This window comes from Tursiops truncatus, chromosome 5, assembly GCF_011762595.2.
Source record: "Tursiops truncatus isolate mTurTru1 chromosome 5, mTurTru1.mat.Y, whole genome shotgun sequence".
In the NCBI taxonomy this organism is placed as follows: Eukaryota; Metazoa; Chordata; class Mammalia; order Artiodactyla; family Delphinidae; genus Tursiops; species Tursiops truncatus.
In genome coordinates, this window is record NC_047038.1 from 19,121,579 (window position 1) to 19,409,936 (window position 288,358).

A 288,358-nucleotide genomic window follows, 5' to 3' on the forward strand; every position below is an offset into this window, starting at 1 on the left:
TTCTCAAGGGTTAAATCACTTTTAAAAAAATAGAAAAAATAACAGAATTGATGGTGTGCTACCTCATTATAGCAAGAAGTAATATCCGTCCACAAATACATGGGTTAATTGGGAGAAAAAACAACATCATTTCTCTCATTAAGTAGTGCATTTTCAATAAAAGCAGCATATTCTTTAGTGGTTATCAGAATGTGTTGATTATGACGTTTTGATCAAGTGCTCGTTGATAACTGTAATGATAACTCAGTCTAGGTTTTTTTTCCTTTAATATTTAGAAACTTTTGCTTACAGGAGATTAAAAAGTTCAATTGTTGCCAAGAAGTGTGGTAAAGATGGTGAATAAAACTTCTAAGTACAAAATTATATAATTACATTAGGATCAGTTTGAGTAGGGACACGGAATGGAAATAGAAGCTAAAGAAGTAAAAGGAATGGTTAAAAATTACTCTTAAAGATAAAGCATATGTATATAATGTTTTATTTTGTAATAATTTTAGATTTACAGAACACTTGTAAAGATAGAGTTCCTCTATACTCTTCCATTCTTCCATCCAGTTTCCTCTAGTGTTAACATCTTACATAGCATAGTACATTTATCAAAACTAAGCAATTCACATTGGTACAAAACTACTAACTGTACTATATACTTTATTCGGATTTCACCAGGTTTTTAATTAATGTCCAGATTCAACCCAGGATACCCCATTGCACTTAGCAGTCATGTCTCTTTCGTCTTCTGTGGTTTAAATGGTAGTTTCTCAGTCTTTCCTTTTTATGACTTTGATCCTTTTGAAGAGTACCAGTTGGATATTCTGTAGAATGGCCCTCAATTTACATTTGCCTAATGTTTTCTCATGCTTAAACAAGAGTTAAGGATATTTGGTAAGACTACTGTGGAGGTAAAGTGCGCATCTTGTGGCATATCAAGGAGTACATGATATCAGCAACTATTAGTGGTGATGTTAACCTTGATGACTTGTTAAGGTTGTGTCTGTCAGGTTTCTCCACTCTGAAGTTACTGTTTTCCCTTTTCTATACTCTGTTAGAAGGAAGTCCAGCATACACACAAGGGGAGGGAAATAGAGATACATCTCCTGGAGAGAAGAGTATCACAGTTTATAGACATATGTTAAAACCACCATGTTAATAAATATTGTGAGGGAGATAATTTGAGGCTATGTAAATATCCTGTTTCACCCTGGAGTTTGACTAATTTTCATTTTGCCTAAAGCAGTTATTACTGTGGTATTCTTATTTTTTTAAATAAGTTTTCTCAGTTAAATTTCTTCTTTTTTATTAAAATATAATTGACACATAACATTGTATTAGTTTCAGTTGTAAAACATGTGATTTAGGGCTTCCCTGGTGACACAGTGGTTAAGAATCCGCCTGCCAATGCAGGGGACACGGGTTCAAGCCCTGGTCCAGGAAGATCCCACATGCCATGGAGCAACTAAGCCCGTGTGCCACAACTACTGAGCCTGCTCTCTAGAGCCCGTGTGCCAGAACTCCTGAGCCTGCAAGCCATAACTACTGAAGCCTGTGCGCCTAGAACCTGTGCTCAGCAACAAGAGAAGCCACCTCAATGAGAAGCCTGTGCACTGCAATGAAGACCCAACACAGCCAAAAATAAATAAATTTATTAAAAAAAAAACATGATTTAGTGTATGTATATATTGCAGGTTGATCACCACAACAAGTGTAGTTAACATCACCACATACAGTTATAAATATTTTGTTTGTGATAAGAACTTTTAAGATCTACTATCTTAGCAAATATTGTGCATAACATCCCCAGGACTTATAACTGGAAGGTTGTACCTTTGACATCCCCACTCCTTGCCTCTGGCAACCACCCATCTGTACTCTGAATCTATGACTTCATTTTTTTTTTTTTTGCGGTACGCGGGCCTCTCACTGTTGTGGCCTCTCCCGTTGTGGGGCACAGGCTCCGGACGCGCAGGCCTCGCGGCCATGGCTCACGGGCCTAGCTGCTCTGCGGAATGTGAGATCTTCCCGGACCGAGGCACGAACCCGTGTCCCCTGCATCGGCAGGCGGACTCTCAACCACTGCGCCACCAGGGAAGCCCTATGACTTCATTTTTTAAAAATTCGATATGTAAGTGAGATCATACAGTATCTGTATTTCTCTGTCTTATTTCCCTTAGCATAATGCCCTCAAGGTCGATCCATGTTGTTGCAAATGGCAAGATTTCCTTCTTTCTATGGGTGAATAATATTCAGTTGTGTGTATATATACATATATGTGTGTGTGTATATATATATATATATATATATCATCTTTATCCATTTCACCATTGATGGACAGTTAGGTTGTTTCATGTCTTGGCTATTGTAAATAATGCTGCAGTGAACATGGGGGTGCAGATATATTTTCCAGTTACTTTTTTCATTTCCTTAAGATAAATACCCAGTGGTGGAAATGCTGGATCGTATGGTAGTTCTATGTTTAATTTTTTGTGGAACCGCTATACTGTTTTCCATTACCAGTGAAGGAATTTACATTCCCACTAACAGTGTATGGGAGTTCCCTTTTTCTCCACATCCTCACCTGGTATTTCTTTCTTTCTTTCTTTTTTTTTTTTATTGGGGTATTGTTGTCTTACAATGTTGTGTTAGTTTCTACTGTACAGTGAAGTGGAGTTCCCTGTGCTATACAGCAGGTTCTCATTAGTTATCTATTCTCTATATATTAGTGTATATATGTTAATCCCAATCTCCCAATTCATCCAACCCCCCATCCCCCCTTGGTGTCCATACGTTTGTTCTCTATATCTATTCACCTGTTATTTCTTGTCTTTTAAATAATAGCTGTTATCAGATGTGAAGTAGTATCTCATTGTGGTTTTGATTTGTATTTCCTTGATGATTAGTGATGTTGAGCATTTTTTCATGTACCTGTTGGCCATCTGTATACATTCTTTGGGGAAAATGTGTATTCAAATCTTCTTCTCATTTTAAAAATCAGATTGTATGGGGTTTTTATATTGAGTTTTATGATCTCTTTATATATTTTGATATTAACCCCTTATCAGATATACTATTTGCAATTTTTTCCCCTTTCCATAGGTTGCTTTTTCATTTTGTTAATGGTTTCCTTTCCTGTGCAGAAACTTTTTAGTTGAATATAGTCTCACTTGTTTATTTTTGCTTTTGTTGCCTTTGCTTTTGGTGTCAAATTCAAAAAATCATTGCCAAGACCAAAGTCAAGGAGCTCACCACCTATGTTTTCTACTAGGAGTTTTGTGGTTTCCAGTCTTATGTTCAAGTCTTTAATCCTTTTTGAGTTTATTTTTGTGAATGGTGTGAGATAGTGGTCTAGCTTTATTTTTTTGCATGTGGCTGTCCAGTTTTATTGGAGAGACTAACCATTGTATATTCTTGGCTTTTTTATCATAAATTAATTGACCATACATGCGTGGGTTTATTTGTGGGCTCCCTGCTCTATTCTATTGATCTGTGTGTCTGTTTTGTGCCAGTACCATACTGTTTTGACTACTGTAGTTTATTGTGTAGTTTGAAATCAAGAAGCATGATGCCTCTGACTTTGTTCTTTCTCAAGATTGCTTTGGGTATTTGGGATCTTTTGTTGTTCCATACAAATTTTAGTATTGTTTGTCTATTTCTTTGAAAAAAATGCCATTGGAAATTTGAGAGGGATTGCACTGAATCTGTAGATTGCTTTGGGTAGTATGGACATATAAACAATATTAATTTTTCCAATCCATGAGAAAGGAATGTTTTTCCATTTATTTGTGTCATCTTCAGTTTCTTTCATCAGCGTCTTATAGTTTTCACCATACAGGTTTTTCAGCTTCTTGGATGATTTCTTCCTAGGTATTTTATTCTTTTTTGATACAATTGTAAATGGGATTGTTTTCTTAATTTCCCTTTCTGATAGTTCTTTTTTTTAAAATTTATTTTATTTTTATTTTTGGCTGTGTTGTGACTTTGTTGCTGCACACAGGCTTTTCTCTAGTTGTGGCGAGCAGGGGCTACTCTTCGTTGCAGTGCGCGGGCTTCTCATTGTGGTGGCTTCTCTTGTTGTGGAGCATGGGTTCTAGGCATGTGGGCTTCAGTAGTTGCAGAACACAGGCTCAGTAGTTGTGGCTCGTGGGCTCTAGAGCACAGGCTCAGTAGTTGTGACGCGTGGGCTTAGTTGCTCTGCGGCATGTGGGATCTTCCCAGACCAGGGCTTGAACCCGTGTCCCCTGCATTGGCAGGCAGATTCTTAACCACTGTGCCATCAGGGAAGCCCCAATAGTTCTTTATTAGTGTATATAAATGCACCAGATTTTTGTATGCTGATTTTGTATCCTGCAACTTTACTGAATTTGTAAATTAGATCTAAGTCTTTAGGGTTTTCTATTTGTAATATGTCATTTGCAAATAGAGATAGTTTTAATTCTTTCATTCCAATTTGGATGCCTTTCATTTATTTTTCTTGCCTCTAGCTAGGACCTCCAATACTATGTTTAATAAAAGTGGTAAGAGTGGGCATCCTTGTCTTGTTCTTCATCTTAGAGGAAAACCTTTGAGCTTTTCACCGTTGAGTATCATGTTACCTGTGGGCTTATCATAAATGGCTTTCGTTATCTTGAGGTATGTTCCCTCTATACCCAATTTGTTGAGAGTTTTTATCATAAGTGGATGTTGAATTCTGCATATATTGAGACAATTATATTTATTCTTCTTTTTGTTAACTTGATATATCACGTTGATTGATTTGCAGGTGTTGAACCATCCTTGCATCCCTGTAATAAATCCTACCTGATCATGGTGCATGATCCTTCTTTTAATGTATTGTTGAATTCAGTTTGCTAATATTTTGTAGATGGTTTTTACTTCTGTGCTGATCAGGAATATTGACCTATTATTTTCTTTTCTTGTGCTGTCCTTGTCTGGTTTTGGTGTCAGGGTAGTGCTGGCTTCATAAAATGAGTTTTGGGATATTCCTTCCTCTTGCATTTTTGGCAAGAGATTGAGAAGGATTGGTATTAATTCTTTTTAAATGTTTGGTAGAATTCCCCAGTGAAGGTGTCTGGTCCTGGACTTTTGTCTGTTGGGAGGTTTTTGATTATTGATTCAGTCTCCTTACTAGTAATTGGTCTGTTCATATTTTCTACTTCTTCCTGATTCAGTCTTGGTAGGTTGTGTGTTTCCAGGAATTTATTTCTCCTAGGTTGTTCAATTTGTTGGTGTATAATTGTTCATAGTAGTATCTTAGGATCATTTGTATTTCTGTAGTATCAGTTGTAATGTATCTTCTTTCATTTATGATTTTATTTATTTGAGCCTTCTCTTTTTTTCTTGTTGACTCTAGCTAAAGGTTTTTCGATTTTGTTTATCTTTTCAGAGAGCCAGCTCTTAGTTTCACTGATCCTTTCTATTGTCTTTTTTCCTCTTCCAGTTTTATTGAGATATAGTTGACATCCAGCACTGTATGAATTTAAGGTGTACAGCATAATGATTTGACTTATATACATCATGAAATGATTATCACTATAGGTTTAGTGAACATCCATCATCTCATATAGATATGAAATTAAAGAAAGAGAAAAAAATGTTTTCCTGTGATGAGAACTCAGAATTTACTCTCTTAACAACTTTCATACATAACATACAGCAGTGTTAATTATATTTATCATGTTGTACTTTACCTCCCCAGTACTTACTTATCTTATAACTGGAGGTTTCTACCTTTTGACTGCCTTCGTCCAATTGCTCCTCCTCCTAATCCCTGCTTCTGGTAACTATGAGTCTGGTCTCCTTTTCTATGAGTTTATTTGTTTTTGAAGTATAATTGACCAACAACATTGTGTTAGTTCCTGTTACAGAACATAGTGATTTGATCTTTCTACACAGTTCAAAATAATCACCACAATAAATATAGTTACGATCTGTTACCATAAAAAGATACTACAGAGTTACAGACTGTATTCCCCACGCTATACATTTCATACCTGTGACTCATTTATTTTACAACTGGAAGTTTGTACCTCTTAATCTCCCTCATTTATTTCTTTCCACCCCCTCCAGCCCCTCTCCCATCTAGCAACCACCTGTTTGTTCTCTATATCTGTAACTAGGTTGAGCTGCATTCCACAGGCCTGCAAGTTTTGTAATTGCCTAGCCTCAAGACTGAAGAAAAAGCCCATAGACAGCGATATCGGTGGTTTATTGGATAGAGGATCTTACACATCTGAAGCAAGGAGTTCCTGGAGCAGCACTCCACCATGTATGGCGGACAGCAGGCAGGACACAGCAGCTGTCGTTGCTACTAGGGGAAGAGGGAGGTTACTAGTTGTAGGTGGAATTGACATCAGGTTGGCTTATTGGTTACCAGGGAAACCAGCAAAGGGTCATGTCCATCATAACCCCTTTGATAAACTAGGAGGGCGGAGCCTTTCTGATCTAAAGATTATAACAGTCACTATCTGATGCTGGGGGCAACCATGTAGGCAGTTACTGATTAGGCTCTATGAATGAGAGAGAAGGTTAGTCATTTGAGTAGCATGTAGATAAAGCATGTACTGGTTGAGCAAGGGATGTACAGAGAGCAAGAGAATCTCCATCTTGAGTGGCCTGATGGTATATTCTGTTTCTGTTTTGTTATGTTTATTCATTTGTGTTTTTTTATATTTTACATATAAGTGAAATAATACAGTATTTTCTTTCTCTACATGACTTATTTCACCTAGCATAATACCTTCTTGGTCCATTCATGTTGTCGTGTCAGGCAAGTTTTCATTCTTTTTTTCTGGCTGAGTAATATTCCTCTGTGTGTGTGTATGTATATATACATATATGTGTATGTATAGGTACCACACCTTTGTCCATTCATCTTTGGTGGGTACTTAGGTGGCTTCCATATCTTAGCTATTGTAAATAATGCTGCTATTAACATATATTTTTTCTAATTAATGTTTTTGTTTTTTTGGATAAATACCCAAGAGTGGAATTGCTGGATCATATGGTAGTTCTATTTTTAATTTTTTAAGGAATCTCTATACTGTTTTCATAGTGACTGCACCAATTTACATTCCCACCAACAGTGTATGAAGGTTCCCTTTTCCACATCCTTGCCAGTATTTGTTATTTGTTGTCTTTTTCACGATAGTCATTCTGACAAGTGTGAGGTGGTATCTCATTGTGGTTTTGATTTGCATTTCTTTGATGGTTAGTGATGTTGAGCAGCTTTTCAATTGCCTTTTGGCCATCTGTATGTCTTCTTTGGAAAAATGTCTGTTCAGATCCTCTGTCCATTTTTAATAGGGTTGTTTTATTGATCTTGCGTTGTATGAGTTCTTTTATATTTTGGATCTTAACCCCTTATCAAATGTGTCATTTGCAAATATCTTTCTGCCACTCAGTAGGTGGCCTCTCATTTTGTTGATAGTTTCCTTTGCTCTGCAAAAGTTTTTTAGTTTGATGTAGTCCCATTTGTTTATTGTTGCTTTCGTTCCCTTGCTTGAGGAGACATATCCAAAAGAATATTACTAAGGCTGATGTCAAAGAGCTTACTGGGTGTGTTTACTTTTAGAAGTTTTATGGTATCTAATCTTATATTTAAGTATTTAATCCATTTTGAATTTATTTTTGTGCATAGTGTGAGAGAGTAGTCCAGTTTGATTATTTGGCATGTAGCTGTCTAATTTTCCGAAGACCATTTGTTGAAAAAGCTGTCTTTTCCCCACTGTATATTCTTGCCTCCTTTGTGGTTGATTAATTGCCCATATAAGTGTGGGCTTATTTCTGGGTTCTCTAGTCTGTTCCATTGATCTATGTGTCTCTTTATGTGCCAATACCAGACAGTTTTAATGACTGTATCTTTGTAGTATAATTTGAAATCAGGGAACATGATACCTCCAGCTTTGTTCTTCTTAAGATTTTTCTTTGGCTATTCAGGGTTTTTTTGTGTTTCCATACAAATTTTAGAATTATTTGTTCTAGTTCTGTGAAAAATGCCATTGATATCTCAAACTCTTGTGGTTGTCTAAGTAGTCTACTTTGTTCTTAGTGCCTCTCTGTAGTTGAGCATGTGCCAAAATCTTTCATTGTCCCAAAGGGGAGGACTTCAGTCATTACCTAGACACAGACTGATTGGAAGCTGGACCCTCAGGGATCAGCTTTTAAAGTATGAAGACTTTCGGGGGAAGACTCAGCAGTAGGCTTTTCTGTTTCATGGGAAGACTCAGCAATGGGCTTTGCAGTTTGCTCCCTCTGCATTGAGTTCTGGGGTGACAGCTAATTAAGAACTTTTCTTTGTTTGCTTCCATCCCATTTAACCCACAAACCCAACCCTACTAGCCACCAGAGCCAGGCTATCAAGAGCTGTGTCCTCTGGGTGGCAGCTACAAAAGCTGTGGTACCAGGCATGTGCACAAGCTCCTTTCTCAGAGAGACACTGGTGACCTGACTTGGGGCAGAGGGAAAACATGAAGATGGCACCCACCAGCCTCTCTGGTCTCTGGAGAGGTTTTCAATGGTCCCTTATATACTTGTTTTAGTTGAAGCCTGCCCCTCAGGCCACGGGTAGGAAGATAAATTAATAAGCTTCTTTCACAGAAAGACTGGGCATGTCAGTCTGCTGCTTCTCCACCATGCCCTGGGGGAATAGCCAGTTAAGAACTCTGTTTTTTACAGTCCTGTGGGACTTACGAATATAAGCCTTTCTGTCCACCAGAGCCAGCAGTCAAGGGGTGACTCTTGGGTGATATGCACAAAAACTAGGGCACCAGATATGTGCACTAACCCCTTTCTGGGAGATACCATGACCTGGAGTTATGCAGAGGGAGAGCACAGGGCTTCCCTGGTGGCGCAGTGGTTGAGAGTCTGCCTACCGATGCAGGGGACACGGGTTCGTGCCCCGGTCCGGAAAGATCCCACATGCCGCGGAGCGGCTGGGCCCGTGAGCCATGGCCGCTAAGCCTGCGCATCTGGAGCCTTTGCTCCGCAATGGGAGAGGCCCGCGTACCGAAAAGAAAAAAAAAAAAAAAAAAAAAGAGGGAGAGTACAAAGGTGGCCTCTGTTATCTTTGGAGAATATTTCAGTAGGGGCCTAATGTGTGTTACATTAGATGCCTGCCCCTTAGACCAAAGCTTTAAGATAAGCAAATAGACCTCTTTTACAGAAAGACTGGGTGTTTCAGTCAGCTTCCTCACCGCTTGGCCCAGGATGTCCTCAGAACTGTTTCTCAGTTCACTATAGCCTTCTGTGTTTTGTGGATGCAAGTCCTGTGTTGCTAGATGTTTTGGGGGCTCATCTCTCAGGTGCAGGTCTTAAAAGTTGCCAGGTGTGGGGTTCAGACCCTTTGTTCCTCAGGGAGAAGCTTGGAGTTGTGAGTTTCCTACTGATTGTGGGTCACCACACTAGGGGTGGGGTTTTCAGCAAGATTGTGTCTCAGCCTCTCCTGCCTGTTCCGATGTGGGGTTTTTTGGTCGCCCATTGCGTAGGAGTTTTTCAGCTAGTTTTGTGGTTTCTTTCAGAGGAAATTGTTTTATATGTAGCTGTATATTCGGTGTGTCTGTGGGAGGAGGTGAGTTCGGGATCTTACTACTTCACCATCTTGAACCATAACTTCTACTGTGGTGTTCTAATGGTGATTTTCTCTTTCTTTCATTCCTCTTACATTTGTTATTTGGAATTCTTTTTAAGAAACGTTAGTCCCCTTCCCTTACATACCAGTGTGGAGTCACTGATATTTATTTTATTATTTGGGTATAATCCATTACTGTCATTATTTTGTTGTTCAGATTATTCCAACATTGGGAGCTCTTTCATTGTTGCCTCCTGTGCCCTTTTGACATGTTCCCATTTTAAAGAAAGTATTTCCTTACTTTCTGGAACTATAAGATGTGCGTGTATTTTCCACGCCCCACACCTACTCCAGGAAGCCCTAGTTATTTTTACTGGATAATGATAATGAGAAACTAAGATCTTGGAGCTAGTTGTACTTGTTGCTTTAGAAGTGTCATTGCTTCTATGCTTGCACAGAAAACAGAACTAGTAAATATATTTAAGTATGCTAACTCATATATGCAGACACATTTGTATTTTGGTATCTGTACATAATGATGAGTTTATACCTTTGTCTGTAATCCAACACCACAACATTCATTCTAGCCTTCCCCCTCGCCTGTGTGTCTCTTCTTACTCTGACAATGAGAAATGTGGCTGTGTCTACAGTTTATCTGTTGAGCACGTAAAGTAGTCACAGATTTGTTAACCAGTATGAGAAACATATTTACCAACTAAAGCACAGTGCTTAGTTCTTTTTTTATTCTTTAGTCTTACATTATCTGGTCAGAACACTGTTTTCCAGAGTTACTTAGGTCAGTTGTTTTTCCATCCCCTTCAGTGAGATCATGTCATGGTTTTATAACACAGTTATATTCATTTGTCACAGTCTGCACTTCATCCTGGCATCCCTCTTGGTCTTTTAAACTTGCATACAGTTAAGCTTACTTTCGTCAAGTGCAGTTCTGTGGGTCTTGACAGATACATGGGGTCATATATTGACCATCTCAGTTCCATGCAGAATGGTTCCATTACCCTAACATTTCCATATGTGACCCACCCCTGTTCCTTCCCTTTACTCTTGGAAATCACTGGTCTGTTTTCAGTATAGCTTTTTTTTTCCTTTTCTATAATGTCATACAAATAGTATCATACAATATGTAACCTTTTAGATCTGGCTTCTTTCATTTAGAAAAACACATTTAAGATTCAGCCAAGTTGTTAGGTGAATAAATAGCTTATTCATTTTTGTCGCAGAGTAGTATTCCATTGTATGCATATAACACTGTTTATCTGTTCACCTGTTGAAGGACATTTTGGTTGTTACCACTTTTTGGTAATTATGAATACAGCTACTTATCTTAAGTAGGATTGCTGGGTTATACAGTAAGTGTCCTAGTCTGTTTGGGCTGCTATAACAAAAATACCATAGACTGGGTGGCTTAAATAGCAAATATTTCTCATAGTTCTGGAGGGTTGCAAGTCCAGATTGCTGGCAGATTCCGTGTCTGATGAAAGATGCCGCTTCCTGGTTCATAGATGGCCATCTTCTTGCTGTGTCTTCACATGGCAGAAGGGACAAGAGAGCAATCTGGAGTCCCTTTTATAAGGGCACTAATCCCATTCATAAGGGCTCATGATCTAATCACCACTCAGAGGTCCCACCTCCACTTACCGTCACATTGGGAATTAGGTGTCAAGATATGAATTTTAGGGAGGCCCCAACATTTGGTCCATAGCAGTAAACGTATACTTAAATTTAGAAAAAACTGCCAGAATTTTCCAGAGTGACTATAACATTTTTGCAATCCCACCAACAATAAATAATTCCTATTGCTGTGCACTCTTACCAGCATTTGGTATTGTTAGTTTTTTTAACTATTATTTTAGCCATTATAGTAAGTATGTAGTGGTATCTAATTGTTGTTTTAATACGCACTTCCCTAATGACTAATGATGTTGAGTATCTTTTCATATATCTTTGCCATTCTTTAGTTAAGTGTCTGTTCAAGTCTTTTGCCCATTTTCTAATTGGAAATTTTCTTATTAAGTTTGAAGAGTATTTGTATATTCTTTATACAGATCCTTCATTGGATATGTGGTTTGCAGATATGTTCTCCCAGTTAGTGGCTTGAGTATTTATTCTCTTAACAGTGTCTTTGTAGATCAGAAGTTTTTAATTTTGATCAAGTCCAATTTACAGGCATACCTTGGAGATATAGTATGTTCAGTTCCAGACCACTGAAATAAAGTGAGTATCACAGTAAAGCGAGTTAACACGAAGTTTTTTGTTTCCCAGTGCATATGAAAAATATGTTTACACTATACTGAAGCTTATTAAGTGTGAAATAGCATTATATCTAAAAAAACAATGCACATACCTTAATTTAAAAATACTTAATTGGTGAAAAATTCTAACCAGCATCTAATGATACAGGCTTGCCAAACATTCAATTTGTAAAAAAAAAAAAAAAAAAAAATGCAGTATCTGCGAAGCACAATAAAGCAAAGCTCAGTAAAACGAGGTATGCCTATGTCAATGTTTTCTTTTATGGATCATGCTGTTGATACTGTCTCTAAAAACTCATTGCCAAACTCCAAGGTCACACATTTCCCCTATGTTTACTTCTAGACAGTTTTATAATTTTAAGTTAGGTATATGATATATTTTTCCACTTGGAGTTAATGTTTTGTATAAGGTAGTAGGATTATGTTGAGCTTCTTTTTTTTTTTTTATGCCTATGGACATCCAGTTATTCCAACACCATTTGAGAAAACTATTTTTTTTCTATTGAGTTTCTTTTGCACCTTTGTCAAAAAACAATTTGGCATATTTATGTGAAGGCTACTTTTTCTTAAAACACTGGTTAGAACTTCCAGTATGGTATTATATATCATAGCAGTGAAACATTGCTTTGTTCTGGATTTTAAAGGGAAAGAATTCATTCTCTCACCATTAACTATGCTGTTAGCTATAGGTTTTTCACAGATGTCCTTTATTAAGCTTAGGAAATTCTCTTCTGTTCCTAATTTGATGAAGATTTTTTTTTTATTGTTAATGGATGTTGAATTTTCTTGAATGCTTTTTTGTATCTTTTGAGATCTTTTTCTTTTTTTTCTGTTCAGGAAGCATTTTATTGTTGCTCCAAGTTTAAGAATTTTCACTGACAGAAAATCAACTTTTAGAAACTCTCCCACATTGCTCTGCTCAGCTTCTGAATCTTGGGATTTGCAGACATTCAACATATTTCTCTCCAGTATGGACAATCATTTCACCCATGATTGATGGATCAGTCTTAACTTCCAAGTTCAATACTTGGCCTTTACTTAGGAAGCTCTTCAGGACCGTTTTTTAATTCAGTAAGAGTGGCTTCATCTAAAGAAGTTGCAGTGGTAACTCTGCAAGGTGCTTCTCTATGGTGGACACTCATTGTAGAAAAGGCAGAAATAACTCCAGCGATATTGTTCAAGTGACCATTTTCAGCAAGCAAATTGAGCAGGTTGGACATGAGGGGAGAAAACCTCTCTTTTGTTGTCATGTCATTTAAGCTTTTCACTTTAATGGAACGCTTTGCATAGGGATTCATAATAGAAGCAGCCGTTTTGGGTTCCTTCAAGATTTGTACTATTCCTTTTCTACTTGCTTCAGTTTATCCTGTTTAAATGCAGTAGAATAAAGAGCATATCAGAAAACGCTTTTGCGTACCTCGTGCAGTCAGATCTCATGTTTTTCAAACTTTACTAATGAAAAACCCGAGAGGCAGATAAATTCGTTAGCTTTCCCGACATCACAACAGCAGGTGAGGGTGAGCCAAGGGCTCTCCCTCCTGTACCACAGCCTCCACGGTGCCCTGGGGTCCTTTGTACATCTCACAAGCGCCGTCACTGTGCTGACTGCCAGGGAGTGCAAGATGGTGAGAACAGTCGCTGCTCTTGGAGACACAAAGAGCAAGCTGGGAGGACAGATTTGTGGGCAAATAATTGTGGCAGTGTGATAAGTGTCTGCTGAAGTATGGACAAGGAGTCCGAAGGGGAGATTCCTTGACTCTGCCTGGAGGTATTGGGGGAGGCATCCAGCAGGACATGCCCTGTGAGCTGACCTTGGAAGGGTGGGGCTGGATCGTGACCAAAGCACAGCCGTGAGTGGATGTTAGGCTGGGGGAAAGTGATGAAGAGGGGCGTTGTCTCATTCCTCTCATGGTCTTCAGGAAGTATCTTGTCCCTGCCATGGTAGCATTTACTAATTGTTAAGCGAGGGGCTGCAGAGTTCTTGCCAACATTGATTTCCTCATTCTCCCCTGCTCCCTGCTTTTTAAATTGCAAAAGCACTATAGGCTAATGGTAAAAATCGCAAGCAATACAAAAAACAAAATAGCAGTTAAAAAAAAAAAAAAAGGGAAAGGTCTGTCTTATTCCTTCCTTAATCTCCTTACTTGAGACAGTCGCTATGAATATGTAGTTTGGTGGGTATTCTTCCAGTATTTTTCTATAGATATGCAGACATACAAACTATTTAGTTTGTTTTGCAGCAGTGAAGTTATATATATTGCTCTGCAGTTGCCTTTGTGGTAGTATGTGGGCAAATTGCCATTGTTTTTTTTAACAGCTGTAAGTTGTGTCCAGTGTTTTTGCAAGTACAAATACCTAACGTTGCAGTAAATATTCTCGTACATATAAAAAAAACCAAAAACATACCATATATCTGAACAGGTGGCCTCATCACAAGCTTGGCAAATGGCCTGACCACAGATGTGCTGAAGCATCACACCTGCAGGGAGAGCCCAGACACTGCTGGGGTGGCCATCTTCTTCTGGGTGGCTGTAGGTCAGAGGTCTTTCTTTTAAAATTTAGTTTGTTAATACAGTGAATTACAGTGATTGATTTTCAAATGTTGAACCATCCTTGAATTTCTGGGGTGAACTTCACTTGTGTGTTATGTATTATCCTTTCAATATATTGCTGTGTTCAATTAGCTACTATTTTGTTGAGGATTTTTGCATCTGTGTTCACGAGGAATATTGGGCTATAAGTGTTTCTTTCTTGTAATGTCATTGGTTTTAACATTAGGATAATTTGGCCTCATAGAATCAGTTGGGAAGTATTCAGTATTCTACTTTCTGACAAAGATTAGGTAGAATTAGTATTATTTCTTCTTTGAATGTTGTATTTTACAGTAAATTTTTCAGAATTTTTTCAGTAAAACCATCTGGGGCAGGAGTTTTCTTTTTTTTCAGGGCAGGGAGAAGGTTTTAACTTACAAATTCAATTTCTTTAATCAATATAGAAATATTTATGTTATCTATTTCTTAGGTGAGTTTTGGTATTTTGCACCTTTTAAGGGATTAGCATATTACATCTAAGTTTTGTGTAATTGTGCCAAATACATGGCCATATAATTTTTTATTATTATCCTAATGTCTGTGAGATAAGTAGTGATATCCCCTCTTTTATTCCTAATATTGGTAACTTGTGTCTTCTTCAGCCAGACTAGAGGTTGATCAATTTTATTGATGTTTTCAAAGAAGCAGATTTTGGCTTTATTGATTTTTTCCTGTTATTTTTCTGTTTAAATTTTATTTATCTCTGCTCTCATCTTTATTATGCCCTTCCTTCTTCTTGCTTTGGATTTGTTATTCTTGCTCTCTAATTTCTTTATTCAAGCATAGTTTACTGATCTCAGGTCTTCTTTTCTAATATGAATGTTTAATTCTATAAATTTCCCTCGAAGCACTGCTGTAGCTGCATCCCACAAATTTTGATACATTTTCATTTTCATTTAGTTTAAAATATTCTAAAATTTCCCTTGGGACTTCCTCTTTGACTCTTGGCTTACTTAGAAGTGTGTTGTTTAATTTCCAGATATTTCAGGATTTTTTTCAGATATCTTGTTTAATTCTGTTATGGTTTAAGACATACTATCTTTGTATGATTTCTATTTTATACTTGCTAAGGTTTGTCTTAGGGTTGAGTATGGTCTGTTTTGGGAATGTTCTGTTTGAACTTGGGAAGAATCTATATTCTGCTGTTGTTGGGTAGAGTGTTTTATAAATACCAGCTAAGTCGAGTTGACTTTTAGTGTTGTCCAGGTCATCTATATTTCTACTGATTTTCCTCCTACTTGTTCTATCAGTGACTAAGAGAGGCATCTTGATATCTCCAGCTATAATTGTGAACATGTCTATCTTTTCATTCCTATCTGTTTTTAGTTTTTACCTCACATATTTTAAAGTGTAGATGTATACACATATAGGATTATTATGTCATCCTGGATGACTGATCACTTTATGTCACATCACTGTTTGGTCTGATAATATAATATTCCTTGTTGTGTAGTTTATTTTTTATGAAGTTAATATATCTCCTCCAGCTTTCTTTTAGTGTTTTCATGATATGTATCCTTTCGTTTTAAACCTATCTGTATCTTTATATATAAAGTGAATTTATTGTGGTTAGTGTATGGTTAGGTTTTGTTTTTTTATCCAATCCAATATATATATATATATATATATATTTTTTACTGGTATGTTAGGCAATTCACATTTAAAATGATTATTAATGTGGTTGGATTAAAATCTTTAATCTTAAGGCTAGATGTTTTCTGTTCCATTATTTTTTGCTGACTTCTCTGGGTTTAATTGTACATTTTTTTATGATTCCATTTTATCTCCTCTGTTGACTTAATATTTAGATGTCATTTAAGAACGTTTTTAGTGGTTGCTCTGGAATTTACAGTAATATTTTAAAATAATCTGAGTCAACCTTCAAACAATATTATACCACTTAACATCTGTATATTAATCTTATAACAGTGTATTCCCAGTTATTGCCTTATATGCTGTAAACACAATATATTGTTACAGCTTTTTTGCTTTATATAGTTAATTATCTTTTACAGCAATTAAAAACAAAGACATTTTTGTTATCCTCATTTACTTTCAACACTCTACGTGTCTTCATATAGATCCAAGTCTCTGACTATATCATTTTCATTCAGAAGTGTTCCTGCCCCTTTTTCAGATGTAATATTGGGGCTAGTTCTCCCAGCGGTAGAACTTTTTTTCCTTTTTATTCTTCTCCAGCTTCAGTGGGTTTCCACCAGTTGCCTCAGGCAACAATTTTGTTGCCCTTCCCTCTGCAGATTAGACTTGTATTCCTTAGGAGATATAGAGGACATGGGTCTGGGCAGGGTTTCAGTGGTGGCTGTTCTTCCCAGTATCTAGCCAGTATCATGGGGGAAGCTTTTTCAGGATTCATCTTGATTTATCCTATGAGCATCTTGTGGGATTCCTGGAGAGAAAGCTTACAGGAAGGCACAACAGCCCCTAAGTCTGGCTCCCAGGGTCATCACAGTCTTATTCTAGCCTATACTTAGCCTATCTGATTAGTTAAAAATTACTGGCTGATTCTTCTTATTAGCTTGTATGGCATTTGTGAGCATTTGGCCCAAATAAGCAAATGCGCAGGTCCTGTTTGTGCTTATGCCTGTCTCTTCAGATTTTCTGTTAGTTGTTCACACTATGACCTCAGTTTTCTGATGGGTTCAAGAAAAATTGTTAATTTACAATGTGTCCAGCTTTTTTTTTCTAAGGGTAGCACAGTGCTTTTTTTCCAGTTCTCTACCTCTCCAAGGTGAAACCTCAAGTTCTCTGATTATGTATTTTTATTTTTTTATTTAATTATTTATAATTTATTTTTTTTTGCAGTACGCGGGCCTCTCACTGTTGTGGTCTCTCCCATTGCGGAGCACAGGCTCCGGACGCGCAGGCCCAGCGGCCATGGCTCAGCCGCCATGGCTCACGGGCCCAGCCGCTCCGCGGCATGTGGGATCTTCCCGGACTGGGGCACGAACCCGCGTCCCCTGCATAGGCAGGCGGACTCTCAACCACTGTGCCACCAGGGAAGCCCAGAAGGTATACATTTTGAAGGTGCTTGTTAGGTATAATAGTGAAAGGAGATAACTTTATCTTTCAACTCTCAGTTATTGAACCTATGTATTTTGTTTATGAGAGATACAGGATGAGATACTGACCACTAGTTTTTCTTTAAATTTTTTTTTTTAGTTCATTTAGGTTGTAATATTTTCACAGCACTTTTTAAAAAAATCATTTGTAATATTCTGTAGATCACATTTAAACATTGTTTTAAAGACATGAAATAATATAGTATTTTTTTAAAGTAAAACCACCATTATAAAGTAGAGGAACTTAAGAAGACAAAGATCAAATCTGCGTCATATACAGGATGGGGCAGTCTAATACACAGTACAGCATTAGTCCTTTCAAACAAGTTTGCTAAGAAACAGCTCCCATGTTTAGTGTTAAAAATAAAATAATCTTATTTAGAAACATCAAGATATCATTTGATTAATACAGCCCATTCTTCCCCCAATTTTATACTTTCTTGTCTTCATTTAGAAATTATAAATTCATGAGAAAAGAACAAATTTTGTTATGGTATAAAAATTTTAGTCGGGAACAACAAATTACAAATATTTAATTTTTTTTAACAAACAATACTGTTTTCCTTCCCAAAATGTAAACATCTAGTAAATAAAACATATGTAACATTCCAGGTATAGAAACACTAGTAATTCACTTAATGAAAGAGGTGTAGTTTGGTATATTTTGTGGTAAGGGTTTTTTATTTAGCTTTTTTTTTTTTTTACATCTTTATTAGAGTATAATTGCTTTACAATGGTGTGTTAGTTTCTGCTTTATAACAAAGTGAATCAGTTATACATATACGTATGTTCCCATACCTCCTCCCTCTTGCGTCTCCCTCCCACCCTCCCTATCCCACCCCTCTAGGTGGTCACAAAACACACAGCTGATCTCCCTGTGCTATGCAGCTGCTTCCCACTAGCTATCTATTTTACGTTTGGTAGTGTATATATGTCCATGCCACTCTCTCACTTTGTCACAGCTTACCCTTCCCCCACCCCATATCCTCAAGTCCATTCTCTAGTAGGTCTGTGTCTTTATTCCCATCTTACCCCTAGGTGCTTCATGACCTTTTTTTTCTTAGATTCCATATATATGTGTTAGCATACGGTATTTGACTTTCTCGTTCTGACTTACTTCACTCTGTATGACAGACTCTAGGTCCATCCACCTCACTACAAATAACTTAATTTCATTTCTTTTTATGGCTGAGTAATATTCCATTGTATATATGTGCCACATCTTCTTTATCCATTCATCCCATGATGGACACTTAGGTTGTTTCCATCTCCTGGATATTGTAAGTAGAGCTGCAATGAACATTTTGGTCCATGACTCTTTTTGAATTATGGTTGTCTCAGGGTATATGCCCAGTAGTGGGATTGTTGGGTCATATGGTAGTTCTATTTGTAGTTTTTTAAAGAACCTCCATACTGTTCTCCATCGTGGCTGAACCAATTCACATTCGCACCAGCAGTGCAAGAGTGTTCCCTTTTCTCCACACCCTCTCCAGCATTTATTGTTTCTAGATTTTTTGATGATGGCCATTCTGACTGGTGTGAGATGATATCTCATTGTAGTTTTGATTTGCATTTCTCTAATGATTAATGATGTTGAGCATTCTTTTCTGTGTTTGTTGGCAGTCTGTATATCTTCTTTAGAGAAATGTCTATTTAGGCCTTCTGCCCATTTTTGGATTGGGTTGTGTGTTTTTTTGTTATTGAGCTGCAAGAGCTGCTTGTAAATTTTGGAGATTAATCCTGTGTCAGTTGCTTCATTTGCAAATATTTTCTCCCATTCTGAGGGTTGTCTTTTCGTCTTGTTTATGCTTTCCTTTGCTGTGCAAAAGCTTTGAAGTTTCATTAGGTCCCATTTGTTAATTTTTGTTTTTCTTTCTGTTACTCTAGGAGGTGGGTCAAAAAGGATCTTGCTGTGATTTATGTCATAGAGTGTTCTGCCTATGTTTTCCTCTAAGAGTTTGATAGTTTCTGGCCTTACATTTAGGTCTTTAATCCATTTTGAGCTTATATTTGTGTATGGTGTTAGGGAGTGTTCTAATCTCATACTTTTACATGTACCTGTCCAGTTTTCCCAGCACCACTTATTGAAGAGGCTGTCCTTTCTCCATTGTACATTACTGCCTCCTTTATCAAAGATAAGGTGACCATATGTACGTGAGTTTATCTCTGGGCTTTCTGTCCTGTTCCATTGATCTATCTTTCTGTTTTTGTGCCAGTACCATACTGTCTTGATTACTGTAGCTTTGTAGTATACTCTGAAGTCAGGGAGCCTGATTCCTCCAGCTCCGTTTTTCGTTCTCAAGATTGCTTTGGCTATTCAGAGTCTTTTGTGTTTCCATGCAAATTGTGAAATTTTTTGTTCTAGTTCTGAGAAAAATGCCATTGGTAGTTTGATAGGGATTGCATTGAATCTGTAGATTGCTTTGGATAGTAGAGTCATTTTCACACTGTTGATTCTTCCAATCCAAGAACATGGTATATCTCTCCATCTATTTGTATCATCTTTCTTTCATCAGTGTCTTATAATTTTCTGCATACAGGTCTTTTGTCTCCTTAGGTAGGTTTATTCCTAGATATTTTATTCTTTTTGTTGCAATGGGAAATGGGAGTATTTTCTTGATTTCACTTTCAGATTTTTCATCATTAGTGTATAGGAATGCCAAATATTTCTGTGCATTAATTTTGTATCCTGCTACTTTACCAAATTCATTGATTAGGTCTAGTAGTTTTCTGGTAGCAACTTTAGGATTCTCTATGTATAGTATCATGTCATCTGCAAACAGTGACAGCTTTACTTCTTCTTTTCCGATTTGGATTCCTTTTATTTCCTTTTCTTCTCTGATTGCTGTGGCTAAAACTTCCAAAACTATGTTGAATAAGAGTGGTGAGAGTGGGCAACTTTGACTTGTTCCTGCTCTTAGTGGAAATGTTTTCAGTTTTTCACCATTGAGTACGATGTTGGCTGTGGGTTTGTCATATATGGCCTTTATTATGTTGAGGAAAGTTCCCTCTATGCCTACTTTCTGGAGGGTTTTTATCATAAATTGGTGTTGAATTTTGTCGAAAGCTTTCTCTGCATCTATTGAGATGACCATATGTTTTTCTTCTTCAATTTGTTAATATGGTGTATCACGTTGATTGATTTGCGTATATTGAAGAATCTTTGCATTCCTGGAATAAACCCCACTTGATCATGGTGTATGATCCTTTTAATGTGCTGCTGGATTCTGTTTGCTAGTATTTTGTTGAGGATTTTTTCATCTATGTTCATCAGTGATCTTGGCCTGTAGTTTTCTTCCTTTGTGACATCCTTGTCTGGTTTTGGTATTGGGGATGGTGGCCTCGTAGAATGAGTTTGGGAGTGTTCATCCCTCTGCTATATTTTGGAAGAGTTTGAGAAGTATAGGTGTTAGCTCTTCTCTAAATGTTTGATAGAATTCGCCTGTGAAGCCATCTGGTCCTGGGCTTTTGTTTGTTGGAAGATTTTTAATCACAGTTTCAATTTCAGTGCTTGTGATTGGTCTGTTCATATTTTCTATTTCTTCCTGATTCAGTCTTGGCAGGTTGTGCATTTCTAAGAATTTTTCCATTTCTTCCAGGTTATCTATTTTATTGGCATAGAGTTGCTTGTCGTAATCTCTCATGATCGTTTGTATTTCTGCAGTGTCAGTTACTTCTCCTTTTTCATTTCTAATTCTATTGATTTGAGTCTTCTCCCTTTTTTTATTGATGAGTCTGGCTAATAGTTTATCTATTTTGTTTATCTTCTCAAGGAAGCAGCTTTTAGTTTTATTGATCTTTGCTATTGTTTCCTTCATTTCTTTTTCATTTATTTCTGATCTGATTTTTATGATTTCTTTCCTTCTGCCTACTTTGAGGTTTTTTTGTTCTTCTTTCTCTAATTGCTTTAGGTGCAAGGTTAGGTTGTTTATTCGAGATGTTTCCTGTTTCTTAAGGTAGGACTGTATTGCTATAAACTTCCCTCTTAGAACTGCTTTTGCTGAATCCCATAGGTTTGGGGTCGTCGTGTCTCCATTGTTATTTGTTTCTAGGTATTTTTTGATTTCCTCTTTGATTTCTACAGTGATCACTTCGTTATTAAGTAGTGTATTGTTTAGCCTCCATGTGTTTGTATTTTTTACAGATCTTTTCCTGTAATTGATATCTAGTATCATAGCGTTGTGGTCAGAAAAGATACTTGATACAATTTCAATTTTCTTAAATTTACCAAGGCTTGATTTGTGACCCAAGATATGATCTATCCTGGAGAATGTTCCATGAGCACTTGAGAAAAATGTGTATTCTGTTGTTTTTGGATGGAATGTCCTATAAATATCAATTAAGTCCATCTTGTTTAATGTATCATTTAAAGCTTGTGTTTCCTTATTTATTTTCAGTTTGGATGATCTGTCCATTGGTGAAAGTGGGGTGTTAAAGTCCCCTACTTTGAATGTGTTCCTGTCGATTTCCCCTTTTATGGCTGTTAGTATTTGCCTTTTGTATTGAGGTGCTCCTATGTTGGGTGCATAAATATTTACAATTGTTATATCTTCTTGGATCAATCCCTTGATCATTATGTAGTGTCCTTCTTTGTCTCTTGTAATAGTCTTTGTTTTAAAGTCTATTTTGTGTGATATGAGAATTGCTACTCCAGCTTTCTTTTGGTTTCCATTTGCATGGAATACCTTTTTCCATCCCCTTACTTTCAGTCTGTATGTGTCTCTAGGTCTGAAGTGGGTCTCTTGTAGACAGCATATATATGGGTCTTTTTTTTTTGTATCCATTCAGGCAGTCTGTGTTTTTTGGTGGGAGCAGGTAATCCATTTACATTTAAGGTAATTATCAATATGTATGTTCCTATTCCCATTTTCTTAATTGTTTTGGGTTTGTTATTGTAGATCTTTTCCTTCTCTTGTGTTTCTTGCCTAGAGAAGTTCCTTTAGCATTTGTTGTAAAGCTGGTTTGGTGGTGTTGAACTCTCTCAGCTTTTGCTTGTCTGTAAAGGTTTTAATTTCTCCACCAAATCTGAATGAGATCCTTGCTGGGTAGAATAATAGTGGTTGTAGTTTTTTCTCCTTCATGACTTTAAATATGTCCTGCCAGTCCCTTTTGGCTTGCAGAGTTTCTGCTGAAAGATCAGCTATTAACCTTATGCGGATTCCCTTGTGTATTATTTGTTGTTTTTCCCTTGCTGCTTTTAATATGTGTTCTTTGTATTTAATTTTTGACAGTTTGATTAATATGTGTCTTGGCGTGTTTCTCCTTGGATTTATCCTGTATGGGACTCTCTGTGCGTCCTGGACTTGATTAACTATTTCCTTTCCCATATTAGGGAAATTTTCAACTATAATCTCTTCAAATATTTTCTCAGTCCCTTTCTTTTTCTCTTCTTCTTCTGGGACCCATATAACTCAAATGTTGGTGCGTTTAATGTTGTCCCAGAGGTCTCTGAGACCATCCTCAGTTCTTTTCATTCTTTTTTCTTTATTCTGCTCTGCAGTAGTTATTTCCAGTATTTTATCTTCCAGGTCACTTATCCGTTCTTCTGCCTCAGTTATTCTGCTATTGATCCCATTTAGAGTATTTTTAATTTCATTTATTGTGTTGTTCATCGTTGCTTGTTTCATCTTTATTTCTTCTAGGACCTTGTTAAATGTTTCTTGCATTTTCTCTATTTTATTTCCCAGATTTGGGATCATCTTTACTGTCATTATTATGAATTATTTTTCAAGTAGATTGCCTATTTTCTCTTCATTTGTTAGGTGTGGTGGGTTTTTATCTTGCTCCTTCATCTGCTGTGTGTTTTTCTGTCTTCTCATTTTGCTTATCTTACTGTGTTTGGGGTCTCCTTTTTGCAGGATGCAGGTTCGTAGTTCTGGTTGTTTTTGGTGTCTGTCCCCAGTGGCTAAGGTTGGTTCAGTGGGTTGTGTAGGCTTCCTGGTGGAGGGGACTAGTGCCTGTGTTCTGGTGGATGAGGCTGGATCTTGTATTTCTGGTGGGCAGGTCCAGGTCTGGTGGTATGTTTTGGGGTTTCTGTGGACTTATTATCCTTTTAGGCAGCCTCTCTGCTAATGGGTGGGGTTGTGTTCTTTTCTTCCTAGTTGTTTGGCATAGGGTGTCCAGCACTGTAGCTTGCTGGTCATTCAGTGAAGCTGGGTGCTGGTGTTGAGATGGAGATCTCTGGGAGATTTTCGCCGTTTGATATTATGTGGAGCTGGGAGGTCTCTTGTGGACCAGTGTCCTGAAGTTAGCTCTCCCACCTCAGAGGTACAGCACTGACTCCTGGCTGCAGCATCAAGAGCCTTTCATCCACACGGCTCTGAATAAAAGGGAGAAAAAGTAGAAAGGAAGAAAGAAAGAGAATAAAATGAAATAAAGTTATTGAAATAAAAAATAATTATTAAGAAAAAAAATTTTTTTAAGTAAGTAACAAAACAAAAAAACGGACGGTTAGAAACCTAGGAGAAATGGTGAAAGCAAAGCTATACAAAGTCTCACACAGAAGCATACACATTCACAAAAAGAGGAAAAGGGGAAAAAATAGTAAATCTTGCTCTCGAAGTCCACCTCCTCAATTTAGGATGATTCGTTGTCTATTCATGTATTCCACAGATGCAGGGTATATGAAGTTGATTGTGGAGCTTTAATCTGCTGCTTCTGAGGCTGCTGGGAGAGATTTCCCTTTCTCTTCTTTGTTCTCATAGCTCCAGGGGCTCAGCTTTCGATTTGGCCCCGCCTCTGCGTGTAGGTCGAGGGAGGGCGTCTGTTCTTCGCTCAGACAGGACGGGCTTAAAGGAGCCGCTGCTTCGGGGGCTCTGGCTCACTCAGGCCGGGTGAGGGAGGGGCACGGAGGCGGGGCGGGCCTGCGGCTCTAGAGGCCGGCGTGACGTTGCACCAGCCTGAGGCGCGCCGTGCGTTCTTCTGGGGAAGTTGTCCGTGGATCACGGGACCCTGGCAGTGGCGGGCTGCACAGGCTCCCTGGAAGGGGGTTGTGGATAGTGACCTGTGCTCGCACACAGGCTTCTTGGTGGCATCAGCAGCAGCCTTAGTGTCTCATGCCTGTCTCTGGGCGCGGCTTGCGCCCGTGTCTAGAGCTCCTTTAAGCAGTGCTCTTAATCCCCTCTCCTCACGCACCAGGAAACAGAAGAAAAAGTCGCTTGCCTCTTTGGCAGGTCTAGACTTTTCCCCGGACTCCCTCCGGGCCAGCCGTGGTGCACTAACCCCTTGCAGGCTGTGTTCGTGCAGCCAACCCCAGTCCTCTCCCTGGGATCCGACCGAAGCCCGAGCCTCAGCTCCCAGCCCCTGCCCGCCTCGGCGGGTGAGCAGACAAGCCTCTTGGGATGGTTAGTGCGGGTCGGCACCAATCTTCTGTACGGGAATCTCCCCGTCTTGCCCTCTGCAACCCTGGCTATGCTCTCTTCCGCGGCACCGAAGCTCCCCCCTCCGCCACCCGCAGTCTCCGCCCGCGAAGGGGCTTCCTAGTGTGTGGAAACCTTTTCTCCTTCACAGCTCTCTCCTACTGGTGCAGGTCCTGTCCCTATCCTTTTGTCTCTGTTTATTCTTTTTTCTTTTGCCCTACGCAGGTACGTGGGGAGTTTCATGCCTTTTGGGAGGTCTGAGGTCTTCTGCCAGCGTTCAGTAGGTGTCCTGTAGGAGTTGTTCCACGTGTAGATGTATTTCCGATATATCTGTCCGGAGGAAGGTGATCTCCGTGTCTTACTCTTCCGCCATCTTCCCCCTCTCTCCTGACCACTAGTTTAAAACATCTATTACAGTATGTAGGTCAGCACCCCAGCTATACATATCTTTCTTAGACTGAGGAATCACTGAATCTTCAGTAGGCTAGTCTACGATTATAAGTCTAGCTGTATATGGGTAATGATAAAACTGCTGAAACCCATGGGCATCAACTTTCTCTCACTGTAAGTTAGGTAAGTTTTCATTCTGTTGAACAATGAATAAACCTGTTAACAGGAAACAGTAGTAACAAAGTAATAGTAACAATAGTAATAGTAAAGTATTTAAACAGAAAACTATTCATGTTTGATGCTTAAGATAACTATCTGGCTTCTTCTGTCCAAAGGTTGGAATTCATTGAAAGACACATACCAGAGATAAGGAGGTTAAAAAGAAGTCAGCTTTATTGCCTAATGAATCTAAATTGGAAAATGTGCCCAGCTGTCTGGCCAAATGGGGTTGCCGTCACTCTCTAAATACACAAACTTCCTCATTCTATCAGTGCAAGCTGGACAAATCCAGCTTGCCCCTTACAGCATGCACAAGGGAGGAAATCAGAATTGCATCCTCCTTGCAGGCAGGCTGGCTTCAAAAGATGAAATGAGAATAGGCTCATTCGTTTTCTTTTCTCTAGAGCACCAAATGGATTAAGTCACTTCTGGGGAGGAGTGAACAACAGGTAGGGAGAGAAATTGTTATTATTCTGGTGGAAGGCACTCATAGTGGAAACATGAAGCCGGGGAAAGGAGCTTATCAAAGAGAATTAGTTACAGCGACTTGTCTATCCTGTACCGTTTCACTTGGCAGTTGACTTGATGCCCTGACAGGTCACCCTGTATTCATTCTGAGAGCTTAAGCTTTGTTGTTACCTCCTAACACCACTCCCCACATCCAGACCACTGGGTCTACACCTAACGACCAGAGTCTACTTGCCATCACTCTTTGACAGCATTTGCTCTCTTTGGCATTTTTTAACAGTATCTTACTCCAGAAATGCCTCCCAACATCTGATGGTTCTTCTGAGAGCTTTCCTAGGGTTTGTCACATATCATTGCCTGAATAAACTGTTTGTTTGAACTTGAGTTCAGAGCCTTTCCTGGCCTTGAGTTGCTCAGCTCTGACCTACACAGGTAAAGCAGACAAAATTCACAGAACCAGAACTTATTGAGTATTGCTCAGTTGAGGACTGTCTATCCATCTAACACTTCTGGCTAAGGATACTCTCTGCTTGAGGTCCCAAATGGGAACAACAAAAAAAAGATCCTCGACTGACTTTAAAATATGTGCTAGTGACAAAGGGAGATGGGTAACTAGCTCTCACTGTGTGGAGGGCACAGCATTCTGAGTATGGCTCTACCGGTTGCCATAGAAAATGACAAGTCCACACAGGCAATCAGGTTTATTCCATTAAACTTTAGAAGGCACCATTCCATAGTGAGGATAGAGAAGGTTCTAGAGCAATTCTATTTAGTGTAGTCCATGGACTGAGGCCACTCCATGAATTATTAATGCTCTACAAGAAGTATAGAAATTGAGAGTACACGTTTAGAAGTTCTTACAGCAATTGACAGAATACACTTGAATCTAATAATAAAACTGAATGTAAAAAATTAAAAATTTGAGCTTGTGTTTTATATGTTGAGTATTTTTATAAATGTTTTCATTTTGAATAATTGATCTTTACTGTATTTTACAAGTATTGCTTTGGCAGTTTAGATTGGTACTGCAGATTTATATGTGGTGCTACATACAGGTAATTTAAAAAAAATGATTCTTCACTACAGATTGTTTGTGAATCCCGGGTCTAAAGTGGGCCAGAAATTATGATCTTTATATGAGAAAATCCTTTAGATTTTGTTACATGTCATTGGAATGTTATAGAAAATCTGGATGTATAATGTGATTTACTAGAATAGGATAAGGTACATGATACTCAAAATATAATTTTAGCAGACTGCCTGGAAACTGGTATCTACACAGGGCTGTATCTTTTTTCATTCAAGGATAGAGATCATCCTTCGTTTTTTTTGTTTGGTTTTACAGTTGCATACTATTCCATTAAGTGGGTCTGTCATATTTCATTTACCTGTCTTCCACTGATGGACATTTGAATTGTTTCCATCCATTTATTATGAATACTGCAATAAACATTCTTACATAATTATTTCACACATATGCAGGTATATCCAGTAGTGAGACTGTTCAGTAAGAGATGATGTGCCTTTGTAATTTTAGTAGCTTTGTGTAATTGTCCTTCATGGGGGTTATGCCAATTTACACTCCTACTACCACTGCACAAATACGGTTTTCCCATAGCTTTGTCCAACAGAGCCACAGAAATTTTCAACAGTTACAGATTTATTTTAAATTGCCCTTTTTTTGATAGCATTAGCACAGTAAGTGCCAGAAACAGAGTTTATACTTACGTCGTTTTTTTGGTAATCTCATATATCAATACATTTAAAGCCAGAGGAAATTTTTAACATTTAGAACTTACTACTAGCATACTGTTTCTTGGAAGCAGAGAATTAATACCTGAAGTACAACTCCAGGAACTAATTTTCAAAATTTTTACTTATTCTGTTTCATGAAGTAACTATCTTAGATAGTTCTCTGGTAAGCTTGACCAATAGAAATATTGTACCTATCCCTCCCAACTGTAGGGCTGCCAAAGGGGAAACAGAGATCAGGCAGATGATTCATAAGATGGTCTAGCAGAATATGAAATGATGATTCTAGACACTAGGGTTTTAGTTTTGCTACTGAATTGCTGTGTGACCTTAGATAGCAGTTCTTAATTCCCCTACTGACACTTAGTGTACATGCATATCTACATACATACCTACACACACACACACACCCTTGGCTAAGTGTCTTGACTCTTGAGTTTTTAATCTGTCAGAACAAATAATGCAGAAGTCTGCACCAGAGGCTTTCTTGAGGCATTTTCTAGCTCATGGTTCTTCAGTTCTGCTGTTTTACCCAGCCTTTAAACTGACTATTGACTTAGCTAGATTTCAAACCTGAGTTGTGATTAACAGTATTATAGCTACCTTTGAATATTACTTTAGATTTTGCTATTCTTTTAAAATTTATTTATTAGATTTACATGTATAATATTATACATATTCATATGCACAAGGAATACATATAAATATATAAAGAATATAGTATAATAAAACAAATAGCTGTGTACTTACCAGTAGCTTAAGAAATAGAACAATACCTAATATTTCTGAAGCCTCTGCTGTACCTCTCCCTGAGACAATTTTTTATAAGTATTATTTTCTGTGAAAACAGTAACTGACACAGGCTGGGCATCTATTAATTATAAAATAAGCTATAAAAGGAAGAAAGTCTCAAACAACTACAGACTGAAACCAATTATTGTGACTTTATTACAATAGTTACAAACAATACTTTAGTGGTATGTATTTGTATCACAATTACTCAAACTATATACAAATAGATATTTATACAAGTCTACACTTAAAAAAAAGAAAAAGCAATTAATGTCCAAAAAAAAAAGTCACATTATCAACAAATTTTTTTCTAAAAGTTATGGCCAATAACAAAGGAAATTCACAGTTATTCTGAAAATATTTTAAAGATGCAGGAATCATATTGCACATAATACAGTTATAAACCTTACTGAGCAGATGTGTATATTTTAATCTAGTTTTTCACAAAATTTACATCATGCAATACTTCACTGTATACAGAATGGTAGAACTACAATAAACAGGTTAACTTACAAACTTTTAATATAATGGCCACAAAATTAGAATTTTTTAAAGTTATATTTAAAATAATTTTACTATACAAAAAAACACAAAAAACCCAACACTCCAGTGTAATAAAGCTTAACAGACAGAATCAAAATTTGTTCACAGATCAAGTTGCATTTTTAGTGTTCTTCTTTATCTTTTCCTTTCTTTTCCTTTTCATCCTGTAGTGCAGTACCAAGTTTTTTAATAAGAACTGACAGAACCTTGTCCAGTGGGTCCATAACTCCTCTTTGAAGCCACTTAGGAATAGTAGTCCTGGCATGATGAAAGCCCAATTTTTGAAGAATATAATCAACGCCTACTGGATCAATTTTTCTTCCAGTCCAAGAAATTAATCTAAAATAATTATAAGTCATTATTATTAAGGAGTACAGTGCCCTAGCACAGTCCTGAAGGTAGGTTCAAGACAAAGTATTTTCAGTAGATGCAAATGATTATCTAACCTACAATTCCTGGATTCACTGTAATAGCACTCAAAAAATGTGTGAGCCTACACAGCAATGGCATTTAGTGAATTTCATCGTGATTAATTTATTTTAGGCCTCAAGTTACATGGTCATCTTAGTTACAAGGACATCTGGCTCATTCTAAAAGATGGTATTAACTTGATGGGGGGAATCCTTTCATGATGTTCACGTATATCAAATCATGATGTTGTACACTTAAAATATCTGTTTTGTCAATTATACTTCAATAAAGCTGGGAGAAAAAGGCTAAAATTTACTAAGTGTTTGCTATGTGCTAAACGTGTTTGAAGGAAGAACCATTTTCTCCCTATTCTTTCCGTTTTCTTCCATATAGAAGAACAGTGTTAGTGAAACACTCCTGGTCTTTCTCTGCCCCCTTATTGGTGATTTATCTGATTGGCAAATTAACAGAGGAACTGAGTAGTGTAGTTCAGTACCCTCCTCCCTACCTGCTCTTTAGGAGCTTCTCATTTTGAACTGTTCCTCCATGCCATAGGTTTTTCAAGGACAGGCCCCTAAATAGTTAGCCCAAGACGGTTCGTGGCTGCCTGTAGCTACGTGAGTACACAAGGCTGCTGACTGCACAACTCTAGCACCCCTCTGCCCCCCACCTCCTGGGGGTCTGCATCATTGAGACCCTGTAGGTAAGTCCAAACCTAGACTTCGTAATAGAAAGACATTGTTGCTTGACACCAAACCACATTCTGTTATCAGCTTTATTAGTATTAAAGCTGTAATTTTGATTTCCAGCTGCCTCTTGCTGTTTCAATTGATCCTGAACTTAGGTAGGGAAAAGGAGGGTATTAACCACTGGTCTGCTAAAACTCTAATGGTTGTAAGCTTTTTCCATTGATTAACTCATGTAACCATTGTAACAACCCTTGAAGGTAGGTAATACCATTTTCCAAATTTTTCATGTGAGGCACCTGAGGCATTAGATCCTTTGGCCAAGGTCACTCAGCCACTATGCTATGTAGCTGGGCTTAGAGCCAGAGCCCTTAACCACGTGCTCCACCAGTATATTGTATCACTTAATCTCTTGATAGGTATCTTATATATATATATATATATATATATACACACACACACACACACACATATATAATATATATGTGTGTATATATATGTTTATAGCAAATTTAACTATTTTTATTCTCATTTTAAATTAAAAGATAGTCAATTTCATTATATTTATTGATATTTACATATAATGGACGGTTTTCTGTATTAGGACCTTTGCAGTATTTTAATATTGACACTGTTGATATTTCTCATGAGTATATGTACTATTAATACCAAAGTGTATTGTTGATTTGGTTACAACATATTTTATTAAATACAGATTACTAACACAAAGTCACTACTTTCTGCTTATACAGGAGTCCACTGAATAATGGAGATCTTACTAGTTTAGAATGATTTTGTGGCATAAATATATCTGAATAATAACGTTGTCTAAATGAAATATGTATCATTCTGCAGAATGTTGTGCTGGACTTTTTTTGATACTGTTATTGCATGATGGACAGTTATAATCTGATTAACAAAGCAGATGAGAGGAAAGAGGAAAATAATAGGAAGGTTGTGTTAACTCACGCACAAGGACATACAAAGCAAGTACCGCTAGTTACAGCAGAAGTTTAATGTAATTAAAACTAGAAAATACTTTGGAAAGTTTGATGTGGAAACAATGTGATGTAGCTGGGATTGTGACTGTAGTAGAACATGACACAGTAAAGGAACCTGAATCTGAATTAAATCTGACATTTCAGGATGGTTTTATATTGCTTAGTATGCAGACAGAAAGACACTGTGACACTGTAGGTTCTATTACATTGTCATGACATATGTGAAAAATTGTAATGACTACTTAATGATGATGTATGACTTCTGCATCTTACAAAACAGTTTATTGTAGCTACCTCAAACACCTGAAAATAACATCCTGCTGAGATGGTGAAAAAATAATAGCAACAGCAAAAGTGGAGTTACTCTCATTTTTTACTGATTAACTGACAGGATGTCATGTCACACACTGGATAGTTAGCACGGAGCTATTCTCAGTTGTTTGTGCTGCTTTTGCCTTGCTTAGAAGCACTTACAAAGGAAAAAAGGAGAAGCAAAAATATCAGTCAGAAGCTGTAGAGGCTGTAAGTGACTAACATAAAAATATTTTTTGGTAAACCATATTTAACCTGCTGCATTATTTATAACCTTTTTCTCATAATAATCTCATAGGAAATAGGTAAATATATACACCCACTCCTTACCTAAGAGTGGGTTCTAGATGCCATGTATTGCACATAAAATCTCTCCAGTCCACAGTAGTGTAAGTGATGCTGTCTTCTCTGTCTTTGTCAGAGGAATTTTCGTCATGAATGATAACTGGACTTTTCTGTCCTGGTCGAGTAGATAAAATCCGAGGTGGAAAAATAGCTATAAGGAAAATGATATATTAATATTGTAAATACATATCTTACAAATTTATTTTAAGTCACTAAATGAACAAAGTAATTGGCTCCATTTGTTTTTATTTATAAACTGGCCAAAGCCTCATTTAATTACATTTCTTAAAAAACATTTAAAAATAAGCCATAAGTAAGTGCCAGTTATTGGTATTTCTTGGAGAAAGACAATATCGAAGTTATTTTATTCACTCATAAGAATTAGAAATAACATGTGATCATTTATTTTTGAGTAATAGCACATGTTTTACATGTATCTGTGCCTAAAACATACAGTAAAGAATATTTGATAGCAGGCACAGGACACTGAAATTGACAGTTGTAGGGCTCCTAAAAAAATGCCTGTAGCTGGATGACTTTTTAACAGCTTTTTTGAGATATAGTTCACTCGTTTAAAGAGTACAGCTCAATGGTTTTTTAATGTTAATGCCTATATATATATATTTGAAAGGCTGCACTAACTTAGGAGTTTTTTAGGTAAGCAGTCTTTTCACTCTTCCTAGTTGAGTACTCAAATGTTTTATGAAAAATGAAGTCTTTTAAAATTGGTGATCATAAATGATATATTTAAAATTGAATCTGGGACAAAAGTAGCTTTCATATGATCTTTAATAAATACAGCATTTCTATAGGGCACAGGTTTTCAAGACACAAATTGGGCATAAAATAATGATTAATACGAAATATGATATGTATTATGTAGCTCTGGTTATAACTGTTAATTAGCAGTGGGATAATATATTGATTGGGAATGAACCCAGGAATGAAGCTGTACTCTCACACCACATCGGAATACAGATGTCTTCAGTTATCGCCTGGTCTGTTGCTCTGCTTTTGTTTATTATTGATGGTGGTTACAGTACAACAGTTTATCTGGATGTTCTAGGAATATGTTGATTCTGCTCTAGTCTTACATACTGTTAAGAATTTTCTGAGGCATGTTTATATTTATTTTGCCCAACACTACTTGCTTTTAGTTTTTTTAAAAAATATATACTTACAGCTATTAAAATATTTTATTTATAATGAAAATCCCCATAAGTAATAGTTTTGTTACTGTAAGTCTGATAATCAAGTCCCTATTTCCTCTTTTCGCAATGAAATAATGTCTTACAACAATTTCTAGAAAAAATACATTTTAAAAGAAATACACACAGTTCATGGCAGGCCAACACAATATTTCATAAAGTGACAAAGGTTCCACATAATACCTGAGGGAAAGAAATCTGGCAGGCATTCATACCTAGGTAGACTAGAAAAGAATTCTGCACTTCACAGCTTTATCTAGAATCTGTGTTTCTCCACATTAAGTTTAAATATTAAGGCAGAGAGAAAAACAAGAGGATTAACAGTGATGGTATATTTTGTTGCTCTATGTGAAGACTGGATCTATGCATATTATACATAACATTTCCTATTATACGCCTGCAGTCATTTTACTTGAATGGCTCATAGATTTCTCCCAGCCATCATTATTGCTTTCACTCTCACTGAATTTTTGGCACATCTAGATTAAATAGTAATGGAAGAGCAACTCAACTTATGTATGCTATATTTACACTCTTTCCACATGGTCTTTTGATAATCTGTCTTTGTTTTCTTCACTCAAACATTCATCATGAAGCTATTTTGAAATATCTACAAGATAAATTTTATATTTCTTTCTTCTTGGAAAAAATGAAGCAGTTATTATAGTGTAATTATAGTGTGACTTGATTATATTTAATAAATTAAATAAATTTCATCTATTCGAAGCAGTTTTTTTAAAAGCACATCTGTTGTTTTTACCATTGTATATTCATATAGTTGCACAATAAATATTTATTGAGTGAATAAAGACCATATATTTGGAGAGCATTCCATATCATGACATTTTAAACTACCTCATTCTTTTAAACAGCTACAGAGTATTCCATTTCATTGTATGGACACACCATAATATATTCAGCCAATTCCATATGGATATGAGGGTCACCATATGTTTCTTAGTGGGCCAACATTTAAGTTTCCAGTGAGTAAAACCAATGTTAGCTAGCTCATGAAAACAAGACACCACTACTGAGGTCTAAATATTTATAAAAAAGATAACATTCTGTGCATTCTAGACAGATATATCTTCTTCTTTAATTTGGTTTTCCCAATTACGTATGTAACTCTTGCTAACTTTATTATGTAGTTGTTTCTCTAGTCATTTCACTTTGACCAGCAATATTTCCTCAAAGAGGTTTTCTTTTCTAACTTTGTGAAACTATCTTACTAGACCTGATAATATACAGAAAATATATGGAAACATTGTGTAAAGTATAAAACACCATTCAGTTTGAGATATGGTTAGAAAAAAAATGAAATGTACCTGGCAGATACTCAGAAAGTCTATCACATAGTCTTACTAATATATATTTATTGATATTTGTAACTCATAGAGGAAGGAGACACATTCTACCCATTTTATCACTAGACCATAAAAATCCATATAAATTGTAGTGAGAGCTGCCTTTCCTGAAGCTTGAAGGGAAAAACAAAACCAAAACCAATAATGTTACCCACCTTTTTCTTTTTCTTTAAGATAAGCTGACACTAAATCATGAAGAAACATGATGAGCTCAGCGTCCATCGTCACACAAATGTGGTCAGTGAACTCTGTCACCACACTGCATTCTACCTTTGGCTTCAGGCTGGCGTCTGCAATGGCAAAGTTCTTTTACAGTAAAAGATTATTGAAATAAGTCCCTTCCTCTTCCCATTAACAAGGGATTTACATGGGTCCGTGTAAATGCCTCCACTTAAATGCAATTTCTGTATATGACTTACAGAATGATGATGATAGTTAACTAAGCACTTTCCAAGTATATGCCATTTACTCATAAAACCCTGATGAAGTCCTATTAGCCCCATTTGAGGAGAAAGAGGCACAAATGGAGTAAATTATTTGCCAGAGGTCATACAGCTGGTAAGAAAATCAATTTGAACCAGAAGATCAATTTCATTATATTATATTACAAAAATAACCTTCAGGGAAAAAAAGAAGTTTGAAGATCCTTTAGAATTTTCTTTTAGTTAACTTTAGAAACTAAAGATTGTTTTTCCACATACTCTGTAATGAAGGTTCTTGTGGTTCTTGAACGTGAATAGATTTAAAGTCAAGCTGCATCCTTGGTAATGCAAAGATAGTCTCTGTTTCATGATTGTAGCTAGAACATCCTCTGAATCCACTCAGCAAACTAGAATTCTTCACTGTAGTGCTATTCTCAGTGTTATTAGCATCAACATTACGAAGCAGATTTAGCTCTACAAGCATAATGATAAAGACAATAAGAATCAAACCAATAGGCATTGATAAGCATATAGCTTTCATGACATTGATACACAGAACTTTTATCATTTCAAAAGGCTGGAAAATGAATACATTTTAAAAAAGAGAGCCATATTTAAGCTTTGATTTTGAGACTAGTTATATGCCTCTATAGATATAAATATGGACACATATTTATATATACATACATATACAAATATATATCTCACTATTCTCAATATTGAAGCTTTATAACATGATTTTGGCTAAATCCAGTAAATTGTGTTTTTTTGTTTCTTGAATTTTGAATATTATTCTCAATTGAAATCGTATCTGAATTTAATGAAGGCGAAGTCTTAACCACTAGACCGCCAGGGAAGTTCCAGGAGGTCTTTTTTAAGTAAAACATTCAAGTCTTAACATGTCCCAGTCTAGTCAGCTTTTTAATACAGATGAAATGATTGGTAAAAGCAGTACTCTAAACTCTGACACAAAAACAACCGCAGAATAAGAATTTTCATGACTGAATTACTACAAGACCGGTGAATCTAATTTACTTCCTTATCCTCCTTTGTTCTGAGAACATTTTTAACAGTCTCTGATCCCTAGGGTTGCCTGTGCATAACAACTATTTTCCATGAGGCCCAAGCCATCTTCTTTTCCATTCTGAGAGGATTGAAAAAATGAATAAATTAAAAAATGAAAATGAATTTTAAAACTTCATCAAAAGCACTTTCTTTAAACTTATGACTTCACAGGAATACTAATATTTAGTTTCATTTTATTCCAGCCATCCTGAACCTTAATTTTTGGTATTCTATTACTTAGTTGTATAATAACTTTCCCAAACCTCCAATGTGAACATTACTATAAAAATATTTTTCCAATTATAATAAACTTAATTTCATTTATTTAAACCAATTTTATTTTGAATGTTTTCAGTTACATATAAAATAATTTTAGTCCATGAGATGTTGCACTACTAGGGTGGTGAATCATGTACTAATATTGCTACTTAAGGCAGCTGGAATAAAACGAAAATTGTTTAAAGAAATGGAAATTCTCCCTACACTTAAATTCTAAACACAGTCAACAAAGCCCCAAATAGAGAAAACAAAATAAATCTCTCCAAAGAATCAAACTTTTAACCTTCATTTCTTGTGGCTGTAACGTAATTGAACCACTCTTTCACGCTTGCTACTCCATGGGGTGGATTTTCATGGCGACGCCTTGTTATCTTGGTTATTGTTGCCATAGGACTTTCCAAAGCACCGCATGGTTTGGTAACCATGGTATTATGGCCCAGATGAAAATCCAGTGTTTGTACAATATATGTAGAATGATCACTAGCACCTAGAGGGGAAAAAAAGTTTCTCAGTGTAACAAACTATATTTAGATGCAAGAAAAGTTGTGGCCCTAGAGCAATAAATTTAGCTAGGTAAGTCATACATAGATACAGAAGGCTGTAAAACTAAGGAGTACAAAAGAGAGAAAAAAATTCACAAATACTTTTTCTTGTAGTTATAACTGGATCTATCCCCAAGAAGATGAAGAACATCAACCATTTTTTCCTTCATCATTAAGAAACCACTGAGTAGAAAATTAAAGCTAAAAGAAACTGTGGAGGTAAAAGCACAGCCTGCCCATAAAAGTCTTGTAAAATAGTGTTGACTGGCAAGTAATTTCCTTACACTACCACTGTGTATCGTCTTCTCTTCATGTTTTTATAAGAAATTTTTACAATTTTTACAAATTTTTACAAATGACTATGGCCAACCACAGCAGCAAAAACTTTAATTGCCTAAGTAAGAAACAGAGTGAGATGGTAAGTTCAGAAATAAGTCCTTTAACATGTCCCAGACTTTATAGATACTGACTCATTGGCAGTGAACTCCTTGACATTGTCAGATACATGATAATAAATAGAGATGGATTTCAGAAATACCATAAGAAAAACAGATAAAAGATATGAGAAAAGAAAATTACTTTGTCATATATAATCATATAAGAAGATGAGGAAAAGTGAAAGCTGAAAATGTGTCAGTTTACCATCTTCCCAGATTTTTTGAGCTTCGGTCCAAAAAGCAATATTTGGTTCCTCTAAGTGAAAAAGGGCCCATGATTTTGAACGGAAATTTGGACCATGAAAACAAGCTAGTGTCATATGATTTCCATGTAAGCTCATTGATCCTCCAAACTGCATTCCATCTTCCGGTAATGGAATCTGAAATAAGGATATGTGGCATCCTGATACCACCTTCAATACTCCAGGCCAATGTCGATGATGAGCTGCATCGAGCACTGCAAGAAAACAAAAAACCACTTATCCTGAAATATCTCATGAACATCCTGAATGCTGAGTAGGAAGACAGCAGGTGGCTACTTTCTACAGCTGAAGTGACTCAGATAACAGATGAAAACAACAATTCAGTCCCTGGTTAACATTAAGCAGAAGCTAATAAGGATACAGTCTGGGAAAAGATGCTGTGTAAGGATGGCTAGAACTCAGGAAAGTAGCAACTTGCTAATAATAATTACAACTAATGCTTCTGTAATGATTAATGATTTACAAAGTGCCCGCATGAAATTTTATGTAATTCTCACAGTATCTTTGTAAACTAGGTATTTCATCTAGACTCTTCAAGTGAAATAGAAGAGGGGTGAAGTGAACCAGTGAAGGCCTAGAAATCAAAGGCAGATCCCTGATTTTAAGTACTGGAAAAAAAATCTTTTATACCCTTTGCTGCTCAGAAGTGAGGTCTGAGGACCAGCGGCATCAGCATCGCCTGGGAGCTTGTTAGAAATTCACTCTTATATCCACCCCAAATCTACTGCATCAGAATCTGCATTTTAAAAGCTCTCCAGGTGCACATTAAAGTTCAAGAACAACTAATCAGATATACAGTTGACCACTGAACAACATGGGGGTTAGGGGCACTGACCCTCTGCACAGTCGAATATCCATGTATAACTTACAGTTGGCCCTCCACATCCACACTTCCTCAGGATTCAACAAACCATAGACGGTGTAGTACCACAGTGTTCATTACTATTGACAAAAATCTGTGCGTGGGCCTGCACAGTTCAAACCCATGTTTTTCAAGGGTCATCTGTACAATTCATATTTATATTTCCCACTTATTCCAATAATATCCTTTTGGCTGTTTTCCACAATTCTCATTCTGGATCTAACCAAGGATCATACATCATGATCATGCAAGGATCATGCATTAGTTGGCGTATCTCTTTAGTTTCCTTTAATCTAAGACAATTCCTTAAGCCCGTTTGTCTGTTTCCCATGACAAAGACTTTTTGGAAGAATCCAGGCCATGCATTTTTGGGAACACTCCTCTATTTGTATATATGTCTGATACCAATTCTAGTTTAAAGGAAATGCAGGGACTAGGGGAGCAAGATAAATGAAACAACAAAGAAGCAACTGAAAAAGACCCAGAAAGTAGGATATTCTGCAGGACAATTGGCCAAGTCTCTTCAGCAAGTCAGGTCACTAAAAAAAGGACTATACTGAATTTAAAAATAGTAAAGGAACATAACCATTTTTAATCTGTGATCTTGGATATACTGGTTTGGACAAACCAGTTGTAAATATAATTTTAGATCAGTTGTGGACTGTGCTGAGGTGACTAGAGGAGATAATTAGCACAATGGAAAGTTTGAGACTGTTGACTGGAAAAGGCTACAAAACAATGTGAATAATGTTTTGGTAAAAGGTACATATATGTGTGTGTATGTATATATATATACATACACACACACACACACGCATAGAAAAGTATCTGAAAGTATATAAAGTATTGACAGTGATGATTTCTGGGTAGAATGTGATTTTTTTTTTTTTTTTTGCTTGTATATGTTTTCTCATTTGTTTTCCCAATGCACATGTACTGCTTATATGATAATAAATCATTAAAAATTATCCTGCTTCTGACTACTTTTCACTTTTACCACTATCTCTCTAGTTAAGGCCACCATTGTCTGTTGCCTGGACTTTCAGAAAATCCTCCTTACAATGGTCATGTAAGTCTGTAGCAATGGTAATGGTAATTATTGCAGTGATTTCCTTACTTTCATTCTTAACCACCTTGGTCTGTTCCCCACACAGCAGCTTTAAAAAGGATTAATTTTTTAAAAAGTGAATCAAATAATATCAGATCTGTTCAAAGCTCTCCAATAGCTACCCATCATATTAAAAATCTTCTCTTTGGCCTCTCTAAGTTCGTGTCCAGTGTTTTCTTGCTTGCTCACTCTGTTCCACCACAGTGGGCCACCTTAATGATCCTCAAACAAGCAAGTTTCCTCCCGACTCTAGGAGCTTTGCACCTTTCAGTTGCCCACTTTGCCCAGAACTCTCTTCCCCAGATCTTAGCCTAGCTGCCACTTCAGAAAAGGTTTTCCTGACCACCCTTTCTCAAACAGCTATCCTCACAGTATGTATCACAGGCTCTGTGATCCTGCCCCTGCTTTGTTCTTTTTCTCAGCATTTCTCTCTACCTGAAATTATCTTACATACTTACTTAGCAAATTTGTTATGGTCTGTCTCTCCCATTAAAATGTAAGCTCCATGAGGATAGGAATTTTTTCTACTTAGTAGATCTCCTATGCCTAAAACAGTGCTTAAGAACACGGTTGATACATAATAAAAATTTGAATTACTGAATGAAAATCTGCCTAATATGACACAGGTAATAAATCCAAACTCAGACATTCTGATTCCATAGCCCATGCTCTAAACCAGAACGTGGTGTTGTCATATTTAGTATTAAAGAGCATGTATTGTATCTGAATACATATAGTTGTATGTATTAAACAGTCAAATGAACATGAGTAATGTAATGGGAAATACAATGTAAGCTATTCAGAATAAAAGAAAATATATCTAATCATTAGTTGTAACTTGTAATTATGTAATAAGGTAAGAATTAATTTGTAATGTAGTGATGTAATCTGTAGTAATGGCATGATTGTAGATGAGCTGTGGCAGGGGGAGGAGATAATGAATGTGAATGACTTCCCAAATGATGGCCTCTAATTCCACTGGCGGGTAGGAAATTGGGTACTTTGCTGAGTGAGCAGGATAAAAAGCATATGGACCACTTTTTAAGTATGGTACATCGATATTATTTTAAATTAACACATATTTAGTGAAAGATAAAGCATATATAAAGCCTTAGTCTTCTAACTCTTACATTGTTCTTGTGAACTTTTCTCTAGGTTATTAGTCATTGTCTTAGGTGGAAGATAAGGAACTGGTCCCCAGGTAGACAGAGCTCGTTTGCTGGTGTCAAACTGTTGAGTGAAAAATTCCTGCAGCTTCATTCCTATTTTTATCAGGTCTGGTGTAGTTGATCTTGATATCATTACTTGGAAAATATCCCACTTCAGATCTCCATGGACAAAAATTTCACTAGAGCATAAAACAGAATCTTTTATCATATATATTACATAAGACAGTTTAAAAGCACAAAAAAAAGTCTCTTCCCCACCAGTTTTTCATTCATATTAATTGTATGATATAAAATCACTGTGCAGGAAAAATGGTTTGTGTTTTCTCACTGGATGATAGAAAATATGTTGAGTAGTCATGTAAAGTACTGAAAAAGTAATATTTTACTAAATACCTTTTATCGGTCATGCTTGAATCCAGTGTGTTATACAGATTTACTTTCCATTCATCCTGAAGCTTGAGATCAGCATTACTGAAGATACCCATGAGAATACTTGAGCCCATGTAATCAACACGAGCTTCAGTAGAACCCATAGTAATCTGAATTTTGTGACTGGGTTGCTGATTTGGATGTTCAGAAATATGAGCTAAAATAGAAACAATAATTAATTTTCACAGAAATGCCTCATGGGAAAAAACTCATCAAAATCAATTTTCAAATACTTTTCTTCAACATATTGTTCAGTTGTAAAATTTCAACATACCAACCATCTCCAAAGCATTGACATCTATAGTCCCTCCAACTACTCCTCCTTTAGAATCTAACTGTGATCTTCCTAGACCAACAGACATGCTTATCTCTCGATCTCGATTACTTCCTACTGACAGACGGCCCTGGCTCTTCAAACCACTAGTTGTCCAGCTATAAAAAAGAAAAAGTGTTATTAATTAGACATATGGCTTCCCGTGTCAATGAATTAAAACAGGAGTTAGATGATTTCAAAAAAGTTGGGCAATGAAACAATACATTTCTTATAAAAACTATGGTAAACATTTGAATATTAACATTAATGATGAAGCTTTCTTCTTAACTAGAAAATTATGCTATTTTCCTTATCATTTTCTATCTTTTTAGAACACATTTCATGCTGTTTTTATGTTACAATATCTTTAGGATTAAACCATTTTCAGGATAAAGGTATATAATCTTTTATCTACTGTCTTCACTGTCTCAAACATTGCAGCTTTAAAAAAAGGTTTTGAATTGCTTTACTACAATTAGAAAAATTACAACTAATGATTAAATATATTTTCTTTGTATCTGAATAGCTTACGTTGTATTTCCCATTACATTACTCATATTCATTTGAACGTTTAATTGCTTCAGGTTGATAGCGAACACGACAAGTGTTTCCCATGGGGTCCCTTGTTGGCTTGCCGCTTTGTTCGATTTGTTAAAAGGAGTTGATGTTTTCGAAAGTGAATCTAAAAATAGAAAATCAAATGTACATTCACATAGATGCTCAGCCAATTACAAAGCAAAAACTACCCATCACTATAATCCAGAGAGTAAAATAATGATATTCTTGTGTTAAAACCTAACATTTACTAGCTGTCATATTGCCTCCAAAATATTAATAGTTACCATTTACTGAACGGTCAGTAAGGGTTGCCAGCCTTACTTCTTGAAAGCTCATAGTTCTGTATGAGCTCCATCTTATATGAGGAGATTCTGGTGTGCATGGGATATAGCAGCACAGATCGTTTATCACCCTAGGATTTTCTTACCAAAGGAGAAAATCATAAGTTGCTGCTGCCAAGAAGAGAACTTGGAAGGTAGGTACCATTCTGAAATGCAGAGGCTGGCTGGGGTGCCTGTCTTCTGTGTTCTTATGGACTTAGTATACATCCTGAGTCCTGCATTGGCTCATTATACTCTAATCTTACCTTGGGACATGAACTACATCATTCATTTTATATACTTAGACACAAGTAGAGCCTTGAGCACATAAGAGTTAAAAAAAAATAGTGGCTGAATAAAAGAATGACTGAAAGACTGAAAGAATGCGAAGATTAACTTTTTCAATATGGAGTTTACAACACTGTAGGTCTGTTTTACTTCCTGTGGTGCATGCTAACATTATGCTTATTCCTCTCTCCCTATCCCTTTTCAAAGCGACTAGCCATCCAGCTGTCTCTTCTGCTAGCAAATACTGTGAAGTGCTTTGTCTGTTGTTTGGTTTGGGGTTCCTCCCTCAACCCCGCATCTCCATAAAAACCTGCAAGAGAGTAACTTCCTGCAGTTGGGGCAGAAGTCTGGGAGTAACTAATTAAGATTTTTATCTTGGGGTCACTGGAGGGCTACTGATAACAAGGAGAGCAGTGTTACCTCTTTGGGGAACTGAAGAATCAGACACACTTCTTGACCTTATGGAAGCTGGGGATTTTAGGCTCTGTGCTGCTGTCCCTGGTGACATGGTGCTGTTTGTCATATGCTCATTGAACACATTAGGTGACTGAGGCATGTGGGTGAAAGAGGCTGACTGACTAGGCTGCTCCCAGGTCCTGCAGTAAGCTTTCCTTGAAGATTCGGGGGAAAGGTGTTGGCTTACACCTTCAATGGAATCAGGTGTCCCTGGGCCAGATGCTAACAGAAAAGTAGATAGCAAAAACAAAATTAACAGGGTAATATCATCATGTTATAAAATAAGGAATTTCACCACTCCACCATTTCTAATCACATTTTATATTCCTTCCAGTTCTCTGACAACTGTATGATGTACATTTTGCAAAGTACATTCCAGCATGTTATTTTTTTAAATTCTCACAGAAACTCCATGAGATGGGTAGGACAGGCACTCCGTCCCATATTACAGATGAGGGAGTAGACCCAGACCCAGATTTCTGATATTTTCTACTGTATCATGCTAACTCTGTCTTTCACTTACGCAGTGTAATACTACAACAATATCTAAGTCCAAGAGAAAAAACGCAATATGATAGCATGTCCCCAATATATTCTATTTTCCATGTTTAACCATGATTAACTTGGTTAAATGTATTTCTGTGTTTCCAGATTTTACAAAGATTACAGGGTAATCATTACAGAATAAAAATCAGCTGAACTTAACCCCTGAGAGTGCAAGTATTTTGTGACCTCCAGTGCTAGTGCATTCCCAGTGGTTATTTGCACATTAAAGGGGCTCCACTAACATTTGCTGAATGAGTGAAAGAATTGCAGGGTACAACTTACCAAGTAAGACAAAGTTTGTGTTATCAATCATGGATCTTGTTACTATTGTAATCAAAATGAAAAGCAGCCTAAGTATAATTTATAATTACATAAACAAGCTTACTTGGCAAATTTATAGTTTGGTCTCCAAGGAACAGGCGTCTTGCAATACTCCTCCTATACCAAGCTCTTGGAAATGCTAGAATTTCACTGAGGCGGCGCATGTCATATTTAAAGGAAGCAGACCCTATATCACAAACAGCTGATACATAAATAAAGTTTGTTAGAACACATTTCCAAAACCTTTAATATTTTCACATGGTAGGTAATAATAGGACATGATATTACACAACTGAATTATAATTCTATTACAATTCATGAAATACCAAAATAAGTTACATAGTATGATTAGTAAGTGATAATGTGTTCCTTCCACAAATGATAAAAATAGCACATTCTGCACTGTTAGTTCCATTTTTAAGGTGAGGGCAAATTGGAATTCTATTATCAAGTGATGATATTGTGAAATTCTCAGAGAGGATCTAAAGATCGGTCTTACAAACAGCTTCCAGCTTTAACATAGAGCTCTTCTCAAATATGGGAAATGAATCATCAGGATGAGCTAGAATACAAACTTCCTCAAAAGTAGCTGCAAACCAAATAACTGTATGGCAAAAACTACTATTTTCCTTTTAGACAGAAAGCGGCCACTTGTCAATCTGAAAGCACTCTCATGGCTGTCTCCCGGGGTTCTGCTCTGAGCACACTGCTGCTTTTGCTTCACGTGCCTTCTATTCCTCCACCATAGCTTGTGTTGCATTTACATGCCAACATCTCCCAAACCTGAAGTGTCTGTTTCAGTCTGAGCCCATAACCACACAGCCCATTAGCCAATTGCCTACCAGACCCTTTCACCTCAAGGTCGTATAGGCCATTTCCTTCTTTATTTTCTATCTAAGTTAATGACCTCACTGTCCCTTCAGTCACCTAAGCTAAAAGTTTGAGGCATCCCTGTCTCCTCTACTGCTCCTCATACAACTTGTCCTTAAGCTTGTGGATTCTCATATTTCTCTTGAAACCATTCCCTCTACTCTTTTTTTCCTATAACAACTCAGGCCCTCATCCCCTATTGCTTAGTCTGTTTCAACAGCTTCCTCAAGCATCTTTCCACTCCACCACCTCTTTTCATTCAACCATCAAAACTCCCTTCCTAAAACATCAATCTGAAGCATCTTCCTTTTTTTTTAAAATGTAAACAGATTATTTTATAATCCATATATAATTGTGGTTGTTTTTTATGGTAAGAACACTTAACATGAAATCTACCAGCTACAGATTTTTAAACGTACAATACAGTATTGTCATCTTTTGGGACAGTGTTGTCATATCATTTCTTAAAAATTCTAAGGGCTTCTCCCCGCCCAAAGGATCAGAACCCTGTTCTTTAGCCTGGCATATGAGTCCCCCCTACCCCAATCATGTCCTGGGCTATTTTACCAGCTTTACCTCTAGCCAACTCCTCTCTCCCTCTGGCCTCACCTACTGTGTACAACTAACTAAATGTTCAGTTATACCTATGCTTCAGCTTCAGTGAATCAAAGTATGCTCCAAAAGCATACTTTCTGACACTTTTGTACCATTAAATACCATGTTGCTATAGCCAAGGATATTCCTACATAATTTTGAAGATCTGACCCAACATCATCTCCTTTGTGAAGCTTTCTCTGATCACTCATATAAAGCAGAATATGTTTCCTCCTCTATAAACCTCCATTATAGGATTTATCACACTGCACTGTAATTTGTCTACTAATAAGACCTTCCCTTATTCATGCCTGCACCTTCAAGCATCTAGCAGAGTTCCTGGCACAAGTTCACTGTAAAATAAAGGCTCAGTATATGTTTGCTGAATGACCAAACATATATTGTGTTGAGTGAGTTAAGTATACTTACTATATCTTTTCAGTTAATAATTTTAAAAATTTTCACTTGCATAGTACTCTGAATTCTTCAAAATGTTCTACATGCATTTAATTTTAAATACTCAAATCACAACGTAAAGAAAATGAGCAAGTGAATCTGTCCATAGTTATGTAACTAGTTATAAAGCTGGCAACACATATGCACACAACTCAAGATCTAATGACACCAAGTAAAAAATTTTCAACACTCATCTCTTTAGTGTTTTAAGAATTTCTAATGAAAAAATCAAACAAAAAATCATAAACTTTACCAATTCATGGTAGAGAAGCGAAGAAGCAGTTTTCAGTGATTCAATTAGGCATATTTTGGCCCTTGGGTGATATTTCCATGTATTTATCTAGCAATCATATTTCTAACATTGATTACCTGGACTGAGATAATACTTGGCTGGACAGTTATTCTTCTCCTTTAAATCAATTTGTCACTGAATGCTTAATATTACTAAATGTATTTAATAATTAAACACGAAAAGGAGGCCCTTATTTAATTCTGGAAAAACAGTATTTTAATTAAAAAACTATAAAATTGAATACCAGATATATTTATTAGTGTAGTGTCCATTTTGCTTGCAGACTTGCTTACAGACTGACTTTCAAAAAATGAGGCACCTCCAGAACGCCTTATCCGAGACAAACTCACTTTTACAAACTCGAGATTTATACTGAGTGAGTCTTTTCGACCAGTGACTGAAGTGGCTTCTTCATCCACATTCCCTTTAAAAAAAAAAAAAAACAACAAACCAAAAACACATGCGTGTGAACACACACACACCCATATATATATGTATACACACACACACAACTACCTAGTTACATGAAATTATCCAATAGGCTAGAATATGCTATCAAATAACATCACTTAAGTGAGTAAAAATTTAAACAGAATGACCTAATGAGCATTAGGCATTCCTAACAATAATTTTATAGGTTCAAGCCCATAAACATAATAGATGATTTTTACAGTGTCCCTCCAGCAAAAATTAGGATGGACATGGAGTGTGTGTCTTTATTTGTCTAAATAAGTCAAGAGACATTCACTAATATCAACATCCTATGCATTTTTTAGTGGTAAATCTGCACTTTAAAATGCCAGGGGAATTTAAGTTCACTAAATAACGAGTAATAATAGTCTCATTTTAAATTAACAAATGTGATGCACACGCTTTAAAAATTTACTATTTATAAAATATAATTTTTTATACAAATAGACAATGATTTGATGAAACATTTAAAATTTAAGTAACATAAGTAACCTCATATCTGAAGCGACTGCACAGTGTATATCACTTATAAGATATTTGGAGTTTTAAAATTCTTATATAATTGATTTACCTACATTACTTATTTCATATTTCTACTTATTATGTAGAGACAGGATAGATATTATCAAGAAGAAAAGTAAAGTTTCTGATCTCATTTTATATCCATTATTAAAGATAACATTTCTAAAAAGATCAAAGCTTGAAAAGATGCGATAAATTTGAAAAAGATGCAGACATGCTAAGTATACCTAATCCTCCTGATCCAGGTGTAAGGCCAGAAACAGCAGTTTTTTGTTTCCCTGCTCCATATGGATGAAATACATAAAGTGAAAAGTCAGACATGCACGCAGTGAAGCTCAACCCAGATGAACTGCTGCTGGAACTGGTCAGATCTGACTGACTACTACTATGTCGACTTCTGCCAAGAGGGCTGCCTAATCCTGACAAACCTACAGGGAACACAAGAACACCAAAATATTTATAAGCCACAGAAAATTTAAAAAACTGTCACTAATATAGTCTCAAGAAACAAACATGACTTGAAAATAAAGTGAAAATAGTCAAACATTAACCGATCAATAGAGTTAAATCCTTGAAATTAAAATGAGGACTTAGATGTATTTTCCAGTTAATTCATAAACTAAGGCTGAATATTCTGTTCATCTTTGAAATAATTATTTATACATATGACTGGCCAACTCCATGGTTTCCTGTTTCTTTTCTCCTTTGTTCTACAGGGAGCAGGCTGTGGAAGAGGTACAAAACAGCTGGGTTTTAAGCAATGGAGGAGAAGAATGAACTGTAAAAAACCCAAACCATATAGCTGGAGTCCACATTTCCCAGAAACAGTGGAAACAGAGTAAGGTACACAAATAGAGAAAGTTGAGGATCTCCTTCTCTTAGGCAGCTACGTGCCCTCACTGGCAACATCTACCGTGGGTGGACAGACTAATTCCAAATATGCTTTAAACATAAAAAAATATGAGACTGTCTGAATGGAGCTTTATATGATTTGCCAGTGATTCTAAAATACGTATCTCCAGACCAGACTTCTTTTGGATTCATATATTGCAGCTGGTTACTTGACATCCCACTAGAATGGATCACAGACATGTGATCACCGACATGGTAAGACAAAGCTTACCATGTCCAAAACTGAACTGATCTTTTCCCCTAATCTGCTTTTCTTCCAGTATTTCCCATCTCTTTAAGTAACACTTCCATGCAAATAGCTCAGCCAGAAACCTGGGAGCTATCTGTCATCCTTCCCACTTGTAACTTCCTATTATGCAACTTATCACCATATCATTTCTATGTCTAACAACATATACCAAGTATGTCCATTTTCCTCCATCTTACTATTGCTATTCTAGCCTAAACAATGATCAATTCTGGGCTGCTGAAATGGCCAACTTCTCTGCCTGCTTCCTTTCACTCTTGTTCTCCTCCAAGCAACTGCCACACTGCAGCTCGACTAGTGTTCTAGAAGTGTGAATGATAATCACGTCCACTTCCCTGCTTAACCTCTCAGGTGGCTTCCCTGAATGATACGGCTCTTTCCTATCTATATAAATCTTGCTCATGCCAGTATACCCTTTGTTCACCATGCTCCACTTATACTAGTTGTATTCTTTTTATTTTTCAGAGTTGTCAAACTCTTTCCTACTTCATGAATTCTTGTATTCTGTACCTGGAGTGTTTATTCCCCCAACTCTCTGCTTGGCTAACTCATATTTAACCTACTTCATGTTTCCACTTAAAACATGTTTGTTTGCTTATTATCTGTTTCTCCAAATTCAATTTAAGTTCCATATTAGCAGGCACTATGTCTGTTAGCTAAGTTCACTACAGTATATCCAACCCCTAGTACTGACCCAGAACTCAGTAAAGTTCAATAAAGATCCTTTAAAAGAATGGATATTGTCGTAACCTACATTTCTTATACATTTATTCTCATCATCATTCCTTCTTTCATGCTTTATGATGATAGAATAAGAGATGCTGTTTCATTCGTTAATTTTCTAAAATAAATGTGGACATAAAAATAGCTGCTCATTTTATTTTCCTCTCATTATGTATTTCTAGCATAGTACATATAAACTGCTATAATAATTTGTGTTAATAATTTGTGATATTTTGTCATTAAGAAAAAAGTGAATATCCCAACAGAGAAATGGGCATGGGCATATTTATCCCCCTCTGTCAAACAGCCAATAAAGTAACAATATAGATTAAAATAATAAAATCCCGTTTTAGTCAATCATATTAACAATGATTGAAAATAAATTTAAAGCAAAGTGTTGGGAAGAGTACAGTGAACTTGGCGTTCAGATACGTTGTGGTGAAGATGCAGAAATCTTTATAGTCTTACTAGAGCGTAAAATATATCAAACACCTTAAAATGTTTGCACTCTCTGACTTAGGAATTCCACTTTTAAGAATTAATCCTATGGATGTTTAAAAATATTTATATACAGAGATACTCATCTCAATATTATTCACAAAATAAAAACCAAAGAGCCCAGAGAGTTTCAAATATATGATCAAAATGATGTTATATCATACAGTCATTAAAGTTATTTTAGAGATAAATACTTAATAATTTGGGAAAACCTATATTTAAAATTTCTGAAAGTTACATAGCAGAAGAGACCATATTTCAGTCTTTCCTGGGAAAAAGATCATATCTTCACAAAAATGCTAGAGAGTAGGTAGGAACTGATAAAGGGATATTATTATTTTCATTTTTGATACTTTTCTGTTTTCTTTATGTTCTGTAATAAACAATGAGTTAATTTTATAATCAAAAAAATATGTTTTCAAAAACCAGCACTACCGCTCCAACGTGTTGTTGACTACAATACAATTCCAGCAGCAATATTTAGGAGCTAAGTGTAAGACAGTGGGCTATGGCATTAGCAAAAATCTTATTTGTAAAATATCAACTTTTTGTTTTGAAAATTTTCAGAGATTTACACAGCAAAGCAAATGTTTTGCTTTAGCCATTTCTCCACATTGCGGAATATCCCCTGGGGGCAGAATCACCCCCCCGCCCCACTGCTTGAAAACACTGAACATTAGTTCTCTCATCAATTTTCATTCATTCTAGTCTCTCTTTTAAAAAATGGCCAAGAAAATCTTTATTTTTTTGCATTTGTGATCTCTAAATGATTTTTAGGGCAGAAATGACACAGTTTTAATACAGTGAAGTGTGACTATCTCATCAGGAAATCATCAGTTCTGCTTTAAAAACTAAACCTTTCATGAAACAAACATTTGAGGTAGGTAACAAAATTTACCATTAAAAAGTCTTTTTATACACACACACACACACACACACACACAATGTGATATACTTTTAATTCAGTGTGATAAGAAATCCTTGCAAGATAATACTACATCTCTTATTTACCATTTGCAACACTGATTACTTGTAATGTAAAAATATAGCATAAAATCACTCAGAAGTACTTGAACACATTATCACTCATCACTCATAGTGCATGTAATGCGTACGTGAAACCAACAACAAAATGCTATCCCACTGCCATTCCTTTGTAATAAAATACACTCAAAACTTTGATCTACTATAGATTTTTTTCTACAAGTACTCTAATTCTCAAATATTCTCCTTTTCCAAAGTTATTTATTTGGCAATATATATTACTGTTAAAATAATATTTGGCTTTATGCCAATTGAATAAAAGAATGTTTCCACACCTGGTATTCCAGTTTTGCTTGCAGAGGTCTTTGTTCCACTCTGAGGAGCATTACCTCCAGGGGATAAAGTCTCTGCAGGATACGTAGCCCCTAAAGTCTCCAGTTCTCCTCGGTTTGAAGAAAACACCAAGTCCAGGGATGGCAGCTTTAGCATGCATTCTACTCTTGACACCGGTAAACAGCTAAACTTGATCTGTGAGGGCTAAAAAGTGCAGAAAGCCAAAACAAAAGTTTCTAGGAGCTAGATGATTAAAAATTTTCCCACTGGACTCCAAAAATTACATTCAGTTTCCATTTCAGTCTACATATACCAAATTTATTATTTGACACTTAAAAGAATTTTGTCTTACTTAAAAGAATTTTGTCTTTAGTGTGTCCTACCTTTTTCAAACAGACACACGATACATTAACCAAAGTATATTAACAAAATGGTATCATTTAAAAAACTCTAAATATTTGAGGAACTATCTCTAAGCAGTAAATATGTAGACATTTAGATAATTCAGAACATTAAAGATGTTTACGTTCATATTGTTCATAATCAAGTATTTTAAAGGAAATGATTTCCTTTTATACTAAAATTTTAAAAGGCTATTGCATTAATAACTGAAGTTTTACAAACTTTCAAGCCCTCACTCATTACATGTTTTCATCAGATCTTCAAAAAAGCTTGTGTAAAAACTCCAGAAGATCAGACTGAAGTTCTTTTGGCCAAATTGCTATTGTAGAAATTAATCTGAACAGATGATCATTAGCGTTTCTTTTTTTTTCTTTTTTTGCAGTACGTGGGCCTCTCACTGTTGTAGCCTCTCCCATTGCGGAGCACAGGCTCCGGACGTGCAGGCTCAGCGGCCATGGCTCACGGGCCCAGCCGCTCCGCGGCATGTGGGATCTTCCCGGGCCGGGGCACGAACCCACGTCCCCTGCATCGGCAGGCGGACTCTCAACCACTGCGCCACCAGGGAGCCCCAACAGCGTTATTTTTTAATTAAGGCAGGTACACTGTTTTTTCAGATATAATACTATTGCACACTTAATAAACTACCATACAGTGTAAACATAACTTTTATATGCACTGAGGAATCAAAAACATGTAACTTGCTTCACTGCAATATTTGCTTTATTGCAGTGGTGGTTTGGAACTGAACCCACAATATCTCTCAGGTATGCCTATACTCCTAAAAGCCTACAGATAGGACTGAATTTTAGAATAAAATACTAAATATATAACTCTTAGAAAAATCTAACAAAGGTACTATTGTGACTTTGTATCTCAATTTCACTTTATATCTGCCCCCAAATGACCATAATGACAAGAAATATAGGCGCCATCATAAAAAATGGCATAGAGTGCTGAAAAAGTTTTAACTTACATATTTTCACATTTGCCACAAAAGTATGAGATCTCAATTTTGAAAACTCAGATATGAACCTCCTCAGCAGACAAGTAAATACACACATAAAGTTGTACATATACTTCCCAAAGGTTCACACAACCTCTAAGCCATCATAGACATACTAAAGGTCCATGAAGCTTAACAAAACGTTAAAGGGTAGTCATATTGTAAATGTTCAAATAAACTTAAGAAAATTTTTTTTTCTTTAAAACAGAAAGGAATAAATGAAGTATATCACCTGAACTCGTACATAAACCACAACATCTACAGGGAAGGAAGAGTAAGCAGATGTTGAAGATGATACTAGTGATGTTGTTGATTCTTCCATAGGATCTGGTATTTCAAAATGTCCCATATCTTCATCTTGTGAGCTGATAGCTGTTAAAATATTTAGTTTTAAGTGCACTCTTAGGGCAAGGGCAAACTATTTATTAAAAGATCTTTTTCTCTTATGCTAGTACTGAGATCAGGGGTATGAACGCACATAAAACACTGGCTCTGTAGCCCATCATTCTATACATCTATCCCTATTCAAACCTCTTACTCATTCCTCCAAACTCTGATTCTTCGCTGCTGTACCAAACAACGAACAAAGAAAAAAGTAATTATGCCTTTGCCCTCAAGGAGTTTCCAGTCCAAGAGACACACTAACATAGGACCTAAAAATGTTAATTTTGTCACTAGCTGTGGCCGTGGAAGAATCGTAAAACCCCACCAGGACTAGATGGTCTCTCAAGTTCTTCTTCAGTTCTATAATTCCTTTACATTTATCACTGAATATATAATAGCATTAAGAAATTCTTCTAAGTAATAGGACCCCAAAGTACATGTGATGGGAAAATAAGTATATAAAGAGGACACTCACTTGTATAGTTCCTTTCAACTGGTGTAATTGGGATAGTTTCCAGAGCCTTTTCCAGAAAGTCTAATAGGCAGGGACTAATAACCATTTCTTCTGGCAATGACTGAAGTGCTACCCAGGCATATAACTTGGCTGTTTTTACTCCTCCACTTCCTTTTCCTTTGGCTAGAACATTTAAGGGTGTGAAGTGAATTTAATAGTTTCCATAAAACATACAATAATTTTGTGAGAAATGAGAATTATATGACAGTTTAATCACAGGAAACACCTCTTATTTAAAACCATACAAGAATGCAATAAAAATAGGTTGAAAGAAATCATAAATTATTGTTAGAATACAAAGATAATCAATGATGTATATAAAAGTACAACAGTTATTCCTATTTGCTCTAGGTAACAAATTTTGGTTCAATTTTTCAAGTTTATACTTTGCTAACTCTCTCATTAGTATTATTTTAGCATTTAATCTCTCATTTAGTATTATTTTGTCCACTTGAGGAATAAGATGTAGACAATTTTGACTAATGATATTCTGTGGCAAGTTGAGGAAAAACATCATTGTTTTTAGGTTTTCCTGTGTTCTTGCTGTTCTTACCTTGTATGCATTTATAATGCCTCCTTACATGGGCTGCATCTCTCTTTCCTTCTACCTGACTAAATATTTCCACATCAGTAGAATGGTTATAATAGCTAACTAATATTTAGCTAACTTTGGCTTAGGTTTCCAACTCCAGCATGTATTAGCTTGTAAAAGTAGGAAAGAAATGCAACTTCTGTGAGCTTTAAATTTCATATATAAAATGGGGACAATATTGATAATATCTGCCTTGCACTTAATGGACATACATGTGTCTTGTCAATTTAAAAGTGATCTAGGGACTTACCCAGTGGCCCACTGGTAAAGAATCTGCCTTCCAACGTAGGGGATATGGCTTCAATCCCTGGTCAGGGAACTAAGATCCCACATGCTGTGGGGCAACTAAGCCCACACACTGCAACTACTGAGCCCGTGTGCCGCAACTACAGAGCACATGCACTCTGGAGCCCACGCGCCACAACTAGAGACAAGCCCATGCCTCGCAACGAGAGATCCCATGTGCCACAACTAAGACCCAACGCAGAGAGCAGAAGCAAGAATAACTACAATCCTGCAGCCTGTGGAACAAAAACCACATTCACAGAAAGACAAGATGAAAAGGCAGAAGGCTATGTACCAGATGAAGGAACAAGACAAAACCCCAGAAAAACAACTAAATGAAGTGGAGACAGGCAACCTTCCAGAAAAAGAATTCAGAATAATGATAGTGAAGATGATTTAGGACCTCAGAAAAAGAATGGAGGCAAAGATCGAGAAGATGCAAGAGATGTTTAAAAAAGACCTAGAAGAATTAAAGAACAAACAAACAGAGATGAACAATACAATAAATGAAATGAAAACTACACTAGAAGGAATCAATAGGAGAATAACTGAGGCAGAAGAACGGATAAGTGACCTGGAAGATAGAATGGTGGCATTCACTGCTGCAGAACAGAATAAAGAAAAAAGAATGAAAAGAAATGAAGACAGCCTAAGAGACCTCTGGGACAACATTAAACGCAACACCATTCACATTACAGGGGTCCCAGAAGGAGAAGAGAGAGAGAAAGGACCCGAGAAAATATGTGAAGAGATTATAGTCGAAAACTTCCCTAACATGGGAAAGGAAATAGCCACCCAAGTCCAGGAAGTGCAGACAGTCCCATACAGGATAAACCCAAGGAGAAACACGTCGAGACACATAGTAATCAAATTGGCAAAAATTAAAGACAAAGAAAAATTATTAAAAGCAGCAAGGGAAAAACAACAAATAACATACAAGGGAACTCCCATAAGGTTAACAGCTGATTTCTCAGCAGAAACTCTACAAGCCAGAAGGGAGTGGCATGATATACTTAAAGTGATTAAACGGAAAAACCTACAACCAAGATTACTTTACCCAGCAAGGATCTCATTCAGATTCGATGGAGAAATCAAAAGCTTTACAGACAAGCAAAAGCTAAGAGAATTCAGCACCACCAAACCAGCTCTACAACAAATGCTAAAGGAACTACTCTAAGTGGGAAACAAAAGAGAAGAAAGGACCTACAAAAACAAACCCAAAACAATTAGAAAATGGTAGTAGGAACATACATATCAATAATTACCCTAAACCTGAATGGATTAAATGCTCCAACCAAAAGACACAGGCTTGCTGAATGGATACAAAAACAAGACCCATATATATGCTGTCTACAAGAGACCCACTTCAGACCTAGGGACACATTCAGACTGAAAGTGAGGGGATGGAAAAAGATATTCCATGCAAATGGAAATCAAAAGAAAGCTGGAGCAGCAATACTCATATCAGATAAAATAGACTTTAAAATAAAGAATGTTACAAGAGACAAGGAAGGACACTACACAATGATCAGGGTATCAATCCAAGAAGAAGATATAACAATTATATATGCACCCAACATAGGAGCACCTCAATACATAAGGCAACTGATAACAGCTATAAAAGAGGAAATCGACAGTAACACAATAATAGTGGGGGACTTTAACACCTCACTTACACCAATGGACAGATCATCCAAACAGAAAATTAATAAGGAAACCCAAGCTTTAAATGACATGACAGACCAGATAGATTTAATTGATATTTATAGGACATTCCATCCAAAAACAGCAGATTACACTTTCTTCTCAAATGCGCACGGAACATTCTCCAAGATAGATCACATCTTGGGTCACAAATCAAGCCTCAGTAAATTTAAGAAAATTAAAATCATATCAAGCATCTTTTCTGACCACAACGCTATGAGAGTAGAAATGAATTACAGGGAAAAAAATGTAAAAAACACAAACACGTGGAGGCTAAACAATATGTTACTAAATAACCAAGAGATCACTGAAGAAATCAAAGAGGAAATCAAAAAATATCTAGAGATAAATGACAATGAAAACACGATGATCCAAAACCTATGGGATGCAGCAAAAGCAGTTCTAAGAGGGAAGTTTATAGCAATACAAGCCTACCTCAAGAAACAAGAAAAATCTCAAACAAACAATCTAACCTTACACCTAAAGGAACTAGAGAAAGAAGAACAAACAAAGCCCAAACTTAGCAGAAGGAAAGAAATCATAAAGATCAGAGCAGAAATCAATGAAATAGAAACAAAGAAAACAATAGCAAAGATCAATAAAACTAAAAGCTGGTTCTTTGAGAAGATAAAATTGATAAACCATTAGCAACATTCATCAAGAAAAAGAGGGAGAGGACTCAATAAAATTAGAAATGAAAAAGAAGTTACAACAGACACCGCAGAAATACAAAGCATCCTAAGAGACTACTACAAGCAACTCTATGCCAATAAAATGGACAACCTGGAAGAAATGGACAAATTCTTAGAAAAGTATAACCTTCCAAGACTGAACCAGGAAGAAACAGAAAATATGAACAGACCGATCACAAGGAATGAAATTGAAACTGTGATTAAAAATCTTCCAACAAACAAAAGTCCAGGACCAGATGGCTTCACAGGTGAATTCTATCAAACATTTAGAGAAGAGCTAACACCCATCCTTCACAAACTCTTCCAAAAAACTGCAGAGGAAGCAACACTCCCAAACACATTCTATGAGGCCACCATCACCCTGATACCAAAACCAGCCAAAATAAAAAATAAAAAAGACCCAACACAGCCAAACATAAATTAAAAAATATATAAAAGTGATCTAAAAATGTTAGTCATTATTATCACGATTACTGGCTACTTTAAAAGATTTATCAAGTTCCATCTCTCAAATAAAGATTTTTCAAATAATTCTTGTCCAGTCCAATATTCCCTTTTTTGGATATTCTACTTTATATATATAAGGTATTATTCACATGGTATAGTAGCCAGATTCCAAGATAACTTCCAATAGTCCTTTCCTCCTGGTATTCACGCCCTTGTGTAGTTCCCTCCCACACTGAATAAGGCTCACCTGTATGATCAATTAGACATTGTGGAAGTGATGTTACATGAGTTCTGAGACTAAGCCATAAAAGATATTGCAGCTTCAGCCATGTTCTCTTTTGGATCACTCCTTTTGAGGGAATGTCAGCTGCCATGTCCTGAGAACACTCAGGGACCCCAGTGGAGAGACCCATGTGGGGAGAAACTAAAGCACCAGCTTGCCAGCCATGTGAATGGGATACAATGGAAGCAGATTTCCAGACCCAGTCAGGCATTTGGATGACTGCAGCCCTAGCCAACATCCTGACTGTAGCTTCATAAAAGACTGTGAAGTTAGATTCACCCTGCCAAACTGCTCCTGAATTTCTGATCCACAGAAGGTGTGTTTGAGATTTTAAGCCACTAAATTTGTGATAATTTGTTATGCAATAATAGATAATTAATAAATGTGGTTAAGTCCAGTGTACTCTGTCTTAAATGTATAACTTTGATGTTTCCATCTAGATCATAAGCTCCCAGATTTGAACTACATTAAGACTTTTCTAAATATATATAGATCTAAAAAATTAAGTAAACTTTAAGTATATTAAGTTTATTTTAACAACTGATATTCTAAGGTAATATCAGTTTGAGAACTAGGCAAAAGTAGTTGGCCAACACTTCCACATATGAACTTTGTACAGTTGTTACTGATAAGTCTAAGTCCTTTCTTAAACGTGAATTTGAAAGAAAGTCTCAAAAGACCAAGTAGGTGATGACTAAAACTTAATTTATGAAAAAAATTAAAATAAAGTATATTTTCTGTAAATACCTGAGGGAATAGGCGGGGGCTGGGGGGGAAGTAAGGTGTGAGTCTTGCTCTGGGCAGTGCAAGGTAAAGGAGGAGGAGGAGATGTCGCACTATCTTTCACACCGTACAGCTTGGACTCTTTAGACAGTGTTCTTGGCAAGGAAGATCCTCTGGAGGCATTAGGTGATTCGGTCTTTAGAGTCTTGGAATTATAATGCAACTGTATTGAAACAAATAAACTTTCAAAATTAAAATTATGCAGATGAGGGAAACCAAGAAATGTACAAAAATGTGGCAGAAAGAACACTGGTTCAGGAGCCAGAAGATTTTACAAGTTAGCTTTGTGATCCCGGCAAGTTCCTTATTAGCTTTATCTCATTTTTAAAGTTAAAAAGGGTCATCCCAGATAATATTTTAAGTTCTTTCTAGCTTAACATCTTAGCTTAATAATTCTAGAATCTAAAAGAGTTGCAATAGGCAAGGTTTAGCAAATACATTGTGAATATCAAGGTTTAAAAAAGAAAATTAACTTTTCTGTCAAAATTTCGTGGAAAAAGGGGCAACCTGCAGTTTAGAAGGCCTCATGTTCAGAATATGGCTATATTAGAGAAAAACTTCAGAAGGCCTCGTTTTAATACAATTGGTAAAGGAAGAATATATATGATAGAAAATAAACATGGCTACTAATAATCTAATCCCTAATCCTAGACATTTAGGTTTTTACCTTTACATCAACTCCAGGAATGTAAAATACTGTTGTTTCTAAGTCACTAGGCTTTGTCTGTAGAGATGATGGCACTTTCTTGCCAGTCATTAAATGCGTGGTGGAAGCATAATTAGTTTGAAACTTCTTCTTTTTCGAAGGAGAATCTTGATCTAAACTCCTGGAACTTCTGTCATAACTCCTATAAATAGAAAAATGTTTTATCTTTTTGAAAGACATTTATTTCCTTTTATTTTGTTTAAAAGCAAACTTTTATTTATATAGTAAATGAAATGTAATCCTTTATTAATAAGGTTGAAAAAGTGAAGCTCATCAGTGTCTCTAGTGAAACCGGTTAATCCTTGCATGGATGAGGTTTATGTTGTATGTTCCACAACTACACAAGGCAGTTATTCTTTCCCGAGATCACAGCTGTTTCACATGAACACATAAGGTTGAACCAAATGAAACTGCCCTTTACATAGGTAAATATAGCTGAGTACCAGCAATTTAGTTTGGTTTACTGCGGTTCAACCAAAAATAAATTAACAGTCGTTCTTTTTATCACCACTATTACATTTGTAAGAATTTAACTGTTTAGAGTGCCTTTTTACCTTCTCATTTTATAAAAAGCTTCATTAGACAAAGAGACATTTAAAAATCTTTTATTATAGAAAATTTCGAACATACAGAAAGTAAATGGAACAGCAGAATGAACTCTCACGGGCCCATCTCCCAGCTTCAGCATTTGTCAGCATTCTGCCTACTTGTTTTATCTACATTTCCACCCACTCCTTACTCATTCACTCAATTATTAATATTACTGTTTTCCTATAATTCTTTTTTAGATTAGGAAGGAAAAGCAAAACAAATTCAAAGAACAAAATAATCTAACCCTACGCCTGTTTATACCACTATTTCGTCAATGATGGAAACAAATGGTAAAGCTGCAGTTATAGCCTGAACAACATTCCAGTTTACTGAGGTCTCTGTGCAGCTGTTTCCCAATCTTTCTTATTTCTTTATGTCATCAAACTTTCAATAACAAGATATCTTTAAGTATTGTACTGTTCTTTGAAACAGAAATGTGCACAATGATGAGAGACTGAGAAATTCATGCTTATTTAAAGAATTCCAAGGATATAACTATTTTAATTAACAAATTTGCTAGAATCTAAATCAGACGTCCATTTCTAATCACCAGAAAATATTATACACTTGTTTAAAGAAAACAGTATGTTATACAAATAAACACTCAAACATGCTAATTATAATAAAATATACTCTTTAAATCTGCATTTTGGGATGTGGTGGGAAATGTTTGTTACAATTAATGATATATAAATAGTAGTTCTAACAAATGAAGTTACTTGTACACCTTTCTGACCAATATCTTACCTTCTCAAGCTTATATCATCATGTTCTTGTAGAAGGGTGGTTGGGTGGAGCACACATTTTCCACTATCAATTTCAACTCGTATATCAAGTTCAAAGTCAATATTTCTCTCTGTAGCTGTGCCACTAAGACTTCTGTTGGCTGGGGCTGTTGGCCAGCGTTCTGTAAATAGCTGATGAACAGCAGCAAAGCCTGTTGCTTTTTTACGAGATGTATGTCTAGGGAAAGAACAACTGGTGATTACATTGTAGTAAACTGGGAAGAGTTTTCAACAAACTATTTTCCAACATGTTATGTGAGCAGTAGTCTGTAAATAAATTTCACTATTTTATAAATTCACACAAATTACCCAACTGGCTCCTACTAATTGAAGTTTTTCTTAAGTTTAATGGAGTCACATTTTATTCAACAACTATGTACTGAGTAACTGTCATGTGTCAGGCAATGTTCTCAGTGCTCAGGACACAGGCACAAGCACTGATATTAAGGAGTCTGAATATCAGTGTATGACCTACATTCTACAACTTGGAGGAGATTTCATTTTTGCAAATTGTAAAATTTAAAATGCTACTTTCTAGATTTTATTAAAAGACATAAAGACAGGGAAAGAAAAAAATAATGCCATATGGAGCTAAATTATATTAGTAAACCATGGATACATCTCCTAGTCTCACTCTGGGTAGGCACGTTAAGATTTTCTTTTTTCTGTAAAAATTAACAGTTATATAATGCTTTAAGCTCAGTTCTAGATTCTAAAATACTGCCTAAGGATCTTAAAGCTACTCACGAGGGTTTCCTGTAAATATAGAACCTTTCCCTCTCATGGTCTTCATCCTTTTCATCCTTCTCGGAATCTTCACTGGTAGAAGACAAACTGTCATCCCGTCGGCCCTCCTCAGGTTGGAAAGAAATGCCTGGTGAAAGGCCTCCTGGAGTTTTGGGAGAACTGAACACGGAATATGATCCTTCACTATTTGAGGAGTAATGGGATGGACCTTCAATGGTTACTGACAAAAGGTCCAGTTCTGTCTCCTCTGGAAACTGAATGTAAAGAGAAAAAATATGAATCAGGTTCACATTATAAACCTCTTTTCCCTTAAAAAAAAAAAGAAAAAGAAAAAATATACATTTAAGCGTCTAAAATTTCTCTCAAAATTGAATTTCCTCACGCTGAACTGAAAGATCAGCTTTACAAACATATGAAATGATACACCAAAGAAGGAAGCAGAAGTTCAAACCACAGAAAGTCATATCACTGACTCACTAAAAATTAGAGTGAAATTTTACTTTATATAAGCATATATCATCATGTTAATTAGTACATACTGTAATTCTTTAAAGCATGGGTTAATCATGCTGTGGAGACAAAAGAAACAATATGATTAACTTTAAATTAGAAGGGCAAGAGAGCAATTAATGATGGAAGAGGATGCAAGTGTCAGTACAGAATGTACTTTGTGCTTCCAGAATACTTTCTGTGGATACATCTTTTTAAAATGGGCCCCTACTAAGCTGAAGAAAGATGTGTAAATAGTTATATAATTAAATAGCAATCAATCAAACTTAAGAATTCTGTATTTTAAGGCAAATACTTTGTGTAATAAGTACAATGTCACTCACTGAGGATTGTATCAGGAGACCACTGCATTTAAGTAGGTCAAAAAAAGAACAAAAAACAAACTTCTATGACCTTATTTTGATTCCCAGTTTTGAGATTCCCAGTTTTGAGATTCCCAGTTTTGAGATTCCCAGTTTTGAGATTCCCAGTTTTGAGATTGCTCACATATCCTTTGAGGGAATGTGATAAGCCTTTGTAAAGTGTAATGTGCAAGGTACATTGATATTACTATAAGATACATAGTGAAATCCTATAATCAAAATTTCAAACATTTGCAGAATCTAGATTTTCTTCACTTTTTAAAAAATAACATATCATTTAGTAAGTAAGTCAGATTTTATCAGAAAATCTTCAACCTTTAAAGCTGTGGTAAGAGTTTATGTAGATAAATATCCCTTTGTTTATATTTATTTTCTATTTAACCATGCCTTAATGATCTATTCTGTAATTCATGATTTTTATACACTATTTTTTATAAACAGCATATACTGCTATTTAAAAATCGGACTTGAATCATTCGAATATTAATGCCTTTAAGAATAACTCAATCATTTCACAGTATATACATATATCAAATAATTATGTTGTATACCTGAAAATAATGTTATATGTCAATTATCTCGATTTTAAAAATACAGGAAAAAAAATCAATTAGTAGAATCCATTCAATTCACTGTAAAGGACAGTATTTCCAAGTTCATATTTAGAAAAAAGGACATGTCTGTCAAGCTCATTCTATTACAACCTAATAGTTCTAAAACAAAATTCGGCTTGACTAAATTCAGTGTAACTACGGGATATATATTGAGACTATCTTAAAAGAGTGGGAGATGGGAAACAAATGTGGAATAAGTACCAATTTTTAATGTAACTTGACAGAAAATTTCTAGACAATGATTTATATACCTACTATACAGATACAATTTTAAAATTAAATTTTACTCTTATAACTTATATTTAGGGAAAATATGTAGCTTATAAAGGTGTTAACTTATAAGTGATTGTGTAGCACATTTTCCACACTGTTTTGAACATAATTTTTAATAGATTGCTTTTATACATGCTTTTTTTATACTAGTGACTGAAAATAAATAACACTCAATGATTAATTTGTTGTTCTGTTGATTCTAGTTTGAATTAGGTAACTAATTTTTTCTTAAAGAAAAGATTCATTTTGTGTTTGAGTGTAGGGAAAAAGAGATTCACTTCGGGATTAGCAAATAACTGTAATATATTGCAGTTTTTGGTTTATGATTTTGTTGAGTTAATCTGGTGTGCTGATTTAGTCCTTCTTTAATTTTGGAGATTAAATAATTACTATTAAATTATAAGTGAGTATAGAAGTAAAATATATTCATGAAAAAGCTTAGGAAATATAAAGGATGAAAAAGAATTGAAACAATCTTAAACCTTTATGTAAAATATCTTCAAGGTCTGAGTTTAGTATGAAATTAGAGGAAGACATTTTGAAAGCAGATTTTCAGAGTGGTTACTTAGTTTTAAAGCAAAATTTATGTTGTTCTTAAAAAGTACCTGAAAATACCCTTCCCCAGGACAGCTGGACTGTGGTGTACTTCCCCATACCGTTTTTTTCAACTTAATTAAAATAATAAGAAAATTTATAAAAATTAATGAAAAATAAAAAAACAATGATTTAAAAGTAAACAAAAACAACAAACATTTTAACATTCATTTTAACATGCTATAAAATTAGAATACAACTTTGACGCTGACCTTTTTTACTACTAGTTTCTGATATTATCTCTATATATTCTGAACAAAAATACATAAACAATAAAATACATTAAGTAAAAACATTCAACATTTACATTTGTGTAAAATACCCAGTTTAATGCAGAGTCGAACTTGAAAGAAAAATTATTCAACAAAATGTTTCTACCTACAAGCAGTATGGGGTCTTTATTCTACATGCAAAACACTAACACCTGCAGCATGGCTCTCAATAGTGCTCTGCTATTTGGCAACGTACAGACACCTCAACCATCACAATCCACACTTTCACTGTAAGTAGGAACTACTATTTCTAAACTGCGTAACTACTATAATTTTGTAATTACTAAAAATTATTTAGCACTGTGTATCTCTAACAAATAGTATCTCTCTTACTGTATCTTGGATATTGAAAGTGACTCTGGGTCCAGGAGATGCTGCATCCACCCGGATTTCTGGGAGCTCCTCAGTTTCACCTACTCGAGAACTATAATAAAATATAAAGTTATAAAACATTAATATTCGTGTTCAAAAAAAACCCCTGGACGTTATAAAAGTCTGATTAATGACATTAACACTTTATTTCTAAATATTTACCTTATCCAAGGATTGAACTTTTGGTATTCCATTTCTTAACCTTTAGCATCTCATAAAAAAAAAGTTCATTGCTTTAACACAAGATTTCCTAAAATTAAGCCTTATAAAAAAGAATTTATACTTACTTTATAGTGTTCATTTACTAGTAAATCTATATTTTTCTTCAATAATAAGTAAAATTTCCATTTTTCATATGTTAAATGTGTGTATAATCACACTTTCTAAAATGACAAATTTAGAGCTGCAGCTACTAACATGGAATATTCATTTCTTTGGATAGTCTATACGTTTACGCATAAACTTGTCTAAATAGCAGTGTACTTCATTACTAAAAAGCACACAATGACTTTTATAATATAAAAGTAGAGTATAAATGAGATAGAGGGATTCCTCAAACTTCTTAGTTTGACAGTATCCACTATTACTAGTTTTACTAATAAGGTCCATTTGCTACCTTAATTTTGTAATTTCCCCAATTAGAACACAATAAATAAGTAGTGACCTTTGGCAAAAGAGTCAGCAATTTTATTACTTGTTTCATTGGTTGAAATATATTACCTTGCCCTTTCCATTCGCTTAAGAGGTGGTCTTCCAGAAGCTGAAATGGTTTTTGATCGGCTGTAACTTGGTTTGTAACCCAAACCCCACTTATCCTTTAGGGAAGCAGCCTAATGAACGGGGGTAGAAAAAGGGTGACTTTAGGCAGTTGTTTACTGTTGTAATATCTGACTTCAGGTAAAATATTCTGCTATTATAGAAGTTATCTTGTCTCCCCCAGGTCAATAACAAGTTATCTTAAATTGTGACTTTAAATGTCACTTAACAACACAGATGGATCAAAGTGCAGCAGGAATCAACTATTCTTAGTCCTAACGTCAATTAGGAAGGCTGTACAAGGAAAATAGGAGCCACCAGCTCGTTTGAGAGAAAAGATTGGGAGCAGGGATGAGGGGTACAGAAATAAGGGGAGAAATGAGGAAACAGTAAGAAAAGAAAGAAAATGAGAATTAAAAGGAAAGATTCTGGGAGAAACGTGAGGGGAGGGGGGAGAAAAGGAGATCAGGGAAGAGGGGGAGGGGGAGGGAGGGAGCGACCACTAATCATCCCGAGTACCCCCCAAGGGTACCCCTCCTGACAGAACTCTTTGTTACAGAAAAGGAAAGGAAGTGGTGACTGGAACACCCTCCTTGTCGCCAAATCCCTCTTCTTCAAATTTGTAGTTTGGGGGGGCTAGATAGTAGAAAGATTCTAATACAATGGAGACTTAGAAAGCAAGAGGACTAAAAGGGAATTGGGGGGAAATACCAAATGAGAAAAATGTTAAGAACACAGATTTAATTTCAGTAATTTTCCTAATCCTCTCCACCTAGTTTTATTTTTAAGTTAATTGCCAATTCTAAACTAGCTTATAAACAGTATGGCAAGCAATATTTTCATTATGTTGCATGGCTGTGAGGTACATAGTGGCAAAACATTTAAACACAGAGTTATGCATTACAGAGCATCACTATCCATTTAGTACTATCAGAAGCCAGTGATGAATAAAGTTGAATTTTATTCCTAATTTAAATAAATAATTTAGAACACTATTCAAATGAGGTCTAGGACTTTGGTGGTGACCAAGGAAAGAAAGTTCAAGCCGATGAACTCTGGATCCCTGCAACCTTTCCACCTTTTCTCTAACCTCAACAGCTCTGATTTAACCAGTTTTTATGTATTGGGGTAACACCCCAAAACCATATTCTGGTTAAAAAAAACTGGAGGGTTTTGCTGACTATATTTTTAAAAATTAGTTTTTCTACTAACAAGACCACCTTGACCCAAAGCAACCTACCTCCATTTGAATAAGTTTTAGAATTATTTTCTACTCTATTTTTCTAGTACATCTATCTATATATTTATTTCAAGTGTTCAGCAATTGGACTAAATCCCAGAATGTGGTAGAAAGTAAGGTCAAAGATAAACAACTTGTCCTTTAAGAGACTCAAATACTAGTAAGGGCAACTAAATATGCAAATAATAAAGGTAAGAATAAAGTGCTGACAGTATGTAGTGGCTAAGAGTAAAATCTTCTGTGGAAAATGGGAGGGGTAGAATGGACATCTCAAAAAATTTCACATTTGAATTAGAGACAAAAAAGAAAGGCAGACAGAACACAGTGGCTAAGGGCATAAACTGTAGAATTCCACTGTTTGGGTTTGAATCTTGGCTCCACTGGAATTACTGGCTGTATAACCTTGGTCAAATTGCTTGACCTCTCTGTGCCTCAGTTTCCTCATCTTTAAAATGGGGAAAATAATATAAGCTACCACATAGGGTTGTTGTAAAGATTTAATGGGTTATTGAATGTAAAGTGCTTTAAACAGTGCCTGGTACATAGTAGACATGAGATACACAAATCAAGTGTTATCACTAGCAATGGAGGAAGAAAGAGAACAACATAAGTATCATCATAAAATTTCATAAAGTGATAAAATGTTTACATAGTCTACTTTAATAAAATTCTCCTTAAATGTTTACTCACTCGCATACTGGACCTCCGTAATTTTTTACGAACATCTCTTCTAATATCATTCACAGCAACAGATTCTAATTGTTGATAACGTTGAATTTCCTGGTTTATGGTTCCTTCACTTGCACCTAGTTTTCTGGATAAAAAACAAATATGGCAGTTATTGTAATGAGGTAACAAAGTAAGAGTGATTTTTACTTGCTCCTTTTAAAATTCTCTATCAGAATATCAAAGATTATGTATGGACAGGCCAAAATCCTGCATAAACTTAATACTCATATCTGGCAAACTGTAAAAAAAACAACTTTCTCTAATGTTTTAGGAAATGGTTCTTATCCATTTCTACATCAAGAGTCTCTGTGATAATCTCAGGAAAGCTATGGAACCACTTAGCAGAATAGTATCTGTATGTAATATTTTACATATAATTTAAGCCTCAGGTAAGATTTTAGGGGGGGAAGTATATTTTGCTTCAAGTCAGTTTTCCCCTGATAACAAAACTCAAACTGTAATGTAAGTCAACAGGAAAACGTGAATCACTGTATCATAACTGATTTTACAGACAAGTTTTTAGCAAATACCTTTCACTGTACAATGTATACATTTCTGTAAAATCCTCGAATGCAAAAAAACACAGATACAGGAGTACAAAGATTAGAAAAGATGAAGTATGTTTTCCACCTTTGGGGAAAACAAAAATTTCAGTTTGGCAAGAAGAATATTTAGTCTTACAGAGCAAGTATTACCTAGTCAGTACTATTTAGCAGGCTACAGATAAAGAAAAAAATGACTTCCGCCTACTCCCCCCTCTTGGCTCGCCCTACCTTCACCTCAGTTCTAGTGAACTGCTAATACAGGCAAGCAAAAAGCATGAAGTTTGAATTCAGACAAACACAGGTTCAAATTCCAATTCTTTAATCTCTCCGAGCCAGTTTTCTCATCTATAAAGTTTGGATAATGCCATCTACTCTCATAGAAATGTTGTGAGGATTAAATTGAGATAACATGTCAGAATCACAATAGGTACTTAATAAATTCTAAATTTTCTTCCTCTCTCAAAAATTTGCATTCCAAAAATACTGTTAGCAAAACACTCATATTTACATACGTATGTGAAGATGCATGTATATACACGTAGAGATGCATATATGTGACATAAAGTCAGTCATAAACTTCTCAGAAATGGGGAGCTGTGATGAGCACTAGACTAACATTTCTAACTTTATCACTAATGAATATATGATCTCAGACAAATCACCAAACTTTTCTGGACCTTGGTGATCTCATTTATAAACTAAATGGGTTGTACTGGCCCCAATCCAGTTTCCTTCACATTTAAAATCTATTCTATTATTAGGGAATACTATACTAAATTAAAAATCATTATACATACTTAAGATCATCTATTACTTTGGCCTGTTCATTCAGTTCTCTGATATCCACTATACGCTTCATAATTTTTCTTCCTCTAAGTTCTCCTGGCTGGCTACAAGATGCTCCTTGTCTTCGATGATCTACAGCTTCCTGAAAAATCAAAAGCATGTCTGTCAGTAACACCCTCAGGTCACAAAGCAAATCTACCCTATCACAGAAATAACACCTTAAATCAAAGGAAGCATGCAAGAATCAAAGCCATCTATATTAAGTAAGATGATTGGAATTCTCCAGTGATTCAAACCCCTTCATTTTCATAAGGAATCCATTTAGTTGCTACCTACGTTTCCCCATGAGTGAGCTCTGCATGCTTTCAGATGGGACTGGCTAGACTGAGGGGAGGCCCACATCTCTGGGTTACACAGATACTCTGCAGGAACAGAATAGCGCTGATGTGGAGGCCTCAGGCCTAGGAGGTGATTTACAAGTCGTTGCCCAAAGGTGAGCTTGTGGCCATCTCCACTTACTGAACTTTCCTCTGAACTCTAAATGGTAAACAGTAATGTTAATTTTTAAAAAATTTCTTTTCAAGAACAAAACTATTTCATGATACAGTAGTTAAAAGATGTTTCAAAAAATTTTTTACGTTGATAATAGAATGAAAGCAGAGAGAAACTTTCTTTTTAACTAATAAATAATAAGTTTAATAACTAATCAATCTGATACTATAGAATATGTACAGTATAAATGGAAATACACATTTTTAAAATGTATACTTTATTTTGTGTGGGTGCACTTTGCTTTTGACTTTCATTTTTGAACATCATTATTGAGATAATTCACATGCCATAAAATTGACCCATTTAAAATGTATAATGGTTTATAGTGGTTTTTAGTATAGTCACAAAGTTGTGCAGCCATCATCAGAATCTATTTAGAACATTTTCACCGCCTCCCAAACAAAACCTCATAACATTAGCAGTCTCTTCCCATCCCCTCTCCCAACCCCCTAAACTCTCCCAGTCCTAGGCAACCACTGATCTACTTTCTGTCTCTACAGATCTGCTTGCACTTTGCTGTTACTGTTAACATGTTACCTGTAGGTTAAGGCACAAGTTGGTTGACAGCCGTTATGAAACAAGGAATTCAATTAAAAGACAATATTATGGAATTAAAAAAACAATATTATATAAATGTAGACACAGAGGACCACCACTCCCTTCCTTCCTCCACAACTAGCAACTACAGTAAATAACACTGACCTAATAATATCCCTTTCTCAGGGTAAAAGCCAGTCCTGAAAAAGTCTAACTGTGAGTTTACTTACAGTATGGATAGTGGGAGACATAGTGTCAACTTCATCTTCATCTGACAGGTCAGCTATGTTCACTGAATTTAGATCGGCAATGTCATCTGTGTCCTCCTCTCCTGTCAGTGTTGTAAGGGTATTGCCCAGAGCGTTAAGTCTTTTGCCAATGTTAGGATCCATGTGGACATCAATCCCACACATTTTCCACAATACATTGAGTGTCCAGGTTCCAGCACTACTACTTTCTGTTTAAATAAATAAGTGACGTTTTTGGTTAAGTCTTGAGTATAGAAATTTAAATAATTCTACATTCAGGGAATAAAGTGGATGATGGCCCTGTGTAATAACTAATGTCTCTCACAGCTAGATCTGTCAGAAACATGAGACTATGGGATTGATTCCCCTATTGTATAGGGTGCACCTACTGTTCCTCTGTTTTCAGCACTCTTCTTTCCCCATGTGACCTATGAATTCCCTCCTCCCCTAGCCCCCTAGCTGATCTACCTTCCCATGACTATAGTAGGAGAACTGGCACAGCCCTCCCTCATTAGCCAGAATTAATTAGATGATTAGTCTGAGTGAGGGTCAAAGTTGGAAAACTAAGAATCCTTTCCTGGACTTGAGAAAAGACCGGTCCTTCTCTAGTGACTGAGGGGCGGGGAATGAGGCTCATGAGCTGCTCGCAGCCATGTTTCCTGCCATGTTTCAGGAGGTCAGCAGTAAGCACAAATGAAGCAGCCGGAGAGAAGCAAAGACAAGAGCTGGAAAGAGCCCTGGTGACAGCTGGGATCTTGTTTCCAGTAGTTCCTGAGGGCCCCTGAATTGACCTGGTTCCTTCTCTTCACTGAGATAGCCATTCCTAAGTTTAACTGTGATCTGCAAATGTTCTTTTAACAAGTTCCCCCTTTTAGTTAAGCCAGTTTGAGTATGTTGTTGTTGCTTATAAACAAGACCCCTGACAAAGACTTTTATGTGACCTTCCTCCCAATATGTATGTTTACCTCAGTTATCACCTTTTCCTTCTAACATTACTGCTGGAAATCTCCTAACCTTTTCAGTTCTCTGTCTGTGGGGACTGCAGGCCTTGCTATTTTCTGAGACAGTTTACTTAGGATGAGCACTGAGACTAGGTTTTGGAGGACAGGAGGAAGAGTAAGGAGGAAAGGAACTCTGCTCATTTAATCAGCTTCTCCCCTCTCAACATTTTAAGCGCTCTTAAATAAACATCTCCATTTATCTTACCCTAGTTTTATACCAGTAAAAATAATAAAAATTTACACTATGCTGTCATCTTAGTTAAGACAGATTATTACTTCTATGGTTATCTCCTAACCAGTTTCCTAGATTTTTCTCCTCTCTAATCCTTGAAAGTGTCCCTTTTGATACTGTCACATCTGCTTTCTTGCTCAAAAAAACTCAATGGCTTTCTCACTGTCCACCAAATGAAGTCCAAATTCCTTAATTTGGGATTTAAGATTTTTCTCATCTTATTTTCACATAACTCTATTCCAGCCAATTTGGACAACTCTAACTAGACACTGTGTTCTGACATCATGACAGGAATTATTCTCTCCGCCTGAATTTTCTCTATTCATATTTTCCAGTTTTTGCTTAAGAAACAATTTTATCCATCTTTCAAGTCCTTGTTTAAATGCTTTTTCTTCCATAAAGCTTTCTCTCATTCCAGTATCCTTTGAAATTTAGAAATTTTATCTCCCTCCTGTAAATTTCATTAGCAATTGGAATTTTATATATTTTTTGAACTTATCACTTATTGCAGTTTAGTTATGCTGCAGAGCTGTAACTACCTTATTAGAATTTAAACTTATATGGCATAGAAAGTATATCTTATTCATCTTTGTCTTTCCCAAAACATTTTGTAGTGTATCTTGTACACTGATGGTGTCTAATTAATTGTTAGATAAATAAAAATATGCTAATATTATTGCAAAATAGTTTTTAAAAATTAGGGAATACCAGAATGAGTTTAGTTAAAAGAGCCTCTAATATAAAGGCAGGAAAAATGGATAAAAAAAGCAGAATTCTACCAGATATATATAGCAAAATTAATACCAAAGGTGAACTTACCAGCAGCTGCTTGTCCTGTAGTCCTGGAACATACTTCATAGGTACCATCTGGAACTACACCTGCACAAAAATCAACCCCAAAATAAGTTTCAATAAAATTATGCTTGTGATTAAATATTACACTGCATTTTTTCTTCCAAAAATGATTACCTAAACAGGATTACTAGCCTCTCTAGGTTTCAGTTTCTTTTTTTTAAATTTAATTTATTAATTTATTTATTTTACACAGCAGGTTCTTATTAGTTATCTATCTGATACATCTTAGTGTATTAGGTTTCAGTTTCTAATCTGGAGAATGAAAGGGCTACCTTAGATGACTTATGATGTCTATGTCATATCTCACAATATTTTATTCTTATCGATTTTAAGAACTAAACTGCATACACCTGAAACTAATATATTGTAAATCAACCATACCTCAATAAAGAAAAAAAGATTTGACTCCAGTTTTATCTTTACATTCTGCATGTGATTTCCTTATCTGAGTGACAATACCTGGCCAACTCTGAAACTCTAGTTTCCAGATGCTATGACAATTTGTACCATCATGAGTGAATGGCACTTTGAGAATGCAAATAATTTTTAAATGATTTTTTGATAACTAAGAACTGCCACATTAGGTCACAGACATGATTCATCAACCTTGTCTTTTACTTTGACAAGGATCATTTTATGAGGGAAAAAAAAAAGATTGCCTGCCATGATGTCAACCTCATAAGGTCAGCCTCCTAAGGTCATGGACCTATCCCCAGAACATATCTAACTTTAACTTTGAAACATTTACTACTTCTTAGCTTTAATCAGATAATTTCAGCTTTTTTAAGAGGTTAATTAAATCAACAAAAGACATACCATCCTTGAAATAACTTTTAAACAAAGTAGAGCCTAAAGATAGAATTAAGACCCTTTCTCAGTAATCCTTAATGGAAACCAAATTTCAATCTAAACCTGACAGTATATATACCGTAAATAAAATGTCCTTTTGCAATTCATTCCATATTCTAAACTGGTATTCAAATGTTATGCAAATGTGAGTTGTAGAAATACTACAATTTAGGGACTTCCCTGGTGGTCCAGTGGTTAAGACTCCACGCTCCCAATGCAGGGGGCCTGGGTTTGATCCCTGGTCAGGGAACTAGATCCCGCATGCCACAACTAAGACCCGGCACAGCCAAATAAATAAATTAAAAAAAAAAAAGGAAATACTACAATTTATTTTGGGAGAAAGGGTCTATAAATGACAATTTCTATTATGTATTTTTTAAGATGTGCCAATAACTTTAAAATCTAAATTATATTTTTGAACCATATGGTACTTGTGCCTCACATACAAATTATAAAAAAGAATTAGATCTTGTTTGGGGGTAAAAGATTGCCTAATTCACCTTTAATGTCATAGTTATAAATCAGAGCAAAAAAAACCTAGACTACCCTTTCAAATCTTAAGACTGCTAGAATGAAAAGAAAAGCTTCTGAAATTGGAGTAATAAAACTACGGCCAAATGAAAGTAAGAAACAGTAAATTTAAAAAGGGTAGAAAACATCAGGGACTTCCAATCCCAAGAAGTGCTAGAGAATTTTTGAATATTAAGCTAAAAGAAGATTATATAAATTCATAGAATACAGAGGTATGATGAATTAATAAGGAACATTAAAATTCTTAGGAGTAGATCTGAATCCTGAAAGTGAGAAGTAGGAAACCAACTGGGCTCTTTCCCATTGTACCTGTCATCTCTGAGTTGGACCAACCAGAATCCAGGATGGCAGTATTCCTGCTGTGACAACCAAATGCTGCTACCCAGGTGTTAGCAGAAAGCTTGGAATTTTTCAAACTTCTAACGGTTTAGTTTTTCTAAATACATGTTAAAGAAAAGCGTCTAATCTTTACTATTTAAGGGGTCCATGGAACCCTTCCTATAGATTGTCATAATTTTTATTGCACTTCCCCCCAAAATATTATCACCTAGAGAGGAAATTACACCACGCTTTTTTTTTTTTTTTTTTGGCCACGCCACTTGGCTTGCAGTCTTAATTCCCCAACCAGGGATAAAACCTGGGCCCCGCCAGTGAAAGCGCCAAGTCCTAACCACTGGACCACCAGGGAATTACCGACACAGGGCCATCTTTTTTCTAGGGCATGATTTTTTTTTTTTTTTAACATCTTTACTAGAGTATAATTGCTTTACAATGTTGTGTTAGTTTCTGCTGTATAACAAAGTAAATCAGCTATACGTATACCTATATCCCCATATCTCCTCCCTCTTGCGTCTCCCTCCCACCCTCCCTATCCCACCCCGCTAGGTGGTCACAAAGCACCCAGCTGATCTCCCTGTGCTATGCGGCTGCTTCCCACCAGCTACCTATTTTACATTTGGTAGTGTATGTATGTCCATGCCACTCTCTTTGTCACAGCTTACCCTTCCCCCTCCCCGTGTCCTCAAGTCCGTTCTCTACATCTGTGTCTTTATTCCTGTCCTGCTCCTAGGTTCGTCAGAGCCATTTTTTTTTTTTTAGATTCCATATATATGTGTTAGCATACCGTATTTGTTTTTCTCTTTCTGACCTACTTCACCCTGTATGACAGACTCTAGGTCCATCCACCTCACTACAAATACCTCAATTTCATTTCTTTTAATGGCTAATATTCCACTGTATATATATGCCACATATTCTTTATCCATTCATCTGTCAGTGGACACTTAGGTTGCTTCCATGTCCTGGCTATTGTAAATAGAGCTGCAATGAACATTGTGGTACATGACTCTTCTGGAATTATGGTTTTCTCAGGGTATATGCCCAGTGGTGGGATTGCTGGGTCGTATGGTAGTTCTATTTTTAGTTTTTTAAGGAACTTCCATATTGTTCTCCATAGTGGCTGTATCAATTTACATTTCCACCAACAGTGCAAGAGGGTTCCCTTTTCTCCACACCCTCTCCAGCATTTATCGTTTGTAGATTTTTTTGATGCTGGCCATTCTGACTGGTGTGAGGTGATTCCTCGTTGTAGTTTTGATTTGCATTTCTCTAATGATTGTGATGTTGAGCATCCGTTCATGTGTTTGTTGGCAATCGGTATATCTTCTTCGGAGAAATGTCTATTTAGGTCTTCTGCCCATTTTTAGATTAGGTTGTTTGTTTTTTTGATATTGAGCTGCATGAGCTGCCTGTACATTTTGGAGATTAATCCTTTGTCAGTTTATTCGTTTGCAAATATTTTCTCCCATTCTGAGGGTTGTCTTTTCGTCTTGTTTATGCTTTCCTTTGCTGTGCAAAAGCTTTTAAGTTTCATTAGGCCCCATTTGTTTATTTTCATTTTTATTTCCATTTCTCAAGGAGGTGGGTCTAAAAGGATCTTGCTGTGATTTATGTCATGGAGTGTTCTGCCTATGTTTTCCTCTAAGAGTTTGATAGTGTCTGGCCTTACATTCAGGTCTTTAATCCATTTTGAGTTTATTTTTGTGTATGGTGTTGGGAGTGTTCTAATTTCATTCTTTTACATGTAGCTGTCCAGTTTTCTCAGCACCACTTATTGAAGAAGCTGTCTTTTCTCCACTGTATATTCTTGCCTCCTTTATCAAACATAAGGTGACCATACGTGCGTGGGTTTATATCTGGGCTTTCTATCCTGTTCCATTGATCTACATTTCTGTTTCTGTAGGGCATGATTTTTAAATGATCTGTGAAAAAAAATCCTAAGGCATAATCCTACTTTTCCTTATTTCTCTGCCCTAAACTCTTTTTTTAAAAAAATTGTCAGTTATATCCAAGTATACTTACTCCTAATAAAAACTACACTAATAAAAACTACAAAATAGTAAACTAATTGGTGAATCTGTAATTTGGAATTCTTTTATGTCAGCAAAACAACTACTCTACTCATCTCATTTGCCACTCTCCCAAAACACCAAACAATAAGCATGTTACAAAAACAAGTCATTTGATACCCTCCAAAACCCCTAATAAATTATGATTATCACAATTATCAGCATGTTAGTGTTCTACTTTGCTGGTATAATATCCACTGAGGTGCTGAGTTATTGTTTATATTTTTTAGTATGTGTTTTTGACTTTGAGTCAGAGGCATATTTCTTATGCATTTTCCCTTTGTTTAAACTGCTAAGGAAATGGTATCCTTCCTTGCTTCCAAATATATTCTATCCAGTATGACTATAATGATGGCAAAATGTCATCTTAATAAAAATCAATAGGTTTAAATTTATTTTAAGGAAAAAAACACACAAACAGAAGACAGTTATGGTGACTTTTTAAAACATATATAAGAACCATGTAAAATGATTACTTGTAAAAATTTCTGATGAAGGCTAATTTTGGTCTTTTGGGTATTAGGCATGAGTATTTTGATATCAAGTCTTCTTAATAACCTGAAGTATTTCAAAGAAATCCTAGTATTTTACCTATGAATTATCTAAATGCAAAGCATTCAAAACCAAAAAATTTTACCTAAAATTTTAGCCGATATTAAATGCTAAAACTTCAATTTTTGATATAAAAACACTCGAAAGTTCTCCCAATACTCAAAGAAAACCCAGAACTGGAAAGAAGATTTTCTTCCAGTGAAGAGAGGAAAAAATTGCTAAATAATGGCATACCGCCTTCTGAAAAGTAATTAATTTTGTTTTACAGATTAGCTGAGGAATTTTAGTCCACAACCTTTAATTCTTCAAATATAATTTTTCTTCATTATTAAGATTAATGATAACACAACATTGTAAAGCAACTATACTCCAATAAAAATTAATTAAAAATAGATTAATGATGCTTTATCAACTCTGCTGTAATATTTAAAATAAAAATAAATCCCTGTACCTTCAAAATAGCATATAAACACAGCTTTAGGTATTCACAACCAGAGGAATAACTAAAGCTGTGTTTAATGGGGCATAATAGAATCAGAGGAATTCACACAAATTATACTCTGTAAACTACATTGTGGACTTATTTATGGCTGGAATCCCTGCTCCCGGTTATCCTGTATTATGTTATAGGATGAACTGGATCTTACACATTTACCACTTTGTTTCAAGATCCCCACAGAACAAAGACACTTTGCCTGGTCATTAATGAATCAATTACAGGAAAAATCAGGGAGTGAGCAAACGTTCAAATGTTGTACCATCAAAAAGAATACCTAGTTGGTTTACTTACCCAAACAACTGAAAGCTGCAGTTTTTCACAAATATGTTCTGATATGTTTAATTAGAAATAGGCTTTATGTCATAAAGTCCAATAACATTCCTCTATATGAACATCCTTCAGTTTTACTTATGAAGACACTGGGGTTACTTTTTAATTTAAAAAAATTCAAAACCTCATACAGAAAATAAAAGATACTCACAGGCATTCATCACTAGGTCCCCACGAATTTCTGGTTTCCAGTCATCCCATGATGTCTCAAAGCCATCAGCAAAACGGATACAAAAGTTTTTGAAATGCCCTTTACTAACTAGAGATTCTGAAGAACAAGCAGTGATGAGAGTACTTTCAATGGTCAGTACTAAAGCAGAACCAGTGTCAAGGTCTCCAGTGTGATTAGACTGCAAAATATATTAAAGAAATGAGACAAAAGGTGACAACTTTTAAAATTTGGAAACCTCACAGGATTCATAAGATCAAACATCTAGAAAGGGTCAACCCTAGAGAGCTTCATTAAAAAGCAGTTTAGAAAGATGCCTACTTTTAAAATTAAATTGCTCATGTGAAATGCATTGCCATGTGCATTTTTTTAAACTAAACTTGCAAAAGGCTAAATATCTGTTCTTTTTATCTCAAGCCTTTTCGTTTGTGGGGAACATTTTCATTTTGACAACCATCCCTGGTGTGTAAGGCCTTCCTGAGCTCTGTCCATCATGTCATTAAAATATTATCATTTTTGAACTCCTGAAGCACAAACATACCACGTTGCCAATCCTCAACTCAGAGTTTTTCTTAACACTGTTTTGCCAAACAAAATACTTAAAGATAAATTCATTCAACAACTGGTTACAGGTTAAGGTATATTATAACAGTAAAATGTAGACCTCTGTGTTTGTTATAACTGTAACTTCTTAGCCTAACAGGGGGTTCACAGCCTTTTCCCTCACACACATGTGCATACAAATATGTATTCCTGAGAACTGGTCCTAAATCACAAAGAGTAAATTTTTGCTTTATCCAGTACACATAACTTGGAAGTTTTGTTACCATTAAATATTATAGTTTAAAAGAATTTTGAAATTCCCTACCCCGTTTTAGATAAAGTTATTAAACATTATTATATAGCACCCTTAAATATCCTTTGTTTCTATTTTATTATCAAGTGTATGCCAAAGATGTCTTGGCTAAATACAAAACAAATAAAAAATTTTGAAAACTAAGCTGCTTATTTTCCAAGGTAAAAATTAAGATTTATTAGATGGGTGTCAATCTCATTACTATTATGAGGCATATCAGAATGCTTCAGAGAAAAGTCTCATGAAATTGATATTTAATACACTGTGGATAAATAACGGTTGAAGGAGTTCAATCTTAATTGCTATCTACTAAACTCAAATTATAAACTGTTATCCTGAAAAGCTTATTGTTATACTCTATATACATAAAAATGGTTTCTAGAAATGTCTGGCTCTTAATGTTGGACTGTGATTCGATTTTTTATACCTGTGCAGTATTTGTGATAGGCAGGCAAATTCCCAGATCATTCACAGTGAGCTGGAGGAAGAGAGTCCCAAACGCCTGGGCTGACGTTTGCTGGATACCAGGCAACATATCTACCACTTCCTTTGTAGCCATATGAATATCTTTATGTAAAGCCATTCGTTGTTCATTCCAATTGTCATAGGCAGCCTTATAATTCAGCCAAAACAGCACAGCTTTTGATAATTAAGACAGGGCAGAAGGAAAATTAAAATAAAAACTGTAAAGCTATATGGCAAGTAAACCTCTAGAGCTGCAAAATCCTGTTGATTAATAAAAATTACTCCCAGAAAATTGTAGCATTAGCATTTGAAAGGATCTAAGAGGATACAGTCAACTTGAGAAATGAAAAAAGCAGAAAGCAGGCGACTGCAAAGTGGCAGAAGAAGAAAATCCAGGTCCATTCATTCATTCAATGAATTAGTTGTGAAATGCCTACTATATATGCTAGGCATTGGCATGGAATAACAAACGAAAACACACATGGACCCTGACCATATACAGCTTTCTGTTGCAACAGTTAAAAATTCTTGAAGGAGAGGTACGTAATACTGGGAGTATACATTAATAAAGTGTGATTTAGAGAGAGAAGTCGAAGACATTTGAGTTTGTAACAAGAATTGAAAACTTAAGGTAAACCATCATTTAATGCAGTATATACAAGGAGGAGTCTAAAGAGAGATAAAGATGAAGGGGCCAGAGAAGTAGAAGGAAAAGCAGGTGTTATGTCATGGACACAAAGAGTAGAAAGTACTTTAAGGAGTTGTTGAAAGTTGATCAAAAGTTGGTAAGATGAGAAATGAAAAAAAAAAAAAAAACGTGCACCAGATTTAGCAAAATAAAATGGTAAGGGCAGTTTTCTAACAAAATGTCTTATCACCAGCCAATGCCCACCACCGATTTAAATCTTTTATGGCTTCATAAATGGTTCTTCATTACTTCTAAAATACAATTCCTATTTGCCCAAGACACATTAATTAGATCCTATCTATCGTTCAGCCTTATTTCCCATTATTTTCTTTTATAAAAGTGGCTGCTGTATTTTCTTAGACCTCTGTGCTCATATATATTCATTCATGTTCTTTCTCACTTGGCAAATCTTTATTTAGTTCTTAACTACATGCCTGGGACTGTTCTGGGCCTTCAGATACAGAGGTAAATAGGACAAGCTTTCACTTCCTGTCTCCTTGGTGAACTCCTAACTCCAAGTTGAATCTGAAAATTTAGTTTCTCCTCTGAGAAGCACAGAGAAAGTGAGAGACACCCTCAGATATAAGGGGAAAAAAAAGAAGAGAGAGAGAGAGAGAGAGAGAGAGAGAGAGAGAGAGAGAGAGTGTGTGTGTGTGTGTGTGTGTGTGTGTGTGTGTGTGTGTGTGTGTGTGTGTGTGTATCTCTCTCTACTCTGTAGTCTACTTTGTTCTCTTTCCCACTGAACTGAGATCTCCTTGAGGGCAGAGATCCTGTTTTCCATATTTGTATTCCACTTCTAGACAGTTAACAATAAATGTTTATAGAATAAATGAATAAAGACAGTGCTAAGACAATTGGGTGCAATAGTTATCCAAGCCAAAAAATTTAAAATTCTGAATCAGACATTCCTATAGATCCATGTAAAAAGCAAATAACTTTAAAAAGTAAAGTAACTCCAAAAACTGATGGTAGTAAGCAAGAAACTTTTTTTGGATGCTCACATTTCAAATTTAAGAGACATTTAGCTGTCAAGCATTTAAACTGGTAAACTACAGATGATTTTTTCTAGCATTACCAAAACGTTTCTAAATCTAACAAGACAGTATTGATAGACTTCATCTTACCTCTATCAAAGGCCACAGGCTGTGCATAAACAATTGGTCTATTCAGGGTAATAAGCACGGCTTCCCTATCTGAAGAACCACTGATTTCTTCTCGCAGGGCATTTCTTAACCCAATTCTAGTTTTAAAATAGGCAACCTGATGAAAATCAGAACCAGCTTCCTCATAAACCTAAAATAAAATTAAAAGCTCAATAAAATCAAATAATGGAAAATATTTTAATTTAAAAAATTAGAAGTTTTAACACCATTAATGGTATTGTTCACTAAAAGAACTACAGTACATTTTTCTCTATTTGTCAATGATAAATTCCTGATACTCTGTACCATAAACACTTGAAATTAATATACAATATGGATGGGTATATAAGAAATAAATAGGAAGTCATACATAAAATTCATACAAAAGCTAGGATTAGGGCCATAGCCTCAATGGCAATATATTAAATGTTTCAAGATAATCAGATCCTCTCTCCTCTCGAACTGTGTTTCTATTTGAAAAAATTACTGTTTTTCTAGAGATGACATGAAATTTTTGTTCATTTATTCCCCCACATAATCTTTAATATAGCCACTCAGTTTTGAAAAGTGACTGGTATTCTTTTAATCTTCAAACTAAAGAAGGAAAAAGGTTAAATCTACATAATAATTTTTACCAAAAATAATAGTATAATTCCCTGATGAGCTGTGAAAGTTAATTTTTATACAACAGAAATCTGATTTACTGTTGTATATATACACATTTTTTTTAAAACTTTACATGTTTAATATTATAGCATGCAAAATTTGCCATTATCAAACAGGACAGCTAAGAAACTTAGTAACATTTTGAAGACTGACCAATGTTAGTACAAAGTGTTGAAATAAAAAATACTGTTTAACAAAATCAAGAGAAATTATAAACGAATATTTATGAAGATACTAGATTCAAGTTTCATGTGATTGCATTTGCACTGAACAATATACCACCAATATACTCAATGAAATACCAAGGTAAAATTATAAGGGCCTTCTTAAATGATTTTTTATTAGAATTTACAATCAGATTTTACGAACTTCAACTCAATACTTTTTAAAGTATAGTAATACTTAAAGTAGTTTAAATTGATGTGCAAAGTTTAAAAGCCAGAGTTTTAATATCAACATATTCAGCACTCACCTGATGTTTAACAATTTGTCCTAATGCCAGATTTAAATCCACTTGGCATTTACCAAACAGTTTCAGATAGCTGCTACTTCCTGGTGAAGCTTTGGTTTGAAGTCGGTTCGAAAGTTCCAGTTCAATCAGTCCAGTTTCAAATCTCACAGCTCTCATTGAGGGAGTTGTGGCCGTTACTTGAATACCCTAGCAGATTATATGTTTGGAGGAAAAAAAGAATCTTAAATCAACAATGTACACCCACACAAATGGAATCTTTCAATATATGATAAATAAAACAGCCATGTTTTTAAACACACATAGGATGCCTGATGAACTAATAAAACTGGCAACATCCTTTAATTTCTCATGTCAGTCAGAACTTTTTTAGCTATTAAATTTTATTCCAGTATTCTGTATTTAAAATATAGACTGTTCATGTGTTAAATACATTAATTACAAGTAAATAACTATTTGGTAAGAATGATTTTTATTTTTAAGAACACTAATATTGTAAATATTGGAAATAACGTTTCTATTAAGGTATTATTTTAACTGGACAACTGTACAAAATATTTCTTACAGAGTAATTTATAACAGCAATAATTAGAAAAAAAGTCAAAAGGTTCATCTGAAGGAAGTAGTTAAATTGTTACAACTGTATAATATATAGCACAGCTGTTCAAAAAGATAAAGTGGATCTAAATGTTCTGACATGGAAAGGTATTCAAGGTTTTTAAAAATGCAGAAATATATACATATATAAAAATACAAATAGGAAAACGTCCTAAAGGATATTCAATTGTTAAAGCTTCTTCTATGCACGGACAGGGTTATACTTCAGTTTTATTTTCTATTTGGCATACTCATATATCATATGGATTTTCTACAAGCATACATTAATTAAGTAGAAAAATACTTCTTAAAGAATCATTATTATATTATTATTTTTGTTACCTTAAACTGCAAGTTCAGGGAATAGAGTAGAATTTTAGGCTTATCTCCATCTGCTGTTCCATCATGTTCGTTCCAAAGAGGAATAGGTTGCTCTCCACCTGAAAGAGGTTAAATAATTGAAGGTTTGAGGCAATTTCTTTAAAAGGAAAATAATAACTACTTTGTGTGCTTAAAAACACACACACACACAACATTTTCTTTTTCCTGATCATTAACTCAATCTTTAACAGGGAACTTTAGCATGTCACATTTCACTGAGGCAGATATTATAAGATAGGGACAGTACTGCATATGTAGATATTTATTAAGAACATTTTATAAGAACTAGAACTAAGATCTCACAAGCTGCGTGGTACGGCCAGAAAAAAAAAAAAAGAACATTTTATAAGGACTAAATTAAGATATTATACGTATAATTACACCAAACATGATTATACACCTGAGAAAATATATTTGAGGGAAAAACAGTACAATGAAATAATTTCTTCAACCAAAAATGTGACCTTTGTCATTTATATTTGTGTGTCATAAACAAAAAAGAATGGAAGAAAAAATAAAGGTAGAGAAATAAAAAATAAGGTAATAATTAAGAGTGTGACAATAAACGTTTGGCCTATACATGAAAACAAAATACGGGCAGAGGACCCTGGGGATAAAGTTCCTATTAATAGACCATTTGTTGCCCAGGCATTGTGGCATTCAGGAAATAATGTTCTAATATTTTAAAATCCAACTTCTATCTCCACTTCTCCTCTCCTTATTGTAAAAACTTTTCTGTATGCTTACCTTTCAAATATTCTATCTTAAAATGATTCATCTTTTTCTATGTATATTGAATTTAGCATCATCCCAGGGAGCAAATATAAGTGGGATGGGAAGTTTTTTCCTAGTAGGTAATCAATTAATGTAATTCATCACATCAACAGGCTAAAGAAGAAAAATCACATTATCATATTACAGGATGCAGAAAAAGCATTTGACAAAAACCAACACCTATTGATAGTAAAGATTCTCAGTAAACTAGGAGCAGAGAACTTCCTCAACTCAATAGAGAATATCTACAAAAAACCTACAGCTAGTATGATCCTTAATGGTGAAAAGCTCTTAGTTTCCTCACTAAGATAAGGTACAAACCAAGGATGTCCACTCTTACCACTTCTTTTCAACATCATACAAGAAGTCCTAGCTAATGCAATACGACAAGAAAAGGGAAAAAAAAAGATATACAGATTGGGAAGGAAGAAATAAAACTGTCTCTGTTCACAAATGACCTGATCATCTATGTAGAAGTTCCTGGAACCAATAAGTGATTATAGCAAGACTGCAGGATACAAGGTTAATAATATAAAAAGGTCAGTCACTTTCCTATATACCAGCAATAAACAGTGGAATGTGAAATTAAAAACACAATACTATTTACATTAGCACCACAAAAAATAAGATACTTAAGTATAAATTAACAATATATATACAAGATCTACATGAAAAAACCTACAAAACTCTGATAATGTCAGTTCTTCCCAACTTGCTCTCTAGATTCAATGCAACCCCAGCCAAAATCCTACCAAGTTATTTTGTGGATATCGACAAACTCATTCTAAGGTGTACGTGAAGGGACAAAATACCCAGAATAGCCAATAAAATATTGAAGGAGAAGACCAAAACTAGAAGACTTAAACTACCTGACTTCAAAACTACAAGCTAATCCAGACAGTGTGGTACTTGTGAAATAACAGACAAAAAGATCAATGGAACAGAAGGGAGAGCCCAAAAATAGATCCACATAAATATAATCAACTAATCTTTGACAAATGAGCAAAGGCAATACAATTGAGCAAAAGCAATACAATGGAGCAAAGATACAGTCTTTTCAACATATGTTGCTAGAATACAAAAAAATACATGCAAAAAAATACATCTAGATATAGACCTTAAACCTGTCACAAAAATTAACTCATAATGGATCACAGGCCTAAAGGTAAAACACAAAACTACAAAAATCATATAAGATAACAAAGGAGAAAACCTTAATGACCTTCTGTATGACAATGACTTTTTGGATACAACACCAAAGGCATGATCCATGAAAGAAAGAATTGATAAATTAGACTTCTTAAAAATTTTTTATTTTAATTTTAATTTTTTTTTGGTCATACCACACAGAATGAGGGATCTTAGTCCCCCAACCAGGGATCAAACTTGCACCCCTTGCAGTGGAAGCATGGAGTCTTAACCACTGGACCACCAGGGAAGTCCCAAGCTAGACTTTATTAAAATGAAAAACTTCTGCTCTGAGAAGAGTGTTAAGAGAATAACAAGACAAGCCACAACTGGGAGAAAATATTTCCAAAAGATACATTTGTAAAGGACCGTTATCCAAAATATGCAAAGAGCTCTTAAACTCAACAATAAGAAAACAACCTGATTAAAAATGGGCCAAACATTTTAATAAACACCTCACCAAAGAAGATATACAGATGGCAAATAAGCACATGAAAAGGTGCTTCACATCATGTCATCAGGGAAATGCAAATTAAAACCACAGTAAGATACCACTGCACACCCATCAGAATATCCAAAATCTAGAACAGTGACAAACAACACAAAATGCTGGGGGGATGTGGAGCAAAAGGAACTTTCATTCATTTCTGGTGGGAATGCAAACTGGTACAGTCACTTTGGAAGACAGTTTGGCAGTTTCCTATAAAACTAAACATACTTTTATATGATCCATATGATCCAGCAATCTTGCACTTTGTCAGTTACCAAAAGGAGATGAAAACTTAGGTCCACACAGAAACCTGCATATGGATGTTTACAGCACCTTAATTCATAATGGCCAAAACCTCGAAGCAACCAAGGGAGGAATAAATAGGCAAAGAACAGAGGATTTTTAGGGCAGTGGAACTACTCTGTAGGATATTATAATGATGGATACACGTCATTATACATTTGTTCAAACCCACCGAATGTACAATGCCAAGAGTGAATCCTAATGTAAACTATGGGCTTTTGGTGATAATGGTGTGTCAATGTAGGTTTGTCAGTTGTAACAAACGTACCACTCTAATGGGGGACTTTGATAATGGGGGAGGCTATGCATGACTGAAGGCAGAGGGTATCTGGGAAATCTCTGTACCTTGCCCTCAATTTTGCCGTGAACCTAAAACTGCTCTAAAAAATAAAGTTGATTTTTAAAAAAGGCTATTTGTTTTGTTCATCTATCACTATCCTGAATATCTTTTACATAGTTTCAGAAAAAAAAATTTCTTTTAATTTAAAAGACAAGCTCTGCCTCTTACAAAATGTATTACATAATACTTTTAGTTTATAGAAATATCAGAGACACTATTAGTCACATTAAATCCACAGTTTCTACCTTGTTATGAATTAAATATAGACCTGGTCCAATTGTAAGAATGTAACCTCACTATATATATATTTCTCATTACATATAAATGGCTGTACATACTCAAAAATAGACCTCTTCGCTTTACTAAGTCAGTGCTTATCTACATCTTTCTGAAACCCAGGCAATCCATGGGCAATAAGATTATAAGAACTGATTCTTCAAAAAAGAATTTTCCTAACAAACTTGATGATGATTGTGAACATGAGTATTCCTATGCAATAGAAAATGTCCTAAAGCTAAATGTAACGTGAAGGAAAAGCATGAGGAAAAAGTTTAGGAAACAAATAAGGAAAATAATCATGAAGATTATGGGAGAGTAGGGAAGCAATATAGAGATGAGAATACTAAGAAATGTGGCTACAGGGATTCTAAGTATTCCCTCTCAATAATCTGTTACATTCTCTGGTTTTGAAAAAGATAAGGGGACATCTGTGCTCCATGAGGCCCTGGGACAGCTGGATGATATGTGATTTACATTTCAGCTATTTTCCTAGGGTTCATGCTGTCTCTACAGTCAGGAAGGAATGGTTCAGGGAGCAGATCTAGCCACTAAATGACTTTGGCATCATTATCTGATTTCTCTATTCTTCACAGTGATTAGCAAGTCTTCATGGTTAGAACATTAATTTCCAGTCTTCTTTTCCAGTTCATTATTCATAGACCTAGGGATACACTTTACTTATAACTCCTAACTGAATGTAATTCAAAGGTTAAGAAAAGCCTTTCTTTTTCATCAAAACCACTTTGACAGCTTACAGTACCAGACTAATACGAGGAACTCTATAATCCTAGCTTTTTACCGTAAGATACAAGATTAGTTAATGGAAAAGTCTGTTTGTTTTTTAGTTATACATATTCAGCAATAGCAGTCTTGAAAATACTCTTTAAAACTCATAAAAAATTACCAACTTGAAATATTCTTTACTTTCACATTATAGACAATGTTCTAATGTGATATCAACCAGGTAAATGGGCCACATTAAAACTTCTATATGGTCTCCAAGTAGAGACACCTTCAGTGGCAGAAGGGGCTTCTGCTATGTATTCATCCCTCCCTTAATGGTTTGTATTCAACCATTTTTAGAAAAATTCCAAGACTACCAATTGATCTGATTTTTATATTAACTTGTAAAATTCTATAGCTCTGCTAGGCTTCTTCAATGTGATCATTAAGTAGCTTCCTGACCTCAGATACAACCAGAACCAACCCACGAGAACCAGGAAAATCTCTTGCTCACACAGCTGCTACATAATTTAATTCCCTAATCCATGGTCTGTCCTCCTTCAGGGCCTTATCAAACACTGGTCCATAAGCTCTGCCTGAATCTTCTCTACTTCTCCTTTCTTGCCAAATGAGGCTTCACTTGTGAGGTTTTGAATATGACTTCCTCTGTGAAGCCTTTTCTGATTCCTTAGGCTACGTTAGCTTCTCCTTTGACACAGACATAGCACCTTCTTCTTGTCATTCAGAGAACTCATCACAAATATAGTGTACTATCTAGATACTTAATAAATTTGTAAAATGAATGAATTTATCCATCAACATGGAGGAATCTCCTCTCGATGCCAATTTATAGATGAGGCTTAACTATTATTTTAACATGATTATATGCATACTGAAATATTCAGCCTCAAGAACTGTTATACAGTCAACTTGTTTTCCACCCTAATGCCTCTTAATACTTTACCTTGTGAATTAAAAATCAATTAATTGTTTAAATCAAACATATATTTCTGGTTAAAATATAAAATAGTGATTAAGAAGCTCACTTATAATCTGATCTTGAGGAATAGCAAAAATATAATAAGGATTGCTATAGACAATTTACCATGTGGCCAGCATACTGTCACCATCTGATACAGATTAAAATCGAAATCTTAATACTGATCTAAATTTTGTTCCCAAATGATTAAGATTAGTTTAGTTAACAGACACACACTAAGCTTTTTCTTTTTGGAAGGGAAGCATAAGGGACCTTTGTTTAATTTATAAATTGTAAATGCATATATTACATATGACAAAAGTAATAAGCAAAACAATCTGTAGGTGAGAAAGCCATAAAAGGAATGCAGAGGGGCTTCCCTGGTGGCGCAGTGGTTGAGAGTCCGCCTGCCGATGCAGGAGACACGGGTTCGTGCTCCCGTCTGGGAAGATCCCACATGCCGCGGAGCGGCTGGGCCCATGGCCGCCGAGCCTGCGCGTCCGGAGCCTGTGCTCCGCAATGGGAGAGGCCACAACAGTGAGAGGCCCGCGTACCGCAAAAAAAAAAAAAAAAGAAAAGGAATGCAGAATTTTTAGGGAGTTACTCAACAATTTCATCTAAATGATAGGATCGATACTCATACCACTGGTACATGGACCATCATATAGCCAATGAGAATAAAAACCTGCTGTATGTTCTGCACTATAAGTATCAAATCATCTTACCAGAAACTTTTTGTATTACTTCATTAACTTCCTTCATGAACACTTTCTGTACAAATACCAAGTGGTTTAGAAGATCGGTTGTAAGATTATGTTCGAAGGAACCAACCTGCCAAACAAAATCAGAATACTAGATTAACATACTGACTATATTAGTTTAAAATACATCTCACATAAGTCATGCCAAACTCTGAGGAAAAACAATTAACTACATGCTATTTGAAATGAAAATACTGAAGAAGGGTTAAAAATACTCAGATTCCCCAATACTCTACTGGCCTGACATTGTTATGAGCCATTCCCCCCATATTTTAAAATAACAGTAGCCAATAAGGTATGAGAAATCTTTTGAAAATGAATGAAAATTATACTCTAGGTAACTTGCTGATTGCAAAATTGAAATTTTATGTAGAGTAATATTTATTTTTAATGACCACTGTTGTAGAGTTAGAAAGATGGACCAGTATAAGTGAAAGTAAATGTATTTACTCATTCAAATATTTATTGACCATCTGCATTAGGTGCTAAAGATACAGCTGTGAATAAAAATAACAAAATTATGGCTCTCATGAAGCTACATTTGAGCAAATTAGCAAATCAGATATACTAAAGTCAGCTTTACTATAATACATGTCCCATGATTAGTATAAAGCCCAAAATTTCTGGCAAGAATTAGTTAATAAATAGATTAAATAGAAAGCCGGCCCTAACTGGAGTTGAGTTTTATATTAACGATGAATTGAAACATCCTTATAAGTAAGGCAAATACTTCAACATTTGTCACTTTGATAGTGTCCACATTTTGATCAAAAGTTAACAGCAAAAGAGATGTAGCAGTCTCTTCTTAGTCTAAGTTTCACTGGGCACTTTTATTTTATATATAGTAGTATCAAATGGGCAAAGATGATTTTCACATGTGTCTATTTTAGGCCATAGTTAAATGGGCAACTCTCAGAGAGATGCAACTTTAGATTCTTTCGAATGTTTGTAATTAACTGCATTCTTAGTAAATCTGGGATGGCGTTCTGCCCCAATTACAAACTTTATACCTTTATAATAGCTAATATTAGTAAGGAACTATGCAATATACTGCATTTGATTTGTTTTATTTTCTGTCAAATGAACCATTAATAACAGTATTGCTAAACTACAGTCTGGAACACTTATTCTTCAGTGTAGAAAGCACAAATGAAATATGCTTTATAATCCACCTTTTAGTAAATAAATATTTGACTTCTAGCATCTTGTACACGAGAAGTTCTAGGACAAGCAGAGTCTAAAGAAGGTAAACCAGACTTAAATATATCCTACTTAGCTGTAATATTTCTAGAAAGACGCCAAAGAGCATTCTTATAGATCCTTCAGATTCTAGAGAATAAAATTTATAAAACAAAGAGTTGGTAAATTGATTTTTGATAAGGTTGCAATTGTTTCTGACAAACTGACAAAGCAAGCTGAGGGACGAGCACACTGTGTGACTCCTACATCTCTCATTTGATAGTTGGGAGACTTAGGGAAAGTTATTTAATCTCTCTAAATTTGATTTTCTACTATAACAAATTAGGATGATAACAAATGGCCTACTTACCACAAATCAAATGAAAACATATCCAAATGCTTTTTAAACTTGTGATAATTGTACAGATATAAAGGGAAAATATAATGATGGAATCATGTATGCTGGCTTTCAAATTCCCTTAGTAAAGAAACTAGTCTGTGAATCTGCTTGTAATTATTTTATCTCTGTATGACCTTTATATTGTTAGTAAGTATGTATACCTGGATGAATCATGTAACCTCTCTAACGGCTCAGTTTCTTTACTTGTAAAATGAGAATAAAATATCTACCTCAAAGGATTGATTTAAGGATTGTACAAGTCAATGAATATGAAGCACCTGACAAATGTTAGATACGCTTAGCGTTTTTATAATCAAATGAATCATGAAAATATTGTAGAGATGCATGTGAAACCCAATATAATAAATATGAATTCAAAGATGATTAAAACAAGAAAAAAAAGCATGTTTAAATAAAACTATAAGGAGAGAGACACATACAGATGTGTACGTAAACACACACACACACACACACACCAGAGTAAAAAATTCTGTAGGAATAAATGATTTGATGATTTTTTTTGATCACTACATACTTTGGTACAACTAAAATTTGAAGGCTCCTAAATTACAAAGAGTAAGAAAATTAAAAAGTGAACTTACTTCTGCCACACAACGTAGATAATTTCCCTGTAAATAGTACCCTTGTTTAGAAGGCAGTTCATCTATACTCCACACCTGGTCTGAATAACTATCATGCTCTTCCATTATATATTTCCCTGACATAGTAACAGGAGGAAGGTTAAGACTGGCAGAAGGAGGAATGGTTGACATATCCGTGGCAGAAACTTTTGAAGTAAAACGCAATCTGTGATTTGGCAGCTCAAATGTAAATCTGGTCTGTGCACCTGTAAGAAATAAGGAAAGTTACTGTTTGTTGTTCAGGTGCTCATTCACTCATTCATTCCTTACTTTGTTCAACAAATGTGTCTATTAAAAAAAGTATGCATTTTCCAAACCTATGTTGAAAGATATGAGAAGGATATTTTAAATTTGCTTATAAAATATTTCCCATCTTTAAATATATGTATGGTTACTATAAAGCATCAGCCAGTATTATTAAGCCAGCAAATATCATTTATTAAGCCTACTAGGTGCCCAGCATTGTGTTAGGTGCTAGAGAAACACCTGTAAATGTTCTCTTTATTTCACGTAAGGTAGAAAAGAAACTGCCTTTATTATGAAAGAGTTAAAACAAGAGAAATTAAAGTGTAAAACAAAACAAAACAACAGCAATCCGCACAGTGTTTCATTCACAGAGAATAGTTAGCAGTTGATAACTTGCCTCTTGATCCTGACTCAGTATGGAAGGAAACAGTGAAATTGTCAAACCAACTAAATTATACTCAATGAAAACATTCGTCGAGTATAAAATTTTACAAAACATGTATCTTTGACCTTAGCAATAATAATGGGACCATACTCCAAATAAGAATATGGTCTGAGTTTTAGTTTACTGTTGGTTCTAAACACTTAAATCAACAATTTGGCATGTAGTCGTTCAAACAATTATAAATACACAACCTGTACTATTTATTCAGGCTATATTTCTCCAACTATTTATTGAGGGCATTAAGGCGTAGCAGAAACCTTGTTAAAATCAAGATCTATTATTGCCTATTACATATACTGTCTAATGTATATGTGCATGTTCCTTTCCAACCAATCCAATCTACTGATACTGTTCTGTACATAAGCAATTCTCTCCACTCAAACATTAAACAGCCTATTTTGCCTACATTTAAAATTTATTATATATTCCTAGTATTCTCGATTGTGCCAGAAATAATTCTCTTTCTTCCACATACTAATTAAAGGGCACCTCCTATATGTCACATTCACTATATTCACTCACTATACAGTAACGTTTATACTTGGAATGAGTTATCCATAAACAGAAACACGCTCTCTCACCAACTGGTGCAACCGTGAAAGGCCAGATAGGTCACAACTGCTCTGATCTCCTCTTACTCACCAGGCAGAGTCATTGACTATGGCTTGCAGGCTGCAAGGGGTGCGGGCTGCCCTCCACAGTAGCTACCACTACTATTACTACCACCAACATTACCAAATAAAAACACAGACTGAAGTAATACTAGGCCTCAAGTCATCCCTTATCACTAGTATAGCCTTTTTTTTTTCCTACTGTTTTTGTCCCTTTCCTTTATTGCAAGGAGAATTATGGCTTGTTATCTGACTAGATATTTGACAATATGTTTTCTTTGCTCCTAAATATTCATATCTTCCTAGTTCCAAACTGACTATTTGGCTTTTGATCTGCTGCTTCTGTTGGCTCTTCTGTTTCATGGATGCCCTGAATAAACAGACAAGAAGAGCCATTTAGCCCAATACCTGAAGGCCCAACACTTCTGACTCTGCAAAATATGGAAATTCACTTTAAAGTGCTTCTGTTTCTGATAAGAAAAGATGTTCAGAAAAATTCCTCTCAATAAAGAAAACCTAAAATGCTAGAGGGCAGAAATAAATACATACACATACATACAAAAATACATACATGTATGTATGTATTCACATATATGTATATGTGTTTTTAAAATTATTAATGTAATTTATGTTAATATAATAAAGGAGAAAAAATATTTTAATTTCAACAGAAGCAGAAAAAAGTATCCAATAATAAGTATTTGCCAATCATTCATAGAAACTCTTAGCACACTAGGAATAAAAGTAACTTATCTTGACCTGATAAAAATAACCCAGCAAAAACCTACAGCAAACATCATATTCACTGGTGAAATATTAATTCCCTTAAAAAATATGAGTAAAACAAGGATGCCAACAGTACCCCTTTTACTGAACTTGGTAGTAGAGACATAGTAAGATAAGAAAAATAAAAAGGCATAAAGACTGGAAAGGAAGAAACAAAAGTATTATTTGCACATGGTATGAATATCTACTTAGGAAACTCCACAGAATCTTATTAGCAATAATAAAAATAGTTTAATATGATTGCTGAGTATAAGATTAACATCAAGTGCATTTGTACATACCACCACTGGTTTAAAATGCTATTTATAAAATATACCATTTGTAATAACAACAATAACATAAGGTGCCTAGGTATCTAAGTAAATAAACATATCTTGCAACAGATAAACAAAAACCTTAAGTTGAAAAATTTTAAACTTTATAGAAAAACACTGAAGATGATCTAAAGAAACAGAGAAATAGACATATGCAGGAATAAGAAGGTTAAATACTATGTCAGTTCTCAAAATCAATATTTTTAATTCTCCCCCAAGTAAATCTATAGATTCAACTCAATTTCTAAAATAATCCAAACAGGCTTTTTCAGGGAACTTGGCAAATTGATTCTAAAATGTATCTGAAGGAGCAAATAAACAAAAATAACCAGGACAACTTCTAAAGAAAGGAAAAGTCAAGTATCAGTATGACACTGGTGCAAACAGGCCACTGAGGCACAATAGAGATCTCTGAAATAGACCCCCATATGCATAAACACTTAACAGATGATAAAGTTGGATTATCTATCACTGAAAAAAAGAACAGATTAGTCAATAAATCATGCTGAGATAACTGGTTATGCATACTACTCCATACCAAACTGAAGAAAAAACCAGTCAATTCCTTACAGATTAGGAACTTAAATGTGAAAAGCAAAACTTCAAAATGTTTAACAGTAAATATGAGAGAATCTTCTCATGATCCTGGGAACAGAAGGATGATATAAAAATTTATATTTTTATGTCTTCTTCAAGACATAAAAATACACAATAAAACAAGGAAATATTAATTCAGTTACATTAAAATTAAGAGTATATGTTGATCAAAAGACCAAAAAGTGAAATAAGCCTCTGACTGGGTGACAATATATGTTGAACATATAACATCAAAGGTTTAATATACAAAACATACAAAGAATTTCTGTGAACCAAGAAAAATACAAATGACTCAATGGTCAAATGGACAGAAAACAAACAAGAACCATCAACAGGTGTTTCATATAAGAAAACATATAAGGACCCCTTAATCATATTTAAAAATTCAGCTCCATTAATAACTACAGAAACATAAATTAAAGTACAATGAGATACCATTCCACATTTACGAGACAAGCAATAATTTTAAAGTCGATAATAACAAGTGTTGACAAAGATGCAGAACAATGGGAACTCCAATCTAATACTGATGGGAGGGTAAAAACTGGTGGACACAGCACTAAGGAAAACAGTTTTATATTTCCTAGTAAAGTTGAAGATGCATTTACCCTATAATCTAGCTGTATCACTCCTAAGTACATATCCTTGAGAAACTCTTGCACATATGTACCAGAAGATGTGTATGAGAACAAATGTAATAGCAAAAAAAATAGAATGAGGCAAAGGTCCATCAATAGCAGAATAGATAAATAAATTGTGATATAATCACTTAACGGACTACTATATTTCACTGAAAAATGAATGAAACAAAGATACATGGATGAATATAAATAAATCAAAGAAAATGTGCAACAAAAAAATTCCAAGTTAAAATATACATTAGTGGGACTCCACATGAATAAAGTACAGGCTACAACAAAATTGGTCATTTATGAGTATATGTCTATGTAATAAAACTATAAAGAAAAGCAAAGGAATGGATAACACAAAATTCATGATAGTGATTATTAACCAAGCACTCATGGGGACTATTATCTGATAGTAATAATATTCATTGAAGGAGCCTTCAAAGTACTGGTAATGTTTTAATTCTTAGGATGTGTAATCGGTAGGTGAGTTTACAGTTCTATAAACTGTGTGAATGTAACTGATATACTTTTGTATACATGATACATTTCAGAATAAAAATACAACAGCAAAGTGCTTTTGGAGAGGATATATAAGGATCACAAAATCTTATAAAAATAGCTATTTTGAAGAAGTCAAATAACCTCTGATTTAAGCTAAATGTACTCAACGTGAAAATAAACCAAGTTATTCAGGCTATAAGAACCTAACAATGTAGAAATGTATTCAACTTGTAGAAATGTAGAAATGTATTCAACTTGTAGAAATGTAGAAATGTATTCAACTTGTAGAAATGTAGAAATGTACTCAATTCAAGTTTAAGTTGGAAATGGTTTCTAAAGAGTGGATAACTCTAAAGAGTTCAAATGAAAGCAGGGTCCATGCTGGTCATTCAAGGAAGTGTATTGCTATTTTTACTTGACTGAATGAAAAACATTGTTAATGAAATTTAAAAGTGTTTTGATTAAAATTATTTAAATTTTCATAAAAAATCTATAAAACTAAATTTGTTTCACCAAAATATTACTAATTTCTTAAACCAGTCATAAATTTTAAGAATGAATTCAAACTTCAATGTTACCTGTCATTCCATGACTTCTCATTCTTCCCATCTTGTATTCTGCTTTCAGAGATGGTAAAAGTGCTGCTCCAATGGCTATACCATCTAACATGGTGCTGAATTTAAGGACAATAGGCTTCTTCTCTAAACCTTCTGGTAGCTGAGGAAATTCATTTGTTTCAATAGGAGTTTGATTAACACTTGTTGGGGTTTTTTCAGAAGGTAGGGGGGTTGCAATATCTTCTTTTACAGGCTGTGGGCTATAGAGCAAAACAAAAAAAAAAGTTTAAAAAAGACAATTAGAACAGCTACTAATAAAATTTAAATTGTATAAAAATAAAAATTGTATAAAATTGGTATTCTCAATGTAAAAGAACAAAAATAAACTATGAACAGATGTTTTCTTTCTAATACCAAGTCATATTAAGACTTCCTCAGAACAGCCATTGAAAAATGATGATCTAGAAAAGTAAACAAGATGAAGTAATAACAATATAAACTGAATGTTACACTGCCAAGGCCATTCACATTATTAATGTGAAACTGGAGGTTTTCTGATTCCAAATTCCATGACTTAACCATTATGCACTCTACTGTTGATTGTTAATACTATTACTATTACTAGCACTATTAATAATAATAACACCAACAACAGCAGTAATTGTTTGAGTGCTTACTATGTGCCAGGTACTATTCTTATTGCTTTGTGTATTTCATATAATTTATTTATCTCATAAAACCCTTTGATTAGGTACCATTATCTCCATTTTACAAATGAAGTATAGCAAGAAAGTGGTGAAATCAGTTTTGAACTCAGTCAATCTGACTCTAGAGTCTTTTTGTTTTTAACTACTCCACTCCACTGCCAATACATTCTAATAAGGAAAAATTCCTTAGGGTATTTTATAACTAAGGCTCATGTACACATTCTGGATTCCATATTCCAGAGACAGGAGAAACATGTTTAAATTATTACTACTTAGTCAACCAGACATGAATTAATATTACATCAGAATTAAAGATCTAGATAGGACAACTGGAAAAATCATTGCTTTAAGACACTGTCAAAATACACACTAGTGTTCTTCTACCTTACAGGTTAGGAAAAAGGAAACATAACAAGACAAATTTTTACCTTTTACTTATATTTTTATTAGTTATTAATTAGCTATAACTTTGGAGACCAGGAAGAAAGCTTGGCAATGCAGACCCAGGGAATAAACGTTACTGTGCAAAGGTCCCATTTACTGCCTTTTAAAATATTTAAATGGTATATTCAAATCCTGCCTTGAACCATGTACAATAATCTCACATAGAGGTCAGCACAAAACCACGCATGGGACATAAATGGCCACTGCAACTTTATAAATCTATGCACTCACAAATTGCAGTGAGTTCAAAGTAAAGAAATATTGCTACAATCCTAGAATTTGCCTTTTATTAGTAACATGTTATAATGTCCACTAATCTCTAGGATCTCTTAAGCTTTACCGATGCAATATGAACGACTCGCAATTGCATTTGTGACATAGTACTTTAATAATATCCAGAATACAATTCTCCCACAATCATGTTTAGCTACTTTTCACCTGCCCCACTATCCATAATAGTCACTACTTAGATGTAACCTTCTGTCTTCCTCCAAACTATTGTTAACACAGCAAAGAATGACATGAAATACTATATAGAATCACAGATCTTGAATAAATAACTTACACTGTAGAAGGTTGTCTGATGAGATCTGAGATCTGCTTAGATAGCTGGTGAGAACTTCGAACCATCATGCTGTGTAAGGTGGCAGGGTGCTGGGGAATGTTGATGCTGATAGCTCCTACTTTGAACACCGCGGCATTGTTAGTCTTCAACCCCCTCTGGGCACTGTAGAGGGCTTGGGACTTGGCAATACTACATTTCACTACAGTTCTATTAAAAGAGAAGGAGGATCATTAAAATATGGCCAAGTAAAGAGAAATTTTGAAAAAGTATTTTGAGAGCAAGACAAATGTTTTTAAATCATTCAATGAAGTAAATTACAAGATTTCTCATGCATTTAAATCACACTAAAGAAATAACGTTTTCTAAAAATATGGACATACATTTTATACTGTTTGTACTGAATATTATTCTGTTTAATAAAGAGTTTACAGAAGAATGTATGTATGTGCTTACATGGAAGAGAATACACTGACATATTACACATATACAACACACAAAATCCCATTTTGATTTTTTTCCCCATTAAGAACTCCGTTTTTCTTCAACATATTTTAGGCATCTGTACAACCACTAAGAAAATATAAACAGTGAAAATTAAAAGAAAAGAAACAAACACTCACTATACTTCTTAAAATCTAATCAGCCAAAGAAACTAACCTAACAATCATCCAATATGTTAAAAGAAATTAATGAGAAGGAAGAAATTTAACTTGCATTTTCCTTTTTTTATTTTCAGTGAGTAGCAAAGAAATGACAGAAGTCCAATTCATAATGAGTAACTACTACTTAATTAAAAATTGGTAAGCTTTACTGGTACAGATATAAAATAGAAATACTGTCTTTCTTGATTTCTCGTTCTTTCTTTCCAATGCCTAGAACAGTGCTTTAAACATAGTAGACACTCACTGAATTTTGTGAAATGAATGAGCAGAAAGAAGTACAGCAGAAGAATGACTCAACACAACTGTGGAATTCCACAGATATCACGTGATATATCATGTATGTAAAAGCCATGATGAAGCAGTCTTGACACACACAGTAGAAAGGTTCATGTCAATGAACTGCACCACTAAAGGCCCAGTAGTAAGAGGAAAGCTTTTAACATATATGTTATCTTTGAAATGAGCAAAGAATGCTTGACAACAGATTTAGCAAAACACACAAAATGCAAATTTCATATTAACTACATGTCAGTTCACACACATTTATCTCTACTTAGGCTACAGAGGATTCACCGAGAATTTACTTACAGTCTCAAGGACCTAAGGAATCATCCATTCATTACATTTAACTTCTATTAGAATAAACCTTGAGCAGCGTAAGAGTGGTTCTATTAGAAGTTTTGATTATTTACAGATAGTGAAATCCAGGTATTATACAAAATTCAAAAATGATTACTAGAGAACTATATTTGCTTTCTTCTTCAAAGGAAACTATTTCTCAAAGACTATCACTGACTAGAAAAAGAAAAAAGTAATCTATGGAATTGTTCTAGCTAGCATGAATATAGATTCTAGGATGCTGACTAGTTACTGAATTTTGAATCTTAACTATTTTAATAAATAAAGCTACTATTTATCATCAATGAGATTCCATTTTAAATTCAATTTCATCATGAGCCAGAACACTCAGATGGTGCTAAAGTGCAAAGTGCTTTCTAGTTGCGAACAGTATTCACCTACTGAATGAAACTAAGCATACATTTACAAAGAAGTCTTGTTATCATGACAGTCAAGAAATTCTACACCTATCTTACTATTTTACCTTTATAATCTATAGAAGTCTGCTTAAATATTACTTGTGATTATATAAGCACATACACAATCCTTAATTTTCAATTATACACCAAATGTCAGAATAGAAAGCTATGGGGCTGACTGCTCTCCTACTGTAGATCCTACTGTGGTATTTCCAGTGGAAATTTTGATGTTAAGGACTTCAGGGGCTCTGTGTTGCCCAACTCCAGAGGGCACCACCACACTGTAGGCTATGTAAATGATGCCCATGACTACAGCGTGAGTAATGTTCCTTGGAGCTAGACAACAGGATAGTCCTACACTGATCAAACTGAGACAGACACTGTAGAGGATGTCTGATTAACTCTTGTCAAACTGTACATGTTAAAGATGTAAGGAGACCCAGAATGAGGAATTAAACAATTTACAAGCTGCCAGTATGAATTATCTAGTCATAATTTCAGATTTATCTATTCATAATTATCTATTCATATATTATCTATTTTAATTCTTAAAAGAGCTGTCACTTAATCTAGATCAAAAAACATGTAGCATATATAAGACTTTTACACAGGAAAGAAGTGGTCAAAGTCTTTTTAAAGTGAAGACTATAAAAACTTGTAGCATGCCAAGCATGCCTCATATATGTAAAAAGTTCACGGCAAGTGACCAAGAAGCTTGGCTCAAGAATTCATTGGCAGTGGTGGGAGGGCAGATCCACTGTGAGCCTGTTATAACCACCACAGTGCCTAATCAGGTAAGGACTTTTCCGCATCTTCGTTTTCTTCCTGTGTCCAGGCCACAGGGCCTTTAAAGCAGGCCAGCCATCCTTGTAGTGCCGGTTGAGAGTTTGAGGACTTACTTTAGGGCCTCATTATTGCTACTCTATCTCCACCCCCACCCCACCTCCTTGATCTTGCAGGCCCAGACTTTAAAGGCAGGAAAAGGAGGTAAACTAATTTATGTACCCTGACCCATGCGGCCTGCCTCAGTTCAGTTTTGCCTGGAAATCTTTACAATGTGGACAGAGAGTGTTGGGATCACGTGTAATTCAGTTAACTATTAAAAATCATTGGAGCTTCCTTTCCCATTTGGCAATTGTACCTTACGTGTTAACTCTCTCAGCAGGAAGGCCTAAAAAAGGAGGGAGTGGTCCTATAAGTGATATTATGACAGGAACTACCTCTCACTTGCTTACTGTTCCATCTCTGAAACCTAACACAGTGTGCAGGCCATAATATGCAACCTAAAAACCTAATTAGTTGAGTGGATAAAGATGTGATCTTCAGCCATTAAATAGCATCGTCTCTAAAGTCATACAGTACTGATTTTTTTTTTATTATACATCCAGAGAACTCAGTGATAAAAAAGAGAGAAACAATAAATCTTCTCCAGCTACTATAACTACTAAAGTGGAATTAGCTATTTTTTTATACCTGTTATTATTAATGATGATATTAATATGGAAGAGTGGCTTCCAAAAACAATCAATTTTCTAATTTAATATTAGTGCATTTATTCTTTTTTAGTACTTCTAGTTGGCTGATGAAGTGACATAGATCACAGATAATCCCAGCAAAGGGTTGCTGATTGATGATGTTTTGACTATGGCCTATTATCAATACACAATGAAACAAATCTCACCAGGTATTGATAATCTTACCAGCCTGGAACAAAATATGCAGATTCATCTATTTATTCAGCATACTGAAATTTTATAGAAAAGGTTGAAAGAAAAGATCAGTCCTAAGTAACATACTAAATTGTCATGGTGGTAGGACTCATGTGACAAGTATTTAAATATATCACTACCACAAAATATCAGATATACACAGGCCAAATCAAGCCCGCCAAAATACAAAAGGATACACAGTAAAAGCCATACATAAAAGCTGACAATAGAGCAGTGAACTCTCTCCATCTTAAAAACAGAATTATTATAAGGTTGAGCAATGTAGATATTTTCATATATTAGTGTTTTAATAATTAGTTTTGAAAATTTGTGAAAACTCATTTGCAAAGTTAAAAATTTTAGCTTCTATTATCACATCAAACGTTAACAAGGGTTTGTAACAGGTCTTAAAAAAGCACAAAGCAACACACAACTACAGTGTTACAATCTTTCAACAATAAAACAAGGTATGAATTACCAAAAAGGTAGTCCTTACCTGTGTATTTTCCTTGAAAATCAGTAAACTTTAATCTATAAAAGGATCTATATTAAAGCTACAAAATAATAGCTACATACTTTCACAGCCATGCAGATAATCTAAATATTTTATCTTTAAAAACTATTCAAATAGTATGTTAATCACAAAGTCCATGAAAAAGAATAATAATGACATACAGAAACTCTTGTTTGGCTGTGCTTGTAGGAGATGTAGGAAAATCCTCCAGTCTACAGATGAAGATTCAAGAGAAAGCAGGAAAACAAAAAGGAAGCAAATAAACATTCATGCATAAATTAGTGACAATATGAGCAATCATTTGGAAAGCTTTTATTTCCCATTTTTTAAATTTTCAAGAAACTTTTCAACTATTTTTTAAAAATTCCATTTCCTTTTCATTGAAACTGGAAGTGAAAAGCCAAAGAATAAATCCAGAAAGTCTTAACACTACTAGAGTTTGGCAGTGAGTAATTAATAACTTTTATTTTTTTAATGAAAAAGTTAAGGGCTCTTGGCTTGAGATTTTTTAAAGGCAAGAATTATCAACTAATACTTTTTTTAAAAATCAATTTTATAAATATGTTTGGTTCAAGAGGATAGAGTAAATAAAACCCACGAGACATCTAAAGAAATCTGTTGTACTTTTTTTTTTGCGGTACGCGGGCCTCTCACTGTTGTGGCCTCTCCTGTTGCGGAGCACAGGCTCCGGACGCACAGGCTCAGCGGCCATGGCTCACGGACCCAGCCGCTCCGCGGCATGTGGGATCTTCCCGGACTGGGGCACGAACCCGTGTCCCCTGCATCGGCAGGCGGACTCTCAACCACTGTGCCACCAGGGAAGCCCTGTTGTACTTTTGAATAGGTCAAAGTGACCATGATACTTTAAATTTAGACTCAACAAAGGAATCATGAAACCCAAGGTCTGTGGTGACTTCGTGCAGTAGCATCATAGTGAGGTAGAAGGTGCAGAGGTTCAGGTATCTCTTCTTACTGACTGTATGACTTTAAGCATTTTAGGAAAATACTTTGATATTTCTGAATCTCGATTTATTGTTCTGTAAAGTGGGGATAAAACACCCCAGTTAACAGGACTGTGGTGAGGATTAAATAAAATAATGTATAGGAGGCTCCTGGTCCATGATAGGTAACTCCTTTAGATTGTAATTATTACATAATAATACCCCTCTCCTCCCATACTGAATGATCAGAAAAGATCTTGTCTCACAACTACTGGAATTTCCTGGTCTTTAGAAAGACTGCTTAGGTAATGTGATCTGGACCATTTAGGCAGCTATAATGAAATATACTCTTTGGTTCTAGATATACAAGTCCAAACTGCCTCAGCAAGACTTAGACATCCATTTCATCCATCCATTTTATGTTCCCCAAGACAGTCATCACATTACCCATGTTTGAAATGTTATGAATAGACCTGTAATGAGTCAAATTACAACTAATATTTAATATTTATAGCATTGAACCAAATCCTCTATTTAGTCAGTATTTAGCATGATAGATGCTTTAAGGGGCAATAGTAGGACATTAACTAGTTATAATATTAAGAATGAGCAAATCCTCAAAATCTGATCTAAATTATCAAAATACATTTTGTAGTTATAGCATAATAGTGCTCCACTGAAAGGAAGTTAGGAATGAAGTTTTATACTCCCAAGTGTATGAGCAAAGTCAACGGTTAAATGTACTGACAACCAAATAGTGATCTAAGTATCATGTATAAAGGTAATCATTATCAGAACAATTTTGGACAGATCCACAAATAGCACATATAAAGAAAAGGTGAGAGCAAAGAGTCAAAAGAAAAGCAATATAGAATGGTAAACTCACTACAGAAAGCTTACCTATACTATTAGAAGGGTCTCATAGGCTTTATCGTTAAATTCTTTAAATGAAAAAATGGCAAGATAAAGTTTGGAAACCCAGCATGAATATGGGTAATGATCAGTTAGAATAAAATCAAGAGACAGTCTATATTCTCTGACTATAATTTTGTTTTAAATACTTAACTATTTGAATTATGTGAGCTTTTGCATCTCATATGTTTAACTGAAATTTGCACTGTAATCATTTTTCCTGTCACACAATCTTAACATGTCCTGGGAGTCAGTTTTTTAGGGTGGAGGGGTGGCAGTAGGCCAATTTTAGAAAAGAAATAAATAAGTTTTCTGAGAACATTTCATTTGTGATGTTCTTAGTGACAGAATCACAGTGTCTGGCAACATTCAGTAATATAAATCTCAAAACTTAGTAGGTACGGGATTCATCCAATGAATTTTAAGTTTCCTGTCAAACTATAACAAACAAGTTTAAGAGAATAGTAAAAAAAACCACACTTACTGTATATTTGGTGTAATCCCTTCAAGCAGCACAATATTGACCCCACCAATATGAGCAGTGGCACATGTCTCAGTCATCTTTTGATGTAGAACATCTTAAAGTGTGAAAAAAAAAAAAGTGTATGAATTCTGGAAAGAGAGTGGCACTTCATATTAAAATGTCATTTTATTCATAATACGTTCAAGGACAAAAGATAACTTTAAAGGTACAATGAAATTTAAACTATTTCCAAACGACTTTTTAAAAAATTTCCTTGAAGATTTTTATCTCTATGCATTCACATATACATATGTATTATACGTCACAACTGGAATGATGCTGAATATGTAGTTTAACGTGCTATTCATGCACTAAAGAGCCTAATGACATTAAACAGCCTAAGGACATTTTAAATCTCAGAAGTAAAACTTGGCACAGAATACTTACAAGAATTTTAAAAACGTTAAGAATAAGAAAAAGAAACTATATACACGAGCACTCTTGATCCGTATAAACGAGAAGTTCCATTCTCTGAAGAAAAATTGCCAAGTAGGAATTTGTGAGACATGGCACTGGCTTTCTTCAGAAAAAACGCGCCCCAGGGTTAGAATGTCACCTGCCTTTCATTTTTTCCTTCAGTGTGAAACTGCCGTGGATCCTCTTCAGCTCTGACTCCATGGTTAGCCCACCGATGTCGGCCTCCAGGTGCGTGCGGCTCACCATGCCAACCCCAAATACTATTAGAGTGACGTGCTGGGGCTCAGCAGTTGCCACGCTGCGCTTCCTCTGCGTCCTAGTCAAACTGTTCCTGTCTTGTTCATTCTCAAACACAACTTTACACGTTGGCTCTGTAGGGCTCCGGACTCCTTTAAGTGAACAGAAATATACAGGTTTAGACGTGAAAACTGCAAAATGGAAGGACATCAACTGCCCTTTCTTTCCTGCACATTCCAAACTGGCTCTCTTTGTCCTCTTCCTCACCAAAATGATTTCTTAAATTTTTCAACATTTTCCCATGGTCATATTTGAAAATAAATAGTACAGTCAGGTGTTTGAAAGCAGGTCTGTGTGAATTCTTTAGGAGCATACTGTGTAAGGGTTAGGAAGGATGGGAAAAAGGGGTAGCAGAATATCTGATCGCCATCACTATTTTCTCTCCTTGGGTGACTGCCAATTTCTTTGCATTTCAATTATCCAATTATAACATTAAGAAAACATGATGAATAAACTTGTCTTTTTTAGTATTATTGCTATTCTAAACAGAAAATTTTTTAAATATGAAAATAGCCATTACCTGCTGGTCCAAATGTTTCTGAAGATTTTTCCAGTATTCCTGTTGGATCAGAGATAAGTGAATAGAAGTTAAGCAATTTATACATATTCTGCCAGCACTCAGCTGAAGGCTCACTTTGTTCTGACACTGTAATTGAGTCAGAGTCATCCATATGGATAGTCATATGATCCACCACGTCTTTGGAACCTTTCCTAGACACTTTTGAAGTTCTTCTTTCAGATCTTCCTAATGAATTTTTGTTTCGAGACTCCTTTTTGTTGTTCTCATTGTTGGTCCGTTTGTTCTTTGCATTATTTACTCTATTGCCACCATTAAGACTTCCTCTAGAACTGCGGCTGAAGTCAGAGGAGCGAAAATCCCGATGTTTTCTGGTTTTGAAGGTAGGCGTTGGAGAAGCTGATCCAGCTGTGTATCTGCTAAGTTTAATGTCAGTCTGAGTCGCTTTGATGTCATCTATCATCGTACTAAATTGATGAATAAGACGAACTAAAGCCATATCTACATGCTGGCTTATTGACTGACAGGAAATAGTAAAGTTGCAGTGAAAGGTATTATAATAACGCTTGTTGAGATCATGAAAAGAAAGAGCGCTGGTAGAGTTCTGAGGGGTGCACACAGACTTTTCCATTACAACAGCGCTGATGCTAAAGGTTTCCAACATCAATGCTGGTTTGAACTCAAGTGGAGGAAGATTCACATGGCCTTGCCTAAAAATGTGGAAAAAAATGAAAAAAGAAAATGACAAGGTTTTCTTTTTTCCCAGAACCACACAATCTTTATTAACTTGTTAGCAAAATAATCTCCAAGGTGAAGAATAAGCCATTTAACTAATTTTAAGTAAGAGATCAAGTAGAATAAGTTTTTCCAACTTTTTCATAAGTTGGAAACTGGGCCTTAAGTCTTCCTTCTTGATCTTACTCTATGACTAGTCAAAATCAGACTTAATTAATGATTTCAGTGAAATGATAAAATAATTTTTCTTGCCATCTGATGGCACACCCCAATGGTCTTAGAATTTAAAGTCAATAGTAGGTCAACTAGAACATCTTCCTTAACCATCCTCTACTCTTCTGTTAAATATATGGTTTATATATTTAATTTCATCACACTTTATATATTTTGATTTGCTATTTGAAATGAAACCCTGCTGGCATATCTTGCCAAGTTGAAAGTGCTAAGAAAAGCAACTGAAACAAAAATGAGAAATGCACACAAAAGACTTAAAACCTCTATAAAAGTTATTTTGGCAAATCCTCTGCATATCTAAAAATTTTCAGGTAGAAATATAGACAATTTTAATATTAAAAAGTCAAAATATCTCAGATTTTCATAAATCAACTACTAATAACAATAAACCTCAAGCACCAAAATTTTAAAAAGATATTTTCCCCTCTGCTTCCATGTAAAATATGAATGTGTAGTCACATAGGTTAAATTAAACATAGGATTCTTTTCTATTGGGAGAAAAAACCCCTCCAAGGTTCTTTGATATTTTCAATTTGACTTAAAGAATTTATAATTAGAGACTAATAATTCCTTAATGAATACTAGTATTTCTTATTTAATAAGAAAAACTCCACTCTGTGGTACAATTCAAGAAAATGTACAAGCTTAGAGTAAGCCTATAATCGATGCTAAGTGTGCAATCAGAGAAGGAAAAATCAGATTTTGAGAATTAGAAGATATAGAAGAGAGACTCAAAAGAGATTAAAATAATCCAAAACTACAAAAACAAGAACTGAAAACATGTAAGCGAGGCAAAAAAGTCTTAAACAGAGGAGATTCAAGTAAAAGGGGGAAGAAATCTCGCTACATAATGAAGCAGTCATTTAAGGCAAAAGCAGCCACACGGGTAAAGTTAAAATTAAATATTTACTAAGCCCCTAACATGTTCAACTATCTTGACTGGAGACAGCAAAGATATAAGGAAACCAATATTTATGAGGACATACTACATGCCAGGACTTATGCTAAATGATTTAATAACTGTTCTGGCTTTATGGTCTAGGAAAGTTATACATGTTTATATAAGAAACTATAACCCAATAGTAAGGTACAATAATTAGTAGAATGAACAATGTGCTACAAAAAAAACCCAGACAAGACTAAAATTAATGACCAGGAAAAGTGTACTGTGACAAAAGTTTCCTAATAAATAAGATCTAAGGTGGAGTTACAGGAGATCTGAGAAATAAAAGCTAACCATGGTCTAGTAATAAGAATGTAGAGCACTCAGAGGTGGTGTGATAGTAGAAAAATTTAAAGGAATGTTAGGTTCAGCCAGACTAAAGACAGTAAGTTCAAAGTCACTCAAAGAATTTGGGAACATAAGAAGGGAAGTGTGGTCAGATGAAGGTCTGGTCTGTAGCAGTATTATATGGCATTTAGCAGGCCAATAAGTAGGCTGTAAATATAATCTAATATATATAATCATATTATATATAATATAATTATGCATAACCTAATTATATCTGATGATACATATACTATATGTGTGTATACATCCACTTTTATATATACACACATATATTTTTACATATTAATATATATTTATATGTATGTATATATTTACATGAAAGTAGGCTACTGCAAATAGAAATACAAATTTAACTCAGGACTTTAAACTCTAATCCAGGAGTGTAAGCAGATATTAATGTTTTGGTGTCTGGATTTGATGATTCCAATGTGAATGGATGCAATTACCATGGTTTATAGTTAAATAACACCAGACCCCAACAGCATGGTTCAAATTTTAACTAAAATTTACTGCATAAAGTATAAACTTGCTGCTAGCTCTTCAGTCCACAAATCACTACATAAATAATAGACATACATCATGATCACTGACCAACCACATTACTTCTGTCAAAGTCTGTCAGTGATTGGTCAGTGCACATTTGTTTTTCATTTCATGCACAAACAGTAAAGCATGTAGTTATATTGCCTCCTTGTGATAAACCCACATGACATTTTACAAAAATGGTTAAGTAAGAGGGATCTGGACAGCAAAGATGAAAATGAAGCAAAATAAGATTGTAGTGATGAAATTCAATAAAAAGTAAATGGAAAGTTGCAGGGTTTAAAATCAACATACAAAAATCTGTTGTTTCTATATGCTTACAATGAGCTAGTGGAAAGAGAAATTAAGAAAACAATCCATTTACAATCAAAACCAAAATAATAAAATACCTAGGGATACATTTAACCAAGGAAGTAAAAGACCTGTATACCAAAAACCATAAGACATTGTTGAAAGAAACTGAAGACACAAATAAATAGCAAGATATTCTGTGCTCATGGACTAGAAGAATTAACATTGTTAAAATGCCCATATCACCTAAAGCAATCTACAGATTCAACGCAATCCTTATCAAAATCACAAGGACAGTTTTCACAGAAAGAGAACAAAAAATGTATATGGAACCACAAAAGACCCTGAATAGCTAATGCAATCCTGAGGAAAAAAAAACAAAGCTGGAGGTATCATGCTCCCTGATTCTGAACTATATTACAAAGTTAAATTAATCAAAACAGCCTGGTATTGGCAGAAAAACATACACAGATCAATGAAACAGAATTGAAAGCCCAAAAATAAACCCACACATATATGCACAATTAACTTATGACAAAGGAGCAATAAACAAACAATGAAGAAGGATAGTCTCTTCAATAAATGGTGTTGGAAAAACTGGGCAGTCATATGCAAAAAAAAAAAGAAAGAAAGAAACTAGACCACTGTCTCACACCATACACAAAAATCAACTCAAAATGGCTTAAAGATTTGAATGTAAGACCTGAAATCAGAAAACTCCTGAAAGGAAACTTAAGCACTATGCTTTCTGATATTGGTCTTTGCAAGATTTTTCTGATATGCCTCCTCAGGCAAGGGAACAAAAGTAAAAATAAACAAATGGAACTACATCTAAATGAAAAGCTTCTGCACAGGAAAGGAAGCCATCAACAAAAGGAAAAGACAACCTATTGAATGGGAGAAGATACTTGCAAATGATATACCTGATAAGGGGTTAATATCCAAAAAATACATAAAGAGCTCATACAACTCAATTTAAAAAATGATTAAAAATGGGCAGAGTATCTAAATAGATATTTTTCCAAAGAAGACATATAGATGGCCAACAGGTGTTATGAAAAGATTTTCAACATCACTAATTATTAGAGAAATACAAATCAAAACCATGATGAGATATCACCTCATGTCTGTTAGAATAGCTATCATCAACAAGAAATAACAAGTGTGGGCAAGGATGTGGAGAAAGGGAATCTTCATACACTGTTGGTGGGAATATAAACTGGTGTACCACTATTGAATACAGTACAGAAATTCCTCCAAAAATTAAGATTAGAACTACCTTATGATCCAGCTTTCCTACTTCTGGGTATTTATCCAAATAATACAAACACACTAATTCTAAAAGATATATTCACCCCATATTCATCATGGCATTATTTACAATAGCCAAGATATGAAAACAACCTAAGTGCCCATCAATGGATGAATGGACACAGAATACTACTCAGCATAAAAAAAGATGAAATATTGCTGTCTGCAGCAACATGGATGGAACTTGAGGGCATTATGCTAAGTGAAATAAGTCAAACAGAGACATACCATATGATTTCACTTACATGTGGAATACAAAAAACAAATAATAAAATAAATAAACCAAACCAAACAAAAACAAATACCCAGATACAGAGAACAGAGTAGTGGTTACCAGAGGGGAAGGGGCTCAGGTAAGGGAGGGGAGAGCAAAATGGGTAAAGGAGATCAAACGCATGGTAACAAAAGGAAACCAAATGTTTGGCAGCGAGCATGCTGTAGTGTATACAGAAGTAGAAATGTAATGTTGTACATGTGAAACTTACATAATGTTATAAATCAATGTTACCTCAATAAAAAATAAAGTTTAGAAAAGTAAATGGAGTTACAGAAGAAAACAACTGAGTATGAAAACGTTGACACTTCCACTGCTCTAGAAACTCTAGATATGCAGCTAGAGGACCTCAGAGAAGGCAAACTTACTAGCATAAAGAGGAAGTGGTCATGGCAAAAAGGATGAAGGTATCCCAGAGAAAGTGATGTTGGCAAAAACCTTTCTAGTAAAAAGAACTAGTGAAGATATTTCATGACACTGAAAGTGCAAAGGTAAAATGTTGAAAACTGCTGAGAATGGCGTATGACGTTTGCTAAGGCAGAGAAAAGATGCTCATTCTGTGTTTTAAGTTACATGATGATAAGAAGGTAAGGACTATACAAACTACCCTTTGACGAGTTTTTAAGAAAGAAATAAAACACCTTAATTCTCAATGTTTCTAAGGTTTTAAATTGTATGTACAAAATATTAGTTTTACTATATTTTTCATTTTCCTATACATTTATAATAAACAGTAAGAGACTTTTTAATATTTTGATAAACATTTTTCCAGGTCACAAAACAAAGGTAATTTTCCCCATTAATCTTTATAATCATTAAGGTCACTTCTGCAGCGTTTCAGCTTTCATGGTCATTGTTAATGGTACCACACTATTGTGAAAAGCAAGTCCATACTCTCAGCATGACTTCTACTCTGTTCCTAACAGAAAATACTACCTGCTACAAGTCAACTCAGAAAGGAGGTTAGGAGGAAGTTCTAAGAATAATATATAAAATTACAATCCATAAGATCATAAAAATTAAACTACTGCAACAGTAAATAAAGTGTATTTATCAACATAAGTGCTTTGGCTGACCCTCATACACGTACTAACATCTTACAAAAATATGCCTAAAAATAGGCCTCATAACCTACTGATAAAATCAACAGGTTTTTAAGGAAATGTGGCTACTGTTTCTGTTAAATGGAAGTTATCTTCTCATTAGGCTATTAAAATTACTACCGCGTCAGCATTGAAGAAAGCAAAGTTAAAAGAACAGGTATTATAACTTTTGTACAAAATTTTACATAAAAACAATCATAACGTAAGACACCTTCTTGCTCTTTTGCCTTTTCTCTCTTTGGCTGTGTCTGAATCCACAATATCTGCTCTAAGGCAGTCCAAAGTTCCTGAAAATGAGAGGTGTTCTCCAAAGTACATTCGGTAGCAGAGAGGCATTGCATCCTGTGACTGGATCCCTGTATGACTCAGAAGAGGTTTGAAAACAACCTAAAAGACATAACACATTTATATTACCTCAACTTAACAATTCATCATTTACTGTGGCTTTTTTCTTACACTCTACCTCAGTACATATTATTAACTGTAGTGTGATGGGGAAAAAAAAGGCCTTGTATTATAAATATAGCTCTAATTTTACTTAAAACTTAACAGTATTTTTGAGCACCTACTATGTGCCACTCATCTTCAAATTAATCATAAGGACAAAGATGCCTTGATCCTACTTAAGTGAAAGTACAAGGTAAATAAAATTGTGAATTAGTTTAAATCATTCTACTTCTTACTTTTAAAAAAAGGCTTGAATATCTACTGTGTTTCCATAACAATATGCTATAAAAGGTTCACAAAAGAGTCTATCAATTTCCTGTGTTAATATAAAAACATTTCATATGTTATATTTTTAATATCTGGTCTATTTTTAAGTGGTATCACTTGGTTGCAAAATAACATTTTCTGACAAAGAACTTCCTTTACATTTTAAGTATCATATATGCTATGGAAATATTAATACATCACTCTGGTTAAATCTCTGGTTAACTGAACTTCATAGTTACTAAGAGGTAACCCAAATAGAAGCAACTATATGTGTGCAATAGTAGATCACTATAATCTTTCTGACTACTCCTTCTCTGCTGCATGGTTCCTTTTCCTCCTTCCACATCCTAAATATAGATGCTATCTATCCGGTGCTTTCCTTGACCCCCTTCTAACTCTTTCACCGCACATTCTCACTTAGTGATCTTTTCCTGAAGCTTAAAAAAATCTATCAAAATGGAGAAATGCCATTTATGCAATGAAACTCAAGTCTGCACTTTCACTTGTCTCTACATCATCTCATTTGTTTGTGCTTGGGAAAACAAGCTACCCTTGTGAAAGCATGGAGGCCTAGAATGAGAGAATTCAAACAATTCACCCCTCACTGGAAACTTAGGGAGTATTTTTCTCTCCCTTGTATATCTGCTTGGCATACGCATTCTTGGGTTTACTCTTTCTTAGATTTGCTCTTTCATCCTAATGGAAACGCTCTTCCCTCTTTAAGGTTCAAACCATCCTCCACCTTTCCTAATCTTTGTTATCTACTTATGCCCCTTAGTTAGTCCTGCAAACCCACCTGGTATTTTGGTTCTTTTCTTTTCCATCCCATTTTATCATTCTGAATGGCTTCTTTGGCCATGCAGATAACTCAACCGATGCTTTAGTTCCAAAGTTATGTGACTTCCTTCCCCCCCCCCCCCATAATCTTGCCTTAAACTCCTTTTCAGCAACTTCCAAGACTGTATATTACATTTCATCACCTCATTTTTCTTGCTACATCTGCTTTGGATCAATCCTCTTCTATTCCTATAGCTGGGCTACTAAGGACACAAGAGGTTCTAAATAACTAGACCCTCAGCACTATTAGGCAATCCTTCTGGGAGTCTGGTGGGCTCTCAATCCTTCTGGGAGTCTGGTGGGCTCTCTTTCACATTCACTCCAACCTTTCCATATATCTAAATCACCTTACACAGTTTTTTATTGTATTACTTAATATTAATGTCTCTGGTAGATTTTAGTCTTACATGTAAAATAGTAGAGTTGTCTCTAAAAATGTGTATTGGATGCTAATAAATACAATGAATGTATATACAGGCCAAAATAGACATAAAAAATATTTCTTTTCTCTCTCTCTCTTTTAATAAAAAGTGAAAGAATCCCTAAAAACTACTCCAATGTATTACAGAAGTAAATCTCAAGAAAGTTTAAAAGTGCCTAACACATTTCTTAACATAAATCACTTCCTATTGTGAGAGAAAGTTGAGGCTATCAATTTGCAAACTTACCTGTACAGTTATGAACTGTCCTTATTGCCTTCCCAAACATTCTCGGGGAAAAAGTACTTTTTATGTCAAAAAGTATCTCTCTCTATAAATGACTCTAAATTCCAACACTTCTCATCCCTCCCTGAATCTTTCTCTATCAGTTTACCCTCCTTTCCTTTTTTTTTTTTTTTGATCAGAACCTTCCTAATTCCTCCTAAGTAAAAAATATGCTCGAGTCTCTTTCATCCTGAAAAAATAACACCTCTTAATATCCATATCCCACTCTCCCACCTGCCTTCTGGTCACTCAAACTAGAAAGTACATTTCAAAGGATTTTGTTCTCTACTCCCTACATTTAGTCAATTAAATAAGATCTCCACAGTATTTCTCCTTTACCTATCAAAGCCATAACCATCTAAGCTAACAGCTTCATTACCACTTGTGTGAACTATTTCATTAACTCATCTTTTCACCTCTAGTTTCTCTACTTCAATCCATTTAACACATTGCTACTCATATAACATTTCCACATGTACAGTTCCAGGCACTTTACTCCTCTGCTCTAAAATCTTCAATGCCTCCCCACTGCTCGCTCAAGTCTTCACATAGCACTAAAGACTATAGGAAATGATGAAATTTAACTTTCTAGTCATGTTATTTTGCCAATCTCTATCTCCAAATAACAAAAATGTTGCTATACAAGACAACTAACTATATGCCACTCTTCAGTTTAATGAGTATCTATAGATGCTTAATTTGTATTTATAATTAACCTATGTACTTTTTAAAGGCTCCTCCTTTTTTCATGAAGGCTTTAGGCAGACAGGCAAGGACAAAGATTTTCACTAGAATTCCACGGTGCACATACTTGATGGTTCTAGCTGCTAAGTACTGCTCAATGCGAGGTCACTATAATTAGGGAAAAACAGACTGGCTCACCTGAGCATCAGCAAGCTGTACAGCAGGAAACCCTTGGTTGGCTTCTTCTACACCTACCACATCATCCTGACTAGTGCTATGCTGAGAATGTGTCCCATCCAAAGTATTCTGGTCACTAGACAAGACAGTGTTGAAATCTGAGGCTGAGGGTATTGTAGGAAGATTGGGTGCAACACCTAAAAGGGCAAGTGTTCAAAAATAAAATCTAAATTACTGGGAAATGAAGACAACATAAAGGGGCACAGCAAAGTAAACTTATGAAACTTGTATTATAATTGTATTATCAGACCATTTAAGTTGAGAAGGGAAAAAACAGCACTTTCAGGTTATTTTACAGACATGATTTATTAATAGAAAATGAAATTAAACTGTATTTTCAGAATATATCACTCATCCTCGTACAGGAAGTATGTATTAGAGCCAGTCACTCCAAAATATAAAACTTTAGGGCTGGAAGATCTTTGAAAAGCATTTGATATCCCATCAGCTTTGCAGTGAGGAACAGAATTATAGACAGTAGCAGGGCTACAAAAAGCAGCTGTAGCAGGACAAAAGCCATAGGCGTCACAAAATCCCACATATAAATTTCTTCCCCACTATGCTTTCCCAAGGTGGAACAAAAATGAAATGGCACTATTTCTTTCTTCTGTACTGCCCTTATCCTTTAACTCGCCAGGCAAAGGACCTGTGATAGAGAGGAAATGTTCCTTTCTGGTTCTTTTGAAATTTAAACTCTATGGAGTAGTGAGACTAGCTCCAGAAAAGTGCTGAGAGCTGGTAAAAGCACCATCCTTCTATCTTCCTCAACCAAGGGCCAATACTAAGAATTAGCACGTCTTAGTACTCTTAAGAGTCACAACTAGGATCAGTTCCAGATTCAAAAGTGGTCCATGCACTGGCAAAAAAAAAAGGACTGAGTAAGTAGTCATATATCAACTACTTTTCATAATTTCATATTTTTTGTCTGAAGAAAATTTACAAGTGATCCAATAGCTGTTACACAGATTAATTTCAGCTGCCCTCAGTAACGGTTCAAAGGCTACTTCACATATTCTTTTAAAAAATATATACACATTTTTACAATGAAATAATAAATGCATCTAGTGAATTTGGAAAAACACAAAATAATAGCAAAGAATAGGAAAGAAAGAGTGGCTTCATTTATGTTACTGGAAATAGCCACCAATATTTCTTTGTGAATCCTTTGCCTGTTTTTCTGCTGCTTATAAATAAAGGAATATAAATATTCCTTTAAAATTAATAAATTTTCCTCATTTGTTTCCCTCCTTGAGGGCAAGAATCTTACTTTATTCCTTTTAGTACTCCTTCAGATTTAATTAAATATTTAAGTAAATATTTAAGTATAAAGAGTATATAGATGCTTGTCATTATGCCTCAGAGGACTCTGGATAAGCTGAAAGTGTCTTCTGTATTGTAGGTACATGATGCTGTAATTATACTTTGCATTTTTTCATTTACCTCCTCTTGGTGTTTTGCAAATTAAACCACACACATTAAATGGAAGTTTTAAACTCTTTAAATTATATATAATCTCGCATTTGACATATTTGCCTTTCCACAAGAACACTGAGAGACTGCTTACGACTCTCTCAATTGCAATATTAGCAAAGGCATTTCATAAATGAGCCAATTTCAACTAAACAGTACTTAAACGTTTGAGATTTTTTTAACCATCCTCTGAAAAACAGGATTCTAACATAACTTCACATGTACCCCTTAGATGGTTAAGTAAAATAACGTGATAGCTCAATACCTGTTGGGAGACTATTGTGTCCTGATTTTGTAACAGGAGATTCTTGCACCACACTTCCTCGATTACCCACAGCATTTGACATCCAATTATAGAAACTCACAGATGATGGTTCAGACAACAAAGGGTGTTCAGATAACATATCAGTGGCCATTGTGTTTCCTGAAAATAAAGTTTTACTGAGTATAGTATTATTTATGTACTAAGGAGCAGAAAATATGATTTATTTTTTGAAAAGTCAGGTTAAATTATCTGCCTTTTGCATGTCTTTAAACTCACTGCACGATGCTGGTATTTGGATATTAAGGCATTAATAAATAATTTATTGCTATCGTAATGGGAAAAAATTCACTGCTGGCTGGCCTAGACAGCATTCCACACCATGCCTAGGTTGATAGTAATAGCAAATGTTGCAATTTAAAAATGCAAACTAAGGGCATGAGACACCAACAGGTTATAAGCAGGACAGTTTTCCAAAATACTTTCTCAAAGATAAGGTGTAATACAAAAGACTAGGTATGCAACCAAAGTATATATCTAAATAAACGTTAAGTCCTATTTTCGTTTTCTTAATCTCCCACAGAAGTAAGCTTATAATTGTCAAAACTAAGGATATACCTGTTCTCGTTAGGGAGCTACTTTTCACCGCGGCACTACTTCTTTGAGGGGTCCCTTCCAGGAGGTTGTGCAAGCTTGGGAAGCTTCCAGTCAGGTAGCTGAGTAGGCTCTCCTTCCTTGGACTCTCCTTAACTGGCACGCTTGTACGTCCCACATGCACCGGAGAATCTGTGGCAGTGTCACCACTGGTATAGCTCAGAGAATGATACGGGTGAATGCCCTATAAAAGGAACAACACGGGGCTCTTTCTTATGCACATAAAAATGACTACTGATAACCACGACTACTCACTGTTTTTATTACTAGTTATTGTTTACATTAAAACAACTGTGTCTATCTAAACAGTTTGTGTCTATTAGAATTATGGTGAATCCCAAATGTATGTAATAATGTTTTATAACTCTACAGTACAATACAAAGGACAGCATTTATTATCATTCATTTAATTTTAACAATGATTAATGCCCTTTAAAATCTGAAGAGGGAGTCTGGTGGTAAGATGTCTATCCCAAAATTCTTCATACTATACTACTCTTCTTGGTACTCTGATAATAATTTCTTGGTACTCTGATAATAATTTCTGTGTTAAGACCTGATTCTCTGTAAAGCTCTAATATACCAAAAAGAATTTCCAGCAATTCTCTGAAGAAAAGCAAAAAAAATCAAAAATTACACAATTGTCCAATCTCTATCTGTTCTGTCACATCTAAGACTGGAATTCCAGATCAGTTTAAAACAGTACAAAGAAAGACCATGCAGACAGAAAGATCCTGAAAAGCAGAGATCTGAAACAAAGCACTTTTAATTTCAATTCTTTGGACTTCTGTAATCCATAAACAAAGGAATGCTCAAAAACATTTCTGAGAGAGAACAGCATTATAGAAAACACCTAGCGACTTCCCTGGTGATGCAGTGGTTAAGAATCCGCCTGCCAATGCAGGGGACATGGGTCCGATCCCTGGTCTGGGAAGATCCCGCATGCCACAGAGCAACTAAGCTCGTGCACTGCAACTACTGAACATGCAGTGTAGAGCCCACGAGCCACAACTACTGAGCCCATGCACCTAGAGCCCAAGCTCCATAACAAGACAAGCCACTGCAAATAAGAAGCCCACGCACTGCAACGAAGAGTAGCCCCTGCTCGCCACAACTAGAGAAAGCCCGCACGCAACAACGAAGACTCAACGCAGCCAAATAAAAAAATAAATAAATAAAAATTTAAAAAAATAGCAAATACCTAAATATGATCAGAGCATCTGGAAAAACTATAAATCAGGAAAAATTCTGAGACAGATTAAGGGGTGGAGAATTTAAAGTGTCCCAAGGGCTTCCCTGGTGGCGCAGTGGTTGAGAGTCCGCCTGCCCATGCGCAGGGGACACGGGTTCGTGCCCCGGTCCGGGAAGATCCCACATGCTGCGGAGCGGCTGGGCCCGTGAGCCATGGCCGCTAAGCCTGTGCATCCGGAGCCTGTGCTCCACAACGGGAGAGGCCACAACAGTGAGAGGCCCGCGTACAGCAAAAAAAAAAAAGTGTCCCAGCCTTGTAACTATACTGCAGAAATAGAATAAGCCTATAGCCCAAACTTTAAAAAAATGTATATCAAATTAAATGTTTTAATTAAAAGAGCAATATTTACACAAAATAAAACTTTCAAAAGCACAAAAGACTAGTCAATAAAAAGTATCTCCTGAGCTCCAGTCTGCTAGACCCTTTCCCCAAGAAGTCCTCTTAACCATTTCTTATCTATCCTTATATAAATAATTTGACTATATAAACACATATACATATTTATCCTTTTTTAACACACAGATACATATTGTCCTATACTTTATTTTTACTTGAACCAGTGCACTTTGGTGATCATTCCACATCCACTTAGAGACCTACTTTATCTTTTTGAAGTCTTCATAGTAGGCATCCATACGAGGGTGCACTAATTTATTAGTCCTCAAATAGTCATTTGAGGTGCTCATGAGCTCATAAGTGCTCATGTTCTTGAGCATTTATGAGCATTCATTTCTTTAGAATCACTTCCCGGACATAGACATACTGCTAAAAGGCATTACATTTAAAATTTTACATTTAAAAATGGACAAACTGTTCTTCAAAGAGGTTATGCCAGTTTACACTCCCACCCAGTACCGTATGAAAGTGTCTGTTTTCTTACATCTTCACCAACATATACTATTAAACTTTCAGATTTTTCAACCTGACAGGTGGAAATGGAATCTCATTTTATTTTACATTTACATTTCTTTAATTAGAAGAGAATACATTTTCATATTTGTATATGAATTCCTCTGTGAACTGCCTTTATTTTCTATTTGGTTGTGCCTTTTTAGTGATTAGGAAAAGATCTTTACACATTAGGAAATTAGCCCTTTGTCATATGTCTTTCCATTTTGTTTACAATACTTTTTTTCTGTGTAGAAATTTTATATTTCAATATAGTGAAAAATACAATTTACCTAATGGATTCTTGGTATTAATTATTAATTTAAGATTATACCCAGACTGTCAACGGAAGTTGAAATATTAACTATTTACTGTTTCCAGTGCTCAGAAAAGGAAACTACCAAAAAATAAGTAACTCACAACAACAGCAAATAACTTACTAAGTGCTTACTATGAGCCAGGTATTGTTCTAAGCATTTTTCATGTATCAACTCCATTATTTCTTACAGCAACCTTCTGAAGGAGGTTACTATTATAATCTCCATTTTTAACATATGAGGAAACTGACACACAGTGCAGTTAAAAACTTTAGTCACAAAGCAATTAAGTGGCAGGGGCAGGATTGAAACCAAGGCAGTCTGACTCCTGAGTGGCAGTCAACCACTCTGCTATCCATATGTCTTATTTTATCAAGCACTGGTTAAATTTCTTAAAACAAAAAAAATGCAATTAAAGTCATAAAACTAGCTTAACTCAAACTGTATTTTGATCATGTACTACTTATAAAACTTCTCATTAAAACTAATAACTGTAAGCTGATCAACATTTCAATATTGTTTTTTATTGAATACGATATTCAATAAGTTGAAAAGAGAGCCCTAAGGCTTGGTAGTTAAAGTAGTCCTTGTTCAATATTAATTACTGACTGTTGATATAATTTTCAAAGAAATGTGTAAACTAAAAGTTACTAATCATGTTAATTTCAACATAAAAACACTACTTGAATATTTAGGGCAAATACCTAATATTTACATTTGAGATAACAAAAGTTTAGGTCTTCTCTGTAAGTCTAAGTAACTCTAACCAAAGGCAGCAACAATGTACCTTTATTTTTAATGCAGAGTCACTATGGGTATGAGTCTTAGATAGTTTCCTCATTATCTCAGCTCCAGTTACAGGTCCAGAACTACCAGGTGGAGGCCGGTTGGCTGTTCCCTCCAGCAGCATTGTGTGTTCACTGACTGTGGCTGAAACAGTTCAAAACAATAAGTGGGCTATAGATTATCATATAATCTTGAAACAACAACTCCAATGTTCCTGGTGGTATAACTAAACTCAACTTTTCATATTTCTTGAAAAACTAATTGTGCACTCTGCTATAACATTCACTCTTCTGTCTTTTATTCTTCAAACCCCAGTCTTCTCACTCAGTCTCAAGAAAGGAACAAACAGCTTCCGCTCAGTCTTTCACATGTCACCCAAATGGCACAGAGTTCAAAAACTAATTCAACTATGCTGAAGAAAGTACGAAACGTTCACAGATTAACCTAGGCCTTTGCAGATAATTAGAAGGGATGTTTACTGCACTATTCTTTCAATTTTGGGGTAGACTTGAAATTTTTTTAAATAATAAAATCCAACCTATTACACATAACATATTTATTTGTTAAATACGAAGTTTTTCTAATTTATTTTTTAAAAGCTCGGTAAAGTATTATATGTAAATGTTCTGAAAGCTCTAATTTTAAGACTACTATCCTTTTCCATGGCACTTTTAATTTTTTTTTAAAATATCACAAGATAAATTTTCATTGAGTACTATATATCATGATAATAATAAAAATTATCCTTTGAAAAAGCATTTAAGTGTGCATGTCTATTTCTGTAATGCATTATCTACTGCCTATGTTCTGGCACAGTCAGTATAATGACAGAATTGTGGGCCAAATGCATACCTCTAAACATTATACAAATTCAGAATCAAACAGGCACCAGGTAAAATTCAAATCTTTAAAAGACTGGTATAGGGAGCATGACAAATAAAAATATAAATTTCAAAAAGAAATTCATGTGTTTCATTCAAAACATTCTAGTTATACAAAGATGTCTGTTAATTGTACTGGATAGATTAGGAGAAGAAATCTTCTGTATTTCACAAAATTAAACCTAGAAGTCAAGTCTGTATAAAGATTCCAATATTATTACCACTTATTTGGACTAATACAAATCATAGTTGTATAATTAAGCCATGACATTTCAAATTTGGGACAAAAATTATTAAAATTATCACAAGTATTAGGTTACCAAGCACATAGTATCTAGCAAAAATATTTACAAAATTACCTGCATCAAATTCAAATTCTGCTCCATCAGCACTGGTATCACTTTGAAGACCACCTCCATTGTCCAGCCCAAGCCCATCTTCATGATCATAGTGCACAGCTGACTGAGGTTTCAGGGGCTGAGCTGGTCGATGTAAACTCACTCCTTTAAAGGCTGGTGTCACTACAATAAACTTCATCCACTGCCTAGCCAGTGCAACTAAACCTTTCTTTAAAGTTACCAAAGCAGGAAGGCCATCACTCTGTAACAACAATGACATGGTTAGGAGTAATCTTACTGTAACAACAATAGTTACTATTTAAGTGTTCTGCATATATTTATTCATTTAAATCTCATAACTCCCATTTAGAGATGAGGAAACTGGAATTTATATGTTGAGTAATTTGTCCAAATTGACACAGGAGAGTCACTATTTCAAGTTGACTATAGAACTCAATCGCTAAACACAATGTTGCATCTTTCTATCATAAACAACCCAGCAGTACCAGGTAAATAAGAGACTAAACATGGGGTGTAAAGTGGGAATCTCCTTAAGAAGCATTCAAAGCACTTCACCTGCTTTGCTCAACTGAAGAATTAAATGTATTTTGTGCTACCTGGAATATTCATCAAGCAAAGAGGAAATTATTTCTTTCAAAGATTAGGTAACCACCTCTATTTTAACATTAAAAAATTAATAAATTACTATAGTTAAATGACAGACACAGAAGGATTTGTAACTGCTTTGAAACCTAAATATATGATCAGTAAGAATTACATAATTTAGAATATATTTTATTCCACATGGTGATGATTTTACGAAAGAAAATTTGCCTATTGGAGCCTTAGCCTAAGGAGAAAATATGCAACTCCTCTCCCCTTTCCTACAATTCCTTGTATTAGGAATAATAGCTTTGACTGAAGAGAGCCATTTACTAGGTGGCAGGAATCACCTCACTTACTTTCTGAGCAACATCAGGCCCCTTAGCCTGTCCTTTCACTCCTAGACTCAAGTAAGGAGGGTCATCTTGTGTTTCTTCCTCTTACATGGAAACCATATCCCGGCACAGCATCCATCCGTGGGAAGTGCCTGCCTGTGACTAGACGGGCAAGTTAAACTTGCACTGTGGATCTCCCAGTCTTCAATTCACGGGATGGGAGTAGAAAGCACTATACCAGCCTCAGGTCTAAGTACCTTTATGAAATCCATAATTTACTCCAGATTCTTTCATTAGAGGTTATCAGGAGCTTGACTGACCATTAATAATACTGATACATTGATGACTAATTTGGCTAAAGCTTCCTGTGTATTCTCTATTGACCAGAAACTTGGAGAGGAGAGGGAGATCCTCAAGCTCTAAGCCTCTAATCATGTGCTTCCATAGTGCTTTTCTAGTGCAGAGATATACTGTATTTATTCGTACAGTTACATATTCCCCCCTCAATCATTAATTAGTCCTTATTTTATTAAACATTTCTGTGAAATTTGACTCTAATGATTACTCTCTTGTTTGAAATTCTTTATACCTTTGGTTTCTAAAACCTTCTTTCCTGGTCCTTCTACCTCTTCTTTTCCCTCCTCAGCACTCTGGGTACCTCTATGCACCCTCTCCATGCTCCTTTAATTTTGGTATTTATCAGAGATCCATCCCTGACCAGTTTCTCACTCAACATATCATCCCTAGAAGGCTCATCCTTATCCGCAGCTTCTAACGCTTTCATGCTGGCAACTCCCAAGCCATTAATTTGAGCCCAAGCTTGTCAATAGCCTGGATTTCTAACCACATTTCTCCTTTGGACTTCCCATACTCATCTCAAACCTTCTGGGTCAACGGCTACTCAACAGAATAGAGGCTTTTTTAAAGCTAACATATGATTCCGGTAACTCACCATTGTAGCGTCATCAATGATGGAGTAGTTTGCCTGGTGCAGGTAGTGATGTAGTATATTACACAGTAAGCATGAAGGATTTTCTTGGAGAAAGCGGGCAACTTTTGTAAGTCTGTTGTATTTACTTCTTAAGGGAAAATGTACACTTTTATTCTGTGAAAAGCAAAACAACAGATTCAGAATGACACAGCAAAGATACAACAAACAAAAGATATCTAGAAATTAAGAACTTGCAGGTCTGATGTTTTCCAACAATGATAATAAGGGATCATTTTCAATAATAAACTTTGTATGATACCTTGTATTGTTGAAAGACATACCTCTAATGCTTCTGTCATTATGCATCCCATAACAGCACAAATTCTCAAGGTTCCCTCGGTTTCTAATTTGTTTAAGGATGACTTGAGTTGATCAATGGGAACAAGCCATGCACCAACAGCTGGAGTTGCAGTGCTTAAAAGGTTTAGCTGCCTTTTAAAATGAAAAAAAAAAAAAAAATTATAAAAACAAGTGTTAAGATTTGTATTTCAAACAATCTCCCATATCTACTGTACTTAGTGGCTATCTTAGTTAGGCAAAATTACCTTTCCTTTTGACCACTAGATAAATTCTGAACATATAAGTAGGAAATGCAAAGAATAGATAACAGAAAATAAAGAAAAATATAAGAGTCTGTTAGAGGTGAAAAGAGTATATAAAAAGCTTACGGCAGGGTGACATGTAAAAATAAAACTAAAACCCTAGGAAAGAAGAAGGGTCAAACAAATTGGGAATAATGTCTATAGACAGTATGAAGTAGGAAAGATGGAAAAGAAACTGGCAACCCTAATACTAGATATATCAGAAAAACAATTCAAAAAATACATGAAACAGAATTGTATGTTACTTAAAATAAAGAAACATCAAGGGATAGTAATATATTTTTAAAACTTTTTACCTAGAAAATGCATGTGCAGGAGATCTCACATTGGTGGGAGCTGCAAAACTAAACCAAATTTCCTTGATGGTCAGCTTCATGCTACAGGAATCTGGAGGTGGAGGCATTAAAGGTAGATCTTTTTTCAAATCATCAGATTCAACTCCTTCATCCTATATAAAACAGAGTACCAAAAACATTAATGTATAGTCCCTTAAAACCACTAGCACAGAGTGTTTTACGAACAAAACCTTCCTATCAAATCAAGTTCTACAGATAATAACACCGTGATATAAAACAGGTAACATAAACCTTGCTCAGCCTAATCCTTATTCTGAGAAATACCTATGGATCCTTGAAGCTCCAGGGAGCACAGTCTGAAAAACACTGCATTATAACGAACCATAAATCAGAGATCTTAGAACTAAAGTGTTTCTCTCAATCACTTCATTCAGTCACATTTGTTTAGGGATACTGTTTCTTTTCCTAGATGAGAGAAAGAAGTTTTATGACTTGCCAGAGGTCATACAACTATTAAGTTGGAGAATGAGTGACAGCATTAAGGTCTTCTGCTTCCTACTGCAATCTATTTTCCATTCTATCTTAATAGAATATTTCAAACTTCCAAATAAAGTGCCATAAGAAATACTATTATAGCCTATGTTCAAATAGATAACACTATACAATAAAAAATTCTTAGTTATCCTGGATGCTAGTAATCTGAATCTGTATTGAGAAATAGGAATAATACTTTTTAAACATGTAATCACCACTCTTCAGAATGCAGGGAGGTAAGAAGCATAATATTAAAGAAACAAACAAAATCCATTGCCTGTTATATCTGTTTAATAGGTTTCTAATTCATTTTTAGATATTCTTGGTCAAAATAAAGAAAAGATTGGCATTTTCTTGTGGGATGACTGAGGAATGAAAAGTATCCACAAAACAGCTTTAAATCCTAAATGTTACAAGACAATGTGAACCATAGACCCGAGTAATTTTAAAGTCAGCAGGCACTAAATATAAGTCCACATTCCCATATCTGCAATTCCAAAATCCACAACATTCTGAAAATCTAAATCTGTTTTTGTGGCATCAAAATCTGATATGAACTTGTAAGAGATTATTTATCCCACTTGGTGTTTTCATTCATGTCTTGCTGTAGAAATATTCAAATATTTCAAGACGTAGTGCTATCTCAGATTCCACTAGGAGTTTACGTAGCTTATACACACACCATATTACCTTTATTTTATTTTTTATTGAAGTATAGTTGATGTACAATATTGTATGTTACAGGAGTACAATATAGTGACTCACAATTTTTAAAGGTTATACTCCATTTATAGTTACTATAAAATATTGGCTATATTCCCTGTGTTGTATAATATATCCTTGTAGCTTATACATAATAGTTTGCACGTCTTAATCATTTATAATGGAATCTAAAAAATACAGCAAACTAGTGAATATAGCAAAAAAAGAAGCAGACTCACAGATATAGAGAACAAACTAGTGGTTATCAGTAGGGAGAGGGAAGGGGAGAGGGGCAATATAGGGCTACGGCATATTACCTTTCTTTTAAAGAAAAAAAATCTGAATTCTCAAATACATCTGGCCCATGGATTTCAGACAAGGGCTGTGAGCCAGGCAACTGAGCATATACAAATATACAGAAGACAGCCTAGAGGAACTTGAACTTTAAAAAACGGGAGAGGGGGGGCTTCCCTTGTGGCGCAGTGGTTGAGAGTCCACCTGCCGGTGCAGGGGACACAGGTTCATGACCCGGTCCAGGAAGATCCCACATGCCGTGGAGCGGCTGGGCCTGTGAGCCATGGCCGTTGAGCCTGCGCGTCCGGAGCCTGTGCTCCACAACGGGTGAGGCCACAACAGTGAGAGGAGAGGCCCGCGTACCGCAAAAAACAAACAAACAACCAAACAAAAAAAAAAACGGGAGAGGGGCTTGTAGATAATAAGCAAGTACTTATAACAACATGTGAAGCAAAGTAACAAAAACCTTGGTTTTAGACTGACTGAATTTTTGGTGCCTACGGCACATCTAAATGATGTTATCTAAAAGGCCATTGGATACAATTCTGAAGCTCAGTAAAGGGTTGATGCTGAAGGCATAACTGATGGGAAAGAGCAGTGTCATCAAATTATGGACCTGGACTAGGAAATGAAACAAGTGAGGGAGTGGACAAAGAGCAAGAAGGGTAGCCAAGAACAGAACATGGGGGGACACCCACATTTATGAAGGACAATGAACTGCATAAGGAGATGGACCAAGAAAAGTCAGAGAACCAAAAGAAAGCAACGTTACACAATTCGAGGACTTCCACCAAGGAGGACAGGATCAGAGAGATTCAGGAAGATACCTGAGTTTCTGTCAAGTATTTTAGAAGGTGAAGGAGAAGGAAAGAACAGATAGGTTCTTCCGAGCTCTTTGTTCAGTGAGCGGCTGCTATATATTTTAATTTCCTTAATCGAAGTGCTAATCCCCACCCAGCTCTCAAATACTTCCAAAGACCTCACAAGAAAACTGTGATTAAAACCCTTTACTATGCATCAAATCAAAATAAACTTTTCAAAAATAAATTCCCAGAAACCTGGGTTCAAGAGTGATTTGCCAATGCATACTAGATACCCATGACACGTTTCTTAGTTAAAAGGTGGTTTCTTTCCTCTTCAATTGGTCTAATTTCCAAATGATCAGAAGTGTTATGTGTGTTTAAGAACAACATTTACCAAGTTCTTACTTGGTCTTTCATATGTACTGCCTCCTTCAATCTCCACAACTCTAGGTCAATATCATTATAATACTCCTATTTCAGAAACATAGGAGACAGTAAAAAAAAAAAAAAAAAAAAAGTGCCCAAGGTCACCTATCAGGTAGTAGTACAACTATTCTGTAGTCTAGAATTTTGAATATTTTCATTATTGCTCTTACTATATTCATCACCATGAAATTATACAATAAAAATAATAAATGTGTTGCATGTAAGGTGTTCTTCAGGCTTCCAAATGAAATAGGTAGATATTGACAAAAATATTTAAACTTACATGAAATACTACCAATAACAAAACTGTTTATTTAAAAAATGAATTCTGCTAAAATCCTTCAAATAAGATAAAAATAAAGCCTGCTTTTCTGAAATTCTATTAATTCATTAATTCAACAAATAAAATTAAGTACTTAACATAAGCAAAATATTATGCTAGGTACTATGACAGATATAAATATATCTATAATATGGTGCCTACATTTTAGCAATTATGCTCTAGTAGAATATAATCACCAAGATGCCTTGGCTACCATTTAAGCAAAATCCACAACATGGAAAGACAAGGAAATATACTCTAGAAATGAAATGTGAATTGGGTATGTAGTTTTCTATTTTATTTTCCCAAATCATTATTATTATTAGAAATTCACCAACTTGTTCATCGGAAACAGAATTTCCATTTAAGTCTGAAGAAGGGCTTGTTCGGTCACAAGGAAGATTATCATCAGAGACATCAGTATTATAGCCGCTGCCAGTTGGAGAATCAGAAGAATTATTGGATGTCAGCACTCCACCCCTTTCCGTGACATTAGCTTTACCCATAGTTCCAAAAGTATTATATAAAACAGCACCAGACTGTCTTCCTCCTATCCAAATGAAAGAATTTATTTATTAAAAACACTGTACTCTATCATATCCATAAAAATAAAAAATAAAAATCGCATGAAGATTTTTTTTCTCACCAAAACTTTGCCCTTATCTATAAAAGTGATATAATATTGCAATATCAGGTAAGGAATTATAGGCATATACACTACTATTATACATAACTAAGCCTAAAAGTCTTATACACAATTCAGCCTTCCTATTTTAATGTATTAGTCAGTAATGTAAAAGAAAATAAATATAAGTCAGTATCGCTGAATAAAGGATTTACAGTATTTTCATCGTATATGGCAAGGGTCTACTAATCAAAGATCCAGTTTCCAAAGATGCAAACTTCCAAAAGTTAAGAGGCTTTATATTTTATTTGAGAATTTTTTCTGAACTATGCACTGCTTTGCTCAGGCATTTTACATGTCTAGATGCTCTGCTAGTTTTGAATCACACAATAATTTCATTAAGCTCCACTTACGCAATTGGGATGGGGCACCCACTCCTAGTAAATAATCCCAGATGCCACACTTTCTGCTTGACTATGCTGATTCAGGTTATTGAAAGTCATGATTGTTCAAAACTTTTCAGCAGTGTGTGGCCAATTTGTTCCCCACTTAAGCAGAAATTTTTATAAAAAGCTTACCTTTTATGGTTAAATTTTCAAGTCCACATTCAAACATTATCCATCCCCATTTTTCTTGGCTGGGACCTATTCGAGTTACATCTGGAACAGCCTGCTGATCAGTTTCATCCACAAAAGCAAACTCATCCAACTCTTCAAGAGTAAATAAAACTTTGGACTTCTCAAAGGGGATAGCAGTGATGGCACAGGTACCAATATCTATTATCAAAAGAAAACAAAATGACCATTTTTAAAGACAGAGGTTTGTATATTTTTTAAAAACAACAAATAACGTAAGCATGTGGCACAGTGGTTGTCTTAAAAGATATCTTAGTATTCTGTCAAAAAGAAAAATAAACAAATGAACCAACCAATTTCTAAAATAGCACTGCCTAATGTCATACTACTTAAAAAGCGCCAGAATCATGTTGAAGTTAGAGGGAGAAAAGAAGATTCCATAATTAACAGATAAGTGCTCAGAGACAGGATAAATTCATTTCTGAGAGATTATAGGGTACTCTAAAAATCTAAACTTAAAAAGTTCCTGAATAATTCAGTTTCATAGTAAACTATTTTTAAATACTTTCTCATCATTTTACAAAATAAAAAATTATTTTAATTAATTACTTAGCCTTAGGAAAAACATTATTTTCCAGGAAAACTATAGCTTTCACTAAAAGATTGCTTTATGCTAACATATTTTATATAACAATTCATCACAGATATTGCCATAATTCCATCCCTTTCAATATGCAATATGGGAGCCAACATCCTGAGTGCCTGGCAGAGATTTTTAGTTTATCTTACTGTTTTTTCATTTCTTTCTCTGATTACAGCTAATGAATACAGAAAAGCAAAAAGAAGATAAAAAAAACACATGTAAATTTACCACCCAGAGATAACTTGTTTACGTCTGAACTAAGTTTTCTTCTAGCTCTTTAGAGATCATTTTACAAATCCAGCTTTGGTTCCCACCTTTCATGTAGCAGTCAACTATGATAATTTCCTCAGTTCATTAAAAATTCTTCAAAGTTATTAAGAAGCACAGCCATGTCTATTATTCTTATTGCTGCTATATTTTACAGATCTGACTACCTGCTTCTGATACCACTATTAATTCTTTTTAACAAAGCTGTGCCTACAGGACGATTTTAAAAAGAAAGAAAGACTATAAAGATCATACTCTCTGTTCTACAGCGAGCAAACAGATACCATGAAGAAAACAGATGCGAGATAGAAGCAGTTTCTAATTTGGGGCCATACCACCCACCTTCCCACCAAAGTTTACCTTCCATCCTGCGCAGAATGTGAGTAATGAATAGTTAAATACTATGTGTTCAATATATACAGAGATACCTTTCTCTTTCTTATATTGATAAAATACTCAAATTGTAGCAAACTTCAAAGGAAAAAAAATTATGTTTCCTTTTGCAAAATCCTCTTACATTTATACATGTCAAAGAAAAATATGTTGTAGACTCCTACCCGTTGTATCAAGACCCCTCAGTTGCCCATGAACTCGATGAATGTTTAACTTGGCTGCAATCTCTTTGCCTTTTTCCGCTCCAGCGTTTGATCTGAGAGATCCTGATGACTGAGGCTGCATCTTAGTGGCATGAACATACCTATCAAAATTTGATGTTCTACCAGGGTCTGCACTGTTTGAAGTCTCTTCAACCACACCTCTTTATGAAAAAAGAAAGAGTATGGTGGTTAACATTTAAATAATACATAGTTCAGTAAAAACATTTAACTAGTATTTTTTTCTAAATCCACTATTTTAATTAAACCAATATTAATAACAAATTCTTCAGTGTTTACTAAAAGATAGTATGAATAAAAACAGTACAAACTTTTTAAAACCTACTTTGCTAATCTTAAAGTGAGATTTGAAATTCCAATATCAGTTCTGAGTTTTAACATTAGAATTTTCCGAAATGTATTAAAAGGATGGTTAAAGCTTGCTTTTACATCCAGCAAGATAGTCATGGCTCAAATTAATAAACTCTTTCTTACCTGTTCATACGAACTTGTGTAGCAATTCTGTCAAAACACAGTGCTACTAAGGAAACATGAGTCACACTTCTACTAGGAGCTGTACTCGGAGATTCTTCCACTGAGGCTTGTAACAAACATAAGTTCACCTAACACACAAGATGTCACATATTTCAGAGTTGAAAAGTAAAAAGTTATCACTTAAACATAAGATATATAGGAAAATGAAAAACTACCATTAGGAATGGCATATCTATGTGTATGAGAGTAATGAAGGAGAAGCTTACAAACTCTCATAAAATAATAATTAAATTCTTACTGGATCAATGTGAATTATTTTAGTAAATATTACCCAACATTCTGCTTAAGTAAACTATTTACATTACATTAAATGTTACATTAGATCATCAAGGAAATAAAATATATATTTTTGATATTACAATCTATTCTACCACCATTCAGTTTAGTAAATACAAAGGATAAAAACGACCAAAATATTCTCTTTCAGGAAAACTTGTTTAAATATTAAATTTTTACCTTTGGTATGCTAACATTAGCCTGAAGACCTTTAATTGTTACATTATCTTGCTTCATTGTAAGATTTGTCTGTGCTTGTCCTTGGTTAGTCATTCCTATGGTAGAATGTTCAGTTTTTGTTCCTCTAACATCCTGTTTGGAAGATAGCTAAAAAGATTGAAAGCGGAATTATTATTTCACAGACCTTTCGTAATTTCCATATCATCTACAACAGCAACTTGTTATTCACTGTGCTCCTTTATACCCATCTAGGTACCAGCTGCCATCTGGTTTAGCATTCCCAGGCTTGAAGTCCAAACCTTAGAAAAGCTAGAAAATAGACTGGCAGCCCCAGTGTTGAGAGAAGTGATACATAATAAAGCAAAATCAGCCTACATAAAAACATGTACTTGAGAACATATTTGGTTTCTGATAATTAGCTCCTTGTTGGCTGAGAATATTTTCAAATTTCTTTTTTGATTTGTACTCCTCTAGCCAAACTACCTATCACATGAAATGCCAATATATCTTGAATAACTGGGTCACTAAAAACAATCAGCTTTACTTTCACCTTGCCTCTGGTCCATAGTCCAAATGCGACTCAGATACATCTGAAAGTCAAGTGGACAATCACTAGATGAGGATTAATCACCAGGATATGACTGCTAAGAAACTGGCTTTGTGACTAGGACCACAGTGTTAAGTAAAATATCGCACACCAGAAGACAGTGAGTGACTTGATTCACCGAGGTGAACAAAAATAACCTCAAAACTATTAAGATACAAGTTATCTAATCACAGAGGAAAGCCAAAATAATATGCAGATTTGCTTTCTTAGTAAATGAATGTACCACTCCTAAACAATACTCATTCACTCAGGACCAAAGCTCTTTAGGAAAGGCTTAGAATTAAACTACTTCCAAAATAAAAGAAAAAATAATGCTACATTTTAATAAATATTTTACTCCTCTTATGCTGTCTCTTATGGAGCCAATGACATATAAAGCTTATTTAGAAATGTTCACGTATTCCAATTTAAATGACTAATAAAATTTTAGTACATTCAAATTTTTTTCAAGGTTGGATATTATGCACCTGTGAAGAATACTCAATTTGCCACACTCACTGAACAAAAGGTTCTTACATTTTCTGAGAAGGTAGTCTTGCTATTTTGGACAGCTTCCCGGAGGACTTTGACATGTAGATCATCCACAATTGCAGCTGGATGTCTAGTACTAGCACAATGAACCATGGCTTCAATATACCTGAGGGAAGAAAAACAGCATATGAAACATTTTAATATCACTTATGATCTAGTTTATCTAATCTATCCCATTATGTTCCATTCTAGATTTTATTCATCTTAGTTTTGTCTCCCTAGATAGACTATATCTCCTTGCAGGACAGACAATATATTATTTCCTCTTTATACCTTCATTAACCAGACAGTAGTAAGAATATCAAACTTAATAATTAGTGCCTGGGTATTTGATAAATTTTATGCTTATCAGCCCAAAAGCAAAAAGTAGAAAATACAATGTAATATAACTATTATAATATTGCAATATATAATTATTTAGGCTGAAAAAGTAACAAATGATAACTGAAACATAGTCCTTTTAAAATATATTTTCATTTCTATTCAATCAAAATAGCCATCATCATTCTTTTTCATGAAAATACTATATCACATACACTTATTATTTTATAAAATAGTAGTTGTAGTTTTAGACAAAATTAATACCTGTCTAAAGCTTCAGCCACTAGGGGAGTCAGAACAATATCAACTGTTCCTTTTACTTCAACTATGGCTGTTGTTCTGGTCTGAGAGACTGGTTGATCCAAAGTCCACTCTTCCGTTAATGTTTCATCATCTGTGTTATCAACAGCTTTCTTTTCCAGAGGAGTATATGGTGTACTATACAATTTAACAAGCGAAGTATATATTAAAAAGACCAGTATATATATGAAAAAAATAGAAGTTGGAGCTTCCTTAAGATGAGTGACCCTTAAACTTATACTTATTTCAACTAAAAATTTCATGAAATTGGACTAGATATTATATGTCCCAAATACTCTTCAAGGACAAGACAAATGAGGCAGTAAAATGCAAATTGTTCAAAGATGGTTAATATATCAAATGATAAAAAAAAATTTTGATATATTTACTTGGCAGGGCTCTACCAAAATATGAAAATTATAATACTGAACTCTTGTTAGTTCCCAATTTTAATATGCCAAGTTATGGTTTGCATAGTATGTGTAAAAGAAATGTTACTGACTACTTATACATGTAGGCAAAGCCATGAAAGACAACAGAGTTGAATTATTTGGGTCAATTTATTCAAAAAATAAAGACAACAGTCAAGTAAAGAGTGGTTATTCCTCAGAACGAACTCTCTGTATCTCATAATCAAGAAAGACTGACTTTAAACTTCAAAAGTATATAATTTTTACTTACTTTGAAGTTGATCCTGAAAGCTGCATTCCTCTGTCTAGTAAAGAGTTAGCTGTGAGCCCTTGTTTGATAACCTAGAATAATATAAAACATTACTTATAGACTAGAATTTTAATATTAATTATTCTGTAATTTTATGCTATAAACTGATACTTGTGAATATCCAAATTACCTTGTTAATGTGATTTTGATATGTATGATATAAATATTTAACAAATTGAAAAAATCACAGGAAATATTCAACTGGCAATTTCATTTTCTAATTATTCAGAAAAATGACAGAGTAGGGCTGTAAGGATTTAGCGAGAGTAGACTATACAGCTAAAGCTTAAAAGCAAGTGCTTCAAATGTTTTTCCTCCATAGTTCCTCTTTAAATTGTGCTTTTCTTAGAAAAAGCTAATTTTAGAGTCTTGTAGCACAATCAACTTTTAAGTGGGAAAGAATCCCAGAGTAACATTAAATTATAGGAAAAGCTAGATTGTATTTTATATCCATAAAAGATAACAAATAAATAATGCACTTGAATAACCAAACTAAACCCCTTTAAATGCTAGCCTGTTATTTAGATTTAATGAAGAAAAATAATTTCTTATGTTCTATTTTTGAAGTTGTTTAAAGATATGAATTCCTTGACTTATTTTCTCCAGAGATTTGACTGCCTAATCAAACTAGATTTATTGAAAATACTACAATAACTCTAACCTCTCACAGCAATTCTAACCTCTATTTTTCAGAGCAAGTGCAATTCAGTTTTATACTGGAACATTCATTTACCAACATATTTTCACATGGAATAAAGAGAACATTTTAAAATGTTGGCATGGGTAACTTATCTTAGGCAAGATAAGAAATGGGCACAACCTTAAAATCAAAATTTTGTGACTCTCTGTTTCTTCTTCCTTCAATACATACTACTCAACTGCATTTATGTCTAAGGATATTTCACTCCACTTATCACATTTCCATCACTAGGTCCAAGCCCATCATCTCTTGCACAGGCTGCTGCGACAGCCTCCTAGGTGATCACCCCAATTCCTCCTTGCGTAATGACAATTCTGTTCCACTTGGTAGCCAAAGTACATGAGATCACATCACATTTCTTTACTCATGAATTTCCCAATGAAATTAAAATTCTAACTACTGATACCCTGGTCTACAGGTCCTTAATGGCCTCGCCTTTGTTCAGGTCTCTAACCTCACCATGTGCAAAGCTCTCTGCTAACTCACTATGTCTCATGCACAGACTTCTTTCCCACTTTAGAACTTCAGCAAGGCCGATGCCTGTGCCCTGAATATAGTATATAGTGCCCCTAAGTCTTCCCTTCCTCAATTCCTCCTCATCCTTTAAGTTTCAGTTTAAATATTACCTCCTGTGATTGACCTTTCATGTCAATACAAGCTAGGCAGCCCCACTCCCCATTATTCTCTATCCCAGCATCCTTTATCTTCATAACACTTCTGAATTCATAATCATATACTGTACTTATCCATTTATCTATTTACTGCCCATCTCTCACCCTAAACTATATGCCCCATGTCTGTTTCCCTCACCACTGAACATCAAATGACTGACACACAGTAGTATATAATAAATATCTGAATATAATATGAGAATATTAACATTTAGACACTTCAAACAAGTATATATATACATGTTAGTATATACCACATGAGATTTTTGAATTGTTAATCAGTTCCATAAGATTTTATATGCTCAATTTTGGTCTTTAAAATCATAAAAAGTTCTCTTACAAATTTATAATTTTATAAAAATGTCTTCATATTGGATATTATCACTAAATTTATTTTGACCTATTTTTAGCTTTCCTAAAAAAAACAAAAAAGCTATTTACAGAATACATTACAGAAATGGACAATAATTAATTAATATTAAATTATAATATCTCAAATACCAAGTGTACAGAACTAGATTTGCATAGAAGCAGTTAAGGAGTAATATAATAGAACACCAACAATTAAAAACTATTTTAAAATTTTACTTTTAAGACACAGAAAATATGAATTCACAGAGACATGATCCTAATCTTAGAATATAATGTTGACACAGACTATACGTTAATTGTTAATACTCTGACGATCAAATCTGAAACTATTCCTTAATTTTATATGCTTAAATTTATAATACTCATCAATAAACCTGAGGCCTACTGTCGTACATGAAGCCATGACTTCAGGAATTTTATCTTTCAGAAAAGTAGCTAAATGACTGAGAGAGTAATTTTTTCAATATCTTAAAAATCAATTTTCCTACATAAATTTATCAGTGGAAATTAATGATTTGGCTTCTACCTTAAAAGTTGGAACAGAAAGCTGTTCAAATGATGATGAGCTTTCTTCACTGGTTGGTGTATCCAGATCGAGGGGGCGATGCAATGAGGACTTAGAGGTTCTCTTGTTGGTTGGATGCTTCACTGACCAATTAATTACTTGGAATTGTGTAAGGTAAGTCTGATAGCAATTCATCACAGGTTGCTGAGAAGTAATCTGTTCGCTCTCTACTGTTTTCTCACTTTCTACAACATACAGATGCTCTACAACATCATCCTCTCCACCTAATGCAGAAACAAAGGAAGCCTGGGAAGGATGAGTTTTGAATGGCAGAGTCCGAGGATCCTGAATGCTTTCTCCATGGCCAGTAAGTGGTCCTTCTACACTGTGATATATGGAACCCCTACTGTAGTCAATCTGCTGGGCTTGCTTTTTCTTCTTTTTTCTACCTGGATAAGTTCCAGGGCCTTCGTCACTGCTAATGGGCTCAAATTCTTCAGCTGCAGAAAAGTAAGCTTCACTGTCAGCCATTGACATGCTGGAATCCATTGATCGATATTGATGAAATGAATTAGAGTCTGCTGATGGTGTATATGGAAATGAACCAAAACTTCTTCTCTGCTTTGGTGAGTCTAGTACATTTTCATCACTTCTGGAGACATCACTACTAAACTGGACTCCAACCGTAACAGGCTGCTTGTCCCCATAAAAAGCAGCAGTAAGGCTCTTGGTACTTCCAAGTCGGGTGGAACATACAGAGGCTTGTCGTTTCAAGGGAGATCTCAGGGGAGACTGACCTACTGACTTATCCTGAGTATTAGGAGACACAGGGCTATTTCCTGAAATTTCTGTAGGAATGCTAAAACAGAAACAAAAACTATTAACATTTACTGCACACCATATAATTTATGTATAAATAGAAGTACTTATAAAATCCTTTCTGTATATATTAATCATTTATTTTACAAATAAAGGAAGTTGTAAACTTTTACAATAAAATATCCATACAAAGTAGCAAAACAGTACAATATATGTTCCTACCCCACAGAGTTCCAAAAAAATTGAGGCAACTTAAAACACAATAAAAATTTAAAGAAACCCAGAGTATAACCCAGAGTATAACCGTCTGTCCATAATCCATGAACACTAATGCACTTATAAGTTTTTTTTCCCACATCCTTTAAAAGTTTATATAACAAAATATACCAGGGGCCTTTGATTAAATGAGAGGAAATGAGAGAGGGAGAAGTCACAGATAACCCCAATATTTCTGACTTCAGCAACTGATATTTACCGTTTACTGAGGCACAACCGTTTACTGAGGCACAACAAGTTGAACACGATAGGCACAAGATCATTTTTTAATATGTTGAGTTTGAGCCCTCCATGAAACATCAAGAAGGCAGCTAGGTTCATAGGGACAAAGGTTTTGGATGGAGTTTTTAACATTTATAAGATGTTAGCTACAGATCATAATTGAAGCCGAACAGTTACTAAGACTGCCTAGGGAAACAGTATAGAGTCAGTGGAGAAAAGGGTACATAACAGTCTTAAGGGATAATGACATTTAACAAATGGCAGGCTGTAAGAGGAAGAGAAAGAAGGGGAGGGAAAAAAAATGGAGGACTTGGAAATAGAGACGGAGAAGGAAAAGCCAAGGAGATGGGAGGAAAATCTGAAATGTGCTATCAAGTCGAGAGGAAAGTGTATTTCAAGAACAAAGTAATCAACTAGGGGCCAAAAGAAGGACCAAAAAATATTCAACACACTGGAAGGATAATATCCAAATGTTAACAATGGTTCACTCTCAGTGGTGGGATGACAAGAAATATTCATTTTTCTTATACTTTTCTGTATTTTCCTAACATCTGGAATGAATATATATGTATTACTTTTGTAATCAGAAAAACAACAGCAAATGGACATTTAAAAATAAGTTCAGGAGGAGAAAAAATTCTCTACAACAGATGAGTTGAGAGAGAAGTTTTTCTTGCCACAGTTTTAAGCACTTGTAATCCTACGATCAGGTTTCTAAATCTAATTGAATACTGACCTCACTTGGCCATCATCTCTTTTCGTACCATGCAAGAATTCTTTTTGAACCAAATGATTATCGGCAACAGAAGAGGGACTTTCCTTTTCACCAGCCAATAGAGGCTGTGCAGCACTAGAACTACTATTCTCTTCTGAAGAAGAGGATGAGCTATGAGATCGCAATGGTACTTGAAGACTAAGGTGCTGAGTTTTTCTCTCTACTTCTATTCCCACTGATTTGTTTTCCCATTCTTTCCTCTTCATGCCATTCACATTACCTAAACAAACAAAAAAGTGAGTTACATAAACATAATAATTTCAAAAGCAATCTATGAAAAATATAATAACTTAATCCAATTCCCTGTTTTTAAGTATATAATCATTTTTAAAAAGCACAAATAACTAATTTCACATAGGAATATGCTAAACACTACAGAAAGATATCAACATAAGTATGAATCCAGAGTCCATACACAGTGAATTTTCTTTTTTTAAGCTATTTATATGAAAATTTTCCAACTTAGAAAACTTTCAAGAGTGATAACCAAGCCATCAAAGATATTTTACTCGAAATTACCTATCTTAAACACTTTGCCCCCATTTGCTCTATTTTTATAAAGACATAATATTTTTGGAACCATCTGAGAGTAATTTGCAGATGTAGTAGGCTTTTACCCTAAATACTTAAAGGTTTATTTCCTAAGAATAATAAAAAAACACAGTATAATTATCAACTTGGTATATTTGGGGTTTATACCATACTGTTATCTAGTCTACCACATGCTTTACAAGTTTCTCAAATGACCCAATAATGTCCTTTAAAGCACTTCTGCCCTCTCCAGTATAGGATCCAATCTAGGTCTGTATATTATTACATTCAGTTGTCATGTTTTCTTTAATCTGGAACATTTTCTCAGCCTTTTATAAGAGCCCCGTGATGTGTTATGTAAATTGGGGGTGGAGAGGGATAAAAGGAGAATTCTATAGCTGCTTAGATCCAAAAAATAACTACTGCCCTACTTCCCCTCTTCCCCAGCCATCCTTGTGCTACTCAAGAAAGAAGAACATACTAGTAGGAGAAAACATCTCTCCAAGCAGAAGGCACTTCTACACGGAACTTAAGTAGTAAGAAGACTTAAGAACTTACAGTATAAGTAATATTATTTGCTTCTACCACCACAAATGTAAAAATCCAACAAAAGTCAAAAGAAAAATGGGTTTGAGTCATTTCTAAGTGATAGGAAACTAGTGTTCACTGACCTTCCAAGGAAATTCTTTAGTTCCATTGATATGCCCTCCTTGATTCTATCCTGACACTGTACATCTATATGTGGCTCCTGGAATACACAGGGACTAATTCCAATCTTCCCTGCACAAGAAACTTATGGCAATTTACCAATTACAGCTCATTCCTGAGAAAATCACTAGGAGACACAGACACTCCCTATTACACGGTATAAGAACTAAAATGAGGTTTCTTTTGTTTACTGTTAGAGAAATTGCTATTTTCTCCCTTTTATACCATATGTAAATTCCCTGTAGATTTTCTTCCTTGAGTTTGCGATAGTTAAATTTTGATCTGCAGATCAGAAAATCAAACAACGTCTTTATAAATAGTGCCAGCTCTAGTAGGGTGGAAAGAACTAAAGTGGTTTCGATGACTGTAATTCTAGTTTATGCTCAGCCATATACATGACTTTTTGACTTCATGCAACTCAGCCTCAGTGATGACTTCAGTTACTTCACCATGTACAGGGAAAATAAAGAACTCACATGGTAGTTTGTGGATGAAATAAGAAATGCCTGTGAACACCTTTAAAAACAAACATTATTCAAAAGTAAGAAAGTAATATTATAAGAAGACAGCTAAGTAAATTTTATTTCATATGTTTCTTGACCTTTAAATGTCAAGAAGTTTTGGTGTTTGCTGATTTTATAAGATAATCTGCTCTTATTCTAGTAAAACTGCTGAAGTCAAGTAATCTTAAAATAACATGTACAACTTTATTAATATTCAGTGAAATATCATTTAAACAAGAATTTGGCATATGTAGTAGTCTAGCTCTTTCCTCTAAGAGCTCCTTACACATGAAAATCAATCCAATAAATTCTTAAAGTTAAAACTACTTCTTTTCTATCTTTGTCTACTGACAAAAGGCAGAGCTAAGTTAATGTTTCTGAATGGATCAAGGAAAAATAGCTAAATACTGGTGAGATATCAAGACTTTTCTACATTTCACTTCTTGACAGCATGGCAACTTAAGCAGTAAGTATTGCACTTAATTGTAGGAATACACAACTAAGAAACACAAAGGAAAATGCATTTCTGAAGTCTTTGGAGAAAAGATGCTAGATAAATATAAATCCAGTATGCCTAAAGCCACCATTCACTGTTCATATCAAACTCATGTATTTGCAAAGCTATCCTACAGGCTCTAAGACCAAATTTCTCTTCTTGACATGTACAGTTTTAGTAAGAAGAATATTTTGCAAAAGTAGTGAATAAAATGAGGGCCAATAGTATAAATATTTCTATGGATAAGTTTTTCCTATAAAGGTAAGCTGGTAAAACAATCATTACCTCAAAGCATAGCTATTCCTAAGTATATTTCTGGAATCTGGATTCTAGGGAAATAATGATATATAAGGAAATATTTAGAATAAGTTGGGCTAGGAAAAAATCACCCATGTTAACCGCAGAAGATCTGAATAGTAGATCTACTTTTGCCTTGTGCAACTCTGAAAAACCCACTAGTCTTATCTGGTTAGAGTTAATCACCTGCAAAACAAAGACAGATTATACTAAACCCTATGTGTAAGACTGCTCAAAAAACTAAGTTGAACAAAGTAACACTGAACTTCTCTCAGAATGGCATAGGGATGAAGATAATAAAAGATTAACACAAGTGACAACACATTACCATCTACAATTTTGGGAACTTCTTTAGTAATGATCCATTCTCCAGGCTGTAGCAGAGACTGTCCATAATACATATCAGACTCTGCACTTGTGCTTGAAAATGCAGAGCTACTGGAAGGTGTCAACTCTTCAAGTCTGAAGAAATCTAGGCCAGTTACTGTGCCGCCGAAGAATCTGCAGCCACCAAGACAACCACACTTGTTCCTACACCTCTTATTCTTCAGGGTATCATCTGGCCACAAAAACCACAACCTAAACAAAACCCAAAATGAAACAAACAAAAGAACAACAACATAACAAAAAATCATTAAGAAATCAGAAACTTTTGAGCAGATAATCAATTAAATATAACTTAATATTTTTAAAGAAGTTTGTTTTTACAATGGACTATCTTTTTAATTATTTTGCCTTTCTTAAAAAAATAAAGTCTCACCATGGTGAGATGAAAATAGGTAGGAATAATAATGAGAAATAGAGCATATGTTAAAAAAAAACACAAAGAGCTAAAAAAGAAGCATATATATAAAAATTAGACATTTAAATCCAGTTTAAAGATAGCAGTAAACATTCTCAAAAGAACTAAAAATTTAAACATTAATCTAAAAAATAGCCAAGGGACTTCCCTCATGGTGCAGTGGTTAAGAATCTGCCTGCCAGTACAGGGGACACGGGTTCGAGCCCTGGTCCAGGAAGATCCCACATGCTGCGGAGTAACTAAGCCCTTGCACCACAACTACTGAGCCCGTGTCCCGCAACTACTGAAGCCCGCGCACCTAGAGCCCGTGATCCACAACAAGAGAAGCCACTGCAATGAGAAGCCCGCACACTGCAACGAAGAAAAGCAGCAACGAAGACCCAACACAGCCAAAAATAAATAAAATTTTAAAAAATGAATAAAAATTTAAAAAATAGACAAAACTATTAGTATAGATTATGCTTAATAGATTATTATCTTTAGCATTTCAAAGCCTATTTCTAGTACACCAAAATGTTATAAACATGGGGCAAGTAAAAAATTATTTCTCAATAAAATCAAAATAATGCACCATTCTATATTTTAGGGAAAAAAATTGTAATGATTTTGTAATAAGGACTCTGAATAAAGTATTGAGAATTAAGACAATAAGATGTCTGTAAAATTCTGTAAAATGTCTGTAAAATTCTTCAAGCTCTGTGAGTGACCCCCACAGAAAACTGTCAGCATTTATTAACTCCCCTTTCTTAAAAAATATTATATAAGTCTGGGAAATATATCTTTATTCCTTTTTTTTTTTTTTACTTTAATAAAACCTCATATTAACAGTCCATTTTTCTAAGCATTTCCACATGCATTATCTCACTGGATCCTCAGGGCTCTCATAGGAAGACAGAATAGGTATTGCATTTTCACTTTACATTCATTCATTTATATTTCCTGAACATATCTACTGTGTGCCTTGTATTGTGCTAGGCAAAACTGACATAACCTTATCCGTGTGAAGTTTACAGTACAGAGGCAAAGACAGGCCACAAATAAGAATATCTAATCATAAATTACAGTAAATGCCCTGAGGAAAAGAACAGGGTGTTGTGACAAAGAAAATGTACGTAACCTTTCAAAAAATAATATTTGAGATATGAAAAATAAGATGGAATAAATATATCAAGCTAGAAGTGAAGAAATTAATATATCAAATTAGAAGAGGAACATCCATCTAGAGAAGACAGAAGGAAAAATATGTATAACATATGTAAAGCACCTGATGCAAAATCTGGAATATAGAAGTTGTACAACAAATGTAAGCTCCCCTTCCCTGTCTTTATATAAACCAATGTGCTAGTTCTCAAACTTCAGCTTGCATTAGAATCACCGGGAGGGCTTATTAAAATATGGAGAGCTAGGCTCCACCTCCAGAGTTACTGATTGAGGTCTGGGAAGGCCTGATTACTAACAAGTTGGAGGCCTTGGTGCAGGTGGTTTAGGAACTATACTTTTCAGAAATACTAATCCAATGAAACTAATGGTCTGGGAGTCCAGTAACTTTTCCAGTTTTATCAGAAATGAATACACCTACTCCCCAAAACTCCTGGGAGTCAAATATGCACTAAGGCAGCCAAAGCAGAAGATCAATGAGCTACCATGTAGGGAGAAGCAATACACCACGGGCCCTAAACAGCCCTACCTGTTCTTGCTGGATATGCCAAGAATGCAAGGCTCTGACCAGGCCATTTCTCAGGATTGTGCTGATAGTAAGCAACCTTAAGGGATGAGGTAATGTCTCACCCTGGAAAAGAGCAGGCTTGCTTCCACTTATTATAAAAGTAGAAATTTTATTCTTAGGTAGAATCCCTAAGCTCAGTGTGCCTCTTCTGTAATGTATCCCACTATGTGTAAACATCCATCATGGGTCTTTTCTGACACTCCCATGGGACTCAGGGATAGGGGTACCAGGTTTAGCAAATACAAATAAAAATAAGTTTGTCCTATGCAATATGTGGGGTGTACTTATACTAAAAAGTTATTTGTTGTTTATCTGAAACAATTGTAACTGTGCATCCTGTATTTTATCTGGCAATCCTACTTGGAGGGCACAGGGAACCAATGCAAACATTTTTGACTCTGGCTAGCGCTTTTGCTGTGAGTAATAAAGTCTTCTGTCTCTTACCAGGTTTCTTATATCTTCTGGCAGCACTCAGGAAACTGTGGCAGGATAATTTGTCAGCTTGTAAGTAGGATAAAATCTCAAACTCTTCACAATTCTGAACAAACCACAGCACTGAAACTAACCTAAATGAGGCCCTAAATCACATGAAGCCACCTCCTTAGCTTCACTAATACTTTGTACTACCACCTGACCTATCAGAACAGGCACTGGGTTCATACTCACTGGCTTCCTGAGCAATAATTAACAAAGAAACCAAAGTTTCTTTAAACAATATTCTCCACACATGAGTTTTCGTACTTAGATTTACAAGATATCAACATCTTAAATAAACCTAAAAGATTAATGTAATCCCAATAAAAACCTCAAAGGGATTTCTTTTAACTAGAAAAACAGTTCTTTGGGAAAAGTTAATAGATGAAAATATTTAAACATTTTGTGAAATGAGTATGTGTTAGGTATTAATTTTTCCTCTATATTTGAATAGATATTTGCAGAAAAATCTATTTACATCCTTGGCTGTATTAATGCACACACGCCATTAAAAATCCAGATGGTTTAGAGTTTTTCCTCTATATCTGAATAGATATTTGCAGAAAAATCTATTTACATCCTTGGCTGTATTAATGCACACACGCCATTAAAAATCCAGATGGTTTAGAGTTTTTCCTCTATATCTGAATAGATATTTGCAGAAAGATCTATTTACATTCTTGACTGTATTAATACACACACACCATAAAAAGTCCAGATGGTGTGTATTAATGCACATACACCATAAAAAAATCAAGATGGTTAGGAACAGAAAAAAATAAGAAAGTACAGGGGTCACGCGATTACTAGCAAAAAGAGTGTTCTCAAATTAGTACAAGAAATTACACAAGGGAAAGGTTAGCATATTTGACTACATAAGAATTAAAATCTGTTTAACATAAGAATAAAAAAATAAAAGCAACAAACTGTAAAATATTAGCACCAGGGATCAGAAAAGGGTGATAATCTATAAAGAGCTCTTAAAAATTGGTAAGAAATATACCAAGATCCCAATAAATGAATGTATGTAGAATACTAGCAGGCAATTCACAAATGAGGAAATAAAAATAGCCAATAAATATTTGAAAAAAAGTATTAAACTCAAAATAAATGCAAAATAAAGCAAAGAGATACCAACCTTCGGTTATTATAAAACACTCAAAGGGTAGCAAAGGTGCAGTAAGACAGAGACTCTCCTAAAAAGCCACTGGGAATATAAAATGAAATAATCTTTCTAGGAAGTAGTTTGGGAATGCATATAAAAAGCTCAGTTTTTAACACAGTCATACAACCTTTTAAGGAAGCTATTTAAAGGAAATACCCAGAAATCCTGGGAAAAGCTTTGATGTAAAATGAAAGATTTAGAAACAATCTACGTATTTAATGTAAGGGCAATGGCTAAGTAAAGCACAATATACCTTTTTGATGGGTGCATTATCATTTGTTTAAAAGGAGCTTTATCAGTCCACAGCTTGCAGACGCCAGCCTCCTGACCCAGCAAAAACAAGCTGCCCAAGGGCTGCAGCCAACGAAGAACCCACAGCCTCCCCAGTCTCCTCCCTTCTCTCCTCTGTTCTCTCCTCTCCTCTGTTCTCCAGACTTGCCTACGGTTTGCCACAGTTTGCTTGTCTTGAACTGCAATTCTTTGCTATTCCCAAAAAAACTCATTTTGCTGGTAAAAACAAACCAAAAAACGGGCTCTTTTGGTTTTTTTAAGGGCAACATTACATACATGCAGGATTTTTAAATGTAAATACAGGATGATTTCAAGTATAAGAAAAATACACTAAAAATACTGGAAAGAAATGTAACAAATTCAGTGTAATAGGGCTATAATTATTTTCCTTTATTTCTTAATAGTTTTCTCTATTTTTAAAATAAGCTTTATAAACTTTAGAAGGGAAGAGATGGGGATGGAAAAAGTCATACTATCATTTTAAACAGATGTAATTCAGTAAGAAGCTTTGGCAACTTTTTAAAAAGCAGATATAATCATTTCTTAAGGTTTAGGTACTCTTCCCTGCAGTTGTGAAGGCCTACAAAAGAAGTTTTGTAGAATAAATGGTGATTAGTAATGGTGTTTTCTAGGAATGACATATTGGAAGTGCAGGGCTGTGGTGAGAGAGATGGGAGTGTAGTGCTTTACAAAATGTTATTTTGGGGCCAGTAATTTATATTTGTTTCACTGTTGACATACACAGCATGGGCTTAGAAACATATCAAAAAATAATGTTTTTTTCCAGCAACCACACCATCATCAGATGATGTATACAATGTGATTACTTAAATATAAAATCTTTATTTATTCTTTGAGGTATACCCAGCACAATCACATTCAGTCTTTATTTTAGACATTCTTATTCCATTCTTAACGGTAGAATTTCCTCTATAATTATCTAGTAATTTTCATCTGAACTTGAGACTATTACCATTCCTAAATTTCACTTACCTCTTAGTTCTGGTATCATGAGTTTCTAAGAAATGTCTTTGCGCCTCATGTTTAGAATGATGATCAGCAGCTAATGCAATATCAACAGTAATAAGTCCTAAGTTGGCTGACCCAGCTTCAAGCCAGTAGGCCCTCCGTAGTACTGCAGGCTGAAGCCCAACTCTGGAATTATTCAATTGTTCAATGTACTGTCTCACTTGAAAATCCTGAATTGCAGCACTTATTCCTTCCCCAACCGACTGATTGTGGAGATTACAGTTTGCAACCCGAATTGCACCCATCTAAAGTTGAATGAAGAAAATGAAACAAAACTGTAGTTTTGTACTTTTAAGCAACTTGCAGTAAACTATAGAATAAGTAATTATTTCAAATTGCATGAAATATAGAGGAAGAAAAGAAAGGGAAAGGAAAAAAGAGAAAGGGGAAATAGAAAAGATAAATGCAACAGAATAAAAATAAACATTCAATTTAAAAAAGAGGATAAAAGGAAAAGAACTTAATTCCAAAGGAAAATGAGAGATGGAGGAAAGAAAAGTTAGAAGAGTAGTAAGTAATGAAATCACAGAATCTTAACAAGGCTTGATTTTAAACAGTAACTAGTAAGCAGCAGTGGCAAACAAATGTTTCCAGGAGCCAGACAGGAAATATAAATGAATAAAACCTAAAGGAATTCAAAATTAAATCTTTTAAAAACATTACTAATTTATGTTCCTGCCATATAAGCACACTACCAGTTTATATCCCTGCCATAAAGCAAGGTTATAATAATTCAATTAGAGTAAAAAAGTAGTGAAAGTGTGCCTTTAAAAATTAAGACTGGAAGAGAACACAGATGGTATAAAATAGAAAGCTATCTCCTAGAATTCTGTACTGTTTTGCGAGATGGCAAACTATAAATATGTGTTTTATTTCAAGAAATGGAGGTTTGGTTTGGCAAAAAGGAAAAAGAATTACACTGGCCAAGAAATAGACAAATGTGTACCTTTATATTTGTAGCACAGCCATGCTCCACAATATAAATATCAGCTCCATCTACTGCTAAACGAGTCATAGTATATTTCAAATCATCTGAAGTTGGACAAGGCCCAGGAATACAACTCAACTAAAATGAAATGGATTGAACATTTAATTCTTCACCATCAATTCATTATTTTGATACATAAATCTGCTTATTTAAATAAACACAAGTCTTGTCACATGTGTATTTTAAAATATCAATTAAATTTAACTTTTTTATAATAATAAATTGTATATTTATAATTAGATATATTTATAATGATAAACAAAATAATCAGCAATTAAAGTCTTGCCAATTAGAAAACTAATAAGCAATGATGTGTCACTTTCATTCAAAAGTGGCATGTGGCAATACTATACGTCATGACAGAATACATATAAAACTTGTTATTGAAACTCAAAAAGAACAGCCAAAGGAAACTGATAAACAACTTCACAGGTTTATAAGGACTGTATAGGAGTTTAAAGTTGTAAGTTTTTCTTAAGAGTATTTCATATTCCATTCACATGCACATTTTTACACACATCCACAAATATATGAACTGTAAATGTTATGATGATATCTAGGAAAGTCCACACAAATTTATTTTTGTTTTACTCCTAAAACATAGATTTGGTCATGATTAGGTTAGAAGATAACATACATATCCCCAACTTCAATGAACTTCTTTGGGAAATGGCAGCCCTGAATAAATTACCAGCCCAACAGCTTGTACTCTGCTCATCAGTGGCAGAGCCAGGACTAGAAGGCAGGTGTCTTGTATGATAGTCGGTGCTCTATACTAATATATTTCCTCCACACGAAATAGACCTTAAAAAAAATCTGACCTAAAATGACAGAAAGAATATCAGTGGATGTGTGGAATAGTGTCTGACTGCGAAGGGTCACAAAGGAATTTCCTAAGGTGACAGAAATGTTCTAGATCTTCATTGGTGGTAAGGGTTACACCAGTATATATAACTTTTCTCAAAACTCAAACTTAAAAAGGGTGAATTTATTGTATGTAAATTATGCCTCAATGAAGTTGATTTTTTAAAATTATAATACAACTTAAAAGCTCTGAGTATTAGTAGGAAAAAAAAAAAGAGGGAGGAGATACCTACAAGTATGTACAAATTATTGGTAAGAAACTAATGACTAAGGAACCAATTCCCTGGAGGCTGGCATTGCGTTTATAACAAGAAAATAAATAATTTTATCACCAATTACAGCTGTTTCCTTTATTGATGGTAAATTAGCACAGGTTACAGATTTTCTTGGACATAAAATTAAAAGCAGAATGAATTACTTCCAACTCACAGTAATATAATAGCAAACATACAGTTTGTATAACAAAAGAAAAAAGAAAGGAAAGACACATAGAAAAGAAACTAGAAAGAAAAACTAAACTGTTAGCAATGGCTATCTCTATGTTGTAGAATTAGGGTAAGTTACTTTTTTTTTTGAAACTACAATGTTTTCCAGGTTTTCTCAAAGGCGCATACTTAAAAAATGTTCCCCACCCTAAATGCATAAGGAACAGTGCTTACTACAAAATAACACTCTGCATCTCTCTGCCCCTGTACATGATTTTAGGAATTACTATCTACTTTTTACAACCCTCTTGAAGGTACTGTAATGACCCTTAGTCATGGTAGTGCAATGCGGTAGAAAGAGTGTAAGATCTGGAGTTAGGAAACTTGGCAAATGCCCAACATTGCTAATCATGTTAAAGGAGAATATGTATGTTCCAGAAGGGTCTGCAAACAATGCCATGTAAGGAATTTAACCTTCTTCCTCCAATTTCTAAACCTTCTACATAAACACACATCCATATCCCAAAGAGTTAGTATAATAATGCAGTAAGAGATAAGACATAATTTTATAATATCTCCATTTATTTGTGAATGTATGTTTTAATAATTACCTCATATTTTAACTATTTACAACTAAATAACAAGTGGCTATAAATGTTCAAAATAATTTTAGTAATTGAAAAAACTGAACTTTGGTGTTTACTTGATGCTATGTACAGTTGATTTAAAGCTGATATCTCTTTCACTTCGAAAAAAGCCATAAATGTTTATAATACTGCTAACATATCTGTTAACATACCTTGGATTCACAGAACCGACGATCAATTCCATGCTGACATACTATTACTGATTTTGGTCTTTCCAGTTCATACTCCCGACATACGACATGAAAAACAAATGTCTGTCCCCACTCCAAGAGACAAGCCAGCTGCAAATAAGCCATGACAGGTTGACAACACTGTTAGCATTCTAAACAATTGTTCAGAGTTTAAAATCTTATCAAGAATATTAATACAGCTTGAAAGAATCCAAAGAGTGCCTTATACCTGCTACATAATCTACTTGTTAACCAATATCATTTTTCTACCTTGACATCATTTATAAGCTTGTGTTACTTTTCATTTGTGAATGACAAAATGCATTGCCAAAATGAAAACTCATTTCAACTGAAAAATTCAACTTCAGCAACCTCTAAAGCAAGTATTTTTTTTCAAGGTTATATCTTTCTTCTTATATGATTAATCGGAATCCTCTGCACAGAAAAGCACCGAAAATTCTCTACCTAATAATAAACCAAGCTTTGAAGTGAAATTTATATCTATTAAGCTACAATTTTAGAAAATCAGGTATTCTGAAGATTGAAGAACTTTTATGAATAGAAGTTTAAGTAAGTATATATCAATTTTTCATCAAATATTGAGTTTAAGAAAAAACCTTAATTTTATAATTGGTTAGTTTACAATAAACACTGAGACACGGGTATACACGGTATTATCCCCCCCCCAAAAAAAGTACATATCTTGAACTCTCAGAAAACATGAATTTCACTTTTAAAACATACAAAGAATGGAATAAACACTAAAAGCACGTATGGATTCATGAACCTTGCAGGAAACAGTGATGCCATGATTCTAGTGCAGAAGAAAGAAATGTTTCATCTTCTAATAAGGGCAACATATATGAGAGTCTAGCAATCTTTAGATTAAAGGAATTGTGTCCAATCTTGGAGGGTCAGCACAGCTTCACTGCATGCTTGCTGGGAACAAACTGTTTTGTTATATGCTTCAGTTTTTACTTGTATATTTAGAGACAGAAAATGGCAGATAAAAAGACAGTTATGAGGCTACTGAGCAATGAATATTTGTTTTCACCATTATATATTTCTTTCCATTCATTTTTATATAAAATATCCCTTTTCAATTCCATTCATTTTCCTACTATTTCTAGAATCTTAATTTTTGCTGCCCTCCAACAATTTCCTTCAGATACACAAGGTATCTAGTCTTTATTCACCTGCTTGTTGCCACTACTTACCTCTAAATTACACGTATTTCACACTCATTCTGTAATTCTTTATTAAAAACTGAGTATGTACCTTTCTACCACATTCCAATCTTTTGAAACACCAATTATGAAACGCACATTATAAATACAGGCATACCTCAGAGATACTGTGGGTTTGGTTCCAGACCACCGCAATAAATTTGCAATATAGTGACTATAACAATAAAGCAAGTCACAAATACTTGGTTTCCCAGTGCATGTAGAAGTTATATTTACAAGTAACTAGTAGTCTATCAAGTGCACAATAACATTATGCCTAAAAAAACAACATACATACCTTAATTAAAAGATACTTTATTGCTAAAAAATGCTAACCTGAGCCTTCAATGATTTATAATCTTTTTGCAATAGTAACTAACATCAAAGATCACTAATCACAGATTACCATAACAGATGTAATAATAATGAAAAAGTTTAAAATATTGCAATAATTACCAAAATGTGACACAGACACATAAATTGAGCAAATGCTGTCAGAAAAATGGTGCTGATAGACCTGCTTGATGCAGCATTGCCACAAACCTTCAATTTGTAAAAACAAAAAAAGAAAGAAAGCAAAATCTGTGAAGCACAATAAAATGAGGTATGCCTGTAAATGGCTCAACAGGTGAAATATTACAGTAATACAGACATTGGACTAAATTTCAATGGTCCATTTCTAGAACTAAATACAGTCAGCCCTCTGTATCCTTAGGCTTCACATCTGCAGTTGGTTGAATCCACGGTTGGTTGAACCTGTGGATGCAGAACCTGTGGATAGGGAGGGCTGACTATAACCCTTTAGGCATCTGAGACCCCTCAAGACTAAGTGGGACAGTGAGGGGGAAGGAGAATTTATCCAAAAGGATCACAACTAGCACTCCAGACCAGATTTTCTCACCAATAAATTCATTTTTATTTTTCTAAACCAGTATCCATATCACTAAGTGGAGGTTCAAAAGATTTTGTCTTGTTTTGGGACATCACAAGTAAAGAATGATGCTACCTTAATAGTATAAATGCTGTTTTCAAATCCTACTTAAGAAATATACAAGGTAAAGTTCTTAGAAAATTATTCTGTGTACTGGGAAAACAAGATTGTTCCAACAGTGGAGAGCCAAGTAATGTAATTTTAATAATATATAATTTGATTTCCAGAAATTTCTCATCCTGAGTTTTTCTCAAAGAAAGTCTTGAATTCTTGAAAGTATTACACAGAACTATAAAACATCACAGCCGTCAATTTTAGGTGGCCCAGAAAAGTGAAACTTGTCTCTGACTCATATAATACTAAGAAAATTCTGAATGGCAAGTGGAAATAAAATGAACATTCAAATGGGCATATAACCTATTTTTGGGGAGGTGGGTGAGTAAAGGAAAAAAAAAAAAAGTCAGGAGATAGCACTCTGAGAACTGAGAACATACCTGTGGTGCTGTGACCTTAGCTGTAAGGCTTCCAGCCTGCACATCAATTAGCCATGCGTATTCTAAGGAATCACTTCCCAAAGTAAGACCTTCTGCTGAGAACATAGCATGTGCTCTCAGCTGGAGACCTGACAAATTGATGTGACCTTCCCTGAGCACTTCATCCACAGGGGGTCGCTGCTGAAAACAATAATAAGACTGTAAGAAGCATAAGAAAAATCAGCATTATAATTGCTAGCTGCTTTTTCCCCCAGTGACAAAAGGTAAAAACATGCTATTTGGAAAATATGACTTTGGGATCCACAAGCTCCTAACACAACCTTGTACCCATAAAAGTAGTCTGTGTTAAGCTTCTTTAGTGACATTATCCGTAAGAGCCCAACTGCAAAGCGAGACAGCAAAGTCCTAAAAAAAAAATGCAGATCTCTGATTGGTAACTGCCTCAATGAATAAAAAGAAACAAGTATTATAACTGAGAGGGAATGTAAGAGGCCAATCTTTTGTGACAAGGCAGGAATCATGAGATCGAAGTATTAAAAAGAAGAAAATAACAGACCATAAAACAAGGAACTAGCAAAGAAAGCCATCTTTCATAAAGATTTTGAGAATTATGTAAATATTAAAAGGATAGATCCATCTTACAAGAATAATTATATATTCACAACTAACAAGCAGCAACATTTCAAAGAGAAAATTTCTAAGACTTACTCAGAAAGCTAAAGCATATGTCCTAAAATAGGGTATTCCATGCAACACTGGTTTCACAGATGGTTATTAGAAATACAGAATAAAGTAAGTTTGGTAATGCCCTACCCATCAGTCACCAATTTCTATAGAATCTACCTCCCAATCTCTCACAAATGCACTGAGTTTCTTCCAGCTTCACTGCTATCATCCTGGTCCAAATAATACAACCTCTTGCCAGGATCTCCCAAGCCTTAACTTTTACATATCTCTGGTCCACACTCTACAAAACCACCACAGAGATCTTTTAAAATCAAGTTTTATCATGTTTTTATCTTAAGACTATTACATGCTACCAAAGTACCTCATTCCTCTCCTTGTAGCACTTTTTACACTTGAAATTATTTATCTTAATTTTACCATGACAGTCTTTTTAGTGTGTGTGTGTGCAGGCCATCTTACAGGGTTAATGTTCCTTGTTTCAACACAAATTTTGGGAACTGCGTTCATAAAAAAGTGTTTTTAAGAATAGAGTTAAGTTGAATTCATAAAGAATTCTTAAAAGTTCATTTCAAATTGTGAGTATAACAATAGCTCTAGAAACTCTTCTGACACATTTTTAAATTTTATTTTCGTCTAAGCTGTGTGACAGTATATATAATCACTTAACTTCTCCAGGCCTCAGTTCCCTTCTGTTTTATCTGATGCAGCTGGAGAAGATGGTCAATAAAGATCACTTCTGGCACTGAGATTCAATAATTCTCAGGATAAAGCTTTTGATAGCTTTTTCTGAGCTCAAAAATACATGTGGATCTTGGCTTGGAAGAATCAATATTGTTAAAATGTCCACGCTACCCAAAGCAATCTACAGACTCAATGCAATCCCTATCAAAATTCCAATGGCATCTTTCAAAGAAATAGAACAAATAATCCTAGAATTCGTATAGAACCACAAAAAACCCCAAATACCCAAAGTAATCTTGAAAAAGACAAAAGAAAGCTGGAGGTATCATGCTCCCTTATCTCAAACTCTATCACATAGCTGTAATAATCAAAACAGTATGGTATTAGCATAACAACAGACACATAAGTCAATGGAACAGAATAGAGAGCCCAGAAATAAACACACATATATATGGTCAATTAATTTACAGCAAAGGATCCAAGAATATACAATGAGGAAAGGAGAGTCTCTTCAATAAACAGTGCTGGGAAAACTCAGTAACACATACTAAAAGAATGAAACTCAATCACTATCTTATACCATATACAAAAATCAACTCAAAATTAATTAGAGACTTGAATGTAAGACCTGAAACCATAAAACTCCTAGAAGAAAATATCAGAAGTAGACTCTCTGACATGGGCTTGGTGATTATTTTTTTAATCTAACACCAAAGGCAAAGCAACAAAAGCAAAAATAAACAAGTGGGACTACATCAAACTAAAAAGCTTCTTTGTAGCAAAGGAAACTATCAACAAAATGAAAAGGCGACCTGCAGAAGAAAAGAAAATATTTGCAGGGCTTCCCTGGTGGCACAGTGGTTGAGAAGCTGCCTGCCAATGTAGGGGACACAGGTTCGAGCCCTGGTCTGGGAAGATCCCACATGCCACGGAGTAACTAGGCCTGTGAGCCACAACTACTGAGCCTGCACGTCTGGAGCCTGTGCTCCGCAACAAGAGAGGCCGCAACAGTGAGAGGCCCACGCACTGCGATGAAGAGTGGCCCCTGCTCGCCGCAACTAGAGAAAGCCCTCACACAGAAACGAAGATCCAACACAGCCAAAAATAAGTAAATAAATAAATAAATTTATTTAAAAAAAAGAAAATATTTGCAAATCATAAATCTGATACAGGTCTAATACCCAAAATATATAAAGAATTCCCACAACTCAATAGCAAAAAAACAAACAATCCAATTTAAGAAATGGGCAGATGATCTGAATAGCTATTTCTCCAAAGAGGACATGCAGAAGGTCAACAGACACATGAAAAGATGCTCAACGTCACTAAACATCAGGGAAATGCAAATCAAAACCATAGTGAGATATCCTTCACACCTGTCAGAATGGCTCTCATCAAAAAGAACACAAATAACAAATGTTGGCAAGGATTGGAGAAAAGGGAACCCTTGTGCACTGTTGGTGGGAATGTAAATTGGTGCATCCACTATGGAGAATAATGGTGGTTTCTCAAAAAATTAAAAATAGAACTGCCATATGATTCAGCAATTCCACTTCTGGGTAGTTATCCGAAGGAAACACTAATTCAAAGAGATACATGCATTGCCATGTTCACTGCAGTATTATTTACAAAAGCCAAGATACGGAAAAAACCTGTCTATCAGTGGATGAATGGATAAAGAAATTATGGTGAATATATATACATACATATATATGTGTATATATATATACACACACACATACAGTGGAATATCAGTCATAAAGAAATTATAGTGAATATATATGTGTGTGTATATATATACACACACATATACAGTGGAATATTAGTCATAAAGAAATTATGGTGAATATATATATACACATATATATGTGTGTATATATATATATATATATACACACACACACACATACGCACACATACAGTGGAATATCAGTCATAAAAAAAGAAGGAAATCTTGCCATTTGCAACAACATAAATGGACCTCGAGGGCAATATGCCAAGTGAAATAAGTAAGATAGAGAAAGACAAATACCATATGATCCCTCTTACATGTGGAATCTAAAAAAAGCTCATAGAATACAGAAAACAGATTGGTGGTTGCCAGAGCTGAGAGTAGGGGGTGGGGGAAATGGGTGAAAGGGGTCAAAAGGCAAAAGAAAATAAAGTGCATTTGGCCTTAAAGTTGGGGGGGAGGGGTTCATGCAGACGAGACAGGGGGTATTGAGGGCATGATGCCTTTATCCGTCACTACCACCCAGCTTGTCTATTTTTATTATTTTTAGCCACATAGGTTATCACAGGGACCATCCAAATGTATTTTCCAAGAATGTTCAGGGCCCACATATGCATCTGCTGTTAGTATATTAGAGCACCATCAGAAAGTCAGCTATTTATGACTTTTGAATGCCACTGTACCTACACAGACACTTAGGTGAGTTTATCTCAAAGACAATGTCTATTTCTCAAAGACAATGAAGTCCACTCTTTGAAAAATACTAGAAAATGAAGGTTGATTTCTTGGTACTTCAAACCCAACATGCCCAGAAACGCATCATCTTCCCCTATAAACCAGTTCCTCCTCCTGTATTCTTTATCTCCCACTGGCTAAGTTAATTGCCCAAGGCAAAAATCAGGCATCATCCTGGATTCTATCCTCTCTCTCACCACCCACTGCCAAAAAAACAAAAACAAACATGTGGATCTTGGCTTGTCCTAAAGGTAAAGCCTACCTAGTCACCAATAAAGATTATATTCTAAATTTTATTACGGCTTGCATCGTTTAGTGGGTTGAATTGTGTCCCCTATGAAGACACGTTCAATTCCTAAGCTCAGGTACCTGTGAATGTGATCTTATTTGGAAATAGGGTCTTGACGAATGTAATCAAGTTAAAATGTGATTACACTGGATTACAGTGGGCCCTGATCCAAGCAACAGTGTCCTTGTAAGGGGAAAACTTAGACACACAGACTCATGGAGAGAATGCCACGTGAAGACAGAGGCAGAGATTTGAGTGATACAACTACAAAACAAGGAATGCCAAGGATTGTTAGCGACCACCAAAAGCTAGGAAAAGACAAGGAAGGATCCTCTCCTACGGCCTTGAAAGAGAGCATGGCCCTGCCAAACACACCAATTTCAGACTTCCAGGCTCCAAAACTGTGAAAGAATAAGTTTCTGTTGTTCTAAGCCACCCAGTGTGGGGTACCTTGCATTGGCAGCCCTAGAAAACTAATATACATCAAAAGATGATCAAGTAAAAAGTGTGTGGTTTCATAAGTCAGACACAATAATAGACCCATCACATTAGATCCTTAACCTTGAAGTTCTGCACTAAGACTAATGCTACCAGAAATAAGCAGCTACAGGTGAGTGACCCAGAACTGAGTCTTGAGGGCAGTCACAGTGTGAAGCTTCCCACCATGAAAGAGTATTAGATAGTATAAAGACAAAAGAAGAAAATATTTCTTAGGGATGCTAGCACTACAAAATGTAAGCAAATTAAGTAGATAAGCAAATTCCAAGAAAATATGTATAGACTATGCTTGTCTTCGGGGTGAATTATGAAGTGTTAACCATCCAGGAAACAAAACATCACTAATACTTCTACTACTGCCTTGATATCTCCATTCCCTGAATTCCCTTTCTTATCACCAAATAAATCACACCTTACACTTCAGTCTCTGTACAAGTTTGCCAGTAATTCTATAATTAGGGTTAATATGAATTTTCATAATAAACTCAATAAAATATTTTTTATATCTACTGAAGTCTTTTGAGAATGCAGTGATTAAAATAGAAGTTGAAGTATCACCAGGTACTCACAAGCAACCAGAGATGCTCACCTAAGATTCTCAGAACTCAGTCATAAGAAGATATTTCCCTTTTACCTTTACTAATTTCCTCAACAGACTGAAAAAAGGAGATGGGCTCCCTCTCCATACACTTGCCTCCCAAAATAAAAAAACAACCAATTCTAATGACCCACTAATTAGAGAGAGGACAAGAGTTATTTTTAAGGTTTCATGTGACAAGTTAAAAGTGTTAACACAAGTGAGATCTTTGTGATGATAGAATAGTTCTGTATCTTGATTTGGGTGGCAGTTACACAAATCTACACGTGATAAGATGACACAGAACGATGCACACATATTGTGCCAATGTCAATCTCCTGGTTTTGATACTATACCATAATTATGTAAAAGATCAACATGGAGGAAACACAGAAACTCTCTGTACTACCTTTGTAACCTCCTATAAATCTATAATTCTTCTGAAATAAAAGTTTTTAAAAAAGAAATATTCTGTGGCAAAAACTATCATACATTAAGTGTTACGTTTTAGCTACTACAATAGAAAAATATAGTCAGTTATGGCAAAAGAGTGAAAAGGGGTATGCTCTTTTAAATCAGATGATCAGTTACTACATAGACTCCATAGTGAGTTATCATTCATTGATGATTCACTGTCAGATTCTTCCTCCTGTTTATAATTTTACTTTGCTTTGTACTAAAAAACATCATAGTTCTAAAACATACAACTTGACTAAAAGTAGGAAAGAGCCTTAAAGTAGTGGTAGACGCCAAGAGAAGCCATTGGCATTAAAAAATAATAAAGTAATAATCTACCCAGGAATGTAAAATATTCCCATTTGATGAATGTCACCAGTTCACTTCCAAAAGAGCCTCAGGAATATCTTGAGGAATTAACAAAGTATCTGGTAGGTACATTAGATGAAAAGAATAAATCATTGACCATGTAGGTACGCATGTTTTCAAGATTTATGGTACTGGTTAATATTAATACTTAGGTTGTGATTTTCAACACTATCTACCAACATTGTATACAATTAGTTTTTCCCTTCCATAAACATAAGAGAAAGTTAGAAAGTATTTCTTTCCATTTCTAAAAACAATAGATATTAAATATAATTGTTTGGGATCATATAAATAAGGAAATAAGCAGAGGAAAAAAAAGAAGAACTAAGATTCTTGAAACAATTCTCATATATACACACAATACAAAACTGCTTAGTACAGTTAAATTAAAGGTCCCTAATTTTAAGAGCTATATATTCCATGCTCTGAAGTTAACACATTGTTTTGACCCCAAAAATAGTAATAATAAATCTCTAAGTCTTTACCATAACTCAGTTTCACATTACCTGATAGTTATCACTGACAAACACATTCAGGGGTGACAGGACAAGTTGCAGCATGGTCTCCCTAAATCCTTTTTTCATTTCAAAACATAGTCTTTCCAAAAAAGCTGTAGGACACTCAGGGCCATCAGTAGTTCCATGCTAAAGTCAAGCAAAACACCATAATCAAGATACAGATAAAGACCAAGGAAGTACAGGAAAATAGAAATTACATTTATACAATTAAAAGACTGATATTTTACAAGGAGAAACAGTGCTTACTGACAAAAAAAAGTATTCTGTCCCCAGAAAAAGACATTAGGTTCACTAAGCACCAGAGGTGATTCCTTTCCCGTGCAACCCTAAGAACATGACATGGACCCAGTATGCAGCACAATGCTCTAGGGCCACACCCTCCCTATCTGGCCTGGCTCCAATGGCCATGGGTTCTTTGGACAATATAATCTGATTTCAAGTCAGCCCCAAGAGGCCCAAGGGTCATCCTTTAGAGTAAACCAGGATACTGTGCTGAATCCAAACCGCTGACACAACTCAACCTCCAGGGTCAAGTCTGAATCTTGATTTTGTAATAGGTCTAACATCCCAGACTGGTCTGGAGTTAGAGATAAAGGCTAAAAAAATATGAAGTCCTAGGACATCCATCAGGCTAACTATAAACCTAGCAACTCAACAGCATGGCAAAATGTTCTAAACTTATATAGAACAGCAAAGAAGGAACTAAAGTGAAAGAAGAAAAACAGAACGGAAAATTATCAGTGATCGGGTAATTATACTATGAAGAAAATAATAAACTAGCTTTATAAAAAGATAAATTCAGAAGTGTTTTTGAATGTGAATTTTTTATGTAAGTGTGTGCACACACAGACACAGTTTCCTATGCTGAGTGGATTTCATAATAAACTCGACTATTTTGACACGTAAACACTTACAACAGGAAGACGCCCGTGAACTTTGTGCAAATTAACAAGTACAGTAATATCCCAAGGACGCAAGGTAAGCGGATGAATTGACTTGGCTGAACTTTCATTTTCTTTTTTGTCATTTTCCATTCCAACAGCAGTCCACCCAGAGCTGGATGATGTTGACAGTGACAGAACAGGACTTGAAATAACCTCTTCAAAATCCATATACATGTCATCTTCCCCAAAGTAGTTTTCCTACAAATATTAAGAATAAATTGCCATCAAAAGAGATATGTAACAATAACTTTTCACCTTGGAGCCTGAAATCTGTAAACTAAGCAATTCTTTAACCTCTTTTAAAGCATCAGTCTATTTCCTTTAAATGAAAACAAGATACATATATTTAAGGCACCCACTTAATACTTAACTACATATATTTAAGCAGCCACTTACTTGGCTGCTTAGCAAATAACTATTCCGTAGCAAAAAAAAAAAAAAAACCCACAAAAAGTTACAGAAGTTTGTAGTAAAGCTTCATGATAACACCACCTCTAATTATAGCAAAAACTTGCAATTTAGATCCTAAAAGAAACCTATGAAGATTTGAAAGCTTCAGTTGTTTTCAATCTGTGCTTCTCAGAGTTCTGAGGTAATAATACCCAGAGATATCCTTTGAGGGAAGCAGATCAATTCACTAAAAATCAATTTGGAAAAATCCAATTAGCTAAATCTGTAATTTATATATTACAGTTGGAATATTTATCAGGAATATTTTAACAGCTTTAATAAGAATGCCCCACTTTTGGTTACTTGTGACAAAAACATTATAAATAGTTTATAAATAGTTATAAACTATTTATTATAACTATTTATTATAAATAGTTACCAAATAAACTATTTATTTATTATAACTATTTATTATAAATAGTTACCAAATGTGAACTTCCTTTCACACAGTTCATCCTGGTTTCTTAAGTATTCGAATTTCAGAAGTGTTTCAACAATTAATATCTGGTTTCTTTTGCATCAGAATTTAAATTTCTTTTTTAATTGAGATTCTTTTTTCTTCCTATTAATTCCAAATTTAAATTTAGCCTATTTGATCTGTCAGTAGTAATCAAAAAGTTGTTAAAATATTCCAATTAACACTGTTGACTACATTTGCTCAATATTAAAACCAAGGTAGTATTTTGGTAAATTCTGCATTTTGGTTATTGACATATTTATTTTCTGGCTAAGGTTCTGGATATACAGCCAATTAATATCCTTTCACAGGAAAGGATATTGAAGGGCTTAAGGTCATTCAGTTAATTACTGGCAGGGCAAATATTAAAATCCCAAATATACTGACTTGCAGAACTGGGGCTTTTTCCTCTATTCTCTACTGTCATCTGCCTCTAAATAATACAGGTCCTACTTAGAACCTGCTTGATTTAATTGTGCTTATATAACTCCGAAGCACAGACAAATTCAAACACAAATAGAAAGGTAAATAAATATTGGTTTTTATCCTGAATTCCAACATTAAGTTTGTAAAACTCAAAATAAATATCTAATTGATTTCAATCAACATTAAAAACCTAGAGTTATTTGGAGCAGTAGTTCTCCCTCAGATCATCTGAGAAGCCTTTTCAAAACATACATGCTGTCCCAGTCCTGGAGATGGGTTCATCAGGTTTATAGTGGCCATGGAGTCCAGAGACAAGCAGAAAATGGAAGTTCCTTTGGTGATTTTACCTGCAAATGGCCTCCAGACCTCATCATCTCTGCCCTACCTCCCCTCCACACAACTTATCTAAGGAGTCAATGTATTCTACTGATGTTTATTAGCTTTCAACATACTAAGAGTTACCAACAAATCATTAGAAATGTTATTCTTATTTTAGCTAATTTTTAAAAACACTAGCTTAATAATTTCTTATTTTTAAAAGATTCCCTTGTAGTCTCTTACAATTTTTAACCCTAAAAAGAAAAGGTTCCTATAGATTCCTACAATTAAAGGAAAAAGATTCTCTTGGGCATAATGTTCAATTTGCTACTAAACCAATCTCCGCTTAATTATCTGAAATAGAAATAACTCATATCAGATTCTTTAGGGATTACTGAATCTCCAACATAATAAAAGACATCTGCTAAGTTTTATTAAATGTGTCAATGACTGTTTTTAAACAGTTATAAAACACTAGGAGTCTTTTATGCATTAACACATTTGTACCTGTTGAGTATTATCAACAAAATGTACTTTTTAAATCATAACTCTTTAAAAGCTAGCCTAATGTTAAATGTTAATGTTGGTGTCTGATTTAAGTTTTGTGAGGATTTTTAATATGTGAGTTCCATCTATAAGAGTTAATTTCTTAAGAATTCACTAAAAAATTACCAAAAGTTTGATTGAAGTATCTGGCAAGTAGTAATATATTATGGCAAACTTTTATGATATTTTAACATTAGTGAATGTATACAAATATTTACAACTACAAATAAAAATCCTATTTCCATTTTAAACAACCCTAGAAAAAACCATTGGCTTACAGAATTGGGAAAATGTATTCTTTTGTCAAGTTTTTAGCAATGTATGACGTTAAGAATGGTAAACTACATTTTCAGTTTACTTACGAGTCCTCTGTAATTTTAATTTCCCAGAAATATTTTATTACATGAGTATCAAGTAACCTAGTTTAAGTAACAGGAGACTGTCATTTTTTTCCCCAGCTAAAAATTAATACTTATCCAATCATACTCATTCCTCAAAATAAAAAAAGAAAAAGGAAAAAACAGTTATTATCAACAATAGTTAGAAGACAGCTGATAAAATCAGAAATGAAGAAAAAAAAAAACCCTACAAATACTCTGTTTCCAATATTGTTTTTTAAAATCAAAACTTGATAGCCAGGCTTCTCTTCAAGACCAATAAAACTATTTTTTACATAATTTTTAAAGGTTATACTCCATTTACAGTTATTACAAAATAATGGCTATATTCCCCTTTAAAACTATTTTTTAATAAGAAAAACATATATGTCATATATACGCTTAATCCATGGTTACTATTTGCTACCACTATTTAGATTCAGATTTCCTTCTTCCATTAAGAATAAATGCAGGAAGATGGCGGAAGAGTAAGACAAAGAGATCACCTTCCTCCCCACAGATACATCAGAAATACATCTACACGTGGAACAACTCCTACAGAACACCCACTGAACACTGGCAGAAGACCTCAGACCTCCCAAAAGGCAAGAAACTCCCCACGTACCTGGGTAGGGCAAAAGAATAAACAGAGACAAAAGAATAGGGACGGGACCTGCACCAGTGGGAGGGAGCTGTGAAGGAGGAAAGGTTTCCACACACTAGGAAGCCCCTTCGTGGGCGGAGACTGTGGGTGGCGGAGGGGGGAAGCTTCGGAGCCTCAGAGGAGAGCGCAGCCACAGGGGTGCGGAGGGCAAAGCGGAGAGATTCCCGCACAGAGGATCGGTGCCGACCAGCACTCACCAGGCCGAGAGGCTTTTCTGCTCACCCGCCGGGGCGGGTGGGGTCTGGGAGCTGAGGTTCGGGCTTCAAAGGTCAGACCCCAGGGAGAGGACTGGGGTTGGCGGCGTGAACACAGCCTGAAGGGGGCTAGTGCGCCATGGCTAGCCAGGAAGAATCCGGGAAAAAGTCTGGACCTGCCGAAGAGGCAAGAGACTTTTTCTTCCCTCTTTGTTTCCTGGTGCTCTAGGAGAGGGGATTAAGAGCGCTGCTTAAAGGAGCTCCAGAGACTGGCGCGAGCTGCGGCTAACAGCGCAGACCCCAGAGACGGGCATGAGACGCTAAGGCTGCTGCTGCCGCCACCAAGAAGCCTGTGTGCGAGCACAGGTCACATCCACACCCCCGTCCCGGGAGCCTGTGCAGCCCGCCACTGCCAGGGTCCCGTGATCCAGGGACAACTTCCCCAGGAAAACGCACGGCGCGCCTCAGGCTGGTGCAACGTCACGCTGGCCTCTGATGCCGCAGGCTTGCCCCGCACTCCGTGCCCCTCCCTCCCCGCAGCCTGAGTGACCCCGAGCTCCCGAATCAGCGGCTCCTTTAACCTGGTCCTGTCTGAGCGATGAACAGATGCCCTCCGGCAACCTACACGTAGAAGTGGGGCCAAATCCAAAGCGGAGACCCCAGAGCTGTGAGAACAAAGAAGAGAAAGGGAAATCTCTCCCAGCAGCCTCAGAAGCAGCGGATTAAATCTCCCCAATCAACTTGATGTACCCTGCATCTCTGAAATACCTGAATAGACAATGAATCATCCCAAATTGAGGAGGTGGACTTTGAGAGCAAGATTTATGATTTTTTCCCCTTTTCCTCTTTTTGTGAGTGTGTATGTGTATGCTTCTGTGTGAGATTTTGTCTGTATAGCTTTGCTTTCGCCATTTGTCCTAGGGTTCTGTCCATCTGTTTTTTTTGTTTGTTTGTTTTTTATTTTTACTTAAAAATTTTTTTTTCTTAATAATTATATTTTATTTTAATAATTTTTATTTTATCTTACTTTATTTTATTTTATTTTGTCCTCTTTCTTTCTTTCTTTCTACTTTTTCTCCCTTTTATTCAGAGCCGTGTGAATGAAAGGCTCTTGGTGCTGCAGCCAGGAGTCAGTGCTGTGCCTCTGAGGTGGGAGAGCCAACTTGGGACACGTGTCCACAAGAGACCTCCCAGCTCCACGTAATATCAAACGGTGAAAATCTCCCAAAGATCTCCATCTCAACACCAAGACCCAGCTTCACTCAATGACCAGAAAGCTATAGTGCTGGACACCCTGTGCCAAACAATTAGCAAGACAGGAACACAACCCCACCCATTAGCAGTGAGGCTGCCTAAAATCATAATAAGGCCACAGACACCCCAAAACACACCACCAGACGTGGACCTGCCCACCAGAAAGACAAGACTCAGCCTCATCCACCAGAACACAGGCACTAGTCCCCTCCACCAGGAAGCCTACACAACCCACTGAACCAACCTTAGCCACTGGGGACAGACACCAAAAACAACTGGAACTATGAACCTGCAGCCTGCAAAAAGGAGACCCCAAACACAGTAAGATAAGCAAAATGAGAAGACAGAGAAAACACAGCAGAGGAAGGAGCAAGATAAAAACCCACCAGACCTAACAAATGAAGAGAAAATAGGCAATCTACCTGAAAAAGAATTCAGAATAATGACAGTAAAGATGATCCAAAATCTTGGAAGTAGAATAGACAAAATGCAAGAAACATTTAACAAGGTCCTAGAAGAACTAAAGATGAAACAAGCAACGATGAACAACACAATAAATGAAATTAAAAATACTCTAGATGGGATCAATAGCAGAATAACTGAGGCAGAAGAACGGATAAGTGACCTGGAAGATAAAATAGTGAAAATAACTACTACAGAGCAGAATAAAGAAAAAAGAATGAAAAGAACTGAGGATGGTCTCAGAGACCTCTGGGACAACATTAAATGCACCAACATTCGACTTATATGGGTCCCAGAAGAAGAAGAGAAAAAGAAAGGGATTGAGATAATATTTGAAGAGATTATAGTTGAAAACTTCCCTAATATGGGAAAGGAAATAGTTAATCTAGTCCAGGAAGCACAGAGAGTCCCATACAGGATAAATCCAAGGAGAAATACGCCAAGACACATATTAATCAAACTGTCAAAAATTAAATACAAAGAAAACATATTAAAAGCAGCAAGGGAAAAATAACACACAAGGGAATCCCCATAAGGTTAACAGCTGATCTTTCAGCAGAAACTCTGCAAGCCAGAAGGGACTGCCAGGACATATTTAAAGTGATAAAGGAGAAAACCTTACAACCAAGATTATTCTACCCAGCAAGGATCTCATTCAGATTTGATGCAGAAATTAAAACCTTTACAAACAAGCAAAAGCTGACAGAGTTCAGCACCACCAAACCAGCTTTACAACAAATGCTAAAGGAACTTCTCTAGGCAAGAAACACAAGAGAAGGAAAAGACCTACAATAACAAACGCAAAACAATTAAGAAAATGGGAATAGGAACATACATAACGATAATTACCTTAAATGTAAATGGATTAAATGCTCCCACCAAAAGACACAGACTGGCTAAATGCATATAAAAACAAGACCCATATATATGCTGTCTACAAGAGACCCACTTCAGACCTAGGGACACATACAGACTGAAAGTGAGGGGATGGAAAAAGATATTCCATGCAAATGGAAATCAAAAGAAAGCGGGAGTAGCAATTCTCAAATCAGACAAAATGACTTTAAAATAAAGACTATTACAAGAGACAAAGAAGGACACTACATAATGATCAAGGGATCGATCCAAGAAGAAGATATAACAATTGTAAATATTTATGCACCCAACAGAGGAGCACCTCAATACAAAAGGCAAATACTAACAGCCATAAAAGGGGAAATTGACAGTCACACATATTTAGTAGGGGACTTTAACACCCCACTTTCACCAACGGACAGATCATCCAAAATGAAAATAAATAAGGAAACACAAGCTTTAAATGATACATTAAACAAGATGGACTTAATTGATATTTATAGGACATTCCATCCAAAAACAACAGAATACACATTTTTCTCAAGGGCTCATGGAACATTCTCCAGGATAGATCATATCTTGGGTCACAAATGAAGCCTTGGTAAATTTAAGAAAATTGAAATCGTATCAAGTATCTTTCTGACCACAGTGCTATGAGACTAGATATCAATTACAGGAAAAGATCTGTAAAAAGTACAAACACATGGAGGCTAAACAATACACTACTTAATAACGAAGTAATCACTGAAGCAATCAAAAAGGAAATCAAAAAAAACCTAGAAACAAATGACAAAGGAGACAGACGACGCAAAACCTAAGGGATGCAGCAAAAGCAGTTCTAAGAGGGAAGTTTATAGCAATACAATCCTACCTTAAGAAACAGGAAACATCTCCAATAAACAACCTAACCTCGCACCTAAAGCAATGAGAGAAACAAGAACAAAAAAACCCCAAAGTTAGCAGAAGGAAAGAAATCATAAAGATCAGATCAGAAATAAATGAAAAAGAAATGAAGGAAACGATAGCAAAGGTCAATAAAATTAAAAGCTGGTTCTTTGATAAGATAAACAAAATTGATAAACCATTAGCCAGACTCATCAAGAAAAAAAGGGAGAAGACTCAAATCAATAGAATTAGAAATGAAAAAGGAGAAGTAACAACTGACACTGCAGAAATACAAACGATCATGAGAGATTACTACAAGCAACTCTATGCCAATAAAATGGACAATCTGGAAGAAATGGATAAATTCGTAGAAATGCATAACCTGCGAAGACTGAATCAGGAAGAAATAGAAAATATGAACAGACGAATCACAAGCACTTAAATTGAAACTGTGATTAAAAATCTTCCAACAAACAAAATTCCAGGAGCAGATGGCTTCACAGGCGAATTCTATCAAACATTTAGAGAAGAGCTAACACCTATCGTTTTCAAACTCTCCCAAAATATAGAAAGGGAGGAACACTCCCAAACTCCTTCTACGAGGCCACCATCACCCTGATACCAAAACCAGACAAAGATGTCACAAAGAAAGAAAACTACAGGCCAATATCACTGATGAACACACATGCAAAAATCTTCAATAAAATACTAAAAGGATCATACACCATGATCAAGTGGGGTTTATTCCAGGAATGCAAGGATTCTTCCATATAGGCAAATCAATCAACGTGATACACCATATTACAAATTGAAGGAGAAAAACCATATGATCATCTCTATAGATGCAGAGTAAGTTTTTGACAAAATTCAACACCCATTTATGATAAAAACCCTGCAGAAAGTAGGCATAGAGGGAACTTTCCTCAACATAATAAAGGCCATATATGACAAACCCACAGCCAACATCGTCCTCAATGGTGAAATACTGAAATCATTTCCACTAAGATCAGGAAGAAGACAAGGTTGCCCACTCTCACCACTCTTATTCAACATAGTTTTGGAAGTTTTAGCCACAGCAATCAGAGAAGAAAAGGAAATAAAAGGAATCCAAATCGGAAAAGAGGAAGTAAAGCTGCCACTGCTTTTCAGGTGACATGATACTATATAGAGAGAATCCTAAAGATGCTACCAGAAAACTACTAGAGCTAGTTAATGAATTTGGGAAAGTAGCAGGATACAAAATTAATGCACAGAAATATCTTGCATTCCTATACACTAATGATGAAAAATCTGAAAGTGAAATTAAGAAAACACTCCCATTTATGATTCCAACAAAAAGAATAAAATATCCAGGAATAAACCTACCTAAAGAGACAAAAGACCTGTATGCAGAAAATTATAAGACACTGATGAAAGAAATTAAAGATGATACAAATAGATGGAGAGATATACCATGTTCTTGGATTGGAAGAATCAACAATGTGAAAATGACTCTACTATCCAAAGCAATCTACAGATTCAATGCAATCCCTATCAAACTACCAATGGCATTTTTCACAGAACTAGAACAAAAAATTTCACAATTTGTATGGAAACACAAAAGACCCTGAATAGCCAAAGCCATCTTGAGAATGAAAAACAGAGCTGGAGGAATCAGGCTCCCTGCCTTGAGACTATACTACAAAGCTACAGTAATCAAGACAGTATGGTACTGCCACAAAAAGAGGAATATAGCTCAATGGAACAGGATAGAAAGCACAGAGATAAACCCATGCACATATGGTCACCTTATCTTTGATAAAGGAGGCAGGAATGTACAGTGCAGAAAGGACAGCCTCTTCAATAAGTGGTGCTGAGAAAACTGGACGGTACATATAAAAGTGTGAGATTATAACACTCCCTAATACCATACACAAAAATAAACTCAAAATGGATTAAAGACCTAAATTTAAGGCCAGACACTATCAAACTCTTAGAGGAAAACATAGGCAGAACACTCTATGACATAAATCATAGCAAGATCCTTTTTGACCCACCTCCTAGAGAAATGGAAATAAAAACAAAAATAAACAAATGGGACCTAATGAAGCTTCAAAGCTTTTGCATAGCAAAGGAAACCATAAACAAGACCAAAAGACAACCCTCAGAATGGGAGAAAATATTGGCAAGTTAAGCAACTGACAAAGGATTAATCTCCAAAATTTACAAGCAGCTCATGCAGCTCAATAATTAAAAAAAAAACAACCCAATCCAAAAACGGGCAGAAGACCTAAACAGACATTTCTCCAAAGAAGACATACAGATTGCCAACAAACACATGAAAGAATGCTCAACATCATTAATCATTATAGAAATGCAAATCAAAACTACAGTGAGATATCATCTCACACCAGTCAGAATGGCCATCATCAAAAAATCTACAAACAATAAATGCTGGAGAGGGTGTGGAGAAAAGGGAACACTCTTGCACTGCTGGTGGGAATGTGAACTGGTAAAGCCACTATGGAGAACAGTATGGAGGTTCCCTAAAACACTACAAATAGAACTACCATATGACCCAACAATCCCACTACTGGGCATATACCCTGAGAAAACCATAATTCAAATAGAGTCATGTACCAAAATGTTCATTGCAGCTCTATTTACAATAGCCAGGAGATGGAAACAACCTAAGTGTCCATCATCGGATGAATGGATAAAGAAGATGTGGCACATATATACAATGGAATATTACTCAGCCATATAAAGAAATGAAATTGAGTTATTTGCAGTGAGGTGGATGGACCTAGAGTCTGTCATATAGAGTGAAGTAAGTCAGAAAGAGAAAGACAAATACTGTATGCTAACACATATATATGGAATCTAAGGGAAAAAAAAATGTCATGAAGAACCTAGGGGTAAGACAGGAATAAAGACATAGACCTACTAGAGAATGGACTTTAGGATATGGGGAGCAGGAAGGGCAAGCTGTGACAAAGTGAGAGAGTGGCATGGACATATATACACTACCAAACGTAAAATAGATAGCTAGTGGGAAGCAGCCGCATAGTACAGGGAGATTAGCTCGGTGCTTTGTGACCACCTAGAGGGGTGTGATAGGGAGAGTGGGAGGGAGGGAGATGCAAGAGGGAAGAGATATGGGAACATATGTATATGTATAACTGATTCACTTTGTTATAAAGCAGAAACTAACACGCCATTGTAAAGCAATTATACTCCAATAAAGATGTAAAAAAAAATAGAGCATATATATAAAATATATAAAAATCAAAAAAAAGAATAAATGTAATAAGACTCACAGAAGTCAATTCATAAAAGTAATATAAGGGGTACTGTTATCCAACCTTATGTCTGCAACATAAGAAATAACATGAAATTTTAATATTACTGAAAGGACTTTGGCCTGACACTTAGAGTTGCTATGTAGTCTACATCTTCAGAAGACCTCTCATTTCCATAAAGTGTCCTCATAAATTACAATGCACATTCACTAAATACTCTTCTTAGCATTCTTTGTAATAATAATGCCAGGCCTAGTTTCTATTGGGGATTTTGTGGAAGTCAGTTTTACAGTCAAATAAATACAAGGCAATTTTTTTTTTCTAGTGATGTATCCTTTAGAATTTCTTGATGTTTAATTTCAATAACTAAGAAAAATATAATCTCAGTTACATGAGTTTTTGTATTCTCTGTTTTCTTTTATATATACATACATACATACATAATACATGTGTCAAACTGAACTTCCAGAAAGTTTTAAAGTTCTAACACTGATACTAAGTAGAACATAAGTTATACATTAAAACTAATGAAAAAAAGTAAGAGACATTTAAGACAGGATTACATCTCCATGTCAGCATGACACTAAGCCAAAAATAAACAAACAAACAAAACAACAAAAAAACAACTTAGAGAGTTACATGTGACATATATTCCTAATAAAAGGAAGCAGAGAGTTCATTGGGTTAGAAGTTATTTTATAAAATATGTCAAAACTTAAAAATTTTAAATTTGTTTCAGTAGACACTTCATAAAAGTTCTGAATTAACTTGATGAATATAAATACAAATATTTAGCACAACAAACTTTCGACACTACTAAAAAGTTGTTGTAAAGTCTATAATGCATAGTCTGCATCAAAACATAATAAACTATCAACATGGGTAACATATATGGAACAGAATTTATAAAGAAGTCTAAAACAAAGGTATGTCTTTCTTTCTCTGTGTTCTTTGTTATAGTCCTCTTTTTTTTTGTTTATGTATTACTATGTTATTTTTTTAGTTAAAAAAATTGAGGTTCAATGTACATGTGGTAATGCAAAAACAGAGTTAATACTTCTCTAGTAGTATTCAAACTGATATTAGGGCTTCCCTGGTGGTGCAGTGGTTGAGAGTCCACCTGCCGATGAAGGGGACACGGGTTCGTGCCCCGGTCCGGGAAGATCCCACATGCCGCAGAGTGGCTGGGCCCGTGAGCCATGGCCGCTAAGCCTGCGCATTCGGAGCCTGTGCTCTGCACAGGAGAGGCCACAAAAGTGAGAGGCCCGCATACCGCAAAAAAAAAAAAAAAAAGGAAGTTCTTTTAAATCTTACCTTTATACATAGAAAGGCATTTAATAGAGGTCCATAGAGAGTTATCTGAGAATCTGGGGAAAGTTCCATTTCTACATGAAGTTTATCAGGTGGAAGTTCTGAGGGATCAATAGGTGGACGTGAAGAAGTAGAGGGAGAAGAAACAACTCTGTCTGTTTTCTGGGATGGCCTTAATACAGATAGCATTGTTTCTTCCATTTCTGACACTGGAATAAATTGAGGAAAAAAGAATAATGTTTGAGGGGTGAGGGAGGAAAGCACCTCTTAAAAGTTCTTCAAAGAACTAGTCACTAAGAAATTCTATTTTGCAAATATGAAAGCAACTAATGCTGCTAAAATATCTGTAGTATATAATGAAAACAAACCTGAAAGATTACTAGTTAAGAATGCAATAAAGTATGGACTTCATTGAAATGTGTATAAAAATACATAAATCAAACTTAAAAAAATCGATGAAAAGTTCCCATTAACAAAGGCAACATTCTCATCAAGTTCTGTCAATATAGTGTAAATCTGGGTCACAATTAGGCTTTAACTAATTTAAAGTTAAACTATAAAGTTACTTTCACATAAACAGCTATTCAAATGCAGTGTGACATTATCAACGTATACATATGAGAAAGTTACAAAAACTATTCTTAAAAACTTAACTCACTGGAAAAATACACAGAAAATATCACTTGACTCTAATTCCACTTTGGATCCAAATAAAGCAGCACTTAAGCCTCAGGTAAACTATAAATGATATGACAGTTGTCAAAATGCATTAAAGAAACTAACATTTCACAAAATCAAGTGCTTTAAATATATAGATTTACATATACCTAACTTCATACTCCAGCTCTGCTTCTTCTAGCTCAGCAGACCTTGAGAAAATTACTTACTTTCTCTGAGCATATTTCCTCAACTCTACAATGACAATAATAATTATAACATCTATCTCACACAGTTGCTTGAAGAGTTAAATGAGATAAAGTAAACCAGGAAACAGCTTGGCCTAGTATTTGATATATATAGTATTTGATATAGTACTTGATATATAGTAAATGCTCAATGAAAAGTTAGCTGTAATTATACCAAAATCCTTAAAAGATTTTAAATGTATAAAATTGCCAATAGATGCATTTCCAAATATTTTTAATTTCTCCTTGTATCTTTGATGTTTATCAATTATAACACTAGATATTTCAACGTACAAATTATATAAAAACACTTACATGACTGTTTTAGCTGTTCATCTGCTTTTTGTGGATAAATTGGATGCCATGTGTAATCAATTGTAAGCATGACACTTGGGACAGTCCAGCATTCAACCCAACCAGCCCTTTGAAGATAAAAATAAAGTTTCTAGTCTGGTACTCATTCCTTTGATTGTATACAGACACCAGTTACAGATAATCAAGTTTTACTGTCATTCTTTTAAAGAATTAGAAGAATAATTTCTCCACATAAACACAAAATACTTAGATCACTAATATTAAGTACTTACTTTTCTTGAGTAATGTTCCGCCATTTTGGTTTCACTGTTTTCTGGCCACTTTGACATTCAGCAGGAATACCAGTATCATGAGTCATTTTATTTGGGTGGCAATTCTTTACCAGCATAAATAATGAATATTTACTAGGGTGGCAATCTGGTAGAAACAAATGAAGATCAACATCTTCTCCCTAAAAAATAATTTATAATAACCCAAAGTAACAAAATAGGTACATAAATTTGTTAGGTTACTATTTACAGGCAAGCTTATCTATAATAATCAATTAAACAGAAAATAAACATAAATTTGAAATGGCAGGTTTTACATTGAATAATCAGGTAAGTAACTGGAATAAGATCTTACATTGACTGAAACTAAATTCTGCTTAGAAAGTCAAGAAAGGGACTTCCCTGGTGACGCAGTGGTTAAGAATCCGCCTGCCAATTCAGGGGACAGGGGTTCAAGCCCTGGTCCAGGAAGATCCCACATGCCACGGAGCAACTAAGCCTGTGTGCCACAACTACTGAGCCTGTGCTCTAGGGCCTGCAAGCCACAACTACGGAGGCCGAGTGCCACAACTACTGAAGCCCGCACATCTAGGGCCCATGTTCCACAATAAGAGAAGCCACCGCAATGAGAAGCCCGTGCACCACAACAAGGAGTAGCCCCTGCTCTCCGCAACTAGAGAAAGCCCACGCACAGCAACGAAGACCCAACACTGCCAAAAATAACAAATTAATTAATTAATTAACCTTCTTTAAAAAAGATAATAATAAAAATAAAATCTCAAAGAAAGTAAAAAAAAAAATCAGGGAAATAAACAGCACAGTTTCTAGAAAACAGTAAGAAAATTATCTTCCATGGATTTCCTTGGATATTTTGCATGTAACTCAGTAAAAAAAAATTAAAAATCAGCTAATATAAGCTTAGGTGGAATATGTTCTGTATTTTTAAAAATATGATTGTCTATTTTGATTCTAGTAAGTCTTGGTTCCTCAACTGCCTTTTAAGAATTATATCAAAGGATCTTCACTGAGTTTCACTTTTTTTCCTTATAGGTCCCTGAATCTTTGCTCATTTTGATGCTTGGTTTCTTAACAGGCAGCACAGTGGGGTGGTTAAAAGAGTGGAGCCCTAAACTATACTGCCTGGGCTCGAATTCTAACTTGGCCACTCACGAGCTATATGACAAGTTACATAAACTTGCCTCCTCAGTTTCCTATTCTGTAAATGCAGATAATAACAACAACTACTTCAAGAGGGTTGTTCTGAGAATGAATAAATGAGTTACTACACATAAAGCACTTGGAGAAGTGTCTGGCACAAAGAAGATGTTAATACTTGCTGGCTGCTCTTATTATTGTTGCTATTTTTTACCTTCATAACCTCCATCAATACTACAACTACTAATGTTGTATACCTTAAAGTTAGGTGTACCATGAATTCTGAACTCCTAAGAGCTGGCTTTTGGCTCACGGGGTTTATTCATTGAATTCACGATTAAAATTAGGAATGAAATACAGCTGACCCTTGAACATCACAGGTTTGAACTGCACAGGCCACTTACACATGGATGTTTTTTCAACAGTAAATATTACAGTCCTACACAATCTGTGGTTGGTTGAATCTGCAGATGCTGAACCTCAGATACAGAGGAACCAAGGATATGGAGGATATAAGGAGAACTGACTCTAAGTTGCACACAAATTTATGATGGCAGGGAGGGTCAGCGTCCCTAACCTCCACATTGTTCACCAACTGTATAGAGAAATGTAAAATCCAGTTCACAGACTAATATTAGAGCTAGAATAAGTTCTAAAGAGAACATATAGATTAGTCACAGAGGTCAGAAATGAGCTCTAACAAAATAATCGACTCAAGGAATTATTTTTGCCCAGCTTTTTTTTTTTAAAGAAGTATAGTTGATTTACAATATTACATTCATTTCAGTCATATAACACAATTCAGTGTTTTTATGGATTACATGCTATATCAATACAAAGTTATTATAAAATATTGACTATATTCCCAGTACATTACATCCCCATGACTTATTTTATAACTGGTAGTTTATATCTCTTAATCTCCTTCACCTACTTTACCCCTCCTCCTTCCCCTCCCCCCTCTGGTTACCACTAGTTTGTTTTCTGTATCTGGAAGTCCATTTCTGTTTTATCTGTTTTATCTGTTCACTTGTTTTGTTTTTTAGATTCCAAATATAAGTGAAAACATACAGTATTTGTCTTTCTCTGTTTGACTTATTTCACTAAGCATAATACCCCTCCAGGTCATCCATGTCATAAATGGCAAGGTCTCATTCTTTTTTATGGCTGAGTAATACTCCAGTGAGTATATATGTCACATCTTCTTTATCCATTCATCTGTCAATGGGCACTGAGGTCACTTCCATATCTTGGCTATCATAAATAATGCTGCTATGAATACTGGGGTACACATATCTTTTCAAGTTACTGCCCAACTTCTTAGGGGAACTTGGGGAACTTAGGGGAAAGGCATAATATTACAGTTAACTACAAAAAAGGAACAGGCAATTCTGTGCCACTGAAGTTAGTGAACAATGGTGGAAAACCAAAATACTTCAGGGTGGCAACAGGATGGGCAGGAGAGAGTAAAGGTAAGTGCTGGGAAATCAAACTTACTAATAAACCTTGTGGAATAAACAATACATCCAATTATACGTACTCTTAAAGAGAACTTGGTATTACATGTAGCTGGAACAAAGTCCGTAAACGGCAAAGAGAAATCAATGTTTAGTGTTTCCCCACAGGCTGCCAGGTACACTGCAAAAAAAAAAAAAAAAGAAAAAGAAATTTACTTTTAATTTCAAATAAATTTTAAACAAAAACTGCCTTAAATACACACCTAAACAAAATTAAATTTAATATGCTTAGTGTAATACAAATTCTGAAATAGTTCTCTGAGAGTCTTATAAGACAATGGAAAAAAAGATCAATTCTAGTATCTATTAAAACTACAAAAATCAATACCAGTTTTCTTTGTTGGTATTTGTCTTAATGAACAGAATACTAACCTAATTTTTAAAAAGTACTTACCATTTTCCTGTTGTTTAGTGGAACAGTCAATCCAATTGTGCTGATTAGCTGCCCAAATCATTTCAAATTGATGAAACATGATTTTAAAATTCCATGTATATGGAACAAATGAAAAAATGTCTGGAGCACTATCGCTTGACCAGTCTTGAATTAAATCTAAAATTATTGAGGTAGGAGACAGAATGTAAAATTAATAGAAATTCAGAAAACAAAATAAAAATATTCTAACACCAAAAAGTTTCCTATTGTTATCTAAAAAGAACTTTTATACAAAGATATTAAAAGCTGATTAAGATGTAGCTAAATGATTTGACAGTAAAAATGCTTACTTACTAATCACAGTTCCAAATAAAACTTTTATGCATTTCATATACCTATTATGTTTTTAAAGAAACTTCAGAAGATAAGAGGAAAAAAAAATTACCTGATATTCTGTTACCAAAATACATAACATTGTGGATATATCTCATCCTAGTTCTTTTTTCTATGTAGATTTTTACACTACCCTAGATATACAAGCTATATTACTTTTTTTCATTTAACTCAAAATTTTGCCATGTTATTTCGTACACATTAACAAAAATTTTGTTCATTAAAAAGATTTGCAAAGATTTACTTAACCATTTACTGTACTTGGATATTTAGACTTTCTTAAAATTTCTGTTATATATAATGTTATCATGTATATTTTCATGCAAGATATTTTACATATTCAGGATTATTTTCTCAGGATAGATTTAAAATATGGATTTGCTAGGTCAAAGTTTATGAATTTTTTTAAGGCTACTATAAATCACAAAACTGCTTTCCAAGAGTAGTAGATCCATTTATGCTATTAGAAATGTATGGTCAACTATCCATTTCACTGTACCTGCTCCTGCATTATATTTCTTTCTACCTCTCTCCCTTTCTCTATTTTTTTTGCGGGGGGGGGGGGCGGGAGTGGGGGTGCTGCGGCTTGATAATTGGTAATTGAAAAATGCTCTCTCACTTTAATTGAATTTCTTAATTACAAGTAGGGTTGAACATTATTCGTGTTGTTTTATTCACAAAACAAATACCTACAGAATGTCTACTGTGTCCCAGATTCTGTTTTAGACTGTGGGAATACAATGTGAACAAAACAAAGACTTGGCCTTAGAATTATAGTCAGTCATCTTTGTTGATTGCTGATTTACTGTATTGCTGATTTGTTGGTTTAAGTGTTGTTTTTTAAAATTGTGTTCATAGTCTGCTCATAGTTCATAGTTCTTAGTCTGCTTATCCTTTCATACCTTAATTTTTTTTTTTTTTAACCTCAATAGGCAAAAAGTCTTTACATAAAGATGTTAGCCCTGTTCTATCACAGTGCTTTCCTCTACTTTTCCTCTGGCATTCACATTATTGCATGGATTGTATACTCCCAGCAATGATGTCCTTCAATAAATGGTCTCCTCCTAAAAGGTGTCAAGCTCATCTTTGTATGCTCACAGTACATAACACAGTGCTATAAAATCAGAACTTTGTGTATTTGAGAGAGGGAAACAACTACAAGTACCATTGTTATAGCACAAACTCCGACAACCAGACAGTCCTGGGTTTAAATTGTGGCTTTATCATTTTACTAGTTATATGATCTTGAACAAATGACTGAAATGTTATCGGTTTTCTCTTTTACAAAATGGGACAACTTCACAGACTTATTGTGAGAATTTAGATGATATATGTGAACTTTTAGCACAGAAACTGCCACAAGATAAGCACTCCACAAACAGTAGCACTTAGTATTAAAGATATTCTAAGGAAAATAATAGGCAAAAATAATTAAATATTTAAAGTAGTTTCCTTTGAATTTTAAAGGATATCTTTAAACTGAAAAATATTAGATTCAGTAATGAAATCAGAAGTCAAATATCATATGAACTCATTTAAAATTTAGCTGCAATGTACAGAAACTTGTGCACATATATTAGATTCCTCTCTTGATAAAATAGCAAAATACATTTGATATCAAATTTTAATAACAATTTAAATTAATCTTAGTAAGATGCAGTTTTACTATATCAACGATAAAAGGCATATATGGCTATTAACCTGTTCTAAGACTAGAGAACAGAAATTTCCACTTAACGATTTTACTTTAAATATATTTTTATTTCATTTAACAAGCAATCACAGTAGCTCATCATACCTTATAGTATCTACTCCTACTTCTAAAATTTTACTTCTACATACGGCCCTACCTAACTAACCTGACTGCATCCCTACTATCTAACTTTATTCTTTAACACAGCATTCAGCACTTAAGAGATGCCCAAAAGTCATCTCTGGGATTAGCCAACTACACAATACAAATTCACCATTCAACAAGCTGATTTTCACACTTTTCTTCCTCATAAACATTTTTGGTTCTGCACCTTTACTCAAACTATTCATCCCTTCTAAAATGAACACACTCTTTGGTAACCTCTTTGTTGCAGAGAAACTCTAACCATCTTTAACAACAGCATGACACTACAGAGACAGTACAGAGTCTACTACAGTCAAAAAATTGTTCTTAAATGTCTCTTCCACTTACTAGCTTCATGAGTCTGCCCAAGTCATTGAATGTTTCTTCAATTTCCTCATTGTTAACTCAAGGATAACAATAACAGTTTTCCATTTTCAGAGTTGTTGTGAAGATGATACCAATGAACATGCTTTGGAATGTTTTATGAAAACATACTATGCAAATTTTAGTTAATATTACTGAGTTCATTTACAAAGACCATTTCCGATCTTAATGTCCTTCCTTACTTTCTCTAATTATCTTCAGATCATATTGATTTCCTCTGTATCCACGTCTTACATGCATTTGTTAGCTTTGAAATTCATGCTTGCACTCAATGTGTGTGTGTGTGTGTGTGTGTATATATATATATATATATATATATACTGTTATGTATTGTTTTATTTGTCTAAGTCTAGTACTACACATGCCAATATACTTGAGACTGATAAATAAATTCCCATAAGTGCTATCCCTATAAGTTCTCTCTGCGTTGAGATCATGGCTTATATTTGTTTTGAATCATTATTAACAAGTGACTCTCAACTTATACTGGTTGCATTTATCTACTTCATACTACTGCCTAAAAGACTGAGCTATAATTGCTAGTAAAATAAACACAAATTCAAATAATCTACTAATCATCTAAGGAAACCAACATAATTTTATAGTTTTTAACGAATTTCTATTTTAATGTCTTATTAGTTTTTTTAATATCTTATCTAAACGTCAGTATATTCTGCAATATAGTTTCCCTACCAGCTTATACAATATCTTTACTGACAAATATTAAAAATTATGGTAACAAAGTATCTTTACTAGGAACCTCAAAAACCACTTCCGATATGTATTTCTCTTTAAACCAAAAGCTGCTCTTATTACCAGATGGTCTTACCAAATAAATTTATTTATTTGGAAGCACTTTCTTGATGACAGCCTTAATCATTTTGATAATAAAATTTTAAAAGTTGTCAAGTTGGTAATCTAAATATTAGTCTAGGAAAAAACTCACCTACAACTCACTTTATAATTAAGTTGATAGGCCAACACCCTACAAAATGTCCATCACCTGGTACTGGGGCTTTGCAATACCATTATATTTTCTTCTTCCATTATCAGAGTAAACCTAAGTCAATTTCATTATTGTCTGTAAAGACTTCACTTTTGCCTTTGTTTTACATCTTTCATTCCTGAGGCTCTATATTGTATTTATCATGAAGAGATCTCTGTCCCACATTGAAATCTCTTAAGAACAATTTTATCCCACTAATAACTGGCATGAGAATGGCTCTTAAGGCATATTAGGTATTCCCTCACACAAAATAGATAATTTATTTTCTGCAAAAATCTGTCAACAGAGAAATGTAAAACTGAGAAAAGAGAAAAGCAATTCAAACACTATGACCAAGTATGTTCTCTCCAAGGCTAAATTAATATCACTCTCTGATAGTATCTTTTTTAAAGAATAAATACGTTTTTGAAGGACTCTAGAAAGATTTCAGAAGTAATATATCTAAATGTTATAGCTGTTAAATCTGGGAGATGAGAACTTAAGTTTTGTACCTTTCTATATTTTTTAAATTTCTCCAAATAAATTTTAGAAAAAAATAACTAAAAAAGTGAAGTTAAATAGGTATAAGCATAAAGATTAGAGAAAGAAAATAATTTAAGAAAAATCACAATTGTAGTTTAGGAAATGTGTACTTGTTTAACTAATACAATATTCAATCTAAATGTAAGCGCTACTACAAAATAAAGTTTAAATTTTGAGAAATTTATACTTCTACTCCAAGTATTCTTGGCACTGCTAAAGTCTGAGATTGTGAAATTCTGGAGGAAAAACAATGTGAAGTATTGAATGCTTGAAAACACTGGGTTTTTTCTTTAAGTTTAAATAAATTAAATAATTTATAATTTTAAAAGTCTAAAAAGAAAGAAAGAAACTGGAATCTATTTTAAAAGATTAGCAAAGTTAGAAATGATAAAATCTTAAGTGAGAAGGAAAGGACTATGCAAAGAAGCTATCTATATAGAAACAGATTCTTGAAACAGACTATTTGGGTTGGAATCCTAGCTTGACTTAGTCGCGTAACCCTGGACAAATTGCTTAACCACTCTGTAACTCACTGCCCTCATCTGTAAAATAAGGATAATGATAATAAAATTGACCTCAGAGAATTATTATGAGGATTTAATGATTTAATATGTGAAACTGCTTAGAACAGAGACAGACACTAATACACACTGTAAGTTTTAGCTATTATTTTTTTCATAAATCTGAATTAAGTAGTACTTATTCAATATTCAGCTTCACTGACAAAAATTTAACTTGCCAGGGACTCTGTCAAAGTTTCTACTACTGGGACCTTGACTTGAGCCTTGGAGAAGAATTATACAACTGCAAAAATACAGAATCATTCTATCTAATCCCCACGATAAGGCTCCTGATCAAAGCAAAAAACAAATATAGAAGACTAATGATTGAACATATTATAGTAATGGCATTATTATAAAAGGCCAAAACTCTAGCAGTAGCAAAATTAGGTTAGAAATTATTATCCCTATTTCACAGATAAGGAAACTGAAGCTTAAACAATTAGGAAATTTGGCCGACATCATATTGCTAGTAAGTAATGTCAGGACAGGGAAACCTGTGAATATCTTAATGACTGCTATACCCACAAATATTAGTACTCAGCACAGAATGCTTGTAAATGATCGGTGGGTGGATGGACGAACAGATAAATGCAGCAATCAGTCAAGCAAATATTAGGAGTTCTGGGGTAGCCACTGATCCTAGAAAAGCAGACCAACTCTGGCTAAACTTCTTACAGAAAGGCTCAAAAAATGCTTATTTTTATGTAGCAATATTTATGTCATTCAGAGACTAAGACCACATGTTCCCATAATCATAAAATAATGAGTAGCTATCATAATATGCTGCAAGAAATAAAAGAATTTTTTCCACCTAATGACAGCATCAACTCAATTATACATGCCAACAGAAAGGAGTTAAGTAGGGACTCCAAATACAAAAATAACGTATTTGACTATTTGAATATACTGTCTGTGGATTACTAACTAAAACAAAATAGTAGAGCCACAATGATGCCTAATTCAGGAAGAGAAGAAACTGATTCATCTTCCCCAACTTATCCCCCACTAGACTGACACAAAAATGAGTTCTTGCACTTCCTCCTAAGCTCAATTTTGGGTTCATATTTTCCTTGTTTGGGTTAGAAGACAGCATAGAACATGTATATTTAAGTTTTTCCTTTGATAAACTTGGCCCCAAAAGAAGTGTAAAAGAAAGTATGAATTGTGTCATCAAGTCCCTATGTTGAATCTAAAAGCAAAACTTATTGACTATAAACAAGTTCACTATGATAAATCTCAGATCTCATTGTATTTATACTTATTAGAAAATTACCTGTGAAGAAATTCTTCTGTGCAAAGATGAAGTGGTAGGTGGCTTTATAAACCTCTAATTCACACTGCCATGTCTGTGGCATGTTCCATATTCGGGGGTAGCTGGCATTGATGTGAAACTGCAAATCAAATGTTAAGTAAAAATGTCAGAGGTTAAAATATGACATTGTGTGACAGCATTAGAAATGAACTCACACAAACTGGTGAGTAATTAAAACTTATTTTCCTACTGAGCCAAACAGAATGTCCCTTAGAGGTTTTAATATTGCTGTGGCTAAAGGTCAGTATCCATGGTTACATCCAGCTCCTTAAAATACTAAGCCATGATGTGGCCAAAAAACTTTAAGAACAAATCAGGCTACAGTTTTGATACTGTAGCTAAACAGAGTAACAGCCAACTTCATTAACTCTTCTTTAAACCTAACCTGTTAAGTGAGAGGCTCGGGTCAGGCAGGGTAGAGTGCAATGCATACTGTCACACAGAAGTTTGGCCATCAGTGCCTCCTCGGTTCTTATTTGACAGCACAGTAGTTATAAATCTGACATGATGCTTTGTGGTATATTCCACCTGCCAAAGCTTGGCAATTCTGCAAAGGCAAGAGCTGCCTGGCCAGGAATACCATTATTGCACAGCACCATTTATCAGCAATAGCTCAGGAATTCATTAAAATGCTGAATATTCATATTTATAGTATTCATTATATTCTTGGTAACTGCAAAATTTTCTTCTTAATTTACATATATCATATATAAATATGCTTGTTTAGACAAGCAATTAAGGACCTAATGATATCATCTAATATAAAAGAATCCTCTCTAAATATCAGCCATTCTACGCAGTGACTTTTGTTATTATTGTTGTTATTACTGTCGTCCCTGAGAAAAAATAATAATCTGCTTGATTAATGAGTTCCTGACCTGCAGTTTTCAATCATGAGCATTTCCATATTTATTCTGTTTCTAATATGGAGCAATTCAGGGTATCAATAAGATTTTCTTCCTTTTACCTTATTCATCAAGTAAAAAAGGACAATGAATTGTTAAGCCCTGAGAAAGAATCTGGTGGGGCCAGAAAACATACAGTAAAAAATTATCTTACTTACAGCATAGGAGACAGCTAGTCTAGCCATACAATGAAGTTTAAAAACAATACACCGAGAACTTTTCACATTTCTAAAGGCCAAAAACCCATGTAGTGTTGCCTTATATTCATTTCCCCCAAAAGAAGAGCAACAGAGAGATGCCAAAGGGAGTCCACAGCATTGGAAATCTACACCTCTTCCCAAAAACATGGTCAAGAGCATCTGGTTGTTCTTGAATGAGAAGACTGACCATTTGATGACCTCCTGGTCATTAAAATTTTATATTAAAAAATTAAAACCAAATTTGTATTTTATGGATGTAGGCATATCATCATACACTCTAGACTTACTGCTAACATTTCTGCTTCTAAAAGAGTCCGGTATTGCATGCTGGTAGTGGCATCAACATGTAAGAGTTGTCCTTTAATTGCAGGGGTGTAACCTAAAATAAGTGAAAACATAAAAATTAAGAACCTAAAGAAATATATACATATAATTAAAAATTTTGGACTGGAAACAAATTCCCCCACCACCCAAAGAAGGAATTCCTGAAAAATGGTAATCAGTCACTATTTAAATACACCCCCAATAATGTGGAGTATACTATCTAATAGGTAACCTTTCTCATTTCGGACAGCTCTGATGGAAAAGAGTTCCATCTTCATATAAGGTCTATCCTGACTCTGCTTTCCAGTGCAAAACTACAAGTCTATTTTCCAAATGATAGTGTGCAAATATTTAAGACTGCTCCCATGTCCTTTTTTTCACTGACTCAAGGGTACATATTTTCAACTACCCCTTAAGTAATGACAGTTGCTTTTTTTTTCTTTTTTTTTTCTTTTTTTTTTCCTGGAAATTAAAACACCAGCTTTATTATAGAGGTATTGAAAACATGGCTTTGAATATCCCAATAAGAAAATCTTGAGTTAGTCATAGCTACAGATAGGCAATGCTAGAAATCCAAATCTACTCCACCACCCAGGACAGACCCTTTCACTAAATGACTTCGAAGAGTCTGAAATCTGTAGAAAAGACAGTATTAAAAAAAAAGGGAATAGGATAGATCTAATATATCATATCCTTATTCAAAATCCACCCATCAGGGCAAGTATAGGTAGGAGAGAAGTCAGGAGATTGCACAAATAAATTATTGAAAAAAATGTGTAATGACAGTTGCTAAACAAAAAAACTATTCCTTACATAGTGACAGTTACCAAACAACACAGCCCCACTCTGAATAAAAGCAGAAAGGTTCAGAGTATTTCACTTCTTTTCTTGATGGACTACCCTCCTATGAACACTAACACTATGAACATTCTTATATGGCTAATCCAACATGCATCCTGCTCTGGGCATTTTTTTTTCCCCAAACAACTTAATCTCTGGGACCAGTTTTTAAATGTTTTCAAATTATATTTTGTTATTGTCTAAGAACTAAGTCTATTTTTCCCTTTGAAGACAGTCATCTTAAAAGCCACCTAACCTTTACCAATAACTTGACTGGGTTTTTCTTAGACACTTAACTCATTCAGTTCAACAGTCAGTGTGCTGTGGCACTTCCCATGAATTCATAATAGGTATATGCTCAAGATATTGATGCCTCAGTCCTCAGATGGTCCCTTTACCCCAGTGCACCAATAAATGTACCTCCCAAAAATCTTTACAAATATTATTTCCTATATACATCATCAGTTTAAAAAGGCAGAGGGACTTCCTTGGTGGCACAGTGGTTAAGAATCCGCCTGCCAATGCAGGGGACACGGGTTCAAGCCCTGGTCCGGGAAGATCCCACATACCGCAGAGCAACTAAGCTCGTGCACCACAAGTGCTGAGCCTGCGCTCTAGAGCCCACAAGCCACAAATGCTGAGCCCGCGTGCCACAACTACTGAAGCCCACATGCCTAGAGCCCGTGCTCCGCAACGAGAAGCCCCCACTCGCTGCAACTAGAGAAAGCCCGTGCACAGCAACGAAGACCCAACGCAGCCAAAGATAAATCAATCAATCAAAAAAAAAAAAAAAAAAGGCAGAAGCACTCCCTTAACTGAACCATTCTCAATTCTGTGCAACCCTCAACAGCCTCTTCCTCTACAGAATTACAGATCCTATATATCAGTAATTAAGGCTATCCTGAAAGATGCTTCTTTCCAACTGACTACTCTGAATCCTAGAGAATCTCAAGCATCTGCTTCAAGACTTAGGTTATTCTTTTAAAAGTAACTAAGATAAGGTTTTAGTTCTTCAGTGTAATAGCCCTAAAGTTACGGGGAAAAGATATACTATCTCATTCTCAGTCACTTTTTCAATTAATTATCTAAGCAGGCAGACTCAACTGCTATCTTTTTATGCAAGCTAATAAATCTAGTCAACACCTTTGCCTGTTTTCTTTCTTTTTTTTTTTGCCCGTTTTCTTTTTATCGTAGCAACAAAATGAGTGACAGAAACAAGAAAAGAGAGCCAAGAATTACATAAAACTTATTCTAATTATACCTAGCAATAGTAACATTGCTGTTCAGTAATTTAAAAACATTGGTGAGTTGCTACTCTCCATACCCTCAAGAAAGTGAAGAAATAAAGCAGAATTTCACTTCAACTGGTCTCAATTACAAATGTAATAAGAGGATGGGAAGAACAAGGAGAAATGAGGGAGACTATATAATATTTTGATAAATTTAACAATAAAGTATTTAATCATGTTACTGATTAACCTGTTATCAGAGCCCAAATTTTAAATTCATAATGAACTTAGATTATCTTAGCTCAGATAAAACTACAGCTAATCAGGGCATGACTTAATATTTTAAATATGAAATAATCTGCTTTCTTAAAGTTATGCTATTCAAAGTACCCAGGTTACTTCCTGACAAAAATCTACTAACAATATAACCTGAAACAAAGCCTATTAGTCATTCAATCTATTTCTGCCCATGGACCACATGCCAGGTCCTGGGTTTGGCACAGGTATACACCAGTGAAAAGAAATACGTAGTACCAGCCTTCACAGAGCAACAGACTAACAGGAAAAACATACACTAAGCAAATTACGCACAAACTTACAAAAGAAGTGTAAGGTATAATGAAAGCACAGAATAATAAGACCTAGCTTGATTAAAACACTTTTCCTTTCTCTCCAAGTGCATAAATAATATAGTATTTACTAACTACAGGCACATCAAAATATAATAAAAAGCTGAAAAAGAAAACCCCATTAATTTTAGTCTAACTGGATTAATAATTATTTATGTATTAATTATTCCCCTACTAATCACTTAAAACAGAAAAACACTCATCATAGCTTACCATTTTCCTCAACTGTCATTGGAATATTAATTTCTAAATATGAGCCAGCTCCTACATTTACATGTACAGCATTTGTTTCCTATCAAAAGCAAAAAATAATTCATGAGACATTTATTATAATTACACTCCCATCTTTACTTTTCAGTTATTATCAAAGATAAAATTTAATCATCAATAATATTAAATAGGTATTAACAGTTCCTAAGAGCAAAAGTTCAAATTTATACCAAAAATATACTAAAACAGTTTGGTCAGATTTAAAGGAGAAAATGAATCAGACTATACTATAAAGGTCTATTATTATTAATTAACTTCTTTCTATTATTTGGCACTTAATGAAAGTAACATACATACAATTATTGGGGGTGGGGGTCAGGGAAGCTCATAGAAATGAATCTGAGTATAGGACTAGTCACCAGAAAGATACTCTGGAAAATAATGTTCAAATTTTACACATAATTTTCCACTATATTATTTCAATAATTACCCTATTTTTGGTAAACAGCAAGTCAATTGTAGCATCTGCAATAATATTCATTCGTAGTTCAAAAGCAAGGATCTGTCTTGGTCTCCCAGGCTGTGCAATTTCAGAGACTTTCAGAACTTGATAATCAGGAGGGAAGAAGAACTTCCATAAACAATCTCTAAATAAAGAGGAAGAAAGAATAATGACAAGTTATTCAAATAAAATTACCTCTGATAAGAGACAAAATCAGTATTATAACTTTCTATTACCACTGCTATCTTATTTAACAATTAGACATAAAATTGAAAAAAAATTATAAGTCACAAAATAACACCTACCATAATTTCCTTTCAGTAAAATGAAAGACTGTTTTATACTTCCAGAGATCAATGAGCTTTGAGCACTTAATATACTACTATCAAATAAGACATAGGTAAGACCAAATTTGCACTATTCAAACATACTGTGAAAAATTAAAGACTTTCTACAGGTATATCAATTGTGCAAATGGCAAAGAAAGAGCTGAAGGGGGATGGCTTAATTAGAATCATTCCACTCTGGACAATTACTACTTAACCTTTCTGAGGACACTCGCCTGCTTCCTCACCTGTAAAAGAGGATTGTCATAACCAGTCTCAGAGAATAGATCCAAGAATTAAATGACAACATATATGAAAAAGACTTGGCAGTACATGGCACATGGAGAAAGTGTATTTCTATTATTTTCATAATCACTATTAATCAACGTTATAACAATAAGAGTCTAAAGAGCAATAGATTTCTAAAAAGAAGCAAGTGTTTGGAGGCTAGGGCTCTCATGTATTTGCCTCCCCATATCATTTGACAAACATGAAAGAAACCAAGAAACTTTCAATTCATAGCCTTCTATATAATTAAAAATTAGCATGTTACTCATACATTCAGAAAAAGTATCAGTTTCTGACTTTTAAATAGGAAGAGCTGAGGAAGGAGTCATCAGTAACAGGAAATGCTACTTGGAATAAACTGACTGCGAAAAATCAGATCAACAGAACAAAATTTGCAAACTGATCCATTATAGACACGAAAAGAAAATTAAGTCTGTAAATGTTTTGGCTAAGACACAAATATACAAAACTAAGCTTTCAAGACAAAGAATCCATCTGATCATTAGGTGATCATGGACTATAAAATGGGTAGCAGGATATAATGAAAAGAGCAGCGGACTTGAAGGGTTGGTCTGAATCTTGGCTCTAGATGCTATAGCTTTACTATCTTGCCCGAATCACTGAATTTCTGTGTCTTCATTTTCTCACAGGTATAATCAGATCACCACACCTGTCCTTGTGTCTCTCACTGTTATGAAGATCAAGTGTGAAAATATAAATGAAAGCAATAAAAGGCCAGACAATATCAGGAATATTTGCATTATTATAGTTATCATTAAGGAGTAAGCACGAATTTATGAAGTTTATATTTCAACTCTGTCATGAAAACTCTTAAAAAGAAAAGCCGAGTGTCTTAAAGATTCAGACACAAGAGGCAGGGGATATGGGGATATATGTATATATATAGCTGATGCACTTTGTTATACAACAGAAACTAACACACCACTGTAAAGCAATTATACACCAAGAAAGATGTTAAAAAAAAAAAGAAAATCATGTAAAGGTAATAGAACTGACATTAAAATCTATAAGCTAAATAAGGTCATGCTACATCAGAGATCAAAAACAATGCTGAGTGAACTATCCAATAATAAAACAGTTGAGATTTCTTTCTATATTTCTTACACTAATAGGTAGATACTAAAAAAAATGACCTAATGAACATTTCTGATAACAGTTCATATTTGTTTAGAAACTCAGTATGGAGAAGGTGAAAAGGAAATGGCTACAAGAGAGGAAATGCACAATTTGCATATATAAGGGAGGAGATAAATACTATTATTACTCACACAAGGAAACTAAACCCATGTGATAAATTTCTTTCTTTCTTCTTTCTTTTTAATAAATCTGAATGGTTTTGTTAAGTCCAGCTTAAAAAATGTACTGCTGTTCTCTCCTAGCAGTGGCAGGACCTACTGAAGGGAGCTGGTAAAGCAAATTTTTCTTTCATGTTATCTACAGTATCATTTCTCTGTATTATACAAAGATCACCCAAAGAGTGAATATGACTATATATTAAAAGAATTTTAGCTAGGATTTTCATGTAAATATAGCCTAATACTTCTCTTAATGCAATACAATTAAATATAGTTTAAGAAGAATCACACTTTATTCAAATACTAAAATGCAAAAATATTCTGTGTCTGTGTTAAAGCACTGCTTTAATTTTTTCCTTTCAAATATAGCAAGTGCAACTGTTACTTAAGGGAATGTAAAACCCCTCATTTTCAACTATTCCACAGTAAATATAGCATGGTTTAATGTACGAAAAATTTTATTATAAAAGGAAAATTTTAATCCAGTAATTTGAAAAATACTTGTTTTCTAACCTGAAATTTTAAGCTATGTTTACCTTCGGGTCTAATAATCTAACCCAGAACTTAATGAAGTACTGTATTGGCATACTCCAAGTATTCAAATAACACACTTACTTATATATTTACCAAACTACTGTTATTTAAGTAGCTACTTAATGGAGCAGGTATTTCTATATGCTAGAGATACCAAGGTTAACAGAATGTAGTAACTGACAAAGTATATAATTCTTCTAACAATGCTAAGTAGAAAGCACTTCTTTTGTGTTTTTTGGCTGCATTGGGTCTTCGCTGCTGCGTCCGGGCTTAGAAAGCACTTTTTAAATCAATTTAGTTTGCAAGGCAGAAATAGAGACACAGATGTAGAGAACAAACATATGGGCACCAAGGGGGGAAAGTGGCGGGGGTGGTTTGTGGTGCTGGGATGAATTGGGAGACTGGGATTGACATATATGCCCTAATATGTATAAAATAGATAACTAATAAGAACCTGCTGTGTAAAAACATAAACTAAAATAAAATTTTAAAAAAAACAATTAAGTATAAAAAGAGTGAGTATATCAAGTATCAGCACTCTTAGTAGTCCATCAGTGGCCCAGTAATATCTGCCTCAGTGACTGATTAAGCTTGTTTCTCCATTCAAGCTAGTTTATGAAAGACTAAACTAGCTTTAAACAAGGTATATTTACATAAAAATTTAGATGTTCCCTCATAAATAGTAGTACATGTCCCCTCCTTTGTTTAAAGTTCTTCAATAAGTAGGTAGATGTTCATAATATATTAAAAACAGAAAATTACTTCAAAATTAGTAGAATAACTAAGAAATAAAAAACCCTTTTTTACCTTTCAGGCACTCCCTATTACCTCCAGTATAAAATCTATATATTTCTTAACTACCTACAAATCTCTTTAACAACCTATAGAACTTATTAAGACAATTCTCCACTGCCATCATGCATTTGCAGAACTCCTCCCTTGCCTTGATTACTTATCCTTCCCTTCCTTCCCTGGCTAATTCTTACTTATGTTTCAAAACTCAACTCACATATTACCTCAACCAAAAAGCATTCCCCAGTTCTCTCCTCTTCAATATGAGTTATGAACCTGTTATGGGCTAAACTGTGTCCCCCTAAAATTCATATGTCCTAATCCTCAGTACCTCATAATTTAGCCATAGTTAGAGACAGGGTCTTTAGAGAAGTAATTAAGTTACAATGAGGTCAATAGGGTGGGCCCTAATCCAATATGACTGGTATTCTTGCAAGAAAAGGAAATTTGGACACAGAGACCTACAAAACACACAAGAGAGAAGACCATGTGAAGATACAGGGAGAAGATGACCATCCACAAGCCAAGGAGGGAGGCTTTAAACACAGCCTTCCCTCACGGACCTCAGAAGGAACCAATCCTGCCAACACCTTGATCTCAGAATTCTAACCTCCAGAACGGTGAGAAATTTCTGCTGTTTAAGCCACACAGTCTGTGGTACTTTGTTGTGGCAGCCTCAGCAAACTAATACAGTACCTCTCTAAATTCTTCATCAAGACTTTTTACGTACCTCTAATACAGCACTTAATAAAACTCTTTTGTTTCTTTTTTCCGAAACTGAACTATGTATGTCTTTTAGCTCTGAATCTCCATAGTCCCAACAATCCCTGGCATATTCGGTGATTAAATACAAAAGAAAAAACTAAGGAACCAATAAATATTCTGCTCATTCACCATTTTTCTAATGAATTAGCTCCTCCTTTAGAGCAAACTTGCTTGTGCCAATTTCTCTACAAATTATTTGGATTAAAATGTTTAGTGATAACTTACCCTGCCATAATAAAATAGCTTATAAAAATATTGATACTAAGCTAGCATTTAATAAAAATTATAGTATTATCCCAAAACGTTTGACTTAGAAATATAATTTAATCAAGTACCTCTGCCTATCAGCCCATGGTCCATAGTTGAAATCTGTTCCTTTACCACAAACTATATCCAGTCCCCAACAGGGAGGCAAATCTTGTAATTTGCAATCCTCACTGCTCATTTCTCCTTCAATAGTTTCTTCTGTTTCTTCTGGAACAAGTCCTATATTGCAGAATATACAATATGAAGATAGTTACTTAAAATAACCATTAAAAGGCTTCCTTAGATCAACATTTCTAAAAATTTTTTGATCTCAGGAACCCTTTACACTCTATATTGAGGACCCCAAAGTGGGATTTTTTTTGTATTGTATCTATCAAAATTTACTGTATTCAAAATTTGAATTGAGCAATATTTTTAAATTTTATTTTTAAAATAAACTCATTACATGTTGACATAACAAAATGTCTAATAAGATTTAATGAAAATATGATGTGAAAAATAACTACATTTTAATGAAAACAAATAAAATTTTATTTCATTTTGAATGAAAATATTTTTTAATCAAAATAAGCATATTTTCTAAAACAAATTAATTTATTGAGAAGTGTTGGCATCGTTTTTATTTTGGCAAATTTCTTAAATATACAGCTTAATAGAAAACAAGTGAATTCTCACAGCTGTTTCTGCACTTAATCTATTGAAGAAAACCTAGCCTCATACAAATAGGTAGACAGAAAAGGGAGGAGTATTTTAATAGCTTTTTCAGATAATTTTGGATATTCTTTGACACTAGACCAAAATTCAACAAGTGGTAATTTCTTAAAGATTACTTGCAATGTGGAATCTGAAACCATATTGCTGAACTTCTCATACTCTGACACGTTAAAATTTACTGATCTCTCTTGCACTCTGAATAAATCTTTTACGGACATCATGAATTGTTCATTTGGAAAATATTGGTTCACTGAGACATGCATATTTTTCCCAAATAGACAAATTTCATTATTAAACATTTAAGAAGTCATATTTTTAATAACACTGGTAGTCTCATCAGAAAAGTCATCAAACTCACAGTGGCAGACCCAAATTTTCCAAAATTCTAACTTTCACATGAAAGCTCAAAACCATAGTTTGTCCCTAGTTGCTCTTTCAAGCACAACTGGTATTGCATGAAAAGAGCAAACAGTTCAGCTTGGAACTCAATCACAGAGCGCTTTTCCTCGAAACAACAGTGTACTTTGGTATGAGGCAGAAGTGCATTATGTGTTCTTATCATTTATTAAATGAATATTAAAAAGTTTACTGAAGGGTCAAGATTTGATAAAAGTAATTTTTACTGCTTAATCAAAGACACTGTAAAGTACACTGGCATTTGTTTTATTGTGACTGTGTGGCAGTGAAAAAGACAGGGATCACTAGTATAGTTTGGAATCACTGCCTTGATTCATGCTAAAGCACCAGAAGTTTTGCCCCCTGTAACTTTTACACCATCAATACAACATGGTAAAAAAAAAAAGGCAAATAACATCCTAATTTTGAACATACTTTGACCTCATAAACCTCCTGAAAGGTATGAAAAACAAGAATTAGGAAAAAATGACTAAAAATCCAATATTTAGCTTATTTATAAAACGGAGGTCACCTGTGAAGCACTGAAACTAGCTGGACTTCAATCCTTAAACTTTAAGCCTCAAATCCAACTTACTGTGATATTTTTCCCCTAAGCCAGCATGAACTACCTTAACTATCATCACATTCTCTATTGGTTTTCACTCACGGTCATTTGTATTCACAATTTTTGAAGTATACTTGCAAAAATGGAATTTGAAGGAAAGATTACTATATTTTTCTCTTTTGATCTGAAATACTAAAGAATATTCAACTTTTGACAAATGACACAGATATTTTTTAGGTAGGCATTCTCACATCCACATTTACCATTATTAATGCTTATTTATATCCTAAGCAAGGATACTTAAAATATTATTAGATATCAGCATTTCATAGAAGAAACAGAATTGTAGCTATGAAACATATTTTCAAAAAATAATACCTGGCTCATCCATGTAATAGTAGATGTCAACATCATTCGACTGCATCACCACAAAACCTTCTCCCATTAATCTTGGTGGTCTATACAAAGGAAGGTGGAAGGCAAACTAAGTACATCTCCAGAATATAAAATGTTCAGTATGCTAATTAACGATGGTAATGGGTGAAAACAAAAAAGAAAACTAAAAAGCAATCAAGTGTAGAAACTTGGAAAGGGAAAACATCTTTCACATACACAATAAATTGTTCCATAATTGTTTTCTATATTAGACTATATAAAAAATTGGCACTGAAAAAATTTTGACCAGTAAAATCATTTAAAGAAAGACAAAAAAATCTGTTTTGCATTTCTCATTTTAAGTTTTGAATGAGAGAAATCCATTTAAAACAAAGTTTAGGGCTTCCCTGGTGGCGCAGTGGTTGAGAGTCCACCTGCTGATGCAGGGGACACGGGTTCGTGCCCCGGTCCGGGAAGATCCCACATGCCGCGGAGCGGCTGGGCCCGTGAGCCATGGCCACTGGGCCTGCGCGTCCGGAGCCTGAGCTCCGCAACGGGAGAGGCCACAACAGTGAGAGGCCCGCGTACCGCAAAAAAATAAAAACAAAAAAATAAATAAAACAAAGTTTAATTAAATACAATGGAAGAACAATGTTCATTGGAATATAATAATCATATTCTGCATTTGCAACAATAAATTTAAAATTAGACTTCAAATTCAACCATTTTATATTAATAACACTATAAAACTGATTAAAAATATCATCTTATATATTGTAAAATAAAGCATAACCTTTCAGAAACATTAAATTAAAAAAATGTTGTCATTTTTAACAACTTTATGTTACCTATTTCCAAGAATATTTAGTTGATCAACTTAAAATAAACTTAAAGCAAACATCTTGAACTCAAATTCTGGAATGAATGTTTCTGTACCATCAATTAACTTCCCTCTACTTGCTTTGATTTAATAACTTTTGTCTTTATCATACACCACAATATCTTCCTTCCATATCAAAATTAACCTCTCAATCATCAGATAATATAACACATACAAATTCAACAATCTTCTTCTAAATATGTATTAAATCACAAAGGTTAGGGTTTAATCTCATTATTTAATCTCCATGTTTACTACTGAAGAGTGAAAAACACAATTTTAAATCTTTTTATACAAATAGCAGGACACTTTTTCATTTTACTCTGTAGTAATTTTCACAAAAACCCAGATTTATTTTTTTCAGTATTACAACTTGCACCCATAAATATAGAATTGTGTTCGTAGCTTATACTCCAAGATGCTTAGCAATTCAGTGATCCTGAAGAGTGTGAAACCAGGTAGACCCAGAGCCTCCCCGGTACTCAAGCTGGGAAAATGACTGTGTCATTCTAGCCAATCCCTAGAAAATCTAATAGCAAACTAGCCAAAAGTTGGAACTAAAAAGAAACAATCATGTTTCTCATAACCTCAAACTTTATATTGCCTACACACAAAGACAAAAGCTGAGACAGTGGAAACTCATCACATGAATACTTTTACTTTTATCACATGAATACTAAATTACACAAATTTAACGATAGACTCCTTCACAGAAAAGGATAGTGATTGAGAATAACAAAGATTACAAGAGCCCTCACCCCACTCATGAGCATGTGGCCTGGGAGTCAGATGCGAGTCATGTGTCTGTTACCTGGGGACCTCGGTCCTCTGGAATGGAAGCATCCCACCACAAAGAGGGTGACTCTAGTGTGCGTCATTATTACAATGTGTCTCCTAAAAGCAAGGAGCTTACTTCACTGAAGGAAAGCAAATCTGGAAAGCTAAGTGGAAAACTGACTGGGACTTAAATGTCAACTGAATTCCAAAACTGTCTTAACTTCATCAGTTTTCCAAGAGTAATTCTGATTCAACTTTCAACTTTTCATTAACTCCAATGATACTCTACTATAATGAATTTGTTGAATTTACTATTTATCCATCCCTTCTGAAAATAAAAACCTACCTGTAATGTGTATTTTCTAACATACAAACATCGGGGCTCAATTGCCCAAAATAAATTTCCCAAATACACTGAGAAAAGGATAGAAAAATTATAAGCTTATAAACAGTGCCTGACATATATTAAATGGCAATAAATATTAACTATTACAATTAAAGAACAAGAAAAATAGCTCATAGAAAAATATTTAAAATAGGAGTTTACCAGTGGATAAACTCCATTCATTTATCTTATAAAGCAGGAATACTCTCAGTTGATTTAATAGAGAAATATATGTAATTATTGCCCAACTTATAGCAAAGAAATTAAAAGGATACTAAAGATTCTAAATGATAAGCTACAATAAGTATAAAGAAGTTATTTGTTATTTTTATGACTTTCTTACTCATCATTTTGAAGACCAACATATCTTGGACTAGGAACAAGCATGACTCGAACATTTTCAAGCTTTCCCTTCACAATATGCATGAACTGATCAAGATGACTGGAAGGTGGTTTTGTAGTATAGGTTAAGAAAGCATCATCAAAGTTGATGCACAGAGTTTGAGGTTGGTAATGATTTCCAAAGGCCAAGCGTCCCTAAAAAAAACAGGTAAGAGATATTATGCCATACTATTTAGGCTGTATTTTTTTTTCTCAGGTGACCTAGTAACAAGCATTTTCAAGCAACTACTAAATGATTCCACTTTAGCACTATACACTGTTTAAATTGCTCCACTGATCAATTTAGACTAGTGTTTAAAGAAATTTGAGCACTTGTGAATAAATAAATAGCCTTACGGGTCTATACATTTGTGCTAAAATGGTATTGGTGTTGAAATAATTCTTTCACTTTATTAAGAATGGAACCCAAAGACCTCTAGAAAATTACTTTCTTAAGTGAAAATTATATTTGCAAAAATAAAAGGTTCTGTTATTAACCCATGAAACATTAATTGTAGTGGAATTTACTTACCGTGCTCACATTGACCTTTATGACTGGAATAAGTGATCTCCATGAAGATGTGGGGTCTTGAGATTCTGTTTTTACTTTAACTCTGAGAAAAAAAACAAAAATTGACATATGAGAAAAATTAAGTACCTGAGAATACTGTTGACTTCCTCATAGTACACATTATTATTATTATGTTTTGGCTGTGTTGGGTCTTCGTTGCAGCGCGCAGGCTTTCTCTAGTTGTGGTGAGCAGGGGCTACTCTTTGTTGTGGTGTGTGGGCTTCTTACTGCAGTGGCTTCTCTTGTTGTGGAGCACAGGCTCTAGGCACGCGGGCTTCAGTAGTTGTGGCTCGCGGGCTCTAGAGCGCAGGCTAAGTAGTTGTGGCGCACAGGCTTAGCTGCTCTGCGGCATGTGGGATCTTCGCGGACCAGGGATTGAACCCGTGTCCCCTGCACTGGCAGGCAGATTCTTAACCACTGAGCCACCAGGGAAGTCCCACAATACACATTATTAATACCAGTTATATCTTTCCAAATATATCTAATGACTGCTCAGTAAACAAAACAATGACCATCTAAGGGACACTAATATCCCTAAAATGTCTCCTAGAATGTACTCTATCATGCACCAATTTTTATATAAGAAGCTATAACAAAAAAGTATATTTTCAGAATGACAAGCTTTAATGACAAAGTATAAATTATGATGTGCTGTCATTACATCTGTCATTATGCCTATCACACTACATTATATCATTTTACAAGACAGCAAAAATTATAATTAAAACAAAAATTACCAAGATATAAGTTACTTAGATGTTTGAAGTGTTTTAAGCACTTCTGACAGTTCAGCTGATCCTTCTCCTTCCCTACTCCCGCCACTCTGTGGCAAAATAATTTCCTCTCAATACAATGAAAAGGATAGACCAAGAGTAAGAAAAAAGGAATTGGCCATACACAAAGTACACAAAATTTAAGAAATGAAAAATTCACAGCAATTCACTAAAGATTTCATATGAAAACTCAAGGCATGTCTCTTCAATAACCCAGTAACTCCTAAATCACACTTCTGGAGCCATATTTGTAAGATGGCCTTCAGTGCTTAAAACTAAATTCAAAACTAACCTCACTACCACCCCCTAACCTTTCTCTAACGTTCCCTGACTAAGCATGACTACTGCTTAAATTAGAAATTTGGATTCACTGTTGACTCATCCTTCTTATTTGTTCTCCACATCTAATTCATCACTCTCTTAAGTATTCATCTGCTTAAATGTATCTGGAATCCATCTCCTTCTCTTCCTTCCCCTTGCTAACAACCCAGTTGATGATCATCTCTTCCCTGAACTGTACTACATCCTTCTATCTGGTCTCCCTGCCTCCAGTCTTATCTCCCTCCAATCACAACACAACACTGCTGACCTGGGGTAAGGCCATATTTCTAACCCAGATTCTGCTAAACATTTTAGTCTAATTTATCCCCACCTCAAGTAATCCACTCCAGTCTCAGTAACAACTTCTCTATTGCATATGATGTTTCTTCTCCATGGTAGAACTTTCAACTCCTTCTCTGCTTAATTCATTCACCTTTAAGGTTCCTACCTTCCCGGATCCTTCTGTGTGTGCCCAGAGAATTCTATTCTTGTCCCTGTTATATTTCTTGCACTAAAATTGCCTGCTAAGTGTTCTAACTTCCACAGTAGGCTGTAAATTCCCTCAAGATAGAACAGTTGTCATATTCTCAGTATCTCCAGTACCTCAAGCTCAGTGCCTGGGACATAAGATGCACTAAATATTTAATTGAGAATAAACATCCTCATCATCTACTTTAAAAAAAATAAAACTAGGGCTTCCCTGGTGGCGCAGTGGTTGAGAGTCCACCTGCCAATGCAGGGGACACGGGTTCGTGCCCCGGTCCGGGAAGATCCCACATGCCACGGAGCGGCTAGGCCCGTGAGCCATGGCCGCTGAGCCTGCGCATCCGGAGCCTATGCTCCACAACGGGAGAGGGCACAACAGTGAGATGCCCGCGTAACGCAATAAATAAATAAATAAATAAATAAATAAATAAAACTATTATGTATACAAGACTGGTTCAACATTCAAAAATCAATTAACAGGCTAAAAGTGAAAAATCAAAGGATCATACCAACAGATACAGAAAAAGCATCTGACAAAATCCAATACCCATTCATGATTAAAACCTCTAGTTTTACTAACTAGGAATAGAGGGGAACTTCCTCAACTTGATAAAGAATATCAACCAACAAAAACCTACAGTTAACATGATACTTAACAGTGAGAAACGAGAAGCTTTCCCACTAAGATCAGGTATGAAGCAAGATGTCCCCTCTCACCATTCTTTTCCAAATTCATACTAGAAGTTCTAGCTATTGCAATAAGACAAAAAAAGGAAATAAAATGTATACAGATTGGGAAGGAAGAAATAAGACTTTCTTTGTTTGCAGCTGACACAATCATCTATGTTGAAAATCGGAAAGAACTGATCAAGAATACTCTTAGAACTAATGACTACAGCAAGGTTGCAGGATACAATGTTAGTAATACACAAGAGTCAATCACTTTCCTATATACCACCAATGGACAAGTGGAATTTGAAATTAAAAACATAATATCGTACATTAGCACCACAGAAAATGAAATAGGTATAAATTTAACAAATTTTCTACAAGATCTACACGAGGAAAACTATAAAACTCTGATGAAAGATATCAAAGAGAACTAAATAACTAAAGAAACATTCCATGTTCATTAACAGGAAGACTGAATACTGTCAAGATGTTAATTCTTCCCAACTTGATTTATAGATTCAATGCAATCCCTACCGAAACCCCTGGATATTGGCAAACTGATTCTAAAGTTTATATGGAGAGGCAAAAGACCCACAATAGCCAAGACAACACTGAAGGAGAAAAGCAAAGTTGGAGGACTGACACTACCTGATTTCAAGACTTAAATGTAAAGCTACAGTAATCAACACACTGTGGTACTGGTGAAAGAAAACAAATAGGTCAGGCTTCCCTGGTGGCACAATGGTTGAGAGTCCGCCTGCTGATGCAAGGGACACAGGTTCGTGCCCCGGTCCGGGAAGATCCCACATGCTGCGGAGTGGCTGGGCCCGTGAGCCATGGCCGCTGAGCCTGCGCGTCCGGAGCCTGTGCTCCACAACAGGAGAGGCCACAACAGTGAAATGCCCGCGTACCACAAAAAAAACAGAAAAAAAAACCCAAAAAGAAAACAAATAGGTCAATGAACCAGAACGGAGAGCCCAGAAACAGATAAAATAATATAATTGTATATGCACCTTAGCTATGTATATGTATGTATAGACTTATGTATGTGCATTCAAAAGAATAAAAAACAAATTGATAGTAGTTATCAACAAAGAAGGAAGTAGAACTGGTGAGAAGAATAGACCGGGACTGCTTTTTCACATTACATAATTCTGTATTATTTGAAGTTTTTGAAGAATTATATACTTATTTGTGAGAATAAAAGTTTTAGTTAATCTACAAAGAAAGATTAGGCTGTGCTTAGGTAAACAGTGTTAATAATACTCTAATAAAAGTGGATGTTTAAATGTTGGAGATTAATAGAATTCAAGTCTGACAATCAACCTTTCAATTTTGGACTGGGTTCTTGTTCTTCCATTTTCTCGTGTTTTATCATCTTCTTTCTTGGGTAGAATTATTGTTGGCTCCAAACCAAACAATTCTTGAAGATGTCCATAAAGATCCGAACGATTATACACATGAAATTCAAAGTCATTGACTGTGATGTATAATCTAGTTTCTGCCTTTGGATCTAAAGACATCAATTACAAAATAAAAAGTTTTTAGTCAACTTTTTAAAAACTTTAGTCAAAGTTTTAAGTCAAATCTTTTCCACAGCTAAAGTAACTCAAATGATTTCTTTTAAAACAGAAGTCTATGATAAAAGGGAATAATATTTTAAAAGCAATAAAACATGGTCAAAAGAAAGAAAAAAGCTGATTTACTACAGTATTTCAATTTAGCACTCTAAAAACAATCTGAATTTCTACATTCTGGGTGTATAACAACAAAACTTAAAGACTGTATGCTAAGAGCAGCACAATGCCAATAACAGAGTAAAACTTTACCCCAATATAGCCATAAGTGTATACTAAAATATAAATAGTAAATTGTTCAAAGTATGATGCATTTAAATATCACACTATTATTTGAACTTGTGCATCATAGAAACCAGGACTTTTCATAAATACTAGTTTGTTTTTAAAAACTACGCAATGCTAAAACAAAGATTCTATAAACTGTAGACTCAAATAGTAATCTCAAATAAAAGACAATTATATTAAATATAAGTGACAATAGTAATAAATCCAAATATAGATACGGCACTTGTTCCTACTGAGAAAATAATCTAAGACAGTGCATCTCATGTCAACCAAAAAGGGTCAGAAGAAAGGTACCACAATCAGTGCTTTATTTTGTTATAAATGATACATGTGTTTTTTAAGACTTCTTTTTCAACCTTTATCTGTTTTTATCCCTGTCAAACAAATTCAATTGAAAGGCAATTAGAATTAGATATGACCAGTTAGAATAATTTAATTTTTTTAAATGGGTAAAGAGAATTACCAACTTTCATTTTAGTAGCTTAAGCTGTGGTTTAGTAAGGTACCAAATTTCACCAATATTAATTTCTTCTCAAATTATTAGCAAAACAGCATATGAGATGTCAAACACCCTAAATAAATGTAAATTTTAGTTTAAATTAACAAACGAAAAATACACTGCCACTCATATTTCAAAGATAAGCTGAGGAAAATGAATCAACACATTCATATTTTTATACAGTAATGCTTTTACTTTTACTCCAATCAAGGTTTTTTTCCCTCATTACTTCCTGAGACAAGAGAGGAAAAAAAGATAAACACAATCCTTCAAAAAACTAATGCTTAAGAGTTGTAACTTTTCTTATATTTTTTAGACAGCTCTTGACCTATGTTCTCTCTCCTATTTCTTCAGACTTATCAAATGGCTAAAAGCTAAGACGATCCCTAAGCTATTACATAAAGTGTGTTCCCCTTTTTCTTGCTGTAGGTCAAATTCTTAAAATTAAAATAAAAATAAGAAACACACTTTTTTAAAATACATATGAAGTATTCTAAGATTTAATAGTTATAAATATCATTATCATTTTTTTTTTTTTTTTTTTTTTGCGGTATGCAGGCCTCTCACTGTTGTGGCCTCTCCCGTTGCGGAGCACAGGCTCCGGACGTGCAGGCTCAGCGGCCATGGCTCACGGGCCCAGCCACTCCGTGGCATGTGGGATCTTCCTGGACCGGGCACGAACCCGCGTCCCCTGCATTGGCAGGTGGACTCTCAACCACTGTGCCACCAGGGAAGCCCTCATTATCATTTTTAAATAAGTAAATCAAACTTTATCACTCATTAGGTTTTAAACCTTTCTACAGTAATCATTCATGACCTCTTCTCAAAATGTCAGGGTCAAATATCCAGCAGCCTACTCAAATATCTCCAATTTGATGTCTAACAGGCATCACGCACTTGACATACCCAACCAAACACTCGATTTTCCCACCCAAACCTACTCCACAATATTCCCTACCTTATCAACAGCAAGTCAATCTTTTCAATTGCTCAGGCCAAAAAATTTGACTGCTCTCTTTCTTTCTTGTCCCAGATATTATCAGCAAATCTTGTCAGCTTTTCTTTCAACATATATCCAGAAACCACTCCTCACCACTCTGGCCCAAGTCCCCATCAACCTGCACCTGTTTTAACACAATAGCCTAGTAACTACTCTCCCTGCTTCTGCCCTTATTTCCCTTATGCCTGTGCTTTACACAGTGGCCAGATCTTTCAAAAATCCTATCTAGGGCTTCCCTGGTGGCGAAGTGGTTGAGAGTCCGCCTGCTGATGCAGGGGACACAGGTTCGTGCCCTGGTCTGGGAGGATCCCACATGCCACAGAGCGGCTGGGCCCATGAGCCATGGCCGCTGAGCCTGCGCGTCTGGAGCCTGTACTCCACAACGGAAGAGGCCACAACAGTGAGAGGCCCGCGTACCGGAAAAAAAAAAAAAAAAAAAAAACCCTAACTAAAATCATGTCACTCTCCTGTTTCCTAATTTTCTGATGGTCTCCTCTCTCATTGATACCAAGTTCCTTTAAAAGTGACTTATAAAATCTTATAGGATCTGCACTCTTCTCCCCTTCCAGTCCTCCCTCCAATAAACTGGCCTCCATTTTGGTTATAAACTAGAACCTGAACAACCAGGAAATGTCCTTCCCCCAGATAGTCACAATAACTCATTTCCTTAACTTGCTTCATGTTTCTGTTTAACCATCCGCTATCACTGAAGCCTCTCCCGACTTCCTTATGTACACAGCACCCTCCGTGCAAAACAGCACTCTCTTCTCTACTGACCCTACTCTGACTCTCCTCAATGCCATATTTTCCTCACTCACTCCTCGATGCTACATATATTTACTCGCTAATTATCTGAATCCTTCCCAAGCAAGGATTCAGAATGAAGCAAGCTCTTTAAGAGAAAAAACTTGTTTTATTCACTATCGTTTCTCTGGTGCCTAGAACAATTCTTAGTACATAGTAGGGCTCATTTGTATGAAAGAGGAACAGAGCATCTTACCACAAATCATGCTCCTAAGTAAAACAAAAATATCCTCAAACAAATAGATCTAAGACTTTTGGGAAACCCAACATGTGGAAGCATAATAAATGCAAAGTAGGTTATTTTTCTATTCCCACTTTGATCTATACAAGTAGGAATTAATCATTATGCAATTCTTCAAGGTCATAAAGCAACTCAATCAAAATTTACCTCAAAACTCATTTAAGGCATTTGTTTTCAAATTTACTTTTGGAACACTTGATCATAATCCCTGAATACAAATGCCTTGATCGTTAGGAATATACTATAAAGGCCAGTGGATGAGCTACAGAAGGAGCCATGGGGAAAATCAAGAGTCTGGACTAGCTCCTAACTGGATCAGCAGTGATGAATAAACAAATGATGACTGTATAAAAATGGAAACAGGATTATTCTCAATTTGATCTTCAACTTGCTGGACATGCACTTCTGATTCTCTTCTTTCAATATAACCGAAACGAAAGAATATAGCTACATTAACTTACTAAAGACAACAAGGTACAAAGATAAAGGTATTAATCTCTGAAAGTATTTTGAAAACACTGATAAACACTAAATACTTAATACTAAAACACTGCAAGATCCTCTCAACAATCCCTACCCATTTTCCCAACTGTTGTTTTTTTTTTGCATTATTTATTATTGATTGTCACCTCCCCCAACTAGAATGTAAACTCCATTAGAGATGATTTTTTCCTGTTGTGTTCACTCTTCTATCCCTGGTGCCTAAAACAGTGCCTGGTATGTAGAAGGGGCTCAATAAATATGTTAAATCCTTAAACAGAAATAATAGATGGCTTTTAAATTTTAAGTAAGATTGAACAAAATGCCCAGACCACTCTTTTCCTTCCAAAAATCACTTTAGAAAAATACTGAAGAAATAGTGAATCTATAAGCATTTTAAAAGCAGCTTTTGGTTTCATATTTTTAAATAGAGAAATTTAGCTGAGTTCACACTCAACTTCTTTGTTCTATTGCTTCTATTTGTTTCACCTGAATTACTAATATTCCAGCCAGCAAGCTATGTGATTAAACAGTAAATCAGATCTCCAAGCCTGGTTGATCTCCAAGCTTACATGGCCTTATTCTCTTCAGAGTCTTTGCCCAGGATCTTTTCTGTCAATAATACCAGCTTTCTGCCATCCCCAGGAAAATTCCATATGGCAATTCCCTCTCCATCTGTCAACCCCTATCCCAACAAACACAGATGCAAAAAGGTGGCCCAAGAGCACACCCATAGAGACAGAAACATAGGAAAAAGCACATACACAGAGGTGAGCACACATATACAGAGGGGGGCATGCACTCATTTAAGCACTCAAACACAGAACCACTCACAAAGACAAACACATACATACATATACTCTCACAGAGCCACACATGCAGATGCATGAATACAAGTACTACTGTACTAGCATATTCAGTACTCATAGCATCACCCTCACAGAGATAAGTATGTACATACAGAGCCCACATGCAGAGGTACCCCACACATAGACTGGGTTACCTTCCCAGGTCAACAGGGCACATCCTCATAAATAAACACCTGCCCTAACAGATAGATGAGCACTCTACCAAAAGACAGATAGGTTTCAAAGGCATGTATCTCTCATATATAGACATGTGAATACATGCATGCATACCCACACACACACGTAACTAAGAAGGACCCTGTGAGAACTTCTCAGAATAGAGAGCCACCCATGTCCTCTGCCTGCCTTTTGTCTCTAGAAAAACTTTAGTCAAAGAATTAATTTAATCAAAGAAGTGGAAAATGCAGAAAGAAAGGGAAATAGTCAAGCAAGACAAAATAATACTTTAGCCATTAAACAAAGTCAAGGACCTTTAGTTCTTCCTCAAGGACTACGGATAATATTCTGAGCCATGTCCTTTGAGCTGTTTTGCAGATACTGAAACCCCCATCAGGTGGAAGAAATTATCTGTATGCTGCCCACAAGCACGCAGACCCCAGACTGATTAGAACCAGAAGGCTGATGATGCTGACTCCCCATTACCTCACCACCAACCAATCAGAAGAATGTCCACAAGCTAATGACAATTTGCTCCTTGAACACTATAAGATTCCTCACTACCCGTTCCAGGGTGGGACACACAGTCTTGAGGACATTAGCCCGTTGTGGCCCCCTTTACCTGGCAAAGTAATAAAGCTATTTCTTTCTACTTCACCCAAAACTCTGTCTCTGAGATTTAATCCAGCACCAGTGTACAGAGGCCTAATTTCAGCAATACACATATACAGCTTTTCTGGGGGGGAAAGAAGAAAGTTGGGGAATCCTACACTAGATTCTCCAGGAATTAGAAAAAGGCAGTAAATAAACAGTAGAAAGGATATAAGATTTGATTCCTGTAACATTATTTACCAATGCTGTGACCTAAGGCAAGTACCTTAACCATGCTGAGCCTCATTTTTCTCATCTATAAAATGAGAATACCTCTACCTACCTGTAGGATTGCTCTATACCATAAATACTAGTTAGTTCCCTTGACTCTGCAGGTCAAATCCTTACTAGTCATATAAATTATCTATTCACTTTTGATTTGTACTGAATTCTCTTCTTTTTAAATAATTATTCATTTCATAATATGACATAATGTTCATCATAATAACAAAAGCAGCTCACCTCTATCGAACAGTTGCTATGTTCCAGGAACTGTTCTAGGCACTTTACTCATATAATCTCATTTAATCCTCACAACAACCCTAGCAGTTAGAGCCCAAGATTATATAACTAGGAAGCAGACTAAAATCCAGGTCTCTAAATAGGTTCTTAACCACAAAATAAAATTACTTATCAATTATATTAATACATGTAATGACTATTTCAAAAGCAAAAAAGTTATTAATCCCTGAAAACAGAAATGTACAAAACGGGTCCAGTTATTTCTTTGCATTTTATAAAAAAAAAAAACTGATCAATAGTCAAAACTTAAATGTAGTATTTAATTGTTAAATTCTGGTAACACTAGATTTCTCACTGACATTTATCTCTCCTGGAAATTTTAAAAGCAGTTTTTAGATTTCATTCATTCTGATGATACTGGGAGTCAAATGGAAAACTTTATTTTATACATAATTTAAGAAAGGTATAATCAACTGGCTCTTTTAAATCTTCTCTCTACATGAACACTGCTCTACCCTTGAAGGCAGAAATCTTCTCTTTCTCATACTCCTTGTCATCTAACATTCACATAATGGGCTTCCCAAACTCATTTTTTAATAAAATACCCAATAGATAGAAGTATAGACATAAAAGGCTCTTAACAAGCAGTTAATTTATGGAGGAAAAAAGTAAATGAATGTTGTAGAACAGCTTAAGTCTCCTAAGCTAATTGAGACTTCTTGTTTTCCAAAGGGAAATCAGGAAAAAGGCACTTATTTAATTATATAATTGGGACACATGTTATTTGCAGTAAAAAATCTAAAGTGCAGAAGTGCTGACAAAGTCTTGTAATACTTAGAATCGATACTTAGCACAAAGACAAAATAGTCTGCTGACCTTTTAAGAATTGTTCAGGGATTTTTAGTTCCTTTATGTATTTAACAAACAAGATCTAGATGCTACAAATTTAAAAGTACTAGATTATATTAGGCTAAAACTTCTAAGCAACAAAATAACAGAAAGGGACATACTTTACCATCATCCTTTCGCTTCTCAACAGCCCAAGAATTCCTCTGGATAAGAAGGATGCATGCCTAGTTTGTCAGACTAGTATGAATTTGAACACTATGATATATCACCACATATTAAGAGGCAACTGGCCCTGCTATTTATTTTCCAAAAGAATCCCTTAAAATTAAATACCCTAAAAATAAAATTTTTGACTGATATCCTAAGTGGTCTTTAGCCGACAACCATCTATAACAGATCACTAATTCGTGACCTAGGGCATATTTTACAACAAACTCTATGGTAAATGAATTAGATGTGTTCTGTTTTCTCTTTTTTAAAGGGTTAAACTGGACAAGTGACAACTTTAAATCTGCTCCTGGCTTAAATTATCCCAACCAAGCTCTATGGCATAGTAGTGTCAGCACTTAACACGCCTCTTTTCTCATAATAGAGCAGCTCTAAAACTTCCTAATGAAAATCTTGGTCCTACCCACCAATGGGGCCTATCTCCTTGGAAGGCTAGTGGCCATGTATCTTCTCAGGCACATGCCCCAGTTAGGCTTCTAAATTTTCCACCAAGAACTATCAATCATCTCTACTTCCTGCTTGGTTAACTGTCAAAGCACATGGATCTTCCCTTAATCAGCAAGAAGTAATATCCAGAATGTAAGGTCTTGCTACTGAATAGAGCTCACTATTTTAACCTATATTCCATAATATTGTCCAACTTTTTATCAAAAGCTTACTTTGCAGCCTATTCATTCCTCTACACTATATTCTACTGATAAATTCTGTCCCTTATAAATGCTAGACTAATAATGTAGTTAGACCAAACTGCTTATTCCTGCACTGTTATTTGGCATTGTGTCTTTACCTTTGAAGGGTGTAACTGTGAGCACATTGTTAAGAACGTCATCCTTTACGACAAAGAATATCTTTTAAAAGCATATGGAAGAGAAACTTCTTTGACCATTCACCAAAGCTGTGCTATTCATGAGCACATACATTTAAATTTTTAAAACTATGAGCAAATAATTAGAATTATAAAAGTGATAACTGATAAAGTCTACCAACTTTTAACATCACTGTAAAATGGAGGGGTGAGATCTTTTTTCTACTGCAAACCGCTGGCATAAAAAAAAATGAGAAAGAACAATTTGGAAAAAATAATTTAAATGTTATTCAATATTAAGAAAAACATAAAATATCCAAAAATTATGGTAATATTTCTGTTCTACATTATGGACAATTACAGAGGGAGAGCAGAGACACAGATTTATGTTAACATTAAGAGTGACAAAAAGAATTCAAGACACAAAGAAATGACAGGGGAGAGCCAGTCAAGGAAGGGCTAACATTTGAGCTATTATATTAGTCTTGGGTTATGCATCTCAAGTAGTGATTACATTTTGCTATATTCTCTGAAATGAGCTAAGTTCATATCACTCCCCTGCCCAAAAACCTTTCACGGCAGTGGCTGCCAGGTGTTCAATATCCTCCATAGCACAGCTTCCAAATTATACCCTATTATTCCTTTACCTTATATTTACCACCAAATGGAGTTGTTAATTCCTAAACATCCATTTTCCAACCTTATTGCCATTGGTCAAACCAGTTATTCCATCTGAGCTACCCTCCCACCCACTCCGCCTCTGCATGACACAGTCCTACTCACTGTCATCATCAAGCATGCTGCCTAAGAGATGGAACTTTCACAACAGCCCTCCATCTACCATTCTGCTTCTTGACCAATGGGCAGAACTTTCAACATCATCAAACCATGAACCAGCTGGGACCACACCAAGTGGTCCATACAAAAGTTGGTATGGACCAACTTTGAAGATGGTTCTCAGTATTTTTCCTTAACACACACTCATTGCTCCATTTTTTCTTTAATTACAATTGTTTGTATGCATGTATTCCCTCAAGTGGATGTGGATAGCACCTCTTTTTTTTATCCCCCACTCCAACTTAACACAATGATCAGTAAAGTGAATTCAAAATAAAAATCTGTTCAATTAGGTAAAGATTTTTATCAAAAGTTACCTCTTTCCTAAAGAACTTGGGTCAGTTACTCTTGACCCTCATCCATGTGTTTTGGTGAATAGCAATCCACTTTAAGATGTTACATTTCATGATAAAATGAATTATTTTCTTCAAAAAAAAAAAGACTATAAACAATTTAGGATGGTATTCCCTGTGTCAAAGAAAATTCTGAAATGGGCAATCGCAGTAGGCTTAGTTTAAGTCGTGCAGTTGCCTCTGGATACTGCAAATGTCTTCATTCCTCCCCATAAGCTGTGATCAGTATTTACCCATAAGAACTTCTAAGGAACCTTCTTAGGCCACATTTGACAAGGTTGTCTTATAAATATAAGAAGCACTAGACTGGAAGTTAGCAGACCTGGGTTTTTGTCCCAATTTTACCAGCTATAATCACAGTAGTTTCTGATTTTCCATCTGCCAAATGAGGGGTTTTGAGAACATTAATTGTTTCCAAATTGGTAACAGATTTTGAGAAAAATTGGTTGTTTCCTAACTGTGTTCCTTGGAATCCTGGGGTAAAAAGCATGGGGTGGAGGTGCCCTAAGGCCGAATGGGCTTCCTCACCCCACCACCCCCTAAAGCTTTACCAGTTCACATGAACATTTTAAAACACTAAAAAAAAAAAAAAAAAAAAAAAAATTGGGAATAAAATTCCTAATATAAATATACAAATAGTTTTTTTATCACAAACAAGCTATATAAATGAAGAGAATTTTTGTTTCAGCTCCATGGTAACCTTGTTAACAACAAAGCTTATGTTAACTAAACATGTAAAGAGAAAAAAAAAAAGATTAAGTCAAAACAGCAAGTCACCTAACAGACTACAAGATTAAAAGAAGCATGATGTGCTGAGGAAAAATATTCTCCTAAAGTAATCTATCTCTAAGGAACAAATCAGATGGACTTTTCAAACTAAATCAGAGGCAGAAATACTGGGCCTGCACAAAGTTAAGTAAATGTGTTAGAAGCTGGGACTGAGCTCAAAAAAACTTGGCTCTCAGGAATGAGCTTTAACCATCTCTAAAGTGTAAGATATCTTTACTTAACTGCCACCTTTAAGACTTAAAAATTAAAAAAAAAAAAAGCAAGAAAATTCTCTCCACAACATTTAACATGGTTAACAGTGTAGCAAAGTGACTCAAAATTTTGAATTTATTCAGATTTCATAAAAAGTCAAAACTTAAAAGATTCCCAATGCACTAACATAATATCTAAAGAACACTTTTTTTTTCCTGTGAGAATGCTTCTAGTAAATGCTAAGAAAAGAGGTAAAAAGGTTGGTTTAACAACTGATATTCTAAAATCACAGACTGAAGACTGGTAATAACATACAGCCAGCCATTCTTAATCACAGATGAAAGATTGTAAAAATCCTATTCCAAAGTCCCACAGAATACTTTTATCATATGAAGTCACTCAGCCTCTGTTCAAAATTATCTAATGTACAACTCTAATTTTTAGAAAACTTTTTCCAGACATGAAATTTGCCATTATTTCTTCTAATCATTCTGATTTCATTACCTCTTCAGATGTCAAATTGTAACCAACTAATGCCAACCTTTTCAAGGTAGAGTACATTATTACATATTATATAGGAGGGGCAAAAGATACGTGGGAGCAAGGAAATGACAGTTTAAAAAAAGACTAAACAATGGTGAAACAACAGCAAAATCTAAAAGTAATTTAGGATAGCTCAAAGTTTTGATAAGTTTTAAAACTTTTGGAACTTTAAACCTATTTTCCTATACAAACAAGTTATATACGATGGTAAGATTCCTAGGTGAGCTCACACACACACACACACACACACACACACACACACAAAACCCAACATTTAATTGCAAAATTCCAAAGTTATACAGAACCAACCACCATTTCAGAATCTCAATGGGGTGCCAGAAACAGAGGTCTTCATCGCTAAGAAAAGGTGGAGGGGTTTCATCCTCTTTTGACCTTACACTCCCAGGTCCCACTTAAAATCTCTGTAGTTATCAAAGTATGGTCCAGGGACCTCTGGGGAGATACTGAAACCCTTTTCGGAGGACCACAAAGTCAGAATTATTTTGATAGTATTATACTAAGATGTTTGACTTTTTCTCATTCTCCCATGAGTGGACAGTGGAGTTTTTTAAAGGCTACATGAAGTATATGGTACAACAGACTGAATATAAAAGCAGAGGTGAGAATTCAATTATCTTCCATTAGGATATTTCAAATATTTGCAAAATATAAAACAGTGTCACTCTTTTCACTAATTTTTTTGCTTTGGAAAAGTTATTCTTCATTAAATTTGTTATTTATTTTAAATTTGTTATTTATTTAAATTTGTTATTTATTTTATTTATTTACATATTTTAATATGTAATGGATTTATGATAGGTATTTTTAATGAAATAAAAACGTTTCTATAATGATCAGGCTTAATTTTGAATGCAGTAAATATAAATAGATATAACTTACATGAATAAAAGCTCTTTGGAATCCTCAATAATTTAGAACAATGTAATAGGTTCCTGAGATCAAAAATGTTTGAGAATCAATATTCTAGAAAGTAAAGACAAGGTGTACTCTCCTTGAGGCCACTGGTGTGGTTAATGTAGAGAAGGAAGGGTACATTCACAGACAGGAACACCTACAGTTGTGAAATGAAGATTTGAGGACAATATTCTGAGAGAAAATTCTGATGATAAAAAGCAGAACCAGAAGAGAGTCAAAGTCTGCAATTCCTCTTTTCTGCTCATCCTTACCATAGTAGATAAATGAGAATTAGTCACAATGTCACGTAAAAGTATAAATAAAGTCAAAGAAGCTGAAAAGTAAGAGAAGTGTCTGAGTAGAATGATTAAAGAGTGCTAGGAAGGCCACTCTAACCACAGTATGGGATTAAGTCCATAGATGTAATAGGAGGTAAGGGTGGAAATGTGGGTAAGGGTCATACTGAGAATAACCCTAAGTAAATAATAGGCTAAAGAAACTACATTTAACCATGCAAGAGGAAAGCTGCTGAAGGATTTCCAGCCAAGGGGTATTAAAATCAGTTCTGTAAACTCCAAAGCTTTTAAAAATATTTTTAACTATTACAAAATGTGAGACATTCCAACATCTACAAATGAAAATTCTGATTATATGACTGAAGATTTCAAACACATGAAAAAATGAAAGCTCACCATGTTGCTTCTGCTTTGGGTTATACATTTTCCACCACCGAAAAATTATAAATCCATCTTGAATTCTAAGCAAGATAAATTACAGAAATGAAAGCTTAAGTAACAATTTCCTTAACTCATTTCTTAATTAGTTATTATAAAATGCAGGCAATTGATAATAAGGAAATACACAAAATTTTCAACAGGACACTAGCATACCAAGATGTTTCATAATCTTCCAGTTAAGAAAGGAAAAGAAGATTTGCAAAGCTCTTAGATTCTTCTATTTAGGTAAACTGTAATACCACATTACATTTAACAGGAAAATAAAGTGTTAACAGAAAAAACTTTTTCTTTTATAAATTTAAATTTAAAATTTTTAAAATTTAAAAAAGGAGTTAAAATTATATAAACTAAAAGCCAAATCTTCAAAGGGGGATATTAGCACACTAAGGGAAAACTTTTAAAGATTTTCTTTCATTTCTACAATGATACAACACTTCATATCCCAGAAGCATGGAATTATAGCTTAACTTTTCCTTTTTACTTTTAACTTGGAAATAATTTTAGACTCACAAAGAAGTTACCTCTCTGTTATAAGTGAGGTATGAGGGCTGCCAAACCCTAGCACCTCTCAACTAATTCCATATCTTCAAGTTTTATCTAAGTAACAAATTTTAAGCAAATCACAAAAATAAGAGTAAGATTTTCTTTCAAGGCTTACAGAAGATGGAATATATCAAACATATGAACTATCATTTCTTATTATATTCAGATTTCATTTCCACCTTAAGGTAAAATTAGAAATGCTAGTAAGCGCTAAAAAATTCTAAAAACTTACTATCTATACTAAGGAACTAATGGATGAGAGTTATCAACGTCTCTGATCCTTGCTTACGTAACAAATGACCACAATGAATTCTACAACAAAAATGGTCAGGTAATCTAATGGCTCAATATTTAAAACTACAGATGATATAAGATTATTCATTTCCATAAGCTGCTATTCAATAATATTTTGCCAGCTTAAACCTTAGCTAAATTAGTCCACTGATAGAAACATTTAAAAAAATCAATTCACCAAGTATGAGTCACTGAAGAAAATGATTTTTGATTTATGATTTTATTTGAAAAGGCCAACATTTCTCATATAAAAAGCAAGTCATATTCAATACAGTATCATAATCAAAAAAAATTTTGAAATATTTCAAATTTGTTTAAGATGGGCCCACATTTATTTATGTATTTATTCTTACCTAATAGACATGTCTTCTGTAATGTAATAGATTTCACGAACCATGACTTTTCCAGAAAGAACAGAGAAAGAAAAGGAGCCTGTTGTAGGAAAAAAACAACAGCAATTAATGTAATTGTTTTGAAAGACAGTAGAGCCCTTAAAGCTTTAAATGCTCCTAGCATTCAATTTACTCAATAATTAAATGTTCTCTCCCTACTCCCTTTCTGATATCCTTAAAGCCTTACTAACCTTCTAACATTTTTCCCTCAAATATAATAAAAGTGCCACACATATCATCACTATGAACTGAGCTACTAAATAACTATATGAGAACATTATTTTATTTTATTTTATTTTTTGAGAACACTAGTTTAAACAGCTACTTCCTATGGATAAGTCCCTTAACTAGGCATAGCCATTAAATAAACCCAAAGCAGTGCAGGGGGCAGACAGGAGAAACAAGAAGAACTACAATCCTGAAGCCTGTGGAACAAAATCCACATTCACAGAAACACAGACAAGATGAAAAGGCAGAGGGCTATATACCAGATGAAGGAACAAGATAAAACCCCAGAAAAACAACTAAATGAAGTGGAGATAGGCAACCTTCCAGAAAGAGAATTCAGAATAATGATAGTGAAGATGATCCAGGACCTCAGAAAAAGAATGGAGGCAAAGATCGAGAAGATGCAAGAAATGTTTAACAAAGACCTAGAAGAATTAAAGAACAAACAAACAGAGATGAACAATACAATAACTGAAATGAAAACTACACTAGAAGGAATCAATAGCAGAATAACTGAGGCAGAAGAATGGATAAGTGACCTGGAAGACAGAATGGTGGCATTCACTGCTGCGGAACAGAATAAAGAAAAAGGAATGAAAAGAAATGAAGACAGCCTAAGAGGCCTCTGGGACAACATTAAACGCAACAACATTCACATTATAGGGGTCCCAGAAGGAGAAGAGAGAGAGAAAGGACCAGAGAAAATATTTGAAGAGATTATAGTCAAACACTTCCCTAACATGGGAAAGGAGGTAGCCACCGAAGTCCAGGAAGCGCAGCGAATCCCATACAGGATAAACCCAAGGAGAAACACGTCGAGACACATAGTAATCAAATTGGCAAAAATTAAAGACAAAGAAAAATTATTAAAAGCAGGAAAGGAAAAACGACAAATAGCATACAAGGGAACTCCCATAAGGTTAACAGCTGATTTCTCAGCAGAAACTCTACAAGCCAGAAGGGAGTGGCATGATATACTTAAAGTGATGAAAGGGAAGAAACTACAACTACCCTACAGGCAAGATTACTTTACCTGACAAGGATCTCATTCAGATTCGATGGAGAAATCAAAAGTTTTACAGACAAGCAAAAGCTAAGAGAATTCAGCACCACCAAACCAGCTCTACAACAAATGCTAAAGGAACTTCTCTAAGTGGGAAACACAAGAGAAGAAAAGGACCTACAAAAACAAACACAAAACAATTAAGAAAATGGTCATAGGAACCTACATATCGATAATTACCTTAAATGTTAATGGATTAAATGCTCCAACCAAAAGACACAGGCTTGCTGAATGGATACAAAAACAAGACCCATATATATGCTGTCTACAAGAGACCCACTTCAGACCTAGGGACACATTCAGACTGAAAGTGAGGGGATGGAAAAAGATATTCCATGCAAATGGAAATCAAAAGAAAGCTGGAGTAGCAATTCTCATATCAGATAAAATAGACTTTAAAATAAAGAATGTTACAAGAGACGAGGAAGGACACTACATAATGATCAAGGGATCAATCCAAGAAGAAGATATAACAATTATAAATATATACGCACCCAACATAGGAGCACCTCAATACATAAGGCGACTGCTAACAGCTATAAAAGAGGAAATCGACAGTAACACAATAATAGTGGGGGACTTTAACACCTCACTTACACCAATGGACAGATCACCCAAAATGGAAATAAATAAGGAAACAGAAGCTTTAAATGACACAACAGACCAGATAGATTTAACTGATATTTATAGGACATTCCATCCGAAAACAGCAGATTACACTTTCTTCTCAAGTGCGCATGGAACATTCTCCAGGATAGATCACATCTTGGGTCACAAATGAAGCCTCAGTAAATTTCAGAAAAATGAAATCATATCAAGCATCTTGTCTGACCACAACGCTATGAGATTAGAAGCCAATTACAGGGAAAAAAACATGTAAAAAACACGTACACATGGAGACTAAACAATACGTTACTAAATAACCAAGAGATCACTGACGAAATCAAAGAGGAAATCAAAAAATACCTAGAGACAAATGACAATGAAAACACGACGATCCAAAACCTATGGGATGCAGCAAAAGCAGTTCTAAGAGGGAAGTTTATAGCTATACAAGCCTACTTCAAGAAACAAGAAAAATCTCAAGTAAACAATAAAAACTTACACCTAAAGGAACCAGAGAAAGAACAAACAAAACCCAAAGTTAGCAGAAGGAATGAAATCATAAAGATCAGAGCAGAAATCAATGAAATAGAAACAAAGAAAACAATAGCAAAGATCAATAAAACTAAAAGATGGTTCTTTGAGAAGATAAATAAAATTGATAAACCATTAGCCAGACTCATCAAGAAAAAGAGTGAGAGGACTCAAATCAATAAAATTAGAAATGAAAAAGAAGTTAAAACAGACACTGCAGAAATACAAAGCATCCTAAGAGACTACTACATGCAACTCTATGCCAATAAAATGGAGAACCTGGAAGAAATGGACAAATTTTTAGGAAGGTATAACCTTCCAAGACTGAACCAGGAAGAAACAGAAAATATGAACAGACCAATCACAAATAATGAAATTGAAACTGTGATTAAAACTCTTCCAACAAACAAAAGTCCAGGACTTCACAGGTGAATTCTATCAAACATTTAGAGAAGAGCTATCACCCATCCTTCTCAAACTCTTCCAAAAATTGCAGAGGAAGGAACACTCCCAAATTCATCCTATGAGGCCACCATCACCCTGATACCAAAACCAGACAAAGACACTACAAAAAAAGAAAATTACAGACCAATATCACTGATGAATATAGATGCAAAAGTCAACAAAATACTAGCAAACAGAATCCAACAACACATTAAAAGAATCATACACCATGATCAAGTCAGATTTATCCCAGGGATGCAAGGATTCTTCAATATATGCAAATCAATCAATGTGATCCACCATATTAACAAATTGAAGAATAAAAACCATACGATCATCTCAATAGATGCAGAAGATGCTTCCGACAAAATTCAACACCCATTTATGATAAAAACTCTCCAGAAAGTGGGCATATAGGGAACCTACCTCAACATAATAATGGCCATATATGACAAACCCACAGCAAACATCATTCTCAATGGTGAAAACTGAAAGCATTTCCTCTAACATCAGGAATGAGACAAGGATGTCCACTCTTGCCATTATTATTCAACATAGTTTTGGAAGTCCTAGCCATGGCAATCAGAGAAGAAAAAGAAATAAAACGAATACAAACTGGAAAAGAAGAAGTAAAACTGTCACTGTTTGCAGATGACATGATACTATACATAGAGAATCCTAAAAATGCCACCAGAAAACTTCTAGAGCTAATTGATGAATTTGGTAAAGTTGCAGGATACAAAATTAATGCACAGAAATCTCTTGCATTCCTATACACTAATGATGAAAAATCTGAAAGAGAAATTATGGAAACACTCCCATTTACCATTGCAACCAAAAGAATAAAATACCTAGGAATAAACCTACCTAGGGAAACAAAAGACCTGTATGCAGAAAACTATAAGACACTGATAAAAGAAATTAAAGATGATACCAACAGATGGAGAGATATACCATGTTCTTGGATTGGAAGAATCAATATTGTGAAAATGACTATACTACCCAAAGCTATCTACAAATTCAATGCAATCCCTATCAAATTACCAACGGCATTTTTTACGGAACTAGAACAAATCATCTTAAAATTCGTATGGAGACACAAAAGACCCCAAATAGCCAAAGCAGTCTTGAGGGAACAAAACAGAGCTGGAGGAATCAGACTCCCTGACTTCAGACTATACTACAAAGCTACAGTAATCAAGAAACTATGGTAGTGTCACAAAAACAGAAACATAGATCAATGGAACAAGACAGAAAGCCCAGAGATAAACCCACGCACCCATGGTCAACTAATCTATGACAAAGGAGGCAAAGATATACAATGGAGAGAAGACAGTCTCTTCAATAAGTGGTGATGGGAAAACTGGACAGCTACATGTAAAAGAATGAAATTAGAACACTCCCTAACACCATACACAATAATAAACTCAAAATGGATTCGAGACCTAAATGTAAGACCGGACACTATAAAACTCTTAGAGGAAAACATAGGAAGAACACTCTTTGACACAAGCCACAGCAAGATCTTTTTTGATCCACCTCCTAGAGTAATGGAAATAAAAACAAAAATAAACAAATGGGACCTAATGAAACTTCAAAACTTTTGCACAGCAAAGGAAACCATAAACAAGACCAAAAGACAACCCTCAGAATGGGAGAAAATATTTGCAAACGAATCAACGGACAAAGGATTAATCTCCAAAATATATAAACAGCTCATGCAGCTCAATATTAAAGAAACAAACAACCCAATCCAAAAATGGGCAGAAGACCTAAATAGACATTTCTCCAAAAAAGACATACAGATGGTCAAGAAGCACATGAGAAGCTGCTCAACATCACTAATTATGAGAGAAATGCAAATCAAAAGTACAATGAGGTATCACCTCACACCAGTTAGAATGGGCATCATCAGAAAATCTACAAACAACAAATGCTGGAGAGGGTGTGGAGAAAAGGGAACCCTCTTGCACTGTTGGGGGGAATGTAAATTGATACAGTCACTATGGAGAACAGTATGGAGGTTCCTTAAAAAACTAAATATAGAATTACCATATGATCCAGCAATCCCACTACTGGGCTCATACCCAGAGAAAACCATAATTCAAAAAGACACATGCACCCCAATGTTCATTGCAGCACTATTTACAATAGCCAGGTCATGGAAGCAACCTAAATGCCCATCGACAGACGAATGGATAAAGAAGTAGTGGTACATATATACAATGGAATATTACTCAGCCATAGAAAGGAACGAAATTGAGTCATTTGTTGAGACGTGGATGGATCTAGAGACTGTCATACAGAGAGAAGTAAGTCAGAAAGAGAAAAACAAATATCGTATATTAACGCATGTATGTGGAACCTAGAAAAATGGTACAGATGAACCGGTTTGCAGGGCAGAAGTTGAGACACAGATGTAGAGAACAAACGTATGGACACCAAGGGGCGAAAACCGCAGTGGGGTGGGGATAGTGGTGTGCTGAATTGGGTGATTGGGATTGATATATATACACTGATGTGTATAAAATTGATGACTAGTAAGAACCTTCAGTATAAAAAACAAACAAACAGAAAACCCAAAGCAGTGACTAATTCACCATTCTTCTCCATTAATTTGGGTGACTCCAGGAACCAGTCATTGCCTCAAATTAATGAAAGAGTACTTACGTTTGAGAGAAGTTTTATTTATGACCACTAAGAGGTACTCAACTCTAAGGAAGATCAGAAACATTCTATTTGCTGACTCCTCACCCCTTTTTCCCAGTGGTTTAGGGCTTTCTAAGGCATATAACTTCCTAATACACCCTCCTATCTATTTGCAAACTTCCCATTTATAAGTAGTCAAGCTAAACTAATAAAGAAGGCTACAAAATGAAATACACAAGATGATTCCACTTACAGTTATAGATTTTTTAGGTATCAGTTTAAAAAAAAACAGTAAAACTTCATCAAGCATTAGAAATTTTCTTTGGATAGCAGGACCTCAAGAAACTTCTAGTTCCATATTTTATATGTCTAGATTTTTCAAATTATTTTAATGATTATCTCTTATGAGCCAAAAAAAAAAAAAAGGCTTAGAAACACTTTAAGAAATAAGAATGAGGTAAAGGACATAACCAAGTGGTAGTTCAACTCTACTTGAAGTATATGCTATATGAGAGAAATTCCAGTTAGATTAGTTTAACTTTCATAAAACAAAGGTAAATTCCTAAAGCTACTATCTGTTTATAAAATACATATTTACAATATACATCTCAAGATTACACAGAAGAAAAAAATTACTCAAAACTTACCAATATGGATATAGCCATGCTTGTATAATCTGTTAAGAACCAGTGTTAAAATAAGACCAACATTCCGAGAATTATAATATGTGAGATAAATAATCCATCCACAGGACAAAATGGTAGCTGTTGGGAGAAAAAAATGCAGAAAATAAAGGATCTCACTATATGTTTCCTTCAATCATCTTAGTATCTCAATAAAAATTTGTTAGTGAAAGATCATTTATCATGTTCAGAAACAAGAGGATTTACTTCCATATGGTAAAATGTCCTCTTACAATTTAATAACTTGAATTTTCAAAACCAGAAGTTGATTCTTTATCCAACTTTCTTCATTCCCTGTAAGTCATTAGCCAGAAAAACACAGATTTCAATCAGATGAAGTAAAGCAATGTTTCAAGTAAAACTGCTTCTCTTTTTTTCCTGTTTTCTTTTTCACTCCTTTGTACTGCTTTAGTTATTAAACATACACAAAGATGTTCTGGGACGAAAAAGTCCATATTTCTGAATATTTTGAAAAAGAAAACTACCTTTATTAGGCTAAAAGCTCACTTCTAATACAGTCCACTTAAAAATAAAGAAAACGTTTTTTTTTTACATCATAGAAAAGTCACTTTTTTTTTAAATAAATTTATTTATTTTATTTTTGGCTGTGTTAGATCTTTGTTGCTGCGCACGGGCTTTCTCTAGTTGTGGCGAGCGGGGCTACTCTTCGTTGCGGGGTGCGGGCTTCTCATTGTGGTGGCTTCTCTTGTTGTGGAGCATGGGCTCCAGGCGCATGGGCTTCAGTAGTTGTGGCACATGGGCTCAGTAGCTGTGGCTCACGGGATCTAGAGTGCAGGCTCAGTAGTTGTGGCACACGGGCTTAGCTGCTCCATGGCATGTGGGATCTTCCTGGATCAGGGCTCGAACCCGTGTCCCCTGCACTGGCAGGTGGATTCTTAACCACTGTACCACCAGGGAGGGAAGCCCGAAAAGTCACTTTTTAAAAAGTCAACAGTCTCTGCTTTTAAACTACTATTGGAAAAAAGTGACAATTTTAACCTACTTCAAGATATATCTATATTAAATAGGCCACCAAATACTATTTTGCTGCAATTGATAAGACGATAACTTACTTTTAAAGAACACCAGTAAATATTACTACAGTAAACAATATTCTAAATTTGATCATGAGTTTTTCATGAAAAGTTTATGGTCACTTATAAAATTTATAGTATTCCCAAAAAACCTAGTTCGTAAACACACAAAACGTGAAACACAAGAAAGTATTTTTCAATGAATTTTCTTTTACTTATCCATTTAAATAGTATAACTATTTTCTAGATTAAGACAGTAATATAAAGCAATTTAATAGGTGTAACCTTTTAGTACCATCATATTAAGTTCGTAAAATTTTTTAAAAATTATTTAACATAGGGCTTCCCTGGTGGTACAGTGGTTGAGAGTCCACCTGCCGATGCAGGGGACACGGGTTCGTGCCCGGGTCCGGGAGGATCCCACATGCCACAGAGCGGCTGGGCCCGTGAGCCATGGCCGCTGAGCCTGCGCGTCCGGAGCCTGTGCTCCACAACAGGAGAGGCCACAGCAGTGAGAGGCCCGCGTACCGCAAAACAACAAAAAAAAATTATTTAACATAGATAAGACAAAGCAGTCATTGAGAGTCAAAATACAACATTCCTCAAGGTAGCTTAGATTGATGGTAATAGCTCTGAGGTAGCAAGTGCTATGATTTGCCCATAAAAATTATTTCTAGAACAATTCTTTTGAACACTTATTTTCATGGTACAACATTGTTTTAAGCTAAAGTCATTTTGCATTAATTTTTACTGTAAATCACCGTGTGAAGAGCAGGTAGTTACGGGCCCTTCAGAAAGGCAAAAGGTATTTGCTGAGGACTTCCCTGGTGGCGCAGTGGTTCAGAGTCCGCCTGCAGATGCAGGGGACATGGGTTTGTGCTGCGGTCCGGGAAGATCCCACATGCCGCGGAGCGGCTGGGCCCGTGAGCCATGGTCGCTGAGCCTGCGCGTCTGGAGCCTGTGCTCCGCAACGGGAGAGGCCACAACAGTGAGAGGCCCGCGTACCGTAAAAAAAAAAAAAAAAAAAAAAAAGGTATTTGCTGAGAAAGTACGCTTCTTTCCCAGAGAGTAACCACCTGAGGATTATGGCCTTTTCACTGTACCACGTCCCCCCATCCCCTTCAACAGCGTAAGGCCATTAGTAAAACAGAGGGATTAAACAATCCCTCAAGGTTTTTCTGTTCGTTGCTATTATTTCCACCTTAAAGAAAGGAGCTGTATACAATGTGAAAATGAGAAAATCAAGGTGACAGGAGAAGGGGCACCTAGGAAATAAGAAAGAATTCTGCCGGGACTTCCCTGGTGGTCCAGTGGGTAAGACTCCACGCTCCCAACACAGTGGGCCCAGGTTTGATCCCTGGTTGGGAACTAGATCCCGCATGCATGCTGCAACTAAGAGTCCGCAAGCTGCAACTAAAGATCCCGTATGCTGCAATGAAGATCCCGATTGCTGCAACTAAGACCCAGCACAGCCAAAATAAATAAATAAATGTTAAAAAGGAAAAAAGAAAGAATTCTGCCTTTAATTAAACTAAAAGGTAATTTTTAAATGCTGCTTTTATGACGTTATATTTCACAGTATTGTTTTGCATTTCATTTTACTTTTTATTTTTCATTAATGATAATTTACAGTAGTTCATGTTTGTCAATTAGGAAAAAAAAACTTGAAGTTGAAATGGTAATCCAATCCTACCTACAAATCATGAATCATTATAATTCCCTTTATATACACTTCACCTCTACCATAACCCTACCATGCATCCTGCAGTGTCATGAAAGAAGCATACGCCTGCACTCAGAAAAAAACAGCTGTGTAACCTGTGTGAGTTAATTAATCCTTATGGGCCTCAATTCCCCAACATGTTAATAGGAAAATAACACCTACCCTCATAAGTCTGCTGTGAGCATTAAGTGAGACAGCATATGCAAAATGCCTGTGGCATGTGGCACACAAAGGATGCTCAATAAATATTACCTCAATAAATATTACCATTACCCTCCCTTTCCTCTCTCACCCCATCTTACCCTTCCTACTTTCCTCTCTGTATCTTTCTAATTCCTATGCTAAAATTCAAGTCAAACACCATCCTTCCACAAAACATCCTGGGCAGTAACAGCCTACAGTAACCTCTCCCTTCCTTGGTATTTTATTTGTATTTCTTCTTATTTGTTCATACTCATTCATTCACTCGTATTTCTTCCCTCTCTCTGCAATTTAAGTATACACTGTCTTGTATTATTTGTGTACACCTAGAAAAGTTCGGCAATATAAGACAAAAAAACTTATTACTGGAAAAGCCCACTGTCAAGTGCATAAAGAGTGAGGAAAGAGATGAGAAGATTAATTTGGCAAAAACATATTTACCACAAGGATTTATCACTTTTATAATAAAACAAAAGTGTTTGCTTGTATGTTGGGATGGGGAATGGAAGAGCTGATCTGAAACAGGAAAGATAAGCTATGTCTTTCTTCTCATCCCACTTCTCCTAAGTCAGACAAGGAGGCAGTCTAAGGAAAACAGCCTTCCAGAGCAAATATTCATAGAAGCATAGATTAAAATCTTCTCCCCAAAAAATAAACAAATGGTACTGTAAGCATTCTAACTTCAGTCAACCACTGCTTAAAATCTGGCAGTTGTTAATCCATACACAGAGAACAATAAAGTACAAGAAAATATATTCTACTTACCAACAAGAAGCCAAACAACATTGGAATTGTGCTCTGTAAGAAAATCTTCTAATTGAGTGATACTAGGAACAATACTCTCATTCTTCCTTTGATCCATTACTTAAGTTTTTCCAGAATAGCACCTAAGGGCCTGAAAGAGTTCAAAGGTTAAATTTAGAACTTAACCTATGTAAGGGGAAAATAAGGTGAATTTAATAAATGTGAAAGTTTATTAAATCATATTCTGCTTTCTTCAATAAGAAGAAATTTGTTATATTTACAAAAATATAACAAACAACAAACATGTCCACATTTCTACATAAAATATAAAACAATGTATCATATTTTTAATGTCCTGATTTCACCATTCTAAGTATGAATAGAGACTCAGGTTCATTTACTATACTCTGGCTCAAAATAAGAGGGACATAATTATTCTTAAATCTAATCTAAGATATCTATCTCAACAACAAAGGAGTAAGTATTAATCATCTACATTAGACAAATTCACCTAGACTTGTCCTAAAAACTGCTACTTAATAATAATATATTTATATATTAAGTTGTATTAACACTTCTTAACCTCTATCAGCTGTGCATTCCCATTATTCCATGGAGAAACAATCTTCCTAGTTTAGATTCACTCTGGATAGTTTGGACAGGAAGCAGATCTCCTGCTACCGGATGCTCAGGATAAATTACATCATATGTCAAATTGTGATCAGACATGAAAAATGTATGTATGTGTGTGTGTGTGTATGTAAGTGTGTGTGTGTGTGCGCGTGTGTACGTACTGAGAATGAGCAAAAAGTGAGGAATGAAAGTTTTGATTTTATGATCTAAGAAACAAGAGAATTATCCCTCTGATAATACAGCATTAGCATGACTAACCCAACTCACCTATAACAAAATTATCTTGTGATAAATCAGAAAAAGGGGGGAAAGAAGCTAGACAAAGAAAGCTATGCAGTTAATAATCCCTTAAGACCAAACAGTATATGTGACTTTTATGAACAACTAGAAAAACAGATTTTAAAACAGGAAGAATATGTGGGAACAACTTTCTAGATGAAATTCAGTACAGTTAGCTTGTCAACTTGAAAGTGTTTTCTGTTTACTCGCCACAAATCTATCTTCATAGATCACAAAACAAGTTTAAAAACTGGGTGAAACAACATTGCAAGATACTATCTACAAGAGATTACAATATTTCATATTTCTACATTGTTGAAATCAGTATAATTTAGAGGCAAATTAAACATGCATTTTTAAAAAATGAAGAGCTCAGTAATAAAAGGTTTATTATTAAAAGTGATATGCAAACCTAAGGGCAAGATGGCTAGAGAAATTTTTTTAATGTTTTCATTTTTCAGTAAACCTTTTTTCCTATGTTTTAGAGAGTAAAAAATGTTCACATATTGAAAATACTGGTGGTGGCCAAAGGCGTGGGGTGGCGGAAATGACTGAAGATGTTCAAAGGGTACAAACTTCCAGTTATAAGATAAATAAGTTCTGGGACTGTAATGAACAGCATGGTGACTATAGTTAACAATACTGTATTGCATATTTGAAAGTTGCTAAGAGATCTTAAAATTTCACATCACAAAAACGAACAACGTGTAACTATGCAAAGTGATGGATGTTATCTAAACTTACTGTGGAAATCATTTTGCAATATATACATATAGCAAATCATTATGTTGTACACATTAAACTAATACAATGTTATATGTCAATTATGTTTCAATAAAACTGGGGAAAATGCTGTATTTTTCAAGGCTTTGAAAAATCTGTCAACTAGCAACTTAAAATTTGGAGGCTAACTTTTACAACATGAGCTTCCTTTCTCCCCTTTTCAGTTTTGTAGACTAGAAGAAGTAAAATTTTTAAAAGAGAGAAAACACTTTGAAAAGACCTATAATCTAAAACCAAATATTCACATATTATATAGTGGTTTACATATTATAAAATAACATCTATACCTATTTCATACTTATTTTTACCATTTTACAGTTGTATCACCAGCACACTACTGAGGATGAAAAGAGCATGTGGTGACTCCTAGGGGATGCTCCCTGAGGGATGTACCCTGGCATTCAGATCTCCACATAAAAGGGAAAGTGATCTATCTACCAAAAGGATCTACAGTCCTCATGCAAAATCACCTGGACCACCCACCACTGTAACAACCCACAGACAAAGAGAATGTAATTAGGAAGAGGGTATTCAAGTTACCAAGAGAGAAAAATGCAGTATCACACAGTTTTAACCAACATTTGTCCAATTACTAGTTAATGCAAAACCTTTAAGAGAAATCAACAGACAAAGCCTCAATAGTTAAAAGAACATATTTTGAGCAAATACAGAAGTAAAGGCTAAGACTTAACAAGGCCCCTAAAGTAAACAGTAGACATTCTGGCATAAAGTAAGTGAGTAAAGATAACACTGGACACAGAAAATCCAGACTGAACCGGGGCTATATGCCTTGCCACACTGTTTAAGTGGCACACCACCAATCCTTTAAGGAAGAGGAAGTGGAGACTGATATAAGAACCTACAGCAAAACCTTTTCATGGAGCAAATGATGGAATAAAAAACAAATTGGTTGTTTCCTCTTCCTCTTCCCTTCCTGAACATTTCAGTCTAAAAGCCATAACGTGGGACTTACCTCGTGGCACAGTGGTTAAGAATCTGCCTGCCAAAGCAGGGAACACGGGTTTGAGCCCTGGTCCGGGAAGATCCCACAGGGATCTTTCCCGCAGGGAAAGTCAAGATGAGCCTTGTTTTCCAGAAAGGAAAGAAGTATTCAAAGAACGATGGGAACATGTCAAAAGGACATAAAAACCAGAGGCTCCCACTGGCAAAATCTGGGACAATTTAAGCAGTAAAATAAATAACAGTAATAAATTACAACCCATTTAATAAATACAAATCTATGAGTCCATACGAATATAAATAATCAATTAAATTTTGATGAGCAACAGGATACTCATATCATCTCAAAATAACTGCCCCCCAAAATAATTATTAATGACAAAGGGAAAAAGAGGAACTCTGAAAAACCTGGCAACTAATTAAGTGATCAAAGTAAACACCATCAATATAGGGACAAATCAAAATCGTGCAACTTTTAATAGAAGAAAACAGCCTCACTTCCTTGATATTCCTGCCAAAGATACATAACCTGAATCTAATCTATCTTGCCTCTCTCTCCTGAATCATAATGACCAATAGAGATTGTTTTAGTCATCTTTGTATCCAAAATACCAGTGACAATGCCTTGAACACAGCCACTGTTTTCAAGTATCATATCATTTTAAATGGCATTTTTATCTGTTATGTAAGAAGGTAACACTGATCTACATGTTTTAAGACATGTTCTCTCAATATTTTCATGATTCACCTATATTCTTCTCTTCATTCTTCCTGAAATCCATGGTACTCATTTCAAAACTGCTGTCCACATTAGAAAAGAAATTGTGGCAATTAATATTTTAGTGGCATACAAAGAAAAGCATGAAAATGTGGAACAGTTTAATCAAACACAGCAACAACCAGAGATTTATCAAAGTCCCTAATTTAATACCACCACTACTACCAACATTCTTAGAAATAGCTTTCCAAAAAAGATTACTTTTCAAAATGAATTATCTGTAAAATCTTTTCAAATACTACATTCAACCTATTTTCTCTTCCACTAGCATGAAGGAATAAAACTATCTAACATCTAATACTTGCATCATCAGACTTTTAAAGATAGAACTCCAAATCTTGATTGGTCCTACAAGAATAGAGGTCATCCTACAAGTCAATACAAAAAATACAAATAATCTGATAGAAAAATGAGAAAATATATAAACAGGCAATTCACAGAGAAAGATAATCAATATCACTAGCAATCGGGGATAATCACAATTTATCACCCACTATAAGCGAAAATTAGACTGAAAACTATATTGGCAAAAGTATGGGGAAATGGGCACTTATACAGTTGATGGGAGTAAACTGCCTTTATGAAGACCAATTTATCAGATACTATAAAAATGTACATGCCTTGACTTGAATATTTCAGTTCTAAGGCTCTATTTATTTCTCAGAAATACTTAGACACAAAGATGTTTTTTCAAGGACAATCACTGCAACATTATATATCACACTGAGAAAACAGAAAAAATGTCAATTAATAGGAAAATAGTTAAATAAATTATGGTACACTCTTACCATATAAATACTATTACCATGTGAAATAATATGCAGCCTTTTTAAAAGAATTAAATAGCTCTATAGGGGATAATACAGAGAAATGTCCAGGATACATGTAATGTTAGCAGGAGAAAAGCAAGTTGAGCAAAAAGATGTATAGTATTCCACTTACATTTTTAAAGAAGACTATCCATTATGTGTATTACATATATACACCATATAGATACACTACATATGCATGTACATATATGGCGTATGTATATGTATATACTTTCATTAATCTGCAAAAACATTAGCTAAGCCATTTCCTCCGAGAGCAGTGGGAGGAGATTTGGGGGAGGGAAAAGAATCAGTAAAGCAGGACTTTCACTTTTACTCTTGATAACTAAGTATTATTTAAATGTTTTACAATTGGCTTGTAATTCTTCCATAATTTAAAAAGAAAAAAGGGAGGTGGTGGCTGGAAGGCACGACATGACAGGCGAGAAAGGGGCTTTTTTTGCCCAAGCACACACCCCTTGGCCTCTCCTTATAACTATGGCCAAGGAATAGGTGTTTCCCAACCCAAAAATATCAACTTGATCTTCTGTCATTCTACCATCATGTCTTTCCTTCTACGGTTCTTAAATCTTTGTCTTTTTGAAAAATTATAATGCAAATACCAATCAATATGAAACTCAAAGCCTTCATCAAAACATCAGAAAGGGCTTCCCTGGTGGCGCAGTGGTTGAGAGTCCGCCTGCCGATGCAGGGGACACGGGTTCGTGCCCCGGTCCGCGAAGATCCCACACGCCGCGGAGCGGCTGGGCCCGTGAGCCATGGCTGCTGAGCCTGCGCGTCCGGAGCCTGTGCTCCGCAACAGGAGAGGCCACAACAGTGAGAGGCCCGCGTACCGCAAAAAAAAAAAAAAAAAAACCATCAGAAAGATCAGTTAACACCTTAGCAAGAATTATTTGATTTGATAGCCTTGAGTGTAAGAATGGAAGCTGAACAGCTGTACTGTTCTAGAGAGGGGCAAGCTACAAACAAGGAAGGAAGTAAAGAACACTAACAGGAAAGAGACTGGAGGAAGGGAGAAAGAGGAAGCAGTTACCAAGGGAAAACAGAAGAGTCAAAAAGGTCCTGCTTCAGGCTGTATTGTTCCAAAAGCAGACCATTATGTGGATTGAGAGCATGGACTCTGTACTAGACCACCTGGGTTCAAAAACCAGTTCTGACATTATAGCTATGTGATCATGGGCAAGTTACCTAACCACTCTGTGCTCTATTTCTTCATCTGTTAAATGAGGACACTAACAGTACCTACCTCACAGAGTTGTACAGTGAGAATTGATGAGTTCAGATACGTAAAGCATTTAGAACAATGTGTAGCACATAGTAGATAATACATTGTGTAAATGCCTGATACTGGCAACAAATGCCATTGGTGTCTTGCCCATAGACTGCTGACATTCACCTCTACACCAGATGATTCATTCTGAACACCTGTAACATCCTACTGTAGGCTGCTGTCTGGCTGCAGGAACATGCTCAGTTTGTACTCAGGGCAAGCCAGAAATGCCAGAGTTAATGTCAATGATGGCTAGGAATTTGGTGGGTAAACACCTGCAGCTTCCCTGCTCTTGACTTGGGATAACTCTGAGGAATATTTTATTTAGTCTCCGCGAGTTCCTCAGTGGTAGTGACCTCCAGATGCCCACAGTGGTAACTGTACCTTAGCATTTACCACACTGTATTGTAATTATCAGTTTAGAAGTCTGTCTCCCCACCTAGACAGCTAACTGCTCTTTAAGGATATGCTTGCCCTATTCATTGAGTGTGCAATATGCAACAAAGTTCCTGGTATGCAGTAGTCTCTCAATAAATACTTGTTTCATAAATGAATGAAATAAATGCATCATTATAAAAAGTACATAATTATGAGCTATTGCCAAAGGTAAGCAAGTATTTCCACTGTACTCAAGGCCAAGAGAATCCTAAATGATCTTTTTCACACTCAAGAAAATTTGGTTTTCATTCACTTGAGTTTAAGAAAATGATAGCAAAATATCCTTTTGATAACCCAATTCCAAATATAACAAAAATGAAGGAAAAAATTAATCATACTCAAATCCCTCATGCAACAATAAAGTCACAATTATTTGTATAAAAGGCATTCACATACCTTCAGACCATTATATTAAAGTTCTTTGAATTTAATCACAGTTCCTTTTCCATAGAGGAAACTACCTGGGGTTTTGTTGTTTGTTTCTCTGTTTTTTTAATTTTTTTTGAAGTATAGCTGATTGTGCCAATCAACTATAGTTTGGCACAAGATTGTTGTGCCCATCTCTGCTGTGCAGCAGAGTGACTCAGTTATACACATATTGACATTCTTTTCTTTTATATTCTTTTCCATTATGGTTTATCACAGGATATTCAATACAGTTCCCTGTGCTACATGGGTTTTAAGAGTTGGCAAATATATCGACTTCATAGCTCTCCTTTAAGCTTCATCAACATTGGCATTCTCTTCAACATCAAGCTTGAATACCTATTAGCACACAGCAGCATTCTGTATACTAGAAATTCTGTGAAGTATGCACTTTGTACACACTTTTGCATTGCTTGCCCATAAACCAAATTTGACTGATTTTACATTAACTGTTATAGAATATACACTTTCTTGAAAACTTTTCAGATACGGTTTGGTTTCTGTAAATATGTAAGAAATTACCTTGATATACCTTTGTAGAGGTCCCAATTTCAAAGTCATTTATATCTTCCTTAATTAAGAAGTCAGGTAATTGACCCAAAGAGCTCAGTAAATACCAACACAAAGGAACTGCCAAAACAGACTGCTTAACTTTCCTATGGCATAATGACATCCCAAAACAAAAGTAAAACACAAATCAGATGGCAACATTTTTATACAAAATGAAGTTTCAAGAGCGTTTAATTCATTTGAACTGTTTCTACAATGGCTCAAGTAGTCTGAGCACTCAGCAATCTAAAGGCAGTGGGCCTGAAACAAATAACTTTGTGATGCTCCTTCCAATTCTATGCCGCTACACAAATAAAATAATACAAAACAGAAAAGTACCTGCAATTGAACATCTCAAGCAAAAGAAATATGTAAACATTTATATTTAAGATAGTATTGGAATGCATATAAAGGTTGGTATTACCAACTGAGCATATAGTGATTTGAAGAGCCCTCTATGCCTAAAAAAATTTGCCCATCAGGATACAAGGCCTAAAATCCCACCATCCATTTCTTCATATAGAGTACCAACCAATATTCTCTCTTAAAATGCAAAGATATCTTCCGAGTATCTCAATAATAGCTACCACTAATTATTACCATGTGTTATTAGTATAAATTAATTCAATAGATTACTTTTCTCATTAACAAGCAAGATCCAGGAATATCACAAAAGACCTGAGATTCCTGAAAATGGGAAAAACCTTAAAAAGAAGACAGTGAGCAAAAAAGCAAATTTAGTTTCCTTAACAAATGTGGTCAGGGTTGGCAGCTTTGTGTACATAAAGCAAAATTATATAATGTCCTATTCTGTTCATTTAAACAAACAAAACAGACAATTATCCTCTTAGATCAAACAGATTGGGAATAATCCTCTCTACCTAGAGGACCCTTTCAGCCCCAGGATTCTACATGCAACAAGCACAATTTGACCTATTAACTATTAACTAATTCTAAAGACCAACAGAATAAAGTGGTAAAGTAACAGTCAGAAATAACAGAAATCAAACAGAATAGGCTTTAAAGCAGATTTGCAATGTAAAGCTCCCTCTCTCTATCCCTTCTAGCCCTTCCTTAGCTGTGAGATAACTGGAGCAAGTTACTTAATCTCTTTGAGCCTGTTTCCAAGTTGTAAAATGGCCATCTCTTCCTTGAAGAGCAAACATAAAACTGAGCAAAGTGTTTGACAAGAAACACATTATAACAGTGGTAGCTAAGCTATCATTAATGTTCTTTTTTAAAAGAAAACCAGTTCAACGCAAGGTGAAAGTTAAAAAACCATAAGATGCACACCAGTAAACAATGACTCATGTATTGTTAGTAAAAGATAAAAATGTAAAAGAGAACTATATATATTTAATTAAACAACAGAAATTTATAACAAAGAAGAAATTAGTTGATATAAATGACAATCAAAAATGTATTAAATGCACCAAACTTTTGGACAGCATGGGCCATGAGTCTAAGGAGCACTAAAAAAAAAAAAAAAATGTATTAAGTTAATATGAATAACATAGCTCTAAAAATACTACTGAGATTCTTAAAAGCAGATCAAATACCAAAGTTCAATGGTCACCAGGCAATTACTGCTAAAGTATTGATATTATTCAGATATGGTGACCAACGATTCAAACAGTATAAACCAACAAACTAAACAAATGTAGAGTACCTTTTAATATCATAATCTGTGCTACAAAAATGGTTCTTCATGTCAAATATGGAAGAGTTTTTAACATCTAAGAAGTCATATCATTCAATAAAAATATTGCACTTTAGCAAACCTCACTGCTATAGCCAGAAATTTATGCTGGTTCACCTAAATATTCATAGAAAGCACAAAAAACAAAATGAAACTCTTAAAAAACTGTAGAAAGCATATCTACTAATAATGGGGTAAAAAGAGCTAACTTCAACTTCTCCAAATCTAGAAGAAACCATGATTTATAAATATTACCCACCTCCATACAGCACACCAGAAGTAAATACTACCTTCAGCGTATTCTTCAATATGGCCAGCGATACAAAGACATCAACAGAAAGTGCCATGAGTGAAAAGTTTAACCCTTCCACTTCTGCATCCCATAAATTGATTAGCTGTGGGGTTTTGTTTTCACTTTTTGTACTGGCTGGTGAACACAATCTACAAGTTTCTTTTAATTCTTTTAATCTAGAATTCTATATATCCCTTCCATATTGATACACCAGAAGGCATAAAACTTTAAGAAAACTAGCATCAGCAAAGTAAAATTCTAAAGAAGGTTTCTTGTAATAAAATCAGTATTTCCATTTTCTTATCTGGCTCTTAATTTTGTTATCTTCTGCCTTAAGTCACATCAGAAAACCCCACCTAATATATATCCAAACTACTCACCCAATAAAGTAGGGTCTTTGGATATGGGGGAGAGGGAGGAAGAAACTGGTCATGTGTGTTTACCAACAATCTCATCATATCAAGTTCAAGGGAATTATTTTTTATTAGCATGTTGCTATGCAGAGAGCCCAAAAGATCCATTTAATAGCCAATTCCTATGAACTGAGAACACTGCTGTAATTGAAATTGAACTTCTATGTACCTAGTAAAACAAAAAAGCCTGCTTCAGGAAAAAATGCAGATGTGACCTTATACAATACTACTGGTGATATCTGACACAGTATTTTAAATGGATATGGAGCTGTATAGAAACACACTTTCCATATACATCAAAAGTGACAAAGTCCAATAAGGTGAGTAGTTTATAAAGTTTAGACTGTAAACATTTTGGACAATGTTATATTATTCTTTGAAATGTTCATGCCATGGTATTAACTCACCATTATAATGATAAAATATAGCTACCATAAAATGGCTAACATTTATTCACTGCTTGCTATGTGTCAGGCACTGTTCTAAACACTTTACATGTATTTACTGATCTAATTGTCAGAAATAACTACCTACTTACAATTCCCCATTTTACAGATGAGGAAGTTGTGGCAGTGAGAAGCTAAGCACAAATACGGCTAAGACATGGCTGACCTGGGATTTGAAACTAGACAGTCGGGCTTTAGAGTCTGTGTTATATTGCCTCTCATATCATATATGTTCACAGAAATCAGCCTGTACTTGTCTTTTAGTCCTCAATTTCTTTGCTGGGAAAAATGAGTTCTTTCCTTCTACCTCTAAATTCTAGTTTAGGAGCTAATATTAAATGTTACCAAAATCCATATTTTGGTATAAAAAATTCATATTTTGCCCACTATGGCATTTTTTTCTCCTAAAAGAATCCTCTATTAAATCAAAGGTCAGCAATCACTTTTTAAAATTAACTACAAGAGGCAACACATCAACTTATTGAGCCTAATTAGCGGCAATGGAGACCAAACGGTAAAGTGAGCCAAATGTGACTGAACCACCTCCCCACTTTTCTGTACTTCTCTCTCACCTGGATATAAAGGCTGAATCTACATATTTTTAAAGAGCTTATTTGCTGCCCTAAATAAACTGACAATTGATAGAATTGTGGTAGTTTTTAAATATGTCCAAAAAGTATTTGATATTCCTCCCTTCAAGAGGTGGAGCTTAAGTCATTCCCCTCCCAAGTGTGGGCTGGACTTAGTGATTCAGTTCTCAAAGAACAGGGCAAAGCAATGGTTTGTGACTGAGTCAAAAACGGCATCACAGCCCCCTCCCCCTCCCCCCCCCCCTCCCTCGGATCATCTGCTCCAGGGGAAGACAGCTGCCTTGTTAGGACACTTCAGAAGCCCTAAAGAAGTTCACGTGGTGAGGATTTCAGGCCTCCGGCCAACAGACATGTGAGCCATCATGGAGGCAAATCTTCCAGCCCCAGCTGAGCACTCAGTTGATTAAAGTCCCAGCCAATCAACTACAACCTCATGAGACCTGAAGCCAGAAGCAACCAGTTCAGTCACTCCCAAATTCCCAACCCACAGAAACTCTGAGATAATAAATATTTGAAGCCACTAAGTTTGGGGATAATTTCTTACTCTGCAGTAGATAACTAATACAAAGTATGAGAAAGGTAATTTTGTGAGATATCTGCAAGCTATCTCTACCCTGATGGTCCATACCTGCCATCTTAAGCTGAACTACCCTCACTCCACTCCTCCTCATCAAATGATCAGGAGTCAGCAATACCACACCAAGAAGGCTACCAATCACATGACTGAATCACATACTCTTTCCACCCTAATGGGAGTCTCCTGCAGGGACTCTGTGGACCAACTTCTACCCTGCCTCCTACAAATTTATCTGTATCCATAATCATCTCCACCTCCTTCCCTCCTGTCTCGGGAGAGGTCTATCTGAAGCACCCTTGACTTGCATCTTTGTATTCTATCCCTTCCAACTTGGTTAATGACCTTGCTCCACCAATTCTTCTCCTTCACTCTTCTATCTTCAAATTCTCTTTTTGATGGCTTCTTATCCTCAGCAAATAAAGACTGTAAATGTATTCATATCATTCGTACCTTTAAAAAACAAAAACGCTCTCTCAAACTCATCTATCTATTTCAAACTATCTCTAACTATCCCGTTTAAAACCAAACTTTCTGAAAGAGCAAGTGACATTAGTTATTTCAATCTCTTATCTCTTAGCCAGTGTGAACTGGATCCACCTATATAATTGCTCTTGCTGAAGTCAACGACGTAACTGACATGTCCAATGGATATTTTTGTTATCCTTATTTTATTTGATTTCTCAAAGATGCCTAATACTCATTCCTTTTCTCCAAACTCAGCTCTTCCACTTACTTGTGACTCTGCTGATCTTCTCCCACTTCCCTGCCCACTACTTCATCTCTTTTGAGGTATGTTTTCCTTCCATCTTACCCTTAAATACCCTTAAATATTAGTGTTCCCCATGCTCATTTCTCTTCTTTTACCCTATGTTTTTCTCCCTGACTGATCTCATCCATTCCCACTGCTTTTCACTGTCATTTATAAACTGTGACTTCAAATTTATATCTCAAGCTGAGTCTTCTTCTTAACTCAGATCTGTATATACAACTGCCTAATGACATTTCTTGGAAGTCACAGATGCCTCAAATATAATAGCCTCAACTGAACTCATCTCCTCCAACCATGTTCCTCAATCTATTTCTCTTCCTATATATTCCCTCGGTAAATGGCCCGGAATCCACTCAATTTCCCAAGCCAGGTGTCAGATAATTCATTTATTCTGAAAATATTTATTAAACATTAATTATAAAATTAAAAATGATAATGGCTAGAAATCACCCTGACTCCACTTTCCCTCAAGACCACTAAATCTTATCCATTCTATCTCCTTTATATCTATCTAATCCATCTCCATCCCTTAAATCCCATTTACTCTACTGTGCTTCTAATTCTCATTTGCCACGTGGATTACTACAATAGCCTCTAATTGACTGCCATGCTTCCAAGCTCATCTCTCTCCAATTCATCATCCAGATTGTTGCATCTGACCATGTCCCTTCTATTTGTCATATATAAGTTCCCTGAAATTTTCTCAAATTAAAGAGTTAATTTTCTTAATCTCTCATGAACTTTTGAAATTCTATCTCTATCTTTTTTTAATTTATTTTTTGAGGTAACATTGGTTTATAACATTATATAAGTTTCATGTGTACATTATATTCGTACTTCTGTATAAACTACAATGCGCTCACCAACAAAAATTTAGCTTCTATCCATTACCATACAGTTGATCCCCTTTTCCCATTTCGCCCTACCCCCCCCAATCCCTTTCCCTCTAGTAACCACTACTCTGTTCTCAGTAACTGTGTTTTTGTTTGGTTTGTTCATTTATTTTGCTTGCTTTTTATATTCCACATATGAGTGAAATCATGTTATTTGTCCTTCTCCATCTTATTTCAGTTAGCATAATACCCTCAAGATCCATCCATGTCATCACAAATGGCAAAGTTACATCTTTTTTGTATGGCTGAGTACTATTCCATATATATATATCTCACATTATTTATAATAGCCAAGATATGGAAAAAACCCAAGTCCCCATCAACAGATGAATGGATAAAGAACATGTGGTCTACTACTATCTCTAACATGGAAAAGAGTACACTAAAGTGAAGTCTGTAAGAATCCTAGTTTCTCACTGTACCTCTAGTAGAGTGCCTTCCTTTATTAACTAAAATAATATGAAAGAATTATTATAAATACAAACACTTACTGTATGAGTAGTGCTGTTTTCCTAGTCTTTTACATAAACCAAAAACATCCTTGCATATAAAACTTTTTAAAAAGATATGGGTTCAGGGACTTCCCTGGTGGTACAGTGGTTGAGAATCTGCCTGCCAATGCAGGGGACATGGGTTCGATTCCTGGTCCAGGAAGATCCCACATGCCATGGAGCAACTAAGCCCGTGTGCCACAACTACTGAGCCTGTGCTCTAGAGCCCACGTGCCACAACTACTGAAGCCCATGCACCTAGGGCCTGTGCTCTACAACAAGAGAAGCCACCGCAATGAGAAGCCCACGCCCCGTAGTGAAGAGTAGCTCCTGCTCGCTGCAACTAGAGAAAGTCCAGGAGCAGCAATGAAGACTCAATGCAGCCAAAAATAGATAGATAGATAGATAGATAAATAAAAGATATGGGTTCACAAAAATCTTAACTTCTAGAAAAAAGTTCACTACTCTAGTACTCTCCAGGGCCATGATGACCACTACTCTTAACAGAAGCCTGAAAAAATGCCTGACGTACGGTACTCAATAAATATTTATGAAATTAATTAAGATTTTCTCAATCATGTTTAACCATGTCTTCTACTATTCTCCATTGAACTCATAGTGAAAAATATACTTAAGTTCAAACAAACACAGTATTCTATGAAGAACAAACCAAACGTCAACTAATTTTCTTCCTTTCTTTTTAAAACCCTTTATAATATATTGGGCAGATTAATGAGGAAGCAAAAGAGAGAAAAGAAGGTTGACACTTGATAATGAAGCCAACAATTCCCTTCTCTTTCTCCTGCCAATACACAAGCTAAGCACATGACTCAACTGTCAGTCACACAGCAATAGTTCAAAAGTCAGGTAAAATGAATGGCAGGTCATGTTATACACTACTGTCACCCCACCCCCATTCTTAGACCATTCTATCAGGTTAAATTACAATTGAAGAAGAAAGTCAGATTTCCTCTATCTGAGCTTTAACTGAAGACCCAAAATATTTACCAAGTTTTTTTTCCAGAGTCTGTAATGTTCTGTTTTTCCTTTTCTTGATCTTCAGAAGGCCTCTCTGCAGTGTTTCATCTTAACACACCTGAAAAGATCACCCATTTTAACCAATTATACAAGATATTCTGGCTTTATCAGCAGTTCCATTTCAGATTAAATGATTTGATTACACATGCACCTGCGTGCGTGCACACACAAGAAGTCTTCAGTGTTAATCCAATATTACATTTCCTTCTTTAAAGTTTCTGAACAAGAAATACTCCTAAAACTAGAATAAGACCACTATTTCCGAACTACAGTCTTCCAAAGGTTTCAAAACCACTGTACTTATGGAAAGGGCATGATTTTGGTAATCAGAGGGTTCTAGAGGTCAAATCCTACCTTTAAAACATACTCCTTGAAAAAGTTGTTCTCTCAAACTGTTGGGTCCTTGCTGGCAAGAATCGTGCCTCAGTTTCCTTCCTATTCCCACCTGGCACACTTTTTATCAAATGAAAATCACCTTGCAAATCCTCACGATGTTTGGGAGTGGTAAAGCATACTGATTAAGGGACTCGAAACTGGAGTACCATTACCTGATCTAAATCACAGCTCTGACTTTCGACAAGTTTTTTAGGGCTGTGGGATTTAGTTCTCTCATCTATAAAATGAGAGTAATAACAGACTTTACGTGATAGGATTGTTATGATGATTAAATAATATATTCACATAAAGCATGTACCAATCAATACTTATTAAGATAAATGTTCTGGTTAATTCAGCTATTTTTATACTTTATGTATCTACTGAACTTAAATCAGCTTCATTGCCATGCACAGAGTTGAAAGCAGCAACATGAAACCAGTTGAAACTTAGACGCTTGAACAGTCATGGAAAACAATGATTTCCTTACAGAGGAAATTTACAAGAACTCTTTCCCTTTAACAAGCGTCCCTAACTTGCGTCTGTCAAAACTAAGACCAAGAGGAGCGGGAGGGGGACAATTCTGCAGAGGGAAAATCAACTTCCCTTCACCCTCCTTTGGTCAAAAGATGTTTCCGCTGAAACGTACTCTTCCATAGTGTAGACCCAGCAAGCACCAATCAGAATACAAACACACCACGCCTGGGGAGTAAAGAGGGTTTCTAAGGCTCCACCGCCCTTGGTCCAAAATCGACTCTTAGTTAACCAGTATGGGGTCTCCTGCAGCCCGGTGCATCTAACAAGGCTGAAGCCAGAGTCTGCAGGTGCACGGTCCTTCCCACACACCCGCAGGTGGGCGTCGCCCGCCTGCCATACCATCACCCAGGGGCCAGTTCCTGCATTCGAGACCCCAGTCACCCATCATGGCCCTTTCTGGCCTTCTCATGGGCCTTCGACACCCGGTGCACAAGTCCCCGTGCTGCAGGTAAGGATGGCAAACGAATAAGAGATGAGTCGACGCCGCACCAGGCAGTCGCGACGAAGCCACACCTCCCTGATTCCGACCAGATTGAAGTCCAGAGATGCTGGGAAGAGTGCTGCCCACCCAAACCCTGCTCAGCCGGACCCATCCCCTCACCTGAGCGAGCGCCGGGGCGGCCCGGAATCGCTCTGGTCTCTCTCCGGGTGATGCCGAAGGCCTTGGGCGGCGGCGGCGACAGCTGCAGCGCCCAGCCGGACACGACCTGCTGAGCACTGCGCGGGTCTACACCCTCCAAACCCGCCACCCGGACCCGCCGCCCGAAGTCCAGCCCGGGGCCCCACCTCTGACCCAGTTGGGCGGAGGAGGATGGGAGGGGTCCGAGTTGGGGCCGGGCGGCACTGCGGCTGCGTCAATTGGTAACGTCATACGTCACGGCGCCGGCGCCTCGAGGCACGCCACCCGAGCCCCGCCCAGGAATTGGGACGCCCCGCCCCTTCTCCCCCTACTGGGCGGGCTGGGGGCGGAACCTCGACCTTGAGGCGGAGGTTAGGGACGGATTTGAAAAATCATTTCGCTACCCACCCTAAGGGAATGGTAATGAACTGCCTTGCTGAGGCCAAGAGGCAGATGAGCACAGGTGGGGACAGATCGCTAACAAAAAGGAGACCGGTGCTCTGATATGAAGAGAATCCGCTCTGAATAGAGAGCAAAACTTTTATGACTGTATCAATAAAGGGAGCTTCATTGTGTGAAATGCTGCCACAGCGAATCTATTAGAACTAAGTCTCTTATTGTTATACTACTGTAAAGTGGTTGATGCTCACCATTTTTAAAGAAAAAGGCTCTTCTTATTATTAGCGGGTACACCAAAGCAAACGACTTCCTGGAGTTAGAGGCTTGTTACAGATATTTTGCGCACTTCTTAGGTACAAATTGTAATAGGAAAAGTGGGAAACAGTCTTAGCTCTGTAAAAGTTTTCTGATTGCTTGGGGCAGATGTGGAGAATGCACATAAGACAACTAGAAATGCAAACGGTAACATACTAGTAATAGCTAACAGTGTCAAGCATGAGCGAGGCACTGTTCTAAGCACTTTTTATTTACTGACTCATTTAATCCTCCCAAAACCCTGTGAGGTAAATACTGTTATTATCCCCACTTATTTCCATTTCACAAATTAAAAACTCAGATACAGAGAGAGGTTTAATAACTTGCCAAACTGGAGAGCTAGGGTTCCCAAGCAGTATGGCTCCAGAGTTCATGATCTTAAGCATTACTGTATACTGCCTCTTAAATTCTAAATGTCTAAATGTCTAGTCTGACTTCCTTGAGCTGAAGTACCACTCTCAGTAACATTTTTACATGGGAGTTCCATTTTTACCTCAAAACAACAGCTATGAAGCCAAATTTAAAATAAAGCTAGAAAAGGTTAATCACATGAGGTATTGTATTAACCTTTATTGCATATAAGGAAATGGTGGCTCAAGCAGAAGTGGTTTATGAAAGGACTGGATGAAAGCCAAGAAAAGCATACACCTATCTTAGTTACTTCCACCTACTGCCGAGACACACCTGCCTCCCTTATTTGAATTAGCTCTTTAGAGTTTATTTCTGCACTTCTACAAAGAAATTAATTTCAGTAGTCTTTCTCAAAGTCTGGAGAATCTCAACCATTCTTAATCCTTATTCCCTAGTAAGGCTCCAGGACCCCGACAAGGATTCAAGTTTGCTACTGTCAAACATTCAACCCTGCCTTAAAGGGAAATTGTCCCAGCACAAGTTATCTGGAGTAGGAATACCAAGATGTGGTTCAAGTTCCTCAAATCAAAAACTAAACTGAAACTGAATTGCCCTGGAGCTAAGGGAAAGAGTTAAGAGGGAAGATGGGGGTGAAGTTGAATGTGGTCTTAATATAACTACTGAGTGGACAGTTGGAATCTGAAAGTTTCTAACTCTTCCTTTCATCCCTAAGAAAAAGGGCCACCCTGTAACAACTACAGATATGCATTAGACAGCGTCCTAAAACTGAATTATTTATTTTAAAAGCTTTCTATTCCAAAGGTGTTTAATGTTGTGAAGATCGTTAAACTCTCTGTTTAACGAATGAAAGTGAAACTTTCATTTCACTCACTAATTTTCATGACAAGGCTTATTCCCTTCACTTGTCTACCACCTACAATCACCTTTCACCAGCAAAGAAGAATACAAAGGCAAATGTCTCCATCCAGAGACTTCAGTAAGAATTGCTCTAATGATGGAAGCCCTCTAATGATTTTGGGTTTTTTATTAACCTTTTATTAACCTTTTTATTTTTTATTAACCTTTTACTTTGAAATAATTATAGATACACAGAAGTTGCAAAGGTAGTACAGAATGGTTTTGTGTACCCTTCACCCAGTTTCCCCCAATGGTTATATGGTTCCCCAATGGTTATATGGTACATAATTATAATACAACATGAAAACCAGGAATTAGACATTGGTACAATGTGTATATATAGCTTTATGTTATTTCATCACATGTAAAGTCATGTAACCATCACTGCAAACATGATAAGAGCTATTCTGTTACCAGAAATATACACCCTCATGCTATCGCTACCCCTTTATAGTTACACTTACTCCCCTCCATGTATAATTCCTAGCCTCTGGCAACCACTAAACTGTCTTCCACCTCTATAAATTTAATCATTTAAAGAATATTATATAAATGAAACCACACCGTATGTGACCTTTAGAGACTGGCTTTTTTCACTCAGCACAGTGTCCTTGAGAGCAATCCAAGTTGTTGCACATATCGATAGTTCATTCTTTTTATTGCTGGGTGTTCCACAGTCTGTTTAACAATTCACCTACTGATGAACATTTCAGTTGTTTCCCATTTGGGGCTATTATAAATAAAACTACTATAAATAACTGTGTATAAGTTTTCTCTGTGGTCTACTGGTTAAAATATATATATATGTATGCATATATATATATATATATATATATATATATATATATATATATATATGTGACATTTTCTTTGTCTTCATTTCTTTTGGTCCACTGAAGAGGGCTATTTTTTTAAGTTGAGACCAATGTGAAATTTACGTCTTTCAGTTTTGTCTCTCCCCTTTGTTACTCTCATTTGCCACTCACTAGCTCACATGCAAAGGTCAGCCTCAAGTCTGATAAAATCAGGCTCTCATGGTCCCCTAAAATTATCTTCCTCATCTCCTTCTGGGAGATATTTCATTTTTATGTAAAAACATTAAAGGCAATAAAAATCTTCAACTTTAAAGATATTGAATGGAATAAATCTCTAATGGTGTAATTTTGGGGACAGTGAAAGGATTATTTAAGGATAGAAGAGATTACTTTCAAAATAATCCACAGAGGTAGCCATCAAATTAACCAAATTTAGCCTCTTTCTATTTACACTGATATTGTCATCATGAAAATGTTTTACCCTAGAGTAAAATAAAACGTGCTTCAAAAACTAATGGAATTATATACTAAGAAAAAAATTTTTTAATTACATATATATATACTAAGTGCCAGGCACCTGGCTAATATCTGTTATGGACTATTTCATTTAATTCACACAAACCCATAATGTATATACCACCTGTGAATGAGGAAATTTAGAAAAGTTAAATAACTTGCCCAAGGTCACACAAGCTAGAAAGTGGAACCAGAACTTGAACTCAAGAGAGTCTAACTCCAATACCTATTATTTTTCACTACTCCATACTAGATCCAAGTAAAAAAAAAAAAAAGATTATTTCTCAAATTGTAGTACTGCAACACATAATAATGTAAAACCACAACTCTAACCAAGCAGGACCCTGTGCTTGGTTTTCTACATTTTGTTTGTAGAAAAGCTTTAGCTTTTCTACAAACAAAATTTTAGCTTTTTTGTTTGTAGAAAAGCTTTAGCTTTTCTACAAACAAAATTTCTACATTTTGTTTGTAGAAAAGCTTTAGCCTCCTAGGTCTTCCAGAGTTCCAAATAATAAATTTAATCAGAGAAGTGAGAAAATGCAGAAACAAAGGGAAACAGTTAAGCAAGATAAAATAATAATAGTTTAGCCAATAAACTAGTCAAGGACTTTAGTTCCTCCTCAAGGGCTATAAATAATATTCTGAGCCATATTCTTTGAGCTATTTTGCAGATACTAAAACCCCCAACAAGTGGAAGAAGTTAACTATATGCTGCTCACAAGCACGCAGACCCCAGACAGGCTGGAACCAGAAGGCTGACAATGTTGACTCCCAATTACCACACTACCAACCAATAAGAGGAAAGTCCATAAGCTGATCACATACCCCGCAACCCTCTCCCTCACCCTGGCATTAAAGACCTTTCCCTGAAAGCCATCGGGGAGTTTGGGCCTTTTGAGCACTAGCTGCCTGGACTCCGTGCTTGGTGCCTGCAATAAACACCGCCCTTTCCTTCACCACAACCCCATGTCAGTAGATTGGCTTTCCTGCGCTTGGGCAAGCAGACCGAGGTTTGGTTCAGTAACACAACTACTTTACAGATAATTTAAAAACAGTGATGATAAAGCGGCATATTGTCCGTATTTTAATGCATAAAAGAATTTAATGGCACCAAGTTCAATATGTTAAAGTTGTTGTGAATGCTTAATTCAGATTTTTATTTCACTACCCTTTAATAATTTCTTAAAGCCACTATTCCTTTATATATAAACTTGAGTGTTCCTCAAGTTGTTACACACTTTTTATAATACCATACCAAGTCTGAAGTTAATTCTCACACCAAAAAGAAGAAAAAAGTAACATCAATAAGTCCATAAAACACACACACAAAATAATTAATAGTTTCCTGTATTATTTCCCAATATATCTACCAAACTGGAGAGCTAGTTTGGAGAGCTGAAATTATTTCTTTCATTTCACTTACCCCCAGCCAATGCAGGCCACAATTCAAGCTTCTGTGATGTCACACTGTCCCAGGAGCCACCAATGCTAAAACAAACAAACCAATGCTATTTAAGTCAAATATATTTTAAGAAAACCACAATTACACACTTTAAAGCTGATGAAAAAGTGAAAGGAGCTGAACATGTGTGTTGAAAGAGGAAGTGTGTACATCTCTTAATATACTAGAAAAATCCAGTTTTCTAATAATGATTTGAACTTTAATGACATATAATACCCTACAAATCAACAAGCAAGACCAACAACCTGATGAGCAAAACATGTGAACATACAGTTCACATAAAAAGAAATACAACTGGGCCTAAAACTTTAGAAAAGACGGTCTTCATTCTCATAAAGATAAAAAGGCCAATTACAGCTAAAGTTTAGGTACTATTTCTTTTCAATTGACAAAGCTCAAAACATTTTTTGATAACTCAATATTAGAAAGGGTTTGAAGAAAGAGACACCCTCCTACCTTGCTGGTGGTCGTGAATTGATTTAGCCTCAGTGGAGAGCAATACGGAAATATCTTTTTAAAGCTTTAAGTGCTCATATCTTTGACCCAGCAATTCCATTTCTAGAAATGAATCATACAGAAATCTTCGCACGTGACAAAAATGTACAAGTTATCCATTGCTACATTGTTCATAAAGGTAAAAGATTGTTAGCCACCTAAATATGTTCAGTTCTAGAAGACTAGTTTAAAAATATGAAACATTTGTAGAGCAGTGAAAAATTGTGATAACTATAAATGCACTGATATGAGATAATCTACAATGTATATTATTAAAAAGGTGAAGAGCAAAAAATATATGTGTACGTGTGAAAAATAATAAGTAAATAGGCCAAAACCTACAAGTGACTTTAAAAATATATTGGTCAAAAACTAAATTGGACAAAAGTTATAATTTCCAGTCAATGGCACATAATGTAAAATAACATGTATGTACATGGATGAGATGGCCACCTTCTCACTTTTTCCTCACATGTCCCTCCTCTGTGCAAGCTTGACCCTGGTGTCTCCCCTTTTGTCTTAATTCCTCTTCTTGCAAAGACACCAGTCAGATTACACACACTAATGGCCTCATTTTAACTTAATTACCCCTTTCAAGGCCCTATCTCCAAATATAATCACATTCTGAGGTACTGGAGGTTAAGGCTTCAACATATGAATTTTGAGGGGACACAATTCAGCCCACAACACATGATAAATATGATCTCTTATATAATTCTTTGAAATATATACTCCACATACCTTATTCTAAAACTCTTGATATTTCTTAATTTGTATTAATTTACCAGTTTATCATCCATCTCTCCATACTAGATTGAATGCCCCCGAAGGTAGGGACCAAGCTCCTTTGTTCACCACGATGTATCCAGTGCCCAGCTGAGCACAGCACGTGGTAGATGCCCAATAAACCTTGGTTAAAAAAAAAACAACTCTTGCTACACGTATTTTGTATTATGTTATCTTGTTCATTTATCCTATCATTCTTTTTTAAAAAGTAGAAAGTTTACAATATTTTTGTAAGTTATCATTTGATCTTGTGTGTGTTCCAGAAAAGGCTGAAGGGTGAGGATTTTTTTCCCTTCTCCCTTGGTATTGGTCAACCCCACTCTTGGCATATGTGCTAGTCTAAGTGACAGCATCTTACCTCTCTAATAAACTCCTTCTATTGCCTTTGTAGCTACAGTCCTCTACAATTCATTAATCATCTTATCACTGTATCTCTGTTCCTCAGGACAATGTGAAAAATTATTTCAAAGTCTTCTTTATTTTGATTTTTCACGTGTCTATTTTTCTCCTTCACGTCAGTCAATAAATATTTAATATTTTGTACAGTACACACTGGACTAGCTCCTAGATATGAAGAAATAATCAAGGTAGACATGGTCTCTGCCCAGGAGGAGCCTTATAGTCAGTGGTAAAGACAGAGAATAAACCAAAACTTAAACTCTGATCTCTCACTGCAGTCTAATGATTCCTGTTAATGGTATTGTTTTTTCCCAACCCATGTTAAGTTCAAATTCTTTTGATTGTATGTGATAGAAAACCAACATAAGTTGGCCTAAGTAAAGGTAACATACTGGCCCTTATAAACTTTAAACCCCAGAAATTGGCTTCACGCCAGGCTGAGGCTCCATGATACATATGTCTTCAGGACCAAGCTTTGCTATGTCTCTCAGTAAAACCATTCATATTGATGTTGGCTTCAATCTCATGTTTTCCACTGTAGCAAGACAGTGGTAGAGCTCCCACACCCTCCCCATTTTTTGATCCAGCAAGATAGAGCAAGAGTCTTTTCTCCAGAAATTTCAAAGTCTTCTTGAGTCTCATTGACTATTAGGTCCCATGCTTATCCCCAATGGCAATGGGAACTGCCGTAGTGTTGATTAGTGTAGACCTTGGTCATGCACTCCACCCCCAGAATCAGAGCTGGTATCAACTTTGTGCTGCCATTATGTCATCAATAAAGATGTATCACAGTGTTTTCCAGTTTTTCTCTTTCTAAATACCTTTTGCTCTAATAGATTGTGAATTCTCTGAGGAAGGACTGCCTAACAGAGTTTTGTTGTCAGACCCAGCATTGTGTCTGGCATAAGGTAAATATTCAATAAATGGTTATTAAATAAATGAAGGAAGGAACAATTAGCTTCAGATAACAGAAATCTATATATAAAAACAAACATGTAAAAGAGTGTTTAAGATCAATAAATGTCACACCCTTCATTTGAATGTAAAATACTGCACACTTTAAAATACTGGAATTTCCATTTACTGAGAAATATTTCAAAAACAAAGTTATCATTATATAATGCTTTTGGTTATTTTTCTATACTTCTCAATTTGAAATGTGATGCAATAATCTAACACCTATTATGTTTAAAGGATCTTACCTGTTCATATTCATACTACATATTCAAATTTGCTGAGTGACATAATCATAACAATAATTGCTATAGTTAAGACTGTTAACTAAGAACAATAAAACAGGCAGTTATTTTACTAGCAAAATGGATTTATTCAAGAGCTGCAAAGAATTGCAGTTTGGGACATGCAGCGATGGTGAACCACATGCATGTTCAGTAAAGCAAAGGAGAGGAAACTATTTTATAGAGGAGAAAGGAAAGTTGCGCGGGGCTGTTACACACAAAAAAGTCCACTGGAGGAAAGTGGGAATTCAAAGTATAGTGGCTTTTCATCACCTGAGTTTTGACAGTCTTTCATTGGCTGAGCTGTTACCAGGCAGGGAGAAAATCTTTTTTCCTCCTGTTGGTGGTAGTAATATCACTTCCTCCTGGAAATGCAAGATATTTCTCTTCCTGTTGTGATCTGTATTGATGTCAAGTGGTATGTGCATAAGAACTCCCCCTTCTGGTCTCCTGACTCCATTTTAGTGGTTTCCCTTGATTAATTTTCATATTTCCCCAGTTTATCAAGATCTTTCTCTGAAAGCATCACTGATCAAGAATTAGGTTTTATTTAATTTTTTGGCCAGCATTCAGTGGCCTTTTGTCCCTCAGTGCCAGGAAGGACCTTTCCTGGGTGTCATGTCCCATGTCAGAGGGAAAGTGCATAGACTGGGAACCTATTGTGGTCACATTTGAGTAACAAGGAGGGGTAGGAGGGGGACATCTCAGGCATTTCCCACCTAAAATCTGCATCTTAGAATAGTGCATCCAGCAAGGGCACACTCAAAATTGAAGGAATTAAGCAAGCACTTTGGGAAGACACAGTGCAGGAGCAAACATGACGTAATTAAACAATATTGGTATCTCAAAAGAAACTGTTTGGAACCAAATGTTTTATCAACAATACAGCTTGTAGTTCGCAAATTCAGAGAGTATGAACTTGGAAAAAGAATCCAGAGTCAGTTTATAGTCCAAATGAAAGAGAAACTTCTGTGACTTCTAAACCTTCTGACAGGCCTGGTCTGGACATCTTGGAAAAGCTGTCTTATAAGATGTCATCTGCTTCAATTCTGGGAAATTTTGACCTTCGGGTCACCAGATGATGTGCAGGTCCAATCAGGACTTGGTGCTTTCTTTAGATGTGTCATGTGAATCCAGGAGTCTATGCTCTGGAGTTTGGTGGCACACAGGTTGGTTATCAGTACCTGATAGGGGCCTTTCCAGCAAGGTTGAGGAGAATCCTTCTGGAGTTGATTTTTCCAATAGACGAAATCTCCTGGTTGCAGTGTATGATGCTTAAGGTCTTCATCTCCCAAGAGCACACTGTGAAAAGATTGCTCTAGGGGACTTCCCTGGTGGCACACTGGTTAAGAATCTGCCTGCCAATTCAGGGGACATGGGTTCAATCCTTGGTCCTGGAAGATCCCACATGCCTCAGAACAACTAAGCCCATGTGCCACAACTACTGAGCCTGCGCTCTAGAACCCACGCACTGCAACTACTGAGCCCAGGCACTGCAACTACTGAAGCCCATGCACCTAGAGCCTGTGCTCCACAACAAGAGTAGCCACCACAATGAGAAGCCCGCAGACCACAACGAAGAGTGGCCCCCGCTCGCCGCAACAAAGACCCAATGCACCCAAAAAAAAAAAAAAAAAAAAAAAAATTGCTCTACCAGAGCATGGTTATTTTTAACAGAAGTTAGGTCTTTACAATGTTGAAGCATATCCCCTTTTATCAAATGCAGATTAAAAGAGGCAAGGGTTAGGTGCACTGGTTGTCTAGTGACTATCTCAAAGGTTTAGAGTTTATGAGTTCTGAAAGGAGTAGATCTGAGATTTAGAAGGACCAATGGCAGTGCATTTGGCCAAGGTATCTTAAGGGCCTCTACGAATTTTGCCAATTGGGTCTTAAGAACAACGTTAGTACGTTAGACTAACCCTAAGGATTGGCGATGGCAAGCACAGTGAAAATGTTGTAAAACCAGCCAAATAGCACAAACTTGTCGAAGTACCTGACAAGTAAAATGGGTCCCTCAATCACTATGAAGTTTAGAAGGTGTTCCCCAAGTAGGGGTGATCTTTTCTAACATAATTTTAGCCATGGAATAAGCAGTGATCTGCCTATGCGGGAAGGCTTTGACCCAGCGAGAAAACATACAAACCATGACTGAAACATGTTTATGTCCATGAGACAGGGCAGCTGTATGAAATCCATTTGCCAAACCTCAAATGGCCCACTAGGCAGTTTAAAATGTTGGGGAGCACTGTGAACAGGCTTCCCTGGGTTATTTTTTGGACAGGTGGGACAAGTGAGGTAGGCACTTTTTGCAGCCTTCTTAATATTTTCCCACCCATATTGGTTCATGAATGCTATCATTCTGTCAGTGGACCAATGGTTCAATGCATGTACAGTGGTAAGGAGTGAAAATCTTAGAATTTCTGGTAGCACCACTTGTTATTTGGCCTGAACCAGAGTTCTCTCTTTTTATCAAACCAGCAGTTACCAGATCTCCAGTACTGTTTTTCCTTTTCTGGGGCCAATTGTTGGGCATTTCTAGTCAATTTTTTCTAGATTGTTGTCTTAGGGAGCATCCCTTTAGACCATGAGAGAGGTTTAACCACTGCTTCCTTTGACAGAAGCAGTTTTGACAGAAATATCAATGAGGTGGTTTACTTTAGTCTCTAGGGATTCAAGCTTGGGATGCTCCGGGATCTTAATAATAGCCAAGGCAGCTGGCAAGGGTATGGCATCTAATAGGTTTTGGATATAAGAGCCATTTTTAATCTTTTCCCCATTAGAGGTAAGGAAACCTCATTGTTTCCATAGCACCCTAAAGTCATGAGCTGCTCCAAAGGCATGCTATCAGTATAAATGTTTGCAGTCTTGACCTTGGCTAAACTACAAGCCCAAGTAAAAGGGTATAATTCAACCTGTTGGACCACAGTAGCCATAGGTAAATGTGCTGCCTCAGTAATATCAAGCCCATTGGAGGAAACAGGGAGATCAAAGTATAGTGGCTTTTCATTGGCTGAATTGTGACAGTCTCTCATTGGCTGAGCTGTTGCCAGGGGAGGAGAAAATCTTTTTTCCTCCTGCTGGTGGTAGTAAGGTAGTGTCACTTCCTGCCAGAGATGAAAAGTACGTCCCTCTCTTCCTGTTGTGATCTGTATTGATGTCAAGTGGTATGTGCATGACAGCCCCTGCTTCTGACCCCCTGACACCATTTTAGTGAGGTTTCCCTTTATTAATTTTCATAATGCAAATTGAGCACTTAGTGTGTGCCAATATATTTTTCCTAAGCATTTTACATGTATTAATTCATTTCTTCCTCACAAGAAGATATGGCAACCTAAAATTAGGATAGCAGATAGATGAAAGCAGATGTCTTTCAAATACAATATAAAAAGCAGTGCAAAATTAATACCTAAATATGTCTCAGTACTTAGCTGTTAAAAACTGGTTTAGTCAATGAGTTTTCAAGTGAAGCCTCAGGTAGAAAATGTTACAGTGATGCAGTCAAACTTATCATGAAACCCAAAGTGCAGACGTTGTATCAAGATTTATGAAAATAAAGATGGAAACAAAAATACCCATCTTTGCAGAGCCATTGGAATCTACTGGAAGCAATAAAACTCAAAGCCAGTAAAAGACACTATTTTCAATATTAACTATAGCATAACACCATAATTTACTTTCCTTGAAATGCTTTTTCTTCCATATCAGTGTCATCTTGGAGCAGGACCCTGTGGGGCCTTCCCATGACAGACACCTCCTCCCCCATGTCCTCCAACTGCATTTTGTCTCTAGAAAAACTTTAGTTAAAGAATAAATTCAATCAGAGAAATGAAAAAGCTGCAGAAGCAAAGGAAAGCAGTCAAACAAGACCAAATAATAATAGTTTTGTCATTAAACAAAGTCAAGGACCTTTAGTTCTGCCTCAGGGGCTATAGATAATAATCTAAGCCACATCCTTTGAGCTCTTTTGAAGATACTGAAACCCCAACCAGGTAGAAGAAGTTAACTACATGATGACCAGACTGTAGTCATGACATAAGCTGCTCCACCTTACATGATTATAAGAACTGGTCTCAAGGAAATGGGAAAAAACCAACCCTGAAACTGAAGATTAAATGCACTTAAAACAGTCAAGATGATGCTGATCAAACCACTGTATGACCAATTTCAAGAAGACTGTCAGAGCTGACTGTGCTGTTCTGTATGTAGCCCCCTCCCTCCACCTATATGCCCCCGAAATTCCCCTTTAAAAGCTCTTGCCCCATGACCAGCGGTGAGGGGTTGGCTTTTGGACATGAGTCCACCTTTGCTGTCTTGTAGACAAGGAAACTGAAGCTATATGCTTCCTTCCCACCACTTAACATATGAGAACAATAAAATGTGGTTATCAGAAGTATTGAATTCTACAGTTTATTTTTTTGGGTATCTTCAATTGACATATAACATTCCGTAAGTTTAAGGTATACAACTTGGTGATTTGGTACATTTATATAATGCAACATGATTACCACCATAGCTTTAGCTAACAACTCTATCACATCATATAATTATCATTTCTTTTTTATGCTGAAAACATCTAAGATCTAGTCTCTTAGCAGTTTGGAAATATATAATATAGTGCTGTTGACTATGATCACCACACTACGCATTAGATCTCCAGAACTTATTTATCTACTAGTTGTATACAATTAATTATTGTAACATGTTTGTTCCTCAACTACTAATATACAAATCAATCATAATATTTAGAATTTGATCTCTGCCTACAACCATTCACTCACCAAATCAGTATTTATTAAGCAATTACTGTGTTTTTGCTTAACAATTATAGCACTGTTGTAAGTGCTGGTATTACAATGCTGAACAAATTGCTTGCCTTTGGGGAACTTATGTCCTAGAAGTGGAGACAGGCAACATCCAAGTAAACAAATACATTAAACAGTTCTAGACAGTGAGTAGAAGTATGAGTACAAAGAAGGAAATAAATAAGGAAATGTGATCCAGAATTATGGGTTTAACTTTAAATGGGGTGATCAAGAGAAGAAATAAGCAAACAAAAGCTTATAGGTTGCTGTACCAATGTGAATTTCCTGGTTTTAAAAATGTAATATGGTTATATAAAATGTCAATGGGGAAAGCTGAGTAAGAGATGCACAGGATTTCCTACACTGTTTTTGCAACTTCTTGTGAGTCAAATTATTTTGCTATAAAAAGTTTAAGGGAATTCCCTGGTGGTCCAATGGTTAGGATGCCACACTTCCACGGCAGGGGGCACAGATTCGATCCCTAGTTGGGGAACTATGATCCCGCAAAATAAGATCCCTCAAGCTGTGTGGTACGGCCAAAAAAAAAAAAAAGTTTAAAATGAAGAGATAACTTACACATTGTGCTAAAACCTATGAAGGAGAGGAAGAGGGGACAATGAGGGAACTGAAGACTTCCAGGAGGGTGATCAGGAAAGGGAGCTCTGAGGAACTGACTTTTGAGCAGAGATCAGAAAGATGAGAAGACTGTGTGTGAATGAAAGGGATAGTATTCCAAGCATAATTCCTAGAGCATGTGTAGAGGTCCTTAAGGGAAAAAAAAATTGGTGGGCAAAAGGAATTGATAGAAGATCCTTTTGGCTAGGAGCACAGCAAACAAGGGAGAGACTAGGGGACAGAGGGACAAGGTTGATGAGGTAGGAAAAGCTCTTGGGTGTTTTTGAGACATTGTACTACTTGGATTTTGCTCTTTCATTTCAAGCCTCAAATCTAGCATATGGCAGCTTTTTCTAAGCTAAAGTAAGTACCTTGACTATGTCTACATTTTCTAAATTATTTATTTATTATCATGTATACCAGTTCCCCTTATACTTTAATATACATACAAATAACCCGGAGGTCTTTTTAAAATGCAGATTCTGTTTCAAGGTCTGGGGTGGGATCTGGGATTCTGCCTTTTCAACAAACTCTTAGCTAATATTGCTGCTGCTGTCCCATGCAACAGACTTGAGTATCAAGGTTGTAGTCTGTGATCAGCTGTCTGGAATTTATGCTAAATTCAATGGGAAGCCAGTGAAGGACTTTAAAAAGAGTCATAATCCAATTGGTTTTATACTGTACTTCATTCTCCATGAGGCTCACTATGTTCTCAGTTCAGGCTGTCTTCTGTCTCCTTCAGCAGTTATTTAGTAAGAAGGCTGTTTCAAGGTTCTAGGTCACCTTGCAGGTTTGGAGTTTTTTCTATGCATTCTCTCTGGGGCTGAACTCCAGGTACTGAACTAGGCCAAGTCACCTAGGTCCAGGTCAGTGGTCTTGAAATGTTCTTGCCCATGTGTTCCTTAAAGATGTCATAAGCAGTATACCCCTTCACACCATAGCATTTAAAATTTTTCATCGTAAGTTTAGATATTTACAAAGGATGCAGTTTTCCAGACTATTATAAATACTGACATTTTAAAATAAAGCAATATCACTCTTTTAAATGTATTTAATGGGATCTAAATACTATAGTCATTTACATGCACTATCATTCACTTAAAAATAGTAATGGACAAATTCTTCTTTAACAGTTAAAAATTTTATATCATTTCTTTTCCTTTCTGAACTTGTAATCTCATCATACTTCCCCTGCAGAATGTTACCTAATATAATACACATTTAATGCTTAAAAGTGTTTTCTTGAACACCTCTCTTTCTTTTCTGCAACAAATTATGTAAATAAATATAAATTCAGTTTCTAAAATTTCATGTGACCATAAAACTCTTAAGAGTTCATTTTTTCCCCTCTAGATTGAATTATAATTGCAATTAGTGAAAGTCAATTAACCAAAATAATTATTTTATGAACTTTGACAAAATTTATTACACAAGAAGTAAAATGTACTGAAAATGTATCTGCTATTGTAAAAAAAAAAGTGTTTTTCCCCAGTTAGTATATCTGTGGATGAATCTTACTGATTGCTTGAAGGAGACCTGATTATTCCTATTTTTTCATGTGCACTGATATAGGCTCTGAGAAACCTTGCTCATATAAAGAAGGAGATAGAAATGAAAGAATATTACATCAATATCACTTAAGTCTTTGAACTCCTTCAGAGTTACATGCCAAAAGTCACATTATAATCCATTATCAAAAATTATTTCCTTGATTAGGTCCTTCTAATACTAAGAATTAGAAACCAATCAGTAACTTCCTGAGTTGCAAAATGATTTGTTACCTAGACATTAGCCACTTATTCCAAAAAGAATTTACCAAAACTTCTTAAACAATAATAACTGATATTATTTTTCACTTAGAGCCACCTTGTTTAACCCATTATAATCAAAAAAAAGTTGAGAAAATTGAAATATTGTTAACTTCAGCATATTTGCCATATAATATGCTTGATAAAATGTTTTATCATGCCATGTGCTTTAAGTATGTTTTGTCAAAACCTTAGACCTTCAGATTAAGCTTGTTTATAGAAAATGTCTACTTTGAAACTAATTAGTGAAGTTAGGCTTCATAATTATTCCAGTTAGCCAAACCAGATTGACTTTCTGTTAAAAAAATAAAAGTCTTAACTTTTAATTCAAATGAGTGTGTTCATGTGCATTTTGAGGGATAATATCACTGAAAAATAAATTGTAAGGTAGAGTACTAGAAATAAAGCCATTAAGATTAAAACCACATAGTTTAATATAATTTTTTTCATTCTCTTAATAATCTATAAGCCAAAGAGTAAATTTTTTGCTAGTTTTCATTATTTAACTTATAATAATGCAATGCAATGGTTAGCCAAAACTATGAGTTATTTATAAAGCAGAAAGTATGATAAAAAAGCATGGCGCGTGTTTTAGCAGACGGAAGGCAGAAGTTTAAGAGCAAGTGCTGGATCAGGAAGTGAAGGAGAAGAAAAGCAAGTACAGAAATGGAGCAGATACAAAAGTTGGCTATTCTTGATGCTGCTATAAAAAATGTGCCTTGGGACCACCCATCTGGAGAAGAAAATGGGGAAGCAGTGTTCTTTGGCTCCCACCTAGTAGCGAGGACTAATCCTTTATTATGGTTCCTCAATTTGCCACAGATTCCAATTTGCCACACTGGATGCCTGCACTGGTTTAAAAAAGGGAGCGGGCAGCGGCTAAGGCAGGACTTTCAGAATGATGAAGCAAGGAGCTCAGCAGACCCTCTCCCCAGCCAAAAGTGGTTTAACTGGTGAAAATTATAAAAATCAGTCATTCTAAATCTCTGGAAATTGTGCCAAGGACGTACAGCAAATAAATAAATATTCACTAAAGAAACTATACTAAATCTTGGGTAAGAACAGTGAGAGCCTGGGACATATGAACCATATCTGCTCCATTACACAAACCCCCTCAGCTCCACATTATGAAAGCTCTCCCACAGGCATTTGCAACCAAGAATGAGACTCCTCTCCCGCCTGCTCCCAGTCTGAGGCTATGGTGACCACAAGAAGGTCAGGCAGCTGTTTTTTTTTTTTTTTTCCTCCTCCCCAGACCTGTGTTACAGGAGCTCTATTCCAGGCAGGAGTAGCAGACATCTGTCTTCCCACACACAGCTTCCCCTCAAGGACAGACACCCTACCTTAGGTACGGCAGTCTGAAAATACTAAGGCTCCAATTTATCCCAGCCCCAGCTGGCTGTAGGGAGAAGGTTCCATGCTGAGAGGACAAAGCTGAGAAAACTAGGACCTGCCCCTACCCCAGTGGGTCGGTGGGAGCAGTTTCCTGCCTTTTGTTTCAGTGCAATGGAGCAAGGGTTCTGCCCAGGGAGAAAGGCAGGCCACAAGGACAAAGAGCTCTGCAGCTCTGCCTGAAGGAACTGACTTTATTTGGAACAGAGAGTGGAGAACTCCATGCTTATTGAAAACAACTGAGATCTTGGTGGAGCACAATTAAGAAAAGGCTGTTAGTTTCATATAAGCAAAGTAACACAGCAGCCAGAAGTTTAATGGAAAGAGCCAGGAAAAGAGGCAGAAAAGAACTTTCTTGAGATCACAGACAACTCTGGGGTCAGGAAGGTGTGTACATATGATAGGCTGCACCTACTCAGGAGCAATCGGAGCAAGACATGAGACAGACTTTTAAAGCTTTAGCCAAGATGCATATAGGCCCATCAACACAGGGCTGACACAGATGTTGGAATTATCAGATAGGGAATTTTAAATAACTATGATTGATATATTAAGGGTTCTAATGGAAAAAAGTAGGAAACATGAAAGAACATGTTATACTACAATACAGCTACTATAAGCAGAGAGATAAGAACTCTAAGAAAAAAAAAATTAAGTTCTAGAAACCCAAAACACTGTAACAGAAATGAATGCCTTTGATGTAAATGAAGGTAGTCAAGGAAAGAATCAGTGAGCTTGAAGATATGTAAATAAAATTTTCCCAAACTGAAATGCAATGAGGAAAAAGAATGAAAACAAATAGGACAAAACATCCAAGCACTGAAAAACAATTTAAAAAGGTATAAAATAGATGCATTTTGAATATAAGAAGAAAATGAAACAGAAGAAATATTTGAAGTAATGATGGCTGAGAATCTCCCCAAATTAATAATAGACACTAAACCACAGACCTAGGGAGTTCAGACAACACCAACAAGCAGGATGAATATCAAAAAAACAAAAACAGAAATGAAACAAAACAAAACAGAAAAACAACACATAGGCATATCATATTCAAACTACAGAAAACTTAAGGGAAAGAGAAAATCTTCAAAAAAGTCAGAGAAAAAAAAATCACCTTGTCTTTAAAAGGAAAAAGGATAAAAATTACAAGACTTCCTATCAGAAACCATGTAAGCAAGAAAAGAGAGGAGTGAGATATTTTGAATGTTCAAAGAAAGACTCCACCAAACTAGAATTCTATATACAAGGGCAATTAAACTTCAAACGTGAAAGAAAAAGAGTCTTACAGACAAACAAAAATGGGGAATTCACTGCTAGCAGACCTGCTCTACAAGAAATAGTAAAAGAAGTTCTTCAGGGAGAAGGGAAATTATATAGGCCAGAAACTTGGATTTACAGAAAGAAAGGAAGAGTACTAGAGAAGGAATAAATTAAGGTTAAATAAATCATTATATTCTTCTTATTCTTAATTGATCTAAAAGATGCCTTTTTAAAAGCAACAATAGTAAAAATATGTTGGGTGATTATACCATATGGATAAAAAAGTGAAAAAATGACAGTAATGTCATAAAGGATGGAGAAATTAGAAATACTTTTATAAAGTACCTGCACTATGTGTGAAGTGATGGAGTATTAGTTGAAGATGGGTTTAGAATAGTTTAAACAGTATACTGGAAATTCTAGGGTAATCACTAAAATATTTTAAAGTATAATTGATATGATAGGAGAGGAGATTAAATGGAAGTATATAAATTGCTCAATTAAAACCAGAGAAGGCAGAAAAAGAAGGGGGAAAATAAAGAACAGATGCAATGAATATGAAAAGTTACTAACATGATGGTTATTAGTCCAACTATATCAATAATCACTTTAAATGTGAATGGTCTTAACACCAGTGAGAATACAGAAAAGAAATACAGTGTCAGAGTAGACAAAAAAAAAAACCCCAACACAACAGAACCCTACTTCTTGCCTATAAGAAATTTACTTTAAATATGAAGACTTGGAATCAATGAGATGAAGAAAGATATACTACACTAACACTAATCAAGAGAAAGCTGGAGTAGGTATATTAATTTCAGATAAGGCAGACTTTAGAATGAGGAAAATTATCAGGGATTAGAGGGGCATTACAAAATGACAAAGGGGTCAATTCTCCAAGAAGACATAACAATCCTAAATCTGCATAAACCCCCCCAAAAGAACAGGAGAATACATGGAGGCAAAAACTCATAGAACTGAAGGGAGATTTCAAGAACGCTCTTCCATTAATTGATAGATGAAGCAGGCAGAAAAATCAGTAAGGATATAATTGACCAAACAGCATAATCAATAAACTTGATCTTATTGACATTTGTAGAATACTCCATCCAACAACAGGAGAATACACATTCTTCTCAAGCTCACATGAAATATTCACCAAGATAGACCCCATCCTGGGCACAAATTTAAAAGAACAGAAATCATAACAATGTATGCTCTCAAACCACAATGGAATCAAACTAGAAATCAATAAGATAGCTGGAAGTTTTTCCAAATACTTGAAAAGTAAGCAACACACTTCTAAATAACACATGGGTCAAAAAGAAGCTTTAAGAAAAATTTAAAAATATTTTGAACTTAATAAAAATGAAAATACAATTTATCAAATTTGTGAGATGCAGTGAAAGCGGTGATTAGAAAGAATCTTACAGCATTAAAACATTATTAGGAAAACAGGAATATCTAGAATCAGTAACCTAAGCTTCCACCTTATGACATTAGAAAAAGAAGGGCAATTTAATCTGGAAGCAAGCAGAAAGAAATAAGTAAATACTAAAATTAGAGCAGAACTCTATAAAATTGAAAACAGAAAAACATTAGAGAAAATTAACAAAACGAAAAACCAGTTCTTTGACAAGATCAATAAATTTCATAAACCTCTAGCCAGGCTGGCTAAGAAAAAAAGAGACAAGACACATTTACCAATATCAGAAATGAAAGAGGGGTCATCACTACTGATCACATGGACATTAAATGGATTAAAAAAAAGTATTACAAACAATTCTACGCCCACAGATTTGATAATTTATATGAACTGGACCAAGGTACCAAAACTCACACTAGGAAAAACAGAAACCTGAAGAGACCTATATCTATTAAAGAAATTGAATTCAATAACTAATAACCTTCAACAAAAGAAAGTATCATGCTCAGATAGTTTCACTGGTGAATTCTTTCAAACTCTTAAGGAAGGAGTGATACATGTTATCCCCAATATCTTTCAGAAAATAGAAGCAGAGGGAACCTTTCCTAACTCATTTTATGAGGCCAGCATTACCCTAATGCCAAAACCAGATAAAAACATTACAAGAAAGGAAAACTACAGACCAATATCTCTCACGAAGATAGATGTAAAATTCCTCAACAAAGTATCAGCTAATTGAATCAAAAATGTATGAAAAGAATTATACACTTTGAGTAAGTGAGATTTATTCTAGTATGCAAGGCTGGTTCAACATTCAAAAACCAAACAATGTAATTCACATATCAACAAGCTAAAGAAGAAAAATCATATTATTATGCCAATTGATGCAGAAAAAGCATGGACAAAATCCAACATTCATTCATGATAAAAGTTTTCAGCAAACTAGGAAATTTCCTCAACTTCATAAAGAAGATCTACAAAAAGCCTACAGTTAAAATCATTATTAATGGTGTGAAACTAGACATTTTCCCTTAAAATAGAGAACATGGAAAGAATGTCCTTTCTAACCACTCCTATTCAACATTGTACTGGAAACCCTAGCTAGTGCAATAAGACAAAAAAGGAAATGAAAGGTGTACATATTAAGAAGGAAGAAATAAAACTGTCATTATTCAAAGATCACATGATTGTTTATGTAGAAAATCCCTTAGAACTAATAAGAAAACTCTTGCAACTAATAAGTGAGTATAGCAAGGTTACAGAATACAAGAGTAGTATACAAAAGTCAACTACTTTCCTATATACCAATACCAAATAATTGAAATTTGGAATTAAAAAAACCACCATTTTCAATAGCACCAAAAAAAAAAAAAATGAAATACTTAGGTATAAATCTGACAAAATACGTACAGGATCTATATTCAGCAAATTAAAATACTGCTGAAAGAAATCAAAGAAGATCTAAATAAATTGAGAGATATTCTTTATTTAGGAATTAGAAAACTCCACATAGTTAAGATGTCAGTTCTTTCCGACTTCATCTATAGATTGACAATGCAATACCAGAAAGCTATTTTGTAGATATCCAAAAAAAAAAACTTATTCTAAAGTTTATATGAAAAAAGCAAAAGAACTTGAGTAGCCAACATGTGCTGAAGAAGAACAGGGTTGTAGGACCCACACTACCCAATTTTAGGACTTACTATAAAGCTACAGTAATCAAGACAATGTGGTATTAGTTAACATATAGACACATAGATCAATAGAACAGAAAAGAAAGCCCCAAAATAGGCCCACACAAATCTAATTAACTGATCTTTGACAAAGGAGCAAAGGCAATTCAATGGAGAATGCATATTTATACAGAATGTAAAATACAACTCTATAAAATGTTAGAATAAAACACTGGGGTAAATCTTCATAACCTTGAGTTAGGCAATGGTTTCTTAGATATGACACCAAAAGCACAAGAAAAAAAAAGAAAATATAAATTGGAGTGTATCAAAATTAAAAACCTTTGTTCTACAAATGGTATCATCAATAAGTGAAAAGACAATGCACAGAATGGGAGAAGAATTTTGTCATCATATATCTGATAAGGACTTTGTATCCAAAACATATAAAGAACTACTATGACTCAACAACAAAAATATAAATTACCCAATTTTTAAATGGGCAAACTATTTGAATATATATTCCTCCAAAAAGATATATAAACAGCTAATAAGAGCATAATATGCTCAATAGCATTACTCTTTAGGAAAATGCAAATCAAAACCACAGTGAGATGCCTTTTCACACTAACTAGAATGGCCATAATCAAAACAACAGATGTGTGGAAGGGGGTGTGGAGAAATTGGAGCCCTCATATTTTGCTGATGGGAATGCAAAATGACACGGCCACTTTGGAAAACAGTTTGGTAGTTCCTCAAAATGTTAAACATAAAGTTACCATATGACTCATCAATTCCACTTCTAGGTATAGAGCTAGGAAAATTGAAAACACATGTTCACATAAAAATTTATACGTTGATGTTCATAGCAGCATCATTTATAAAACCCAAAAGGGGAAACTCAAATGTTTTCAACTGATGGATGGATTAAAAAAATGTGCTATATTGATAAAATGAAATATTTTTAGCAACAAAAAGAATGAGGTCCTGATACTTGCTCTGGCACAGATTACACTTGAAAACATTACGATAAGTGAAAGAACCCAGTCACACAGAGATGCAGAGAACAAACGTATGGATACAAAGCGGGGAAGGGAGGGGTTGGATGGATTGGGAGATTGGGATTGACATATATACACTACGAGGCATAAAATAGATAACTAATGAGAACAGACTGTATAGCACAGGGAACTCTACTCAGTGCTCTGTGATGACCTAAATGGGAAGGAAATCCAAGGAAGACGGGATATATGTATACGTGTGGCTGATTCACTTTGCTGTAGAGCAGAAACTAACACAACGTTGTAAAGCAACTATACTCCAATTAAAAAAAAGAAAGAACCCAGTCATGAAAGACCATATATTGCATAATCCCATTTATGTGAAATATCCAGAACAGGCAAATTCATAGATATAGAGAGTAGATTTGTGGTTGCTTCAGCTGGAGGAGGGGGGATGGGGATTCACTGCTGATGTGTATGGGGTTTCTTTTGGGGGGCACAAGTATGTTTTAAAATTAGACTGTGATGATGATTGCACAACCTTGTGAGTATATCAAAAAACACTGAATCATATATTCTGAATGGGCATTGTGAGTATATCAAAAAACACTGAATCATACATTCTGAATGGGTAAATGGTATAGATTTCATCTTAATAAAACAGCTTAAAAGTAAATTTTACAAATTGACTGGTTTCTCCTTTTCCCAGCAGAGTTCTGGCTATGGCAGACTTGCTCCTCCACCCTCCTATGCCTCAACCCTCAGCAAATATCTCCCAGGATGGAAGCAGCCCCAGGTTCCATAAGGGCTTGTCCCTCTCTGAATTTAGTTCATTCATAATTCTTTGTGTCTTTAAATTAAAAAATGACTTTTTAGTTTATTTGATGTGTTTTCATTTTTAAGGTGACCTTCTACACCTAACCAGGGATGTTCATTTGGTAGTCATTTGCATATAGTTAGTAACTAAAGACAAGAAAATGCACTGGATCACCCAGGAAGGAAGTAGGGCATGAGATCAAAGGGTAGCTCAGGATTGAGCTGTACCAACCTCTAGCATTATCAGGGGGATAGAGAAAAAAAGAGTCAGACAAAATGGGATGAAGTGGCCAATAATGTGGGAAGGAAACCACCAAAGGACTATGGCAAGGAAGCCAAGAGAGGTTAATGTTTCAAAATGGAGATATGTTCCATAGACTGAAAAAATGCAATTGCAACTGAAAGATGAACTTTTTCATCTGTAACAAAATGAGGTAGGGGAAATATGAGTATAATTTATTGGTGGTAAAGTGTAAGTTGTTTGGAGGAAAGATATTTTAGAGACAGAGAACTTAGGAGAGAGCTTATCTAGACAGAAAACCTAAGCACTGACTCTACTTTTGATGAGTTAGTAAATACGCAAACTAAAATTATAAATTTCCTAAATTTGACTTAGGTTTTCTATCATTTCTCCTTAGTAGAATCAAAGGTCTGAGTAACAGCAAAGGTGAATAACAGCAAAAATTGCCCTCTTCACTTTATTAATAGTACAGAAAACATATATTTCAGTTAGTGCATATACCCAATTTTACTACTCTGGAATTAAATTTTTTTGTCCCAGCCAAGTTTAAATGTTGGACACACTACCATTGAATTATTATTCTAAAATTACTAAAACTTTTCAGCAATAGCTATAATTCTCAATAGAAATTTTTATGGGACATATTAAGTAATGTCAAGGTCACAAATCAGTGTCAGCATTTTCATTAGAAGAAAATATGGTAGTTTACTTGCTACTATACATCAAGGATGTAATTCTCTAATGTATACTTTTATTGAACTCTAATCATATTTTCTCTTCCATAAGCTCCCACTTCAATAACATGTAATTGAATTATTGCCCCATTCAAACAGCTATCATAAGTAATCCCTTGCCACTTTTTTCCTAATCTATCAATATAATGGTAATTCTTACAAAACTCAACAATTTATAACATGACATCTCAGTTTACATAAACTAAATATCTCCCTAGCAGCCGACACAAATGTTGGTAGATAGTAAAATCAGGTTGTGTGCTTTTGGGGCTGAGAACACCTTGAAAGTCCCTGTCTTCTGAGATGAGAAATGAGCCAGACTTGAGAAGAATTTGAACAAAATATAACATTTTAGTTTCTTTAAAGGGCATGTTTTTAATACTGTGGGAAAGCAAGCTAGGATGGGGATCCTGATCAAAGTAGAAATGAAGGTTAGAATTGGGTGTGGGATTTCCCATGGAAGAAGACAGATACACACACACAGTGGTTTAAAAGTGTTTCTACTTTACAAACATGAAATTACTGTAAAAATTAGTTTCCTTTCAAAACTAATACCAAGTGGTATTGGTTTTTTACAGTATATAAATACTATAATATACCTTCATCAAACAATTCCAACTAGAAATATAGAAAATGGGACACCATTAACAAAACCATTAACAGAACTAGGCATTAATGAAAGAATGTATAAACGTTTATGAACTAAATTTTAAAGGATATAAAAGATCTGAGTAAGTGAAGAGATAGATATGCTCATAATGTTTTAATTTAGCACAGTATGAATTATATTTAATACATAAATTCAATGCAATTCTCCCCTCCGTCCAGTAAATGCAGCTGACAGTATGAGGAACTCAACAAACTCCAAATTTTATATTGATGAATAGAAGCCAACAAATACCTAAATCAATTTTAATAAACAAGAGGAAAGAGCAGGGACATGTTTTACTAGGTATTGACTAAATCAAAGGTTTCTTAGTAAAAACAATATAATACTGGATAATACTGGAACAGGAACAAATACATAGGCCAGTGAAATGGGACAGATTATGTGTGTGTGTGTGTGTGTGTGTGTGTGTGTGTGTGTGTGTGTGTATGGAAACTGATGTATGAAATTCCTACCCCAGAACAGTGGAGAAATGAAAGTGCCTATTTTCAGGAGTGTTGAGATAACTAGTTCATTATATAAAGAATATATGTATATAACTGTATTCCTACCTTATTGGTATGAATAGGTGGACTAAAGGTAAACAATAGAGCTAATGGGAAGAAAATATAGGATATATTTATTCTATATGATCAGGGCCAGGCTTGCGAAACAAGACTCTGAAGGCAAACAGTAAGATGAAAAATTGATGCCGACTACATTGAAATTAAAGAAAACAATTTCTGTTCAGGGTAAGATACCACAGGTAACTTTAGTAGACAGGTGACTAAGAAAAAATATTTGCAGTATTTTAAAAATCAACAAATCAGGGACTTCCCTGGTGGTCCAGTGGCTAAGACTCCTCGCTCCCAATGCAGGGGGCCCGGGTTCCATCCCTGGTCAGGGAACTAGATCCCACATGACGCAACTAAGAGTTTGCATGCCACAACTAAAGATCTGGCACACGGCAGTGAAGATCCCGCGTGCTGCAACTAAGACACAGTGCAGCCAAATAAATAACTAAATTTTTTTTTTTTTTTTGTAAATCAACACATCAGGACTTCCCTGGTGGAGCAGTTGTTAAGAATCTGCCTGCCAGTTGGCTCAGGGTTTGACAGAAGGAAGACAAATAGATACTGTATTAAAAAGATGTTTCTTGGGAAAAAAAGAATCCGCCTGCCAATGCAGGGCACACGGGTTTGATCCCTGGTCTGGGAAGATCCCATATGCCATGGAGCAACCAAGCCTGTGCACCACAACTACCGAGCCTGTGCTCTGGAGCCCGCGAGCCACAAGTACTGAGCCCGTGTGCCACAACTACTGAAGCCCATGCGCCTAGAGCCCATGCTTCGCAAGAGAAGCCATTGCAATGAGAAGCCCATGCACCGCAACAAAGAGTAGCCCCTGCCCGCCACCACTTGCCTGCCCGCAGCAACAAAGACTCAATGCAGCCAAAAATAAATAAATAAATAAATAAAATATAAAAATAAAAAAAAAAATAAAAACCAACAAATCATTAAGATAAAAAACAAAACAAGAGAAAGTAAAAACCAAGTGAAGGTATAATTTGAAGTTCGGATGTAATGGGAAAATGGGCCTAGGACATGAAGCATTCGCAGAAGAGGAAGCCCAGTGCTCAACAAGCATACCAAAAGAGTCCCAAATTCACTAGTGGGGGGGTCAGAGAAGATGGTGGAAGAGTGAGATGCAGAGATCACCTTCCTCCCCACAGATACATCAGAAATACATCTACACGTGGAACTGCTCCTATAGAACACCCACTGAACCATGGCAGAAGACCTCAGACCTCCCAAAAGGCAAGAAACTCCCCACGTACCTGGGTAGGGCAAAAGAAAAAAGAATAAACAGAGACAAAAGAATAGGGACGAGACCTGCGCCAGTGGGAGAGAGCCGTGAAGGAGGAAAGGTTTCCACACACTAGGAAGCCCCTTCGCAGGCGGAGACTGCGGGTGGCGGAGGGGTGGGAGCCCCGTAGCCGCGGAGGAAAGCACAGCAACAGGGGTGCGGAGGGCAAAGCGGAGAGATTCCCGCACAGAGGATGGGTGCCGACCAGCACTCACCAGCCGGAGAGGCTTGTCTGCTCACCCGCCGGGGCGGGTGGGGGCTGGGAGCTGAGGCTCGGGCTTTGGTTGGAGCGCAGGAAGAGGACTGGGGTTGGCAGCGTGAACAGAGCATGAAGGGGGCTAGTGCACCATGGCTAGCCGGGAGGGAGTCCGGGAAAAAGTCTGGACCTGCCAAAGAGGCAAGAGACTTTTTCTTCCCTCTTTGTTTCCTGGTGCGCGAGGAGAGGGGTTTAAGAGTGCTGCTTAAAGGAGCTCCAGAGACGGGCACGAGCCGCAGCTAACAGCGCGGACCCCAGAGACGGGCATGAGACGCTAAGGCTCTGCTGCCGCCACCAAGAAGCCTGTGTGCAAGCCCAGGTCACTATCCACACCTCCCTTCTGGGAGCCTATGCAGCCCGCCCCTGCCAGGGTCCTGTGATCCAGGTACAACTTCCCCGGGAGAATGCACGGCGCGCCTCAGGCGGGTGCAACGTCACGCCGGCCTCTGCCACCACTGGCTCGCCCGGCATCCGTACCCTTCCCTCCACCCTGCCTGAGTGAGCCAGAGCCCCCTAATCAGCTGCTCCTTTAACCCCGTCCTGGCTGGGCGGGGAACAGATGCCCTCAGGCAACCTACATGCAGAGGCAGGGCCAAATCCAAAGCTGAACCCAGGATGCTGTGCGAACAAACAAGAGAAAGGGAAATCCCTCCCAGCAGCCTCAGGAGCAGCAGATTAAATCTCCACAATCAACTTGATGTACCCTGCATCTGTGGAATACATGAATAGACAACGAATCATCCCAAATTGAGGAGGTGGACTTTGGGAGCAAGATATATTACTTTTTCCCCTTTTCCTCTTTTGTGAGTGTGTATGTGTATGCTTCTGTGTGAGATTTTGTCTGTATAGATTTGCTTTCACCATTTGTCCTAGGGTTCTGTCCGTCCAGTATATTTTTGTTCTTCTACTTAAAATTTTTTTTTTCCTAATAATTATTTTTTATTTTAAAAACTTTATTTTATGTTTGTTTTATTTTATTTTATCCTCTTTCTTTCTTGCTATTTTTTCTCCCTTTTATTCTCAGCTATGTGCATTTAAGGCTCTTGGTGCTCCAACCAGGAGTCAGTGCTGTGTCTCTGAGGTGGGAGAACCATGTTCAGGACACTGGTCCACAAGAGACCTCCCAGCTCCACGTAATATCAAATGGCAAAAATCTCCCAGAGATCTCCACGTCAGTGCCAAGACCCAGCTTCACTCAATGACCAGCAAGCTACAGTGCTGGACACCTTATGCCAAACAACTAGCAAGACAGGAACACAACCCCACCCATTAGCAGAGAGGCTGCCTAAAATCATAATAAGGCCACAGACACCCCAAAATACACCACCAGACGTGGACCTGCCCACCAGAAAGACAAGATCCAGCCTCATCCACCAGAACACAGGCACTAGTCCCCTCCACCAGGAAGCCTACACAACCCACTGAACCAACCTTAGCCACTGGGGACAGACACCAAAAACAATGGGAACTATGAACTTGCAGCCTGCAAAAAGGAGACCCCCAAACACAGTAAGATAAGCAAAATGAGAAGACAGAAAAACACACAGCAGATGAAGGAGCAAGACAACCAGACCTAATAAATGAAGAGGAAATAGGCAGTCTACCTGAAAAAGAATTCAGAATAATGATAGTAAAGATGATCCAAAATCTTGGAAGTAGAATAGACAAAATGCAAGAAACATTTAACAAGGAACTAGAAGAACTAAAGAGAAAACAAGCAATGATGAACAATACAATAAAGGAAACTAAAAATACTCTAGAAGGGATCAATAGCAGAATAACTGAGGCAGAAGAATGGATAAGTGACCTGGAAGATAAAATAGTGGAAATAATGACTGCAGAGCAGAATAAAGAAAAAAGAATGAGAAGAACTGAGGGACCTCTGGGACAACATTAAAGGCACAAACATTCAAATTATAGGTGTCCCAGAAGAAGAAGAGAAAAAGGGACTGAGAAAATATTTGAAGAGTTTGTAGTTGAAAACTTCCCTAATATGGGAAAGGAAATAGTTAATCAAGTCCAGGAAGCACAGAGAGTCCCATACAGGATAAATACAAGGAGAAATACGCCAAGACACATATTAATCAAACTGTCAAAAATTAAATACAAAGAAAACATATCAAAAGAAGCAAGGGAAAAACAACAAATAACACCCAAGGGAATCCCCAAAAGGTTAACAGCTGATCTTTCAGCAGAAACTCTGCAAGCCAGAAGGGAGTGGCAGGACATATTTAAAGTGATGAAGGAGAAAAATCTACAACCAACATTACTCTACCCAGCAAGGATCTCATTCAGATTTGATGGAGAAATTAAAACCTTTACAGACAAGCAAAAGCTGAGAGAGTTCAGCACCACCAAACCAGCTTTACAACAAATGCTAAAAGAACTTCTCTAGGCAAGAAACACAAGAGAAGGGAAAGACCTATAATAACAAACCCAAAACAATTAAGAAAATGGGAATAGGAACATACATATTGATAATTACCTTAAATGTAAATGGATTAAATGCTCCCACCAAAAGACACAGACTGGCTGAATGGATACAAAAACAAGACCCATATATATGCTGTCTACAAGAGACCCACTTCAGACCTAGGGACACATACAGACTGAAAGTGAGGGGATGGAAAAAGATATTCCATGCAAATGGAAACCAAAAGAAAGCTGGAGTAGCAATTCTCATATCACACAAAATAGACTTTAAAATAAAGACTATTACAAGAGACAAGGAAGGACACTACATAATAATCAAGGGATCGTTCCAAGAAGAAGATATAACAATTGTAAATATTTATGCACCCAACATAGGAGCACATCAATACATAAGGCAAATGCTAACAGCCATAAAAGGGGAAATCGACAGTAACAAAATCATAATAGGGGACTTTAACACCCCACTTTCACCAATGGACAGATCATCCAAAATGAAAATAAATAAGGAAACACAAGCTTTAAATGATACATTAAACAAGATGGACTTAATTGATATTTATAGGACATTCCATCCAAAAACAACAGAATACACATTTTTCTCAAGTGCTCATGGAACATTCTACATGATAGATCATATCTTGGGTCACAAATCAAGCCTTGGTAAATTTAAGAAAATTGAAATTGTATCAAGTATCTTTTCCGACCACAACGCTATGATACTAGATATCAATTATAGGAAAAGATCTGTAAAAAATACAAACACATGGAGGCTAAACAATACACTACTTAATAGCGAAGTGATCACTGAAGAAACCAAAGAGAAAATCAAAAAATACCTAGAAACAAATGACAATGGAGACACGACGACCCCAAACCTATGGGATGCAGCAAAAGCAGTTCCAAGAGGCAAGTTTATAGCAATACAATCTACCTTAAGAAACTGGAAACATCTTGAATAAACAACCTAACCTTGCACCTCAAGCAATTAGAGAAAGAAGAACAAAAAAACCCTAAAGTTAGCAGAAGGAAAGAAATCATAAAGATCAGATCAGAAATAAATGAAAAAGAAATGAAGGAAACAGTAACAAAGATCACTAATACTAAAAGCTGGTCACTTGAGAAGATAAACAAAATTGATAAACCATCAGCCAGACTCGTCAAGAAAAAAAGGGAGAAGACTCAAATCAATAGAATTAGAAATGAAAAAGGAGAAGTAACAACTGACACTGCAGAAATACAAAGGATCATGAGAGATTACTACAAGCAACTCTATGCCAATAAAATGGACAACCTGGAAGAAATGGACTAATTCTTAGAAATGCACAACCTGCCGAGACTTAACCAGGAAGAAATAGAAAATATGAACAGACGAATCACAAGCACTTAAATTGAAACTGTGATTAAAAATCTTCCAACAAACAAAAGCCCAGGACCAGATGGTTTCACAGGCGAATTCTATCAAACATTTAGAGAAGAGCTAACACCTATCCTTCTGAAACTCTTCCAAAATATAGCAGAGGTAGGAACACTCCCAAACTCATTCTGTGAGGCCACCATCACCCTGATACCAAAACCAGACAAAGATGTCACAAAGAAAGAAAGCTACAGGCCAATATCACTGATGAACATAGATGCAAAAATCCTCAACAAAATACTAGCAAACAGAATCCAACAGCACATTAAAAGGATCATACACCATGATCAAGTGAGGTTTATTCCAGGAATTCAAGGATTCTTCAATATATGCAAATAAATCAACGTGATACACCATATTAACAAATTGAAGGAGAAAAACCATATGATCATCTCTATAGATGCAGAGTAAGCTTTCGACAAAATTCAACACCCATTTATGATAAAAACCCTCCAGAAAGTATGCATAGAGGGAACTTTCCTCAACATAATAAAGGCCATATATGACAAACCCACAGCCAACACCATCCTCAATGGTGAAAAACTGAAAGCATTTCCACTAAGATCAGGAACAAGACAAGGTTGCCCACTCTCACCACTATTATTCAAAATAGTTTTGGAAGTTTCAGCCACAGCAATCAGAGAAGAAAAAGAAATAAAAGGAATCCAAATCGGAAAAGAAGTAAAGCTGTCACTGTTTGCAGATGACATGATACTATACATAGAGAATCCTAAAGATGCTACCAGAAAACTACTAGAGCTAATCAATGAATTTGGTAAAGTAGCAGGATGCATAATTAATGCACAGAAGTCTCTTGCATTCCTATACACAAATGATGAAAAATCTGAAAGTGAAATTAAGAAAACACTCCCATTTACCACTGCAACAAAAAGAATAAAATATCTAGGAATAAATGTACCTAAGGAGACAAAAGACCTGTATGCAGAAAATTGTAAGACACTGATGAAAGACATTAAAGATGATACAAATAGATGGAGAGTTATACCATGTTTTTGGATTGGAAGAATCAACATTGTGAAAATGACTCTACTACTCAAAGCAATCTACAGGTTCAATGCAATCCCTATCAAACTACCATTGGCATTTTTCACAGAAGTAGAACAAAAAATTTCACAATTTGTATGTAAACACAAAAGACCCCGAATAGCCAAAGCAATCTTGAGAATGAAAAATGGAGCTGGAGGAATCAGGCTCCCTGACTTCAGACTATACTACAAAGCTACAGTAATCAAGACAGTATGGCACTGGCACAAAAACAGAAAGATAGATCAATGGAACAGGATAGAAAGCCCAGAGATAAACCAAATTCACTAGTAACCAGAGAAAGGCCATTTTTAATAATACACTATGTTAACCTATCATATTATTTAAATTATAAAGATGAATGTTACTGAGGTTTAGTAAGTAATGGTGCATTGCTGGTGCTAGTCAGTTTGATAACAACATGATCATGATCAAAGAATGAGGTATGTGTACACCCGGTGACCCAGTGGTCCTATTCTGGTGTATCCCGGATAAATCTTTTTATATGTCCTTGATGGGTTAGTTTTGAAGATATTCATGGTGGCATTGCTAGTGATGGTCGGGAGCTGAAAGCTGGAAGAATAGATATGTAAAATATGATAGATGCATATCATGGACTAATATACATCAGATAGAAGTTATTCTTATGTAAAGCAAAGTTATAGGTATCAAAAATAATAAAAAGAGTTAAGGAAAGTATGAGATTTATAGCACAATGTTATACACATTGAAATAGCACAGCATCTAGTACCACATATTTTCCAAGGATAAATACACAGTTACAAGCGTTTATCCTTGTAATTGTCTTTGATTAGAATGGGGGCCTAAGCTGAGAGGAGAATATGAGGATATGGCCAGATATTGATAATGTGCATAAAACTGAGGAGTAAGATTAGCTCAACTCTCTGCCCTCTAGGCACCTGAAAAATAAATACTACAAGTGCACAAGTAGACATAGGAATGTTTCATTCTTATATGTATAAGAGTTGCATTGCTCATCTAATAAAAACACTTCATGGCTATTTTGTGAGGCCTAGCAAACTTATTACACTAACCAAAGAACATTATTTTGTTTTAAAAAAGGAATTTGGCTTCTTAGCTGTTTTAGTTAATACTATCCCAGATGACGTTTTTCAGACTTCAAGTTTCTTGCTCAAGATCTCTGAAAAACAAGTAGCTCTAGTACCATCTTTGTTGGATGAATTTTCACTTCTGTTCTTGACCTCATTGAGGATACTGTGTACAGGTTTCATGAACCAGATAAGGATTCTGTTGAATGACCTCCACCACACCTTGTAACTCTAACATCCTAACATCTTGTTATTCCTCTTCTGAGTTTCAGCCTTCATGGTACTGTTCTGTGCTCCGGTGAGAAAAATCAATTTAAAAATAATAACACAGTTGGATGTTTTTTTCTGAATGGAATCAAAACATATTTTTTAAAAGTCAGACATCCTCTAGATGGCAACAAAACATTTTGCTAAAACAGTAATTAGTATACGTAAATGTGAGACAAAGTGGTGAATTTTTTTTTCAATCCTGAGAACAACTGTTGGAAACCTTAATTACAAAATCTTTTCCTGCCCTATTGTGGCTTATTCTTGTTGAAGAAAAAATATGAATTTTATCACTCATCTTATTTTTAACACCTTCACTAGCATTTCAAGCTATTATTCCATTTAGAACCAAACATCTCAAGAACGACTGCATCTAGAACCATAGTATACAGTTTGGAAAAGCATGCCTTACAAAGCTCTGACTCATCTTTCCTTAGAAGTGAAGTGATGGAGAGGTGAAAAGAGAGGAAGTAAAAAGAAATGTAAAAGTGGAAGGAGAAAAAAAGGAAGAGCATGTGATGTTAACAACCCTTCAAACAGCACGTAAAAGACCTGTGGATCTATTTTCTCATTTTGCTGAGAAGTCCAACATCATCATCCCAGGTATGAAAAGAAACGTATGGGGAAGCATCTCAAGACATGGGCCCAGCTAAAACTTGAGACAAAACTCATTAAGGACAAGGAACGCTGAGCTATTGGTATTTGCCACGCGTATCCCAAAGACATAACCAGATGATGCTCTTTTTCTCTGCAATGGTGGAGAAATGTTATATACAACAATGTTAAAGGAATACAGTTGCAATTTCTAGAGGCTGTGTGTAAAGATGTAAAAATATTCACAAGAAAAAGCACAGAAAACTGAGATGGTTGCTGGGTTGGAAAAAAAAATTCATTTTATTAAAAAAGATTTAGTCTCCTCAGTATGGAAGACCAACAGTAGAGTACATGACTGTCACCAGAGCAGGTAAACACAGAGGTTTACATTGCTGACTTCACCTTGATTTGTTGAGAATGAAATGTTAATAACGAGGAAACGTTTATGCAATAGGAAGAAAGTTATATAGATGTTAAATGTGTCATATTTTCTTTCCTGTCTGGAGAAAGCTCTACATTTTTCCAACACTTAATTCCATAATTATAACAGCTTAGGAAATGCTGGCTTTTCAATATTTTATCTTCAGTATCCAATTCATGCACTGCTTATATCTCAGAGCTTATCTTCAGGGCTCATGGAAGAAGGACCTTGCTACAACTTTAAGAAAAATGGGTGATCCGAGATCTTCTGGTGGCAATATGGTTGGAACAATGAGTTATTTAGAAAAAGCCAAGATAGCTGAGGTCCCAAGGTAACCTCAGGATCTGGCCCCTTTCTCAGGGATGTACAAAAGGTTTGGATGGTTGAGTTGGTCTGTGTATCATTTCCCTGCAATCACACAAACTAGTAGGAACAGCAGAGAATGCTGGTAGTGATGGTGACACAAAACTTCTTCACTCTGCCTTTTCCTTCCCTTTACCTCCGTTACCCTCACCCTCTTTCCCTAAACTTCACCCTCTGCCTGGGAAGACAGTTTAATTTTTAGGAGGAGTCCGGTTCAAATCATTATTGTGCACCATTTTCCCTCAAGCTGCAGAAAATGCTACTACACCACATATGCAGCTTCTCCTGCCGACCTCTGTCTTTCTCCCCTGCATTCACTGAGACTGATGGAAGCTTCTCCTCCTTGTCAATCATTTGTTTTTCAGCCTTGTCTCCACTGTGCAATGCTGTTCTCGTTACTTTTTATCTTTTAAAATTGCTTTATTGTGTATGAACAGCACAAAATCAGTTCTGCAAAGTGTTTAAATATATCATATTATTTTTACAAACTTTGCACCCTCCCCAATTGCTTATTTTCTTTTTCTTATTTTTATTTTTGGCTGTATTGGGTCTTCGTTGCTGCACACGGGCTTTCTCTAGTTGCATCCAGCGGGGGCTACTCTTCGTTGCGGTGCGCGGGCTTCTCATTGTGGTGGCTTCTCTTGCTGCAGAGCATGGGCTCTAGGTGCACGGGCTTCAGTAGTTGTGGCTTGCAGGCTCTAGAGCGCAGGCTCATAGTTGTGGTGCACAGGCTTAGTTGTTCAGCGGCATGTGGGATCTTCCTGGACCAGGGGTCAAACCCGTGTCCCCTGCATCGGTTAGATGCACTATAGTGCAGTGGTTAGGAATTAACCACTGAGTCACCAGGAAAGTCCCCCCAGTTGCTTATTTTGAAGAAATTCTGAACCAATAAAAATTGAAAAAATAGTAAAATTAACACTTTTAATCTTTCAACCTAACTTACTCATTGTTAATATTTTTCCACACTCCCTTTAACTCTCAGGACATTTCATCCCTAAATACTTCAGGAAGTATCTCCTATGAATAAGTACATTGGGCTACATAACCACAATACCATTATTATACTTAAGAAATCTTATGCCAACACAATATTTTAACCTAATATACTGTCCAATACTCAATATTCTCCAATTGTCCCCAAAATGTGTCTTCTAGTTGTTTTTTGTTTTGTTTTTGTTTTTGATCTAGTAACCAATCAAAGGTCATGCATTGCATTTATTTAATATAGAAGAATTTAATCTGCTTTAATATAGAAGAGATCCCTCACCTTTTGTTTTGCTTTTAATGATTGACATTTTGGAAATCTTGTTTTATTGTAAGTTGTCTCATAATCTGGATTTACCTGATTGTTTCCTCATGGTTATATTCAGGTTAAACATTCTGGCAAGAGCATAGCATAGGTGATCATGTGTCTTTCTCAGTACATCACAACAAGAGGCAAAAAATATCATTTATTCCATTACTGACAAGGTAAAGTTTCATTACTTGGTTATGCTGGTGTCCACCAGATCTCTCCATTATAAAATTGTATCTTTTTTTCCTCTTTATAATGAATAAGTAATCTGTGGCATGATATTTGAAAACTGTGTGAATATCCTGTTCCCCAATAATTTTTTACTTATGAGTTTTAGCAACTATAAATGATTCCCACCTATATCAATCAGTGCTTGCAAAATAGTGATTTTCCTACTTAGCATTCCTACTGCATCCATTGGCTTGTATTCTTTTATAGATAAAAGCTTCCTCTTTTTTCCTCTCTCCTCCGTCTCATTTTTGAAAAGAACACTATGGACTTATGGTTGTCTTTTTATTCAGTGTGTTATAATTCATTAGCATCATTATTCAATTTGATGTTCAAATTTTCCCAAGTTTGGTCAGTGGGAACTCCTTCAAGCTGGCTCCTGTAACCTTTTGAGCACTTTCTTGCTTTTTTGGTATGAAAAAATGTTCTAGGCTCACCTTTTACTTTCTCTGTCCCAGATCTGGAGTCAACCATTTCTCCAAGGATTCCTGCTTCCTTTTTAATGGATATTGGTATTTTAAAAACCAAGATCTGAGAACTAGATGTACTCATTGCTACTAGAGTATTATTCCTTCTAAGTTATTTCAGTGGCGAGTGGTAAGAAATAAACATATCATCCTGATACTTGTGCTTATCGTACCAGTACTTGGGTGGGTGTTGACCAGCCAAATAGTTTTGTCTACTTGGTTGTCTCTGTTAATGGAAGCTCTCTGGTGGGCATTAAGATGTGATATAAAAACCTTCCTTCTACAATTATACACCTTGTGTACACTTCCAAATGTCCACCCACACACTTCTATCCCAGACCTCTTTGTCACTGATTGTCTTGGCCAAGCCATTGCTCATGAGGCCTCTGCCCATTGAGGTAATTTTCCTTCATCACCACCAAGGTTGCATCTGAATGAAGCTATAGTGCAGCTGTCTTCCACCTAAGCTTGCATCCACACGTAGAGCTGACCCACCCATAAACCAAGATCAGAGTTTTGTCCCTCCTCCTTCATCTGAGAGCTGGGCACTGGTGTAACAGTGGTTGGGGTCGTGGAAATCTGGGTTACTTTAACATGCAGCTTTCTCTGTGCCCTCTGGCCCTGACTGTGCTCAGTGGTGCTGAGAGTTCCACTTCCAGCTTATGAGAGCTTGTTGCTGGCCTGCTCAATTTTATGAATTTGTGAGTTCTCATGAGAGGCAATTCCTGATATATGGTCACTTGGTTTCCCACGGTCAGGCATTCCACCTCTATAAGGCCCAAGCAGTACACAAGGTACATAATTTTCTGCTACAGATGGCATTGATCTCAGGTGGCCTCAGCATGCCGTGGCTTGAAGCAAGATTTCGGGTCCCTGGCCAGAGGCTGAAGTCAGGCTACGGCAGTGAGAGCGCTGAATCCTGGCCGCTAGACCACCAGGGACAGTGGCCAGAGACAAGGCCCCTGGCCCATTGGCTTTGTAGAAATGAATTTCCACAAAGAGATGAAAAATGGTGAAACAAGTAAAGTGTTTAATAGGAGGAAAAAGAATACGTGTGAATAGACTCACAAGGGGGGGGGGCTCAGCAAGAGAGTCGCGCCCATGGTAGTTTAAATCACTTATATGGGGCATTTCTTCTAGATTTCCTTTGGCCAATCATCTTGCTTTGCCTGACTGTGAGTCTGTATTTGGTATATCTCAGTGTCCTCCCCTGTGTGCGTGCTCATCTCTTAGCCAAGATGGATTCCAGCAAAGAGGACTATGGGTAGGTTGACATCACTTACTATGGGGTGGTGCCCCCTCCCTTTTTGACCTCCAAGGAGCCTTTCTGTGCATGTGTAGTCAGGGAGGTCTCCTTGACTTCGAGAATTAGGAATATGTAGTCTCTTTATCTTTTATCTGGGGAGGGCTCAGCTCCTCCTATTATTCTCCTGCTATTATCTTCATCTTGGAGTATCTGTCCACATGGGACAAACTCCAGCTGCTCAGCCTGGGGCCCATCTATTTCCTGCCTCAGCATGGCCTTGCTCTAGAACCCCAGTTGCACTCCTTTGTGATTTCCTTGCTAGGGCTTACTACAAACTCCACACAGCATCCTTTCCTACCACTGATATCCTCACACCATACGTTCTACAGATCATATGGCCCCAGTGGTGGAACTGCTTACATAGCAACTTGGGTCTACTGCACAGCCCTCCCTTGCTCTGGGCTTCATTCAAAGCTGGCAGCCATTCATCACTCAGTATATGGGCCAGAGAAGTGTTGCTTCCAGAACCCAAACCTACCAGCATTTATTTTTTTAATGGAAGAAGGTACAAGAGGCAATATTTTCACTTTTACTTTAGAGGGGATATCTCAACACAACCCTAACCACTGAAACTTTAAACATTTTCGAGATGTAGTATGCCCCTGAAACTCTACACAGTTTATTGCCCGCCCTCTGGAAAACATGAGTCTTACTAAGGCCTCCAGCAGGCCAGCCACTTCTTGTTTATGTAGTTTTACCAACATAATGCCATCAATGTAACGGATTAATGTGATGTTCTGCAGAATGTCTGGGTGGTCCAAATCTCTTTAGTCTATATTATGGTAGAGGATAAGAGAGATAACACAGAGGTCTGGGGTAAGACTGTTTCATGTGATCCTCTTTCCTGATTGGGATAGAAAAGAATACATTCACTAAATCAATGGCTGCATACTATATATATGAGGTCATATTAAACTTCTCTAGCAAAGATACCACAGCTGGCATGGCGGCTGTGATTGGGGTATTAGGTGGTTGAGCTTGTGGTAGTTTATAATTATCCTCCAGCATTAGTCTAATTTCTGCAGGGGTCAGACTGGTGAATTAAATGGATGGGGACCACTGCTGCTGCATCATGTAGAGTCTTAAAGGCAGCACTAATTTCTGCTGCCCTTAGGAAGCAATACTGTGTTTTATGCCTATTATCTTGGCAGGTGGGTGGTAGTTTAGAGGCTTCCATTTGTTCTTCTGCACTCTTACTCTACAGACCAAGAAGCCAATGTGAGTGTTATACCAGCTGCCAAGTATTTCAATCTCAATTCAAGGACTGGGGAAATGAGTGTGAACCATTGGGACCAATGAGTGTGAACCACTGGGACCAATGGGACTCAGAGAACGAAATGTAAGTCTGATATGACCAGGACTCCGTTAACTGACCCTACTATTTTTCCACATTAACAGGGGACCATGATAATGCCTCAGTGCTCCAGATTACAATGTCACCTAGACACTGGGTCCATCAGTCCTTGATGTCCGGATACTTCCGTTTCCTCAGTACATAGTTACCCACATAAATGGCCACAAGTTTCTTCAGGGAAGGACTGGGGAAATAATCACCATGTTTATTGCCATGGTGTTACACGGTCCTTCCTCCCAGAGACCCTGCCGCCTCTTAGTCAATGAGGTTTTCATCTGAATCCTGGCTCAGGTGAAGAACTGGGAAAGGAATCATATTGCTTACCCCTTGGTCATCTATTCTTCATTGCTTCTGCTGGTATAAGCTAAAAAGTTCCCATGCTGGCTGCCCATCTACTTTACCCCTGGAGATGCTGTATACTATTAATAATCTTTGTAATATTTTGTGAATCAGATCCCTTGGATTCCAATCTGACCTTGCTCATCATTACAATAATTGCTGTCCTCTGGCTTCTGGCTCTTAATTGCCACCCCCTGCCTTCTGTTATTTTGGGATTCTATCGTCCTCATTTCTATCAGTGAGCGAAGTTCTACAGCAGCCTTTCCTCCCAGCAGCCCTGACCCATAGAGGAGGTACCCCATGAAAATTTCTGTTGATGCCGGTGCCCCTCTCGCCAGTTCATCCTCACAACCTTCGTCAATGGTGCATCCTCTGGGCCATCCTGTGGAACAGAGTCATCTGCCAAGCCTTCTCATCATCATATTATATCCATCCAAGCATGCTCACTTCCTTGACCTTTTAAATCCCTTCCTCTACAATCTACCACAGCAACTCTGTCATTTCAGCTGTGCTCAGTGTGGGCCATGATGTGGATATCATGTGGGCAGGCTTTTTCCATGCTTCTAGGAGCCATTTTAGGAGCAAGTCCTCCCCATCAGAGCCCTGACCTTAACGTAACAGACCACCACAGTTGGACTGTAAATTTCTTAGAAATTCAGGGACTTCCCTGGTGTCACAGTAGTTAAGAATCCGCCTGCCAATGTGGGGGACATGGGTTCAAGCCCTGGTCTGGGAAGATCCCACATGCCACGGAGCAACTAAGCCCGTGCACCACAACTACTGAGCCTGCGCTCTAGAGCCCACGAGCCACAACTACTGAAGCCCACGTGCCACAACTACTGAAGCCCGCATGCCTAAAGCCCGTGCTCCGTAACAAGAGAAGTCACCGCAGTGAGAAGCCCATGCACCGCCACGAAGAGTAGCCTCCGTTCTCCACAACTAGAGAAAGCCCATGGGCAGCAACGAAGATCCAATGCAGCCAAAAATAAGTAAAGAAATAAATTTATTAAAAAAAGAAATTTCTTTGAAATTCAGCCGCTCAGATCGTAAAGTCTGAACTTGATCCTCAACTTTCTCTGCTCTTCTGCTATAGGAGTTGAGCTTATTTGTATGTAAACAAAGAGGCCTTTCGGCTTCCAGAGTCCTTTTTAATTGTCTGTTATCTGGCCCTCAGCACTCCACTGTCTTTCTGTAGGGCATCAGTGGAGCTTGGCAACACCGCCCAACACTGCAATCCTCAGAGCTACTGTTTCCTCTATATGTCTCAGAGAGGAGACACAGAGCACCCGTTCGTTAGTGCATTTCCTTTCACTGGTACACCCTCCCAACTCATTACCAGTGAACAATTGGACCACCGCCTTGTGCCAGGGGCTGCTGTGCTCCACCTGCCACCAGCGAAGGGTCCTCACGACCAGCCAGGTGGTGAGTAATTCAGCTCTTGGCTGCAACTATTGCGAGCCGGGTTCTTGGGAAACAGACGCTGAGATGGAGTTTGGGGTGCAAGGTGTTTATTAGCGATCAATACTTGTGAAGAGAAGGGAGAGGAAACAGGATTTTTGGAAAAGGGAGAAAACATACTGTGATGCAAGCTAAACAAAGCCTCAGCCAACCTGGTGCGGAGCTCTGGGCCTTTAAGCCCCTGCCTGGCTCAGTGACAGGATGTGGTCGCCCCAGGAAGGGGGTGACTTTGCAGGAGGCTGTTCATCTGCAGCTGAGGCAAACCCTCAAGGAGCTGATAGCTGGAGGCTGTCTGCTGTCTGCATTCCCTGGGTGGGCAGCCATGCTTCCTTGAAAGACGATCTGAGTGGCACATTTTAGTGTTTACCACATTGTTTTAATTTTATGTTTGGGATTATTTAAAATACATAATTTAAAAGTCAAAACCATGTAAAAATTTATACTCAAGGAAGTCTTATTCCCATCTCTGTCTATTTGACTCCATAAAAAACATTTTCTTAGTTCCTGCTTGTTTTTTTGCCTGCATTTTTTTTGCAAAAATAAGCAAACACACATACACATGCACACGCACTCTCTCTTATTTCTGCTTCCTTCTTAGCATTCTACCGATATTCATTTGCCCCTTGCTTTTCTTAACAATAACCTAGAAATCATTCCAAATCAATATATAGAATTTTTTTTTAACAGCTTCACAGGACCCTACTGTGTGCAGATACTGATCTCCTATGGATAGACATTTAGGTTGCTTCCAGTATTTTGCTATTACAAATAATGCTGCAAATAATTTATGTTTTTCATATTTATGGAGGTACAACTTCAGGGTAAATTCCCTCAGTTGGGAGTGCTTGATGAAGTGATAAGTGCATATGAAGCTTTCTTAGATATTCTCACATCGCCCTCCCTAGGGGTTGTGCCCTTTTACCCTCCCACCTGAGATAGTTGAGAGTGTTCCTTTTCACACAGCCTCACCAGCAAAGTGGGTTGTCAATCTTTAGAATATTTACCAATCTGATAAGCAAGAGACCTAATTTAGTCTTCAGACCTGTAAAATTTTGATTTCTTTCCTCACTTTACCTGTCATTCAGCATCTCTTCTGTGGACTCCTGTTTTGTAGACTCGACAAGGAGCGAGATAACCTGGCCACTCCCCACCTCTCTGTCCTCATCGCATATCACTTTCCCACCAAGCCATCACCCCCACCACTGTCATTGTGCTCCAGTAACAATGGCCTTCTTTCTGTTCCTCAAACCAGAGCTCTGTATCAGTCAGCGTTCTCCAGAGAAACAGAATCAGTAGGATATATTATATCTTGGCAGCAATCCTCACAGGCTGGGTTCTTCAGAAGCAGATGCTGAGATGTGTGTGTGTCTGTGTGTGTGTATGTATATATAAACCTCTGTCTGTCTCTCTCCCTCTGTCTCTCTCTCTCTCTCTGAATCTCTCAGTCTATGTATATTTTAAGGAATTGCTTCATACAATTGTGGAGCTGATAGGTCCGAAATCCATAGGGAAGGCTGGACACTTAAGCAGAAGCCAATATTGTAGTCTTGAGGCAAAATTTCTTCTTTCCTGGGAAACCTATTTTTGGAAACTGATTGGACGAGACCCACCACATTTTCTAGGGTAATCTCCTTTACTTAAAGTTAACTGATTGTAGATGTTAATCATGCCTACTAAATACCTTCACGGCAACATCTAGACTAGGGTCTAATTAAATAATCAGGTACCACAGCCTAGCCAAGGTGATACACAAAATGAACCATCATATGATCCAAACTTGTTCTCGCATTCCCTGTTTCCTCAGCCTAAAACCTCTGCTCTCTGATCCTACAATGAATGGCTTCTTTTTTTTTTTTAGAAGATGTTGGGGCTAGGAGTTTATTTATTTATTTATTTATTTTTGCTGTGCTGGGTCTTCGTTTCTGTGCAAGGGCTTTCTCTAGTTGCGGCGAGCGGGGGCCACTCTTCATCGCGGTGCGCGGGCCTCTCACTATCGCGGCCTCTCTTGTTGAGGAGCACAGGCTCCAGACGCACAGGCTCAGTAGTTGTGGCTCACAGGCCTAGTTGCTCTGTGGCATGTGGGATCTTCCCAGACCAGGGCTCGAACTCGTGTCCCCTGCACTGGCAGGCGGATTCTCAACCACTGCGCCACCGGGGAAGCCCCTGAATGGCTTCTTATCATTCAGGTCTGTGTTTTAAAAATATTTGTCAAATGAATGAAGCAGTAAAAACCCCAACTCAAGCATTTTAGTGCTCTGGAAAATGACGAACCCTAGTGCCAGTTCTGACATCTGCATAAGTCCTATGGTGGCAAGTAGGAGCTAAACTCATAAGGTCTTTTCTTGGACTTATTAGACCTGCCTACTCAACCTTCCAGTCCCCTTTTAAGGAGAAATCCCTTCCTCTATGCTGAGCACTACTTCTGGGAGGTGGGGACAGGAACTGGAGTCTGATTGTGTCTTCATTATATCAGGATCTTCTTTCCTGGAAAGCCAGTTTGTTCCATAAGGCTATTTCTTTTTCCGTGTTTGTTTGCTGCTGGTTGAATTGGGGGCTGGTGTGAAATGAGAGCAGGGACTTTGTTTTGTTTCATTGCCATAGTCCCAGAACCTAGAACAGTATCTGTTGCATCATAGGAGATGAATATTCACTGCCTGACTCTTAGACTAATTTTTTATTCATTTGATTAGATATTAGAGGAGTGGGATTCTGTGATCCTGCTTTGTTCTACCACTTTATATTACTTCTGTAATCAGAAAATGTAATTTTTGAGTCTCAGTGATAACTAGAATCATTTTGATACTAAAGTTAATATCAATATTTTTTAACTCTCATTTCACACCAGAAATCAACTTTATTTTAATGCATAAAATAATGGTTTGCACACAATTCTCACAACTCCCAGAAGATGTGCTGTAGTATGGTGATTGAAGCATGGGCTTTGGAGTCAGACTGACTGATCTCGACTTTGCTGCCTTTTGGCTGTGTGTTTTGACTTCTGGCATGTTTCCTGTCTCTCTAAGGGTTGTTGTCATGATCTGTACTGTGGTGAATGATAATATCTAACTCACAGGGTTATTGTAATGATTCCATAGTTATGTAAAGTGCTTGGCATAGAGCAGGGAAGCCTCCTTTTTGGTGTGTGTGTGCCATGAACCCTTTGACAGTCAAATTTATAAACTGCTTCTCAGATTATGCTTTGAAAAACAAAACAGAATACATAGAATTTCAAAGGAAATAAATGATATTAAACATAGTTGTCAAAATATATTTAAAAGACAAACTTATAATACATACACTTTCCTATTAACACATCAAATAACAAGATGTAGTGGCAGGTCTAATAACCGCTGAAATTATTTTTATTATGGTAAAATATGCATTCTACTGAAATTTTGAGCATAAACATTATTTGGAGCTATTTACAGTAACTGTAATGTGATATGAAAATATCTACGATTTCTATTGGCGACAAAGTCATATATATAGCTGATACTTCCGTGGCTTGTTGCCTGCATTAATAATTGGAGAAATTAGTAAATTTCAGTTAGTGATAGCAAAAAAAATATAATTTTTCCCCACCCAAGTTTATGAATATCTGAGTAAGAATCCTAGGGCTTCCCTGGTGGTGCAGTGGTTGGGAGTCCGCCTGCCGATGCAGGGGACACGGGTTCGTGCCCCGGTCCGGGAAGATCCCACATGCCGCGGAGCGGCTGGGCCCGTGAGCCATGGCCGCTGGGCCTGCGCGTCCGGGGCCTGTGCTCTGCAACGGGAGAGGCCACAGCAGTGAGAGGCCCGCGTACCACAAAAAAAAAAAAAAAAAAAAAAGAATCCCAGTTTGCAGAAGTGATTATCGTTATGACATTATGCTTCAGATTTCAGTGTCCCTAACCATCATTTTGAAAAACCTATGAAGTACATAATTGTACCTAGTGTTTGCATTACTATTTAATATTACAGTTACATAGACTCATTTCCCTGGAATTTAGAATCTAAGACAGTCGGATGTGGACATAGAACAGAATAAAAGCATTAAAGCAACACATGACTCAGTAAGTTGTCAATCCAAGGACAAGTTCATTTGAAGAGGATGGAGTGAGAGAAGTGCATGGTAGGATTGTAGGGGAGAGGTTCTTGTTCAGATTGGGCAGAACGGGGGAAGCAGTTGAGGATGAGAAGAAGGCATTCAGGCTCATCTAAGAGCAGAGCCATTTCCTTTCTCTGTCAAAAACCTGACAGTTGTTGGCAGATAGGACTGAGGAGAATGCAAAAGCATTAATCGCCCACTGCCCTCTTCTCTTTTTTTTGAATTTTATTTATTTTTTTATTTAGCAGGTTCTTATTAGTTATCCATTTTATACATATTAGTGTATGTATGTCAATCCCAATCTCCTGATTCATCCCACCCCCCCACCACCACCCCGCCACTTTCCCCCCTTGGTGTCCATATGTTTGTTCTCTACATCTGTGTCTCTATTTCTGCCCTGCAAACTCACTTTTCTTAACACACCTGGCTATCTAAGATTTTCTTTGACTTGCACAGTCTTGCCATTTGAGGAGACAGCGGGACGCCCAGGGTGCCATCCTGTAGACATGATTTTCATACACGGAATGCTCTCCCTCAAGATAGTATCAGAATTCCCGTGACCTCCCTTCAGATTTCCCGGGACATCATTTCTCTGCCTAAGATACCTTTCCTGTTTCCTAGAAGCCACAGTGATTCATTCACTGAGCGCCTCCTACATGCCGGGCACCATTCTAGGCAATGCGGATTCAGCAGTGAAAAATCAGGCACCTGGTAACAATAGGTGGAAGGTAGCCATTAAGGAGATAGTAGAATGGAGAAAAATGGCAAACTAGTGAAAACCAAAAAGGTACCGTGCCGTTTAACAGACTAGGGTACCTCAGGGATACGTTGTTTAGCCAAGAGAGTTCATTATCCCTATCCCCCAAGGCTAAGCTGTGGTGAAAATGCTAACATCTGTGGTGCTGGTCTCAAGCAGGTCCAAACTTGAGGTGACTCAGACCTGCACTAAACATGGCCATCCCACCTGGACCAGTTGCCCAGTGCTGAGATTCCTGAGACAGGGCTGATATTTGGCTGGTGTGTACGAATGTAAGAGAGTGCTGCAGTGCGCAGCCCTTAGCACTTGGCCATTGCTGTGAGCCATTACCCAGGACCCCATTATCAGGTAACGGTTACCGGGAGACCATTAATGCCTAATGGTTAGAGCCACTAGAGGTCCTGGTCAGCCACTGGTGGGTGCCACAGGGGGGCCCATTCAGCCATTGGTCGCTGCTGCAGTGGGTCCCTCCCCCAAGCAAGTATCTGTCAATGAACGACCTAGAGGGGCACTGGGCCAACGGTTGGTGGAGTGGTGGTCCTCAGGTGGAGAGTGAGGTAAGAGGCAGATCCTGGCCTTCTCCCCGGGGCCCTCCAGCTCATCCAGCCTTGGGCTGGCGGGTGAGTTGGGGGGGCCCAGGGGACAGGCTGGGGGTGTGTCCTGCAGGGCTCCAGAGCCCTCGCCACGATGCCCACTGGCCGGGCCCAGGCCCTGACACAGCGGTGACCCTCTCTCCCATCCCTGCCTCTGCGACCTAATGGCAGTGGCAGTCTGCGTGGGACATAGTCTGGGAGACCTGGCCCCTACTGTTTGGGTGGCCCAAGGAGCCTGAGGGCCAGTTGGGTCCTGGGTGCCTGGCTCCCTCAGCGATGACAGCTGGGCAGGGTTTGGGGACCTGGCCCTGAGGGAGCCGCTAACTGAGATCTGCCTCTTCAGCCAGGCCTGGGCACTGGCGGGAGGACCCAGACTGGGTGCTGGACGAACGCTCTGGGGCAGGATGACCGCGCCCCATCCCCCGCAGGGACCCCCTTCTCTTAGCTAGGCCTGGACCTCGAAGGGTGAAAGTTGTGCCTCGGGACCATCCCCTTTCCTGTCAGAACAGAGAGTGACGTTTGTTTGGTGGAGATTTACAGGAATACCGTGACCTGACCATGACCTGACCTCAAGAACAAAGATCTGACGCCAAGAAATTTGCAACAGCTACCCACGCCCCTCCTTCACCTTTCCTATAAAAGGGCTTTGCTGAAAGCTTTCATGGAGTATGGGGTTTTTTTTAGGGCATGAGCCACCCATCTCCTTGCATGGCCCCGCAATAAACCTTTCTCTGTTCCAAACTCCGGTGTTTTGGTACTGTTCGGCCTCACTGTGCATGGGGCACACGGACTCGCGTTTTGGTAACCCTCATACAGGGAAGGACTGTTAAAAGTGTTGAAATACGTTGGTAAAAGTTGGTGAATGGCTAATGTCCTGAACCTCCTGCATGCCCCCTACACTTGCCCTGGCCTCCCCTGCAACCCTCAGGATCTCCACAGTCCAACAACCAAATGATTAATGCCTGGTCTGGCAGGCAGCCTGGAGGCCCCTGCTTGTGCATTATGACTTGGGTCCCTTCTACCTGATCACAATGTGTCCCGTATCAATTATTAAATATATTTAATACCATCTCAAGCTAAAATGATCTGTCAGTGGAGGCCACAAGCAAAAGAACAGGCTTAAGTCCAAAGATGTATTGAAAGAATGGCAGCTTCACTGTGAACTTCCTTCCAGTCAGGAGAAGAAGCATCCAGACGGGCCCAGGAATAATTAGCGGCTCTCATCTTTTCAAAGCTAGACATTTAGCTAGTAAGTAGCTGGCCAGTAGGAGATATGAGGTACTGGCATACCAAGGGCATATGTGTAATGACCTAATTGCTTTCCTTGTTAACTTTAATGGACGCCTTGGGTAGTGGTTGGGAAGCTCGCCTGGGGGCTGAGTCTAGCTCCCGGCCTGATTTCATCCTAGCCCTTGACTCCTGCCAGGATTCCTGCTCATTCAACCCAGAGAGGATCCTCCAGTGGTGCACAGCAAGGTATAACTTTTTCGGACTAGTCCTTCTGCTTTCTTTTTCTCTCTTTTGAAAAGTTATTTTATATGAATTTTAATAATTTAATTTTTAAAGAGGTACAGACACATGGCTGTACAACTTTCAAAGTCAAGTTGTTCTACAAGGTCCAAAAGGGAAGACAGCAACCTCACTCACCTCATCCTTGATGTCTTCTCCTCAGGGCACTTGACTTTATCTCTTAGCTCTACCATCTGACGTTTACGTCCATATTTCTAAGTAACATGCATATTCAACCACTACCTGAGTTTTTAGTTTCAGACACTATCTATGGGCTTCCTACTATGGCAGAGGAGGGTTAGCTCTTTTTACGTCCCTGCCCCAGCCTCCTTCCAGTATGGTTATATCATTTTAAAAAGCATTTCATTATGCAGAATTTTGAACATAACCACAAAAAGGATATTATATAATGAACCCTCAGGTACCCATTACCCAACTCCAACAACCATTAACCTATAGCTAGGCCTGCCCTATCCACACACCACCCATTTCCCCCATCATCTCACGCTATTTTGAAGCAAATCCCAGAATCTAGTTTTGTCTCACTTTCTTACTAGACCAGTATTCATTGTTTGCATTATTATAACTGTATTATTTACAATTGAACTATATAGTAGACTATGATTATATTTCATTCCTTATAGAATTTTGTATCTTATTTGAAGTTAATAATTAACTCATTTTCAACTTTGTTTTTTATGCATCTATCACTAATGTATCACCAAATATCTCCATATGTATCTACATGTCCCACCCCTTGGAGTCCTCACTCCTGGAGTCCTCCGTCTTCCTACCACCAGGAGCTGGTGGCTATCTAGGTCTGTTGCTCAACTGTGACCTGGGATCTTCTTTCACCCTCATCCTAGGAATTCTTCACACTGCACTTTTACCTTGGATACATTGTTTCCTGGTTCCTATTCCTTTCTCTTTGTTTATTTCCTTGTTTGGTGTAGTACATGTCCTAGAAGCTTCTTGAAAAGGGCATAAAAAGTGAAATATTTTGAGATATTGTATGTCTGAAATTTTCCATTTTATTTCATACTTAATTTGTTCTATTGGTGAGTATCTCTCAGTTTAAAATTTCTCCCACCCATGCTGGCTCTCTGCTTCTCCGCTCCCTCATCCCAACATCCTCTATAACTGAGTGAAGCGACCCTATTCCTCTGTAGCACCCATCATGGCTTCTGTAATGGGTATTTGTTGTTTTGGCTGACCAGCTTCCTAACATTCTTATTTTGGATGAATCCAAAGGCAGGTGGGACACAGCCTGATTTCTTTTTTTTAAAAAACGGATGGAGGGGCAGATATTTCTCTCTCTATTGCCCTGGAAGTCAGAGCACCGACATCTGACCTAAAAGTAGTCAATCAGATACTTCTGTCTAGAACTTTGGCTCTTAAAGAACTGACTTGAAGGCACAGGGTCAGTAAGTTTCAGGTGGCTGCTGTGGAGTTTAGAAGGTAATGACATGGAGAGAAAGCATCCAAAGGCAACAGTGGCAGAGGCGGAAGTCTCAAGCAGCCATAACTGGGGCTGATCCTGGCTTTGCCTTAGCACTTTTGGAACCTGCCCAGTCCTTGTTTTCCAGCTTTCTCATCATTTTTTTTTTTTTTTTTTTTTTTTGCGGTACGCGGGCCTCTCATTGTTGTGGCCTCTCCCGTTGCGGAGCGCAGGCTCCGGACGCGCAGGCTCAGCGGCCATGGCTCACGGGCCCAGCCGCTCCGCAGCATGTGGGATCTTCGCGGACCAGGTCACGAACCCGTGTCCCCTGCATCGGCAGGCGGACTCTCAACCACTGCACCACCAGGGCAGCCCTCTCATCATTTTTATGACCACCTCTTATCCCTTTCAATAATTCCCTTATAATGTTTACATTAACTGAAGTTGATTTTTTAAAAATTGGAGTGGATTTCTGATGTAATGAAGAATCATGATAAATGCATCCTAATTTCAGAGCTCCTTTCAATCCCTAAAAGACATATTATGGTTCAATATTCTAGGAAGAATAAGTGAATGCAAGAAGAGATGCTGACAATATGATTCTTTTTTTTCTTTTCTTTTACAATATGATTCTTGACAAGAGTTTTAGCACACCGGTTTAACATAACAAAACTCTTCTCCAAAGTGGGCTACAAGCTCTGTTACTCACAACTAAACCTCTTAACCGATATAGTTGTCCATCTTTCATTTATGAGCCTCAGAATTAAATCCTGATTGGTCTACATTAATCATTGGCTTGTACTTGCCTTGGCAGTGAATGGTTTAATAGTTGTCATGGGACCCAGTTCCTGAAACACCAATGCAAGAGGCTCCTGGAAAATGTTTCCTTCTCTAAGATAGAGATACATGGGAAGAGATGGCCACCTTATCCATCAGACTTTTTTTTTTTTTTTTTTTTTTTTTTGCGGTACATGGGCCTCTCACTGTTGGGGCCTCTCCCGTTGCGGAGCACAGGCTCCGGACGCGCAGGCTCAGCGGCCATGGCTCACGGGCGCAGCCGCTCCGCGGCATGTGGGATCTTCCCAGACCAGGGCACGAACCCGTGTCCCCTGCATCGGCAGGCGGACTCTCAACCACTGTGCCACCAGGGAAGCCCATCAATCAGACTTTATCTGCACATGATGCCTGGGACTTCACTTACAACCATGAAGGGAGCTGGCTTCTAAGTGAAAGGTGACATTCTGAGGATAGCGTAATGGAAAGAACTTGGGTCTCTGATAAGATGATTGAGCCATTTGATAACTTCTCTTAACTCTGGACTACTTGTTATGTAAGATAATACATATTTCTAATGCTTGAGCAGGTTGAAATGAGTTTTCTACTAATTCCAGCTGAAAGCATCTTAAGTGATAAAACATTCCTTGCTTATTTAATACTGTACCAGCTAGGGATGGTTGTTAAATCACTGAACAAAATGTGTTAAGCATTGCCTTCTAGGACTTTACAATCTAGAGGTAATTATAATGATTATAAAACACACTGAGTGTAATAAACTTCTCATTAGTTACCCAGTTAGGAAGAGTTATTCCTTCAATATCAAAAGGGAGCTCTGGGTCAGTATCAGATTTGTCCATTCAATGTGACTTTAAAAAAAAAAAATTTTCCCCAAGAGGAATATGATCCTTAATTAAAATAATCCCTTTTTGGCATACATAATATTAAATGAGGATTACAGGCTTATACTTTTATTTTCACTCTTCATTCAATTCAGAGTATCTTGTCTTGAGATGCCAGAGTAGGTTTACATTTGAAAAGTAATATGGTGACGATGTAATCAATCACCCATAGGCATAGCAAGTCACAAACTGGAGCTTCCTTAAAACACTACTCTTGAAATAAATGACTTATTTTAGATTAAGGACCGAATCTGGATTACTCATCTTCTCTACCTGGTTTTACATAATTAAGTCATGTTGGAATGGACATGGTAACTTTGGCCATGTAGCTTGGGAGTTGATAGAAGCAGGAAGACCTTTGGTTTCACTGAGGGGATATGTGGGCACCAGGAGATGGGCAAGGCCTGGCAAAACTTACTTTGGGATTCAAACTTTAAACGTATGCCACAGATTCTTTCTCTTGACCCCAAAGACATTTCTGTGGTGGTTACTCTCTGCACGTGAGGCATTTGAGCTCTCTGTGGGTTTTTTTTTTTTTTTTTAAAGTTGTTTTTCATAGATACACTTTTTCCTCCAGTGTTTTTTATAGCTGCTCACATGCTGTGTTCATTGTGTACATCCCAACGGGAACTGTTGCTTCTATTCCTCACAGTTTGAAGCATTTTTATGTTGTTAGTTCCCTGCAGTGATTTGTTTCTAATTCTCACGAATATCCATTTTCAGACTCATCTTTTGAAGCGCTCCTTGTGTTCCGCAAAAGATAGAGTGAGACATGGGGGCAAAGAGGCCTCGGACCCATATCTCCCAGGAACGGCACACTGCCAACCAACATGGGCAGTGTTCACTGAGGACGCAAATTCACAGAATCAAGGAATTTCAGTGCTACAGGGGGGCTTTCAGGCCAAGATGGATTCTGTGCATGCCACAGACTAAGTGGGACCTAACACCCAATGAGATCACAAAGAAAATCAACAGCGCATCACTATGACAACTTAACGCAGAGCACATGCTAAACGCTAGACCCTGATAATGTGGTGGGACAGGATTTTCTTTTCCCTTCTCCTTGAGTCCTTATTCCCTACCACCCACTCCTATATGGGGAGAGCACTCTGGGTAAAGCAGAATAAACAGAGGCTCTATTGCAAAATAATGCCTCAGTTATATTACAAGAGAATAACAATATTAGGAAAAGGAAGGTTTGTTTGCCTTGACGTTGCTTCACTCTGAAGAATCTGAAGGATCTAAATGCCTCTGCAGTGATTCATAGTTGGAATTTCCTTGGCCTCACTGGGCTGGATCCACAAATGACTCCAAGACAAAGCGAAATTCCCAGGGGGAGGGTGAAAACAAAAAGCGATGCCACTATTTAATATGGAGATTGGCTCTGGCTCTCTAATTTCACCTGCCTGTCAGATGGTTACATGTCAGGTCTGGTATAGGATGTATCCTGAGGAGAGGGTAGGATTGTTTGAGGGAGAAAGGGGGAGAGGGTGTCACTTGGTGTTCTCATATACTTGTCTGCAGCATATGCAAAGTTCAGTTTATGTGTGCCCAAATGAATGGCTTTATAGATTGTATCATCTAGTGTTTAGTCTTCATAAAATGGACAGGTGGCCTCAATAATATTCCTGCAAAGAAGCCTCAGATCAAAGATAGAAGCAATACAGCAAGCACAAGTAAATGAAAACAAAATGTCAGAGACAAGTCTTTTACTCCTAGCACAGGCTTCATTGGGCCACTTTTTGAGGTTAAAATAATTACATCTAATTATACCTGACTGTAGCATTCACTCAAAAATTTTTAAATCTATCTGTGCCAAAGAAAAAAGGTGAGGTTTGAAAAAATATTCTCTGGAGAACTCAGACTAAAATAGCAACTTTCCAAGTAGAGACACCTTTAAGTATTATCTGCAGTAAAAGCAACAGGACACTTGGATATATATTAGAGGTGATAAATTAATGAAGATGACCTGATGACCTCCTTTAGTTGGGATAGGCAGGAGAAAAAAGTTTTGACTTCCTGGTTTTCTTGTTTGTCCTCCAAAATGACCTTTGATGTCTCATAAAAATCTCAGTTGGGCTTCCCTGGTGGCGCAGTGGTTGAGAGTCCGCCTGCCGACACAGGGGACACGGGTTCGAGCCCTGGTCCGGGAAGATCCCACATGCTGTGGAGCAACAAAGTCCGCGGGCCACAACTACTGAGCCTGCGCTCTAGAGACCGCGAGCCGCAACTACTCAGGCCCGTGCACCTGGAGCCTGTGCTCTGCAACAAGAGAAGCCACCGCAATGAGAAGCCCGTGCACCGCAAGGAAGAATAGCCCCCGCTCACCGCAACTAGAGAAAGCCTGCA

General features: G+C 36.0%; 1 protein-coding gene and 1 pseudogene across 4 annotated transcripts; both read right to left on the reverse strand.

The window, feature by feature from the left end:
- Window positions 1-12,722: 12,722 nt before the first annotated feature.
- On the reverse strand, window positions 12,723-14,344 carry LOC101323209 (ATP synthase peripheral stalk subunit OSCP, mitochondrial-like; annotated as a pseudogene).
- Window positions 14,345-28,612: 14,268 nt separating this feature from the next.
- BLTP1 (bridge-like lipid transfer protein family member 1) lies at window positions 28,613-235,818 on the reverse strand. Of its 4 annotated transcripts, XM_033856712.2 has the most exons (88): window positions 235,647-235,818; window positions 234,104-234,191; window positions 220,001-220,130; window positions 216,242-216,358; window positions 210,035-210,113; window positions 208,800-208,864; window positions 196,896-197,082; window positions 193,279-193,360; window positions 192,709-192,902; window positions 190,327-190,406; window positions 188,342-188,492; window positions 183,974-184,130; window positions 183,487-183,565; window positions 180,539-180,630; window positions 179,108-179,225; window positions 173,151-173,306; window positions 172,780-172,877; window positions 170,088-170,266; window positions 169,816-169,922; window positions 168,599-168,804; window positions 157,086-157,313; window positions 156,160-156,297; window positions 149,630-149,809; window positions 146,961-147,089; window positions 144,831-144,950; window positions 143,849-144,129; window positions 138,726-138,976; window positions 135,824-136,082; window positions 133,792-134,629; window positions 131,484-131,554; window positions 130,767-130,940; window positions 130,167-130,287; window positions 129,044-129,190; window positions 128,528-128,655; window positions 127,997-128,196; window positions 126,533-126,730; window positions 125,668-125,879; window positions 122,249-122,400; window positions 121,632-121,782; window positions 121,312-121,464; window positions 119,443-119,683; window positions 118,204-118,346; window positions 114,924-115,143; window positions 114,309-114,467; window positions 112,535-112,710; window positions 109,609-109,784; window positions 103,619-104,325; window positions 102,945-103,190; window positions 102,346-102,439; window positions 100,170-100,220; window positions 96,087-96,293; window positions 94,392-94,630; window positions 89,646-89,890; window positions 87,429-87,534; window positions 81,589-81,686; window positions 80,653-80,838; window positions 79,497-79,665; window positions 77,647-77,858; window positions 76,346-76,544; window positions 70,990-71,049; window positions 68,920-69,146; window positions 67,937-68,137; window positions 67,612-67,742; window positions 66,231-66,354; window positions 64,265-64,374; window positions 63,506-63,596; window positions 62,912-62,974; window positions 60,548-60,801; window positions 59,763-59,978; window positions 58,386-58,566; window positions 57,683-57,881; window positions 52,894-53,055; window positions 52,267-52,406; window positions 50,632-50,833; window positions 47,160-47,360; window positions 46,184-46,363; window positions 43,792-43,929; window positions 42,825-43,082; window positions 41,770-41,920; window positions 41,200-41,357; window positions 40,890-41,082; window positions 40,458-40,675; window positions 37,300-37,551; window positions 36,399-36,602; window positions 35,051-35,245; window positions 34,505-34,639; window positions 31,763-31,928; window positions 28,613-29,361 (listed from the first exon to the last, which is right to left on the reverse strand). In XM_033856712.2, exons 3-88 carry the CDS (start codon window positions 220,095-220,097, stop codon window positions 29,145-29,147), a joined length of 15,276 nt encoding a protein of 5,091 aa, XP_033712603.1. In that variant the 5' UTR covers window positions 220,098-220,130; window positions 234,104-234,191; window positions 235,647-235,818; the 3' UTR covers window positions 28,613-29,144. The 4 variants fall into 4 exon arrangements, with proteins under 4 accessions (XP_033712603.1, XP_073660969.1, XP_033712604.1 ...); XM_073804868.1 differs by lacking the exon at window positions 100,170-100,220; XM_033856713.2 differs by lacking the exon at window positions 67,937-68,137 and having other exon boundaries at window positions 235,647-235,817.
- Between the last annotated feature and the right edge of the window lie 52,540 nt (window positions 235,819-288,358).

Coding starts and splice junctions, on each gene's coding strand:
- BLTP1 (XM_033856712.2), bottom strand. CDS start 220,097: ATGGATCAAAGGAAGAATGAGAGTATTGTTCCTAGTATCACTCAATTA. Junction 128,656..129,043: donor CTAATGTTAGCATACCAAAG/GTAAAAATTTAA, acceptor CTTGTGTGTTAG/GTGAACTTATGTTTGTTACA. Junction 126,731..127,996: donor GAGGGGTCTTGATACAACGG/GTAGGAGTCTAC, acceptor TTTTGATAATAG/ATATTGGTACCTGTGCCATC.